This window comes from Pogona vitticeps, chromosome 5, assembly GCF_051106095.1.
Source record: "Pogona vitticeps strain Pit_001003342236 chromosome 5, PviZW2.1, whole genome shotgun sequence".
NCBI classification, from domain to species: Eukaryota; Metazoa; Chordata; class Lepidosauria; order Squamata; family Agamidae; genus Pogona; species Pogona vitticeps.
The window spans coordinates 103,845,775-104,127,555 of NC_135787.1; the positions used below are offsets into that span (position 1 = coordinate 103,845,775).

The 281,781-nt window shown below is 40.4% G+C and overlaps 1 protein-coding gene, 2 long non-coding RNA genes and 1 other non-coding gene across 16 annotated transcripts; 1 reads left to right on the forward strand and 3 right to left on the reverse strand.

Annotated features, from left to right (window-relative positions):
• Window positions 1–105,265: 105,265 nt before the first annotated feature.
• LOC144583376 (U1 spliceosomal RNA) lies at window positions 105,266–105,429 on the reverse strand. The gene has a single exon (XR_013537117.1). It is a non-coding gene; the product is annotated as a U1 spliceosomal RNA (small nuclear RNA).
• A 2,855-nt stretch (window positions 105,430–108,284) lies between these two features.
• On the reverse strand, window positions 108,285–132,633 carry LOC144589484 (uncharacterized). Its single transcript, XR_013545625.1, has 2 exons — window positions 132,461–132,633; window positions 108,285–110,263 (listed from the first exon to the last, which is right to left on the reverse strand). It is a non-coding gene; the product is annotated as an uncharacterized LOC144589484 (long non-coding RNA).
• On the forward strand, window positions 131,284–239,507 carry SHISAL1 (shisa like 1). Of its 13 annotated transcripts, XM_078394191.1 has the most exons (9): window positions 131,284–131,491; window positions 138,741–138,809; window positions 145,818–145,967; window positions 149,578–149,705; window positions 179,212–179,311; window positions 184,196–184,409; window positions 199,030–199,335; window positions 214,395–214,424; window positions 218,366–230,491. In XM_078394191.1, exons 3-9 carry the CDS (start codon window positions 145,853–145,855, stop codon window positions 218,379–218,381), a joined length of 909 nt encoding a protein of 302 aa, XP_078250317.1. In that variant the 5' UTR covers window positions 131,284–131,491; window positions 138,741–138,809; window positions 145,818–145,852; the 3' UTR covers window positions 218,382–230,491. The 13 variants fall into 13 exon arrangements, with proteins under 13 accessions (XP_078250317.1, XP_072856947.2, XP_078250319.1 ...); XM_073000846.2 differs by lacking the exon at window positions 138,741–138,809; XM_078394193.1 differs by lacking the exon at window positions 138,741–138,809 and having other exon boundaries at window positions 149,584–149,705.
• Window positions 190,576–212,251, reverse strand: LOC144589483 (uncharacterized). The gene is made up of 2 exons (XR_013545624.1): window positions 206,903–212,251; window positions 190,576–195,008 (listed from the first exon to the last, which is right to left on the reverse strand). It is a non-coding gene; the product is annotated as an uncharacterized LOC144589483 (long non-coding RNA).
• Window positions 239,508–281,781: the final 42,274 nt, after the last annotated feature.

The following is a 281,781-nucleotide window of genomic DNA, read 5'->3' on the forward strand; positions in this document are numbered from 1 at the left end:
CATCAGTCTGACTTGACAGAGAAACTGTTACTTTAAAAAGGGAGCTTCTGAAGTTCTCAGTCTCATAACATTGTTCCCAGAGGCACTTTATTCTCAAGATCAGGCAGGATTAAACCCTTGGTTGAGTAGCAGACAGACCTGGCACTCCAGCAGCAGCAGACTAAGAAAGTGTTGGGATGAGACACAACACCAATGCTCCACACACTCACAGCTGCCTATGGAGCCTGGCTAGGAGGCAGACGCCAAAGCTGCCAGATAATTTCCCACATCCACAGGTGCCAGGATGCCAGATTGCCACTTCGGAGACAAGAGATTGATATCATGCTCTGTGTTGAAAAATGAAATCTGCTCAATTTAGGGGCTTAATTAACATTGTAACAAGTTAAGCTCCATTAAGACGACCTACCAAATATGAGTAAAACAATTAATTGTTACCAGTCAGCAACTGGTGCAGCTAATTCAATAAGCTGAAATTTATTGTGCTATGTCAAGGTTAAATGTGATTATAGTCCATATCATAGCAATTGTGATAAATGCAAATAAACTAGGCCACTCTTCATATGTGGTTGATAGGAGCACCAGATTAGTTGAAATCCCTAGCTACTGAAGACAAGAGTCATGTCATACCTATAGTCCTATTCAGTATTCAGAATAGATTTTAACTGAATGCATAAAGAGAAGGAACAGATTAGCTCATTCATTATTCCTTTCATGTGAAGAAGAAGAAGAATCTGAACAGGAAATTCTGCTGTTTGTAGAGGCTCCCCACTCCATTGTGAACTCTCAAAAATCAGGGTTTGTGACTGCATGGAAAGGTAGCACACACAGGATGTTGTCCTTTCCAGACTATTGCTTGTCATGTGAAGAAACCAGACTTGACTGTGAGACTAGCTGCTCATGCCTTCATGTGAATCTTATCCTGAACACCTGAATAGGGCTTATTTAGAAATACAAAAGAAATTCACAAGCCGCTGGGCCCACAGTGGAAGACCAATTTTTGTACCCAGTCCTCATCCTTAGTAGTCAAAAACATGAGGTGGCCGAGGCCATGATGACTGGTTTTATCTGATCAGACCAAAGTCCTGCAGCCACGAAATTCACACAGTTAAGGCACTTGCATTCAAGGGGAAAGGTTGGAGTATCTGTATTTGCTATCCAATTTCTCTGACTATGGCAACAGCCTCTGTGTCACACAGGTCCAAAGAAGGGTGTTACATACAGCTATGACATCACCTGCCCGTCACTGCTGAAGCTGTGTGTCATCTGCCAATGGTGTGACGGAGGGTGGGACATAAGGGGTGGAGCTGTTGTATATAAGGGGAGTGAATGGTGTGAGAGATTCAGATAGGGCTTAGAGATAGGGCTTAGAGATAGGGCCAGATAGGGCTTTGAGATAGGGTTGAGATAGGGATGGTTAGGGCTTGGAGATACTGAGAGATAAGAACTGTGCTATATAGTGAAGGTCTGTGAGAGTGTGTGTGTGATTGTTATATTATTATAGTGATTGCTTTATTATTTATATTCAAGTGATTTACCATTCCTTTTGTTTGTATTCAATAAACCTAAGTTTTTCTTTTGAAATCATACTTTGGCCTGAAGCTTTATTTGAGGGAATGGTTGGTGGCAGTGGAAACGAAGAGTGATTGAGTGTGACATAACGGCCCCTTTGTGAGGTATAAGGTGGCTGTTACAATAAAATTGGTGTCCAGCGGCGGGATACAAGTATTCCAGTAAAGCCTTGGCAAAATCGTGCCCAGAGCAAGGGTCTTCAGTTAGGGTCATCTGAAGTGGAGAGTGTGGGTCACCTTCTAGGGCTTGGCTCAAGGGGAGCAAAGCCTAGTAGAGGGGCACTGAAGCTTCAGGGTGAAAAACTGAGACAGGGGAGCTCTGTGGAGTCCATTTTGTGTGGGGAGAGTGGCCCAAAGCAAAGGCTGTGGTGTTTTGGCCAGCGTGTCCTGAGTTTAGGGAAACTCTGAGGGGACATAGCGAAGGCCAAGGGCAGCAAAGCTGAGGGAACTCTGTGTGTACAGCTAAACCTAGGTCAAGGTAGCTGTGTGAATTCAAGATTGGTGCCAGAGGCAGAATAATAAAGTAAACTTTGTTTGGCAAGGGGTCCAGCTTAAGGGGCAGAAGCATAGTTACAGTTGCTAGCTTACAGTGCTGGAGAAGGCTGCAACTATATAACCCAGACCAATAGCACAGGAAAAAAGTGACTTTAAATCAAGGCTTGAAAGTTAATATAGGAGCCTTTGGTGAAATAAAATGCCCTTAACCTGAAGTAGAAAAACTGAAATAAGACCATCTGAAATGGCAGCTAGTTCAGATGAAGAGGTTAGTGAGGGAGAGGAAAGATTTTCCTCTGCTCAAGAGGAAAAGTCCTCTAGAGAAGATTTATCAGACCTCAGAAAATTCGAGTTAGCGCAAGCACATGAATACAGAATGAAAGCAGCTGATAAAGAAGAACATGATTTTCCATACTGGGAAGGAAGGGGTGAAATAAAGTTCAACCCAGAGGAGGTGAAGATCAGCCCTGCACTCACCCTAGAACAGCAGAGGGAACTAAAGATGTTGGTTACTAAGTATCAACAGGTCTTCTCAAGCAAGCCTGGTTTAGCCAAGGGAGTGATGCATAGAATAGATACTGGAAATGCACCCCCTCAGGCAGTAACCGGACCTTATGTGAACAAGGTGCGCAAGGAGCTAGATGAGATGCTAAAAGAAAATATTATTGTGCCATCGTCTAGCCCTTGGTCAGCTCCAATAGTTTTGGTGGACAAACCGGATGGAAGCATTAGGTTCTGTGTGGATTACAGAAAATTAAATCTAGTAACCAAACCAGATGCTTACCCCATGCCCAGGCTTGACAACCTGATTGAAACCATTGGGGATTGTCGATACATTTCCTGTTTAGACTTGACTAAAGGGTTCTGGCAAATGCGGATAGACCCTAGAGATCAAGAAAAAACTGCTTTTTGTAGCCCTTTCGGCTTATTTGAGTTTCGTGTCCTCAGTTTTGGCCTTAGGAATTCCCCAGCTACATTCCAAAGGCTGATGGACAAAACTCTGCAAGGGCTCAGTGCATTTACAGTTGCCTACATTGACGATATAGGGATCTTTAGCAACACCTGGCAAGATCACCTGTGTCACCTAGAGTTAGTACTGCAGCAGTTGAAAGCAGTGGGGTTAACAGTAAAAGCAAGTAAATGTCAGCTGGGTAGCCCTGAGATGAAATATTTGGGTCATATGGTAGGGGGAGGTGTAATCAAACCCCTAGAAGCAAAGGTAGAGGCAATACGTAATTGGCCTAGACCCAATACCAAGAAAAAAAATTAGATCCTTTCTTGATTTAATGGGATACTATAGAAAATTTATCCCCAGGTTCATGGAAATTGCAGCACCGTTGACCGAGCTGACGAGGAAAAGGAGTGATAATTGCATCCCATGGTCCAGTGACTGCGAGGAGGTGTTCGGGAAGCTGAAGGAGGCGTTAACCAACCACCCTGTGTTGCGTGCTCCAAACTTTGATAGAGAGTTCATCATATACACCGATGCAGCCAACGGCGGGGTAGGAGCCATGCTGTGCCAGTGTGATGACAACGGAGACCAGCATCCTGTGTCCTACCTGAGCAAGAAACTTCAGAAAGGCGAGAAACACCTGTCGACCATAGAGAAAGAATGTTGGGCCATCGTGTACGCAGTCCAGAAGTTGAAGCCTTACATCTGGGGGAGACACTTCATTCTGTGTACAGACCACTCACCTCTGATGTGGTTAAAGACTATGAAGGCCCAAAACAGCAAGCTAATGAGGTGGGCTTTAATTTTACAGGACTATGACTTTGAGGTTAAGGTGGTCAAAGGGACTATGAACTGTGTTGCTGACGCCTTATCCCGAAGACCCGACGACGACAGATGAAAAAAATGGGACTCTTTAAATTAATAACTGTGTTTAATAAGTTATGAAAATATGTGGTTATTGGACTATTGTTCTGTATATATATATATGCAATTGATTATTTAAGTGTAAGTATATAATATAGTTATGTAAGAGTGTGCCTAATATGTTAATGGTAAGTGTTAAAATGTGGGGAAAATGTAATGTTTGATTTTGTTTCCAGTTGTTTTGGGTGAAAAGCACCTTAGGTTGAGCTTTTGGTTGAGCTGTAGCACAATTTAAGCCCTGCACAAGGGTTTTTCTTAGCTGAAATAGCTCTATAATGGACATCAGTTCCTTTCCAAACAATCAGTATGTGGAGTGTAATCCGTTAAACTCATGCCAAAATAAATCTGTTGATCTTAAAGGTACTTCAAGATTTTCTACCAGCACTTTTAAAAAAAATGTGCATTGGAACATTGAAATAAATCCAACTGTCAGTCACACTTAGAATAAACTCATTGAGCTTCCCCTTAATGACTGGCTACCTGAGTGAAGTTTTAAATAGTTGGTTGTGCCTTACTGCTTTGAATGTGTTTTTGATGTTGCTTTTGTTTACTGTATTTTAGTGTGGCATTTGTCTGTCACTTTCTAATATTCGCGTACTTAATGTTTTTAGCTTTAAATGTTGTCTTTTAATGATGTAAGCTACTTTGGGTCCTTTTAAAGGAGAAAGGCAGTATAAAAATTATTTTAAATAGAACTGAGTAAAATGTCAATATATATTATTTAACAATTCTCATTCAGTCAGTGGCTACACTCTCTTTGAAACTACCATGTTTCTCCAAAAATAAGACAGGGTCTTATATTAATTTTTGCTCCAAAAATGCATTAGGGCTTATTTTCAGGGGATGTTTTAATTTTTTCATATACACCAATCTAAATTTATTCAAATACAGTCATGTCATCTTCTTCTGGTTGCTGCACAATGGTGGAGGGCGGGGTTTCACTTAATGAGGGCTTATTTTGGGGTAGGACTTATATTACGAGTGTCCTGAAAAATCATACAAGGGCTTACGTTCAGATTAGGTCTTATTTTTGGGAAAACAGGGTAGTATTGGGATTTCAGCCTCATTGTGTTAATACAGAGCGTTACTGACATGATCTACCAGAGAAGGAGAAAAGAGTTTGTCTGATAAATTTAATGGAGTGATTTTATGGTGGATTCTGTAATTTTTGGTGCTGACCTCATTGACTTCTCCAGCACACTTCCATCATGTGTAAAGGCATCTAACTCATTCTTTCTTTGTTTCACTTCTCTAATGAAGTAGGCGGCTTACTATTCATACCAAAATAAATTCCAGCGTTTGGATTTTTTCCAAGTTAAATTAGCCATATTTCTTTAATTGGAGGAAATCCACACCAACGATGCCTATTGTGATATGCACATTTCCACAAATGCATATAACCATGAGGGCTAATTATTAAAAAATTACTTAGGCATCTTCTTTTCAGTATGACTCTTTCTAAGAGACATTTCAATTTGTCTAGCTATGGAAGTAGTCATCCATCTTTAAGTCATCATAAGCAATGATAGTTTTTCCCACAGAGATCTGGGACTTTTTCTTTCTATTCCACCAGATGCTCAATTCAGTAAAATCTTAAAAACCGAATTTTATGACAGAGGCTCTTGGGTGACCTAAACTTCCCTAATACTTCCAATAGTGTCCAATGTTTCAGCAGGAGCACCGTGTAAGTTACATCTGTCCACCAGCAGAAATGCGGTTGAATAAAGGAATTGCCCTCCTCTCTTTTATTCCACAATCTGTTGGCACATTGTTCATGAGAGAACTATATCCAACAAGACCAGCAAACCACCAAATCCTCCAAGAATTTGCCACCTTTGTTGTCAGAATTCTAAGTCTTGAACGATGCTTCTCATCTTTTCACTTTGATTTGTTTCGGTAATGTCCTTTCTATTATCTAGTCCAAGATGTCCTCATAAATTCAGTACAACTGTTTTTGAATTATCACTTTATGTACCTATGAGGGATGGGAATTTTGTATTTCAAGGACTCCCACCACCAGGATTCAGGGAGTGGAAGAAGAGCTCAAATAACAAGCAAAAGTGGACTTCCATTTCATTCCACATGTTTTGGATTTAAAGGAAGAGGAGAAAGCCTTGCTGCTGACAGGAAGTATAGTAAAGCTGCTTGGCAGTTGTTGCAATGCTGCATGGGTAAGATAGTTCTTTCACAGGCTCCTTGTATAGATCCTAATGAGTAGCAAGACTACACTTCTCATTGCTGAAATGCAGCATTCTAGCAATACTCAGGCAACTTTACTATACTGTCAGTAAGCACTAGGGTTTCCTCCTCCTCCTCCTTCACACCAAAGCACATGGCATGGCTGTGGAGAAACCTCTCTTTTGCTTCTTATTCATGCTCTTCCATTTCAAGAATTTTGCCTGGAGCATTCCAGATGAATTCTGGAGGCCTCATATATACCAAGGACGGAATTTTTGTATTTCAAGGACTCTCACCTCCAGTATATATATGGCTGTGAGGTGCATCTCATGAAGTGGGCTGAAGTCCATGCAAGTTTAAACTGAAACCTGTTAGAGTTCAAGTTGCCACAAGATGTTATTCCTTACCAAACATGCTTAATATAATGCAAATGTAAAATGCCGTATGATGAGAGTTCAATAATAACCAAGTTTTCCTCATTACATAATTTATTAATCAGTTAAAATGCAAATGACAACACACCTAACATAGGCTTCAATCCATTGATGATCTAATTTATAAAATACAGACTGGCAAGTTGTGAGGGTTTGTTGTTAGCCTCTTTATTTTTTCCAAATAAACCAGGAGTCACTGTTAAACCAAACTCAGAGTTCTTATTTCTTTGTCCAGACAACGGTAACATTTCTTTAAAAGCATCATGATTTAACTTCTCCTGTGAAACCAATGGGTCTCACAGGGGTAACCACATTTCAGTTTCAAACAGATTCAACAATTTGTGTTCCCACAGTCCTGGTACCATCGGGTCTAACTCTGGTATTTCCCTTTCTGTCACTTCAGCAGTCAGTAACAGAAGTATCTCATCCTCCGTACTTCTTCGGCCTGCCATGCCCAACATTCTTCAGCCTCTCTCACCACTGTCTCTCGTTCCTCTCTCAGACGTCGCCTCCACTCTCTTGTCTCTGATTCTCCCCAGTAAGAAGGACATTGAGGAAGCCTATAGTCAGCTTCTTCTCTTGGCACCTTTCCCTTTTCCCATTGTCCTGTCCATGGGTCCTCTATCCAGATCAACTCCCATCCACCCGGTATATTGTCACAACCCACATTTACATCCCCTACTCCCGCCTCCACTACAGACCGCCCCCATTCTTCCTTTACCACCAAATCTTGTTCTGTTTGAGTAGACACATTCAATCCCCGCAGATTTGTTTCCAACTCCTGGGTATCTATGCCCTGATGAATCATTCTAGGCGGGGTTGGTGACGGAGTGGTCTGTATTTCTTTAGATGATTTACTGAGAGACAGCACTCCGACGAGAACCTCATGGCTCTCGTCTCACGTACCGCACAATTTGAGTAATGTTCAGCATTTTGAACAGAACGTTTGATTATCAGACAAGGCAGGGAATAATGCAAGAGTCTGCATTTGCTACTAGCTTTCTAAAAGGACATCACTTGATGATTACACTTGATCTTGCAAAAGGGGACAGTAAGGGAGCCATTAGTTATTTTCTCCATGAATAATGAACCCTCTTTTTGCCTGAGATTCAGGATAAGCTCTTCAGAAAGATACAATAAACTATTGAGCCAGAAACAACATGTGCAAACAAATGCCCACCTTAAAAGCATTACTGCTTTTAAATGTTCATTTCACTGTCCAGCTACTGAACACAATTAGTCTACTTCCCAGTTTAGCTCCTCTGTGCTTGACAACTGCACTTCCATAGCAATTGTAATCAACAAGCTGTTTACAGTAATTACAATCAGAATGGCACCATCTGCATAAAGAGGACCAAATTAAGGTTGATAGAAGCCTCAGGTTAGTAACAATCCCAGCAAGCCCCAGGGGAACAATAACTTCTCTCAGCTTTTACAGTAGATGGAATCTCCTGTGGAACATTCTGTATAGTTAGTGCTGGTTGCTTGGTCATGCCAGATCCTTTCACCTCCCTACACTATGTAATGCCTACTTATGCAACCATCATTAAGTTTCCATTGGCAGCCATTTACATCTCCTCTGTGTCTTTCTTCAGGGTTAATTAGGGTTAACTGGAAAGTGCACGAATGCATCTAAGTGCACTGTATAATTATTTCTTTTATAGCTCTCTTCTTATTAAAATTAATTCATAATCAAATATTTTTGCAGAGCAGCAACCAAAGCAATGTGATAGAAGGTCATAGAAATTAGAGTGTTTACAGTAGTTCAAATTCATTCAAATTATATAAAATCTCAAGTCTTCCAGGCATCAAATCTCCCTTCATTGTGTCTTGATGTGGCATGTATATTTTAAGTTAGAGTTTGCAAAATGTGTATCCAAGATCTGATAGAGACCCAGCTAATCCTGTTGGTTAGTTATTGTGGCATAAGTGCAGTGGTGCAAATTGCATTGATGAATTGACACTAGTTAATAAGACACCTTATATCCTTCATCATGTGGCAGTTGTATGAGTTGGTGCACAATGAGGGACACAAGTGACAACCATTGACTAATGGCACTGGATTAATAAGCAGTGAGTTGCTGCTGCAATTTATACTCTTTATTATCCTTACAATGGTATAACAAATGAATAGGATTCTGGCCAGTATGTGGGCTTTATTAATGTTTCTGTAATGGTTATTATGTGAGGTTTTGACATTACTTCATTCTTCTGTGAGAACTGATTTCCAAAGGGAACACTAACCCTGGTTACAGTGCCAAAAAGGCTGAATTAGGGACGTTGTGCAGCTGAGGACAATGAGCATTCATTTGGGGTGGCCTGAAATTCTGCATAGAGCTGTCCATACATATTGTGATATGTCATTAAGTCACATTCAACATACAGTATAGTGATGTTAATAGGGAGTTCAAGTTATGTGAGATATTTTAGGAGTAGTTTTATCATTACTACTGCTACCTTCACCCTCAGTGAGTTTCCATGCTTGAGTGGAGAAATGAACTCAGGTCTCCTTTGTGCTAGTTTGTCGCATTATCCACGGCACCACGCTGACTGTCATGTACATAAACATAGCACTTACATTCTAACAAAAATCTTAGATTGCTATTGCTTTACAGCCAGGTTGAAAAAGGTAGTTGTGTTAGCATGTTTCAGCATGTACAATAACAAATACAATAAAATAAAACTCTGTGGCATTTTTAGGATTAAAAGGCTGAGATTGTATTGCTTTTTTTACACATACTGAAAGCAAAAGGCATAACATCCAAAACAAATAAACAAACCAAGCTATGTGTGGGTCCTTACACAATCCAAAGGCAAGCGTGATACCTTTGGTAGACCACCAGAAAAATTAAACAAATAGTTAGCTTTTGATCCAAGCCAGTCTTCATCAGGCTGTGCATAGTGGATAGTGGATATTGTGGATAGTGCTGAAGAAAATTTATATGAGCATCTCAAAAAATCTTGGCAGATGTCTTGACAGGTATGTTTCTTAAAGGTGAGTTGAAAAGTGCAAGCTGCAAACACCTGTGGGTGTGGGTATAGATTTCAAGTTTCATTTCTCCTGCCTGTCAGGTGGATTTCTTTCTCCCAACTCCTCAAAACAAAGGACTTCCATTAATCTGCATTTACCTGGCTATTGCCTTCTTTTGAAACTTAATGTTCCTATTTGGTGTGGGGGAGGTAATATGTAAATATGGCAAACCACCATCTGAGAATTAGGAATAAAATTTAGTCTACCCACTAAGTGAAGCCAACTGAAACCAAATCAATAGTATTACCTAGTGGTTGGAAACAGATTTTTTTTTTCACTTTGCACTCCTGCTTGGTTGGTGTTACGTAAGAGTCCATGCTGGTGCTCTGGTTTTCCATCTGCTTCCAAATTTTGAAGGAGTGGGAAGACATTACTGTCTTCCTCTGAAATACCTTAATAAGAATATAATGTGGTTGCTTTTAGAGAATTCACTTTATCTTCAAATAGCAATAATGTTTAAAAGTGCCTATCACCCCTTTAAATCACTTTCTCAAAGCTTCTGCAAATTCTTTAATGAATATTTATTCCACTATGGCTGTCATGTAATTATTTGACAATATCTTACTTTATATTAAGGTAATGGGGGGGCAATTCTGTTCTGTCCTCAGTATGAAGTAATTGCTCTTTTTTTTCCAGCTGCTTTACCTTAATGACATCTGGATTCAATGTACAACTACTCATTCATGTTTTCACATTAAACTTCAGCAGACAAATATTTTTTTTCTTATTAGAGGATGTTTCTAGGCAGCTCAGAAGGAAATTCAATTCAGTAATGAATTCCTTGGTCGAAATAAGCAAATAACTCCTTAATCGTATAATAGACTATTTCCTTTTGTCTGGATCTAAATTATTTCAGCAAAAGATCTCAAGTAATTTATAATTCAGCCTGCCTAAACATGTCCAACAGCAACTAGTACAATATATGTGTGAGTTCTTGATTATTTGTATTGCTCCAAATATAGACATAGATATAGATACACAGTGACTATTTGATAAATTAATTAATATTTTATCTTCCAAGAAAGAAATTGGTCCAAGTGGCTTATCTATAAGAAATTGTGCAGGCATCTGTCTGTCTGTCTCCACCAAAGCTCCAAGTCACCTGAAATTTGGCATAGTCAGAAAGCGGATCTTGAGGTTGTGCATCTGAGGAAGAGCGGAGGACAAGTACAAGTAGCTCCAGAGCTAATGAAGCGGTTGGGCCAAAGCCCAAAGGACGCTCAGCTGCGGACACGCCTGGAAGTGAAAGTCTGATGCTGCAAAGAAAAATACAGCATAGGAACCTGGAATGTAAGATCTATGAACCTTGATAAACTGGACGTGGTCAAACAGGAGATGGCAAGAATCAACATTGACATCCCGGGTGTCAGTGAACTAAAATGGACAGGAATGGGTGAATTAAATTCAAACAATTATCTAATCTACTACTGTGGGCAAGAATCCCATAGAAGAAATTGAGTCAACAAAAGAGTGGGAAAAGCTGTACTGGGATACAACCTCAAAAATGATAGAATGATTTCAATACGAATCAGAGGTAGACCTTTCAACATCAGAATAATCCAAGTTTATGCACCAACCACCAATGCTGAGGAGACTGAAACTGACCAATTTTATGAAGACTTACAACACCTCTAGAACTGACATCAAAGAAAGATATTTCTCTCATTCTAGGGGATTGTAAAGTAGGGAGTCAAGAGATAAAAGGAACAAAAGGAAAGTTTGGCCTTGGAGTTCAAAATGAAGCAGGGCAAAGACTAATAGAGTTTTGTAAAGAGAACAAGCTGGTCATCACAAACACTCTTTTCCAGCAACACAAGAGGTGACTCTATACATGGAAAACACCAGATGGGCAATATTGAACTCAGAATGATATTTTCTGCAGCTAAAGATGGAGAAGCTCTATACAGTCAGCAAAAACAAGACCTGGAGCTGATTGTGGCTCTGATCATCAGCTTCTCATAGCAAAATTCAAGCTTAAACTGAAGAGAGTAGGAAAAACCACTGGGCTAGTCAGGAATAATCTAAACTAAATCCTTTATGAATATACAGTGGAAGTGAAGAACAGATTTAAGGAACTAGATTTGGTGGCCACACGCTAGCAAGGTTATGCTCAAAATCCTCCAGGGTAGGCTTCAGCAATATGTGGACCAAGAACTCCCAGAAGTACAAGCTGGATTTCGAAGGGGCAGAGGAACTAGAGACCAAATTGCTAACATGCGCTGGATTATGGACAAAAGCCAGAGAGTTCCAGAAAAACATCTACTTCTGCTTCATTGACTATGCAAAAGTCTTTGTGTGGACCACAGCAAACTATGGCAAGCCCTTAAAGAAATGGGAGTGCCTCACCACCTTATCTATCTCCTAGAAAACCTATACGTGGGGCAGGAAGCAACAGTTAGAACTGGATATGGAACAACTGATTGGTTCAAAATTGGGAAAGGAGCACGACAAGGCTGTATATTGTCCCCCAGCTTATTCAACTTATATGCAGAATACATCATGCGAAGGCTGGACTGGAGGAATCCCAAGCACGAATTAAGATTGCTGGAAGAAATATTAACAACCTCCGATATGCAGATGATACCACTCTGATGGCAGAAACTAAGGAGGAATTAAAGAACGTCATAATGAGGGTGAAAGAGAAGAGCGCAAAAAACAGTCTGAAGCTCAACATCAAAAAAACTAAGATCATGGCCACTTGTCCCATCACCTCCTGGCAAATAGATGGGGGCTCCATGATTACTGTAGATGATGACAGCAGCCATGAAATTGAAAGACGCCTGCTTCTTGGGAGGGAAGCAGTGACAAACCTCGACAGCATCTTAAAAAGCAGAGACATAACCTTGCCAACAAAAGTACACATAGTCAAAGCTATGGAAAAGACCTTGATGTTGGGCAAGTGTGAAGGCAAGAGGAGAAGGGGACGACAGAGGATGAGATGGTTGGACAGTGTCACTGAAGCTACCAACATGAATTTGATCCAACTCTGGGAGGCAGTGGAAGAAAGGAGGGCCTGGCATGCTCTGGTCCATGAGTCCAAGAGTCAGACATGACTTAATGACTAAACAACAACTGTGCCTCCTTGACAGGGACTGGACTCAGTGAACCATAGGATTCTTTCTAGCTCTGCAGTTCTAAGATGATGATGATGATGATTTTTCATTCTCTTTTTCTGGTGATGTTTTGGGACTGTGCAGCTTGCCCAAGGCTACACAGGCTGGCTCTTCTCCTGGGAGACACGGGAATTGAACTCTCGAATTTTGGCTTTGCCTAGCTCACTGAACTATCTAGTCAGGAACACAGGAAAAACAGCTATACAAATCATTAGCGATCTATTGCTGGGATTTGGAAATGTCATTTAATTTTATTTTAGCTCTTTAAAATCAAAATCGATTCAAATTCACATATTTCTTCATATTCAAGATGAAAAGAACATGAGTGTTTAAAAATTCACAAGTGTTGAATTAGGGTTGGCTTCTCCCTCTTCCCCTAAGAGTTTCCTTATCTTTGACATCTGTCTGGCAGACAGATATCACAAGGTCCTCCACATGGTGGGAATAAGTCATGCCCTTGAAACTGAGTAAATGGGGCAGATTTTCATCTCAGTTTGTTCTGGAACAATACACAAACTTTCATAAATTCCTTTATATTCAGGACAGAAAGAGTTTGAGGTTTAAAAAATATCAAATACGGGAGAATGTGAACGTGGCTGATTTCTTTATCCCTAGTGCATTGCATGTTGTATCTTCTATAAATACCTTTAGGAATAGTCACAACAATGACTACTGCTGCCAAAAGCCAGTTGCAGATATAATTCCCTCTGTCTTTTGGGAACATGATATAATGCTGTGCCTTGTCCTGCCCTCACCTCCCTTGACTTGCTGTCTCACAGAAGCAGGTGAGGGAAGTATAAGTAAGGGGGCACCAGGGCATAGATTTTGCTATAATTCAGATGGGAACAGGACTATACATAGAATTTTTTCTTCAGGTTTCATTAGAAGTAGGAAACACAAGGGCTCGATAAACCTGTTGTCAAATCTTAAATTTTATCAAATATCCGAATTCATTTCAGGATATAAAACACGAGAAACTGGATGTGTTCCCTGCAGAAGACTCATATACTGTTATAACAAACATTGTGCCCAAAATGATTTTGACAGGTTGGAAAATGTTTAGACAGCACTTGTAAAAGGCTATAGTTGCAACACTACAGGTTTCACCACATGCAGTGAATAATATTATTGTTCGTAGTTACAAGTAGTTTAGCATAGTGAATTACCTTTCCTTTGGTAATGAGGATGAATTTTTTTTCAAAAATTACATAAAGAACAGGAATGCAGTTAATTTACTGGATCCACAAGTAATGTTTTCCAGCTGGTTTTCAAGGGATATTTAGACACATCTTGACAGGAATTGTGATACCAAAAATGCTTCGGAAGCAGGTGGTGCATCACGGCCTCTTCCAATTTGAAGAGACCCTTGTCCAGCAGGCCGAGGCAAAGAGGCAGTCCTGAAAGCAGCAAAATCAGGGAGCTAGACGGGGTACAGATTGTATTTGTCCTCAGTGTGGAAGGGATTGTCACTCTTGAATTGGCCTTCTCAGCCACACTAGATGCTGTTCCAAGTCCTCCATGCAGAGCACGATACCATAGTCTCTCGAGACTGAAGGATGCCTACTCTGATATTCCGATAACAGGAATGGTTGAATTTCCATGACATAGTTTTATCAGTCCTAAGATTCTCTCTCTTTTAAGTTGCAGAAGTAAAGAAAACACAGCGTGATGCACTGAGTAATGTAATTAAACACTGTAGTGATACTGAGTGACAATATATTACTTTTGAAACACTAAGAGAGACAGAAAAAAATATTTTTACAACACTCCAATAAAATAAAAAAATAAGACCTGAAAATCATATTGTCATTTCAGTATTAGAATGAAGGTGGTGGGTGTGTCTTCCAGATATAATCAAAACAACTTCTCTCTTTCAGATTTAAAAAGTACTGTTAAGGTTGAACTCACAAATTTCAAAAGCCATGTACTGTATGTAATCACATGTTTGCTTTCTGCAGCTTCTGGAAATAGATGAACAGGAAGACTTACATATGTCCTCCATGGATTATATCCATGTGGTTGCAAATCGTATTCTTTTTTTTCAAACCACAGAAAGTCAGTTTCCCTGAAAAGAACACAGCAGGTTTCCATAGCACTACTCTTGTGTTTTGACCTGCATGTGACTTTGGATATAAAAAAAGTGTCCAGCTAAGAGACAAACACCCGGGGACAGAGGCTGCAGTAAATGTGAGAGCTTTCTTGACTCCCACACTTCTTTATCTGCACTTCAAAAGGCAGGCCAGTCCTCAAGAAGCTTACAATCCAACTTGCAAGGTGGAGATAGACTTGAACAACTCTTCTTTTTTAGCCTATGGAAAAGAGTTATCCTCTTTTCTCTGTGCACTATCTTTTCTTCCCTTAAAACTTCTCATTTTACTTTTAAATGCATGTACTTTATTGCTTCTGCTTATCTTTCTTCTTTAATAACTTCTTCCAGAGCTCTGTGTTCTTCTGATCTCAGTCTCTCAGTCAGACCAAGGATTACATCAGTTTTCACATCTTAGGCCATTTTCTTTGGCAGTACCATATCTTTGGAACTCATTGCTCTCAGGTGTTTGTATGATTTTTCTCCCTCCAACTCTTCAAGAAACACTTGTAGTAGCACCTACTTTTCCAGTCCTTTATCAATTTGCTAGTATTTTTTATGGTGTGTCTTTTTCGCTATTGTTTTCCTTGCCCCCCCCATTTGCTTATTTATGTAGATTATAAAGATTTAAGCAGAATTTTTCTAATTGTGGAACTTAACATTGTGTAGCATTGTGGGCACCTGAGAAGAAACAACAATGATAATTATAAATCTTGAAACATATTCCTGGTCTTATTGAATACCTTTCCTTTAGACTATTATCAACATTCATTATGCATTTTGCCCCAGACTGGCTTAGAATTTTTCACCTTGATGGGAATTTGAGTGTAAACTATACATGAGACACACATTTCTTATTACCGTATCATTACTTTTCCAGGACTGTTCAAGCTGTTATATACAGGATCAGAATAATTTAATTGAAGAAAATAAGTGGTATCAAAAACAGCAAAGCTGTGTATATAATGTTGTTTGAAGGGGTGACAATGCCATTAGTAGGGTTACTGTTACAAGTGAGCTGTGTTTCAATGTGTGCAGCCAATTGATAAGAGTGGTGTTGGGGTCATGTGACTGGGTTCAATTTCAAATTTTGATAACTCATTTTGCGCGGGAAATATCACAGAAGACGTCTTCTTAAGTTTCATAACTTCATCTTTATTGGTTAGAGGCAAATCAATATTGTTCATATTCGGATCAAAGAAGCTCAACTCAGGCAACATAGTATAACTGTCCAACACAAACTCCTGCCCCCCCCATCCATCAAACTCACAGGGGTGCTGGGCCAAACCTCTGGGCTTCTGGAGTGCTCCACACTGCATAGATGGTGCCGCAGCATGGGTGCCGGGCCCAGTCTCCTTCAGGGGGAGGTGTGTTGTAGCAGGAGTCGGGTCATATCACTTGGCGCCTTCTACCCTTATTCTTAGGGAAGACAATGACTGACCACTCCAGTGTTTCATATTTAACCTCGCTTTCTCCCTTTGGTATGGGATCGGGAAGCAGCCTACCTAATTTCAGATTCGTGAACTCCCTTAACAACTCCTGCGTCTTCACCCTCTCGTATTCTCTTAATCTCTCCAGCTCTCTCTTACGCTTCCATAATTCTAGTTCTACCTCAAACCCCCGTTCCCCTTGGTTACTTATACCCTCTTCCCAGACTGACAGTTCTTGCTGCTCCCCTTTCTTGTTCCCACGCTCCTCCACTGGGCTTACTTCAAATTTCTCGCCTCGTTCCGTTTCCCCCTCTTCCGAATCTAAGTTCTCCCTTTGGTCCTCCTGCTCTTTCGCACTCTCAGGTTTTTCCCCACCCTCCTTTCCTTCTTCCACTTGGGATGGCACACTCTCCTCTGGACCTCCTTCACAGGTCACCATAGCAAGAGCAACACTAGAGTAGCAGGAGCCCAGCAATGGCAGCAGAGCAGCCATCAATCTGCCATTGCCTGTGCTCTGCTATGTTAGACATTCACTTCATCTCATCCTTCTAAAGGCTCTTTGTCTCTTTTTTATGGCAATTTATTAGCGCATATCAGTGAGTTTAAATTTTTACACATGTCCTCCATTGCTGAGCAGTGCGACACATCAAAGACACAGGGCTCTTCTACGTTTCAGAATTCTTCCAAACGAAGTTGCAAGCAGTTTATGGCATTTTTGTGAGAAAAGGTTTGTTTACCCACAATGGGCTGAACACAAGATGGAAGTGAATATGTGGACATTCCAACAGGTGTAACTCTATCAGATTGTTGGGAACCCCCCAAAACAACAGCATCATTTATCTCACAGAGAAGAAAGTCTAGCCACTATTTTCTCTTTCCAGATTCAGTTCTGTAACTAACCATTTCTCCTTTTGTATCCTGCTGCTACAGGCATAGATCTGATTCTGCTCTTCAGGTAGAGGATAAAAGGCTAAGCATTTTCCATTCAATTCACTCAGAAGCATGCCCAGTCAAGTTCAGGTCAAATCAGCAGAATGGAAGGGCAGGAGAGGAATCCTACTTATAGTTCTAGAGGTGACCAGCCAATAGGACCAAGTGTGGTAATCTCTTTCTGCAGCTACAGGCTAAGTGAGATGGAAGGGGGTATTGAGACCTCTGCCTCAGCTCTGTTGCTGTTTAATCTGGCATGAACAAGCTTACAGTTTCCTATGCATAATGCACTGGAAAGATTCCTTGGTACTTATCAGACTCCTTCCATGACGAGAGGCAGAACTAAAGTGATGAGAGTTTTACTTGTGCGGTGACAACAATGCTGGCATTTCTGCAGTGCTGGTCCATTTCTTTGCTCTGTAGCATAAGAACAGGAGCAGCCCTGTGAGTGAGTAAGTGCATAAGGATGTCACATAGGACACCAGCTGTAAGAAGAGCTGAGGAGAAAGCCAAGCTGATCTCTGTGGCTCATGTGTGTTGTCTGAAATGTACTGCCTATAGTGAGCTACGTTAGGGGGAAAGTGTCTGAATCCTTATTTTTAAAGGTTGTATCTGTTGTTTGGATGCAAAATTGGTTAGCTTACAAGGTAATTGTAGGCTTGGTCACACAGTTACTACTACTAAACATTGAACTGCTGGATAGCTCAGTGGTTTAGATATCTGAGCTGGAAGTTCAGTTCCCCACTCTGTCCATAGTACATGATGGCAATGCTTCTTCAAGATGAATTACACAACTTCAAAAAAGGCCTATGTCTTTCAGCTTAGGAGAAGTTTTGGAATTTAGGAAGGAGATCCTGAAGGAGGGCTATTTTGTGACTGAACACTAAAGAATGAAGGCACACAAGATCATAAGACCTATTATTTATTTATTTATTTATTTATTTATTTATTTATTTATTTATTTATTTATTTATTTATTTATTTATTTATTTATTTATTTAGATTTCTACCCCGCCCATCTAGACCAAAGGTCTACTCTACAAATATAACTCCATGAGAGTCATCCCTTTAGAGCCCCACCTACCACATGAGAGATATTTCATTGGGATTGTAGAAGTAGAGCAGGAACATGCTGAAAATAGAGGAGCAATTGAGAAGTACTGCAGCCCCTTTCATTGCTCAGGAAAAGCTGCAGAGTGGTGCAGGTTCTTATACTGCTGCTTTGTAATCCTGCACATACAGCCTGGTAACAGAGCTGCAGGCTGGCAGGCCTCCACAAAACAAGGGAGGGGAGTAGCCAGTATATTAGCTAAGCCTGCAGCCCAGTTTTAAGGGATTCTAAATGTATAACACCAGGTAAAATCTTTCATTATATCCAGGCAGCAACAGAGGTAAGATTGATCAAGCAGACTTAGCTTTTTGGGCAAAACCAAAGACCTTCAATAACAAAGTTTGTTATAAGGAATGAAAGAACAGGAAAGTCTTTATATCAAACCAGCAGGTCTGCTATTGTCAAAGAAATAACTCCAGGTCCACTGGGAAAAAGAATTCAAGGGGTGAGTGAAGAAATGTCTGTTACATACAGCACTGATGTTACCTGTCTGTCATGGGTTTGGAGGGAAAGTTCCATCCTATGGGGAGTGGAAGGCGGGACATCAGGAGGAGGGGCTGTACTGTATATATATATGTGGAGCGTGTGTGGAGAAGAAGGAGACGCTGGGATGTGAAGAAGCAGCAGCTGGGAAGAAGAAGCTGGTGTGGGAGTCTGTGTGTCAGACAGGGTACTACTGTGTGTCAGAGTACCAACCTGATAGGTTCAGGTGTCTGTTGGTTAGCCAGAACTGATAGGTTCAGGGTCTGTGCTTCAAGTTAAGGGTTCTGTGTGAACCAACCTGTGTGTATGTATGAGTGAAACTAAGCCACGTTACTAAATCTTATTCACCTGATCATTTTATTTTCCCTGTGTGTTGTTTTAAATAAACCTTATTCTTTTATTGGTTAAAAATCCATCCCTGGTCTGTGTGACTTCTTATAGGGAATGGTTGGTGGCAGCTTAGTTAACGTGTGGCAGATCCCAGTAGGTCTGGGTTTGTCACATTGATTGGTGTCCAGCGTGTGGGATACGACTGGTCCAGTTGTCCAGTGGTCCAGCAAAGCCTTGGCAAGTGTGCCCAGAGCAAGGGGGGTCTAGTCAGGGACAATCTGAGAGCACGTAGGTAATCTTCTAGGTGTACCTCACGGGGGGGTGCGCTAGTAGAAGAACGTGTAACCTCAGATTGGGGACTAGATTAGGGAGCTCTGAGGCAGCCTGTTTTGGCGGGAAAAAAGCTGAGGCAAAACTGGAAAGTAGCAGTGATCTCGCCTGCCTGCTGAGAGGCCTAGCAGAGGGGGGTAGACTCTGGCTCGCAACTGTTGCAAGTTAGTGCTGAAGAACAGCAGTAATCTATAGAAAGCTGGTTCTGAGGCAAAAGAAAAAAAAAGTGGTCGCTTTATTTTGAGGCTTGACTTTTGAAAGCAGCCTGTTCTGGGGGGGGGGATTATGCCCTTGACTCGAAGCCAAATGGCAGAAATGGGTGAAGTGAAAGACCCCCAGGTAGACCAAGGTTCTGAGGATGAATTTGGCTCAGTGCAGGGTGACAGCACGGGAGAACAGAACCCAGAACTCAGGAAAATGCTCATAGCCCAACAGCATGAACTGAGGATGAGGGAAATAGAAAGGGAAGAGAAACAAAGGCAATTGGAAAAAGAAGAAAGATTAGAGAGAGAGAGAATGGAAATGGAGAGGGAATTGCAGAGAGAGAAAATGGCGTTTGAGTTAAGAAAATTGGAACTGATGAATCAGAACAATAATAACAATAGGGATTCTGAGGGAGGCCAATTGTCTAAAGCTGACCTGAAGAAATTCCCTGTGTACCACAAGGGAGATTGTCCTGAGGTGTTCTTTTCCCTAGTGGAAAGAGCGTTTGTGGACTTCTCAGTAAGGGAAACTGAGAAGATGACCATCATGCGATCTTTAATCAGTGGCAGCCTTGCAGAAGTCTATGCAGAGATGCCAGAGGAACTGATGAAAGATTTTGCAGAGTTTAAAAAACTGGTGTTTGCCAGACATGGGATAAATGCGGAACAGCTGAGGCAGAGATTCAGGTCACTCACCAAGAAACCAGAGCAGACTTTTACCCAAGTGGGGGCCCAATTGGTGAGGCTGCTAGAGAAATGGCTATCTCAGGAGGGGACAGAGACCTTTCAGCAGCTCAAAGACTTGATAGCGCTGGAACAGTTCTATTCAGTCCTGCATGGGGAACTGAAATTCCAGGTGAGGGAAAGGAAACCTAGATCTGTGGCAGAAGCGGCCGAGATCGCAGATTTTATTTACCAGATAAGAAAACCCTTAGGTGCTGAGTGGAAATCTGTAGATAAACCTAAAGAAACCTACAGCAAGTACTCTCAGGGACCAGGGAAAAGCCAGCAAGGGGGAGGGGCCCATGGTGAAAGGAAGCCCTCAGACATGAAACCAAGACCTCAGATTTTGGAGGGAAAACCAACACAAGATGAGAAAGACTCAAAATATAGCAGAAAATGTTATTTCTGTCAGGGAAAGGGCCATCTAATCTCAGAGTGTGAGAAATTAAAGCAGCTAAAAGGAATTGTGCCTCAGGATTCGAGTGGAACCAAGCCAAAAGCTGTGTTCTGTGTCCAGAAAGAGCAAAGCTCCTTGTCACTGAGGGAGCCTGTTGCCATGGCTACTCAATCTGGAACAGTTACATCTGCTGATCAGGCTGAGGAAAATGGTCCTCTTGTGGAGGTCAGGCGCTGCTTGCTCGTGAGAACAGATTCTCAGTTGTTTGAAACAGCAGGGGTGGACGTAGGAATACTTGACCATCAGTATCGGGGGTTGAGGGACACTTGTTCCCAGGTGACCCTGTGCCATCCAGATATTATTCCTAGGGAATATATAATCCCAAATGAGAGCATGAAGGTGGCAGGGATTGAGGGGCAGGTGATCTCACTGCCAGTAGCGGAGGTACCTGTCAACTTTCAAGGCTGGAGGGGAGTTTGGCGGCTAGCGATTTCATCGACTCTGCCAGCAGCCGTGCTCGTGGGAAATGACCTGGCTGAACATGTGAAACGGGTGCTAGTGATTACACGTTCACAAGCCACCACGGGGACAGTTCAGGGGGGTAATGATGAGCCAGAGACGGAAGCAGAGGGGAGTTCAGAAGCTGTGGTGGAAACCTTAACCACAGACAGCCGATTTGGCCAAGAGCAAAAGGCAGACGCCACTCTCCAAAAGTGTTTTGAACAGGTGACTGACGCCCAGCTAACACCTGAAACCCCAGTGAGATTTCTAGAGAAAAAGGGGATTTTGTATAGAGAGACCCTGAGGAATATCTCAAAAGGGGGAGATGGGATCCGAAGTCAGCTAGTGGTACCTGAAAAGTATCGCCCCATGATCTTACAAAGGGGGCACTCTGACATGTTTGCTGCGCACTTAGGGGTGAACAAAACACAGCAGAGAATCACACAGAATTTTTACTGGCCTGACATAGGGAAGCAGATCAGGGAGTTCTGTAAACAATGTGATGTGTGTCAAAGGCAGGGGAATAACCGTGACAGGACCAAAGCAAAGTTGTGCCCTTTGCCTGTGATTGACACTCCGTTCAAATGTATAGGGGTGGATATTGTGGGACCTTTGCCCAAGGCCACAAAGAGGGGGAACAGGTTCATTCTCACCATTGTGGACCATGCCACGAGGTACCCTGAAGCCATTCCCTTGACTAACATTGAAACTAACACAGTGGCAGATGCCTTGGTGGGGTATATGTCCAGGATGGGATTTGCCTCAGAAATAATCACAGATTTGAGCGCATCGTTCACATCGAAGCTCATGAAACGGTTATGGCAAATCTGTGGAATTAAGCACAAGGAAACCACTGCCTATCACCCTGAAAGTAATGGGTTAACTGAGAAGTTCAATGGGACTCTAATGCGCATGATTAGGGCTTACTTGGCTAAGAATCCAAACAATTGGGACCAGAAGCTGCAATCCCTTTTGTTTGCTTATCGATCAGTGCCACAAGCCAGTACCGGGTTCAGTCCGTTTGAACTTTTATTTGGAAGAAGGGTGAAAGGGCCCCTTGATTTAATCAAACAAAATTGGGAGCAGATCACCCAGGATGACCCACAAGACGTTGTGACATACATAGACACCTTGATGAATGACCTAAAGAGAAACCTAGAGCTAGCAGCAGAGACCCTGCAAGCTCAAAAGGTCAGAAAGAAAGCTTGGGATGACCAGAAAGCCAGAGAGAGGCACTTTGACCCAGGGGAGGGAGTGCTTTGGCCTAGGCTCTGCAAAGAGAACAAACTGCAGCTGGATAGCCCAGAAATAAAATACTTGGGTCACATAGAGGGGGAGGAGTGATAAAACCCCTAGAGGCCAAGATAGAAGCAGTTCGTGATTGGCCCAGGCCCAACACCAAGAAAAAAGTCAAATCATTTCTTGGGTTGGTGGGCTACTACAGAAAGTTCATCCCGAGGTTTAGCGAGATTGCGACTCCGCTGACCGATCTGACGAGGAAGAAGACTGATGACCGCATCCCGTGGACCAGCGACTGTGAGGCGGCGTTCCAGAGGTTGAAGGAGGCGCTCGTCCAGTATCCAGTGCTGCGTGCTCCAGACTTCGACCGGGAGTTCATCATCTACACCGATGCGTCTAACAGCGGGGTGGGAGCAGTTCTTTGCCAGGAGGATGAGAATGGTGACCAGCATCCAGTGTCCTACCTGAGTAGGAAACTCCAGAAAGGTGAGAGACATTTGGCAACCGTGGAGAAGGAGTGTCTGGCCATAGTCTACGCGATCCAGAAGGCCAAGCCTTACATCTGGGGAAGACATTTTATTCTGTGCACTGACCATTCACCACTGCAATGGTTAAAGACAATGAAAACCCATAATAGTAAACTTATGAGGTGGGCTTTAAATCTGCAAGACTATGACTTTGAAGTGAAGGTGGTCAGAGGGTCAGTGAACTGTGTTGCTGACGCCTTGTCAAGAAGACCTGAAGAATGAAGATGGCGAAAGAAACATGGACTATGTATATATTTTGGTGACCAAAAGTCAAATGTGTCTGTTTATTAAACATGTTGGTTTGTATGAATAAAGGTAACTTGATGTATTGTTAATGGTAAATGTTTAAATGCCTAATAGAGTGTAAGTATAAGTAAGTATGGTATTGTATGTTATTATATGACTGTTTTTGTTTGTTTTGGGTCCAGGTTGTTTTTTGGTGAAAAGCACCTTAGCTTTCCCCCTACAAAACAACTTATAAAGAGGGGAGGTGTTACATACAGCACTGATGTTACCTGTCTGTCATGGGTTTGGAGGGAAAGTTCCATCCTATGGGGAGTGGAAGGCGGGACATCAGGAGGAGGGGCTGTACTGTATATATATATGTGGAGCGTGTGTGGAGAAGAAGGAGACGCTGGGATGTGAAGAAGCAGCAGCTGGGAAGAAGAAGCTGGTGTGGGAGTCTGTGTGTCAGACAGGGTACTACTGTGTGTCAGAGTACCAACCTGATAGGTTCAGGTGTCTGTTGGTTAGCCAGAACTGATAGGTTCAGGGTCTGTGCTTCAAGTTAAGGGTTCTGTGTGAACCAACCTGTGTGTATGTATGAGTGAAACTAAGCCACGTTACTAAATCTTATTCACCTGATCATTTTATTTTCCCTGTGTGTTGTTTTAAATAAACCTTATTCTTTTATTGGTTAAAAATCCATCCCTGGTCTGTGTGACTTCTTATAGGGAATGGTTGGTGGCAGCTTAGTTAACGTGTGGCAGATCCCAGTAGGTCTGGGTTTGTCACAATGTCATCTAAGATTTCTTGGCAAATTCCATTTCAAAGCAATTTTCTGTACTGGCAGTTACCATAGGCAAAGGTATTGGAGTGGTCTTAAGAGAGGAATCTTTTCAAAGCAAACAGTAGAGAAGGTCAGCATGAAGCCACAATGGGAATATCTGTGAGATTTAGCCCCAGTAAGCAGCAAGAAGCTGTTCGAGAAGGGTCGGTGATACGGACGAAGAATTCAGAACATAGACAACCCTGCTCACTTATCCATATATCAAAACAAATTAAGCATATTGATCATTTTGCTTGATCCCAGGGATGTCGGCAAGTCTTTGGGTCCAAGTCCCAAGTTCAAATCTTTGGAACCAACTCCCGAGTCCCAAGCCCCGACTCTGACTCCCCCCCAAAAAGGGAGAGGTGACTGCGCTATGAGTCATGAGCTGAGTCCAAGTCACTGGGGGGGGGGGAGAACAGAGTCAAGTCCAAGTCGAGTCACCGGTGCGACTTAGGTCTGACTTGACAGTGAGTCTTGCAACTTGGGACCCCATCTCTGCTTACTCCCAGGACAAGAAGGAGATACAACTTAGTTATGGCCTAAACGTACAATAATTCTTCCACATGGAGCCCAGTTTTGTACACGCATTTATTTGTTTTATTTTATTATTTTATTATTTTAATGCATTTTATTTCTGTTATTGTCACATTTTGTTTTAAGTTGTTATTGATTATTTCTGTATTATTGCTTATAATGTTGTTATTTGTAAACTGCCCAGAGTGGCCTTGGTAGCCAGATGGGCAGTATTTTAAAAAAATCAAATAAATAAATAAATAAATAAATAAATAAATAAATAAATAAATAAATTTATTTATTCATTTATTTATTTATTTATTTATTTATTTATTTATTTATTTATTTATTTATATTTTTATTTATTTATTTATTTATTTATTACATTTCTCTACACTGACTGTGCTGATCACTACTCTAACTGGTTTACAAACAGATTAAAAAAAAATAAGCTAAACCCATCCACCCCACAACAACATTAAACATCAATAAATAAGACATAAACCATAAATTCAAAATCCCAAAAGATGGCAGAAACAAAAAAGCTGTAGGCCTAAGGGGGGATATCACTAAACACCTCTTGAAAGAGGGCCACCTTCAGCGTCCTCTTAAAAGATGGTAGAGATTGGGCCTGATGAACATTTATTGGGAGCCTATTCTAAAGGGAAGGGGGCAAGGGGCCATGACTGCGAAGGTGTGATTTCTGGTGACCATCTTTGCTTCTCTCATGTGGCAACCCAAAGAAATGAAGCCTATGAATAATGGGTGATACAGGTCGATGTTCTTAAGGAAACTCACTCCAACAAGTAACAGAGCCCCAGACTGTTAAAGGCTTTACACACTAGCACTGAAACCTTGAACCTGGCCAATCTAGCAGTTCAAAAGCATGTAAAAATGCAAGTAGATAAATAGGTACCACTTTGGTGGGAAGGTAACAGCATTTTGTGTCTAAGTCACACTGGCTACGTGACCACGGAAACTGTCTTCGGATAAATGCTGGCTCTATGGCTTGGAAACGGGGATGAGCACTGCACTCTAGAGTTGGACACGACTGGACTAAATGTCAAGGGGAACGTTTACCTTACTGAAACCTCGAACCTGGCCCAGAAAGCAACAGGGAGCCAATGTAGGCAAACCAGAACTGGAGAGATGTGATCGGACTTGTTCACACCAGACACCAGTGTGACTGCCATATTCTGCAGTCGCTGCAGTCTCCACATCAGCTTCAAGGGAAGCCCCAAGTAGTGAGCATTACAGGAGCTGATCTTGGAAATCACCAGCACGTGCCCCAGCATTGTCCGTGTCCCACCATTTAGGTAGGGAAACATGTATGAATCCTTGTATGGGGAAGTCACAGAGCTCCCAGAATCACACATGTCAAAGTCCCATAAACAGGATGATCTGGAGGAGGGGAGATGCCAACAGTACTCCTTGCCCAGAGCAATTTGCCTTAGAGCTGTCTTTGCATCCAAAAGCCTTCTGAGAACAGAAAAGCAAATGCCTGTACCTCTACCACAACAAGACAACGTCTCAGGCAGGAATGTCTCTAATTCCCTGACTTATGCCATTTTAAGTTTTGTAAAGGGCAAGAAACAATGAGTCATGAGAAATCTGGTGGGATTCTAGATCCAAAATGATGGAAGAGCATTAAATAATCCCACAGGCTTTAGAAAAATATTCTACTAACTGAAGCTCTTCCATTTTTGTTATAATCTGACCTTGATTTGCAATTTTGTAAATGTTAAAGCTAGGTGATGGACTGGGTGCCAGCTTGCTGCAGACTTTTAAGCAAGACAGTCTGTGTGTTTCTGAAGATCCACAGCTCAGCTCAATGTTTTCTTAAATGTTTGCATAACCTCATAGAGAGTAACTCCAGAGATTTTATGTTCCGTGTTTACACATCCAGTGAACAAATCCTTAGGCTCAGCAAGAGATGAGCTATTCTTGTTCCATATCTGGGAGGCATGTCTTCTTACTGATCACATTGGAAATGGGGAGGACAGAAGGAAAAATTATTATTCCAAACCTTGGTAGATTCAGAATTGGGAATATATTCAAGTCCACTGCCATCTGATACACAAAATGAAATGTCTGAGGGTGGAATGAAGGTCTCTGGCCGTCAGTTGTTTCGTGTGTGTTTTGTTTTTGCTTTTTAATATAATTGCTCCTGCTTTGTGACTGTGACAGCTATCGGGTAGTTCAGCAGTTTAACAGGGGAAGCTCTTTCTGGCAAAGTAATAGAGTAACAAAGACAGTTGGCAACCACAGAATCTTTATTCCACTCTTTTCCCAAATGACTACATGCATCCAGGGCGCTGCTTCACATTGGTACAATTAATGAAGCTGCGGCCACACTAGCAATTTGAATTGATTTCTGTTCAGGCTTTTGAAAAATCAGTCTGAAGTCACATGGTATTTAAACCACTGACCACATTCGCATTTTTGGTGATTTAAACTGGATTTGACATCTCCAATTGAACTGCTGAAACAGACTCATTTCCTTTCTGTTTTAGATTTAGATTTTTTTAAAAAAATAGAGGATTACAGTACATTGATAAATTGTGTGTCTGAAGGTGCCACTTGGTGTTACAATAGTGACTAGAAACCATGGAGAAACCCCCGAGAAGTGGTTCCAGCCAATTTATGGTGAAAAAATGACAAGGGGGGGTGCTTCCAGTTCCTTTGCAGGGTGATGTTCATAGCATGCAGTTTTCTGTGTTCAGACATGGTTGCTTTGTAACCACTTGGCACATGCTCTGCACCTACTCTGTTCATGAAGGTTTTCTGCTGCTCTACCAGCTCCAAATGAAGGTAATGAGGTAAACAGGTGCAATGCCAAGGTACTGATGAAGTGATGAAGTGGAAAACATTTTTTAAAAGAATTTGTTTAAATTTAAAAGACAAAATGGCAGTACTCCTACCATCCAAAATTCACATAGGCATAAATAAAACCAACTGCAGCATCCACATTCTCAACATCCAAGATGGTGACCTGATAGCAGGAGTGGGTTTTCCTCCTGCTGGGTTGGCTTTTCCCTTTTCTTTTTGGTTTCTTGTCTTTGGTCTTCTGTCTTTTGGTTTCTTTGTTTTTCTTTGCTACTCACCTCCCTCCTTCACTCAGCTGCTATCACCACCAAGAAAGAATAACAACATTGGAGAAAAGAATAACAACTTCGTTGCAGCTGTTGAATATAGTGAGCTTTTTAACTGGCTTTGCTTACCTGCCTGGCTGTTGCTTCCCACTGGAGCCTCCCGGTGTCTCTCTTGCTGGGGCTTCCCATTTTCTGGAGCCTTCTGCTTGCTGCTTGTTTCCACACACACACGCACATGTTCCATGCTGTGTTTGCTTGGCTCGTCGAACCTCATGACTGCAGGTGAAAGCTCCCACACCAACCACACCCTCGTCCCAATGTTGATGACGAGTTCGGAGCCAGCTAAAGGAGAGCAAAGTAACCACGATGGGTCCAGCAGTGGTGATGTACAAGATCTGCATCAATGAAGCCCCAAAGGCTCCAACCTGGTCCTGGTGGCAGCAAACACAGTATCACCTTGGCCGGAGGCCTGGAACTGTCTCTGGATATGACCAAGGCATATATGATCTGGGTGGGGGGTATTCTGTTTTGACTCTCCCCTCTTCTAAGTGTTAATTTTTAGTTACTTATGTTATTAACGTAATTTTATTGTGTTTATTATGTTACGGTTTGTTGTTTGATTGTTTATCTGATTTGATTTGTTAATTTGTTAACTTTGTTACTAATTATTTGTTATTCTTTAGTTGTTAACTCTTTTGCTTTTCTCTTTTTCCCTTGGTTGGCATGGAGTGGAAGGCCTGGCCCCCCAGAGGGGGACTTTCTAACATCAGAGTGCTCTCTGGTAGATGAAAATATGGTGTAGGTGCTGTTGCCATGCGTTACAGAAGAACGGTGAACAGATGCTTGAAATCTGTTCACTGTTCTGGCACTGTGACCTCCTGCCAGACTCGAGGTAGTCAGCTCATCCAGCCCTCCACTCTAAACCTGGTGTTGTTGAATGCCAGATATGTATCAAATAAGTCCCAGATCATACAAGACTGATTCTGGAAGAGGATGCAGATCTGGCATGCATAACCAAAACATGGATGGGCAGGGATGGGGGTGTTCCCCTGACTCTTGCCTGCCCTCCCAGTTATGCAGTCCAACATCACGGTAGACTGGAAGGGTGGGGTGGGGGAGTAGCCATTGTTTATAAAAACACCCTTCAGGTTGTTATGTGCTCTGCTCTGGCGACGCCGGGTCTAGAGGGCCTCCACGTGTCAGTTGGGGCCAGGGATGGTTTTGGGATCTTGCTGGGTTATCGCACTCTCTACAACCCAGCTATTTCCTTACCGAAGCTGGAGGAGTTCGTCTCCGCGGCACTGTTGGTGTCCACAAGGCTTTTGTTCTTGGGTGACTTCAACGTGCATGTAGAGGCAGAGGTTTCCAGTCCAGCTCTTGAGTTCTTGGAGACCATGGCCTCCTTGGACATGTCCCAACATGTCAATGGCCCCACCTATATGGGTGGCCACACACTGGACCAGGTGTTCTCCACTGAGCAGAGTGAGTGTGCTCCGATGGTGACACCCCAGCTCCTCTGTATGTTCTCCCTAACAAAACAGATTTGCCTTCGGGTATGCCAATTTCTCTTGTCTCCACATCCGCTGCCACCAGAGGAAATCTTTCCTCAATTACCAATTAGGACCAAAAAATCAATAGTGTCAAATATAATATTGTTTATTAATAGATTAACATATTTGAGAATCAAGGGAATCATAGATGGAATTGTATTTAGTATTCATAAAAATTCATTTAACTTAGAAATATGCTGGTTACTTTGTATTTTGTTTCAATCACTTTATAACAGTTGCATTCAGTTCTCTTATACGTTTCATTCTAAGTGTTTATTTCCAAAACAAATTCTTCCTACTACCTAACTCTTTCCCTAACTCCTGACTAAATGTCCTATCTCATTGGTAACCGAAGCCCCTAATTCCTGGCTAACTGAAATCCTAACTCTAACTGAAACTCTAACTGTCCTCCATTCTCTTCTTATATTCCCTAGTTCCGCCCTCCTGCACAACCATTGGTTACTAAATCAGTGTTCCATTGTGATGGACACGTGTCATTTCTGGCCTGTCCGTCACATACCTACCCCTTTGGAAAAGTTTGTATCATGGAGTAAACTCTATAGTGAGTTACCCTCATGTACAACATATGAGAGAACTTTTTTTCAATATAGAAATCTTCTTTAAACATTGAATAGATATACCTTTTGTACTTATACATTTTCTCTATTACCTCTTTTAAACTTAACTTTTCATTACATATATCACCATTTTTATTACTTATATCATTACATATTTAACATTACTTATCATTTATTCATATGTATCATATATTTTTATTCATTTTCCATTTTACTTTAGTTTTATAACCTTTATTTATAACAGTTGCCACATTCTTCAAGTTACATTTTAATACAGTTTTTTTCCTTGCTATTCTTTCTTCAATCTTCTGTTCTTCTGATAACGTGTCTCATTGCTTTCTGTTATCCATTGGGTCTTCAAGACTATGCTTCTGCAATCTTATTCTGAGTCTTTCTTTTGCTTTGGGTCTCACAATTAAAGCCTTTCAGATTTTGTGTCCCTCTTGCAAGTTTGTTGGTTTTATATTGCACAGTTCGCAACCTCACATGAAGTTTCATTCTTTGCAATGTCCAATCAATCGACAATCTTTCCTTCCAGTTGTCAAATAAATGTCTCTCACTAGCTTGGTCTTTCTTGTTGTCCAGCTGGCTCAGCACGGCTCCTGGTTCGAATCCTGACACATCAGCGATGATAGTGAAGTCACTCTGGAACTCTCACAACACAACCTCTCTGGACACGAAGATGTCTCTGGATATGATGACCTCTCTGGATACTACGACAACCTCTCTTTAATGTAGTCTGCAGCTTTTCTAGGGTCTCTTTTCATCTGCTTGACCACTGGATCTTCTTATCTTATCTTTTATCTTTTATTTTTCCTAAAGGAGAAGCTCTATCTCTGTCCTTTCTTTCCCAGTGACAAGTATATCCTACCATCCTTATCACATCTTTTACTCTAGCTTCTTTTAATTTTTCTATGGCTAGAGTAAATCTACTTAATACTCTTTGAAATCTAAAATAGGGTACACCTCTTCCTTCCCAATATTTCAATTCATATTTTCTCCTATTTTACTTCTTTTATTCAGTTTAGGACCATGTTTTCTTTTCTATACTTCAGCTTCATCATGTTAACATGAACTACCTTTCAACATTTCTTTCTCTTTTCTTGTACATCTCTGGATTTTTCTTTATTTACAAAGTTAAGGTTTACTCCTTTCTTCTCACCCATAAATTCACCCAGTTTCTTTCTAGATGGGAAACCACTATATTGGGTCACCTTCAGATTCAAAGGCATATTTCCTTGAAATGCAATATTAACTCCTTGATTAATTTTGGATGTACACATAGTCTCATCTAGTTCTATTTCTTTATTACTCAGTTTTTTATATATAAGGGTTTGCATTGCAGGGTTTCAAGGGCTTGTGCAGATATAGAGTGACCCATCTTCTCAGACCTCCATTTTAGTTGCACCAATTCCCTAGGTACTGTCTCTGCTAACTGCAATTTACTTCCCTCTAAAGTTTTCAGTATCACAAGCTCAGGATAATATGATGTTTCCTGAGCCTCATGTATTTCCCCCACACTGGCCACCTTACATTGGTTGCCCATTTGTTTCCGCGTTCTTACGATTACTTATCAAGCCCTAAATGGTTTAGGATCTTGATATCTGGCAGAGCGCCTCCTCTCACCCAGTTCTGCCAGACACTCTCATTCTAGCGAGGCTGGGCGATTGAGGGGCCTAACACCGAGCGATGCCAGGAAGGAAAGAATGAGGAACCAGGCCTTCTCTACACTGGCCCCTCGTTTCTGGAACAACTTGCCCATAGAGATCCACATGGCTCCCTCTCTGGGTGTCTTTAGAAGTAAACTTAAGACATGGCTATTTAGGCAGGCTTTCCCTCCTACTGTATTTTAATATTTACATTTTTACATCTTGGATTTTTGCATGTTCATTGGTTCTGTTGTTTTTAAATGTTATAATACCGCCCAGAGTAGACTATTTGTCTAGATGGGCAGGGCAGAAATCTAATAAAATAAATAAATAAATAAATCAAAACTGCTTTGAATTGACTTGACTTTAGAAGAGAGATATTTTTAAAGCCCTTGCCAGCCAATTGAAAGAAATTCACTTTGCAGCCTATATAAATCAGTTTCCCTTGCATCATGTGAACAATGAAACCTATTAAATTGACACTTAAATGTGGTTCTTATTGTCAGTGTGATCAGAGCCTGAGTCTATCCATAGATGGTTCCAAATGGATTTTCAATGAATTTTACATGACAGTCCTGGCAGATTTTCACAGAAATTATATACAGTGGTGCCTCGCACAGCGAGGTTAATCCGTCCCGGATTAACCCTCGCTGTGTGAAACATCGCTGAGCGGGGCAGAAAAGCCCATTGGAACGCATTAAACATCGTTTAATGCGTTCCAAATCGGCTGAAAACTCACCGTTCAGCGATGCTTCCAGGGTCCGGCAGCCATTTTCGCGCCCTCCCCTCGCTGAACGAGGGCACGAAAATGGCTGCGATCAGCTGTTCCGCGGCTTCAAAATGGCCGCTGGAACAGCCGAAAGGGCCAGGCACAGCGTTTTCGCGCCCTTGGTAAGTGAGGGGAGAGCGCGAAAACGCTGTGCGCAGCCATTCCGGCTGTTCCGGCAGCGTTTTCGCGCCCTCCCCTTGCTTACCAAGGGCGCGAAAACGCTGCACCCGGCCCTTTCGGCTGTTCCGGCGGCCATTTTGAAGCCGCGGAACAGCTGATCGGCGGGTCGCAAAGTGAAGGTCGGTAAGCGAACCGCTTACCGACCTTCGCTCTGCGATTTTCGCCCATTGGGGCCATCGCTGTGCGATCGCATTAGCGATCGCAAAAGCGTCCTCGTAGAGCGAATTCATCGCTCTACGAGGTGCTCGTGCGAGGCACCACTGTATATGTAAGTGTCAGCTTCAGATTTAGGCAATGAAGTGCCTCTGAACCCAAAACAATACTGCCCTAAATCTTATTAGAATAATACACATTTGGGGAACAGCTATGGGATCTTTTAAACCTGACATAGCTTTTAGGGATGTAGAATGCTTTAATCCAACCTTGATACCATTACCCTGCATGTGGATATAATTTGAAAATTGTGGAAAGAATGGTTCTCCTGTTAGACTTGGAGTTTTCTGGAACTTTTAGCCTTCAGGACTACTATTATGGTCAGCCAAGAGTCCAACCATGATATTGTGCAGCGAAGTTAAACAGAAATCCACCAGCCAATAGTGAAGAGTGGGGCAGTAAAAACAAAAAAGCATAACCTTCAAATAAGCTTTCAGACCAGAACCCAATTTGGCAGACAATTCCCAGGTAATATAGATTTGTTCTGTACTTTGGCTGTGCAGTTGTCATTCCAGCCTGCACAAATGCAAAAAAGTGTTGGAGAGATGGCAGTGGGTTTTGATACTGAAAAAAGAAGACATACATCTGTCTTTCGGGACTCTTCCAATCATCAGTTGAATGGTCAGTCTGCTTAGAATCAGGCATTATGCAGAGAGCCGTGGAAAAGCAGCTTCGTCTTCATCTTGCTGCTTCTGGCAGCAAGAGTTTCTGTCCAGAAGTAGAACTTCAGTGCTACCCTGCCTCTGTGTTGAGGTATAATTAATGCTGTAGCACGTCTTCATCCACCAAAGGGGGGGGGGGATACTGTATAGCTAAGTTTAACAGAATTTCAACAGTCATTACTGAACGATGGCAATCCAGACCAAAAAAAAAAAAAATGCAATTTTTGATCAAGGTTTTGAATCAGAATGAGATTTGTCAGCCTGTTACTAGATAGTCTTTGCTCACTTTGCACCACATTTAGGTAAATTTGGACAAAACTTTTTAAAGCTATAGTATTTGTGGGGAATCAAAAGGTTTTCCTTTGATTTTTTTTAAAAGATCTCTAGTACCCTGCCTGTCTGGATGTGTGTAATTACCATTGCAATTCTTCCCCATCCACCGAAGAAAATTATGCCATGCAGCTAAGTTAAACAGCATTCCACCAGTCATACCTGAAAAGGGAACAGTCCAAACAAATATTTAATAGCAGGTTACAAATTGGGAACAAATTTGACAGACTGTTATTATAGTGTCTAGGCTTGTTCTGTGCCAAATTTGGAGAGGTTTGGCATGTCTTTTCAAAGTTTTAGTTGCTTGAAAACAGATCTAGTGCCCCTCAGCACCAGCGGTGCATTCTGCACAGGATGTGAAACTTTCCTGTGCAGAAAAAGAAACAGGTATTACTGACAGGAGGGGACAGTTCAAACAAAATATTATAATTTTGTTCCTGTTTATGGAATTAGACCAAGGTTAACTGATTTTTACTAGCCAGCCTAGGCTACGCTCTGTTTGGGGACATTTTGACATATCCTTTTAAAGTTATTTTTGTTTGAAAATAGATCCCTGATGCTGTCAAGCACTGCTATCAGGCTGAAGACACAAGTGAACGCATAGGGATGGGACTTGCACTCTATATGCCTTGGCTCCCTTATTGATGCATAAGCACACTTTGGATTTCAAGCACTGACAGCCCTCTTATATGAATGGTAGTAGCACTCCTTAGCATAACCACTGCAAGGTAGGCTGGTATTATTACTGTCATACTGCAGATGTCCAGCATTACTGCCAAGTGTCTCACAATGCTTCCCTTCACCTGCTGTCAAGGGCTCCAGCACCTGCTGCCTTTGATAAGTGCCCCTCACACAAGTCTTGTTTTTAAAATGTCTTCAGTCAAGCCTCTGTCTCTGCTCTCCAGTCTTGTACTGAGTAATAAATACATAAATAGCTTACTGAAAAAACAGCCATGACAATTGCTTTGCATTTGGGTAAGGTGTAGTTTATGGATGAAAAACTGAGTTTCCATTGCTTGGTGTCAGTTTGTGGACCATAGCAAGTACAAGAGGGATCATATAGGCCATCTTGACGGCTGGCTTTGGTGTCCTGAATAATCAGGATAGCCTTTTCTGTGCAAAGCTTGGCATCCTTTCTCCTACAGACAAGCCAGGCATGATATTACATGGGAATGTCAGGCCATTTCCTTGTGTTCCCAACTGTGGGTACTGTGGTCCCACCTACATAAACTGGAGATCTTTGGAAGGAGTAGATTTAACATAGCATGATTTTAGTATTCTGTTGAGCCACTTTTCATGTCCTTATTCCGCTTTGCAAAGAGCAATGCAAAAAATGTTTCCACTATCATTCAGCAGCAAGCACAGCTGTTTGACACTGGTGACTGGAATGTTTCCATAAGAGCCTTCAATCTTCAGTGAGCTTTTTATAGTTGATACCCTATACTGTTTTGCTGTAGCAACTTGTGTTTGTTTCAAGTGACAACTCAGTTCTTTAGAAGGCAATAGGTGAAGCAGAAATTGTAGCCCAATATCTGTTAAATTCTGGGAGGGAGGAGAATTCCAGTAAAGTTTTTTTAAACAGTAATGGCAGTTTAGTAAAGGACAAAGCAACTGCCTCTAATGGTCTTATATTCCTCACACAACAAGAACACCAGCTGCTTGAAGATTAGACTTCTTACGCACTGGGAAGTTGCTTATGGATACAAGCAGTTAATGAATGGGGAGGCACTCTTGATTAATGAATTGTGTGCACATTGCTACCATGCTTCCAGGACTTCTATTCCTACAGACTGGCTCTTCCTATATACAGGAAATATTTTACTTACAGGTTTATGTTGTTGTAATATTGAGTAAAGACAAACAAAAAACACAGTCATATAGGTTCATTGGAGAAAAAGTCCCAACGCCCGCACAGAGCTTGGGATTAATGCCCTAAAACTACTGCAAACATGTCACTTTTTTGAATAATAAGGACTAATAACATTTCTTTCAAAAAATAACACAACAACTACTGATGTTCTTAAATTTGAGATGTAATGAGTAACCACTCACTGCTTCAGAACTGAGAGGGCATGATGGGATTTTGGCTGCATTTTTTGGTACTTTAAGTATTTTTGTAAAGAACAATTTACAAGTAACACATTAGCAATGTTGGCACTCATAAGTAGTATGCACTTAATTGTATATATTTTAAAACAACACTAATATGTACACAGTAGCCATTGCAATGGTCTTCCCAAGTGCTGCTTGCACAGTTCTTGGACTGACCAAAATGTCACAAAACAGTGACCAAGTTACTGAGTTCCCCACAACTCTTCAGGCTAGATGTTAAGCAAGGTGGAGGTGTGGGACAGAGGATGAAATGGCTTTTGTAATATCTGGTTATTTCCATATATAAAAAATTTAGAAGAGGGGTGCTGGTGCCTCCTCACAGACAATGCTTAAAAAACCCAAAACATACACAGCCCTCAAGAGTTTAGGACCTCATTACCCATCAGAACATCTCTCCACAGAAAGTCTGCCCATTTTACCTGATCCTCCCAGGCCTTGTTGTTGCAGGTGGCCACACCAAGAGAGGTGAGGAAGGCCTCAACCAAACCTCAGATCTTCTCATTGGTGACCTTTGCACTCTGAAATGACCTCCTCTTAGAGACCTAGCAGGCTTCCTCCCAATAAAGCTTGAAAAAAACAGTTGCAGACCAAACTTGCAAAGGAAGCCTTCAAAGATAGTATCCCCCTCAGTTAGTTCAGTCTTTGACTATGTGCCATCTGTGGTACCTCATTTTATTTGTTTATTTTGTGTTGTTTTGTGTTGGTTAACTTCAAGACAAGCATGGCTTGCCTCAGAAATCTGCACATTTACAAAGCTTAGGATATGTTTTGGAGAAATAAAATATGCACAAAATTATGCACATATTTTTTTAAAAAATCCAAACAGCTAAAAATGCATGCTCTTGAAAAAGGTCCACATCAAGAATGTTTGCATGAGGGAAAGTGTTTGTGTGAGTAACAGTGCAGAAATCGTACATTTTAAAAAATTATACTTTGCAGAACATCCACATAGAAAATGGTGCAAATTTTCATGCAGAAAAGAAAAAGAAAAGACTCAAACAAAGCATGAGATGGAAATGAAAATGGAAATCAGAGAGACTCAACTAAATCAAGACTGAGATACTTTTTATCTCCCTACCTTCTATCACAATTGCCCTTACTCTGCAAACAATTGTTTAAAACCTCAACCTGCTCTGGTCTCTTATTTCCATCTTTACAAGAGACATTGTGTTCAATTCATCTTACTAGAGTATAAACAAGTCCTTGTTCTGACTGAGGGGGTAGACCTATTCCTGAGTTATTTAAAGTAATACATAGAAGCATGTGACTGAATGTTATTCCATATTTTTATTTTCAATTTCCAATCAATGGAAAACTAGAAAACTTCTCCCTCCCCCTAAATTTATGCTAAAATGCTTCTTCATGACACTTTTTTCTTATGTTGTTGTTGTTTAGTTGTTAAGTCGTGTCCGACTCTTCGTGACCTCATGGACCAATGCACGCCAGACCCTCCTTTCTTCCACTGCTTCCCAGAGTTGGGTCAAAGTTTCTTATGTAGAAGAAATAAAGTTTGGGAAATGATTTTAAGTCATTTTACTCACCTAACTATTCATTACTCATTGTTTGAACACTTTTTGATTCATTGAGGCACTCATTTTGATATACTTGGCAGCTCATTACACTACTCATTACATTGTTTGCTCTTTTCTATTGCCCTTTTTTATAAAAGGTTGGCATAGAAAAAAGAACAGCATAAAGCTTCAGAAAGTCCACCCAAACACACACACACACACACACACACACACACACACACACACACACACACACACACACACACACACACACACACACACACACACACACACACACAACATTCCTGCTTGTTGTACTACTTTTGGAATGTAACTTTGTTATATTCTGCTTTGGGTTACATGAACCCTTATAGCAAACCAGTGTCTGTTACAGATAAAAGTACTGTAGCACAGTTTCCCACCATCCTGTCTTGGTGAAAACCAGGCCAAAGATGCAGGGATTAAATGACATGATAATACTGTACTATGTTTGATTTCACACTGTGGTTTCATAAGACATGATTAAAACTCCATGGCTTCAAACTGTTGCTGTGGCAATGACCTTTCAACAGGGGCTGGAGAGGAAAATGACTCTCCCAGTGTAGAAACAGCCCATTAACCACATATTAATTCTGTTTCTACATTTACATCTGATATTTGAGGGAAGACTAAATTTTAGCCCAGATGAAAACAGAGATAAAATAAATTCCTGTGCATTACGGAAGAGATTCATTATTGATATTTCCAGCATGCTACCAGCAAAAGCCACTGGACACTATCATGTCTTTATTAGACTAATCAATAATAAATCTTGTAAAAAGATAAGTAAAATACTATATTAATTATTTTACCATATTATGTATTTATAGCAGGGCAAGCAGTGTGAGGCCTACTAAAAAGCCAAGCCCAAAGCAAAACACTCCCCCCACCACTTTAGAAGCATGGGACTTTGTTCCATGAAAATATGAAAAGAGTTCCATGAGGTGTGAGATTATTGATCTCTCACTTTTGAAATCCTGTCCTCTTATGAAAAATTCTGTATCTTTAGGTAGCACACCATACTAAGAATTACGTGTTCTGGAGACCGGGAGCCAAACTGGGAGTGACAGGAGGAACATGTGAAATCTCTTCCAAGGTTCAATTTGCTTGATTGTTCATGAAGATTCCACTGACCTTCCCAGCCTGGAACTCCCAATTTGGAAGAGAGTAAAAAGAGGGAGTCTCACCTTGTTGTCTCTAATAGCAATGGGGAACTTCTAACTGAAAAAGAATAACAACGGGGAACTTCTTACTGGAAAGGCTAGCAGCACATGAAGGAAAGTACTGGATAGGCAAAGTTTCTCCAAAGTGCCAGCAACAGAAATGCTCCTGCAGCCAGCGCTAGAGTCTTCATGCAAATTCACTCCTTGCTCACCTTACTTTACATGGGAAAGGGAGGAGGGAACCAAGTCAGGTCACTGACTGCAGTACTAATAGGGACTTCCAGCTGGAGCTTGAACCAAGAAAGTCACTTAGGTGAGGTCATGCCTGCAGAATTGCCAGATCTACAGCATCCCATTCCTGGAGATTTCCAAGGTGAGTCCTAGAGACATCACAGAGGCCAGTCAAGCATGTATTTGGAGAGAAACTGAACTGGTTCTTGGACCAGTTGATTGGAACACAAGGATAAGGTGAATGTACACTATGTTTCACTCACCCCCTGAGATTGTGAGAGAAGCCATTCCTATATTCATGGAACCCCTCTCCCCTTCCAAAACCATATAGATTTCTGTGTTAGAGTTTGACCCTTCCCTTTCACCCGTACCGAGTCAGAAAGCATCCCCCATATGTCTAAATATACATGTCTAAAAAAAATATATGCACTTGGTTCTCTTGTGCCCATTTTGGGGGAAAATAGCTTGGGCACCTCAGCCTATTTCCAAACTGCACGAAAAGGAGTTCAGCCATCACTATAGATAACTGATAAAATAGTTAACCAAGTGATAGAAATTGTAGACTTAGCAGTGGCTTAGTAATGCTCTGTAGTTAATCTGCCCCTAGATATGAACCTGAAGATTCATCAAAGTATCTGAATCTGAAAGGGAAATGTATTAAACATGAACTGGAGGCTTCAGTTTGATTTATCTTAAAGGCAAAGAATGTGACAGCACTAAGGACTTAAAACATCTCATGCTCCTTTCATATCATAATGCCAAGGACAATGAAAGATTTCTAAGGTTTTTAGTCCCTAAAGATACAGTACTTTGGGATCTTTTGAGCTGAAAAACTCTTAAAACAGGCACAAAAGTGTTGTTAATAATGAAACCTTAATGTTTATATTATTTATGTTTGTATTATTGAATGGGACACCAATTGATATGTACAAGGAGATCCATTGATACAGTTAGCTGTGCTTGATGACAGAAAGGAGAAAGAAGAAATGGGCAAGAAGGTCTTCCAGCACCCGTGTTCCTCTCTACATTCTAGCACATGGGTTTGTGCAGAGCCTTAAACAGTCTCAGATACTGTAACCTTAACTGTTGGGTGGGTGCCTTCATAAGCTTGCCGCCTGCTTGCTGTGTCTTCTACTTGTAAGACAAGCAGCAGCATGGCAAGACCCATTTTTTATATGGATCATCTATGGGGAGAAAGGATACCCAGTGTGTTATAGTGGATAGAATGACAGACTCAGAAGACCTGGGTTTGAATCCCCGCCCAACCATGGAAACTCAGTCGGGATGTAGAACTGGCAAAGCAGCTCCTTATTTATTTATTTATTTATTTATTTATTTATTTATTTATTTATTTATTTATTTATTTATTCATTCATTCATTTGTTTATTTATTTATTTATTTATTTATTTATTTATTTAAACAAACTGACACCCCACTCCACCCAATAAACTCAAACAGAAAGCAAATAATAGCCATCCATAGGTCTATGGGTGGACTTCTAATGAAAAAAATGAACTGGGAGCTAGATTTCCCACTGTTCTACTTGGCAAGGATTGGACTCAATGATCTATAGGGTATCTTCAAGCTTTGCAGTTCTAAGATGGTGATGATAATGATGGTGGTGGTGGTGGTGATGATGATGATCATCATCATAAATTGCTAGCTGGTATAGAGATGGTTGTGAAGAGGAAAATAGGACACATAAATGCATTCTCAATACAGGTGTAGAGACTTGGGATTTTGGACTGGAATTCTGGGAGCTGTGGTCCAAAATCATGAATGTGCACATCCCTGATCCTCGTCCATCCTTTATGTAATGTAAATCCAAGAAATCTGAACCTCACTCATAAGAACTAATGTGAAATGTCTCATTCTTCCATATTCTTCCCAGAACGGATTTCCTTTCCATTACTTTGAAAGAAAATAGCCAAAATTCTCATGTGAGAAATATTTGACAAAGCATTAGTTTTAACACAGCTGGAGTCTCTGCACCAGATCTTAGTTTAACAGGGAAGCTGACACAGGAAGAAGTGCTTTTTTAATTGAATCCAGTAATAAATAATTAAAAAAAACAGTCACCTACAACAGTGCTATGTTCTTACTGAGTCAGTCTTAGAAGGTGTCCACACTGGGATATAAGTATGACATATGGATCACTGATGGCATGGCTTGGATGGGGGGTGGAGACTAGGTCTGCATGTGTTTCTACTTAGATCAAGTCATCCTTCTCCTTTAAGAGATGCCACACACCTTTCTGGTCCAGCAGTAAGGCATGCATTCTGTTTGGCATGCTTGTTGTTTAGCCGGGAGAGAGCAGTCTCCAACAGCTGTAGCTTCCAACTGTCATCATGGTTGCAGATTTCGAGGGAGAAATGAGAGAAAGTTTGGGGAGAATGGGCGGGGGAAGCAGGGGCAGGGGGAGGGAGAAAAAAGAGCACACCGAATGACACAATGCTTTTCCCCCAATGTCAACAGACCCATTTGTAGCCCAATCCACCCCACACCCAAAACAGCCAGACTGGGCAGGTCTAATGTTTTTCTTTCTTTCGAGATGGGCACTGGCTGTGGTATTTGGGGGGCTGCAGACCAAAATGTAAGTTTTCCAAGCTCTGATAGTGATAAGAATGTAGGTATTAAGATATAAGAATGTGTGGTATGGTCAGTGCCCCTCCCACCTTGACAATGTTGCCTTGGTCTTTGTATAAAATCTTCCTGAGATCCACAAGCCCCAGCATGGTAAAGTAGGTTCATATTAAACCACTTAAGGACAGTTAAGGATAAGTGAATTAAACAGGCATATGTCTCTTGAGGAAGAAGCAATCTAAACAGGAATAAAATGGTATTTCAGTGCAAATCAAAACAGCCTGTTTGTTAGAACTCCTTAGTTCTCATCATATCAACATCACATTTCAAGAACAGGTGAATCCCATCAGTTCAAGTATTTTAATTGGACAGGTTGGACTTAATTTTCATTCACTGTGACATGGATCACTGAACCTGCATTGTTGTCTCTCCTGTTAGCTGAAAACATAAATAAGCAGGCATGTCTCTCAAAAGTCAGTAGATTTTATGGGAAAGTTGTCATTTAGTCACCTTGAATTTGAGGAGAGGGGGATGGAATGATGTTTAACAACACATTGCCGTGTCTGATTAGCAGGGGTGAAAACAGTTCCCATTGAAATCATTTGATTACTTTTCAGCAGATTGTAAACCACCAAGGAACAGAGAAATATAAGTGAGGGCTGAGTATATTGGCTGAGTCTTACTCTGAATATATTTTAACAGAGTCAGAAATTTCCATGGTTATGCAGGCTTCTGCCTTCTTCCTGACTAGATTTTCATACTAGTGATTTGGGGGGGGGGACAGTTGGAAAGGTACAAAATCCTTCTCGAGAAACTATTTCAAGATTAGCTGCTGTCTCCTTTAGGCCCCTAGCACATTTCCATGGCTGCTCATTTAGCTGGAACCTTCCCATTTTGTCTTACATTTTACTTCAGCTAGGGGCTTCCTTTAATAAGAAAAGATGAGGGCCTCTTCTGTTATTACTGCCACAGTCGGGGCCAGTTCAATATACAGTATACGTTGCTGTCTGAAGCAGAGTAGCAAATTGGGTCCCCGTTCCCCAGGGCAAATTGAACACTATCTTAGAACAGGAAGCTTTCCTCAGACAGAAAATATGACACAAGCATCACCCCATTCTAGGCAGCGAAAATATAATCTTAGAAGGTGTGACATTTGATGGCTTCTCATGACTTCCAGAATCTGTTGCCTGCAGTGGGAGTCTCACTCTTCCTTACAGTAAAACCATATGTTTGAGGTGTGGGAGGACACATTGCAGCATCTCAGGAAAGCAAGCATCAGAACAGTACATTTCAATAATGCAAGGGAATTCCCTGCATTAAGACAGCCAGGTTGCCATCACTGTGATTGTTGCTCAATTTCTCAGGTAGTTTGTTAAGGCATTATTAAAATGCTATCTTGCCATTATTAGTAGATCAGGAAAATATAGGGGTATACTCATTCGTTCCGTGTGATGTTCTACTCTGAAAATATTTATAAAATCAAAGACAAAATGGGTGAATACAATGGGGTGCCGATAAGTATTGAGTCTTCCCCAGAAAAAAATTGAGCCAGGAAGCTATAAATTGCAGGGTGTATGGCCAATTCGTCTGTATTCAATGGAGCAAAAATCAATTACCTATGATTTTAACTCATCTTTCATGTTCAGGTCCAAAGTGAACATGGCAGCACTTCCAGAAAAGTTCAATGTGGAAGAGCATAGGACCATAATCAAGTTCCTGTTTCTCCAAGGGAAAGGTTGGATCCATGATGAAATGTCCAAACTATGAGTGACAGTGGCCCTTCATATGCAACAGTTAAACATTGGGTTGTCAGTTTTAAACTGGCCATTTTGGTGTTGAAAGTGAGAAACCAGTGGAAGGCCTGTTTCTGTCTCTGTGCCTGCAAATGTGAAAGCCATCCATGACATGATCATGGGGGATCGCCAAATATCAGCGAAAAGTATTGCTTTATATCAGAGAATATCATGTGAGAGAGTTGGTGCCATTATCCACAACAATTTGCTGGCAGCAAAGTGGATCCCCAAACTTTTGACAACCGAACAAAAGAGGAAATGTGTGGAGTCATCGGTGGCTGTTTTGGAACATTTTGCAAGAAATGAGTCAGATTTCCTGGGCAAACTGTTAACTGGTGATGAGACATGGATCTACTGTTATGGTCCTGAGACAAAGGAACAGTCTAAGGAATGGAGGCACAGTGTTTCCCCCAGGCCAAAGAAGTTCCAGGTGCAAAGGTCGGTGCAGAAGCAAATGACAACAGATTTTTTTGTGTGGTTTTTTTTTGGTGGGGGGGATAAGAAGGAGTTCTGTTGGTGGACTACCTCCAACAGGGTTCAACCATCAATGCAAAATATTACTGTGCTTTGTTGACGAAATTGAGGCAAAACATCAAGGAAAAATGTCGAGGAAAGCTCTCCAAAGGTGTCACCTTTTTGCATGACAACGCCTCATCACACACTGCAGGTGAAACAATGGCAAAACTGACGTCCTTAGGCTTTCAAGTGATGCCCCATCCACCTTATTCTCCCAACCTGGCACCTTCTGACTATTATCTGTTCCCCAAACTCAAAAAACACCTAAAGTGACAATGATTTGGGAGGCAACTAATGCTGCAAATGAGTGGTTACACCAGCAGTCGGAAGAATTTTATTTGCAGGGACTTAAGAAGCTGCAGGACAGATGTCGCAAGTGCACTGACTTCCTGGGGGAATATGTAGAATAATGTGGCAGTTACAGCTTCCTAGGTCAATTTTTTCTGGGAAAAGCTCAATACTTATCAGCATCCCCTCGTATTTCTTTTGTCACTTAGGATTGATAAGAGAATGCTATAAAACCTGAACAATTTATGTTAAAATGTTTCCAAAAATGCTGTTAAAATAACTGCTGAAAGTAACCACATATTACATATGACACCTAAGTAATTTGAGTGCACTTTTTTGTTACACTGAAAACTAATTTTCATGTTCTACAATAACTGCATTACCTGTAACCAGTTACTTCCAACTCTACAGGTGAGCCGCAAGTCATATGAGAGGTGACTAGAGAAGCAAACATAGGTAGTTTGATGATCTTTAGATGTTACAGAAGTATTGTACAAATGGCTTTCTTTGGGTTCATTTAATGGCACTACAGTTAAGCTGAAACACCGAACATCCCTTAGGGTCACTGTTTCAGACTGTTAAGAAACAACTGATGGTACTGGGATTAAGCCAACAACTGGTTAGTAAAGGCATGTGAGGTTGGTCTCATCCATGTGGGCTTTTAACATGAGAACACCACCATGGGACAAATTTGCTTTGAACATTCAAAGATGCTATTATATGTTATGCATATTAAGCTGCTCCTAATTGCTCCAGTTGAAGCACACTACAAATCATTTGACAAGCTACAATTTACTAGAGATGCATCAAGCCACATGAAATAATCTACAGAAAGCAGTTACTCTATAGAAGATTTATTTGAACTGTTCTGAAATGTAAATATTATTTGATAACTGAATGCCTCTCTTTTTTTCAGCTGCCCTAGAAACTAGGAATATATATTCTAAATGCATCATAGAGAAGCTAGAGCCGTCTGAGAGATTCCCACATCATCCACCCACTCATTTTCTCACTAAGGGGCAATGTAAGATAGAAATAGCTCACACCCACGTACAAAGTATGCATTTATCTGGTCAATTTACTTTTTATTGTTAACAATAACATTTAAAACATCTTTAGGAAAAAGGGACAAGGAAGCCCAGTTAATATTCCAGATAAATTGACACATATAATGATTGTAGGCATGATCAGGGAACTATAATTCTACTGAAGCTCAATGAGATCAAATTATAAATTTAAATAAATTCACAAATAATAAATGCAACAGCTTTACGGTGAATATATAAGTGAAGAATGTTAAGATATGGTCTGTGTTTAATAATACACTGTATTAAATATAAAACATTAAGCATGTCAAAATAAAACAACATAACAGATCTGTGTCCAGGCAAACTAAAATTCTGTTAAAAAAAAAAGATGGCAGAACTCTGTGACCGGTGTAAATTGTGAAAATCTGGGCAAATTTGTGGAGCCCCCTCCCTTTTAGTTTCTATTCTGCTGGAAAATTTGTTATGGGTTGTCTAGTCATAGGTAGGCAGAACAAATGAAACCTTGGGCTTGGCTACATGGCTCAGTAAGGCTGACTGGAGTGGGCTGAATAGAATCACTTAAGGTCATGTAGAGGTTAGTATGCCATTTGGTGCGATCCTTGCATCCACATGGCATATATACCTCAACCCCAATCTTAAGAAAACTATGAAAGCAAAAAAGCAGCACCTAAGTTGGTGCCCATCTATTCCTCTTCCAAGTAAGTTTGGCAGGGGCACACAGCCCATGCTTGGCATCTTGCCATCCATCCCCTCAAATCTAATACCAGTCCTGAAAAATTCATATGCTTGCAAAAAGAGTTTTGTACTATACGAACTAGAAACTTCTAAAAACATTCAAACTAAGTGGCTGTCCAAAAGGGGGATTTGTCCCTCTGTTTGGTGTGTTAATGATTGGCTTAGGTTGGTCCACTATTTTTCTAGTGTTCACATGTAGACATCACTGATATGGAGCAATTTGTTCCAACCTGCACCTTTTTTTAACCCTTGTCAGGTGGGTTCTACTATTTCGATATGGATTGGAAGGCTCCAGTTTAGTCCATTTCCTGTGAGTGTGGTTGCTTGGAATTGACTAAATTAGACCTTTGCAGATCCTTCTAGTATTAGTTTCTGGTATTCCGAAGAAGCTTACAAAATGCTTCAAGACATTGGAAAGTGAACTAATTTTTTATATTTTCTAGATGGTTGCTGATGTGATGAATGACTTCATTTAATTTTTAAAATTATTATTATTTGATTGTCTGTGCATTTCCAATTGAAACCGCAGCTGTGGGGAGTTTCTCATTCAACAATACACAGACAGGCAATACTTTCTTTAAAAAAATTAAGTGATACATCACATCAGCAATTATCTACCGGACATTAGGAAATAAAATCACTTCCTCTGACCCTCTGCAGACAATCAAGGAAAGCATTTGATTGACAACAGATGGTGCTAGGACTTTTTAATAAAATAAAAGTAATCCACCATATGTCCATAGTCGCCACCTGACCAGAAGCTGCATGTATAAAGGCAAAATAGTCTTATTGGCAGCACTCAACAAGCCCTGGTGTTCGATATCAAATTGTCTACGTTTAGGGTACAGGTTTGGGTTAGGGCTAGGGTTAGGGTTAGCCTTTTGGCTAAGATCGTGTAGCATCTTTTGTTGTGTTTTTCCTTAACAATACTCTTGTTATATTTTATAAAAAGAATATGCTCAGGGTTCCAGTGAAATTCTTGTGATTCCATATTTAACCATATTAAATTATTAGATTGATGCAATGTCTACTGTATGTCTTATTTGATTAGCTATAGAGTATAACTTTGAAAATAGGAAGATGCAAGCCTCCTACTTTTCAAGATTTATACCATCTCTTCATATTAATCTTTGCTTTTTTTATCTCCATTACAATCATTTTTTGCAAATCTTTTAAGTCGTCTTCAGTTATCTTTATTGGTAACTTCATACATTGAAAATCTTCATTTTACATACCACTATTCTACCAAAGCATGAAAGTTCAGTCTTTCTAAAACCATCTAACTTGTTTTTAATTCTTTGCTTCAATTTTTAAAATTTTCTTCTTTCAATCATTCTAAATTCTTTGGAATATTTATTGCTAAATATTTGATAGGCTTCTGAGTATTAACATCAATTTTTTTCTAATTTTTTTAAAATCTTGATTATAATTACACAACATCATTTTTGATTTGTGCCAATTTATCTGTAACCCTGTTATCTCTCCAAATTTTTCCAGTGTAACTTTACTCTGTTCATAACTATTAATGGGTTTTCTGTTATTTTGAAAGTATCTTTAGGGGAAAAAAACCCTAATTTTTACTCTATCTTAAAACCTATACCACAGATTAATTTATCATCTCTAATAACATTTAGCAACAATTCTATAACTAAAGAAAACAATATCAAGGAAAGGAGACAACCTTCTCTAGTACTTTTGCCTAGAGTTATCTATTGTATTATACCCTCATTACTACCACTATTCCAGTATTCTCCGAATATAGTTGATCTATCATACCTTTAAATTATTCCCAGAAACCTAGTGTTTTTATTATCATATTTAATGTTGGCCATTATTACCCTCATTACTACCACTATTCCAGTATTCTCTGAATATAGTTGATCTATCATACCTTTAAATCATTCCCAGAAACCTAGTGTTTTTATTATCATTTTTAATGTTGGCCATTCCACATGATCAAAGGACTTGAAAATATTCAATGAAATTCCTGCCATTACCTTTTGTTTTTTATTACACTTATTGCATTTAATATGCTCCTAGTCAAATCTGCCATTTGTTTACCACTTTGATGTTCTTTAATATTATATTTAACAATAAAGATACTCAGTCTCTTTGCCAATATTGCTCTAAATAGCTAGCATCTTGATTTATTAGGGAGACAGGTCTATATGCTCCAGCATCAGTTGGGTCCTTATTCACTTTTGAACTAATATAATTAATGAGTGCTTCTAAGATAATTGAATTTCTTCTTCTTCTATTATTTTAACAGTATTTTATTAATAAGGGACTTTAACTTAGGTACTAATATTTTTCTTTAAAATGTTATAATACTCCACTCCCGACCACTCAATTCCTAGAGTCTTTCTTACTTTGAATACAGTATATTAATAATTTCCTGTATCTCTTCTTCTCTAATAGGTTACTCCATCAAATCTTTATCCATATCTAGACATCTGTTCACCAAATTTTCCTCAATGTGTTCTCTAACTCACCCCAAAGAAATCTTTCCCCAGTATTTACTTTCTGGAAATAATTTCAAAAAACCTCCTACATGTCCATCTTTTACTCATTTCATCTTTAACTACTCCAGATTAAACTCTTAACTTTATTTAAATGGTGTGGCTCTAGCCAACATTCTTGAGTTCTTCTTATTAATTTTTTTAAAATTTTGATATTCTTGTAGACAACAGAGCTCAGAGACCACTGGTAATGGCACAGCTAACAAATCTTGTAAATAAATAAATAAAGTATCCACTATAAAATGAAAAGAAATTAAGATTTTGAAACATATTCCATGGCACATAAGACAGAAAAGGAGGCAATACACAGAGTTGACATATTTCCTGAGAACAAACTCAATTACATATTAGTGGTTGATACATGAAGGAGTCTCATTCCAAATCCAGTCACAGAGATATTGTATTAATTCAACAATGAAAGCAGAAGATTTTGTGGAGAAAAAAGTGCACCCACTAACAGCATTTCCATCTTGTCTGGATTGATTTTCAATTTATTAACCCTCATCCAGTCCATTATCAGATCTAGACACAAGTTCAGCACAGAAAACGCCTCACTTGGTGATTGGTGGAAAATGAGAGGTAGAGCTGAGTGTCATCAGCAGGTTCTATGTAGATGTTAAACAGCATGGGGGACGGTATCGGGCCCCGAGGAACCCCATGACATAAACACCATGGGGCAGAGTAACTGTAATCCAGCACCACCTTCTAGATATGGTCAGCCAGGAAGGAGCGGAACCACCATAAAGCGGTGCCCCTGACTCCCAACTCAGCCAGCCTATCCAGAAGGACACCATGGTTGATGGTGTCAAAAGCCGCTGAGAGGTCCAGGAGTATCAAATAGGGTCACACTCCCCCGTCTCTCTCTCGGTCATCATATAGGGCGACCAAGGCAGTCTCTGTACCAAAACCCGGCCTGAAACCCGATTGAAATGGATCCAGAAAATCCGTTTCGTCCAGCAGCACCTGGAGTTGCCCAGCCACAACCTGCTCCAACACCTTGCTCAAATAGGGGAGGTTCACCACTGGTCGCTGTGACAACCCCAGACCTACTGGGATATGCCACAGTTTCACTAAGCTGCCACCAACCATTCCCTGTAAGGAGTCACACAGACCAGGAATGGATTTTTAACAAATGAAGGAATAAGGTTTATTTAAATCACACACAGGGAAAATAAAATGATCAAGTGAATAAGATACAATAACGTGGCTTAATCTCAATCATACATACACCAGTTTGGTTCACACAGAACACCTTTAAATAAAGCACAGACCCTGAACCTATCAGTTCTGGCTAACCCTACAGACACCTGAACCTATCAGGTTGGTACTGACTGACACACAGTAGTACCCTGTCTGACACACAGACTCCCACACCAGCTTCTTCTCTCAGCTCTTCCTCAGCTTCTACTAAGCTTCTCCACACAAGCTCCACATATATATACAGTACAGCCCCTCCTCCTGATGTCCCGCCTTCCACTCCCCATAGGATGGAACTTTCCCTCCAAACCCATGACAGACAGGTAACATCAGTGCTGTATGTAACACCTCCCCTCTTTATAAGTTGTTTTGTAGGGGGAAAGCTAAGGTGCTTTTCTCCAAAAAAACAACCTGGTTAAAACACACAAAAACAGTTATACATACAATATCATACTTACTTATACTTACACTCTAAGTTAAACATTTACCATTTACAATACATCAAGTTACCTTTATTCATACAAACCAATCATGTTTAATAAACAGGTACATTTAACTTTTTGTCATCAAAATATATACATAGTCCATGTTTCTTTCGCCGTCTTCATTCTTCAGGTCTTCTTGACAAGGCGTCAGCAACACAGTTCACTGACCCTCTGACCACCTTTACTTCAAAGTCATAGTCTTGCAGGTTTAAAGCCCACCTCATAAGTTTACTATTGTGGGTTTTCATTGTCTTTAACCATTGCAGTGGTGAATGGTCAGTGCACAGAACAAAATGTCTTCCCCAGATGTAAGGCTTGGCCTTCTGGATCGCGTAGACTATGGCCAGGCACTCCTTTTCCACGGTTGCCAAATGTCTCTCACCTTTCTGGAGTTTCCTACTCAGGTAGGACACTGGATGCTGGTCACCATTTTCATCTTCCTGGCAAAGAACTGCTCCTACCCCGCTGTTAGACGCATCGGTGTAGATGATGAACTCCCGGTCGAAGTCTGGAGCACGCAGCACTGGATAGTTGATGAGGGCCTCCTTCAACCTCTGGAACGCCTCCTCACAGTCGCTGGTCCACGGGATGCGGTCATCAGTCTTCTTCCTCGTCAGATCGGTCAGCGGAGCAGCAATCTCGCTAAACCTCGGGATGAATTTTCTGTAGTAGCCCACCAACCCAAGAAATGATTTGACTTTTTTCTTGGTGTTGGGTCTAGGCCAATCACGAACTGCTTCTATCTTGGCCTCTAGGGGTTTGATCACTCCTCCCCCTACCATGTGACCCAAATATTTTGTTTCTGGGCTACCCAGCTGACACTTGCTCTCTTTGCAGAGCCTAGGCCAAAGCACTTCCTCCCCTGGGTTAAAGTGCCTCTCCCTGCCTTCCTGGTCATCCCAAGCTTTCTTTCTGACCTTTGGAGCTTGCAGGGTCTCTGCTGCTAGCTCTAGGTTTCTCTTTAGGTCATTCCTTAAAGAGTCTATATATGTCACAACATCTTGTGGGTCATCCTGGGTGATCTGCTCCCAATTTTGTTTGATCAAATCAAGGGGCCCTTTCACCCTTCTCCCAAACCAGAGTTCAAACGGACTGAACCCGGTACTGGCTTGTGGCACTGATCGATAAGCAAACAAAAGGGATTGCAGCTTTTGGTCCCAATTGTTTGGATTCTCTGCCAAGTAAGCCCTAATCATGCGCATCAGAGTCCCATTGAACTTCTCCGTTAACCCATTACTTTCAGGGTGATAGGCAGTAGTTTCCTTGTGTTTAATTCCACAGATTTGCCATAACCGTTTCATGAGCTTCGATGTGAACGATGCGCCCAAATCTGTAATTATTTCTGAGGCAAATCCCATCCTGGACATATACCCCACCAAGGCATCTGCCACTGTGTTAGTTTCAATGTTAGTCAAGGGTATGGCTTCAGGGTACCTCGTGGCATGATCCACAATGGTGAGAATGAACCTGTTCCCCCTCTTTGTGGCCTTGGGCAAAGGTCCCACAATATCCACCCCTATGCATTTGAACGGAGTGTCAATCACAGGCAAAGGGCACAACTTTGCTTTGGTCCTGTCACGATTATTCCCCTGCCGCTGACACACATCACATTTTTTACAGAACTCCCTGATCTGCTTCCCTATGTCAGGCCAGTAAAAATTCTGTGTGATTCTCTGCTGTGTCTTGTTCACCCCTAAGTGCGCAGCAAACATGTCAGAGTGCCCCCTTTGTAAGATCATGGGGCGATACTTTTCAGGTACCACTAGCTGACTTCTGATCCCATCTCCCCCTTTTGAGATATTCCTCAGGGTCTCTCTATATAAAATCCCCTTTTTCTCTAGAAATCTCACTGGGGTTTCAGGTGTTAGCTGGGCGTCTGTCACCTGTTCAAAACACTTTTGGAGAGTGGCGTCCGCCTTTTGCTCTTGGCCAAATCGGCTGTCTGTGGTTAAGGTTTCCACCACAGCCTCGGAACTCCCCTCTGCTTCCGTCTCGGGCTCATCAGTACCCCCCTGAACTGTCCCCGTGGTGGCTTGTGAGCGTGTAATCACTAGCACCCGTTTCACATGTTCAGCCAGGTCATTTCCCACGAGCACGGCTGCTGGCAGAGTCGATGAAATCGCTAGCCGCCAAACTCCCCTCCAGCCTTGAAAGCTCACAGGTACCTCCGCTACTGGCAGTGAGATCACCTGTCCCTCAATCCCTGCCACCTTTATGCTCTCATTCGGGATTATATACTCCCTAGGAATAATATCTGGATGGCCCAGGGTCACCTGGGAACAAGTATCCCTTAACCCCCGATACTGATGGTCAAGTATTCCTACGTCCACCCCTGCTGTTTCAAACAACTGTGAATCTGTTCTCACAAGTAAGCAGCGCCTGACCTCCACAAGAGGACCATTTTCCTCAGCCTGATCAGCAGATGTAACTGTTCCAGATTGAGTAGCCATGGCAACAGGCTCCCTCAGTGACAAGGAGCTTTGCTCTTTCTGGACACAGAACACAGCTTTTGGCTTGGTTCCACTCGAATCATGAGGCACATTTCCTTTTAACTGCTTTAATTTCTCACACTCTGAGATTAGATGGCCCTTTCCTTGACAGAAATAACATTTTCTGGTGTATTTTGAGTCTTTCTCATCTTGTTTTGGTTTTCCCTCCAAAAACTGAGGTCTTAGTTTCATGTCTGAGGGCTTCCCTTCACCATGGGCCCCTCCCACTTGCTGGGTTTTTCCTGGTCCCTGAGAGTACTTGCTGTAGGTTTCTTTGGGTTTATCTACAGATTTCCACTCAGCACCTAAGGGCTTTCTGATTTGATAAATAAAATCTGCGATCTCGGCTGCTTCTGCCACAGATTTCGGTTTCCTTTCCCTCACCTGGAACTTCAGTTCCCCATGCAGGACTGAATAGAACTGTTCCAACGCTATCAAGTCTTTGAGCTGCTGAAAGGTCTCTGTCCCCTCCTGAGACAGCCATTTCTCTAGCAGCCTCACCAGTTGGGCCCCCACTTGGGTAAAAGTCTGCTCTGGTTTCTTTGTGAGGGACCTGAATCTCTGCCTCAGCTGTTCCGCATTTATCCCATGTCTGGCAAACACCAGTTTTTTAAACTCTGCGAAATCTTTTAGCAGCTCCTCTGGCATCTCTGCATAGACTTCTGCCAGGCTGCCACTGATTAAAGATCGCATGATGGTCATCTTCTCAGTTTCCCTTACTGAGAAGTCCACAAACGCTCTTTCCACGAGGGAAAAGAACACCTCAGGGCAATCTCCCTTGTGGTACACAGGGAATTTCTTCAGGTCAGTTTTAGACAATTGGCCTCCCTCAGAATCCCTATTGTTATTATTGTTCTGGTTCATCATTTCCAATTTTCTCAACTCAAACGCCATCCTTTCTTTTTCCAGAGCAATTTTCTCTCTCTCTAATCTTTCCTCCTTTTCCATTCTCTCTCTCTCTAATTCGAAATGTCTCTGTTTCTCTCTTTCCCTTTCCTCCATTTTTTCTCTCTCTAATCTTTCCTCCATTTCAAATTGCCTCATCCTCAGTTCATGCTGTTGGGCTATGAGCATTTTTTTGAGTTCTGGGTTCTGTTCTCCCGTGCTGTCCTCCTGCACTGAGCCAAATTCATCCTCAGAACCTTGGTCTACCTGGGGGTCTTTCACTTCACCCATTTCTGCCATTTGGCTTCGAGTCAAGGGCATAATCCCCCCCCCAGAACAGGCTGCTTTCAAAAGTCAAGCCTCAAAATAAAGCGACCACTTTTTTTTTTCTTTTGCCTCAGAACCAGCTTTCTATAGATTGCTGCTGTTCTTCAGCACTAACTTGCAACTGTTGCCAGCCGGAGTCTACCCCCCTCTGCTAGGCCTCTCAGCAGACAAGCTAGATCACTGCTACTTTACACAGTTTTGCCTCAGCCTTTTTCCCGCCAAAACAGGTTGCCTCAGAGCTCCCTAATCTAGTCTCCCCAGTTGGCACGTTCTTCCACTAGCGCACCTCCCCGTGAGGTACGCCTAGAAGATTACCTACGCGCCCTCAGATTGTCCCTGACTAGACCCCCCTTGCTCTGGGCACACTTGCCAAGGCTTTGCTGGACCACTGGACAACTGGACCAGTCGTATCCCACACGCTGGACACCAATCAATGTGACAACCCCAGACCTACTGGGATATGCCACAGTTTCACTAAGCTGCCACCAACCATTCCCTGTAAGGAGTCACACAGACCAGGAATGGATTTTTAACAAATGAAGGAATAAGGTTTATTTAAATCACACACAGGGAAAATAAAATGATCAAGTGAATAAGATACAATAACGTGGCTTAATCTCAATCATACATACACCAGTTTGGTTCACACAGAACACCTTTAAATAAAGCACAGACCCTGAACCTATCAGTTCTGGCTAACCCTACAGACACCTGAACCTATCAGGTTGGTACTGACTGACACACAGTAGTACCCTGTCTGACACACAGACTCCCACACCAGCTTCTTCTCTCAGCTCTTCCTCAGCTTCTACTAAGCTTCTCCACACAAGCTCCACATATATATACAGTACAGCCCCTCCTCCTGATGTCCCGCCTTCCACTCCCCATAGGATGGAACTTTCCCTCCAAACCCATGACAGACAGGTAACATCAGTGCTGTATGTAACAGTCGCTAGTTAACCACCAGCCCTGGGTCCAGGTTAGGCTTTTTAAGGAGTGGCCAAATTACCACCTTTTCAAGGAGGTAGTGACCACTCCCTCTCTGAAAGAGGTGTTCACGGCCTCCTAGACACAGGTGTGACTCCCACGGAAGATCTTCCAATTAGCCAAGATGGGCAAGGGTCGAATGGAGTGGTGCTAGAATGGACCGATCCAAGCACCCTGTCCACATCCTCAGGTCTCAGCAATTGAAACTCATCCATTCATACTTGAGCTAAGCACGGCACACTGGACACATCTTCTGATTCTGCACTAATGGTGGAGTCCAACCTACTGCAAATCTGAGTGATTTTTCTGTCAAAATGAATGGCAAACTCATCACAGCAAGCTGATGAGCCGTCTGGGACCTCCACCGGATTTCTTGGTTGAAGAAGATCCTGGACCACTCAAAACAGCTCTGCTGGACAACATTTTGAGGAAGCAATATGGATGATGAAATATTGCTGTTTCGCCAGTCATATTGCCACAAAATAGGCCCAATAATTGGCTCTAAGTCATGTGCAATTGGACATGACCCAGTGGGATTTCACTCACCTGCACTCCAGCCATCTCCCCACTCGCTTCATCGCCTACAGTTCAGATGTATACCAAGGAGCTGTCTGGGCTCTGTATGCAGGGAGAAAGCACTTAGGTACAATCATGTCAACTGCCCGGGTCATTTCCCTGTTCCATAGGGTGACCTGAGCTTCAACACGAGCGCCAACCGTATCAGACGGATAATCCCCCAGAACATTCAAGAAACCATCCAGATCCATTAGTTTCCGAGGGTAGATCATCTTAATAGATCCCCCAAACTTGCAGAGGAGAGAAGCTAATAGACTAAACTTGACCAGGAAATGGTCTGATCATGACAAGTCACAATCAGCCCCCCCCCCACATCCAAACCACCATCTTCCAGTCCTGTTGAGAAAACCAGGTCCAAAGTATGGCCCTTCTCATGTGTCAGGCTGATGACACATTGAGACAGATATTTCTGTGAAGATTCTTAGTCATCCAGGTGAGGTTATCTGGAAGTTGAGTCATGGCAACTGGACTGGAGGCCTTAGATACAATCTATCTCCTATTTAGCATGCCGCCCTTTCATCCCTCCCCAGGAAGACCAGGACCACACACGAGAAAGACCATTGTTAACGACTGTTAACAATCCATGACAATGGGTGGAGAAGGACTGCAGAAGTGGGATTTTCACTCACCCTTGGCCTTTGTCCATCTAACAAGCCTATCCAGATCAAAAGGAAGTGAAACCAATGTGGAGGATATACTGTATCAGGGTCTCCTAACAACTATCTTCAGAGTGGAGAAGCTACTTGGATGAGTAGTGAAACATTTCAACATAATAAGAAAGAAGTTCAGTAGCCATGATTCAACTTTCAGATCTCATCCGGATACCTAAAGCACTGAGCTATCCAGAAAGCATATAGTTTGGCCCTTATGCAAATGCTTGGCCCTTCAGCTTTCATTGGAAATGGCTCAATCACCTGACCTTCTTCATTTGGAAATGCCACCGGGGGGGTGGTGGCTAATGACAATCTGGAGCTGCCCTATGGATATGGTTCAACATGTTGCCTTTGCACCATTTCTCTAGCCTTGATTTTTCCTTACATAATATATGTTGCAGCGTTTTTCATTTCTGTCAAAATTCCCTTTTTGATAAACAGCAGAAGTACACACTTCCACAGAGAAGAATAGTTACAAGTTCCCCAGAGTCCACCTCTTTCTCATTAACTGGCATTTAAAATCTCAGCAACTCACTCCAAGACAATTGTAGGAGGAAGAATTTTTAAAAATTCTTTATTTCCAGTTGCTTCAAATCACAGACTTCTGTATACTGCTTTCTTTACTGAACACATACTTACCAACCAAGTGAACAGATCAATAGCAAACTGTCACCAACAGATTAAAGAGGCGGAAAGAGCATCAGCAGGGCTGTCTCTGAATTCAATGGCTGGAAGGAACAGTTGTTTAGTGCTGGATAGATGCACAACAACTCCAGCACAAAAAAATATCTCTTCTTGTCAAACAAAACTGTATATCTGCAAGGAACAAAATTCTGCAAGATTCCTTTTTCTTATTAGTTTGTGAAAGCAAGCAAGTGAGCAATTTAAGGGTTATAACCATTTTGCTCTTCCAAGCCTTTGAAATCGTAAAGGTCATTAGCATCTCTGCATCCAACTTCTCCCTTCCTGCCATATTATGCGAAGATTTTTTTGTTGCTTTTTTCTTTCTTTTATGATTGCTGCATGGCAAAATGCTGCAAATGAAATGAGCGCGGAGGCATTTTCTCCTTTTTCCATTTAAAAACAAACAACCCTGCAGTCTTATCAAAAGGGGGAGAAGCTTCATGAATAATTCAACTGTTCATGTTTACGAAGAACTTTAAGAAAAATGAATCAGAACTTGGAATGTAGCCAAACACTTCCAAGATTGCTTCCACCTACACATTTCTGGAAAAACGAGTCTGTAGGTCAAAAACTGCGGGCAGTCTACAGGGAGATAAGCAATGCAATCCTACTTTTTTCAGTCTGAACTGCTGGCCTAGAAAATGGTTTGTTAGCTCAGAATGAGGCAAGGATTAATGGGGAAATATGGCACCAGGGGTACAGCAAAGTTCCCACTAGGGTTGGCATATGGCCTGTCAAATAACAGCAACAAGACAAAACCTACACTTGGTCTATTGACTGGACTATAATAATGATATCTTTAAAGGCAGCTTTAATTAAAATTATAACCAAGAGCAGAGACAATCTTACTTACAGAACAATAACTGTCTCCAGAGATTATCTAGTAGTTATCTATGTTAGTCTGTTGCAACAAAAGAGAAACCAGAAGTCATGTGGCACATGCAAAACTAAGGTTTATTTTCCATAAGCTTTTGTATCTCCAAATACACTTCTCCTCCTCCTCCTCCTCCTCTTCCTCCTCCTTCTTCTGAATTCCCTCTTCTAATGACAGGCTATGTAAAGCATATAGTTGGACCCTTACTCAAATGCTTGGCCCTTCTGCTTTCATAGGAAGTGGCTCAATCACCTGACCTTCTTTATTTGGAAATGCCAAGGATCCAGGAGGAGGAGGAGAAATGTTGTTGTTGTTGTGCTTGGGAATACAAAAGCTTATAAAAAAATAAAAGCCAGTTAGTCTTACAGGTGCTACATGACTTTTCTTGTCTACAGAAATGACAGTGTTTAATTGAACAGGGAAATGACATATGGTTCTTTTATTAAAGTGCCTAGAATCCCCAAACTAGCATACTATGGCCATGCTGATATGGGGGGCTTGTTGTAGTCCAAAATAGTAATTTTTGAAGGCTGTGAAAATGGTCTAATATATTTTCCCCCATTTAACAGACATCCGGTCGTCCAAATCCACCAACTGAAGTTTTCACATCATAGGTAATGCCTTGGTAATTACAACTCAACTGTTTGAAGAGTTGGCAACTTCCGTCAGGGCATCTCCAGGACCAGCTTCCTCCTAAAACTTTCACACGGGATCAGGCCAAACCATATGCAAGTCCCCTCTTTCCCTGCAGCGCAAGTGCAGTATCTGGTGGTACTTGGCTGGAGTGTGCCACTGTGGTGTTTCTGCTGACAGATACATTTAGAGAAAGCAGAACGAATCTGCAGAGCATGCCCTGGATGTATGTAATAACCTTGAAGCAATTTTCAAAGTGGTAGACATGTTAGTCTGTTTCCACAAAACAACATAGAACGTAGTGCACTTTTAACACTAGGAGATTTATTTTTGCATGAATATTCATGGATTTCAACTCACTTTCTCATATATTAGGCTTAGGTACATATGCACAGGTATGTCATGTGTATATGTTCTTGAAGCTCTGGTACTGTACTCTGTGGGTCTGGGAAAGTGAACTCTAACCCATTAATGCTTGTGCTAAAATAGATCTATTACTTAAAAATGCCACAAGATTATTGTGTGACACATAGCCACTTACACCAGACCTGGGCAAAGTGCTGCCCGAGGGTCACATACGCCCCACGAGCAACTCCTGTCCAGCCGACTGGACATCAAAACCATTTATAGCTTTTTGTTTAAAGTTGATCAGTTGCTTATCTTTAACATACCGCAAAAAAACTCTTTAGTATTTGTGAAGATTAACAGGTTTAAAATAAAAACATAACATCACTGTTCCATTTTTTTAAAAGTTGGTTCAGCCCCTGAACACAGTTCAGATTTTTCATGTGGCCCCCTATAGAAATTAATTGCCCACCTCTGACTTACACAGTGTAATTTGTTAATATATGGAATATTTGAAGACAATAACTTTATCCCAAGAAAAAATATTCAAAGGCTAATGTTTGAAAAGTCAATGATCGAGCATCTGGTTGCTACCTCTTGTCCCATATATCACCCAGACCCCATACACCAGCATTGTTGAAGGTTCATTTATTCAGAGAGTCACCTTGTAGTATCTACAGAGATGTGAAAAATAATTTATTTGGGGGTAAAGTGTGGTCCCAGATTTAGCCCTGTTAGAGACTGAGAATGCCACATTTTTAGTCCACACTAACAAGAATTAAACAATCTGTCCCAGGACCCTAGTTTGCAGAGTTAACAAAGTCACAGATGTTGTTTAACTAATAGTATAGCCTGGGAGAGAGCCCAATGGATTGGTAATGGAAGATATATTTTTAATTTCTTTCCTTATTCAACAAGCATAGTATGAATGCAGGTTCCACAAACAATCATTTTATGACTGGTTTCAGTTACTCAGCCTTGTGTAAGCCAGGTGTTCTTGAATTGCAATTCTCTGAAACCCTGGCCAGCAGAGCTGGTGGTGAGGGCTTCTGGGAATACCTGAGTTACCCAAGGTTGGGAAATACTGAGTTAGAGCTATGCAGATTTGTGTGTTTGGACTACAAATCCCTAAATTTGCCAGGCAGCTGTGGAATTCTGGGAGCACCAGTTCAAAGGCACAAATCCTCATGCCCCTAGTTTCAGTTACTTAAGGGAAAGTCCTGCAACTGGAAGTATTTGCCAAAACAAAAGTCTAACAACCAAGCAGAATAGTGCTTTGCACTAATGGGGTGGTCAATAAATAAATAAATAAATAAATAAATAAATAAATAAATAAATAAATAAATAAATAAATAAATAAATAAATAAAATATACATCTACTTTAGAGTAAAACATTTTGGGAAATTACAACCTTGCATGCTTTTCCTTTAATGGTTGGTGTCAATGTGGAGCATACTCTGTATCTGCTACTAATTTATTTTTTCCATAGCTCGGAATCCTTCCTCCTTCCTTCCTGTTATTCCTTTGATAGCTACCTTTCCTCTCTCCTCCATTTTCTGCCTTCCAAAGCTACATAGATGAGTCCACACACTATATATAGAACTCCATGCCCCAACTGATCTTTCATTTTTCAAGAGACGGCCCCAAAATATGTGAGCTCCCCCCAGAAGAGAAATAGCAACTATTTGATGCTCTCTCTCTCTCTCTCTCTCTCTCAATCTGCAGTCTTTTTAACTCCTTCAGCCTTTTCCTCTCTGAGACAATGTTAGTGGGAGGCCACCGCCCATGGCAAGAGCTCAAAACCTTCCACAACTTCTTTGAGTGCCAGCCTACCAGAGGCTGAGATGGGATGAGCCCATAACGGAGATTGGTTCAGCAACTGTGCCAACTTCAAGAGCCCTGAAAGTGGGAAAGCAGAAGAACATTCAGGAAAGGAAGGGAGGGGCAGTATAAAAGGGGAAGAGACTGCTAATGAGGGGGAGGAGAGTGAAATGAAGAAGGAGAAAGAGGAGTGGACTGATTCTCAGAAGTGGCCAGTGTGACAGGAGGGTCCCTGATGTCCAGAGGTCTCTTTTATTGTGGTTAAATCAGACTCACACAAGAGCATCACACTGAGAACCCACACAACCAACAAACCCACCATGGCTGGGCCAGGAGATTTTCAGACTGGCCTGATATCAAGTATCCCATCAATATGGACTGGGCCCATATTAAAAACATCTCACCCAACCCCAGCTGACCCAACCCTAACTCCAACACCCACTATGGGGTTGGGGAAGGCAGCGCCTGTTCAAAAGACAACAGCAACTGGAAAGAGACCTTTGCGAGAAGGAAGAGAGAGAGAGCAAGGACACTAAAAGATTGGGGGTGAGTAGAACCACCAAGACAATTTGGACTGAGTGAGCAGCAGCTGAATCTTAACCAACCTGCCATATAAGAGATAGATGTGAAGGAGGGATTGGGGGTTGGGGATTGAAAGCTGAAACACCAGTGAAGTCAACTAGTCTGCTGTACCTACATAGTTTGGGAACAGAGTTCTGTGTTCACTGCACCAATTTTTCTGCTTCATAGTGATAACTAACCCCAGTTTCCTTGGATGCCCCCTGCATTCATACTATAGGCTCCCACAGACTAGTAACCAGACACTGCAGTCAGAAAGCATGGATGTCTTTGGATCAGAGGTTTTACTGGAAACTTCCAAGGTTAAACAGTGCCAATTCCTCCTGGTGGAAATGCAATCTGAGGATTGTCTTGGACATCTCAAAGGAATAATCTAGAAGAAAAAATTGAAACTTTTTCTTTATTTTGGATGGGGGAAAGGAGATGAGCTTTGAACAGGCATTGAACTCATTAAGGCAGGAATATAATGAACAAAGAAGCTTGCCTGTAAAAGCTCCAGATCCAAGTGGCTCAAATTACTTAATGAATGGAAGGGATTACAAATCATGTTGCTGGTACAGCCATAGTGTTAAATGACCATCTAATTGGAGTTTATCCCCCCTGTAGAGACAGCTGTTCAAGTATTAAACCAGGAGAATAAAGGCAAACAGTAAGGCTCCAAAACATAAAGTTTGCATAGTTAATAGTTACAAACGGAAGTCAAATGACTGGATTGTTGATAGCGGGAGCCCAAGTCACAGTAACTACTGTAGAGAATTCCTTAATAACATGGACAAAAATGCTGGTGGACAAATCCAGATAGCTAATGGTTTTTCCGTGAATATATAAGGAAATGGAAATGGTATTTTAAAATGTAAATTGCTCCATGGAATTAGTATCATTGGAATAAATGATATTCTATATGTATCTGACCTGTACTGCAGTAGAAGTGTCTAAACATTAGAGAAGTAAGTTTTTCCAGTGCACTTCCATAATAAAAAGTTCGCAATAAGCAGAGGCAGTTAATTATATTTCCAAATCTATGAGTGTAAGGATGTTTATTAATGACACCTCCCAGCTCATCAAACAAATGCAGTGCAAGCACAGAAAGAGCAGAACAGAGTTTACCTCTGGCACAAGTATTTTGGGCTTGAGCTACAGAACCAGAACATTGCTACAGGTATCAAGGTAAACCAGTAGCTCTCGGCCTTGGATCCCCAGATGTTCTTGCTTCTGGGAGTTTTAGTCCAAGAACATCTGGGGTCCCCTGGCTGGGTACCACTGAGCTAAAACCAATAAGATGCAAACATCACAGATATAAAAACTGATTCAGAGAGGAAGGTGTATGGCTTTTATTCCTACAAAGAACTATGATGAGAATCACCAGGTTGCTAGATCTACCGTATTTTTTGCACCATAAGACGCACTTTTTCTCCCAAAAAAACTGGGGGGAAAGTGCATGCGTCTTATGGAGCGAATACTGTCCCCTCCATGCCACCATCGCTGGCTTCCCAGGCCTCCGGAGGCCTCAGCAGGCCTCGTGGGGGCCTCTCCCATCCACCATTGCTGGCTTCCCAGGCCTCCGGAGGCCTCAGCAGACCCCGTGGGGGCCTCCCCCAGCCACCATCACTGGTTTCCCAGGCCTCCAGAGGCCTCAGCAGGCCACGTGGGTGCCTCCCCCCGCCACGTTCGCTGGCTTCCCAGGCCTCCGGAGGCCTCAGCAGGCCCCGTAGGGGCCTCCCCCAGCCACCATCGCTGGTTTCCCAGGCCTACGGAGGCCTCAGCAGGCCCCGTGAGGGCCTCCCCCAGCCACCATCACTGGCTTCCCAGGCCTCCGGAGGCCTCAGCAGGCCCCGTGGGGGCCTCACCCAGCCACCATCGCTGGCTTCCCAGGCCTCCGGAGGCCTCAGCAGGCCCCGTGGGGAGTCCCCCACCACCACCATTGCTGGCTTCTGAGGACCTCCAGGAGGCTTTCGACCGGTAAGGTGCTGCTTTTTACTTTTTTAAAAAATGTTCTGGGTGGGTTTTGGAGGGTAGATTTGGGCTGGGGGTATGTTTCTATGTTGCTTTGTGTTTTGGTGATTTTTTTTGCAGTCCCAGCATGGGACTTGCTCTGTTTATTTATTTTTACTTTATTTTTTGGTATTTAAAAATTAGTTGCTACTTTTTACTTTTTAAAAAATGTTCTGGGTGGGTTTTGGAGGGTAGATTTGGGCTGGGGGTATGTTTCTATGTTGCTTTGTGTTTTGGTGATTTTTTTGCAGTCCCAGCATGGGACTTGCTCTGTTTATTTATTTTTACTTTATTTTTTGGTATTTAAAAATTAGTTGCTGCTTTTTACTTTTTCATTTTTCATTCTTAGAAACCTTTATTGGCATTATGCTTTTTACTTTTAAAAAAATGTTCTGGTGGGTTTTGGAGGGTAGATTTGAGCTGGGAGTATGTTTCTATGTTGCTTTGTGTTTTGGTGAAATTTTTGCAGTCCCAGCATGGGACTTGCTCTGTTTATTTATTTTACTTCATTTTTTGGTATTTAAAAATTAGTTGCTTCTTTTTACTTTTTTTAAAAAAATGTTCTTGTGGGTTTTGGAGGGTAGATTTGGGCTGGGATGCATGTTTCTATGTTGCTTTGTTTTTTTGGTGATTTTTTTTTGGCGGTCCCAGTGTGGGACTTGCTCTGTTTATATATTTTTATTTTATTTTAATTTTCAGTATTTAAAAATTAAGTGCGTCTTAACGTCCGGTGCGTCTTATGGAGCGAAAAATACAGTAATACGTAGTGGCCTATATAGATCAGTTAAGGTGCCACCACTAGGGGAATAGATATATTCTAATCTTTGTGGATGATTTCTTGAGGTATTGTGATACCTTTTCTCGTGCACTCCCAGTGTCCCCTGTTTGTTTTCCCACTCACACAGGTTCACCTTTGGACACGTTGTTTTTACCCTTTTACGCTGCCACCAGAGGATATTACCCTCACTGTACCAATTAGGAACCTCAGACTATTGCTGCCAATAGTCTGCTTTGGTAGGTAAATCACAGAAGTACAATCATGGATGCTCTTTTATTGTTCATTCAATAAACGTGGATTTGATTACATATACACTTGCTGATATTCATTCACATTAATCAAGGTCTCATGTATTATGTATTATTACTTTTAACTCTTTTATATTCTCTAACACACCAACTTTCCAATCTCTTGTCTAAACACTTCACAGTCTTCTCCCTAACTGATTCTCTTTCTCCCCCAGTTCTGTTGACTCCACCCCTCCTGTCCTGTCATAGGTTCCTGCTCTAGAGCTCTGAAATGACTGACAGGAGTGAAGTGTGGGCTTTCCGCCACACCTGTCTACTGAAGGAGAAGAGTGAGATCCATGAGATGCTCAAGAAGTACATGACCATCATGATGAAGTATGAAAGAAAGCCCAAAGCCCTTCAAAGTGAACTGAGTACATCTCACACTGTACACAAGCCTTCCTGAAAGTAGAACATGTTGCATAGAAGGAGTGTAGTACATATTTCTGAGCAGACTGGGATGGCTGAAAGAAAATAAAGATCTGTTCTGGAACTGACAAGATGCACACTTGCTGATGCAGAACTCTCCAGCACACTATGGAGCAATGCAAGCATTTCTGCAACATATCTCCAGAACAGATTGCCAGCCAAGGCCACTTCAAAGACCACATTGTATAGAATAAGTGGAACAAAATGTATATCCCATAGATACTTTAAACTACCTTTTGCCAATTAATAATCAGATTTGTAAAATGTGGACTCATTTTGTAATAAACGTGTCAAAGTGCTGCAAGATTCTGCCTCTTTGTTGTAGCAAATAAATGTGGCTACCACCTTGGAAATTAACACAATTTTCAACAACCTAGTAATTTAGGTGATAAGGGGTTAATGGTAGAGGTGATGTTTCAATCAGGGACCATTACTTTAGAATGAATTCCACATTTATATTGATAGTATCAAAATTGCAACATGGGTTCTTTTTTGAGATAGCAAGGAAGCTCTTAAGGCATCATATAATTTTGTCATAAACTAGTACTCATGCTTGAAGGAAATACTCTCTTTAATAATCTAATTTTAATTCCCTGTCAAAATACCAAGAAGAACAATTACAAAATAAAATATAAAAAGGAGTAAATGCATACATAAGTGTCAATGAGATTTTAGACATTTCTCCTCACTGATTAAAGATTTTCCATGCTGACAAATCAATTAAAGCTTTAGTGGATAAATCATGTAACTCCCACACCCATTAGGATTTCTTGTACTTCTTCAAACAAACATGTTACACCATGAAAGAGTTAATAGTAAAAATTCGGCTCCCAGGAGTTGCTAAGCAACAATGAACTGCCCTCTGGATCACTTATCAACCAATTGTGATTTTGTTCCACTGATGTAATTTTCCTACCTTAATATCCATGGGGGGAAACTGTGTGGGTGGAGTTCTGTTGAAATCTACCTGAGCTGGTTTTAATTGGCACCATCTAATAAGATTAATTTTCCCCCACCTTCAATTTAGTTCCAAACCCTAATATCTTAGATGACAGACATAACAATGAAAATTGTTGATAGTTGTTAGCTACAGTCAGTCAAAATGAATTCTCATTTTGTAATAATATTTGGGTCCTCTACTCTTAAACTGAATGTTTTTATATAATAAAAACCTTCGAGAATACATTGGTTTTTATATATTTTGTTAAACTGTCTATTAAAATACAGCCAGCTTCTATTCAGACTGTCTCTTCAAACAGACCTTTTTGGAAGAAATAATGAATTTGCTCTTGATACTTTATATAATAATTGCCAGTCTTATTCCTACAAAACCGTTACAGGGTCAGAATTGCAACATATAAAGCTTTTTCTTCTAAAATGGCCTTTGCTTGAATCATAGTGTCCGTTATCTGAAAGCCATTCAAAACAGCCTAATAAAGCAGGCAATGATTATTTAAGGCAGAATACCTCTCAATCCTGTAACAGTATGATAGTGGCAACCAAGACAAAGTGGAGCAATTTTGGAAGGAAATCTTCAAACCAGTCTTCTTCTTTAAAGGGAGGAAGACAATGAAAAATCTCAAAAGCTCCATACCTTTTGTCATTCTTCAGAGTCCCATGCCTTTCCCTGAGCCTTTTAAATACTGTATTACATTTTCCGGAGATCACCGGAGATAAATTTTCACTTAATTCCTGTTCTATAAATTATGCCACTTTCAATCCCATCCCCATCAAAGGTCACAAGCCTTTCAAGGAATCCTTTTTGTTATCAGAAAGCCAATGGAGGCTACAGGACAAGTCAGGACATCTTATTGAAAAATCACTGCTGCCAGTATGACTTTACCACCAGCAGAAATTTTTGGTAATTTGACTTCCCCCCATACCACAGTATGGGACGTGGTGGCGCTGTGGGCTAAACCGCAGAAGCCTGTGCTGCAGGGTCAGAAGACCAAGCAGTCGTAACATCGAATCCACACGATGGAGTGAGCTCCCGTCGCTTGTCCCAGCTCCCGCCAACCTAGCGGTTCGAAAACATGCAAATGCAAGTAGATAAATAGGGACCACCTCAGTGGGAAGGTAACAGCGTTCCGTGTCTAAGTCGCACTGGCCATGTGACCACGGAAGATTGTCTTCGGACAAACGCTGGCTCTATGGCTTGGAAACAGGGATGAGCACCGCCCCCTAGAGTCGAACACGACTGGACAAAAATTGTCAAGGGGAACCTTTACCTTTACCTTTACCATACCACAGTAGCCAACTGCTTCCTGACAATGAAAGGGATAAACTATAGTCTTAGATCCTTGGGCTGGGGGGTGGGAGGGGGGTCAGAAATGTTCCATTTCCAAAACGTCCTTGTGTAAATTTTGCACAATGAAATTTATGGAACAGGATTACAGACTTCATTTCTACTGCAGCGCCTTATAATCCAGCTCCTTCTCTGTAAAATGAACATTAAATTGGAGGGGAGGGAAGGTTCTGTCCAGTTCCAGAAAAAGATTGTGGGGAGAAGGGTTGCTCCCAGCTGCAGACATGATTGTACTATGGAAGATGAGACTGTTCAACCACCTCATGAATACAGAACCTCAACCGTGATTTCCCCACCCACCTCTGAAATTTCTCCTCCTTTGAAATGCTTTTCATGTGGAATTTACTTTCCGTTAACTTGAATGGGAATATTTGAAATTATTTGCAGAGAAATTTTCAGTACAGCACCTAATTATTCTACCTTACAGTGATTACCCACAGATTTACATCCGTTTTTGTTGTTTTTTTTTGGGGGGGGGAATGGAACTTACAGAAGAACTAACTCATCAAACCCTACTGATTCAACAGGCCTACTCCAGTGCAACTTACTGCACTAAGCAACAAGATTGCAACCTATGTTTTGGGGGGAAAGTATGCTTACTTTTGAAAAAGGGCAGTCAGCCCCTAGTTGTGGCAAAGTTAAGGCAGCAGTTTCCCTGGGCTGGTGACAGGGGTAATTCAAGGGAAGGAGACCCTGTCACAAGGTTAAATGGCAAACCCAAATGTAGGCCTGGGTTTTTTTGCTGAGAAAGCAGCACACACTGGTCGAGAAGGTATGCAAGCATCATAAGCATGAAGGCCATTTCAAATCAGTTTTTCTTCAGTTTCAGAGAATGATCTCCATGCAAATAGAAAACGGATATGGTTCTTGCTAGCCATACGTTTTTACAGTACTGTACTTCCACTTTAATGCTAGCCAAAGAGTAATTTTAGCCATTGTGGATGCTGTATCTGTGGATGCAGTTATTAAAGTGTTCTCACTAAATTGAACCCTCAACATGGGCTTCAAATCAGTGGCATGCATCCATTGAAATGAAAGTCATAGAGGACAGACTATAATTTCAACCTTAACCAGATTGCTAACACCCCTTAATAGAATATCACCCTTTGGTGTGGAACTGAATGCCTTTAGAGACTGATAATGAAGTCTCTGCAGACACTCCTCAAAAACCATCTTGTTAAAAATTCCATTAGGAATTCAAGAGAACACAAAGCAGGTAGGCAAGGATACACGACTACTAATAGACACAGGCTATTATTCATCCATCTATTCATTCATATTTCTATACAAACAACCTCATCAATGCATATAACACCTCATGGATCTTAACAAGAAGAATAGATGGTGTCATGGAAGCCTTACAAGACACAAAGGTCAGCAAGCTAGACAAAAACTTTATTAGCCCTACTTAGGCATTCTCCTCATGTATAAGTGTACCATTCTATAGAACCAAGATTATTTCAGGCACAGTTAGGGATGTTCCAAGGTCCTGTATTTTCAAAATTGTTTAAATATACTGTACCTCAAGGTGAATATGTATATTGAAAATAATTTAAAAATTATTTAAAATGATTTACTCTCCAACAAACAAAAAAGAACACATTGTCATTATGTACAACCACACATACCGTGGAACTGTTATCTGCATATTGTTGTCATGTTTAGTCAGGTAAATCTATTCTGCTTGCATTTAGGAGAACTGAAAAAAGGAACTAAGACTTTTTTGAAATAACCTCATATACAGATACACATGCACGCATGTGCATGCATACACACACACATACCCCTGCCCCTTAATTTCAGTGCATCAGCAAATCATTATTGTATCTTATACCCACATATATTATAGTAAATAACAATAACTCTGTAACTTTAAGTCAGTTCAGACTTATAGCTATCCTTTCTGGATTTCCTAGGTAGAGAATACTCAGAAATGGTCTACCATTCCCTTCTTCTGGAAGAATCCTGGGACTGTTCAGCTCGCCCAAGGCCACAGAAGCTAGCTCTTCTGGGATGCATGGTGGGGAATAGAACTCTCAGCTTCAGTCTCTGCAGCCAGATACTCAACTCACTGAGCTATCCAGCCAGCTATATATAGTGACAGAATATAGTTACTGCAAATAATTTGACTTTTCATTGACCCTTGCACTCATGAATATAAATTAAGGTGATTTAGGTCTTGGGTTTTGTTCCTTGGGGAAACATTCCCTGCCTCTTCAACTGTCTTTATTTTTCTACTAAAGAACTTGGGGGCGTCCCTTAGGATTCCCTACTCACAGGTCAAAATAGTAGTATCATGAGGTTATATAAGTATTACATCCAAGGACAGAGCAGAGAAGAGCACTTTAGCTCTGTTTTTACAGCTTCCGCATGCCTCTTTAATTACCTCTTCCCCATCACTGACATTATCACCAGGCACAAATTACACAACAGGATTTTGGCCAGTAAAACAAACTGAAAACAGACTGTTAAAAAAAATGCAAAGTCTGATTAGAATATGGATAAGAATTTGTTGCAATAAATAACACAGGTTAAAGAGTTACAATCTGGATAAGTAATTGTTGGGATTTCTATCATGGTAGTTTCTGATATTCAGTAGGCATGTGCATTTAGATTTGGAAATCTAGAAGCAAGCACAAACACCAGAAAACATTTTTTTTTCACATTGGTTCCTTCCAATTGAAAGGTGAACATCACTGCTTATAAATCCCCTAAGCATTTGCTATTAGGATGTGCTCTGATCAAGCCTGCACTACAACAGTTTTCTATTGTTCCTTTTTGGAACCTTCAATTTACATTTATCATCTCTACATCTTATTGCATATTGTTTACTTAATATAGTTAGGAATAAGATTTAGAATTAGTAGATTCATATATTAATACATTATAAATCACTAGGGAAATGACACTAAAATTGCCCCTCCCATTCCAGCTGCACTTGACCCATCAATTGCCAGAACGAGTGGTGATGACAAGTTAGCAATCTCTGCTAGGAACATGCAGTCAAAAACTGGAGCTCCCAAAAAAGTCAATAATCAGGGAACACTTACAACAGTGTGCAACAGATGCTCACATTGCTCTCCCTTTTAGGGATTAAGTTCACAATCTGGGCGCTGTGAGCAGAAGATCCAGAGTGTGCCGTCCTCATTAGAAAAGACATTGGAGGAAAGTGAAGGTTGTGTAGTAGGAGAATTGATCAAACTGGATGAAGAAGAAGGCGGAACGAACAAAGCGGTGGAAGTGTTTCTAGCGGAGAGATCAAAGGACTGGGGGGAGGAGTTAGGAGATTGGAGATGGGATGACGATATAAAGGAGGAGAAAAGGCGGGACAGGGAGGTCCAGCCACAGGTAGAGAGAGAGGTACAGACCGATGAGACAGGGGAAGTGAGGGAGAGAATTGTGAAATTGGTGAAGAATTTCCCCAACCTTACGAAAGAAGATGCTTTGTTGCCAATGCCTCCGGAATTAAAGAGGATCGGACGGGGTGAGCAAAAGAAAGGATGAATTCGGGAGGTGGGTTCGATTACTCCTTTATCGGAGCACCACGAGACCCTTTATGGTGTCAGCCCTTATCTACCCAGGCTGGAGGGTTCAGTCATGAAGCACCCCTGTTGCGGGACAACTTGTGTGGTGTTGAGCGCTCCCCTTTGGAACACAAACCCCACCTACCTCTTTGGAATGAAGAAAATGTAAGACCTGAAAGTGTAGCTGGAGTTGTTAAGCCTAAGAAATATAACTTGTTAACTGATGCAGAACTGTTTGACCCGTTTGGTCCCGAATTACTTGATGTTGGAAGCAATAAAACTAAAACGTTTGGAACTGTTACATCTACTCTGTCTGTCATTCTCGCCGAATCCTTGGGCCTGCCTACCTTAACCAAAGAACCCAATCACAGGCGCTGTTCTCGACCCAGCTCTTTATTGGGATTGCCAGATCACAGCTGTGTTCAGATTAGCTTTTAACCAGCTGAGGCTCATTGCCCAACTCTGCCCTTACCTAGATGAGGGCTCTCTCAGGATGCTGGTGCAAACACTGGCCATCTCCTGGATCACCTACTGCAATTCTGTCTATATGAGATTTCCTTTGAGACTGACCTGGAGACTACAGTGGGTCCAGAAAGCAGTAGCAAGACAGGTGACTGGTGTGAGCAAATTTGACCACATCACTCCAGTTCTGGCCTGTTTCCACTGGTTACCAGTTGCGCCCTGGATCTGGTTCAAGTTCTTCACATTCACGTATAAAGTATTTTATGGTTTGGGACCACATTACTTGTTGGAGTATCTTTCCTCAATGTCATCTGCCTAACCCACCAGATCTTCCCAGGCTAGGCTCGTCCACGTAGTCACTCTGAGGGAGGCTGAAAAGACTTCTACAAGAGGAAGGGCCTTCTCCACGGTGGCACAAACCTTATGGAATCAGTTCCCATATGAGTTATGACTGGCTCCCTCCCTGATGTCATATAGAAGGCAAATCAAAAACATTCCTTTTCAGAGAGGCCTTTCATATTGATTCTGGTAGTCAGCTTACCTCCTGTCCTGCTGTTATTGGGAAACTGCTTTTGGCACCATTAAGTGTTTATGTTGTTAGTGTTTTTAACCTATCTATTGATCAAATAATATATTTTAACTTCTTGTCAAACTACCCAGAATTGTGCTTTTGCACTACTGAGGTGGTATATAAATGGAAGGAAGGAAGGAAAAATCATATGGTGTTTGGCTGGGGTTTGGGGCAACACAAAAATGCAGCAAATCTCCCATCACAGAAGTCAGGATAGAATTCCAACAAAGTAAGCCAATTACAAACAAATTAGTACTACTACCTAGTGGTTGAAATAAGATGTTTTCCTCAGTTTACATTCATGCTTGACTGATGGGTTAAAATAATGCCCTGATAGGCTCACAAGAGTATCTTTCATAGTCCAAAAATGTGGCAGGGGGAGGGGCTGTGTGGTCCTTGCACACAATCCAAAGGTAATGGGGAGAAGGGGTGACATCTCTATTTGACCACTAAAAATAATGAACAAATGTTAGCTTTTGGCCCATATGGGACTTCATCAGGCACCACTTATGTATGGATAATTCAGTAAACATTCAAGAGTTTAAAAATTGTGATTTGATATTTATGCAGCAGTAAGAGCTTTGGAAAGGGGATCATACGGCCTTCTCTGTACAGGTGCTCAGTGCCTTTTTCCCAGGTCAGGCATCACCTAGGACCTTTGACCCATTGCCCCTTTGGACCAAGACTGACAAACACATGGCAGAAATCAAATCAAAGCAATGAAGCAGAATAGGCACAAAAAACCGAGCAGATCAAAATGCACCAAGTGCCTACTGAAAGATACTGGGCTTCCACAGGAAGTATCTTTACATCATGTAGTTGTCAGGAAATGCACTGAATTCAACGGTATCAATTCCAATGAAAAATGCAGAGCGTATTGCTGTGTAATGTCCTCAGTTGTGGAAACAGCAGTTCCAACTAAGAAGATTAGCTGGAAGAAGAAAAGTCAATGTGTAGTTTTCAGTTCTCACTCATTGCATGTAGTAGAACAGAGGTGAGCAGAAGGTAGATTTAGTTCTGATCGTAGACTTTCAAATAGATTTTTACTCTCCTCCTCTAAAAAAAGTGAAAGATGATGATGATTAAAAACAATATTTGTCTCAGAATTCTTGACTTCTAAGAATCTGTGTTTTGTAGTAGACAGTGATTGGTGGATCTCTTTGTCCTCGCAGTCTGCATTGCCTTGGTTTGAAGATTTAATTAGGGTTGCCAGATCTCAGGGTGCCTGCTACGGTCTCAGGAAAACAATGTGCCTCTTTAGGTCTCTAGGCAAGGTGACATCTCTCAGTGTAAGCAGCACTACTTTGGTAGAAAATTTTATGTTATTGTTTGTGGTAGTGTTAATGCCTAGGCACACGTATATCTCCCACTCCCAGATGGTGCCAAGGCTCAGAGGCTGAGCCAGAAGTTGTTCTGTGTATTTGGCACACACTGTATTTGTTCAGGAAGTAGTGCAGGATATCCACATTGTCTGTCTCACCCTCTCCTGCACACACATGTATTATTTTGCAACGATCGCCCAAAGACCAATCCTGTATCATTGCAAAGACCCATCCGGAGGTCTCAAGTTTTGGCCCTGAAATCTTAGAAGGTGGGGAGCAGCAGACCTGGCAACCTTTGTTTTAATACTTATTTAATACTTAGGCCCAATCTCAATCTTTGTAACATTGGAATAAATCAGAAAGTATGCAGCCTGTGAAAGCTATATAGTGGGGTCTTGACTTGAGAACTTAACCCATATTGGAAGGCGGTTCTCAAGTCAAAAAGTCTGTAAGTCAAGTCTCCATTGATCTACAGTGCATTGAAAACCGATTAATCTCGTAACAGGCCGTTTTTGTTCCATTTTGGTTTTTTTCTGGTCTGTAAGTCAAATCTCAGTCTGCAAGTCAAACCTAAATTTTGCGGCCATAGAAGTCTGAAACTCAAAAAGTCTGTAAGTCAAGCCGTCTGTAAGTCAAGGGTCCACTGTACCTCAGTGTTACTATTTTTATATTCCCCACCTAAACCCTTCTGCATCCGTTTGTCTTTCAGTAGCAGTTCTGCATCTGCATTGCAGGGTCTGCCTGGAGTTCAAATGCTGCCCTGGGAGGCTCTTAAGAGTTTCATAGTCCAAAAAAATGGCTGGGGCAGAGGGAGCTTCCTCAAAATATACTAAAGAGAGCTGAAGGAAAAAATAATGGGAAAAGGAGAGTCAATAAAATATGCTTTATGTAGAAATGAAACGGAAGGAGAAATTTTGACTCTGCCCTGAATATTTTAAGCCACAATTTGAAAAAGACATACACCCTCTCATTTTAGAATGCAGTAATTAATACATGAAAGGAGGGAAAGCTTTAAAATGTAACGTATTAAAGGTGTATGTTCTCACCTTCACATTTTAATATTCTCTTTCTCAGCTTTTCTAGCATAAAAGGCAATGAAAAATGGCAGCATGGCACCTGCCGTCCAAAAAAAAATAATAATAATCTGAATCCACAGTACCTGGTATTTCTTTATGTGGCCCAGGTTTTCAGGAGGTAAGTAAGTGCACAAGACAATCTTGAATGTAGCTCGATGCACAGAAGATAACAGATATCTGCCAGTATTAAATACTTTTTAAAAAAACTTTGATATACCTGCATTTTTACCCATGTGAAGGTACACTGCAGTCTATGTGAAGTATGATGCCTGGAAAATCTTTTGAAGCCCACAGAGCTGGTGACATTCTTTCCTGACTACCATGGATGGCAAGGAGGACCAGGACCTTCTTAATAATGGTATTCTTCTTTCATTTTGGCTCTTTATCTAACTATTCTTTTCTTTAAAATTGTTTAAATAGTTTTATACAGGCTGTTATAATACTATATTTCAGATACATATCTCTGCAGCTTAGGCCTGAGAGGCCACCATACTCTCTAACCTCTGTAAGGGAAACTCTGCCTAGGGATACTGCTTTTGTTACAGTGTGGAGGAGAGTCCTCGCTGTTGTGGACAGCCCAACATGGGGAACAATCTCCCCACCAAAATTAAGCAGCTTTTAGTGGTGCCAGTTTCTGCCTTCAACTAGAAATATATTTATTTCACAGGTTTTTTCTACATTATTTTTACTTGAAAAATATTTCAGGTATTTTACTGGCTGATGACACCCAGCTCTACCTCTCTCTCTTTTCAACTGCAGTGGATGCTGTTCTGACCCCTGAATGCTGCTTGGGTACCGTTCTGGAGTGGATGAGGGCAAATGGACTGAGGTTGAATCCGGACAAGATGGAAATGTTGCACATGGGCAGCCCTGGCATCAGTGGGTTGGGAAACTCCCTCTCCTTTGGGGGAATGACTCATCCCACGAAGAATGAGGTTCGCAGCTTGGGCATCTGCCTGGACCCGGATCTCACCATGGAAACCCAGGTGACATCTGTGCTCCAGGCAGTCCATTTCCATCTTCAGAGGATTGCCCAGCTGCATCCCTATCTAGATGCGGGGGCACTCACAACACTGATTTGTGCACTCGTAATCTCAAGAATAGACTACTGCAGTTCTCTCTACATGGGGCTACCCTTGAGGTTGTTGCAGAGACTTCAACTGGTTCAAAATTCGGCGGCCAGATTAATAATTGGGATGAAGAAATTCCAGTACATCTCCCCCACTCTGGCCAACCTTCATTGGCTACTGGTTCGTTTCCACATCAACTTCAAGGTTATAATGATAGCATTCAAAGCCCTAAACGGTTTAGGACCTTGGTACCTACCAAAATGGCTGCTCCCAGCCAGATCTGTCCATCATACCCATTCTTCACAGGCAGGGCGGTTGAGGGCCCTAACCCCGAAGGAGACCCAGAGGGAAAGAACAAGAAACTGGGCCTTCTCAGTGGTCGGCCCTGCCTATGGAACAACCTGCCAGATGAGTTCAAACAAGCTGGATGGGTTCAAACACGCACTGAAGACTTAGCTCTTTCGCCAGGTTTTCCCTGTGCATTAGGTTTTTGAGATCTCAGCCTCCCTTTTACCATCCATTTTTTCATCCTTTTCATCATCCTTCTTACCACCTCTTTGCCATCTGTTTTAATTTATCCTGCTGGTTATTATATTTGTTGAATGTATGTATTATTTTATTTTTTATCGTGTTTTGATATTGTGCTGTTTATCTTCTTGTTAGCCGCCCACGGTCGCCTGGTTGCCAGATGGTGTGGGGTATAAATGGTGTGGGGTCACGAAGAGTTGGACACGACTAAACAAACGAATGAACGAATGAACAAACAAACAAACAAACAAACAAACAAACAAATAAATAGAATAGAATAGAATAGAATAGAATAGAATAGAATAGAATATTAACATTGTCAGTTACCCCAAGCTTTTTTTAAAAAAATGTAATTAAAGGTTTATCTTACTGTTTCATTTATTTGTTGTACTACTATTTTATTATTTTTAGCAAGTGATTTCATTGTATCTGTTTTTATTGTGATCCACTCTGAGGTTTGTTTTTTTTAAATAAAAGAATCATAACTTTAAGTAATAAAAGGAATTTGCTGGTCCTTATTTTCAAGTAGACATGCATAAAACTGTACAGATATACCAGTAAAATGAGTAAATTAGATGAAACAGGAACAGGCAACCTGTCTGTTCAGAGGTATGCTTAACCATGGCTGTGTGCACACATCCTCTTGTCAGAAAAGAGATTCCCTGCATTTACCAAATATGCACGACCTGGAGAAAGGGTCTACCTTGATCTTCTCCCCAATTTGTTTGTTGTTGTTAGGCAACAGAATGTCTCATAAAGCTATAGCCACATATCTAACAACATATGTCATCAAGAATCAAGGCAGAGAGGACTTCAAATACTAATTTTATGCGTGGAAGAGATATTTCTTCATCCCCATGGAACATGGCTGGCGGTATGATACTGTGGGAGTTGCTGGGCAAAATGCACCTGGAGAGCCAAGATTTCCTTGTCCATGGGCTCCACAGAACAACAAGTGCCTTCATTTCTGTATAGAGATTGCTTGTTTGTATATTGCTCTTCTTTTTGTGCCTCATCTGCCATATTGAGCACAATGTGCACTATGGAATATCAAACCCAGAGCAAATGTTTAGAGTTCTCTTTTGAGTGGGAATTTCCTCTAGTAGCTAATTATGCTGCTAAAAATGATGGGTGTGGTGCAGTTAATTCCAAAGAACTGAAAAATGCTGCCAGGATATATACAACAAAATGGCAATACTGTACAATAATATGCATCCAATAACCCTTCCTTTATTCCTGTACCTCACCCCACGAAAAGAAGTTGTAAGGAATTCATTTGCTGTTATGTGGCTAGAAGATACATTTTTGTAGGGATTTCATTATAATTTATTAATTGTGTTCATTTTATATAGTTAGAGTTGCCATAATAATATTGAATTTGTCTATAGTGGGGGAAGCATATGTTAAAGAAATGGTTATGAGCCTTACAGAAACTCTTAATAGCCTTTAACAGTATTTCCTCATGTTTTCCACAAATGTACACTGTTCGGCCATTCCCCTCCTCTAAAAGTATTAAAAATGTAGAGGATTCACTGTTATGTCAGCAAAAACAAATGTGATTACGGGTTATTAAAGGTTTTCTCTCAAGGGTATTATGAGATTTCTAAGGGAAGGTTTTGATAACTCTATATCACTTTGTATTAATGCAAGCAGCTAATCACATGTCACATGCTCAACTACCCAGACCCACCTAGACAGTTCCATAAATTCATGCGCCAAACACTTGAAGTCTTAACATTGGAGACCTATAAAGCCTTCAACGCTGTGGAATGGAGTGTTTGAACTTAACCCTTTTGAACAACGCAAATTGTGGGAAGATGTGTAGGAATGATGTCTTCACAAAGTCAAATATCTAAAGTAGATCTCGGGAAAGACACTTTTTGAGCTACAACTCAGATAATTCTACAGCCAACATTGCCAGTAGCATTGATATCTGTGGAATTCTGGCACTTGTAGAGTGCAAAGGTAACTTTTCCAAGCTCAGGTCTAAAGCCACAATTAAGACAAACCCTTTTGACCCTTGAAGTATTAATCTGAGAGAAAGCAAACAGTCCTCCCACTTTTCTCCAATTTTAGTTTCTGTTTTCCTGGAATCATCAGTTAAGAGCACTGAAATCCAACCCTAAAACTGCTAGCCATGACAGTGTTTTCTTCATATTTAGGAGGTAGTTAGACATCGAAGTATCAAATCAGGGGGCAAGCAAGAGGAGGGGATGATCTCCATCTTGTGAACTTGCTAGGACCATCCAGTTGGCCATTGGCAGTGGCAGAATGCCAGACTACAAGGAGCTTTGCTGTGACTCAACATCAGATGTTCTTACGATCTTAATCTTCCAGAATCTCCCTCGATGGCACTACGTACGGAAGCATTCGGTAAACAATTTCTAACCAACTCCATATGGTGACTCTGTAGTGTTTGACAGTTTCTCACCTTATCCATTGGCTCAGTTTTCCACATCTTATCTCCCTCTGAATTTTAGCTGCTGACAGAAAGCATCAGATGGAGATGAATACAGCAGGACCAAAAACATGTTTCATGCATTGTGGCTGTTACGGTACTACATAGAAATGCTTTTGATGTCCTCCACGTGGAAGCTGTAGTTCAAACCTAAATTCAAAGAACTTAAATTGAACCTTAAGCCAATGTGAATTGTATGCTGTCCTTTTTTGTTTCGCCTCTCTAGTTCAGGGATGAGCAAATTGACCCCCAATCCTTGCAGAATTGCTATCATTAACACACATAGATTCTTGGAATTTCTCAAATCACCTCTCATGCTCCAAATAAATGGCAGAAAAGAAAGGTAATTTTCTGCTTCTAAAAGAATCCAAACTAAAAAGAGTAAAAGCAGAAGTAAAAATCCAAGTTACTTTTGTGGCCTGGCAGGTGAGGCTGGCAGAATGAAGCCCACAAAGAAGTGTGGGGAGTCAGCATCAGCTAAATGAAGTACCTGCCTTGTGCCTTTCTTGTCTTCCAGTGGTACCGGTCTGCAGGTATCATCCATGACTATCGTGGGGTGTGGCTCTGAACTTCCTATCTCAGGCTATGGGAGAACTTGAATGCTCCAATTGGGAACAACATCTTTCTCGAGTTCTTGACCCTGCCCGAGTCCTTGTCTCTTGTGTTTTTTCTTGTGATTGGTATGCTGGTGCCCAAGCTGGAATTATGTTCAAGAAGTCTCCATGCCTGTTCACTCTTTATGAGTGGGCTGGTTAGATCCTGTGCTGTTACTGGATTTTGGCTTTGGATTCTTCTCAATTTGCTTACTGTACTGTAGGACTGTACTTGTTTCTTCATGTTAATTGGCTCAATTCTCTGACTTAGGGGGTTACTACAAAGTGAGAGAAATACAATTTCACTCACATTCATTGACTGTGAAGTTTCGCAGGGGAGCTCAGGTTTCCTCAGATCAGTTTGAATATATTGGTTAGGTGCTCTAGCTTATCAGTGCTGACACTAAGCTGTTTAAAAAAATGATATAATTTGGAATGATCCCTCCCTCCTAGATGGGATCTTTGCCCTGTCCTTGTTCAGCTCAGTCACTCTCCCTGATGGCTAACATGTGTTCCTCATAAGTGGAGGTAACAGAAGGTTTCTTCATGTCTATTTTTCCTCAATCTTATGTTCCTTAAAAAACAAAGAGTGTTCCTCAGCAGTGGCTAGTCTACATCTGTTCAAGCAATCACATGCCTGAACTGATGTGAATGGATTTGCTTTTTAAAAAGTAGCAGCCCCTGTAGTGTAGGGGGGAAATTACAAAGCTGGGGGGATGGAGTGGACTGATTTGCATTTCCTTTTGTGCCATGTGGTCAGGGGGGAAATGTGAAAAACATTGCCCCAAATCTGCATTTTTTTTCCCAGTATACTCACACTCTTAGTTGGCAGGTTCTTCTCTCCTGATTCAGCTCTCTGTGTTATAAGATCTTGACCAGGCAGGAACATGGCACATGGTCACAGTGGCTGTGAGATTCTAGGAGCTATTAGAAGGATTAAAAAAATTTTAAGAGCCAATTAAAGAGCTGGCTCTTTAAGCAGGCCTTCCTTTCTATCAATACTTGATTTTTTCTTTTTATTTAGTTTTCTTTATTTCTTCCCATCTTGACCAATGTTAATCTTGTTAATTTAAATTGTTGTTTTAACTGTATATGTGTATTGTCTTATGAATGATTTTATGTAAGCCACCCTGAGTAGACTTTGTCTAGAAGGTGCGGGATAAAACTCTAATAATAAATAAATAAATAAATAAATAAATAAATAAATAAATAAATAAATAAATAAATAAATAAATAAATAAATAAATAAATAAATAAATAAATAAATTTCCTATTTTTGGTGCATGTACACCACAGTGTGCATGTTCTCTCTCTCTCTCCCTTATCCCTACTCTCTTTCTATGCCCAAATTTGAGGTGGCATGAACCAGAAAACTTTTACCCCTTGATTCTACTGAATGACATGCTGTGGTATGTTTTATAGTTGACTCTAAGATCTCTTTGTTTTTGACAGAACCTTTAACACAGCTTTGCTGTTTCAATGCTTACAGAACAGTGGCTCTTACAGGATCACCTCCAACTGACTGCTGAGTCATTGTTTTAATATTCAGTCTCGTATGAAAGATAGGTCAAATGTGGAGTCAAAATATTGTAGCTCTCTGTGTGCTATTGATTTCTCTTTCAGAAGTGACTTGGTCTGGTTGCATGCAAAGACTCCACAACTTGAAGTGTCATTGTGGCAAATCAATCTATTTGGTCTATCACACACACAAAAAATTATCTATCACAAAAAACCATTCATGGCCAACCATTTATGAACATATGTAGCTAGCATGACATACATCAATACAATGCATGAAATAATGCTCCTGTAAATCTTTTGTATGTCTGCTTTGGAATGATCTTGCACCTGTTCTGTTAAGCTAGAGAGCAAGGGAGCCCAGAAGCTGTAGTTTCAGTCTAGATCTGTGATGGTGAACCTTTTTGAGCCTGAGTGCCCAAACTGCAACACAAAATCAACTTATTTATTTCAAAGTGCCAATACTGCAGTTAAAACCCAAATGCTGAGGTTTTAGTTAAGAAACAAAAACAACTGATCTTGCACTGCAAGGATTAAATGCTTGTTCCCCCCCCCCCATGGGCGGTATTAACAAATAAATACTTACTGGTCCTCCAATAGCCCATTGGGCTAGACCGGTAATGGTCGCCATTGGACCCCTCAGCCAGACCACTGCACCAGCAGAGGGGAGTGCCAAAATCTGGGATCGGAGGACGGGTAAGTATTTTTCTATGGCGACCTATGGCTTGTGTGCCCACAGAGAGGGCTTTGTGTGCCAGCTGTGGCACTCATGCCATAGGTTCGCTATCACTGGTCTAGATCATAGCCAAGTTCACCAGCCCCTTGTCTCCTACCCAAACATGTCACCAACTTCTTCACCCTGTGCCACTTTGTGGCACCTAGCTGTACTATGATCACTTATGGGTTAGATGTTTAGAGAGTAGGAAATACCAGATCACTAAGCCCCATGATTTCTAAAAAGTGGTAAGATGGATAGCTGGGGATTAATTATTAGAAGATGGCATATAAGAAAGAACTTGGATTTATTAAAGAGGGAGCATGACAGAAGATAGGTAATAATAATACAAAATAGTGAGAAAGGGATATTACTTTAAAGTCTTTGTGAGCAAAACAGTGGTTCAGATCACAATGTTAAGCCAAGTGCTATTTTCTGCTTTTACTATATTATCCATCTAGGCTTTATTTTATTTTATTTTATTTTATTTATATACTGCCCATCTGGCTTTAAGCGTCACTCTGAGTGGTTTACAGCAGAGTAAAACAATACTGAACAATTATAATTAAACAGCATTAAATCATATCAATGTGATGCATGCCCATCTTTCAGTGTTACTTGGCAGAGATGTGAATCAAGCAAACAAAGCTATGCCATTTCCTTGCAGATAAACAAAAGGCAAGTTAGTTGGCTGGTTGTGGACTGAAGCAACCTTTTGTTAGAACAGTTAGGTTTTTTTTTTTCCTCTTCAGGATGCACTACTTCTAATTACAAAAACATAGTCTTGTCTAGTGAGGCCCAGAGAGGAGGGATGGCTTCTAGTAACCTAGTATTGCACAGATGAGAGGGTCTGAGACCTTTCCACTGGTAACTCACATATAAGCTTTTGGGAGCCTTGCTCTTCTATATTGGGTGAGGTATTCTTTCTACTTGGACTCAGACCCAAAGACTTGACTTGCCAACATCCCAGTTTAGAACTAAGCAGAACTGAAGTCATGTTCAGGCACTGGGAAATGTGCAGTCTTTATATGTGAGAAAAGAGAAAGCAGGCTGTAATATTATGAAATACCTTTTAGACACTTCCTGAATGAATTGTGATTTCTGGGAAGGCACCAGGAACTAGTTGAGAACACCGTGAGGGGCAGTTCATGGAGTGAAATGGAGGAGGCACCTCACCACAAAATTTTAGGGGAGGTGCTCTTCCATTCCAGTCATGAGCTAGCCTCAGCATCTCATATATTTTTTTAGGATGAAAGCTAAAGAGAATGTTATCAAAAAGGGTATTTTAAGAACTGGTCTAGAAAACTCTCCTGGTTGTGAAATGTTCTTTAAATGTGCCTCCATGTTCAATAGTTAACACAATTGTTGACAGTGATGGATTCATTAAAGGCTGAACACTTTTTGACCCATCAAGCTGAAATCTGCTTAACAGCCATGTATTGTGACTAGAGATGCCAGTGAACACCTTCCAAGCCACCCACATAAGATAAGGGAGGGCTCACTCAAGATTTCCTCAAATGAAATGTGAGCTTTAAACACCACCCTGGATTTATCTTGGAAACAAGTTAAAGTCCATGGCCACTTGATTTCCCCGTTTTGAACACATTGGACCATGGATGCTCTGTTACACGCTGGAGAAGAAAGTAAAAGGCCTCAGGAGCAAAAACCAAAAGTAGGGACCTATGGGTTTGCCAGAACGTCTCTCTAAAAGCCATTGATAATCACTCTCTGAGTGCAATTCTGTAACCAACTGTGTAGCCACCTGATAGCTGATCTTTCCAGCTGACACCTAGTTAGTTATCTTGCTAATCAGAATATAAAGCTTTGTTGAAGTCAAGATATATCACACCTACAGCATTCCCACTGTCTACAAGGGAGACTACTGAATCAAAAGTGAGATAAGATTTGTCTGGCAGGATTTGTTCTTGACAAACCTGTGTTGGCTTCAAGTTATCACTGCATTGTTTTCAAAGTGTTTGTGGATTAACTACTTTATAATCTGCTCCAGAATTTCCCACAGGATTGATATCAGGCTAACCAGTTTGTAGTTCCCAGGTTCCTCCCCCACCCCTTATTAAGTTAGGGACAACATTATCCTTCCTCCAGTCATCTGGCACTTCACCATGATTTCAAGAATATATTAGATACTGGTTCTGATAGTTCTTCAACAAGTTCATTGGCCCCTGGAGATCTGAACTCATTGAAAATAATGACATATTCCCAACAGTTTGTTTACCAATATCAAGCTGCAGCACTGCCCCCTTTGCTTGTACTTCATATTTGCCAGGAGGGTCATAGACTCTCTTCTGGGAGAAAGCCAAACTAAAATAAGAACTGAGCACATGTGCCTTTTCTTTGTTGCCAATTATCGTTTTGCCATCCCCTTTGAGTAGTTGACCCACTATTTCTTTTCTGTTTTTTACTACACATGTACCTGAAGAATGCTTTTTGTTTCTTCTCATATCTCTTGCTAGCCTCAGCTCATTCTCTGGTTTTGTTTTCCTAATGCCATCTCTTCAATTCTTTGCTACCTGCATGCATTCTTCCTTTGTGACCTGTTTTCCTTCCACTTCCTGTATGCATTTTCTTCTTAGCTCCATGTCCTTTCTCAGCTTTTTGTGAACCTACATAGGTCTTTTCTTGTTATTGTTGTTGTTGGCTATTATCTAGGGGTTTGTTGTTGTTGAAATTGATTGTAGATGTGCCTTTAGAATTTTCTTTGGTAGAAACCCACCTATCTTGGACTCATTTTCTTGTTATCTCCTGCCATGGAACCTTACTTATCATTGTTCTGAGCTTATTAAAATCAGCTTTCCTAAAATCCAGTGTACATGTGTGGCTACAATGTGCACGTGTGACTCAGCTTTTGCTTCCTTTGAAGTCAAGAACTCAAATACGGCATGATCACTTTCCTCCAAAGTTCCTCTTACTCCCACTTCATCCATTAAGTCATCCCTATTGGTTAGAATTAACTCAAGGATAACTAATCCTCTAGTTTCTTCCTTCACTTTTCATAACAGCAAAAGATCAGCAACACAAGCTATGAATTTCTTGGGAGGCCCATGTCTGACAGAATTTGCTTCCCAACAGATATCAGGGTAACTAAAGTCTCCCTTTAGTACTACATCATGTAGTAAATTTTTTAACGGTTTCATCAACATCTTCTCCTTGATTGGGCAAGTGGCAGAAGACTCCAGTTATCATGCTTCTTTTATCTCTTTGCCCAGTTTGAATCCAGATGCTCTTATTGGGACAACCAAGCTCATCCTCCTGTATTTCTGTGCAGGAATATGTATTTTGGATATATAGTGCAACCCCATCTCCCTTTCTATTCTTTCTGTTCTTTGCAATTGATTTTGTATCTTTCAGTTGTTTTGTTGTCGTTGTTCTTGTTGTTGCTGCTATTTTGACTTATATACTGGCCCATGGTGCTTGCATAATTATGCAAGGAACACTTTGACCTTCAGTCAGCTAGGTATTCATTTTACTGACCTTGGAAGGATGGAAGGCTGAGTCAACCATGAGCCAGCGACCTGAACTCATCAACATCAAACTCAGGTCAAAAGCAGGGGCTTGGCTGCAGTACTGCAGTTTAACCACTGCACCACAGGGCTCGTTACAATTGCTATACTCCAGTCATCCCACCAAGGGTCAGTTACCTCTATCAAGTCATATTTACCTTCCTGACCTGGAATTTGTATATGGCATGGAGATTGTAATATTTGTGGCCTGATTTTCTTCCTACATTTTAATGAAGACTGTTATTGAGCCCTATTAGAGGTGCTTGCTTTGTTCCTTTTATGCTACATTAGTCTTCATCTATCTTTACCTACGAGTTTGCATCTCCCTCTCCGTTCCAATTCAGTTTAAAGCCCACTGGATGAAGTTCTTTATACTGCCATCAAACACATTGTCATCAGCCCTTGTAAAGTGTAACCCCAGCAGCCCATCTTCGAGGAAGCATATCCCATGTTTCAAATCTCTCACATCAGCATCGACTTTGTAGTCAGTTGTTCAGCCAGTATTTCCCTTTCTTTTCCTCTTCTGAGTACTGGTAGGAGGGATGAGAAGATTATCACAGCCCCAAAGTTCTTAAGTTTCCTTCCCAGAGTTTCAAAGTCTGATCTGATTTCTTCATAGTTCTGTTTGGCTCTGTTACTTATTCCCACATGAATGAGAAGAAAGAGATATGTATCAGTGGGTTTTATGAGTGATGGCAATCCTTCCATCGCATCCCTAATCCAGCCTCTGGGGAGACACCATTTTGATTTCCTTTTTCAGTTTCCTTTTTAAATGAAGCATCAACTGTCCTGTGGGGGCAGACCTATGGAGACATCTGCATATTTTCCCTCCAGCTTAACATGCTTTCAGGTGACGCTTCATCTCTACTATTTGTGCTGCCACATGCATAGAGTATCTCAGTTGAGAAATGTTATTAAGATTGAGGATAAAGAATGCAAATGAAATCAGAGAGGGAGCAGAACAACAATACTCTAGAACAGTTCACTCTTTCTACATGCTATACAGTCTGACAGCTGCAGCTGGACCTTGGGCTGAAGACCTGAACAATTTCTGATAAGTATGTTTTTCCTCTTCCTACTCCACTAGACATGCAGTCATCTCTAGACCCATAAATGCAAGGCTTGCTTTTAGCTATTGGTATTGAATAGAAACTAGAGCTGTTAGGTCAGCACCTTCCCATTTCCTGCAATGTCAGGGCCAAGACCTGCAGCCAGGAGGTGATCCCTTGTAGTGTCATTGGGGTGGAATCTACCATTAACAACTGCCAAATATTTTGTATGGGCAGGTGGAAGATATTGAGAAAGAGACTGACAATGTGGATTTCCTTCATTACACCTAATGAATATTATTTGCACAACACGTACAAAAACCTAGAGGCTGAACCAGTGAGCCATGGTTCACTGTAGAAGAAATGGATATCCTGTGGTTGTGGGTTTTTCGGGCTCTCTGGCCGTGTTCTGAAGGTTGTTCTTCCTAACGTTTCGCCAGTCTCTGTGGCCGGCATCTTCAGAGGACAGCACTCTGAAGATGCCGGCACAGAGACTGGTGAAACATTAGGAAGAACAACCTTCAGAACACGGCCAAAGAGCTCGAAAAAACCACAACAACCATTAGATCCCGGCCGTGAAAGCCTTTGCGAATACAAATGGATATCTGTGTGTTGATAACACCACCCACCATAAAACCAAACTTCCTTCTCCACTGCTGCTTGCCCTGAGATGTGCCTCCTTGTTTAGAGACCTGAAGAAACACAATAATTCTCTGGACTTCAGCCAGCACTCTGAGAGCTTGCAACTTAAATGCTTTCTGGAAGTCTGATTATATATCAGTAAACATTCAGATTTGTGGCCTGTTTTTCGGTCTGTGTCCCATATCCAGTTAGCTTGTCCAAGTGTGCATATATCCAGCTGACAATAGGTAGTGTTGTCGTTTCCTTTGACCAAATGAAAAGCAGATAAAATGAACAGAAGGCGAGTTTCAGATTAATTCCTGCACCAGCAAAACTATAATATCTATGTCAAAAATCAAAGCTGCCAGTTTACTGCAATATCCCTAACAAACAGGCTTTTAGTATGGCTGTTAAAAACAGGGATTCATTTATTACTGCTGCCTAATGGGGATCAAAACATCAGGAACATGACATAAAAACACTGACACCATAAACCCAGAACAGTGATAAACAAAATTCAGCTGATGGTTGACATCCACGTGTGATGCTTGACAATCCCAGGCTAGTTTTATTAATCAGCACAAAGTCAAAAATGCTTCCATCAGTTGATACTGATGGACACTTAAATGAGATTTTCAGCATTCATCATGCTATGCCTGCCAAGAAAGGATGAGTGCTAATGAATGTTGACATTCACAACATTTATATGGGATGGTCAATATTAGCATGTGGATTCATTCTCATTGTTTATTCAGTTATTCCCCAGCCTTCTTCATAATAGCTTAGGATGATTCACCATCTAAATAATATCAGTATTTGGGATGTGCACTGCAACCTATATAGCAGATGCTGTGACATTTCCATTATTTGGGCACATCCATCTCAGTTGCTTGTTTAAAATGTTAGGGGCTGAGCTATTTAGCCAAGGGACCAGGCCATTCAATATTTCATCCGTCCTTCTAGCAGGTCATCTCCCCAAAGTTTTTTAAACTGTAGATTTTTTTTCTTGAGCTGCACAACTGCCAGAAACAGACAACTGCCTATCAGACACCCTTATTTAAAAATATCAACAAAAAAGCTGAACACAATATGTTGTGTTTCTTTTACACTCTGTTATTTCTCCACAGACACCAGTGGTTCCTATCTACTGCACAGAGACACTAACACATCTGCCTTAGTTTAGTTATGAATCTATGTATCTACTCTTACTTGTACTGCCATAACTGCACAAGTCAAACACTAGCACACAGAGACACACTTTCCCCAGCCTGAATACTTTCAAAGATTCTTCAAGGGTTTCTAAATGCTCATTCTAAGTGTCTATTCCAATAACCTTTCTTCAATGTACATCAAGTATCTGTACTATCCCCCCCAACTGTGCATCTTTTGGCCTTCCCAGTGCACATTTTCTCCAACTGCATATTTTATGTCCAATTGCAAATTTTAGAAAGCCATGCCCCTCTCCGCACTTGATTCAGAGTGAAAAAGAACTGGCATGGAGAGAGTCAGCGGTGGCAGCTTTTTATTTAACAGCCGTAGGCTGATTCTTTTAGAGAAGGCATACACGTATTGAGCTAAACCAAAAACTCAATTCAGCGGGAACATGTAGGTGTCTATGACATAGCTTATGTAAAGATTACATTAATATGGCGCAGACTGAATAACAAACCAAGGGAAGTACAATTGCATATTCAGAGACGGTACATTTTGTGTAACTACTCTGAGATGCTATAATGAAAGCAAGAGAAGATAACAATTAAATATTATAAAGGAAAACTGTTCATAACAGAGGAATTCCCAACACATACTGTATCAAGTCCACCGCCTTCCCTGGTATTGCATTCCAGCTAGTGAATAATTTTCTCAACCTCTAATTAGCAACACTCTCCTGGTGGCCTTATGTGAAGTGCACTTTCTCAGCCTATATTTTCTTCCTGGCCCTCAGTAGTACAAGAATAGCATCAGTGGATTATTTTTCAGTTAATTCTAGAGGGATATGGAATCAGAAAATCACAGACTTGTAAAACTGGAAGGGTATCAAGAGTCATGAAGTCCAACCCCTTTATAGGTGGCCACCTAACTGGTGTTTGAAAACTTCCAGTCCACCACTCCAAGATGGCCCATTCCATTGTCAAACAGCTCTTATTGTCAAATAAGTTCCTGCTGTGTTTAGGCGAGATCACCTTCTTATAATTTTATTTATTTAAAATATTTTACCCTGCTTTTCTCCTTAAAAAGGACCCAAGGTGACTTACATCACGAAAAGACAATATTTAAAGCTAAAAACAGTAAGCATGCAATGTGTTGTTGTTGTTTTACCATGTTGTCGTGTGGTATTTGACCCTTTCTGGTATTTGCATACTTACTGTGTTTAGCTTTAAATATTGTCTTTTCATGATGTAAGCCACCATGGGTCCTTTTTAAGGAGAAAAGATAAACCAGTTCATGTCCATCTCTGGCACTGATACTTCCCTTGAGCTAAACATTGTGCTTCTGTTGATGCTACTGAGTATTATGTTGGCTTGGTTTTGCCATTGTCTCATATTGTTGACTCATGCTTAATTTGTGGTCTGCTAGGACCCCTAGATCCTTTTCACACATACTACTACCAAACCAGCTGTCACCCGTTTTATATTTGTGCATCTGTTTTTCCCTGCCTTTATGTGGAACTTTGCATTTCTTCCTCTTGGAACTAATTTTGTTTGTGTTGGCCTGATTTTCTCATCTCTGTTAGCTATTTTGAATCCTGATGCTGTTTTCTGAAGCATTAGCTCCCCCTTCCAGTTTTGTATCACTTGAAAATTTGATGAGCATCACTTCCATGCATTTATTCAATTTGTTATAAAGTTGTTGAACAACACTGGCTCAGGACAGAACCCTGCAGCACTCCACTTGTCACTTCTTTCCTGGATGGCTAAGAATCATTGGTGAACACTCCTTGGTTACAATCCATCAGCCAGCTACAAGTGCACCCGAGGACCCACTTTTTACACACAGTTGCAAAATTCTTTAAATAGAATGCTACTCACTCCCTTTCTTGTTTTATCTATTCCTTTTGAGTGAGTTATACCCTTAAGTTACTGCATTCCAGGAATTAATCCCATCCCACTAGTTCTCAGTAATGCCTGCAAATCATATTTGCCTTTCTACTCTACACTTGCAAGCTCTTCTTGGTTGTTTCCTATGTTCTGTGCATTGGTATAGTGACATTTGAAACCATGACTCTTTTCCTCCTGCTGCTTGATTTTTGTCCTTTCTGTTCCACTGGTGAGTACCTGTACTACCATCCAAGTTTCTGATATATACACTTCAATCTTGCATCAGCTTCAAACCAGTTTAACTGGCTACTTCCAGGAATCCTAGAACTTGTACCTTGGTGGTGATCCTCCCAATTTTGTTAGTATTTTCTAGTCTCTGTCATGGAACAACAGGTTACTTATCTGAAATTGTAATTCTTCGAGTGGACCTCTGTGATTCACACTGTGGGTTAATCCGCACCTGCATGGATCCCCATTGGAAGATTCTAGAGTTTCTGCGGTAGCAAAAAACCACATTAGAATAGACCCCGACCCCTCCTTATAAGTACCTTGGTGCCAAGATTCTCTCTTCACTTATGTCAACTGCCGCATAACAGAGCTGCATGGTGTGACAGTGGGGAGATTGGGTGGGATATTTGAATCACAGAGGTCCACTCAAAGAACTACAATTACAGGTGAGTAACCTGTCGTTCTTCTTCGTGGCCTCTATGAATCACACTGTGGGTGACTAGCAAGCTGTCTTACATGGAGGAAGGGTGTCAGACCAAGGTAGAAGCTGGTACAGCACATCCAAATGCTGAATCAAGACTTTTGTCAAACATGTAGCCGATAGAGCCTGATGAATGTAGACGGCTGTGACCAAGTGGCAGAAGTGCAGATGTCCGGAAGAGGCACACCATGTAAAAATGCTGTGGAAGCTGCCACTGCCCTAGTGGAGTGAGGGTAAATGACCTGGGGAGCTGGCTTTCGAGCAAACTGATACACCAGGTGGATGGCAGAAGCAACCCATTTGGAGATCCTTTGCGAGGTCACCTGAAGACCTTTAGTGAGAGGTTGATGACTGACAAAAAGGCAAGGTGAGCACTTAAAAGGTTGTGTGTGGTCTAAGTAAAAAACAAGAGCCCTTCTAACATCCAGAGTATGGAGGATCTTCTCTTGAACTGTAAATGGTGATGGAAAGCAGGAAGGGAGGACCAACGACTGGGATAGGTGAAACTGGGATACAACTTTAGGAAGGAAGGGGATATTCACAGACAACTTAACCTTATCTTGTGGGTTTGTTTGTTTATATTCACTGTTCTCTGACTATATATATTTATTCTCTATACTTTTAAACTCTTTCCTGTTCTCTCTAGCATTCTCTCTTAACTTTTTAAAGACAATCTCCTAACTCTCTCTTCATTTCCTTATCTGCAACCTCTTTTTTTCCAACTCTCCTCTCTAACTGTCTCTCTAACTGTCTAACTAACTCTTCAACTGTCCTCTTGGTTCTGCCCCCCTGTCCTCTCATAGGCTCCTGCCCTTGAGTTTCCCATGATGGACAGGTGTGACGTGGGGGTTCCGCCACAGAGTTTAGTTTTAAGATGAAGCAAAAAATGGAGGACAGTGGAGAGAGATGAGTTGACTGAAGGTAGAGCAGCGGCTTCAGTGAAGGACTGAAATTTCTTCCGTTCACATAGGTAAGCTTTTCTATTTGATGGTTTCTTTGCCTGATGGAGGACATCCATCAAGGAGGCAGAATCCTCCATGCTGCCAAGTGCAGAGCAGGTAGGTCTGGGTGGAGAACCTGAGAGTTGTTCTGCATGAGGAGGTGTGGCAGGCAGGGAAGGTGATGAATGTCTGATGACAGATTGTGAAGAACTGGGAACCAGGGTTGTCGCAGCCACCATGGGGCTATCACAACAGCATTGGTTTTTCCTGTTGTAAGTGAACTACTACTTTGTGGAGGAGGGGGAATGGTGGAAAGAGGTAAGTAAGGGTCCTGGGCCAATGGCTGATGAATGCATCTCCGTGGGAGTGTTTGCTGACCCCTGCACGGGTGCAATAGCGTTTACACTTCTGATTCTTGCGGGAGGCAAAAAGGTTGATAGTTGGCTTGCCCCATCATCTGCAGAGGAGCAGGAAGAACAACTAGTCTAATTCCCATTCATGAGCTTGAGAGTCCATGTGGCTGAGGAGGTCTGTCAGGTTGTTGTCCTGTTCAGAGAATGCAGAGACGATATCAAAATGCCAAAGCCGAGTCACAAACCGTAATCCGAGGTCAGGATCCAAAGCCAAATCACACAACATCATCCGGGGTCAGAGTCCAAAGCCAAGGGTACAGAGAACAAGGTTCAAGGTAGTCAGGAGCATGGATGCAAGCCAGAGATTTGACGTGTTGCTTCCACAAGCTTGCCAGTGTCTGGGTGCAGATTTTATAGCAACAGCAGCCATCTAAACATCTCATCCTGCTAATACTCAGGGCTGGTCGACCTCATGTTCCTATGGGAAGCATTCATGCAGCCTTCAGATCTCTGTGTCATGAGTCCTTGCCAAAGCTTACTCTAGCTAGTGGGGGAGGAGAATCTGGTGGTGATTCAGCTGCCTGTGATTCTGATTGCCTAGAATTCTCCTCAGCTGTAATTAACCTCTCAGATTTCAGATCTTCTTTGGAAGAACTCATGAGAGGACCCAAGCATTGGTGGTGATGTATTCCCAGGCAGGTAAGTGTTTCCAAAGAGCGGGGGGTTGTGATCTCGGTCAACTGGACGTCAAACGTGATGTTCGGTCTTGCAATCATTGTGCCTAGAGGTGGATTGCTGACAGAGTTTGGCCCTGTAATGTCGTTGTTTGAAATAGGGAGTATAATGAGTTTGCCTCTGGAGTTCCTGATGGAACTTTTGGTAAGAAATGTAGGGACGTCTCCACTGATTATATTGAGGATGTTGTTGGTATGAAGGGTAGACTTCCCAACGTCTGGCTGCTCTTTTCTTTTGGACATTTCCCAAAATGTCATCCATTTCTGCATTAAAAAGGCCAGCCCCATTGAAGGGAAGGTCCTCAATGCATGCTCAGGCATCCTCAGCAAGGCCAGCTGTTCTTAGCCAGGAAAAGTGCTGAAGGGTGACAAAGGTAGCCATGTATTTAGCAGTTGCGTCTACAGTGTGTCTAGCTGATAGCATTTGCTGTTTGGCAACAGAGATACCTTCTTGCTGGAATGTTTGTGCCAGCACTATTTTGTCTTCTTGTAATGCCTCATTAAAGGTGGGACATATTGTCCCAGAGGAAACGTGATAGGCGCCCATAGCTCCTTGGTAATTAGCCACTCTCCTAGTGAAGACAGCAGAGGAGTACAGCCATCTGCCCATGGAGTCGATCCTCCTACTATCCTTGTTGAGTGGTATAAGGACTTGTCGGTATCAAGACAGAGACTGTGATGCCTCTACAACTATTGAATTTGGAACTGGTTGCTTTTGGAGAAACAACGCTCCAGGATCATGAAGGTTGTCAATACGTTTCGACATAGAATGAGATGATGCTGGCTTTGTCCACTATCATTGGGCAGTGCTGAGTAGGGATGGTAACATAGAAATGTGAACCAGAGTAGTTGTATCTTTGGAGATTGGATTGTAGAGATGACCCACTGGTTCAGTTGTAGCATGAGAAATTGAGCCTTGCCACGTGGGGAGTGCATTTATAGCATTTATATCTGTTGTTTCCTGAGAACAAGATGGTACCTCTTCTTCAATGTACAAAACCTAAATGGACCAGCATTTGATTTTTAATTCAGTGCCACCTCAGGTGAGAGATTATCCTCTATTACACAGAAAGGCAGCAAAATAGCAAGGAGGGAGAGACATAGGTACAGCCTGGAAAAGTTGCTTTTTAAAAAACCGAGGTCCTCTTTAATCCCTGGGAATGTTCATCCAAAAAAAAAAAAAAAAGTAATCTTTAGCCGCCCCAAGTAGACGCTGTCTAGAGGGGTGGGGTAGAAATTGAATAAATAAATAAATAAAATAAATATAAGCTCTGGCCATAAAACTGGCCCAGTCTAAGGCATTTAATTATCTCTTCCAGTACCTTGGCATTCCTGTCGAGCATCTGCTACCTGAAACTTTTACCTTACTGTGTCTCATGACAGGATTGGGCCTGTTTATAGCCAGTTGGCACCACTGTGCACTTCTTTCTGACTATAAATATCTTAAAGAATGGGGCATTAAACTGAGGAACATGTTATTTCTTGGAGCGCTTCTCATTAATGTCATCTGCCAAACCCACAAGGTCATCCCAGTCAAGGCTCCTCCAAGTGGCCACCCTGAGGGAGTCTGATAAATCATCTACAAGAGGTAGCGGCTTCTTTGAGATGGATCCAACCTTATGGAACCAGCTTCCAGAGGAGCTCCACCTAGCCCCCTCCCTGTGGACTTTTAAGAATCAATTAAAGAAGCAATTTAGGGAGGCTTTCCACACCAACCCCAGCTGACCACCTTTCCCCCTCTTTCTCTCTCTCTTCCCTCCTTCTCTTCCCTCCCCTCTTTTCCTCCATCTGCTCTGAGATTAGTCAGTGCCATCTGATTCTTCTTTCTTTTTTCTTTCTTTCCTTTTGCTTTTCTTTATGTATTTTTTCTTAGGGTTTTTGTTACCATTTTTAATATTTCTATTTTCATTTGTGTTTTCTGTTTTATGAGATTGTAACCCACCCAGAGTAGTGCTGCAACACTAATGGGAGCAAGATACAAATTAAACAAACAAACAAACAAACAAACAAACAAATGGAGGAACTGTAGAATAGTGTGTGAAATCTTGCTTGCTTCTAGGATAATCTTACAAATGAAGCTGAAAGCATTAAACACTCCTAATCTGACATTCTCCCCTTCATGGATTGCTGGCTTGTCGTGGCAAAGGGGCTTGAGTAATTCAGAGAAGCTATGGGCTGTGCCGTGCAGGGAAACCCAAGACGGACAGTCATAGTGGAGAGTTCTGACTAAACACGATCCACCTGGAGGAGGAACTGGCAAGCCACTCTAGTATCTTTCCCAAGAAATCTCCATGGACAGAAACAAAAGGCTAAAATATATGATGCTGGAAGATGAGCCCCTCAGGTCAGAAGGCATCCAACATGTTACTGTGGAAGAGCGGATGACAAGTACAAGTAGCTCCAGAGCTAATGAAGTGGTTGGGCCAAAGCGGAAAGGACACTCAGCTGCGGACACTGTTAAGGTGCTACACTCAATATGCCAGCAAGCTTGGAAAACTCAGCAGTGGCCAGAGGACTGGAAAAGATCAGTCTACATCCCAATCCCAAAGAAGGGCAGTGCCAAAGAATGCTCCAACTACCATACAATTGCACTCATTTCACATGCTAGCAAGGTTATGCTCAAAATCCTACAGCAGTATGTGGACCGAGAACTCCCAAAAGTACAAGCTGGATTTCGAAGGAGCAGAGGAACTAGAGACCAAATTGCTAGCATTCGCTGGATTGTGGAGAAAGCCAGAGAGTTCCAGAAAAATATCTACTTCTGCTTCATTGACTATGCAAAAGCCTTTGACTGTGTGGACCACAGCAAACTATGGCAAGTTCTTAAAGAAATGGGAGTACCTGACCACCTTATCTATCTCCTAAGAAATCTACATGTGGGACAGGAACCAATAGTCAGAACTGGATATGGAACAACTGATTGGCTCAAAATGGGGAAAGGAGTACGACAAGGCTGTATATTGTCTCCCTCCTTATTTAACTTATATGCAGAATGCATCATGAGAAAGGCTGGACTGGAGGAATCCAAAGTCAGAATTAAGATTGCCAGAAGAAATATCAACAACCTCAGATATGCAGATGATACCACACTGATGGCAGAAAGTGAGGAGGAATCAAAGAACCTTTTAATGAGGATGAAAGAGGAGAGTGCAAAAAATGGTCTGAAGCTCAACATAAAAAAAACTAAGATCATGGCCACTGGTCCCATCACCTCCTGGCAAATAGAAGGGGAAGATATGGAGGCAGTGACAGATTTTACTTTCTTGGGCTCCATGATCACTGCAGATGGTGACAGCAGCCATGAAATTAAAAGACACCTGCTTCTTGGGAGGAAAGTGATGACAAACCTTGACAGCATCTTAAAAAGCAGAGATATCACCTTGCCGAAAAAGTTCTGCATAGTCCAAGCTATGATTTTTCCTGTAGTGATGTATGGAAGTGAGAGCTGGATCATAAAGAAGGCTGACTGCAGAAGAATTGATGCTTTTGAATTGTGGTGCTGGAGAAGACTCTTGAGAGTCCCCTGGACTGCAAGGAAATCAACCCCAAGTGCTCACTGGAAGGACAGATCCTGAAGTTGAGGCTCCCATACTTTGGCCATCTCATGAGAAGAGAGGATTCCCTGGAAAAGACCCTGATGTTGGGAAAGTGTAAAGGCAAGAGGAGAAGGGGAAGACAGAGGATGAGATGGTTGGGCAGTGTCACTGAAGCTACCAACATGAATTTGACCGAACTCCAGGAGGCAATGGAAGACAGGAGGGCCTGGCGTGCTCTGGTCAATGGGGTCACGAAGAGTCGGACATGACTTAGCAACTAAACAACAACAACAATGTGACATTTTACCTGAATGAAGACAATATTAGTTTTTTTAGCTAGAGTAAATCTAAACACATTTCTGTTGATGAAAGATTGGATATGGTTTCTGTTCTACTAATTCAACCAAGGCAGGGAAGACATTTTCTGTCTGTTATCCACACAACAGATTCACAATTGCTTCAGAGCCCGCTGAAAATCACAATACCTGCTGCCAAGAAAATCGATATGTGTTTTAGCAAAGCAGCTTTGTGAAATTTGTTCATACTCTTGGCTATGTTTGAGCAACACAAGGAAGGCCACGCAGGACTTTGTGAGGACCCCCTACTGCTCTGCAGCAGAAGGTCATAAATAAACACCACTCTTCCCCAGAGTATCTCTTTCAGCTATCTCTTGTTATTTTTAAACTTGGCTTGGTGAAAAAGCAAAAATGTGCACAGAAATGGGGACTACTAGCTCCAGATGCAGCACTTATAAACCAGCCAAACACATTTCCAGATGCAGTTAACCAGTAGTGATGACGGGGAGAGTCTATTTATATTTTTCAAACTATTTTGTATGTGTCTAGAAATGTTGCAGAAGATGCTGCTGTGCTACATTCTTGTGAGTCTGGGATATTGCTGCCAAAACAGCCACTAATTAAGAAGCATTTTCTTGTTTGTTAAGTATACCCAGAGACCTGCTGTGATGGAGGGGAAGTGGAGTGTTGAATCTGGAGCAGCTTGGCTGGCACCAGCACTTGGCCAAGTCAGGCAGCTGCTGACTTTGACAGACCCACTAAAGGGGCAGGGGCAACAACTGGCAGCCTGGAATACCATCTTGATTTCCTTTTCGAATCTAGCCAGGAGTTATTTCTCACTTCATTATTTTCTGAATTTTGGGGAGTTATTTGAAACCTTGAAGATGTGCTTTCCTACCTCTAAACAAATATGGATCTCACAGTGATGGAGGTTGCTTTCAAGATTGAATGAAGCAAAGGAAAACATGCAAACAGCACTAAGTCCACACTCTGAGGGGTGGAATACAATGGTTATAGGCAAGGTAGCATAAAAAGGTGCTATAAATTATTGAGATGCCCAGCGTTTTGATGTTAAAAAGAAACATGGCAGAAAGCTGAACAAAAGACAATTTTATTAGATACACTTATTTGGTTGGCTAAAGAGTAATACAGTTTTACTGTTCAAATGAATGAGTGTCCGTAGGCTTGAATAATTTTGTTTTCCTTGATAAAAAAAGATGTCATTGGGGGGAAAAATCAGTCAACAGCTGTGAGATATTTCATTCCCTATATGGGAATGAAAAGACAATCCTTATTTTTGTGAACAACAGCATTCACACATAAAATTTGTTGGGTTTGTTGGGAAAAATATTTAGCATTAAATATATTGTATTTTTTGACAAAGCACAGTTTTCTGTGCAAATACAAGGTTTGCTATGCAAAAGCAAAAAGATTTCTACAAAACATAGGTTCTTGCACAAAAACACACACTCTGAGATTCAGAAAAACTACTGAAACGCCACCCCCCCAAAAAAAAACACAACCCCACCACTTCTCTAGCTCACTGGCAAGGAAACCCTTAGCATTTCTTATTCATGTCTTTAAAACAGTCCTAAGATGTCACTTAAAGCCACGTCCAGCTATCTGAAATGAATATTCAAATTTCTCCTGCACACTGAAGAGAACTGGGTGGTCATATTTCAAAAATAGCTGATCAAAATGTGGCGTTTTGTGGGGCTTTGTATATATTATCTATATTTATGGGTCCTAATGAACACCTGTTGCACAAGCAATATATATCCTTCCTACTGGCTGCAGCACAGCCAAAAATAGCAGCATGGGAGGGGTTTATAAAAAAAATGTTTTATAAGAATATGACAGAAAGGGCTGGCAGAAAAATTAGCACATGTTCTTAGACTTTCAAAAGGGAGAGCCAAGCCAGACACTTTATTTGCAACATGGAACCTTCTCGTTAAATACACTGTGGAATCCACAGGGGAAGTCAAGACGAAAGAACACTTCCTGAAATTTTGGCAGAATATGTTATAAACTCAAAATTGTGCTAAAACTTCATTAGCAACAAGCTTTACTCCAGATATGCACAGTACCTCCATAAATATTTGTGCTACTTGTTATAAGTTTGTTTGAATTTGTATATTGATTTTTAAATGTGAATAATCATTTCAAAAGGGGAAAAACACATCATGTTTGTGAGACCAAAATAAAAAACTTATAAAAGTTCACAAAAGCTTATGCTTTTCATCACCTTGTTGAATGAGTCACCTAGAAAGGATGAGCTGGAACCCTCCAATCCTGACAAAGGGGAGGTCCCACTGGGCCCTACATACATGGGATCCTCAGAGGTCCATCCAGCTGAACTCCCAGATGTTAGCTCTGTGCCTAAGCCCAAGGAGGAGACTGTGCTGCCTCCAAGGCCACAAGAGTGTTGCAAGGTGAAGGTACAAGTCTGGTTAGAAGTCCCTAGGTGAAGTGCTAAGGGGCTCTTTCTAGTTAGGAAGAGCAGTGGGCCAAATACTGCAATGGAGTTTCTTCCCTGCAGGTCAAGTGCCTGAAACTGACCTCTTGGGTGGGACTCCAGCACCTACTGTAAAGAATATAACATCTTAGGCTATCCCTAGGGCTCTTTTGCAGATAACGTTTCTTCGTGTTCCAGATACTACCTGTATTTAACACTGACTACTTCCTACTGCTTGACTACACTTCTTGGACTGTCCATAGTGGTTTTCTAATATTACTGGTCTGCCTAGACTTTGGAGTGCTCATAAACTGTGGCTTTGGATCTCACCACATTCGGCTTACCTGACTCATGGGTAGGACTCTGTTAAATTTCCGCATATGGTTGGTGATCTGGCCTGCACAGGCTTTTGCCCTGGTCTTTAAGGTACCATAAGCTTCTGAAAATAACAAGTAATTTTTCCATTTTTGGAATTTAGATGAGTGAATTGAGAATTTTCCCTATAACACTGATTTTCAATCTCATGGACTGCAGTAATGGTGTCATATTACTATTTTGCTTTGTGGAGAAGATAGTCTCCTCCTTTTTACTACTGGATTTTACCCTAAGCTTTTGTAGTGGGTCCTGAGTCACAATTTACAGGTCTGGATGAGTCCCACCCTTAACCAGTTGACAACCACAAGAATACAACTAGTGCTTCTCTTTGATTGCCATTGTGGGAAAGATCAGTAGACTATTAAGAGGAGTTCTTTCCCATTATTGTCAACCTCATTGAATTTCAACAACCTTCTAAAGACTGTTGGAGTTTCCTCAAAATACAGGTTGAAAGGTTTCATTCTATGCCAAGGGAAGCCAATCTGAAATTTTAGGGCTAATCCAGTCAATCTAATCTCCAAAATCCTTTGGAAGACAGCAGTTCAGGCCTGTCAACACTAGTCTCAAAACCTCACCAAGGCACTCAAGACTGCATATAAATTACTATATAGTGTTCAGTGTAAAATTACCATGTTATGGATTTGACTCATGGCATAGTTGCCAGAAAAGTTAACCTAGACACAGCTGCATATAAGACAAAGATGTCCTTGAGCATGCATATGCATTGGCATATGAGGAAGTCATGGCTCTCTGTGGAGTTTTAATCTCTCATTCATCCACAGAGCATTTATGCTATTTACACCCATAAACAGTAAAAGGATTTGGTTTATTGTACAGGAAGCCTTAACAAAAGGATAAAAATCTCTGCATATAAAATGCTATGGTAAAACTGTCCTGTTTATATCAGAGTGGTTTTTTCTCTCTCCTTTTTACAATTTATTTTCTGTCTGTTTTTTGTGGGTGGGATCCATGGTGACAGCATAAACATAAACAATGGGAGAATTTGCTTCAAACTCTGGATTCAAAAACTGCTTGACCTACCTTATAGAAGTTTATTACTCTAGAGCAGAGAAATCCCTTGATGGCACATCATTTTCTTTTACTCAGCATGTTTCTCCCCATTAAAAAATCCCACTTTTATCTTTGTCTTATTATTTAAGCATCAACTGCAAGAATTTCCCCCAAAAATGCAGAGGAAAAGAAACATTAATCTTTATTATCCTAAAAAAATCCTTGTGGCACTGGGCCAAAATGTCCTTAATCACCCAGCCATTTTAACATGCAATTCTTCATTTGCTTTAAGGATTTTGATCTGCTGTTTTGTTGTTGTTGTTGTTGCATTGTGATGCACTTGATTCTATGTTGCTATGAAATCCTAAACAGAACGAAGGGTGGTATAACAACACTACGAAGAGATCTGTATTTGATTTGCTTAACTATATTTCTGTTTCCCCTCTTTCTTGTCCCCCCTCTATATTTTCTCCCTTCATCCCCTCACATACTCCCAACTTTATTCAATAAAAGGGATTAAAGTGGCTTCCCCAACCAAGAGATTATTTGAATGAATTACACATCAGATTAACGAAGATCTCATTTTCAGCAGCATCAGAATAAAACCTTCACTGATTAAGTGGGGGAGGCCATTTCCTTCCCTGAGCATAATGAAACAGATTCTTGGTTCTTTAAGAGTACAGTTCCACTTTATGAACTTCAGCATCAGACTGTGAATCTCATACTCCTATCATGACTCTCTCTTATGTGGTTGTCAGTTTTCCTAGAAGAGAAAAGCACAGAAAGTGTTATTTTCCCCCCATCGTAGCAATCTGACTATAAATACTGATGATGCTATCAGGTAGCTTCTTAGATATCACAGCAGAAAATACAAATGCTCGTGGTTACTTGGAATACTCCATAGCTAAGAAGAGTATATGCTTGGTATACAAGAGGTCCAACTTCAAGTCCTGGTTCCTTTAGCTGTAGAATCTTAGACAACAGATGTAGGAAAGTTTCCTTGCTGAGACCAGACCTTGGCAATGTTACTTTTTTGGGCTACATTTCCCAGAAACCTTAAGCTAACATTGGCCACTGAGGACTGTAGGAAATTACTGGGATGAAGGCTAAAAGAGGAAACAACTTGCAGGCCAGCAACTGCTAGATTCTGCAGTAAAACCCAGATGTTTCCCTCCGAACAATGATCTCAATGTAGGTCTACAATAAAAGAACAAAATGCAGAGATACCTATCTCTGCTTCCATCTTTGTTGTTGTTTAGTCATTAAGTCATGTCCGACTCTTCGTGACCCCATGGACCAGAGCACGCCAGGCCCTCCTGTCTTCCGCTGCCTCCCGGAGTTGGGTCAAATTCATGTTGGTAGCTTCAGTGACATTGTCCAACCATCTCGTCCTCTGTCATCCCCTTCTCTTGCCTTCACACTTTCCCAACATCAGGGTCTTTTCCAGGGAGTCTTCTCTTCTCATGAGAGGGCCAAAGTCTTAGCTTCAGGATCTGTCCTTCCAGTGAGCACTCGGGGTTGATTTCTTTCAAAATGGATAGTTTTTTTCTCTTTGCAGTCCAGGAGACTCTCAAGAGTCTCCTCCAGCACCACAATTCAAAAGTATCAATTCTTCAGCAGTCAGCCTTCTTTATGGTCCAGCTCTCACTTCCATACATTGCTACTGGAAAAATCATAGCTTGGACTATGCAGAACTTTTTCGGCAAGGTGATGTCTCTGCTTTTTAAGATGCTCTCAAGGTTTGTCATCACTTTTCTCCCAAGAAGCAGGTGTCTTTTAATTTCATGGCTGCTGTCACCATCTGCAGTGATCATGGAGCCCAAGAAAGTAAAATCTGTCACTGCCTCCATATCTTCCCCTTCTATTTGCCAGGAGGTGATGGGACCAGTGGCCATGATCTTAGTTTTTTTTTTTTTATGTTGAGCTTCAGATCGTTTTTTGCCCTCTCCTCTTTCACCCTCATTAAGAGGTTCTTCAATTCCTCCCCACTTTCTGCCATCAGATTGGTATCATCTGCATATCTGAGGCTGTTGATATTTCTTCCTGCAATCTTAATTCTGGCTTGGGATTCCTCCAGTCTTGCCATTCGCATGATGTATTCTGCATATAAGTTAAATAAGGAGGGAGACAATATACAGCCTTGTCATACTCCTTTCCCAATTTTGAAACAATCAGTTGGTTGGTACAGTATACAAAGCAGTACTGATGGCTAAAATGGAAGCCATCTCATTTCTTTTCAGTGAGGAGCAAGTTCCCATCTGTGCTGTTGGCAACTGCTTTGTACTTTTTACAGTATCTTTGAACAAAAGAAATCCTTAACAATGGATTAAGATGGAAAAAACAAAATATACTTGTCCAAGCCAAAAGAAAAAAAATCATGTTCAGGGAAAGGTAATCCCGGATTCCCATGGTCCCCGTTCACTATGCAGTCTTTGCTTTGTTGTTGGTATTGTTCTAGTGTTTTTAGATATGCTACAGCAAGAATGGGGGAAATGTGGTTTTCCAGATATTGCAGGATGGTAACGCTCATCATTCCTCACCATTGGATATACTAGCCAGGGTTGGTGGGAACTGGAGTCTAACCACAAGTGGCCCAACCTGGTCCTCTACACCAGTGGTTCTTAACCTTTGTTACTCAGGTGTTTTTGGACTGCAACTCACAGAAGCCTTCACCATCAGCTCTGTTGGCTGGGGTTTCTGGGAGTTGCAGTTCAAAAACACCTGAGTAAAAAAGGTTAAGAACCACTGCTCTACACCACTTAGCACTACAAATAAAACAGAAAAAAGCACTGACTTGTGTTAAACTCTCACATGCTAATTTGTGTATCCAGATGCCTGTCTAGAAACAATCCCTTTAATAGGACTATAGCACATCTCACCACAGTGGGGAAAACAGTGCCCAAGTAACCTGTGTGCCTTTTCAGTCAGCTATTCAAGCTGGTGCAAACTATGGATGGGCAACTTCAAAACTACTTCTAATGTTTCTTTTACCTTTAACCTGTATGTAGGTTGATACTGCTTTAAATATAGCACTGATCTCTACAGGTTGTGAAACATGGCCACCCTAGCACTATATGCATCCTTTTTAGGCCCTTTCCATGCAATTTTCCAGTATTAAGACTGGATTCATACTGGAGTGAAGTGACCCATCAAAAATAAATCCTTATTGTGTCTATTTCCATCAAGAGAAAGTTAGGGAGATAAAGCTTCTTCTGTTTGTTTTCCTGTGGATACCAAGACCAATGCTTTCCCCCCTTTTTTATTTGCATGTCCACCAAATGTTACTGCTTTTCTCCACTTACGCAACACCATGCTGAAAATATAAATCAGTTTAATCAGCAGCACTCACCCACCCCAATACACACCAATTACCTTGGGTACTTAATCTTCTGCAGCAGTCAATGCTCCCCTCAAAGTCTGGAGCAATAAACTCTGCCAACATGCCTGGGCTTAAGCCACCTTTTAGACATTCGTCTGGAGAAAACGGCTGTTCCTTCTTGAAACTGATATGTGTAGTCTGGCTTTCAACTACAAGGCTTGGCCTCTGAGTCATTTCCTTGACATTTCGGGTTTCTAGGTTGTTGGGTTTTTTTTTTCCTTTCATGATGCCTCAGCTGGCATTCCTTCAAGGCCATGTGGTAGACACCCTATCCAAACCACCTGAGTTTTGGACTTCTCTTTCTACACAAATCAAGTCAGCAGTTTGGCTTTTAATTCACCACAGATGGCAGCACTGAGAAACTGGTTTGGTCTGTTGCCTTTTACATACCTTACCTACATTCAGATTATCAGATAGAACTGTTCTTATCCCCTAAAATAGGGTCTCTGACAGTGATTAGCTCAGCTTTTTGCATCCAAAGAGGAGCTGACCATTTTTTAAAAAATTAAGTATTGTCTAATACATAGCTTGCCTATCAAATATATGTTGGGATTCAGGATTCTTTTCCGGCTTCCGTACATTTATCTGCTCCAATCCATGACAAGGGAGAAGCAGAATAACCTGGGCAAGGAGTAACAACAATTAATTGTTTGGCATTTGGGAGTTCATTTGAGATGGCTTCACTGTTACCTTTTCAGGGTCATGCTGGTAGACTCTGTTTTATGTAAGGGCCTTTCTCTCACTCCCACCATCTTCACAGGTGTATCTGATGGGGACACAGGAGAGAGCCTTCTCTGTCATTGCTTCCAGACTTCGGAACCCCCTCCCACAGGAGGCCAGACTGGCCCCCATCTTTGCTATCCGTCTGCAAGCAGGCAAAGACCTTTCTTTTCAGGCGAGCCTTCCCCTGGTAACCAGCTACCTGTGTGTGATTTTAGATAGATTGCTATGCATTACTGCTTTGCATGGATTTTAGTACTACTTGTGTTTTCCATTTCTCAGAGTGGCATTTTCTTTTTTAAAAATATTGTATACTTATTGGGTTTTTCCTTAATATTGCCAGTTAATGATGTAAGATGACTCTTTATAAATATTGTCTTTTAATGATGTCAACCACCATTGTATACTCATTGTTTTCAACTGTAAATATTGTCTTTCATTGTTGTAAGCTCCCTCAGGTCCTTTTCAAGGAGAAAGGTGGGGTATGTATGTATGTATGTATGTATGTATGTATGTATGTATGTATGTATGTATGTATGTATGTATGTATGTATGTATGTATGTATGTATGTATGTATGTATGTATGTATGTATGTGTGTGTGTGTGTGTGTGTGTGTGTGTGTGTGTATGTGTGTGCGTGCAAGTAAGTAAGTAAGTAAGTAAGTAAGTAAGTAAGTAAGTAAGTAAGTAAGTAAGTAAGTAAGTAAGTAAGTAAGTAAGTAAGTAAGTAAAGGGAATACCTGATTTAAAAAGGGGAGAGGAAGAGAAGGCACAAATATATTGTGCTGAGTGTTATAGAATATCCATAGTCATCTACAATATCAGGTCTGGCCTATCACTAAGCAAAGTACAATAGGACTGGATAACTGGGAGGGATTATTTGATATCATGTAGAAGGATGATCGTTCAATGCAGAAGGAAGCAGTAATATATCTGGGACAAGCATCCAGGGTTGGCTTAAATGCCTCCAGCAAAGAAGATCTGGCCAGCCTCGCTTGCCTTCTATGAGCTGGGCCTGCTGTTTCTGTGCATGTGCCTGCCTATCAGCTCTGCAACATCATGCTGCCTGGCGTCTGTAAGCCATGCCTGCTATCTCTGTGCATGTACCAGGGTCCCCGTTGATCAGAGAGATCAGTTAGGGGCAACGTTCCCTGTAAACTGTGCAGCCACATGGCACTGGATTGGAGCCAAACATTTGTTTCTGGTTGCAGCTGGAAAGATGATGGAGGAGGTGGTGGCAGGACCAAGCAGGGAAGTGATGGGGCAGTGGAAAGGGAGCAGGCAGGTGGCAGAGGGAATGGAGAGTACTTTTTCCTCCCCCCAGGCACAAATGTTTTAAAAATATGAACTGGTTCATGGTTTGTTTGTTTTTTTAAGTTCAGAATGTTCATGGGTAGCCACAAACTACAATTTTTTTCTGGTTCATGCTCATTTCTACTTGTAAACCACTAACACACATAGGACTTCTCCATCACCTATCCAGGTTCCCACCACCACCACCACCACCACCACCACAGTTGGAAGTATACTTTCTAGATGTAAATTAAAGTTATTTGCTGAACCTCATCTTGTTAGTTTTAGTCCAGAATGCCAGCATGGATTTAGGAAGATAAGAGCTACATGTGCGAAATAGCCATCTGAACAGCTTTTAAGGTAGCCATCTGCCCTCAGTTGCAGTGAGGGATACTATCCTGTTACCAGTGTTTAAGTAAATTCCATGCCAGTTTGAATGGAGTGGAATAAAATAGAATTAATGTGCCATCTTGTCTTTTGCTTCCAGCAACAATATATATATATTTTGTTGCTGGAAGCAAAAGACAAGATGGCACATTAATTCTATTTTATTCCACTCCATTCAAACTGGCATGGAATTTACTTAAACACTGGTAACAGGATAGTATCCCCATATATATACCATATTTTTCGCTCCATAAGATGCAGTTCCCCCCCAAAAAAAAGTGGGGGAGAAAGTATGTGTGTCTTATGGAGTAAATACTATTTTAAAACGGTTCAGGCACCATCACCCAGAAGCCTCCCACCCCCATGCTGGGAGGCCTCTGAACTGGCACCAGAGGCTGCTTGCTGTGGCAGCCACATTAGATCTCACCACTCTGCCATCTACACTGCTGGCTTTCCAGGAACCCACCTGGACAACCAGCAGGGCCAACAGGCCTATGGCAGCAAATTTAAATGGCAAAGTACAGTGAAAACAGGCAAGGACCAAAGGGGAAAGAGTGATTCTAAAAAGACTAGGGGAAACCACAAATGCAGTTCCCTACTAGCATGAATTAGGCAGTTGATTTTCCCACATTTGGGGAAATCACAGGGATCAGCACACCTGAAGTGCAATGGATGAGCCTTACCCTGGGAAAACCACTTTTATGATCATGATATCTCCCCTGCCAGTTATGAGTTGGAGTGGCCCCTGCACCTCCTACCCCACCAAGGCATGGTGACCCCCTGGCTGCACCTCCTTCTCAGAACAGGGCTGCACAGCCCCAGTCCCACCAGAGGCCAAGAGAGCTCCTCAGTGTTTTGGGGTGCCCACCGGGACCCCAAACAGGGGCTGGGTGTTCCTCCGACAATCCTCCAGTGCACAGATATTAGCATACCCAATGTGTGGGGAAGGCAGGGAAAGCAGGAAATTCAAACTTTCAGTTAGTGAAGAGGCTGCTTGTCTGCTTCCTTGCTAGTCCAAGCAGTTAGAAAGCTGAGAGAGAGACCTGGGACTGCCTGGTATTGTCATTTTAAAATGTAAAATTTAGTTTAAAAGCTGCTTGTTAGTGCTTGGGTGAAAAGATGCTCCATTTGAGTTGAAACCTGCTTGTGTAGAAACGTGCATACTTGCTTTAAATTCTGCTAGTTTTGCTTTAAAAGCTGCCTGGGAAGCCATTCAGACCAGCACCGATCAGCTGTTAGGTGGGGAGAGGGGAGGGGGAAGGAGCGGAGAAGAGCACAAAATGACTGCCTTCTGTGTGCTGGCTTTTAGCTGTTTGGTGCTCTTTTTCGGCTGTTAGGCACTGTGAAGAGCCGGGTTCAGTCCACAGTACCTGGTAAGTGACTTTCTTTTATTTTTTTTAAAGTTTCTGACATTTTCCCCCCATAAGAATGCATTAATTAATTTTCAATGCATTTCTATGGGAAATTTGGATTTGACTTGCAAACTTTTCAACTACGGTGGTGCCCCGCATAGCGACATTAATCCGTTCCGGATTAATCATCGCTATGAGGAAACATCGCTAACCAGATCGAAAAAAACCATACGAACGGATTAAACTTGGTTTAATGCGTTCCTATGGGACCCAAACTCACCGTTGAGCGAAGTTCCTCCATAGCGCCGCCATTTTCGCGCCCTTGGTAAGCGAGGGCAGGGCGCGAAAACACTTGCGGTGGCCATTTTGGGTGTCCGGCGGCCATTTTGGAACCGCCGATCAGCTGTTCTAGGAACATCGCAATGCAAAGATTGGTAAGCGAAACGCTTACCAATCATCACAATGCAATTTTCACCCTATCTAACCATCGCAATGCGGTCGCATTAACTATCTAAAAAAAATAGATCGCTATGCGAATTCGTCGTTAAACAGTGCGCTCGTTATGCGAGGCACCACTGTAGTTCTGGGCATCTAATAGAGAATGTATTTCCAAAGGGTGTTGCAGCAAGGAAACTAACTGTGCTTTATGAGCCAGAACACAAACTTGGTTGCTGATCACAAATTAACCCTGCATACATAGGAAAGCAAAATTCAGTCTTACTTTTAGTTGTTTCCAAGTCCTTATGGTTGTGGTATCTCTTTGATGTATCTAAACCAGAACAGGGCCAGGAAGTCTCAGAGACAGAGCATAGTTATTTGGTTACTGTTTTTGGAACAGAGTTCTTGCCTATAGCACATATTACATTTTCTGATACAGAAGTTTGAAAATTAAGAAAGTCAAAATTCTTAGTGACTTTTAACTGGATTACAGTACCTGCTTCCTGATTTCAGCTACTATAGTTTGTATTCATTTTTTTTTTTGGCTCGCCAAGAACATTGTTCCTGGCTTTGTCTTGAATAACCTGTTGTGCCTTGCATGCTATAAAAGTTCAATTACGTCAGAAAACCGAGATTTGGTCTTATGCTGAGCATGTGCTACTGCTGGTGAATGGGATCAGGTTAAGCTTTGTGTTGCTGTTCTTTTGCATAATCTAAAGTAAATAAGGAAAACCATCTGTTAAATAGTTTGATTCCACTATTTATCCTCCACACAACTAAAAGGGAACTCTCAATGCAGTGCCAAATCAGACAAACCATTTTTAATATAGGCTTGAGCTGTAACTGGGCAGAGTTGCACAACAATCTCATCTGTCATTGAGACATTTCTATAAGCATGGGGAGGAGGTGGATTAAAGGAAATGTAAAATATAGGTAGTGTGGTATAGGTCTTATTACTGGCTGATAATGGTCTATATGTACTTGACTTAAATTTATGGTACACAAATTTATGGTACATAAACTAGAGTACACAAAGCTTTAAGTCTCTCCATTTGTTAATGACAGTGATAATGGTTCTTAATGCCACAGTTGATTGCTGTTCAATTTACATGGTTCAAATGTTATTCTGTTATAGTTTATTAAATATTTTATTACACTATTTGGTTCAGAATATTATTTCCTGTGTTCCTCCTCTAAAAATTAAGTGCATCTTAAGGTCAGGTGCGTCTTATGGAGCAAAAAATATGGTACATCTGGGCCTGTGGTATAGTTGGATCCTTTAGGAGAAAGGCAGCATATATTTTTTAAAAAAATAAAAATAAGAAATAAATAGTTATATTTAGTAATATTCCATGGGATTCCAAAGATTTGCTATGAGGAACTCTTACTCAAGCCCAACACATTTCAAACACGCTCAAAGAAATGCAAAGAGCTTGCTGCTATTTGACATTGCCACTCTCTGCTAACTGGGAACCAGTTAGGACTAAAAATGGGAAACCAGAAGCAGAACTTTGGGTGTCAGTCATTCAATATTTCCCACCCCCATTGCCCTATACTGAAACACAAGGCTCCGTTTTGGTTGTGGAAAGAGGCACAAAGAAATCTACCGTGTTTCCCCAAAAAGAAGACAGGGTCTTATATTAATTTTTGCTCCAAAAATGCATTAGGGCTTATTTTCAGGGGATGTTTTATTCCCCCCCCCCATGTACAACAATCTACATTTATTCAATACAGTCATGTCATCTTCTTCTGGTTGCTGCACAATGGTGGAAGGTGGGGTTTCACTTAACTTGGTATTATTTTTGGGGTAGGGCTTATATTATGAGCATCCTGAAAAATCATACTAGGGCTTATTTTCAGGGAAACGGGGTAATAAAACTCATATCCAAGAAGCTGGGATAAAATTTAGCTTATACAGTAGGTGAGCCAATTACAGCCAAATTATCAGTAGTACCTAATGTTTGGAGGAAGATGTTCTCACTTCACAGTCCCATTTGGATGATGTCACATGTCTGTTAACCTGACTAACAAGATTAGGAAAACTATTCCAAACCACACCAACAGAGGTGGAATCTGAAACCTACACCTCTGACCTGAGTCTGCAGCCCCCATTTTGAAACTTCTTTTAACAAGAATGTGGAGAAATGGGATCTCAGCTTTTAGCTGGATAAATTAAACATACTGTCATTCCTCTGACGCAAATGGACAGTGTGAGCAATGGGAAAACTAATGCTACAGGAGGTATGATTTTCACAGCATCCAGTATCCTGATTTTCAAAGGGCTTTTGAAACCACTGAGATCCCTGCCCAGATAACCTATGTACCCTGGGGGCACATCTTAAAAACATACATTTTGGTTACAGCAATACTCCATTCCCTGCTGGGTTCAAAGGGAGTTTACAATCCATTAACAAAACAGGCATTCCATTTAGGAGCTAAGTGTGCGTATTCTCTCTATCTGTTCCCTGGAGCCTTGAAGCCTGAGCTAAGGAGAAGGAAGGTCTGTGGCTCACATAGGAAGGCTGGGAGTTTATTCTTTTAAGTTAGCATAACATATAATCTTGGAGTGTTCCTTTCCTATTTGCTATCGGTATCCACATTTTGGTAACCTTGAAATGCTTATTTTGCATTGGGAATAACCTGTTTCATTCTATTATTTTTCTTTAGATGTTTTCTTCCAATAAATCTTTTAAAACCTGCAAGTCTGGTTGCCAGCTAACAGAAACAGGTAGCTGTATCTCCAGTCTTAAACTCTTGGCCACTCTGCTGAAGGGTACATAATTTAAGGGCCCCTAGTGCCTTGAAACCTCAAAATCTGGGGTGGTGGCAGTCAACTAGAACAAGGAAATATGCCCAGGTATTCACAATTATTTGGTCCTGGGTCAGAGAACCCTTAATCTGAGGTTAGATGGGGAACATTTGTTAAATGTTCTTGCAACAAATTATCTCAGCAGGACAACAAAACAATTCGATGATTTTGAGTGCAGCCCTGATACATGTTTTCTCAGAAGTATGGCGCCTTACTCCTTTGTGTATAGAATTACAGCTTATGTTACTGATATGAAGAGGAATTGCAGAGCAGATATGGATCAGACAGGTAGGCCCACAGCTGTCATTAAATTTCATAATAGTTGAAATTGGTAAGATAATTATTGTACTCATCATGTGTATAAATAGGCATCAAGAGGCAGAAAGAACAGTAGAAATCACTGCGATTAACTCAGCACATTTGCTCTTTGGATCTCTAGATCCACTTTGTAGTAACAGTAATTAATGTATGGTTGTTGTAGAACAATGTTCAAAATAGAAGACAATACATATGTATGATATCTGTGAGGTTAAGCAAATTCTGAAAAGGCAAATTGGACATACTGAACTAGCATGCATCTTTAGCATTATCCCTGAACAGCCACTATTTTTTGTGAGCATATAGAACTCAGAATTTTGCTGAGCCGGCACAGATTCATTTATATTTTTCTACATCACACATGCGCATAGACATTCATATTCCATATATAACTATAAAAAGAACAGAAAACTCACAATATAAATGTAGAAGAAAACAACACCTTCAAAAGTCACAGTTACATTGCCCAAAGAACAATGTCATCCATTTGGTATGTTACAACTGTTGTACTTTTTTAAAATAGCAAAAGAAATAATTACAAGTAACTAGTTAATTCACCTGAAATATATTAGATGTCGTCATCTCAGATTCACCTCTGCCCTGGCTCCTGCAGGGCACACAAACACACAGCAGGAATGAGTAGCTGGTGGTCTAGAAATGGGAGGAAAGCCAGCAGCAAATATTGTCAGAATATCAGAGGAAATGAAAGCGTGTTAAGAGAAATTCATTATAGTTCACGAAGTAATGAGAAATGGCACTTCTAGCCTGGTCAGAACAAAATTATAGAATATTCCCAATTGTATGCAACATCAGATCTGGCCTATCAATAAGCAGAATGTGGCAGCTGCTTCAGATGGCAGCTGCTGGCAAACAGGGAGGAAAAGTATAACAGAAACTTAGAATTGAAAAGGATCTTGCAGGTCATGTAACCCATCTCAGTGGGATGGGACTTAAACACTCCTTATCCTTAGCTTCCTATTGCATAATCCCAACTTTCTGCCATTAAAGTTTTAAATATAGTGATAGCACAAAGGCTAATTCAAAGTGTCCCAGTCCTTTTTGCTCGCCAAGCGGCTTTTGTTCTCTGCCACCGGGTGTGTCTGTGTGTGTGTGTGTGTGTGTCTATGTTTTCAAGCCAGAACAATTGAAACAGATTTTTACCCATGCAGTTAATTGTGCTACATTCTTGTAAAGACAGGGGGCATATCTGTAGGCAGCATTTCGGTGACATAGGCAGTTGGGGCATGACGTTCAGGATTGGGGGAACACGCCAAGCATTTGCAATCTGTAGCAAGCCCACAGATGTCTGGCAACATTGCAGAAAATGGGGGATCTGGGCAAAGATGTAAATTATATCTGGCTGCTGTAGGGACATAAAGAACACGTTATTAACCTTCTTTCTTGCAGAAGAGAAGGAAGCAATTGAATGAATGGGCCTTGTGAAATCAACACTTATGTACATCCCATTAATTCAATGGGCCCACTCAAGTTGGGACTAAGAAATGAATTTAGTTTTTATTACAGGACATGAGGTGTTGATTTCATTGGGCTTATTACTTTTGAGTAAATATGCTCAGGATCATTGTTGGATACACGCTTTTTGAAAAAGCATGGAGAGAACATGTGAACAGCTAGCTAATAGCTTGAAAACCAGGAGGAAGCTGGAAAAAGTTTCCTAGAGATGATTTTGGTTCATCGACGTTTACTGTTAATTAGTATTTCTGAACAGCACTCATTTAGAATTTATGCTCATTCATTGGTTTGCAAATGTTTGGGCAGCAAAAGCCCAAGGGATAACTCCTCCATCTGCAAGCAGTGGGCATTGGTATTTAAGCAACAAAGTTCAATTCTCTAAATTTTCTGGACCGAACTAAGTGGAGTTAATGCTGTGCTTTCAACAGCTGGCCACTGCAAAGCAAAGGAAAGATGGAGACTAATGATTTGTAGGGAACTTCCCCGAAATTATAATTAATCTGTCTTGCTTCAAATGGTTGAAATTTCCAAATGCCACCAACTGCATTATCAAACAGAGCCAGTCTAATTTAGATAGAGCTCCATTCACCACTACAGTATGAATCATCACACGTGCACCCAGAGTGCCTACAGTCCCTATGTCTGCGAAAGCAAAACAAAACGCCCTCCCCCAACACATCTTTCTGGAAGAAAACAACTGATAATTTATTTTTCAACAACAGTGCTTCCCAAGTCTTCAGGGCTAGAACAAGTAAAAATAAATAAATAAATCTAAACACATTAGCATTTCAAGAGGGAGCTGGCTGGATAGTGCAGTGGCTGAGGTGTCTGGCTGTGGAGTCAGAGGTTGGGAGTTCGATTCCCCACTGCGCCTCCTAGGAGAAGAGGCAGCCTGTGTGGCCTTGGGCAAGCTGCACATTCCCAGGACACCCCCCCCCCCAAGAAAAGAAGAATGGCAAACTACTTTTGAGTATTCTCTACCTGGAAAGCTCTGGAAAAGGGTTGCCATGAGAGAGAATTAACTTGATGGCACATTATTAATTTATTATTAAAAATGTGAAGTAAGATTGAGTACTATCCAAGATATTCTTGGCTGACATCGATTAGCAAAAGTATCCACCTTTGTAGCAGTTCCACCCCCTACTCCACGACACTCTTTTTAAAAAATCTTGCTTTTTAACTTCCTCCCTCTCTCTCACACTCCGGCTCAGTGCTTTTTCAGCCTCCTCTCTCAAAATTGTCCTCTTGAAGGAGAATTTCTTGTCCCCTCTCCTAGGGCTGCTATATTTTCATTCTCCAAATCCAGACAGCCACATTTACATATTACACAAATTATTTGGTCATTATGCAAATTGCACGGTAAGTCTTTAAAAAGATTAAATAATAAAAATCATTGGTTTGAAAGATATATATTTACATTCAAAGCAATATGAGCAATATACTATAAGCGATTATGGCCAGGTAGGAATCTCAAAGGTACGTAGGCAAGCATATGTAATTATGAATTTTAGAAATGTTGATGATGAATAATAACATTAGATGCTTTTGTTTCTAAGGCACATACATATAGATCAAATATGTGTGAATTAATATAGTGTTTTTATAGATAAGATCAGATATACAATATTCTTTTTTTCTGCAAAAATGGAGATTTTTGAGGAATGTATCATTCTGGCTTAGATTTTATTGGTGGATAAGCAACTTTAAAGATAGAATTAGGAATGTTTGTGATGAGCATTGAATAGATGGTAATGCAGGTGAAAGAATTTATAAAATTATTACAAATTTAGAATGTTAGATACTAATTGAGATATTTTGAAATAGAGATACGAAAAATAATATGAGTATGTAACATGAGGTAGTATGGAAATAGGGTATAAGATCTACTGTAGTCAGAAGTATATAATGGATAAGTATGTATGGAAAATACGTCCCCACCTATATGTTGTGTCTGTCTTAGATATTTCTTTGTTTTGTCTTAGGGGTTTTTGTTTGTATGTATGTAGGTATGTTTTAAAAAAATAATAAAAACCTTTGAAAAAAAGACTGACCCACACCTACACTTTGATTACTTTCCAGAAGTTAGAAAAGTTACTTTTAAAAATTACAGCTCCCAGAAACTCTCAGCCAGCATGGCCAGTAGGATTCTGGGATTTGTAGTCAAAATAATAAACTTATCTAAACTCTGCTACTTTGACATTCAGCAGCAATCCTGCTGAAGCTGCTTTATAGATAACAAACAAACCAACTTTCTTGAGTTCTTTGCATGTAATGTGCGTGTGTTCAACCCGTCCCCAAGAGATTTTGTGTACTCCTCTGACCTCTTTTCCTTACTGAAAGTGAACAAGTACCATTGCAATGCACGCATAATTTAATCCACCCCTCCTCGTCTCCAGTGCAGGGGAAATGCAATTACAAAATACAGAAAGCTGTTGCGATTGAATGGAAAGAGGATAAGAAACAGCCTTTACCCACTGCACTTAATACAAGCTTGGGTTGTTAAGGCACTCATGGTTGTGGACTATTAAATTAACCCTTTAATAGCAATGCCATTCAATCTGGCAGCACACAATATGAGTGTGTTCACTACAGAGCACAATGAGTCATCAAACTGACTGCAAGGCAGTAGCATGCTTGTTTCTTGCAAAACAATTGGGCATAATTGTGATTTAAAGTTTTTCCTCATCCAGGCCAGCTAATCGTAGAAACAGGCACCAAGACATTACAATTCAAATAAATTCCAGCCAACTGAGCAATATGGCAACTATACTTTCCACTCTTTTCCCTTTCTTTCCTTTTTTCCTACCTACAGTATATTCCCATTCCCAATGTTCATTCAGCCTTTTCTTCTCTTACATATACCAGGCACCAGGATTCTTATTTCTCATTTTGCTTGTGTACACACATACACACTTGGAGCCAGGAACAGGCAAGGTTCACCAGTCAACTGGGCTTCAGAGAAGCAATGGCTGTGCTATTCCAGTAGTAGAAAAGTCAGGTTTAAGTAACTGAACCTCCATAGTTCCATTGCCAAACTAGCTGCAAGCATTTGGACCAACCCTCAAGGCTTGTAACTTTTCAGGAGACCCTGAATTTTGAAGAGATCTTTTAATTTTGGAGAAGCCATGTTACTGCTAGGGGGCATACTGTCTGCCACCTAGTGACTCCATGTGGTACTGCAGGCTGCAGCAATACCACAGAATCTAATTAATTAAAAATAAAAATAATTTAAAAACAATAGTTCTGTTTTTAAAACAAAGTAACACTGAGGGTACAACTAGAGAGAAAAGGAAAACAAAATGAAATTGGTGTGCATTACAGTTTTTAAAAGCATGTCCCTTGTAGCTTCCAGTGCTGAAATCACTCTAGCTGATAAATAAGATAAACAACCCCACTGATGCAGGAACGTGGTGGCGCTGTGGGTTAAACTGCAGAAGCCTCTGTGCTGCGAGGTCAGAAGACCTGCAGTCGTAAGATTGAATCCGCGTGTCGGAGTGAGCCCCCATCACTTGTCCCAGCTCCTGACAACCTAGCGGTTCGAAAGCATACAAAATGCGAGTGGATAAATAGGTACCACCACGGTGGGAAGGCAATGGTGTTTCGTGTCTAGTCGCGCTGGCCACGTGACCATGGAAGATTGTCTTCGGACAAATGCTAGCTCTATGGGTTGGAAACAGAGATGAGCACCACCCCCTAGAGTTGGACACGACTGGACAAATTGTCAAGGGGAATATTTACCTTTACCTACCCCACTGAAAGAGTCCATGCTGCACTTCCCCACTGATTCAATTTCCCCTGTGATCATAAACCTATCCTATAAATATCACCCTCTTCCCTGTCCCTTCCCTTCATCACTCCATCTGTATCCATCCTTCTCAGGTGAGCTACTGTGGTTGCCAAGCTGTCATGGCTTTTAGCGCATATATTGGGAAGAACTACTATCCATTTTCCACACAATAATAGTAACATTCATGTTTCCACACAGTGTGGAATTATAACATTCATATCCCTACAGTGTACTACTGCTTGGACATAATTATTTTTTTCTAAAGCGACAGAGCAGTGCATTAATTCAACAGGTTACCATCCTAGTGAAATGAACTATATTTGTCGATTTCATTTGGTTCCCAGCCAAGTGCTCAAATTAGGCAAGAAGTGGGGAGTGGGAAGAAACAAGTTGCTAAAAACAGCAAGAAACATTGATTAGCTTGGTTAATTTCATATATGTCCCAGCAAGGCTCTCCCCTTGTGGCAAGAAGGCAGAGAAGTGAGAAGAGACTCGTAAGGCGAGGAACATTAACTAACTCATCTACACCTCAGCAGATTATTCTATCATAGCAACAAGGTGAGAATGTTGTCCTTCCCCCATTGAATTCTGAAGGGTGAGACAGAAAAGCTCCATTAGTAATCCAGCAGTGATCTACCACAGCTCTAAACCTGACAGGCATATTAGGAAAAAGAGTAGAAAATAGTAGAAAAATTGTTTGGAGGGAGACCTCGGACACTCACTTGAAGGGCTTTTTCCTAACATTATATCCTCCCCACTGGAGACATCAACATCACTGTACCTGTAGAACAGGCCCACAATTCCCTCTTTGGACCAAGATGAGTGATCAGAAATACCAGAAATGGCAATGCCAGCTGAACCAGTACAAAACAAACAACTCCTGACAACTGAACAAAAAGACACTAACTGCACTGAAAAAAGTGCAGCCTTTGGCATGATTAGCTCTATATCAGTAGTCACAGGAAAATGAATTTATTTTAACCATTTCAACTCTAATACAAATTGCATGGCATTCTGCAATGTAGACACACCCTGAGACATATGTTGTGAGAGGGGAAAGTTTCAGATGTCTAGGTTTCAAGGAAAGTTTCAAGTGTCTTAAGTTTCAAGGTCTTGGAGATATGGTGGAGAAAGACAGATAGGCAATTTCTCTCTGCATCTCTCTTCTGTTACAGATTACTTGATCCTCTGAGTCTTTACTGTCATTTCAGTTCAATGTGTCCAGGATTATAGACTGAGTTTTACAGTTTTACTGTATGAGCGTCATACTGTATACATTATCTTAATTCTTGCAATAACTCTAAAGGAATCTGATGATACTTTCAGGGTTTGTTTTCCATGCCAGGGCAAGTTCCAGAGCTGAATACAGTAGAGTTGCCCTTGATGATAGTTCAGAGATGTCTTACATTTGTCATTCTTTCAATTATTAGCCTTTGGTACACAAAATTTCCATCAATGCTCATGGAAAATAAACTAATTTGCGATATACATTTGGTTACTAGTTCAAACATGTTGTGCTGCAGAACACGTAAAGGATGTCCTTCAGATGTCTGATCCATCTGACAAATGCCCTAGTTACAGCCCACTTAGATTACTGTATCCCACTCTCTACATGGGCTTGCCTTTAATTGTTTCAGCTTCATCTGAAGAGACATCCTGTTCTCTTCATTCTAACATCGCAGTGCCCTGCATCAACAGTGTGCAATAAAGTGCTTTTCAGAGCACTTTGTAACACACAAGGGGTCAACAATGGATGTGCCACATCAAATAGCAATACTTTTTTTTTGGGGGGGGGAATTCTGAGAATGGTTGTCCAAATATCTTTACCAAGCTCTGCTAATCAGAAGTGGAGCAAGGGGACAACTTTATACTGAAGATTCATTAACTGAGGAGACATGGAATTTGTTATGCCAGCAAAGCAAAAGAGTTGCCACTGCCATGACAAAGAGCTGACCATCATAATGCATTTTTAAAACACAACTAGAGAGAGATCAGGATTGAGATAACGACACATAGGGCATCAGGTTTTGAACCTTTTCCTCAAACAATTTGGGTGTAATTCCTACACTACTGTTTGCCCTGTCAGGAAGGGAGCATCAGAAATAATAAAAGGTTACCTCCCAAATCAAACTGTGGGAGGGTGAATGAGCGCTAGAAGGTGGGGAGATGATAATCATCATCATCACCACCACCACCACCACCACCACCACCATCACCATCATCATCATAAAGCTGCAGAGTTGGAAGGAACCCTATGGATCATCAGGTCCAGCCCCTGTTAAGGAGGCACAGTGGTGAATCAGACTCTGGCTCCACAGCCAGATTTATTTATTTGTTTGTTAAACTTATATGCTGCCCATCTAGACAATGTCTACTCTGGGCAGCTCACACCAAATAGAATAAAAACAATTGAAAAATAACAACAATATTTCAACAATAAACAGTCATTCAAGATGGAGGAAAAAGAATAGATTAAGTGGTGCCCTGAGAGAAGGCCTGCCTGAATAGTCAGGTTTTAACTTGGCTTTTGAAGATTCCCAGCGAATAGGCCCAATGGATCTTGGAGGGGAGATTATACCAAAGACAGGGAGTCACCGCTGAGAAGGCCCGGTTTCTTGTTGTTTTTCTGGACCTCCCTCGACGTCAGGCTCCTCAGCTGCCTCTCTTGGCTGGAGCGAGTGATATGAGTAGACATAGGTGGGAGAAGGCGTTACACCAAATATCGAGGTCCTAAACCATTTAGGGCTTTATATGTAATCATTAAGACTTTGAAATCAACGTGGAAACAAATGGGCAGCCAATGCAAGGCGGCCAGAGTAGGGGAGGTATGTTGATGTTTTCTCACCTCACTGAGAAGTTTGGCTGCTGCATTCTGCACCATTTGAAGCTTCTGCGTCAATGTCAAAGGTAGCCCCACATAGAGCGCATTACAGTGGTCTAAACTCGAGATTGCAAGCGCATGCACCAGAGTGGTGAGTGCCCCAACATCAAGATAGGGACACAACTGGGGAGGGGAGGAGCTTTGTCGTGGTGCAGCCAGCAGCTTCTGGGAACAGCTCCCAGAAAAAGCTGGAACCACTAGGTCTGGGATCCCTCTAGAAAATGGGGGATCGAAGGGGAGACCAGGAGAGGTCTCTCTGAAGCAGTTGGTGAGCTCCAGAAGATAGAAGATAGGGCAGCAACTCGATTTCTCTTCCTTCTGAAAATTCACACAAGCACAGACCAAAGACGGGAAACCATTTTGGCAGATCAGCCAGGAGAACTCCACTGCCGAGAATAAGAGAACAAGAAGCATGGCCGAAAATATACAATAACAAAGTAAGTGGAAGCCTTTGATTTATGAAAAACCTCATTAAAATGAAAAAGAAATGAGAGTGAAAATATTTGACCGAAAGAAGATAACAGCGGCACATCTGGCTTGCCAGCCCGCGCCTTCAAAAATGAAAGAAAACTTGACTTTTAAACAGCAGGCTGGTTCAAGGTCAAACTGATAGAACAGTGAGACAGAAAAATCTGGTGTTTTTGGAAAAAATCCCAGAGAAAATAATATTGGACAGGCTTTAAGGAACTTAAACTTGGTGAATGCTGTATACCTGGATCTTTTTCCTCAGATTGTGTGGGACACTGATAGCAAAATCATGCAGCGTTTTCGGAGAAGGAGAAATAAGCTTTTGGAAGTTAAAAAAAAAACGACTGTGAATCACCAGCGATATGATCCTAACTGAATAGACTGAGGAGTTTGATGAATGGCACTTTGATAACACAACCTTGCTGGGCTTTTGAAGGAGGAATAAATTTTTGGAAGTAAAAAAATGGCCTGGAAATCATCAGCGAGACACATAACTGAACAGGCTGAGGAGCTTACAAAACCAGGACTGGAGTCTGATGGATTATAACATCTATTGGAGAGATCGACTTCCTGTCTCTGCTGTTTAGCCAGGACTTTTTCTTGGCTGGACTGTGTAAGATTCTGATAATACTGCCACGGCTGTAATTTAAATTATTGGACTAAAAGCTGGTTTATATACTATAATATCTGGGTAAGGGGGAGAAGAAGTATCAAGGGGAGGTTGAGGATGATGGGTTTGGTCTGTTGATAAAATAGTGGAAACTAAAGAGCATTATTTATACAGATCATACTCACTGGAAAGATGGAAATGGCCCCTGAAAAAATTAGATATCAACTGTCAGAGACTTTGTTAGATAAAGAATGGCAAGTTATCATACAAATGATAATAATAACAGGATTTAAGCAGGTAAATGAGCGTCTCAGCCAGATTGAAGATTTGATGGAAGGCAAATCATCAGATGTTAAACAACAGCTGAAAGAACCTGTATTAACCAGAACTGTGTTTATTGAGTGTGATGCCAGGTAATTTAGAGGGGATTAAGTGTTACCCAGTAAGCTATTTAGCTACAACAGTCAGAAAATGTGAGGTTAAAAATCGGGTTACTGTCCTGGATTTGTCCTTCCCTTTCAAAAAATGGAAGAAAAAAGAGTCACAGAAACAAAAGAAGCATATTGAGAAAATATGGGAAGTGATTGAAATGTATACTCTTTCAGGCCTGCTGAATGTATGTTCAAGAAAGAGGGGATGTATTTTACAATTGGTCTCGGTTTCCTGATAGTGTTGGAATAACTTAGATTCAAATCATAACATAATTCTAAGTGGAAAGCTAGTGGGTAATCAAACAGTTAAAAAAATAGAAAGTTGATCTTTTATTGAAAAATGAATAGATTGCATGCTTGTATACTTAATATGAATAGATTGGATGACTGTATATTCTGTGTTCTCCTATCCTCAAAACCCTTTTTTCATCCCTTCCACTTCCTTTCACCCTTTGTATTCCCTACCCTATCCCTAGTAGTTTAAAAATAAAATAAAATTTAAAAAAAGATAGAGATGCAACTGGGCAATCTGCCAAAGATAGAAATAGGTGGAGCGGACCACCAACACCACGTGAGTTTCCATGGTGAGCGCCAGGTTCAGATGGACCTCCAAGCTATGAACCTCAGTCTTTTCAGTGAGAGTCACTCCCACAAAAGAGAGGGAGTTTCCCAGACTGCCAATGATGGGGCTACCCCCCTCAGGACCTCCATCTTGTCTGGGTTCAGCCTCAGCCCATTTTCCTGCATCCGTTGCAGTAGTCTCCAAACAGTGCTGAAGGGGCAGAACGGCATCCACTGTGGTTGGAGAAAAGGAGATGTAGAGCTGAGTGTCATCATCATACTGATGGCACAATGCCCCCATGCCCCCTGATGACACCACCCAATGAACTCATATAGATATTAAACAGCATTGGGGAGATAATCGAGCCCTGCAGAATTCCACAATTGAGGCTCCATGGGGCTGAAATTCTCTCCTCAAGCTGAACTCTCTGAGGATGATACTCCAAGAAGGATCAGAGCAAGGCAAACACCAGGCCACCAATTCCCAACTCGGAGAGCCTCGTCAGGAGGATACCATGGTCGACGGTGTCAAAGGCAACTGAGATATCAAGGAGGACATTTTACCCCTGTCGGCCTCCCTCAACAGGTCATCCAACAGGGTGACCAATGCCGTTTCTGTACCATGGCATGGCCTGAAGCCCGACTGGAATGGATCCAGTGCATTTGTTTCATCCAAATGAACCTGAAGCTTATCTGCCACCACCTTCCCCACCACTTTGCTAATGAAAGAAACATTGTTGATGGGCCTATAATTGTCAATATCATCCAATACCAAGCTTTGATTAGCCAGGCTGGGCAAGGGTCAAGGGATGAGGTGGTGGACCGACAGCAATCAAGTGCTTTGACCACAATATCTGGTGTCACAGACTGAAAGAGATCAAGACTCACCAGGCGCTGGACTTCTCCGCTCGATCCACTGTATCCAAAAAAGGAGAGAGCTCCTGGTGGATGGCCTCCACTTTAGATTTTAAAAATGCTGCAAATTGGTCAGGTGAGATACTAGAAAGAGGCCTGTCACTTAGACCAATTCCAGATAGGTCACAAACTATACAGAAAAGTTCCGCCTGCTGATTTGAAGCTTCACTTATCCAGTTAGTGAGGTGAGCATGACTAGCAGCCCTTACCTTAGCAAGGTAAAGGTTAGTTGCAACCCTGACAGCTTTCCAATTGTAAACCGTTAGGCTCTTTATCCACTTGCACTCTAGCCTTCTCCTAATTTCCTTCATCACTCGTATGTCCTGACTGAACCAGGATGCAGGCCGAGCTCTGCATTGGAGAGGGCATTTAGGAGCAATTGTGTCTACAGCCCTGGTGGCGGCAGTGAACCAGCCTTCAACCAGAGCCTTGACAGGAGCACCAGTCAGATCAGCCGGAATCCCTCTCATGGCATCCTGGAATCCTATGGGATCCAGTAGCCTTTGAGGGCAGACCATTAAAATAGATCCATGCTCCCTGCGAGGATGGAGAGCCACTGCAAGGCTACATTTTATTAGGTGGTGATCAGACCATGACAAGGGAACCGACACAAGGTCAGTCACCATCAGACTCATTCCAACTGGTGGAAAAAACCAGGTCTAGCATGTGAACATCCACATGAGTGGGGTCGTTAACATGTTGGGACATGTTCAAGGAAGCCATGGTTTCCAAGAACTCAAGAGCTGGACCAGAAACCTCTGCCTCCGCATGGATGTTGAAGTCACCCAAGACCAAGAGCCTCGGGGATTCCAACAGTGCTGCAGAGACAAAGTCCACCAGCTCCGGTAAGGAAATGGCTGGGTCGCGGAGAGTGCGGTAACACAGCAAAATCCCAATACCATCCCTGGCCCCTATTGACATGTGGAGGGCCTCCAAACCCAGCTAGAGCCTAGTAACCTGCAGGGTATTTTTATATACAATGGCTACTCCCCCCCCACCTCTCCAGTCTGCCCTGCCTCAGATGCCTAAACCATTTAATATTTAAACCTTGATGGACACATCTTTGTTATTAAGGCTGCAAGATAAGGGTATGCTGAAAAAAATGTACCAAGTTCATGGACTAAAAAGAGTGTGATGTTGGGCTGAGACTTGGAAAATCCAAATTGTACTCCCCATGAAAGCCACTGGATGATGTAGTCTATCTTTTGGTGTAGTCCGTCTCTGTCAGCCAGATGCACCTCACAAAGTTGTTGTGAAAATAAAGAGGGGAGGAGAAGAGCCACATACATTACTTGGAACTCACTGGTGGAAAGTTGGAATATACTGTAAATAAAACTAATAAACCAATAGGGAAGATCTGTTCTAGGGGTCTAACTAGGGATTTCATGAACTGCACAGTTCAATCTGGCTGTTAGGGTACTGGACTTCAGATTTATCTATTAGAAATGCTAATCTGTTCTAGTTTCTTTGGTTCAAAACCTAAGGGCAGCCTACAGTTCCATGGTAGAGAGCATATGACTTCTCTGTGAAAATCCCAGTTTCAGTTCCCTGCTTGGAAAGGATCTATGTGTATATTTACCCTTTCAACAAAATGAAGCTGGAGAGAGAGTGAAGGTCATGGCATGTTGGCGTTCATAAGTAACTTTGTAAGTAAACAGTGTTCTTCCTAACTTTGCTATGCTATTAAGGACTGGGAAAAAATTATGTAAAACTAACATAATAAATTACACTTTCCTCTGGGTTTCAGAGTATCATCATACACAGCTGGAATGGGAGCAATAGTAAACACATGCATACATCCCATTAAGAAATAGAGATCTTCTCAATTTTTGACCTTGCCATACTCATTAATGATACCTTGTAATAGGAATAAGGCAGATAAACCAGTTTCCTCCCTTTATGTCCTAGCCCGTTTTTTCTCACTCAGGGAAACAAAAATGTTCTATTTCCATGTATTCTTAAAATAAGCCTTTGAACTGGGTGCATTAAATGTTCCCAGGTTTGCCAACTTTTTTTTTCATTCAGTCCTTGCTCCTACACATTTAACAGCGGGCTCTCTGCAGAATTTGGCAGGTGGTAGGCAATGAATCTCTTCTTGTTACTGAAACCTTCACCTCCTGATTTCTGCTCTTAAAGGCCAGAGGTGATAAAGTTACATCCCCCATCACATAAATTGTAGGACAGAGAGACAAATATGTGAACAGAGAGAGAGAGAGAGACTTTGTGGTATTTAACTCTCACAGGATGCTCTCTGAACTCTGAATTAACTGGGGATGCTATTTATTCCATCAGCCCTACAGCTTGATATTTGCAGTAGCAAGGTGGGGGAGGAGACATGTTTGAAATAACTCATTATGTTTAAGCCCAACCGATGGACTCACAGCAGCTTACTGCAATTTATTTCCATTTCATTTTATATTAACCTGTCCCTAAGCAAAACCAGCTGGTTGGCTGCATTGATACCAGAAACTATAGCCTGCGTCATCATGTTCCTAGGAGATGCTATTCAAAAGAAGCGTCTTGAATTCATCCTCAGAACAAATTTTATTTGCACTCGCTAGGTTTACCTACAGCATTAATTGAGGCCTGCTTGGTTGTATGGACCACAGGCAAAAATGCAGGCTGTCTTCCTTTACCATAGCAGCTTTGCCTTGATAAGCAAATTGTATTCTTTCATCCAGGAACATGGCTCGCACTGTAAGCAGTGGTATATTTAGTACTATTGGCAAAAAGAAAAAAACAGTACAGTGTACCCTTGACTTACAGATGGCTCGACTTACAGACTTTTCGAGTTACAGACTTCTCTGGCTGCAAAATTTAGGTTGGACTTGCAGCCAGAGAATCGACTTACAGACCAGAAAAAAACCAAAATAGAACAAAAATGGAACAAAAACGGCCGGTTATGGGATTAATTGGTTTTCAATGCATTATAGGTCAATGGAGACTCGACCTATAGACTTTTTGACCTACAGCCACCGTTCCAATATGGATTAATTCCGTAAGTAGAGGGTCCATTGTATTAAGAACAGTACTCCAGAAGCACCTTGTAAGGCAGCTGTTACCAAACTTGGGGCCCAGATGTTCTTGGATTACAACTTCTAGAAACCCTACTGGATGTGCCAGTAATAGCTTCTGGGCTCTGTAGTCCAGGAAAATATGGGAGCCCAAGGTTGAGAACCGCGGGACTAAGGTATGTGTGGAAAAAAATCAACAGTGGAAGATGAATTTCTCAGAACACAGACTGCCAGAAACAATTTATGTTCACCTTCGTGGAACACAGAAAAGTGAAGTTTAGTCCTGAGCGTGTTCTCATGTTGTTTTAGGATTATGCCAAGAGGGTCTGGTTGCTGCCCCTTATGAAGTAATAATGAACACCAGAATTTTCTCCAGTACTTGGGTATTCCCCAGCAGACAATCTGGAAAGTTAACTAAAGCTGTACTTTTCAAAATCTCTGCCTCTGAACAACTGTAGCCGTCTGGCTCACCCTTTTCTCTTTCTACTTCCTGGGCTTATCATCCAACCAGAAGAAACACTGCAGTGGCTAAAAAAGGCTTGCAGTAGAGTTTGGAAAGTTATTTTTTAAAAAGCAGTACAGAAATCTTTATTTTTCCAAACTAACCAGTTAGTTTATTAATATACTATTTTTTACTTTTTAAATTAATTTTAAAAAATCACTTAAATACAAAATGGTCAAAAATTTCAAGTGACCGCACCCACCCACCCACAAAAATCCCTCAGTGATTTAGAAAGTAGTGACTAAAGATGATTCATCATACCATCAAAAGTAACAATGTTACCAGCCATGACCTTTTATGAAAATAATACCAGTGTCCTTTTATTAAAGCCAAAGCCATGCATTACAGGTTAGCATTGTTACTTATTACTTCCAGTCTGTCTTAGAAACTACTTAGTGGTTCTAAGTTGATCCTGACAAAAGTACCCCTTTCCCACATCTGCCTTTTATGCATCCACCTATACAGTTACACCTATTTTCAACTGCACCATATTCATTTATTAAGCCTTCTCCCTGGATTTTGACTGGAATTGTCAACATACTAAAAATGAAAGACTTACAAAAATGCAAGCATTATGCATGAATTTCTCCCTGCCCTCTCCATTGCTGTCCTCATTGCTCTCCATGGATCAAAGAATGACTGTCTCCAGTGAGGCGCTCGCTGTGTTCATGTAGGCTCCTCACATGTTCTAAAACAATTTGGAAAAGTTCCTTTTTTGGACTATAGCTTTCCCAAATCCTCAGCCATTATAGCCGCCTGATAATCCAAAACAAATAAGTTTTCCAAGCTCTGTCATTGAAATTCCTGGATCTACACCTGCAAAGCAAGTTCCCCTTCAGCTTGTAGAGAGCAATGAGGATGATGACAAGAGGTGACAGGCAAAGCATGCTCATCCCATCTTCCCTTTTGTGCAATATGAATTGTGCAGAGAAAAAAATAAGAAAATCTAAGATGATCAATGGATACACCAGAAGTTAAATGCTCTAAATTAAGCTGCCACTGCAACTGAAAGAGGTATTGCCATCTAATGCAGTTTTCCATAGTGCAGTTAGAGGTAGGTTTCTCTGCTATGCAGAGGCAGTCTATCTGGAGGTTTGGATGGGTCCATGTCTCCTTTAACGACCCACTCCCTTCCTTCCCATTAGCCCCTTGTGCTTTTAAAAAGAGATAACTTTCCCCCACCTAACTACCAGCTCATAATGGCATAAAACTAAATCACCACATGCAATGTTTTTCTGTGTCTAGCATTATGTGTCACATAATTATGTGTCACATAATGCTAGCTACAGATAGCAGCTACAGTACTGGATTGTAACTAGGAAGATTCAGGTGGAAATAACTCAGTAGGAAATTCACCATGTCACTTTTCTCCAGTGACTTTTTTTCAACCTGTCCTAAACTACTTGTTAGATTTCTATCCCACTTTTCCTCCAGTGAAATCAAGGTGGGACATATGGCTTTTCTCCCCCTCACTTTATCTCTGAAAATACTTCGTGAGGCAGGTCAAGCTGAGAGACTGGCCCAAGGTCATCCAATATGTTTCATGGGCAAGTGGGATCTGGACCCAAATCTCCTGAGTCCTAATCCAAAAATCCTCAGTCTACGTAACTCAGTATGAGGTAGAATTTAAAAAATGACAACAGGGAGAAGTTACAACAATGCTAGATGCAGCTGTGCTTTAGATTGCTCCTTTAGATTGCTCCTCAACCAGAGAACTGCAATCAATTTGTACCTTCCATTTTGGAATGTTCTTGTGCCTCCATTCCAAAAGGGTGCCAGACCAACTACATCCCAGGTCTCACTCCAGAAACACACACCCAATAGCTAGATTGTATTTCACACTTTAAATAAAACCCTTCTAGACAGTAAAAGAAATTTGATCTTGGCTCTTTCAGAAAAAAAAATGAACTTGCTGGATAAACACTGTAACGAAGCTTGACATGGTAAGAAGCAGTAGGAAAGCTTGGAGAGTACTGAAAAGACTGGGCAATGATCCAGACAAAAGATCACTATGCAAATATAACCCGCAACCAAATAGAATACCAACTGCTCCTGGCAGGGAAGAACAATGAACTCATAATAAAAATAAAACATCAAAGGGACATCCAGAGTGAATCCAAAGAACTTCTTACTACCTTCAGACTGGCAGGACTAGAGGAAGCCATAAGATGTAGGAATGCCAAAGTGGTGGAACTCGATGATATCTGAATTGAGGCAGGTTAAATATTTTGGGCAAAACACAAAGGTATAACTCATTCAACTCTTTAATAACTGCTGGACAAGCAAAGACATTCCAAAACTATGGCATAAGTCAGAAGTAATCACTATACTGAAACCAGGCAAAGAACCATCAAATCCCAAAAGCTACAGGCCTATCTCTCTACTATGATACTTATATAAAATGCTTGAGCAAATGGTATTAAACCATCCAGCCACTAAAACTGAACTTCTTCTAATTCCAGAACAGGCAGGCTTTAGACCTGGCAAGAGCTATACAGCTCAAATCTTAGATCTAACCCAGCATATAGAAGATGGTTTTGAAACACATAAACTAACTGGAGAATCATTTGTCAGCCTTACAGAGGCGTATGATAATGTCCACCATCAACTGCTGCTCAGAAAGTTCTACCTCCTTACTAAAGATCACGGAGTAACAGAAATGTTCTCTGTTCTATTTCAAAATTGAAGGTTCTTTGTTGAATTTCAAGGGAGGTATAGTCACTGGCAAAATCAAGGGAACAGTGTCTTTCACAGGATAGCGTCCTTGCACCGTTCACAAAGTCCAGGAGTTTTGTCTATACTGATGATCTTGCTTTGACAGTTCAGATGGAAACCTCTGAGGCCGTCGAGCATCAGCTAACCTCTGCATTAGATCTTTCCTTATATTATAAAAACAACCAGTTGAAACCAAACACTTTAAAAACACAGGTCTGTGCCTTCCACTTAAAGATTACACAAGCCGAATAGAAGCTCCAAGTTAGCTGGAAAGGCAAGATTTTGGAACACTACTCTATCCCAAAGTATTTGGGAATTACTTTGGATCAAACTCTGACCTACAAAAACATTGTCTAAACACCAAAACGAAAGTTGCTGACAGAAATAACATACTTAAGAAACTGGCTGGGTCAGCCTGGGGTGCACACCCAGAAACAATAAGAACAGCTTTGTCCCTGTGGTGCTCCACAGCAGAATATGCTAGTGCTGTATGGAACAAATCAGCACATACCAAACAAGTGGATGTAGCTGTTAATGAATCATGCAGGACTGTTACTGGTTGCCTGAAACTGACCACCATTGAAAACATCTACAGTATTAATTAACTGGCATTGCCCCTCAAGTAGTACATGAAGAATGAAATAAGGTAATAGAGCACCAAACCCATCCAAATCCCTAGATGACATCTAAAATTGAGGGAGTGTTTTCTGCACACATCTCAGACTTGAAATATTAAACAAGAAGAGACTAAGCACAACCTACAGAGAACAAAACAGCACACCTTATTGAACAGATGAATGCTGAAGAGTGTCACCAACCAGGACAAGACCCTAGCTGGACCATATGGAAGTTACTTAATAGGCACTGAAGTGAAGTAAGAAGATTTAAAAAATATAATCAAGTAAAATGGGGCTTCTTGAATAAAGGACAAATCTTCTGTGACTGTGGAGAAATTTAATCAATGCAGCACTTATGTGCATGCAATTTATGCCCCATCACATGTACAAAAGAAGATCTAGCAAAGGGCTGAGATAATGCTCTTGGAGCAGCCTGCTTCTGTTCAAAAGTAGTCTAATTATCATAGCATTTTAATTTGTTTTAATTTTACCCATTTCAAATTATGACCAGTTCCGGCCGCAAAATTTTGTGTCGACTTGTGGCCAGAGCTCTGAGTTACAACCAGAAAAATGCAGGGGGATTCAAATTGCTAAACAGTTGGTGGCGAAGAGGCTGCTTCTTTGCAGCTCCTTCACCCCAGCAGTTAAGAGTGCGCAATCAGAGGAGGCTGGTAAGGTAAGGTGCTGCTTTCTGCTTTTTAAAAACTGTTCTGGGTGGGTTTTGGGCTGGGTGGTGGGATTATGTTTTTATGCTGTGATGGGTCTTGCAGGGTTTGTTTGTTTTTTGGGGGAGGGGCTTCCCAATTTCCAATAGGTCTTATGGGGTTTGTTCATTTTTTGGGTTTTTCCTCCCCCCATTTCCGATGGGTCTTGTGGGATTTGTTCACTTTTTGTTTTTTTCCCCCCATTTCCGATGGGTCTTGCATGGTTTGTTTGCTTTCTGCTTTCCTTTTTTTTTGCATTTCCCATGGGTCTTGCACAGTTTGTTTGCTTTCTGTTTTACTTTTTTTGCATTTCCGATGGGTCTTGCACAGTTTGTTTGCTTTCAGCTTTGCTTTCCCCCCATTTCCGATGGGTCTTGCATGGTTTGCTTTCTGCTTTGCTTTTTTGCATTTCCGAAGGGTCTTGCACGGTTTGTTTGCTTTCAGCTTTCCTTTCCCCCCATTTCCAATGGGTCTTGCATAGTTTGTTTACTTTTCTTCCCCCCCCCCTTTTTTTTTTGGCTGGAACAGATTAATCGCATTTCCAATGGGTCTTGCAGTGGATTTTTTTTGGGGGGGGAGGTTGGTGATTTTTTTTTATTTGGTTGGAATGAATTAATTGCATTTCAATGCATTCCTATGGGAAATGGTGCTTCGACTTACAGTCATTTCGAGTTATGTCCAGAGTGTTGGAACCCATTAAGTTCGTAAGTTGAAGCAGCACTGTATATATAAGTTATATACATATACATCCATAATTTTAAATTGTGCAATGCTCTGATATGAATAAAGATCCAAAAATCTCATCACTGTGCCATTGTTTCTAACCACTGAACCCTGCTTACCTCTTCCAAACTCAAGCCTGTGGGTTCCTTTAGGAAATAAATCCATCTCATATTTTATTTCCTCTTTTCCTTCCTCTACCTTTCCCAGCATTATTGTCTTTTCCAGAAACTCCTGTCTTCTCATGATATGCACAAAGTAGGACAGTCTCAGTTTCAACATTTTTACCTCCAGACATAGTTCAGGCTTGATTTGATCTAGGACCCACTTGTTCAACTTTCTGGCAGTCCAGGGTATCTACAAAGCTCTCCTTCAGCACCACATGGCAGACTTTTTTTCCTGTCCGCTTTCTTTACTGTCCGGCTTTCACACCCATACATGGTGACTAGGAATACAAGAGTGTGGATGATCTTGGTCTTGGTCTCCAGTGCCACAGTCAGGATTTACCCTGGTATTTTAACATGTTTTTCAAATATTCTTTTAAAATGAATAACTGGTTCTTAAAGGATTACTAAATTCTCCAAAGTATGTCCAGTAGCTGAAATTCTATTTAGAAAATAATGCTCTTAAACCAGGATATACACTTAATCCCAAGAATCAACATTAAAAAAACAAGGAGAGATAAATTAGAAGGCAGGGGAGGGAGGAGAACAGAGAGAATGACATCTAATGCAATGTATTGCAATGATAAGATTATTCCCCACTGTCAAGTGATCATTTATTAGGAATAACAGTTATTACACGAAGGGCATATCCCTCTTTGAAAAACACACACAGACTTTACATCATAGATGATTTCCCGCCTTCATATTTTGGCAAGTCTCACATTGTTCAATTGGCAAGTATAATTATAATTTGTAAATCAAGCTATTAAACAGAGGCTACAATGTGTGTGCCTGCAGTTGCGTGTACATACACACACATATATAAATGAAAGTTGATGGAAAGTCCTACTAAAACAAATGCAAGCAAAAGGGAATATGCCTCATTTATTCCAAATTTTGCCAAGTCTCCAATTTGGAATTCATGTCCCACAGTTCTAAGTTTTCCAGTGAGGATGCACCCAAACGATGGTTAAGACAGTCCAATCTGTTCCTGTTTTTTCATGATAAGGACCGCACTAAATGGAATGTCTAACTTGCATTTAGAATCAATGCTTCCTAATGTGGGTAAAGGTAACTGTTCTAGCATGTGCTTTCCCTCACTTACTGATCTAGGTTTGCAGGGTAGTGTATTTCCTGATTGGCTATCCAGAGATAAATATGGACTTAATTTGCATCTTTGATTCCTCTTTGCAAGAGGTCAAATGTCCTATTAGCAGGAGAACACCATCCCTTCAACATTTGTTTGTTAAATTCTGTCTCACCCATCTAATGACAGGCTACTGCCCTGGGTGGGTTACAACAAAATATAAACATAAAATGGAAACATTAAAAAAAAAACCCACCTCTATAGACCATTCACATAAGCAGACAAATGTACACAGATCCCTAGATGTCAAGAACAATAACATAAATTAAACAATTAAAGAGTTGATCAATACTTAAATAAGATTCTCAAAAGTCTGGTTGTTCCACCTCTTAAATCTACAGGAGTTCGCCTGTCAATCTACTTTTAGAAGCAAGATAACCCCGGAAGAAGCAGAAGAGCCTTCAAAGCATTTACTTTGCAAGTCTCACAATTTACTGGGAAACGGTTAGCGCCACTAAATGCAACGCGATTTGCTTCCCAGAGCCCCAGAACGGGGCTCTTCAGTGCGGATCGTACTGCACCCCGTTCCAAAACTAAAACGCCAGAGGAGTCCGTGGTCAACACAGACCCCAGAAGAGCCGGACGTCACTTGCGTTACACCCCGAGCCCGGCGCCAGGGATCTCGACTCTGAACCCGGGGAGTTTACTCCTGCCCTTGTTTCAGAGCTCTTGCTTGAGCTCTCCCTGGGCACCGTGAACCTTCAGGGTTGGGGGCTGAAGGAGTCTTCCCCACCCCACCCCACCCCAGGTGGAAAAGGCGCCAGGTTGGCCCTCGAGGGGCGCCTCGCTCCTTCCCGCCCCCTCCTCGCCCCTTCCCCACTCGGCCCCCCGCCCGCCTCAGCGGGGTGTGCCGGCTTCTGGCGAGGCTCCGGTTGGCGCCCGCTCGGTGACGCGGCCTCCCGCCTCTTTCTCCACCCCTTTCCAACAATCCGGAGCGAGCGGGCGAGCGGGCAAGCGGGAGGGGGGGGGGGTCGCTGGCTGGAGAAGGGAGGGGAGCGGGTCCCCTTTGCCTCAGCCATGGGATGCGGTCTCTGATCCGCCCTCGCCGGATAAAAAACAGCCCCCGGGAGGCAGGAGGAGGAGGAGAAGTCTCCCGCCTCGACGCCGAGCGGTGATGTTGCTCTCGGCCGCGGCCGTCGCTTCCCCGCGGGGGATCTGCTCGCCTCTCAGGTGGGTGAGCTGTCCCTCTCCCTCGCCTCGGTGCGCGCCTCTCCCTTCAACCATGAGCGCTGCCTCGCTTACATTGCCCCCCTTCCATCGCTGGCTCATCCTCTCTCTCCTCTCTGGCACACCCTGGAATCGCGCGCCGGGTGGTGCAATTCCCTCGGAGCGGACAGGTTCTCTTAGGAACCCGCTCCACGGAACTCTCTTCCAAGTGAGCAGGGAGGAGAGCTCTCGCGCGTTTCTCCCGGGCAACTGCTCCAAACGGGTTCGGCGCGCGCTCGGTGCGCTGAGAAAAGCAACCCACCCGCTTCTCATTCATGCTCTCGGCTGAGTTTTCCTCCCTTCGGGAGAATTCTAGTCCGCCTCCCGGGAATCGGGTCCCCAAGATCTCTGTCAGTCCTATCCGCCAGTTTAAAACCGGGCTCCCCAGATAGGCAACCCTGGCATCCCTCCCTCGGCCTTTCTTCCAGCGGTGTACCTGGAGTTCTTCAGGGTGGGAGTGAGCCTGGTGGACCTCGCTGCGTCCTACTTTTGAGTAAACCTGGGGCAAGTTTTCTGGAAAGTTTAGGATGGAGACGCTCCGATGCCTTGGACTTACTCCCAAGTAAGCAAGCGCAGGCGGGCAGCCAGACCTAATGAAACGGGTGGCACTTGTTTGACAACCAGGTCTCCGGTGGTTCCGGTGTAGTGGGGATCGCAAGACTCTCCCCATTACTGGCAACCTTAGTTTGGTGCCATCCCGTTGCGAGGCCTCTCCCGAGCCCCCCTCCCTCCCGTCCCCAGGTGTGAGGTTCTCCAAAGCGAACCTCTCTCGACCAGGGACGCCGCCTGGCCGGCGCTCCCTTCCCTTTCCCCCCTTGGCGGCTTTGCTCGCCTTTCGCCACGCCCCCCAATTCCTGATCCGGTTTCCCCCGCTGCTGCTTCGGTTTGGGAACCGAGGCGCGTCAGCTCCTGCCAAGCGGGCTGGATTCCTACCGAGTTGGGACGGAAGAGAGAGAATCCACGATGGAGGGCGATCCCCAAAGCAGCTCCCTTTATTCCGCACCCTAAAAGGGCCGGGGGGGGGGATCGATATCTGCCTTTGCCGCCCTCTGCCATGGAGCCTCGGAGCCGAGCCTCGGGGTGCCGGCGGGTAGGAAGCGACCCTCTTTGCCTCTCCCCGGGGCGCCCGGGGATCCGTACTCGCGTGGGATCCCCCTAGAGGCCACCCGCTGACCGGAAGGTAAGTGTAAAGATTGGGGGGGGGAGAGAATCAAACGCCAGAATGGGGATTTTTTTCGCGCGATGGCTTGGCTTCGGAGGAGGTTTGGCGGCTCCGTTTTCTCTGCTGCTACTGCTGTGTTTACACGGCGATTGGAAATCGGAGGCATCGGAGAAGTTCAAAGGAAGTTCGCGGACGAAGAGGCAGAATCGTGGGCTTGGGCGTTGTGGTGGGTAGGCGTGCGGAGGAGATGGAGAGAAAGGCCGGGGCGTGGAGGGGAGAGGGAGGGAGAGCTGGAGGGAGAGGCAGAAAGGGGATCGCTGTGGGGCTGTGTCTAGCTGAAGGCTGGGCAGGTCTCGAGCCGATCGTGGGGGTGGTTAGGGCTCTTTCTTTGCCCATCGGTGTAGCACAGCTAGCACTGAATATGCATAAAGTTGTGGCTGATTCATAGTGGACGACAATATAATTTTGATGCTTTTAAAGGCAAATACGAAAGACAAGGATGCATATATGTGCATAGCACAGCTGAGGGAAGGAGAAGATTCAGGAGGTGACACCTGCAAAAGGTACAGTTGTCTGTTCCCTTCCCCCTTATATCTGAGCAAGTGCCACTGAAAGGTGTGTGTGTGGGGGGGTGCTTTCTCTGAGAATTTAAGGCTGGAACGCCGTTCTTCTGAAAGAACTGGATAATTCCCAGCCTTCCTGTTTTTCCTTATACCACCACAAGTGAAAGGACCAGTGACAACTCAGGGGGGACTGGTTTTAAGGCCCTTTTCAAGGGCCATTCACAGATATCTTTTGTGTAAGCTGGAAGTGGGATATTCCAGCAGAAAGTCCTGTCAAGGGACATCCACACTGGCAGAATAGCTCACTATTTAGGTCACTTTTTGTTCTGTTTAGTTTATGGCATTCATGTTTTGACTTATGGCAATCCATCCCACCCCCTTTTTTTTTAGAGCTGTCCCTCTCCTGTCTGGCATAGCAGTAGGGCTATTGTGTTTTTGGTGTGATTCAGAGCACTCCTGATTAGCTCATTCTGTAGCCCATGTGGATGATGTGAGCAGTGCTATCTGAAGTGACAGCCCTGTGACGTATTTGGTGGGTTGTGGCATTGAAAGTTACAATGGAGAACTCCCCCTTCCTCTATTTTCATCTTCTGTATCATTTTATTTTTTAAATATATGTTTTCCTGTTGATACTGTGCTGTTCTAGAGAAATGAAATAGATTGGCAATATTATGCTACCATGCTAGGCAGATGGATTGCTGTTTTGCTATGTTGCTTATTTTGCTTAACAACAACAACAACAGGAAAGTAGCTGTCCCCCCCTCATATGATGGGCATAGGAAAGGGGGTGGGGAATGTCATTAATTGAGAGGTGAACAAATTGGGGCAATGACCTTTCTGGACCCTTCTTGTAGGAGAAAAAACATATTTTAAAAACTATAATTTCTTTCCATTTACCTATGAGCTGCACAACACAATTGCATTTTGGAGGGAAACATCTCGTCATTTGAACTATGGACTGTTTGTATCTACTGATAAACAAACCAGTCTTCACTTCTCCATGAAAATATGTGAGAAATATCATCAAATGGAGGGCACACATGGTTCCTTCAGGGGCAGGCAGGTGTTAGACTTGTGAAAAGTACTTTGTTTTTTATTCTAGAGCCCCAAGATCCACTGACAAGAGTCTGGTGAAAAAGACAAATACTAAGAAATGAAGAATCGTGAGCCTAGGAATCTGTTTTGAAAACCAGAAATGAACTGACCTCATAGTCCTTCTACCCAAGCAATCCCTGCCTGGTTGTACCTTTCCCTCAGTTTTCTCCATTTCACCAGTGTTATTCCAGGAGCACTTTGTTATTAGTGCTCTCAGTGTTAAATCATTAGTAAGAAATCTTGCTGATCTACTTTATCTAGAGATTTACCAGTAGATCCTGATCTACCTTCTATGTTAAGTGTAAAACTGGGTTTTATTTTCCAGCTACTGGGATTTTTCCTCTCACCCATTGAATGCACCATCCTCAGGGATGTAAAAAAGGAGGCAGCTGCTGTTGAGGAGAAGCAACTGTCAAAAATGAGGGGAAAGTAAGGGTTGTGAAAAAGTGTTCAAAGTAAACAAGATGTGAAAAGTCATGGTAGGCTTCCCTGGCACCATAAGCTTGTGAATCGTTCCCTTCTTTGATTTGCAGCCATTTCTGGGCTGACAGATTGGACTGAGCAAGTGCTTGAGGCAAAGCACTAAATGATGACTTCTCTCGAATTAGGATGCATAGTACCCCAAACCAGCTAGAGTTATTTGCCTGCATGGGGCAGAAGATTCCATCCCTAGCAGTAAAAGTACAGTAATACAAAGCAAATAATTAACAAGTGGCTCTTAATTTTCCACCTGAGGGGGCTACCTCTACTTGGTGATGGCCAGAGACTGAGATGCTGGTGTGAAGTGAAAAGATTCCATGCTTTCCTTCTGTGTGCAACCAGCCTCATCAGCTCCTTCCCACCCACACCCACCCCAAGTAAGAAAAAAGTTCCAAAATAGAGGTTGCACATTACTAGTTCGACCCTTTGCTGAATGGTGAAATGAGGCATATACTGTATAGGAGTACAAAGATAGGTGGCGTGCTCAGAGAACCACAGGGCCACATATGTAGAGTTATCCCATATTCATTCTTTCATAAATCAGGGCCATCAAGACTGCAATCCTGAATGCACTTAATTTTGGACACAGTGGGACTACTTATCGATATGCCTGGACAGGATTTGAAGTTCATTAAGTTTTGCAACTAAGCAGACATTTGAAATATGTCTTACCAGTCCTGCTCCGCCATGGTGTCTAAATCATGCCACAGTGTCATCCTCAAGCCAACATTCCTAACAGGGATGTTGTTTCTATGTCTCAGGATTCCTTTCTCTTCCTTTCTGGAGTGTTTCCTGGAACAGACCTCACACAACCTTGCAGATAGCAGTGCATTCATCCTGAGACAGCTAATTTGTTAGTTCAGTGATGGATAATAAGTGTGGTGTTGTGTTTTGGGTTTTTTATGGTTTTACCTAATACCGAATTCCAAAAGAGGCTTAATTTTGAAAATGCTTAAATTCCAATGCTCAAGCAACAAGATCATTCTTCTCTCTCTGCCACCCCACCCCCCGCCAGATCTGTGATCAAAGCTGCAGCCAATTTTCATGTTTACTTATAAGCAGGTGAGATGGATCTAGCCTATCAGCAACTCAGGTGGCTCCATGGTTTGAGCGATCTAGTAGCATATATAGAGAGCAAATATCTAGTTTTTTCTTCCATGCTGCTTTAACACCAGTACCCCTCCAGTTGCTGTTAATCTTGTAGCAGAAAGCATATTCTTTTTCGCATCTAGAAATGATTAGGTGAGAGGAGGAGGAGAAGCACCAGATCTCCTCTCCCTTGGTGCCACCACTCTGATGAAATTCAGTGCCTTCCACAGCTGCTCAGAGATTTAAAAAAAAAAAAGAGAGAGAGAAAGTGTCAGGAGATCTGATTACAGAGCTCCCGCATCAGGCCTGTTTTCTTCTTAAGAATAAGCTTGGCAACATCTGCCACAGTCTGAGATTCTTTTTTCTCACTTTGTCTGGGTAGAAAATACAGATTTAGATGCAGGCAGCAGAGTTTTGGAAGTCTTTGTACCCCACGGCAGCTCTTCCAGAGCTACACAGCATAGTAGAAGACCCTGCTAAATGGGGTGGACTCTAGTGTAAGAAGGGCAGGGGAACACATAACTGATGGGAGAGGTACTGCCTCTTAGTATGACAATGCCCCAGCCTTATTTGTGGGGGGCATACCTGTCTGTGCTTCACCCCATGCAGAATGGTTTCAGTATAGCATTTTAGGGGGTCTGGAGGGGCTGCACTGGAGAGAAGTTGACAGGGAATTTTGCTTCTACCAATGTGTTTGCAGGTCTCTAAATCTGGATGCAGCCTGCTGAAATGTGAGGGCATTTGTTTTCTAGCTCTCAGATGAATCTGGGAAACTTTTTAGTATCACATGAAATGAAATTCATATGAAGAAGGGTCATGGAGATCAAAACAGCTAAAACAGAAGGAAAAGAGACAGTGTCAGGGAGAATAGTTCTGGGAAAATCTGGTGCTGGGGGGAAGGATGGTTGGCATGTTTGTTTGGCATGTAAAAATGTCTGCTTTTTTTGTTACTTCATATACAGTTGTATTATGAGTCAGTGTTTGCTGTTCCTAATCACTGGTGTCTTGGAGAGCTCATTAGTGGAGACTTGTTTCCATGACAATGTGACCCTAAGATTGTTACGGTTATCATTCTACATAGGCTTGATATTTATAGTTATACAGATGGATGGGCTGCCATTATTAACCTCCTTTAAAAGCATCCCCTCCCAGCCTGACATTGACCTTCAAGGTATGTGGATCTTCTGTCATGTTTATTTTTCTTAATTTTCATGGGTAAAATAAAGATGTCTTGAGTTGTTAGTGGTTTTGCAGAGTTGACGGGGAAAATTTAAACTTCATGATTCTAATTTTGTCCTGTAAGTCAGTGGAATGTGATAAGTACCTTGGCGTTGCATGCGTTCTTGGTGGATATGCACCTATTATAAACCAACTCAGCTGTTGACATACCAAAAATCTCTTTTGTATGTTAGATGGAAAACTCAAAACGTTGTGTGAAGAGCTGGGAAAGAAGAAGATATTCTAGGCCATTCCTTACTATTTTATGACATTTTAGTTCATTATTTGTGAAGACATTCGTCTATACAATCATTCTGCATGTTGTAGCGCTGTGGGCCAGCTATTCAAACTCGATGGAAGAAGCTGCTTTCACATGTTACCGGTTAAGTTGGTTTGCATCTTTCCTGCTCTTGTTGTTGATGTGCATGGGGCAGAGCAGAATCTGTTTTAGATGTATCTTTTCCAGGTGACCTTGCAGAACAATCAAATTTCAGACTTCCCCCCCCCTTCCCCCAGGCCTGTTGAATAGTGTATTCAGTTCAAATTGGTGTCTTTCATTCTTTTCCGGACAGTTTTTCCATACAGTTTTTCCCCCCATATGGGAATGGTTCATTTGCCATTCTTGACACTCTGCTCCCCGTATGAAGCTCCCCAGGATGCAGATTTCCTTCACTATCCCTTTGTCTTGTCCTCCAGTGAACATGACTGTTGTTTCCAGACTGTGACACTTTCTCTGGAGAGCATGGATGCTGACATAGACGTTAGTGGCATAGACTAGGATACCTGTGGGATTTCTCCTGAGTCTTTGGGAGGATGTGGGGTGGGCAGGTGAGGGTGTTTCTTTATTTCCCATTTGCTCAGGAGTGTGACATTTGAAATGAGTGAAGTATAATTTGCAGATAACAATGAGGAGCATGGAGTGAAGAAGAAGAGTCAAGAGTGACATTTAGGCATTTTAAACTGTGATAAGGATAAGGAAACAGTGAGCCTTGTACATGAGCCAAGGAATGCATTGTTCATATTTCCCAAGAGAGAAATGCATTCAAACCAGCCCTTTTCATCAATGTGCATTTTGACAGTTGTCAGGGCTGCCAGAACAAATACTTAAGGATAGTCTTGCCTGTGACCGGCCAAGGTTTTCTGTCTTCTAACCAGCGCCAACCCAGATACCTTTGGAAGTGATAACCATTGGACGTTCATATATGATTATGAGGGTCATTTCAGAATAGATTTTGACTGTATTGTCCTCCACAATCCTACCCTAAAAGTATTAGCACATTCTCTAGCACCTAAAATATTAGTGATGAAGAAATGTTAAACAGGGAGGGTAGAAAGCAGAAGTGCCATTTTTGGTCTTCTTGCTCTGTCTTTAGAATAGGTGACTTTGGTTTTCCAGATGTTTTTGACTGCAGCTCCCATAATTCTTAACTGTTGGCTGTGCTGACCAAGGCAGATAGGAAATGTAGCCAAAAGAATTCTGAAGGGCAATTAATTACTACAAACTCATGCCTTAGGACAATGGCTACCTACACAAACTGTCTCTCAGCAGGTGACACTTACTGCAAATCTTCCTGCCAGGAAATGTTTTGTTCTTTTAATTTTTAAGGTCAACTTGATGCTAGAGATGCAGAGCAGAAGATACATGTAGCAACCTTGCAGCAGAAACCAAGCATAGGTATGTGTCAAATTGTCAATATTCATGGCAATAGCAACATTTGTAGCAATATGGGTAGCAGTAGTAACAAATTCTTGGATTATTACATTGTTCCTGTTGCACCTTTTTTGCTTGCTTGCTTGCTTTTTATTACTCATGCAGTAAAAATCAGAAATCAGTTACAGAGAGATGCCAGCTAGTTGGATGAGCAGTAAATCTTGAGTTCTGCAGTGTACCAGTTGTTCGATCAAAACGCATTACGCCACCAAAATAGGACAGAGCAGCCACACAATGGACCAAATCCTGTTGTGCAAAGTTAGGCCAATTAAACTGTCTCAGCCTCTGGTAATGTTTAATTACATTTAAATTAAATAATTCAGTTAATTAATCCAAATATTTGAAAGCTTCCTGGACTTCCCCCTTTTCAGGTTTTGAGGGCTCCTTTTTGCCCTGGGAAAAGCCTCTGGGAGCCTCAGAGTGGTGGGGAAGGATTTAGAAGTAAAAATAAATTGCTACTCTGTCACTGTTGCCAGGATTGAGACAACAGGTGGTAATCCAGTGGTAATTGTTGACAATTAAAGCCTCCCCTCCCCTCCCAAAAGGCTTGTTCAGGGCAAATAGAGCTTTAGGGAGCCCCTCAAAACCTGAAGGGTAGGAGAGGAAGCTTTCAGTTAATATAAATTCAACATTACCACAATGCCAGATCCAGTTTGTGCACCATAAATGTACATGAACAGGATTTTGCCCAGTTAGTTGGTATGGGTGTCTATGCCTAGCTCTGTCATATGCATATGAATTTTTCCACTTCCTGGGTCTGTAACTACAGTTGAAGTAACTGGAGGTGTGTATGCAATTGCAAACCAAACTTTCATATACTATATTTGTGAAACTTTCTAGACCCAATATATTTTGCAAAGCTAGTTTGCTTTACATCTATACTGTTCATGTTCCCATTTCTGTCAAGTCTTTTCCAGTCCATAAAAGTTTCTCTGTCTAGTTATTTCAAAGGGCTTAGGACCCACCATAGGTGAGTGTTCTTTGCAAGCATGATGTAAATTGGCTTAAATCAGCTAGAATGTACAGTTTTATGACTCTTCCTGTTTATGCCTTGTATTAAACATTCATACTTGGGTAAAAAAGGCACAAAAGGGGTTCAAAAGCTATTGGTTTTTCATCTGTGAAAATGCTCCTAGACAACCACTTTGCAATGAATGTATTGATTTGGATCGTCCTACAGTGGAGATCCTGCCATCCACTCAGAAACAGTCAAAGTTAATAGCCCACCTCCACCCCCGGTCACTTGAGAGTTGCAGCTTTAGTGTAACTTGCGGAAATGGCACTTTAGAAAAACATCTTCTGGCCTTCTAAATGGAACAAATTTGCTAATGAAATCGCTAGACAAGTTAGTATTAAGGCTCGTTATTTGCACAGACTTACTGATCAGAACATAATTACATTTCAGTATAAACCCAATTAAAATGTTAATTTGCATTACAAAAAGACTTGGCTTTCAGGTAAGATGGGGGGGGAGGGAGAAAGCTCCCTTCTTGCATAGCCAAGATGAAAAATCCTGTTACAGTTTCTTCTGCTTGTTTCTACATAGATGTGACATGCCCACTATTAAACCCCAGCTGTTCTTTGGTCGGTTGCCTGGAAAGTTTTATTAGCTAATTAAATAGATAACAAAACCCTAGGTTTGCCAAGGGGCTGAGGGATAGGTAATAGGCTTGCATCTGGAACCTCTGAGTACCTGACCTACCTTTTATGAAGTAGAGAAGAGAGAAAGATTTGAGGTGAAGTGTGAGGGCTCTTCTGTTGATTACATCACTGTTTTGCATACAAACTAGATCTCCGCTTTTAAATGGTGCAAGTTATTTTAAAAAATTGCACATGAGTTAAGACACAGGTTAGAGCTGGGGCTCCTTTTATTGATGCCTTCAGTTTTTTCAAGCTCCTGGCTGAGGTAACACAGCTAGATAGTGAAAGAATTAAATGTTTATAATAGGAATGTCCTTGTTAATTAAATTCTACTGTACTAAAATTGCAGCGTTACAGACTCTTACCTAGGAGTAAACACTTCTGCATTTCTGATTGAACAGTCTTAAAATTGTTCCATTAAACTATTTTTAAATCCGTTCCATGCGATTTGTTTCATATGACCGGAATTATTCAGGGGTATGTATAACATTCTTCATCATCTTCTTGCCACTTGAAATGGCTTGAATCAAATAAACAGCACCTATTTAGTCCACCTAAAAGGAGGCTGTTTTTAATGTTATTTCTCAATTTCAGTTTCATCTGTGGAAATTTCTAAAGGGAATCTTTTTCTCAGTTGCAAGCTGAGGAAAAGGTTTGCCTATTACATTCCCAGGTGTTGGGCTACATTCAGGAACAGGAAATGTAGACAGCCAAAGACCTGCCACAACCCAAGTACAGTCTGGAGTGTTGTTCTGTTTCTCTTTAGCACCACATTACAGCTATACTTGGATGAAAAATAAAAGTTGATAGAAAGGGACAGTGAAAGGTAGGGGGGTTTGGAAAGGATGGTGTTTAGTTTAAATTTAGTGGGGAGTGTTTGAATTGTCTGAAATGATTGTGTTGAATCCTAACTGTTTTCCCTGCAATATGTCTGCAGATGTTATTAGTCGACAATGGCCAAAATTCTGTTGATGCTCACCTAAGGTGAGGTGCTGGGACACATATTGGTTGTGCAGCTGGCCATGTAATCAGGTACATGACTGAACCATGCTCCACCACCTCATCAATTAGCTGAAATTAGCCATTGCAAGATATACATTCCCAAATAGAGTCTTGGCCAACAAAAGTTACTCTCCTATCTCACTGCATGCACACATGCACAATACTTCATTTCATTTCATTTCATTTCACTTTTTTTAACTTTATTTTTGTGTTTCATAAGGTAAAAAAACTCATGAATCTTCTTCATAATTTCTTCCTGTGCAGATATTATAGACCGAGAAGGCTATCTATAAACCTAGTTAATCTGAATTGCAAAGCACTGGCCCTGCTTAAATGAAATCCTGGTTTATGCACAGTCATGCTAGCCCTATGCTGTTTCCTTTTTGCAAATGTGAAAAGCAATCCAGAAGCCACAGTTAACCATGGCTTCACATTATGTGCAAAACTGGGGCTATGATTAATGGATTGCTTGAAAGAAATTAATTGCAGTTCATGATTTGTTTTTGTAAAAGGAAGTTTTGCTTCAGTGTGGCTTCCCACTTTATTTTGCTGTTACTGGATGGGAGCCATGAAATAGCAGAAAAGCATTTATCTGTGACTGTGTACAAATCAGTGTACACATTGGTTTATTAATTTAGGACAGATTATTGACATAAGTTAGTGATTGATTATTAAGTTGGAGTTAATCATATGAAAAAGAATATACTTTATCATCTGAAATGTAACTGCATAAAGCATTTTTCAGTAGTTATGCGGGATGAGAGGAGGGCTTCCATCTGTTGCAAGAAACAGCCCTCTTTAATTCTTCATAACATTCCAGATGGGGGCTAGTTCACAGTCATCCAAACTACCTGTGAATGAAAACCAACCTAAACCATTTTTTTAACTGTAAATGGAAGCAGACTGCCCATCCACCTTCCTGTGTGACATAAAATTATTCAGGTGTGCACAACGGCTATCTTCATGAAGAGGTTTTGGAACTCATCCCGTTAGCAGGGATCATTCCAGTTATATTGCCAATAACAATCTTAAAGAGAGTGTTCTATCAATAACTCAGCAACCCATTTTACTATAATTCCTTGAACTACCTATTCCAATTACATCTGTGGCCCAGTAAAACATTCCAAGTTGATCATCTTCTTATAGTTAATTATATTTCCACAATAGATAAATAAGGTAGAATATGCAGTTTTCTTATCCAGTTACTAATATAAGAAAAGCACTGTACTCTTTCATGCTATGAAAGTGTCAATTTGTTAGAAGGAAAAGTTATTAACCAGTCAAAAAAACACATCAGCCTTTGGGTCCTGTGCCCAAATGCCATAGTTTACATGCCCCTTCTGTCATGTTGTGGGTTGTGTGCCCTATTTTGAAGCCTAATTCTATGCTCACAGAATATTATTGCCTGGAGTAGTCCCCAGGCCTTTAAAGTGATGTTGAAACTCCTTGATGTTAAGTTGCATAATTTGGAGATTGTAAATCCTTTGTTCTGTCTTATTCCTCCCTCTCCCCTTGCTGGGTGGCAAGCCAATTTGCTAAAGAAGAGATATTATTTTCTGAAATTTCATATACACAATGCAAAAGCAGCAGTGCATTCACAAGCAGTGTGGCAATTCATGGATCTTCAACTTATTTTACTTTTTATCAAGTAATCACAGGAAGAAGCTACTTGTCCTATCTGTATGTACATCAGTGCTTGCATATGCAATTATAGCCCTTTTAGTTCCCCATGTAAGCTTTGTGCTAAGAAACAGAATAGCATCTCTGCTTACCTCTTTTATTTTGTCTTCAGCAAGCCAAAGGAGGGCCATTTGTCCAATTGAACCAGAACTGTCAATACAACAAATGTTATATATTGCTTTGAAAAATGCTGTGAGGCTAATTTATAGCTTCCTTTAAAGTTCATTCATGCTCTCAAATGAGATCTGAAAGAAAAACAAATTTGTAGAGGATTTCACATGTTTGTTGCGGTGAAGTGCTAATCTTTATTTATTTCACACACTAGCCTTGTTCAGGCCTGATGGAAAGCTGTGATTTATGATTATGTGAAGCAAACTGCATGCTCTTGTGTGCCCCCCACACCTACCACTACCACCCTCTTCTCTTATGTGCATCAGATGAGAACATCAGAAGGTTGTGTTTTTAAAATTAAATAGAGCTTTCCATAAACTCAAGACTCAAGGCTGTTTAAAGCAGCCTTTCCTAAAGAGATGCCATCTGGATGTTGTGAAGTTTATTAACTATATTTTCCATTAACCCCAGGCTTCAGCTATCAGTGCTGGTGCAAGTGGTTGAGAAAGGAATGGGGCAACCCGTTTTATTACATCCAGGTAGATGCTTTGAGTTCTCCTAACAGACACAATTATGTCTCTGTTTCAGACCTACTAAACTGGGTTGTACCCTGTTTCCTGGGTATTCCTGGCTTTTTCCAGGACTCTTTGGCTTATGTTTGTTCTAGAAGTGTATCCTGCCCATGCAGCAGGTTTATAGACCATCTCCAGATCTTTTAATATTATGCAGTGTTTGGGGATGAGAATATATTAAAATATCATCATACTTTTTATTGAAAATCATTATGCATTCATAGTGATCTTGTGGCTTCTATGTTTGAACAAACCTATTATGGCCTTAAGCCATTCCTACTATTTACCATTTTTGGTTAGTTTTATGTTCCTCTAGCAAGTGATAAATACAGCCCTTCTTATACTGGATGTATTACAGACTGACTCTATGTTACGCTGGTTACTTCCAGAGTAATTATGTTCAAGCCAAACGTCTAGTGCTCAGAATTCTGAAAGCTTCTCTGGAGACACACTGAGTTGTTTATCTCTGATTATCTTCAGCACCTGATTTTCCATGATCCTCCTCCTCCTCCCAAGCTCTTGGGAAAATTACCTGCTAAAGAGGAGAGGAGATGTGCAGAAATAAACAATTCTGATTACTTTTGTGGAATTCTCCAGAATTCATAATAGTCAGTTATTTCCAGAGTCTGGTGAAACCATCACCATCTTGTTGTTGTAGCCATTACCATCAATACTAATCCTTCACTTTTCAGTAGATGGCAAAATTGTGCGCTGATAGAAATGACAATGGGGGGGGGGTTAATATTGTTACTTCAGTCTCTTTAGTCAGTCTCTTTCTTGTGGTGAGTGACCATGTCTTTGTTAAAATTTCTGCATTTTCCTCCAAAGTCTTTGACTTTAAGACAGTCCCATTGGTGGATAAAGATGTGCAACCCATACTTTTAAATGTAATTTTCTATAAATTGAGTGGAAGTGCAGTTTGATTATATACATATTTGCTTGGAAGTATGTCCAGCTCTATTCAGGGGGCTTTATTCCTACTTAATTATAGGGAGGTTTGGGTTAGCTTATCTGCTGTTGAAAACTCCATGTTGATTAAGTAGTAATTGCCTTCTATCAAAGGGCTTAGCTAAGTAACATTCTTTAGGGTGTGAGGCCCTATGCTGCCCAAGAAATTTCCACTATTGCATTAAAACTTCCAGCTTTCATTGAAATTCTTCAGATAATTTGTGTGAATGTCCCTGGGCAAAAATCAGTGGCAAACACTAGGACTGGGTGCCACATTGCAGACCGTTGCTTGTAATTTTCAACAAACATGACACTAGAGGGAGGGTGAGGAGACAGAAAAGAAGCCCTATTGTCTTCTGTCCACTCATAACTGATCTCTCTCAATCTGCTCTTCCACGTGCCTGTGCCGATTCTGGTGAGTCATTGACTTCCACCACATTTTGTTGCATCTTGGGGTCAGGGCAAAATAACTGCTTGTTTGGCCTCCTCTGGTAAGGAGAAGAATCTGCTGGTGAATCTTTTATCTTGCTTGGATTGTACATGCACAAAATGTCATAAATTGTTGATGTGATGAGCTTGTTTCCCTTAAAATTGGCAGTCTTCTTTTCCTACTTCACTTTGAAATGCTGTATAACACATTTTCTATGATCCCTATGTAAAAAAAGGTTAAACAATTGTGATTAAAATGTTTTTTAAAAAAGCTGTCCCCAATGTATTTGCTGTGGCCCCATCAGGTAGGTTGTATTTTGTGTTACTATCATTGCATTGCATCCAGATATTAAAATCTGAATGAAAGCCAGAGACAGGTTAGATGTTGCCTAAATTAAATTGCCTTGTTATTAGAAAGAAAGCAAACTCAATCAAGAAAACCATCTGTTGTGAGTGATATGCTATAATCTCTTATTTACAGTGTAAATGTTATTGATGTTTTTAATTTAAGTGTCACATCACTATTGGCAACAATTGCATGGATCCAGTCTTAAAGGATTCTATTCCACCTCCTGGCCCTCCCCCATAGTGTCCTTAGCAGCTCTGCTGGAAATCAAAAGAACAATGGATGTTCCATATCCTGCCCTCCATGAAACTCAATGGTGTCTTGTGTTGAACCAAGCCGCTGATCTTCTCCATGCCTGTTTATATATCAGCAAGGAACTGGATACACAAACAGGTACACCATCTAGCTGTTTGACCTTTTCAAATGTGTTTCTAGTGGAATCATCTCTAGCAGTGTCTCTACAGCTGTGTGCGCCACATGCAGCTACCTTCTGGTTCTCTGAACCCTGAAAAAAAATCACTGAAAACAAATCACGCCCCGAGAAACCTTGGATGCACCATATGCCACGTAAAAAAGGTATTTTGCCCACTCTCTGTCTTTTTCCAATGCCTGAAATTGCCTTCACAAATCAGGAATGTCACTTCCAGCCTGAAAAAAAATTTATTTATTTATTTATTTATTTATTTATTTATTTATTTATTTATTTATTTATTTATTTATTTATTTATTTATTTATCCTGAAACAAGTGAGCTGGGGGGAGGGGAATAATATTTAAATAGCAAGTTATCCTCCAGAGCTTCTCAATTTGATAGTTTGAACTTCAGGCAGGTTCAAGCGCAGGGTGGAGACAGCCTTAAAAAATCCAGAGGAGGGCAGAAATGGCCTCTGGACATTTAGACATTGCTTGCCTCTAGTCTACAGACAAGCTATTATAAACTGTCAGGTTGCTTCCAAATTCTAGCCCCCTTGTGAACTGCTGGCTTCCTAAAGGTGTCATCATTAGTATTTCTACTTAGGTCTTTTAAATGCAAAGGCTGTTGCCTCTTTTATTAAGTCATTTCATCTCGCATTCAGTCCAGGGTTGTGGTTCTAGATTAGTGTTTCCCAACCTGGAGGTCATAACCTCCAAGGGATCACAAAGTGTTTTCTCAGGGGTTGTGGGTCTCCTCGTATATTTTGTAGTCCTTGTTAAATATTTTTCCTTGACCTTTCAGTGCAAGATATTAAGGTTAGCATGATTGAGAAACAGGCCCTTTGGTGAGAGAAAGGAGTGATTGCAAGTTACCTGGCTACTATAAAAGAGGGTTGTGACTCTAAAAGGATTGAGAACCACTATTCTAGATGTTTCTGAGTCTCAGAGCTTTCTACAGAATTTTCTATCTTAAGCCAGCAAAACACCTCCAATTTCTTCCTGCAGAATCATTCACTTAGTTCCTTAGACACTGTGCAGGAATTTATGTAATTATCTGTAGGATTCCTTAACAGCACTTAGATAAATTTTATATACTGATATGTTAACAAACAGTGAACATTAATCCCGTTGCCTAAGCACTGGTCATTATCAGCCATTGCTTGGCACTTAAGAACAGAACAGCATACAGCAGAGGTTGTGATAGTCTTCATTTGTTGAGGCAAATCCACCTAGCTAATCAACAATGAGTCTTTTTCCTGACTCTGTTTTATGTGATTCAGTCTGTTAAAGACTGAAACTCTCTTGGTATAGCTATACCTGCTGAAATGTGATGTGTCACCAGCAGGGGGAGATTTTCAGTAATTAAAGATGTCCTACTACTCTCCTGCAGCTTTTCTTACAAATAATCCCTTTCATTATGTGAAAACTGCCGAAGTAACAGGAGAGAAGGAGGAAATCATTTGTCATAGATAGGTCACTATTAGTTAAAGTTGGATGCAAGATCTTATGTGGTAGATTACCCATGTGGGCTAATGGATATTGGTGTGGGCCTCAGGAAATGCTTTGGGTTCACCAATTTTTCTTTCAAGCCCCCTGGGACATCAGCAAAAGCAAAATAATTTGGGCAGTAGACATGGTAACGCCTACCCTGCTTTCCCGAAAATAAGACCTAATCTGAAAATAAGCCCTAATGATTTTCCAGAATGCTCGTAATATAAACCCTACCCCCAAAATAAGCCCCAGTTAAGTTAAACCCTGCCCTCCACCCTTGCACAGCAACCAGAAGATGATATAACTGTAAAATAAAACACCTCCTGAAAATAAGCCCTAATGCCTTTTTGGAGCAAAAATTAATATAAGACCCTGTCTTATTTTCGGGGAAAGACGGTAGATGCCTTTTCTGGCTAAAATAAAGCTGCTTCCTGGTGGACTCTAGAGTGTCTGCCAGTAAGGCAGCAGGGAATGATGGCTAGAGGACAAGAGGAAGTGACACGTAGCAAATTTTACTGAACATAAAACGTAAAAGCATGTTTTATTTTCTGTTCCCATTTAGTTTTGACTAGGAATGTTGACATAGCTTCCACCTTGGAAGCTTAGAATGCTTTCACCAAACTCATTGTATTGGTTATGGGATACCACAAAAAAAAATCCATTATAATTTTGTGATGTACTTTTAAAATAAAATCCATTGCATCTTTTTGCACTCAGTTGCCATTTCCTCAATGGAGCTGCCAAAACTTGTGCTGTACACTGATGCTTCAGTTTACAACCATAATCCATTCCAGAAGATGGGCGTAACTCGAAATGGTCATAAGCTGAAGCACCAATTCCCATAGGAATGCATTGAAACGCCATTAATCGGTTCTAGCCAGAAAAATAAAATAAAATAAAAATAAAACACTGCAAGCCCCATAGGAATGCACTGGGGCCAAAAAACAAACACACCAACCCCCCCACACACAGCCAGCCCCAGTGCAACGCTATGGGACTGGGGGAAAAAACCACAAACCCCCCACACCCACAGCCAGCCCCAGTGCAACACTATGGGGCTGGGGGAAAAAGACAACCCCCCCACAGCCAGGCCCAGTGCAACTCTATGGGACTGGGGGGAAAACACAACACACACACACACAACCAGCCCCAGTGCAACACCATGGGGCTGGGGAAAAAGACAACCCCCCCTCACAGCCAGCCCCAGTGGAATGCCATGGGGCTGCAGAAAAAAAGATACCCCCCCCCACACACAAACACACACACACGCACAGAGCGAGCCCCAGTGGAATGCCATGGGGCTAGGGGGGAAGACAACCCCCCCACACAACCAGCCCTAGTGGAATGCCATGGGGCTGGGGGGGGGAAACCCACACTGCCAGCCCCAGTGGAACGGCATGAGGCTGAGGGGAAAAAGACAAAAAACCCCCACACAGCCAACCCCAGTGAAACGCAATGGGGTTGGAGAAAAAAAACCAAAACACAAAATATCACATCACAGAAAGATAACCCCCCCCAAAAAAAAAACTAAACCCACCCTGCAAAACAAAGTAAATGTACTTACTCAGGAACAGAAAGCAGCACCAAGCAGTCCAAAGCCTCATCCAATCGCACTCACTCTAACTGTTGGGGCGAAAGAGCTACAAAGAAGAAGCCACTTCGCCTACCAACGGTTAGCAAATTTGAATTCCCTGCCTTTTTCTGTTTCTACCTCGAAGCTCCGGCCACAAGTCGAAGCAAAATTTTGCAGCCGGAGCTGGTCACAACTCAATATAGTCGTAAGTTGGGACATTTGTAAGTCGAGGCACCACTGTATTGTGTTGGATGTGTTTCTGTATATGTATATGAAAATATTGTTGGGGAGAGTAGGGGACAATTGTAAGACCACTGCCTTTCTTTGATCTTGTGCTTACTGAAAAAGCCTGCTTCCATTTTTAGCAAACACTCTCAGAAATGCAGAGCTGGAAGAGACCCTATGGGTCATTGAATCCAGCCCCTGCCAGGGAATAAAACTCCCAACCTATGGCTCCATGGACATGCCAGTTCAACTCCACGAAAAGGATGATGTAGAATCAATTTTGTCTCATTTCTTCTTTGAGTTCCAGGTATAACCCACCTTGTAGCCCTGTCAGATAACCTGCATTGGAAAGGTACCAAGTCCATTGATCCTTCTTCTTGGTTCATGCACAAGGAAACAAGGAGCCCTGTGGATTGCACTATATCTTTGGTATGCTTTCAGAGCTGAAGACTTAGCCACTACTTTTGCCTCATGCCTGACCTGGACTCTGTTGTTGTCTCTCCTGGCTCCATTTCATCCTGGTGCTATTCACGTGGTAAAAGATACCACTCTCTAAAGTTGCTACGCATACTGCTTTGTTGTATACTTAAGACATAAGACCCCAGTCTCCTGTTAAATGCCCTAAGAACAAGGCTAGGCAGGGTAGATAAAAATCAGTGATTTTTTAAAAATCAATTTGATTAAATCAAATCCACCCAGAGGCTAGGGCTCAACACCAGGACTTTAAGAATTCTTTTGGATGTACCACCTCTTTGTAACTGCAGAAGCCATGCACTAGGATGTTCTTATACCACAGTCAAGAGATGGTAGGGTGGGGTTCATTGTGGGGGCTGTGACTATGTAAGACAGGTTGGTGGTGACTACAGTTCTTCTCTGTGGGAACTTCCCTGCTTAATTCTGTTTTGTTTCTAGCACTTTTTGACTTCTGTGTGATACTATTAACTCAGATTATTCCAGGATTAATAGCATCGTGTTATCCCTTGGTCGATTATACCTATTTGTGAAGTTTCCTTCTCCCTTTCTGAGGCTTAGAACGGGCGTAATGGACATGGATAAGTTCATTTCTTGTCAGCCCCAGTTGGCAGACACAAAATGGAGCTAAATAGACATCTGTATATCTGATAGCTCTGTGTTATTTTCATTGTATCACTTGAACTAATGGAGCAACAATCTGTTGTGGCAGCAATCTTGTTGGATTAAGCAACAAAATTCTGGTCACTTGTGAGGAGATGACCACATAATTGGAGATACTTTCCATCAGCCTGACTTACAAGTCATTATTAATGAGCAAGCTGTGACAGGTGATTGAGTGTAATTGGCTGTAACTATTTCCCTGCAGACTGAATTTAAAAATGCTTTCTTTATATGAACATAATCATCTGCACTAAACCTGTATATGTGTGTATGTGTTGCATTAAAGTTTTTATTGCGTTTGCTCTCGCTATTTTGTTCCCTTTTTCATTCTGAAAAATATTACTCAACAACCTAGCTGTTTGTGGTTCTTTTCTTATTAATGTTCTGTCCCAGTGTTCCCATCAGTAGACTTTATTTTCCCAACCACCTCCTTTTTCTGTTCTGGTAGAATATTTAACTTCCCTGCCCTTTAAAAAATTTATTTAGTTGATACTACGGTCAAACAGAAGGCATTGAGTCAGGGTGCCTGTGTTCAATAGGGTATATTAACAAGTCTAGTATAAAAATGGATATTTGTGTTAAGGATAATGATAAAGGGATATTGCTAATGTGGGAATATCTACAGTGATAGTTTCCCCCACCTTTAATTTTTGTATATTCTCCCAGATTTTATCCTTAACATTTTTTTTTTCTATATGGAGTTTTGATACAAACACTGGAGAGTGTTTATTCCATTTCTGAAACTTCTTTTATATTTTTAACTCTGGAAATGGAAAAACATATAGTCTGGCATGCCAGAGCCAAAAGTAACTGCCATCAAGATTTTATAAAGCTTTCCCCCCCCCCCTTTTCACACTCTGATCAAATCAACTCCCCAGTACACTTCCATCAGCGGTGTAGCGATAACACTGGAGAAAGAACACACAGCAGGAAGATGGATGATTAAAATTTGAAGAAGCAATTAATTAACGTGTTTCTGAAAGGACAAAAGAAATGTGAGACTCCTGGCTTGACATCTGCCTCAGATACAGTTAGAGTTAAGGGCACTCTTGATTTCTAGGTTCGCCTAGGTGGAATTAATAAGCTTCATGTGTAGCTACTCTACAGTTACTCTTTTATAGCTCCCCACTTGGGGTGGGCATAGGCAGGAAAATTTCTCAGAGTATCATGTCTCCATGGCCTTTCGTTTTATATCATTAGCCATTACACATAATCTGGATTTAAAAAATATATTTTTCTGGTGAATTTTGAGATGTGGTCACTTCCAGGCATCATGGACCTGTCCAATCTTTAGGGTGTGTTTTGCCTTTAACCACCTATTTAAAAGGGCTGCAAGTCTCGGGATAATAGCTGAAATCTCTGGAAATTGCTAAGCATTTCCAAGATACCAGTGATGAGATAAATCTCAGGGTGAACAGCACTGGAGGAGGAGAAACCTTGGTTGTTGTATGTAAAGTGATTTTAAAAACTGAATGCTTGTCTTTGCTGGCATCTACTTTCATTGGTTCAACATGAAGATGTTGCTGTGGGGTGTGTACTTGCCAAGAAGATGGAGGGGACTGGTAGGGAAGTTGGTATGTTCAAACACTTGTTCATGTTGTACTATTTGGAGCAAACTGAAGAATGGAGCACCAACTGACACATGGATCCGCTTTTCTAGACCATGAAATCAACTAGATATTTTTAATAGGGGTGGCACACCCTGCAAGGTTTTGTTTTGCATCTTTACAATACCAGCATTAAAGCAGTGCAGACACAAAAGCAAGGTCCCTAAGCCTTACTGGAATTGCTACATCTGGACTTCCAGAGCCACTGATGTTCCTTCTGTGGCCAACATTAGCAGAGGTTGAAGGACAGAGTCTTAGGCCACATCTTTCTCAGCCCTATTTTAAACCAAATCAAAATTACCAAATCTTTATTTTGACACTTAGTACTTTTCATACTATGATATTGCACATGGTTTTGTTTTGTTTTGTTTTGTTGTGTTGTGTTCTGGCTCCCTCTGGTTTTTCAAACCATGTTTTCAGTAACTCTCCTGTTCCCCTTTGTGAAGAAAGAGACACTGTCTGGAAGTAGGAACATATTGTACATTTTAGATGTGTACTGATATTTTTGCGATGGCTTTCCTGTAGATTCATTTTCTTATGATGTGTTTTATGAAAGATAGAAAGCTAATATTATATTTGATATTAAAGAATAACATGGTAGATACATAAATTACATAAAGAGCCTTTTACAAAAACAGCACTATCTGTAATGCTGTTCTCTGAATGCAATACTGTCCAAATATCTAACCTACACACTACAAAAATTAAGTATATATCTTAACAATACATGACTTGCCTTTCTTCAGTTTATGGATCATATGACTGTTGACGTACAGCTTGTCTTAAATGCTGTGATATAAATATTTGCTTTTCTGTGCTCTCATGGGAAACCCTTTCAAGTTGCCTCAGATGTGCCAGATTTGGTAGGAGAGAAGGCAGTGCCAGCACACTCATTCTCCTCTCATCTCCCCATCTTGCACATAAATGAATGTTCCCCTTTTTCCTTTTGTGGAGAGTCAACTGGGCTATTTGTTTTGGGCAGCTTGTGTCTCAGTCAGCAAGAACAAATAGGTTTCATCTGGATGAAGTGAAGAGCAGGAGCAGGAAGTGAGAGACTGACAACTCTTGGTGCCTTTTTCCATTTCACCAAAAGCTGCTTTTAAAGCAAAGGTAGTTGTAATGCCAAGTGTATCACTTGAAGTTCTAGAACTGTTGTGTCTACTGGAAATAGTTCTGTGTGGGTGGTGCAAAGTGGAGTGGAGATTCAGATTCATATGCACAAAGAGAGAATAATCCTTTGTCCCCACACTGTGCTTCAATCAAAATGGACACCATTTGCCCCATGGCTTGGGAAGGAATTTCCTAATCTATCTCATCAGAGCCAAATAACCTCTCTGAAAGAAGAATTTCATTATGCAGGAGGAAAAGAACACTCCCTGTGCCATGTTATCATCCTATCCTCAAGACCCATTCTTTTTAATTGAAGGAAACAACCATAGAACTACCTGTTTAGTCAGATAAATGTTGGCTTAAGCTACAAGGGTGGGTGGGAATGGAATGGAGATGTTTCCAACACACAGCTAAAGCGATAACTTGGACAGGCATGTTCAACTTATGGAGGAAAGAAATTTCCACACCACAGTGGGCACTTCAAAATGAATGATAAAGGACTGCAGAGAGGACCTGAGGAGTTTGTTATGAATATCTCTCAGGAGGATCTTTCTAGATGATTTTCAAGGAAGAAGTAGTTATTTTAAATACTTAGGTGTGTATTACGTAGCTCATTGTGAAGCAGGAAGTGGACTATGCAAATTATGATTTGATTCCTCGTACACTTTTATATATCCATGTGTTTTTTTTCTTCCCTTCTCCTTTTCAGGCCATCTCCTTGTCTGTTTTTTTCCCATTGGTCCCATGGTGTAATATGCCACTAACACACACACACACAGAGAGAGAGAGAGAGAGAGAGAGAGAGCTAGGAGGGCCAACTCATTACAGCCTCTCCCCACCATATTTTGTGCTTCTGAAAATCTCAAGTCTCTGTGTCTGCTGATATCTTTATTTTGCACATGGCTCATGCAGTTTTGGTTCCACCCTGAGCAACATGGAAAGACTCAAAATGGAAAGAGGGGAAAAGACTTAAGTGTGAATTTACTCCTTGTTAAAGTGAGATTAGCTCCAAAGTCTTCTTGAAGGAGTTCAGTTAACAAGATTTTAAAAGAATGGAGAAAAGAGAATGCTTGTTTTCCATACCTCTTCACCTTTTATATACTGTATCCCACTGTCTTTGGGAAATAGTTTTTGAATATGAATGTTTATGTTTCATGTTGCAGTGATTTAAGAAATCTGTTGTAGGCTTGATCAATTTGTTAAGATCTTTGGGATCATCTTCCTTCATGCTTACAAAAAAAGGAGCAGCTCTCCCCTCTGTGTCTAGATAAAATATTTATGAATTAGGAAGAGCTAAGTTATGATAGGTAAGACGTGTACCAAATGCTAATTATTGAATGATTCACTTGTATCGATTTTCATCAGAGATAATAATTTCCATAAGATTTGAAACTGCTCAAGTATGGTCCCTCACTCATTGTCAGGAGACAACAGTGATCTTGCTAATACAGTAGGATCTTTTTATCTGCAGGATCAGTATCGGCTGATTCACTTACCAGCTGCCTGAAAATACTAAATAACCCTCCACCAAAAAATAAGTATTTACACGTATTTTTAGGCTGTATTTACCAGAACTGGCCATTATAGGGAGCCAGAGAGCATGCAATGTATAGCATTCAATACTTCCATATATTTTTTTGACTCGGTACCAATCCCCCATGGAAACCACAGTGCTACTGTATAGAAGTTGTCCATTGTTGAAAACGGGTAGATCTTCAAAGAGTCTCACATTTTCTTGAAAGTTCATTCAAATTCTGTAGCGAAAAAAGGCAAAACAGTAAACAAATGGTGTCTTCTAACACTTCACCAAGCATTGGCCACATAAACTTTTAAGCATTTGTTTGTAATATTATATATTTCTCTTTATTTGATATAAAAGGTTCTCAGTAGGTAAGTACAATGCTGTGTGCAAGTGCTATTGTGTAGGTTTTTTTGTGACCTTGCAAAAGTACACCAGTACTCATGACAAGTGTTCATGCACTTCTTTTAGTAAAGAATATGTCATGTCAGAGAAGCTGATGCCTGAACCTCTCCCAAAGAGTCCTATTTAACTTTATAGAGATGTCCAGGGAAGAATCAGAAGCCTGTGTTTGTCATGGCTGGTATTTACTTCAAAAGAGTTAATCTCTCTGTGACTGAGAGTAATGTCTTGTACCTTGTGCAACTTTCCCTTATTCTAAATATCCTTTTAACTGATTTGCCTTATGCAAGACAGATGAACTGAATGTCCAAGGAAGTTTCTACTTTTCTTCTTTGTACTGAATAAACATATGCAAGCAGATAAACATGTATTACACTTTTGTCTATTGACTATTCAAACGACCTAACTATAAAAATCTATAGTGTTATAGTATTATAGAAATCTTCATATGAAACTGAAATGTAATAAATTAAATGGAAAATTTAAGTGTTGCAGGTGATAATTCTATTCACCAGAGGTTTTTTCTCTTAGTGAAAGGTGGAGGCACAATAATCAAGCAAGTGAGGTAAAACAAACTGGAACAGTTGATTTTTCCCAGTAGAAAGGTACAACCCAGTACAATGACCAAGGAAATACAATCTTGTGGTGCAGCTACAAACCTTTTATACTGTTTCTTAGCAAGGTGAGAAACATTACCCAAGTCTACCTGTTAACAAATAGGATGAAAAAATAACCTAATAAGGATAAATGACATTATGTATAACTGCTGGATAGTTACCAATGGTTTTGGAGAGATTGAGAGTTCAGTTCCCTACTATGCCTCATTGACTGACGCTGAACACGATGATTCATATAGGGCCCTTTTTAGATCTTCAGTTCTAAGATGATGATGATAACGATTATTACTATTACTACTACTACTACTTCAGTCATCTAATAAGGGCAAGCATTTGGTTAATGCTTAACTGCACATGCCATCTTAAGGATGAACAGACATGACAATGCTGAACAGGCATAAGTAATTGTGGTGACCGCCCACGTCACTCATGCCATTCATATTCATGAGCTGATTTGCATGACCTATGAGAGGGCTGGAGAAGCAGAGTCAGCAGCTACATGAGGCTTGGCGGGAGAAGAAGGAGTCAGATAGGGCTGGTTAGGAAAATAGGTAGAGAGGGTAATAATGATATTGCAAGTGAAAAGAACTATGTCTCATACTGAGAGAACTGTTGATGAATATCTGAATATACTGAATATCTGAAAAACTTCTGTTATTATTTAGTCTGCTCGTCTTCAATAAAGTGAGGTAAAACAAACTAAAGTAAGTTGTGTTTCTGTTCACAAGACAAGTGTTCTGATATACGTCATTTATATTGTGGATTGAAGTAATCCACTGGTGGCAGCGAGAGGAAAACGCGACATGCGCCTTCGTGAGGGAATAACAAACAGGGGCCATGTGGATAAATGTCAGTAATCAATTACAAAACAGGCATGTCTAGGCAAACCCACAGTGTCTGTTTTCTGAGCACACATAGCTAGAAAAGTATATTATTTAAGACTATCATTTTCAATTTTTTATTAGTTTCCAACAGTCCCCTATTCCATTAATAGCAAATCTGCAAGTGTTTTGTTGTTGTTTAGTTGTTAAGTCATGTCTGACTCTTTATGACCTCATGTGAGTGTTTAATCACCTTCAAACACATTGCTGTCTTCCTGTTCTAGAATTGTAGTCATGCATCTCTTCCGGAGTTAGCATTGCTATGATTTATGCATAAACCTGTGTGTGTTTGTGAGTTTTCAGTGCCCTTACAAGTCTCCAGACAGAATGGAAAACAGTGTATATCACAGCAAAGATAAAATTATAAGAATCATACCAAACTCATCAATTATACTGTATATACCATTAATTTTCTAAAGCATCCACTTCCAGTAAGCCAATTTCGTAAGTCCCAGTCACTGAGGCCTTCATGACTAGTTCTCCTGTCAGGATATGGAGGTGACCCTTGATGCTTACAGTTTGATCATTTACATAAGTGTAGCATACAATACCAGTCAAATTGCAGACTCCACCCTGATTCACCAGGAGGAAATCCAGGGCCAATTTGATTTTGCACTGCTGATCGATGTGACTAAGAGAGCTCTGTATCAATGACTTTCTTAATAATGGTTGTTTCATTGATAAGTCATAACATGGCATCAGTTAATCAAAGAATGTCAACATGGTTGGCATCTGCTTTGTAATAAGGGAACAGGCCTCATATTACCAGTTCATTGTTACATTACTCAAGTTCTCTAGCTCCACCCTTTTATTCCTAAGATGTCTGGTAGATAAAGCTGGGTAACTCAATACCACTAGACCAAATAACAGGCACTCCATTTTAACAATGGTATAAATTGGGCTGCAGTATGCCCACATACCAAAAATAAATTTAACATAGTAGGTCTGCTTTGAAACATTTGACCTAACCTACTGGTTGCACTAACATTACTCAGGATCTGTTCCTACAATTGGGCAAAGGTACTATAGTCATTGATATGATCATGTAAATACCAGTCATTGGAGCTAGAGTTACTGAATATGCATGAACAGTGACTGAAACCTAAGTGTCTGGAACTCTGAGTCTGAGTGCCAGTAAACGGGCAGCATGAATACCCTATGGATTAATCTCTGATGCAAAGGAAGTTGTTATTACAAGCTGTGAGATTCATGGGTCCAACAGAATCAGTAAACAGAACATCAGAGGTTAAAGATACATCTAGAAGGGGAACACTCTGCTTGTGGTGTGTAGGGGCATGTGTACTCCACTATCTCCACTATTCTATTTAGCTACCTTTCTCGTTGATTTGGCATGAAGTGGAGGAGTCTGAAAAAGTGTTATCTCAGTGGTCAGGACTTACATTGTGGTACATATGGCTACCTGATTTTTTTTGTTTTCTTTGTGTCTCTTTCCTGTTATTATTTCTCCCATAGGATCTACAGTTTTCCTCATTTTTCACTACTATAGCTATGGTTTCCACTATAAGACAGAGAACATGGGCTGGTCTAAACTTGTATTTTTCTTTTCTTTTCCTTGGAAGGACATACCCAGAAATTTACACTACAAGGGTATAGCAGCAGGATGTCCAATGCCCACATAGCAATTATGACATTTACAGCATGAATACTGATAAGAAGGGTTAAATATTATAGCAGAAACAAAGAATGACAACCACTTCATTTCAAATAATATCTGACTTAACTACACAGCTTGTAGGAGAGGTTGCTAGCATGTCAACTTCTAGTGGTCCAGATCTTCGTCTTGGATTGGACTTGTATGCAAGGGGGTATGAGTCATTGTCATCATCCAGTCTTCTCTGCCATTAACATCATTTGAGTTTCAGTTTCAGACCAGGTAAAGCCCTTTTAAACCACTTATCAGTTTTGGAAGGTTCTTTTCTGAGGTGGTAACTGCTTTACTTTCAGCTGCTTCTAGTCCTTCTGCTGCTACAACTTTGGCTGCCATATTGCCAGATTCTTCTGGACACCCCTTTTGTTGCTCCTGCAGTCTGTAATTAGAACTGCTAATTACAGACTGCAGGAGCAACAAAAGGGGTGTCCAGAAGACACAGTAGGAGTTTCTTGACCTTGGTGTGGTAAATCTAGGGACCAATTCTAGCAACTGCATTCATCAGAGTTTGAATCTCTGGTGGAATATATTCTTTGATCTTCGAAACATTACAGATTAACTGGGAAATTTGCATCTGGTAATTGACCATATATTCCTTCAGGTGAACATTTGATTGTTGCCTTTAATTTACAAACAAGTCTCTACCCAATAAATTTGCTTGTCCTTAGTCAGGAAAAAGGAATGTTGTTCGGACAATAGTCCAACAAAGACTTGCACTTTGTTGGATTTTGGACAATGGAATGAATTTCCTTCAGACCCCATCGCAACTTTGGATTCTTGGCTCATTGACAGAGAAACCTTTGTTAAGTTGGAAAATGTGGCTCCTGTATCTAATTGAGCCAAATCAGTTTGTCCTTGAATTTTTAAGGGCATAGAATCTTCTGCATTTAATTTAAAAACAGGAGCCTGTAACACCATCTGGTCTCCTACACCCTGTCACTCAAACCTATTGTAGTAATCATCTGCAGTGTGATCTTGGCATTACTCCAATCCCTGACATAATTTTGAGCCTGCATCTATGACTGACTTTGAGGGGATAGCAGACCTTGAGGTCTCAATGGACACTGAGGCTTCCAATGTCCTATTTGTTTGCAATAGTTACACACATCTTTACTTCCCTTTTATCTTACTTGCAGGTATTTCTCTTCCCTATTCCCTTCCTTGTTCAGCCCCTCAGAGCTGGCCTCTCATTTGGGTCGAGTACTGCAATGGATATTGCCAAATTGGGACTTGAGGTACTGAATAAGCCCTCTGTCCCTGACTTTGAATAGCCATCACCAACATCTTGACTGTCTGATTCTTTCACATGTGTCTTTTCTTTCCCAGCTTCTCTCCTATTGAAGATTTTAGTGGCAATTGCCACTAGTTATTCTACATTTTTTTTCCATCAAAGATATCATTATATATATATATTTACCACCCCCTCCGTACAATTTTCTTCCCTCTAGTGATGCCTTCTGGCATTCTTTGCTCCTTGTTCCTAACTATCTTTTCTTGTGATTATTTATACCCATATTTATCCTTCCTTTACGATTAACAATCCCCTCTGCAGGTTTTGGTGGTCTAGGGCTGTGGTGCTCAAAGAAAAAAATTCAATACGAAATTTTATTGTCTTTTGCATCGTTTGTGATTCCAGAGGTCTGTAACAATATCTGGCTAGCTGCCATTATTATATTTACATAATTATTTTGACTAAAATTCTACAGAATCTGGGGAACCTGTTGAAACACTTGTGACACTAAGAAATTCTAATATAAAGTATCTAAGGTGCCAGATTATTATAAAACCTGAATTTTGCAATCATCGGAAGGGGGAGCTACATGACTTGTGAATACCACTTTCATCTTTTCAACTGTCAGAATTATTTTAGTATAATGATCTTGTTTCCAGGCCTGGCTGGAAAGTTGCTAATGTTTTTGAAATGACTAAGCTATTGCCTAAATATCCAGTTTTAAAAGCACTTTCATTTTCAGAACTGTCCTCTTATACTCCTCCCTTCATTATTTTAACACTATACACACAAAAATTTTACATTTTGACAAATGTACTCTTCCATATGTTTGGTATAGGAGAGATTGATTAAGCAATATTGCTAAACCAATTTTTTTTTACTGATTCTTTCTCCATACATCTCATTTCAAGGAAATGACAGCATGCCAGAGAGAAGCTCCAATTAATCTTACTAAGATTGTTTTTGATCCCTATTATATCCTCTTTTACATATGAACAGGCATGCTGGAAGGATTACACACTGGTTTCCACTCCAAATCAGCTTTAGTTTTTTTCAATCATCTTTATTAGGGAGCCTCAGGAACCCCTTTGAACTTTGAGGCTTTTAAAGCATCTTACAGAAAGAATGCCAACGGTAATAAAACAAGGAAGATTTGTCTTATTCATATGAAATTTTGCATGGAGAATCTACCCCAAAGACCACAATTTAGAACTCTCATTGCAAAATTAGTGTTATGAATGAGTTTTAAAAGTTTGCTTTGAATGATTGATGTCACCATGTTTTGCTGCTTCTGCCCAATCAAAACACACATTCAACCGCTTTTGAAAGTTTAGTTTATATAAGATTCTGCAATTTTGCAGTGGTCTGGTGTAAATCCTTGGTGTATTTATGAGCATTCAAAATCCCTATGTTTTGGTGGGAAGGATATGGCTGGAAAACAGTGTAATGCATCTCAAGTAAGAGTTATTATGAGTGGAAGGTGAAGAGGGCCCCTTTGGCAAGAGCAGCTCATGCCTGACTGGCAGACAAAATTTTCCAGATTGCAGCCTGATTTTTTTTAAAAAACACACCTAAAACTCACTTTGCTAAATAAAGTATTCCTGTAGAAGCTGGGATGTAGAGGAATGTGGATGAAGCCAGGGGAGAAAAAGTTCACACTCATAAGGCATCTGTTCCTTACATATAAAATGCACACATTTTCTGCATGGTTGATTCTTTCACAGTGTAATAATTTATAGAGTGACTTCAGTTATACTGTATATTTTGACTCAATTCCTTCCTCTGTATATGTTTTGCCATCTCTGCTATGGATGATTTACATTCTGTCATAACAACATTGGGCTGACTTCCAGGGTTGTCATAAGCCCAAGGGGAAATATGAGTGTACTTCATGGGGCTCCTATTAACAAGGCAATTACTAAAACTGTAGCGTTTACATGGGGGTCTTAAGATCTGCATGTTTCTAGCAGATAGGTGCTTGTGTAAGTACTTTAGCCTCCATCTCTTAAGTTGAAGGGTTGTGAAGTGGGAAGTTTGATCCTAAGTAATATAAACCATGCAGAGCCTACTTTCAATCCTATGTTGTCTGTTTATTTTTTTAAAAAATTGGATTCTTTTCCACTTCAGTGGATTTACTAACCTATATTAAAGTTAACAAAACAAGAGCTCATACTATAAATCCATTAACAATTAATGTGTTAATTAATCTGTTTCCTTTTACTCTAAGTAGGCACTCTTGCTCATTCAAAATGATGAAACCAAAATCATTCTGGTTTTCCCCACCCCATCAAGGATCGTAACAACCAGCAGAAATTGGCCAGTTAGCCATTAGCTGACTGCAAACAGTCTTCTTAGCTTTGATATAATTTCCAGAAAAATAAGGGATTTCTTCTGGCATGGGAGCCCTTGACCCTCATAGTCAAATGACATGGTGTAGCTTTTCCATCTTTCTGTCTGTAATGTTTTTTTCTTCATAGAGAAACAAAGCAAAAGCAAAAGAGAGCTAACAGCACGTAGATATCCTGAGAATTTCAGTGAATGAGGAAGGCTGAGGTCTCAATAAAATGGTAGTCTAGAAATGCCTGTGAACTAAATGCTATTTGAACCCATTAGTTACTTGTTTGTTTGTTTAGGGTTGTTTGTTTAATTGATTGCTAGGATGGTTTGTTGTTTATTGATTTGACTTTTTAAACATTGATGATGCAAGAATAAATATCAATGGAAGAGTCCAGCTGTATTCAGAACCTGGTCTCAGGCCAGTTCTTAGAAGTGTCTAACTGCAAGTGGAGGCACCAGTCAGCCCATGTTAAATATTTCAATGGCACTGATATTCTCATCTCTTTATTACTGATATCAGCCTAACATAAAAGTGTCTAAATTGCCTGCAATATGCTCACAATATGTTCACAAACCTATTCCAGAGAAAGGTCTGAGATGGCATGACTATTACTTTAGAAGAAGAAGAAACTGAAAAGTTGCATGCTTGGATGGAAAGTAGTATGGTAGCTCCATGTACGCTATGCTAAAAGATCTAGCTCACATGGGGCTATGTGACATATGTGTAGCATAACACAGGCAAGGATCTTATTTATTTATTTATTTGTTTATTTGTTTATTTATTTATTTATTTATTTATTTATTTATTTAGTTAGTTAGTTAGTTAGTTAGTTAGTTAGTTAGTTAGTTAGTTAGTTGATTTTTACCCTGCCGCTCTAGATAATGTCTACTCAGGGCGGCTTACATAGATAAAACACAAACAGTATACCATATGTAAAATCATCAAAAGTGCAATTATAACAATTAGTTACATACAACACAATACCAAGATGGCATGACTCAAGAGAAAAAATAATAATAAAACAGAAATCACTTAATTGACTGGAGGGAAGGCCTGCTTGAAAAGCCAAGTTTTTAACTGGCTTTTGAATACACCCAGCAAGGGTGTCAGCCGAATTTCATTTGGGAGAGTGTTCCACAGCTGAGGGGCCACCGCTGAGAAGGCCCAGTTTCTTGTTTTTTCCTTCCGGGCCTCCCTCAGCGTCAGGCCCCTCAGCCGTCCCTGCTGGCTATGTTGGGTGATTCGGGTAGATCTGGATGGGAGAAGACAATCTGCCAAATATTGAGGTCCCAAACCGTTGAGGGCTTTGTAAGCAATCATTAGCACTTTGAAGTCAATGTGGAAACGGATGGGCAACCAGTGCAAGGCAGTCAGAGTGGGGGAGATATACTGATATTTTCTCACCCCACTAAGTATTTATTTATTTATTTATTTATTTATTTATTTATTTATTTATTTATTTATTTATTTATTTATTTATTTATTTATTTATTTATACATACCCCGCCTATCTGGTCATTTCGACCACTCTAAGAAGCCTGGCTGCTGCATTCTGGACCATCTGAAGTTTCCGCATCAACCTCAAAGGCAGCCTCACGTAGAGTGCATTACAGTGGTCTAATCTCGAGATTATGAGCGCTTGGACTAGAGTAGTGAGAGCCCCCCCATCAAGATATGGTCGCAGCTGGGCAATCCACCATAGATGAAAATAGGCAGAACGGACCACGGACACCACCTGGGTTTCCATGGTAAGCACCGGGTCCAGATGTATCCCCAAGCTGCGGACCTCATTCTTTGCGGTAAGGGTCATCCCCCCAAAAAGAGAGGGAGTCACCTATACCGCTAATGGAAGGGCCACCCACCCTCAAGACCTCCGTCTTGTCCGGGTTCAGCCTCAACCCATTCAGCTGCATCCATTGCAGTACAGTCTACAGGCAGCACTGAAGGGACAGAATTCTAGGTCTTTTAAAAGAGAGAACTGTCTCTTCACTATCCTCCTGTTTCTTATATGCAGCAACCCTGAGCCATATTTCCTTATTTTCAGGGACTACAGGCTAAATCCAATTGTTAGCCCCAACTACAGTAGACAATCAGAATCAATAGAACTTACATACACATTGATTCAAAGAGGAATTGGTAAAGAGTATATGTCAGTGTTGGGTTTTAGCTGTATATATGTATTAGCTGCCAAAATAGAAGTTGGCATTGTTATATTAAAATTTATTTTGTTTTTAAATTTGTGAAACAAAAACAAATACAATAATTAAAAAAAACTTACAATTACAATCTAAACCATAGTGCACCCTCATACCCACGGGACCCTTTGGAGCAATACTTTTAATACAATACTTTTTTTTTGTTGTTGGGGTAGATTTATTGAATTTGTATTAGTGAAAGGAAAGGGGAAAGCCTCTAAACAATTAATACAATTTTATAAAAGAGGTTTGTACTTTTAATACAAACCTCTTTTATAAAATTGTATTAATTGTTTAGAGGCTTTCCCCTTTCCTTTCACTAATACAAATTCAATAAATCTACCCCAACAACAAAAAATGTGAACTTATTTCCCCTCTTTTCATCTTAAGTTCAGTAATCAATTTATCCTTCAATGCAATGTCCCATACTTCATTATACTAATCTTCTAATTTAATATCATTTTTATCTTTCCAGAATCTAGCTATTAATATTCTAGCACTTGTCATAAAATTGGCAATCAATTCCTTTGAACAATAATTAAGTTCTATCTTATCAAAAATTGGCAACAAAGCAATTTTAGAATTGATTTGATATATTTTTGAAATATATCACATATTTCTTTAAAAATTAGTTTCCAAAATCCATTTACACTCCCACCACATATGATAATACATGCCAATTTCTTCATCACATCTCCAACAGGCCTTAGAATAGTCTGAATTTATTATATTCAATTTCGCTGGAGTCATGTACTACCTTAAACTAATTTTTACAAAATTTTCCTTTATTCTTACTGACATTAATCTTAAAACTCTCATCTTCCAAATTTTTGTCCAATACTCTGTTTTAATTTCTGTCTTTAAATCATGTTCCCAAATTGAATTGAAACCTATTTCTGTTTTTTTTTCCTCTTGTTCCAAAATTAGGTTATAAATTCTACTTTCTACTCCCTTCCTCAAAGCATCTTTCTGCATTTCTTCATGTGATGATAGGAATTGTTCGCATTTAGTACATTCTCTACATTTGCCATTAGTTTTCAACTATTCATTTGTCCAACTATCTAATTGGATATAATTATACCATGTTAGTTTATTTGTGTGAAGTTTAACTATAATCTGATCCTTTGATCTCATTTTAGTCATCCAATCCTTCATTCTGGCAACTTTTTTGTCCTTAAACAAATCAGCTAAAACCTTCAAGTTTCAAGTTTGCTGGGAAATTTTCTATTTTGGTCACTAATTTTAGTGGTGAAGTAAAGAGACATAACTTCTTTTTATTTAACATGTTTCTTTAAAAAAGGGTCGTTCACATGTTTCTTTAAAAAAGGGTCGTTCACCTGATTTATTATATTTCTTCTTACTACATTAAACAAATATTTTTCAATATTCCCATTTATTTCTGGGGATTCCATATCCCACCAAATGAATATCTCCAATAAATCTTAACTGATTCTCTATATAATAATTTTTTATATTAGGAATACCTAGACATCCATTTTTTGAGCTTCATACCAATATCTTTTATTTATTCTTGATTTTTCCCTTGATAACAAAATCAATTAATTAATCCCTGCCAATATTTAATTGTATTGGGAGCATCCTGAATAAGAAAGTAATTTTCGGTAATATTTTCATTTTGGTCATAGTGATTCTCCCAAATCACAATAGTTTCAATTTAGAATACTCCTGCAATTTATCTTTAATATCACCTTTTAATTTATTAAAATTTTGCTCCTTTAATTTTTGAGTCACTTTAACTATATTTATACCTAAATATTTAATATCATTACACATTTTAAAACCATATTTATTTAAAAACATTTCTGGTTCATATTTATTATAATTAAACATCATTATTTGTGTTTTTGCCAGTTAATTGTTAGTCCTGTTATTTCCCCAAATTTTTCTAAATGATTTTTAATTTTATCCATACTTTCTAAGGGTTTTTTAATTGTCAATAATGAATCATCAGCAAATTAATTAATCTTAATTGTATCATTTTTACCTAATTCTTTAATCAATTCATCATTTCTTATTGCATTAGCTAACAGTTCTATAACCATACAAAACAGTATTGGTGAAAGTGGACAGCCTTATCTTGTACCTCAGCCTAGAAAAATCCGCTCTGTTAAACCATAATTAACTATTACTTCTGAAGTATTATCTAAATATAATTGCTCTATAACCCCTATAAATCTTCTACCGAATCTACAACCTTTATAAGCAGCTTTAATGTTGGCCATTCCACACAATCAAAGGCCTTAAATATGTCAAAACAGTTGCCTTTGTTTTTTCCTTTTCTACGTCATATATAATATTCAAAACTTGCCTAGTTAAATTATCCATTTGTCTACCCTTTACAAAGCTACATTGATCCTCTTTAATATAATTTGTTATAAATCTATATAATCAATTTGATAATATAGCAGCAAAAATCTTAGCATCTTGATTTATTAGAAATATAGGCCTATAAGATCCCAGATCTGTTAAATCCCTGTTGGGTTTTGGGATAAGAATCGTTAATGAATGTTTCCAAGAAGATGGCATTGTCTCCCCTTCCAATATTTTATTATAACACATTTTTATCTTAGGTATCAATAAGAAACTAAGATGTTTATAATATTCTGGACCCAAACCATCAGGGCCTGGTGTTTTACAATTCCTCAATTTCTTAATAACTTCAGCAATTTCTTCTTCTTTAAGCTCTTCTTCTAGTATTGTTTTACCAGATTCCAATAATTTAGTTTTTAAATTCTCATTTATATAATTTTCTATATTTCCTTTCAGTACATTATTTCCTTTATATAATTTCTGATAAAATTCTTGAAAAACCTTCAATTTATCTTTTATATTACACCTATTACCTGATCTATCTTTAATTACCCCAATGTGTTTTTAATCTTCTATTTTTGCACATTCTACCTAATAATTATGAGTTTTTATTGCTAAGTTCAAAAAGATTCCTCTTCAATAGGCCTATAAGATCCCACATCTGTTAAATCCTTGTTGGGTTTTGTGATAAGAATTGTTAATGATTCTTTTTCTAAGTTCTCTATTTCTAAGTTTTCTAGTTCCTTTCTCTTTTCCTGAATTTCTGCCAATATCATTCTATCTCTTTCTTTAAAAAATTGATTTCCAAATTTCTCAAGTCTTCTTCTAATTTTTTCGTGTTTTTCTTCTTAATTTTTTTCAATTTACAGGATTCCCTTATTGCTTTCATTGTGTCCTGCAACAGGCCTAATTTTGTACCTCCTGCTTCATTTATTGTCCATAATTCTAACCATTCTTTCTTTATCTTTTCTCTTACCTCTGGGTACTGGAGTATATTAATATCCATTCTCCACCTTTTAGACTTTTCATAATCTTTTTAAATCTCAGTCTCCATTTACGTCAAAGCATGATCTGTTATTTTTATGGAATTAATCTCAGTATTAACTATCTTAGGAGTTAAATCTTGAGATGCGAATATAACATCTACTCTACAGTAACTATTATATACTGCTGAAAAATAAGTATATCTTCTTTCATCACCTTTCATTACCCTCCAAATATACTTCAATTGATTATTTTTTACCTTCTTGCTCAATGTACTGTTTCTTTGAAGAACATCATTGCAATCATAAAAACTTTTATCCTTTATCTTATCCATAACCATATTAAAATCCCCTGCAATAATAACATAACCCTTCTTTACCTTCTCCATTTCTCTAATAACCATATAGTTAAAATCTCTTTGTTAATTATTAGGTGCATGCACATTAACCAAACTATATTCTTCCAAACCCTTTTTAACCTGTATTATTATAAATCTACCATTACAGTCTTTTACTATCTGTTTCACTATACCTTCACAATTTTTAAAAATTATGATTGCCACACCTCTAGATTTAGATGTTCCAATTTTTCTCATAAATGTCTATATTGTTCATCTTAAATTCGTTGACTCCATCTTCTGCCTGATGAGTCTCTTGCAGAAAGGCAGTGTTCACCTTATTTTTCTTCAATAATGCTTCTATTCTTCTTCTTTTCACTATTGATCCCAGGCCTTTCACGTTTAAAGTGTCTAGTCTTATTCTTTTACCCATTTGAGTTTAAGATCTCTCCTCCTAACAGGCCCCGTGTGCAACCCCTCAACCCAACAAACTAACAAAAACAGACTAACATTTAAACTCAAAACATACAATACTTTACCCCAACAACCTAGTGAACATATATCTTTTTCCCCATCCCACCATATTCCCCCACCATAACTACTAGAGAAGGCACAAGGTGTGGGGGGGATGCCACCACTGTCCTATTGGGTTCTCCTTCAAATTCTATTTGGCATTAGTTACGACTTTTGTTATCTTCTATTTATAGGAATGCTGGAGGCTTTTTTCCTCACATGAAAAATGAGGACTGTTTGGATTCTGAATGACCCTGTCATTTCGGCAGCAGGCAGCAAATATCCAGAGCTCTTCCATGCATGGGTCTCAGCTGCTTTGTCCTTGGGGAGCATGCCGTGTGTTTGTTCTGTAATTGTCCAGGAGATGCAGCTAGAAAGAAGAAAATTGCAGATGTTCCAGCTTGGATTGCTTCTTGACTTCCTTGTGAAGGATTTTATTAGTTCTTCTGAAGTTATTCCATCTCATGTCTCCAACTGAGCACAGTTTATAATAGCTTTCATTGGAAGTAGCCCCTTGTGAACGGGGTTTAAGATAGGGAAGTTATTACAGACAATCTGACACTTTTTATAAAGACAAGAACAATAATGTTTTCTTTTAAAAAATAAAATACCCACTGGTAGTAGATAACAGCTTCCTTGTGATTCCTTCTGGGAGCTTTAGAACTGGAGTTGCTTTCATATCTGAAAATGTTTCCAAGCTTATGATAGCTTTGTCAGTTTATTATTCTTCAGGGCTGGAAATTTAATAGTTTGCCACAACCATTTCAAAAGGATACTGCTTTGCTTTTTCCAAGCCAGTGCATCTTGTTCAGTTGTCCTAGTTGTGTATGAGAGAAATTAGTTCTCTGTTTCAAAAGGGTAATGATTATAAAATTATATTTAGCAAACGTACATTTTCTCTAATCCAGCAAGGGAGATTATATGTTAAAACCACTTCTGCACACCAGTTACCCTGTAGATAGGGCACTTGTGCATGCATACTTACATGTCAATACATGCAATGTATAATAATAAATATGTGTCATCAAATTGATTCTGATTCATGGCAATGCTTTCTAGTGTTTTCTAGGTATACTTACAAATAATTTACCAGTCACTTTTTCAGGGAGCACTTTTTGGGGACTATGCAGCTTGCCCAAGACTACACAGGCTGCATCTTCTCATGGGAGACAAAGTAGGGAATCAAATGCCCAACATATCTAACTCACTGAGCTATCCAGCCGTTCTATGTCATTTATATCAATCCATAACTTAAAGTCTATTCAGATGCAGGGCAACAATGATTTCTGTGCCTGCGCTACAACATGCGACTGGCCGCTCATAGTCTCCCCAGCCTTTCTATGTTCAGTGCCATCACATTGTTTCACTCAGCTTTGGGGTGACAAGGTGCCTTTATGGGGACAGGGAGAAAAGCAAGGTCTGTTTTTTGGATAGGTTTCTTTTTCCCAATTATTGAAAGCAATACATTCCCCTAACCTCTGGGATAGGGTAGAACACAGTTCTGTACTAACAAATAAAGAGTAAATGTGAATACATATACATTCAAAGGAGCTGCTCCACATTGTGTCTTCTCATCCTAGTAATATAGTGAGGGAGAAACATGGCGTAGTAAATGAGAAACTGTGTCCTCTAGTGACTTAAGAGTGAACTCTTAGCTTGTGAGGGTTTTCAATCTGCCTTTTACCTTAGCCAGGAGCCCATGACATGCACCTCAGGCAAATTAACTAGACCCAGACATATAGGACCCTTGAGTTTCAAAGGAAGGTGGTAGGGAAGGGAGAAATGCTGCATACCTGGCAGCCCTTTGTTAAGGACTTGAGAAAGACAATGCAACTAAGGACTACTAAGGGTGGAATTTAAAAACTACCCTCCTGATTTGTATTTGCAACTTGCTTTTTGTAGGTAATTGTTAAGAAGCAAACCTGGCAAAAACATTGTCGTGACTTTTGTGGCTTTCATAAGTTTTTTCCCCTGCACTACCCACAATATATTGCTGCACAACCTGATGAAGACTAGTATGTGTCAAAAGTTAGTGATTTTTAAATTTTTGTTTATTTTTAGTGGTCTAATAAAGGTTTCACCTGCCCCTGTTTGTGTATTGACTCTTTGTCCTTGGAATATTGCAAGAAAAAGCTGGGTGATATTTCTTCTTAAGTTAGTAAGAAGGCCAAGAGAAATGCAAAAGTTACACCCCTGTCTTTTTTTTTGCATCATTTTCATTTTTAACTCTTTTACCACTTTCCTCATGTACCTGTCAGAATTGGAGAAAATCTATCATTCTTTTGTTCCCCACTATTTTTTTTTACCCTTTTATGTCATTTTATATCGAGTTGGGAAGTTTTAGTCTGTCATTACATGGCACCTCTGGTTTGTCTTGCTTGACAAAGGAGTACAGATTTTAATTTATAGTATCTGCTCCCCTAGTGGCATGCAGTAATTAGTTTTTTGTTCTGGAGTAGAGGCAGAAAGGGTGAGAACTGAAGGCAAACAGGAAGTTGCAACCGTGAAACTTCTTAATCTTACGCAGAACTTTAAATTGCTATATGTATGAGCCAAATCCAACCACATCCAACCACAACAAAAAAATTGCTAGGAAATCAACTTATAAGAGGGGCTGACTCAAAGTGCCGTTGTATCAAGCAGTTCCCTAAGCAAGCCTGCTGCTTTAAGAGGCAGCAGAGGATGATGTTCCATAGTTAATGTGGAAGAATGATTCCATTGCTGTCCATTAGCTTTAGTAGATGGAATGGGAAGGGAATCCTTCTTCTTCTTCACCTCTGGCAAAATAATGTCTTGAGGTGCCTTCCTGGTTCAACCAGTAACTGCTGCTGCATGTTAACAATCTCAGTGGCGATCCATTCAAATCAAGAAGTGAAAATTTTGGGGACTGTGGAGTGAAGTGCAGTTCACTGAAATGGAGACTGAACGATGCCAACTTTTCTCAGCAGAGGGGAAAATATGCAGCAGCTCTCTCTCCTTTTGGCCATCTGCTCAGCTCAGTGGTTTCTTTGATTATAGCATTGTTATTTTGTTGTAGACAAGTCCATAAAGGGTACCCACTTTTGTGGGAGATTTAAAATTATTATTTCATTTCTCTTGATGTTGTGTGCAGTTTCTCTCCCTCCACACATGCACATTAATTCTATTGGGCTATTTCTTCAAGGGACAGTAGTTGCTGGAAAAGGTACAAGCTGCTCCCAGTTTCATATGACAGTTCCCTTTCTGTATATGAGAGGATCTCCCAGAAGGAGTATCGTCCAAATTGTCACAGGAGTTGGCTATGGCTCTGAATAGCATGTTCCTTCAATATATATCTCCTCTCATAGTGTTTCTTTACTAGAGCATGTGGCCCCCAGTAGTTTTCGTATTCCTCATTCAGCACCAGTGATGGCCCTAAATCAGTCTGTTTCAATCTTGGCAGTGTATCTAGATCACACTCTTTGGGAAGCCAAGTCATTAAGGACCTAATCCTACTCTTCCTTTCATGTGAAAAGTGTGCATGTCTCTGCACAGGGACGCCCACAATACTGCCCATGGAGAAAGTAAGAATGGAAAGGATTTCAAATGGATTCATATTTCCAAATGAAAACATTCACTTCTTACTTTCCAGGGCTGACAGCGGAATGGAGCATACCATACTTCAGAAATCTGTACATTTGCTGAGCTTGCAATGTATTTTGGGATGAAGAAATGTGTGTGAAACCACATATAAATTTTAAAAATGCCCACAACCAAAAATGCCTGCATTTCTAAAATATGCATAGACATGCCTTCCTTTCGTCAAGTACCAGAACATGAGATGGAAATCAACTGAACAAGAATGCTGGTGGGATACAGAAAAGTACAAAGCAATAAAGGCAAGCAGTTTATCACTTTTGTGCTTGAGACCAGAAGCACCCTGCTTTGGCACTGGAGACAGTGAAACAGGCTGATGGAGAGCTGTACATGAGAGGAAATATTTGTTTGTTTGTGTAACTTCTTAACTGTCAAATTAGTGATAAACAGTAAACCGTGTGGTGTACAAAGACAAAGAAGTCCCAAACTCCTCGTCCCAAATACCAGTTTCAATCAATCATAACATGAAAAATAAGAATAGTGATAATAAAAATACGAACTTTATTTATTTATTTAATTTATTTATTCTATTTATATCCTGCCTATCTGGTCTTACGGCCACTCTAGGCGGCTTGCAGTGCTGGTCTGGGCATTTGCTTTCCATTGCTCACTGTGACCTGTTTAAAAAAAACTGGCTCTGGACCTGGGGGTTGTGTAGGGATGACTATAATTTTGTCATGTTAATTATATTCCATCAGTTACTTAACTGAAAAGGGGTAGTGTTTTTAAAAGGCCAAGGCCTACAGAAAACAGCTGGTTTTCTGTTTCCGCAAATGAAACATTTCAGTCCATACCGGGTCGTGACGCAGACACTCTGATATAATTCAGTCCAGACGGTGTCACATTTGACAAAGACCTCATTAGTTTGGTGGCTAGTAACAAACAACAGCCTCCCAAAGAGGAGGTTTATTTATCTGTGTAAGCGGAAGTCACATCCAAGAATCATACCTTTTGCTGCCCCAAACGTTGCAGGTTACTGAATATGTGTTTCGTGGAGCTGTGGCCCTCTGTCAGACTATAATCTGAATTGGAATTGCAAGGCATACCCCTCAATTCTTCAGTCTGAGAGTATTTATTTTTTGATAAAAATTCTGGTTATCCTGGACCAGTGGCTTTTAACCAGAACATCCTTCTTCCCGTAGGCATATAATTATTTCAAGGCAAAGTTTGAAAAAAAAGCATTGCAAATTTTATTATATACAGTGGTGTCTTGCTTAATGATTGCCTTGCTTAATGAGGAAATCGCTGTACGATTAAGTTTTTGCGATTGCAAAACAATGGTTTAAATGGGTTTTTTTTGTTTAACGATGATCGGTTCCCTGCTTCGGGAACCGATTTTTGCTTTACGGCAATCAGCAAAGAGCTGATTGTCGGGTTTCAAAATGGCCACCGGCTGAAGAAAATGGCCCCTCGCTGTTTTCTAGGATGGATTCCTCACTTTACAGGAACCGAAAATGTCCGCCGTATGGAGAATCTTCGCTGGACGAGCAGGTATTCAGCCCATTGGAACGCATTGAATGGTTTTCAATGCGTTTCAGTGGCTTTTTAAATTTCGTTTGGCGATGTTTTCACTCTACAGCAATTTTGCTGGAACAAATTAACATCATCAAGCGAGGCACCACTGTACCTATTTTTTATTTAGAAAATAAATGGGGCGGAGAATGTATCTACCACTTTTTTATATGACGCTTGCTACATAATTTTGTGGTACACAACAGTGTTCTTCAAGTGTAAAAAAATGATTTAAAGATGGAGTGTTTTGAAAATTACAAATGTTTTGATTTGTGTTTAGTCACATTATTTTAAATTTCAAACAAGGTTATTGTGGAAGGCAGGTTTGAAAAGGACGTGTAAGATTTTTCTTGTTTAACAAAAGAGGGCATGGGTTTAAGAAGCTGGAGAAACATAGTTCTGTACAGAGCATCTCTGCTTGCTTCAACAATGGAAAGCTGTCTTTTTGGGGTACAACTCCCAGCGTATTCCCAGAGCCATGCTGGCTATGGAATTGGAGTCAAAAAATAATATTTTTTCCAAACTCTGGTTTGCTTGTTTTGTCCTTGTATGCTGAGGCCAGGAAGGGGCCTGAGTACCGTATTTCATGTGTACATGAAAATGGAATGGTTATGTCCTCTGCTATGTTGTCATCCAGTTGGTACAACTGAACTGAAATGCAGAATTAAAGTCCATCTATTAAATACTGTACACAAATAAGTGGACATTTCCATGGAGAAGAAGCTTCCTAATTGAAAACTAATTGGGCTGAATAATATACATGGCTATGTTATGTTTATTTTATGGATGACTCATAGCATGCTTTCCATCTGCAAGTCAAAAGGTGCATATTGTTGGTGCATACTATTGTGAATTCAGGATCTGGGAGGGTTCCGTTTTAGGGAAGAAAAATAGATTGGTTTTGAAGAATGTTAGTCTTTTTTCCAAGATAAAATATAGTTTTCAGTTCAAGGGCAACTTTCCTAGCAGCATTTGCAATTCATTAATTCATTGTTTTGTTTCAGGTAGTGTCAGTTTTCCTTTTCACCTGTTGGTTACAAGACACAGTTTATGACAGGAAATTCCATTTTAATCCTGAAGTGCTCTGATCCAGAGTCAACATTGTACTAACCGTAGACCCATCACTAATGCTAACCTTACCTAACTTAAAAGGGTTGCTGTCATGAGGATAAAGTAGGAAGAAAAGGGGTTCTATATATATAAAAGGGGGGGGAAAGCAATTCAGGTCATTCCAGATAAGCTAAGAGTTCAAATAATCAAGCTTGAATCTAAGTACTGCATGCAGTCAACCAGGCAAAGATATTTTCAAGAAAAAATTAATCAGACTTCAAATTTAAGCTTTTGATCCTGGTTTGCTTCTATAACGGTAGTGAATACCAACTGCATTTGTTGCCTCAAACAAAATGAGTAATTAGGGTTTGTTAAATCTGGAAGTGAAATGTTCTTCACTTCCTTTTGTAGCCATACGGGAAAAGGGAAGAAGGGAGCAGACAAGTCTGAACTTCATCCTTTACTCAGAATGCCATCATTCTGATGTTCCAGGAGAAGTATGTGCCTGGTGTTCCCAGAACTCAATTCCATGCCACTTTGGATCATCATCATCATCTTAGAATTGCAGAGCTGGAAGGAATCCTATGGATCATCAGGTCCAGCCGCTGTCAACGGGGCAAAGTGGGGGATTGAACTCCCAACCTCTAGCTCTGCAGCCAGAGGCCTAAATCACTGAGCTAATGACTGGAGGATCTGATTTCGGTTAAAATGCTGGTTCCTTCCAAATAATGCCATTGCCCCAGCATGACATCTGTACCATTATGGTACTGAAATAACATGAAATGGAATGATATTAGAGAGAAGGCAACTCCCCACATTTGTCATTGATTAATTTGGTTTGAATAATCACAACTGAGCTTTTACACAAACCATCTCATTCCAGGATAGCAGACATGTGCTGTATTCTTTGGGAACATATATAAGAGTGGATTCTTCATCAGTTAGATGGCACAGTCTGAAGTATAGAGTGTTCTAGACCAATGGTCCTCAACCTAGGGCCTCCAGATGTTCTTGGACTACAACTCCCAGAAACCTTCATCACCACCTCTGCTAGCCAGGATTTCTGGGAGCTGAAGTCCAAGAACATCTGGAGGCTCAAGGTTGAGAATCTAAACAACACTTCAGGCCATCTACTTCTCTTCAGTGTTCTGTCAGCTAGTTAAGACCATGTTTACAGAAGACTTGTAAAGCCCATTTTCAGTACGCCTGCTGTCTTTTTTTAGAAATCAGTATTTATATATTTGTTATTGCTTGCTTTTATTAGGCCACTTGTGTGTGCTGTTGATGTTGGTGGTTGGTTGTCTTCCACTTTGAGTAATTTTGTGTTGGAAACGCTCCCTATGAGTGACACATATTGGCCCTCACACAACTGTCATTAGGAAGAGAAGCTTCCAAGTAAGAAGGGTTGGCTTCTAAGTAGTTCTGGTTCTGGCTTCTCTCCCTTTCAAACAATTATGAACCCAACCACTTGGCACACTTGAAGATGCAAATTATGTTTTGCTTGTGATTTTTTCTCTTTTTTTCAGAGCATCCCTTTATGTAATTCTTGTGTTGCTCACAAATAAAAAACAACATGTAGTTTCTCCTGGCAGACTTTCAGGTGGGATGGCAGTGCCCTAAGACTCAAATATATTGGCAACTAATAATTTGACCTAATGCATCATAGTACAAGCTAGACAGATGAACGCCATGGCCTCAATACAGAGTTGCATGATCTAAGAGTTAGTTTTGCAGTCATATTATGAGGAGTGCATGCTTAAAGATGTTAGAATAGGCGGGATAACAACATAAAGGTCAGAGGTTGAAAGCTGATTGGGTGTGAAATGTATGACAAAAAAGGGGGGCTTTGCTTGTTCATTCCAGACAAAAGCAATTTGATGAGAATCCTTTCCCTCTCTTGGATGTATACATGAGTGTGGTGAGGATGTTTGAAGGTGCCAGAAAAACTGAGAGCAATATTGTATGAAGACTAAACTCTGTTACGAGGCTAGACTCCCAGCATGGTCACCCAAGGCAAAATGGCCAAAGCTGAGACAGAAGAATTTAGGTGTGAGGTAGAATTCCCAGAATGGAGAATTCTGTCATTTGTAGTAGAATAATAACAATAAGAATCGTAGTGACATGTCCCTAATAAGTAACATTCCACTTCCTACTTTGGAAAATGGATTAATGATTTCTTTCTTTTCTTTTCTTTTCTTTTTTGGTTTTCTGATGTTCGTTGTCTATTACTTGAGATTACTTACAGGCTTGTAAAGGGGTCAGCTAGTATAATTAGAAAAGTACTGTATCAGTGCTTCATAGGGAGCTAACATAAATTGGCCAATCAACATTTTGATTCTGGACTTCTTTAGGCTCAGAAACTGAAAACAGATGCTTAATTGTTTTCAATTACTTGTGTTCTTAGATAATTACTTGTGGGCAAACCATCCATCTCACATTCTCTCCCCCCCCCCCCCCGTTTAGAAGTAACTGAACTATTTTCTGAACCAATCCCCCAACCCTCCTCCCTTCTTTTGTTGCAGAGTTTGAATTTCAGTTAAAATTCCTTTTTCTATGCAGTAGAAGTACAGAAACTCACAGAGAATAGCTACAAGTTCCCCAGATAAGCCATCCATTTCTCATTAACTGGCACTTACAGTCTCAATAGCCCACTCTCAGGGATTTGTAGGGGGGAAAATAAAACTGCTTCATTACTTACAGTTGTGAACAGGTCAGTGGCAAGCTAAACAACCAGGCTGCTTTCAACAGACTAAAGAGAGAGAAAGAAACATTCAGCAGAGAGGGGTGTGTGTGTCTCTCTTTGAATTTAGAAGCAAGAGGGATTGATTACTGCTGGATACACAATCACCCCGGCCCAGGAAAGTCCCTCCCAGTCATTCAAACAGTGACTGGGAGGCAGCATGCAAGGATGCAAAAAACTCCACCTTTTCCACCCAGCAGTGGTCTTGTCCCTTTCCTTTTCCCACTGGTCCTGGCATGCTCTGCTGTGGAGTCCCAGACCATAAAAGCTTGGATGTTTGTTATTAGTGTTTATTATATTCATGTTCCAGCTTTCTTTCAAGGAACCCATGGTGACACACATGGTTCCTTGTGAGGTTAGATTCATTGTGTTGTGGGGGGAAGGACAGAGAGAGGAAAAGGGAGAGCCTGAATCCACACCACACAATTATAAGAGTATGATGCCGTTTTCAGTTTCATGGTTGTACAGAAGAAACTCCTGGGATTTGTGGTTTGGTGAGGCACTGAGAATTATCTGCTGTTGTTCAGGAGAGTGTGCCAAGCAGGGCTTTCTAGCAGAGAAGTCTCTTTACCTGACTAGACTACAAATCCCAGTATTCTTTAGGAGGAAGCCATGGCAATTAAAGGTATATCAAAATAAACCTGTACTACAGATCCACTCAGAGGAAGAGAATGGTGCTATGCACTAGAAGTACAGAAACTCACAGAGAATAGCTACAAATTTCCCAGTGGACCCAAGGTTAGCTGTTGGGTTTTATGACCCAGTTAACCTTTGAACCTGAGCCTCCCTGCTCCTTGTCCAGCATGCCATCATGCTGCCCTGGTGCTCTACATGCTCTGTGGCATTTCTAGGCATAAGAGCATAGGGTATTAATAAGGGTGTCCTTGAATTTAAACCTTGCCTTGGCCAGAAAATAAGTAGATAAGTTGCTGTTTTAATCTGTGCTTTTCCCATTTGCTGTATCATGGTAATACTTGGAAGGGCTTTGTAGATATTGTTGAAATAATAGATGTGAAGCACCTAAAATGCATTATATAGACATTAAGTTATCCGTATCATAATACATAATTGTCAGCTCATGTGGTACATTACAGTAAAAGCAAATTTAATACAATTTCCTGCTTCGGTATCTTGAGCTACAATTTGAATAAGCACCTTGGGAGTGGAGAGAGATTTAAATGATCTTTTGGATTAATTTTCAGTTTTTTTGTGGGGAAGAGTAAGAGCAAAATATTACTTGCCATTTTTACTTCCAAAATACTATGTATCATTTTTGTGTGTGCGCGTGTTTTGGCTTCTTACTTTTTAAAAATGTTCACAATCTGTCAGGGTGAGGTCTGGAAGAAACAGTTTGAATGTCAAGGAACTGGCCCAACATTTTTGAGCCCCCTTAGAATGAAATGTTTAAACTTGCCATGGTTTTATGAAGAAAGAGGATAGACAGGAGGCTTTAATTGCTGTGAATAAGCTGTAGAAGAGAACTATAAGAGGTAAGAAAAAATAGCTAGGAGAAGGAGAATGTTAAAGGTGGCATAGGTAGAAATCCCATATTCTACTGCCCTATAATTGACCCCCTAAATAGATTATATATTGTTCCTGTATCTTGACATATTCACCAGCTGGTTTGGGTCTGAGCTCAGCGACTATAATGATGAAATGGGCAAGGATTAAAGGAAGGATCTTTTTGTCTGACCCTTTGTGACCTGAAACACTTAAGACTCTAGTTCCTGACATTAGGAGACACTCTAACTGACAAACTGTGCCAACCATTGGAAAATGAACACACAACTACAAATACCAAGATGACAAAATATAGATTTCAGTTATGCCAGTTCAGCTATTCTGATCAGATGCACAGCAAGCAGTTCTGTGCCCTGAGACTGTTGTTGCCCAGCCCAGTTTGCAGTACCTGTGAATGCTATTTCTTGGCAAAGAAGAAGGTACCCAATCAAATATTATGCATATCACAGTGGATCATGCTCAGTAGCATTAATTTTGCCAGCCTAACACAGGTGTATGTAAAAGGGCCTGCTGAATCAAAACCCCTTTCCACTTTCATTTTGAGTAGTGCTTAAATCTTTGTTTGGTTAAATACACTGGGTACAAATCACCTATAGCCTTTAACACCAGCATTTTGTTTTTTTAACCAGGTAATTTTCAGACAGATCAATGAAAACAAAACGATGACAAGTTGTGGTCTACAGTCCTTAAATACGCTGATCGTTGTCTTCTACTTGCTCTTGCCAGCAGGTAAGGGTTGTTTTCTCACTTATTTAGGGGAGGATTGACGTGTTAAATTCTAAAAGCGCAGTGGCATGTAGTCTTTTCTTACAGAAACAACAAAGAACCATATGGTACCTTAAATACATTTCTTTGGCATAAACAAATGTGCAAAACATGGGGAATTCAGTACAGTATTTTAATATAAAAATTTTAGCAACTAAAAAGCCAGTGTGAAATGACTATTGATACCCCTTCACAGGAAGATCCCCTGCTGTTTTCTTACACCACAAATTCTCAGGCTGTAGGGCTGAGGATTTCCAAAGTGTATTTATTAGTTCTCTCTTTCAAGATAATTTGCAACAAATGAAATGTGGTTTGGCTAAGGGGGAGAAACATTATTTCATAAAGTCTTGTAGCAAAATCTGATTGCCAGAATCCTGTTGAGAATTTATGCTGGCATAAGGGTAGTTGCATGAATTGCTTCTGATTATTAAATTGCCACTCACATTCTTTTTCTCACAACTGGCATATGACAAGGAATGTGAGCCATGATTTGTTAATTAATGGCAATTTGCCACCTTAGTTTACACAAATACAGAATCCCCAGCAGAATTCTGGCAGTTATTTTAAAGTCTTACAGAATTCCACTAGAACAGAAATATTTTCTTCTGTCCCTTTTCCAGTGGTTTGGAAATTGCTTTACAACAACCCAGTACAGCTTTATGACTGCAGAGCACACAAGGCAATCAGCCAGATAGGCGGGATATTAAATGAATGAATGAATGAATGAATGAATGAATGAATGAATGAATAAATAAATAAATAAATAAATAAATAAATAAATAAAGAATGAGTGAATGAATGAATGAATGAATGAATATCTTTTCACTGATACATCATTATTTCAAAGCACTGTCAGCAGTATTGTGACGGAACTATCTCCAGATCTACCTGGCACCATCAGAAAGGAGCTTATTGGATGAGAGAAGGCAGGGGGAGAACCAGTAGAGAAGAAGGAATGGCTTATCTTGTTTTCCTGAGGAGGGAGTTAACAGAGAGTTAGTTTGTTTTCCAAGGAGGGAGGTTGGGTTTTTAGAGTGGGTTGTAAAAGAGAAATACTTTGTATCAGAGAGAGCAAAGTCTGGTGTGGGAAAGTTGGCATGTATGATGAATGTAACAGTTGCTATATTTCAATAAATAAATTTAAAATAAATTTAAAACCCCTTGGGCTTTTATAATTTGGGCTTAAGGCAAGTCTAGTGAAAGTAAAGGGCACTTTAAGGGGATTAGCCTGGTTAGGGCTGGTCACAAGTATGTTGTCCACATTTCATACTTCTTCTTCTTCTTACTATATGAGATATTTCCTGCACTGTTCTTCTCCTGTCACAATGTCATCCAAAGAAATTTAGAGTTCATTGAAAACAAAATTTTCACCGTGACTATGAGATCCAGCCTTTCTCAATTTGATGCTCTACAAATCTATTAAATTACATGGCCATGGAGACTGGTGGTAATGGGAATCATAGTCCAGAACATTAAGACAGCATCCATTTGGGGAAAGGTGTGAGTTGAACTTGCAAAATACAAGTATAGTACACAGCTTGAGATGCTCTGAATTGTGAGTACCCAATTCAGTGGCTGAGCATCTGTGCAGCAAACCCAGGTAGTGGATCCAGTCCTTTCTACATTTCCAGTTTCCTGGTACATTGAAAAAGAAAACTTTCATTTATTTTTTTGTGTGTGCATCTCTCTCAAATGATCATGTTGTATGCCTGTTCTCTTGAGTACTCAAGGTTATAAAAATTGTTCCCATTTCTCCCTTTGTGAAACTATTAGGGAACAAACAAAGACAGAGTGTCTATAAAACTATTAGGTTTCATAGGGTGAACTTGTACATGAAAGGTAATGTGGGTACTATCTATCCTTGTAAGTAACACAAAGTTGTTCTTCAGAACAAAGGAATGAACATTCTTTGCATCTTACAATGTTGCAGGAGATTCGACACAAACAATGTGTTATTATTTACATTATTGAATTGTTATGGTACTGTTTAATTATTGTAATCACGTTTGAATGTTTGTAAAATGATCATTGAGTTTTTTAAAAATGTAAATTATTTACATTTTATTTCCAAACAGGTATCCTTTGTCTTGCAATATAACTGTGCTTTCAAAAATATTTCATTTTTCTAAGGATGAGATATATGAATTTTCCAGTTGCTTGAATTTATCTCTTGGGGTCCAAATAACTTAACCACTTTATCCCATTGACTTAAATGGGAAAATTAAATGTATGATTATATCTCTGACATTAAAAATCAGTGAGAGTTCAAAGGGCTTAATTTCATATTGATTGTAACCTAATTCATTATAATGCTTTAGAGTGTAATTTCATTGAGTATAATTTCATTACTCGTACTCATAGAGTATAATTTCATTATAATGGTTTAGAGTTTAATTTTGTTGTGTCATAAAATTTAACCAGTGTGCAGCTTTCTAAGGAGCATGCTACTCTTCCTCTAAGTTAATGCTGAAAGACTTCAACCTTATGTCTGCTTACTTTAATAATAATAATAATAATAATAATAATAATAATAATAATAATAATAATAATAATAATAATAATAATAATAATAATAATAATAATAATAATAATCCATAAAGTCAATTTGAAATTATGGTGACCCTTTCTGGGGTTTGCTTGGTACAAAATATAGAGAAGTGGTTTACCTTTCCCTTCTTCTGGGGCATACTGGAACTGTGCAACTTACCCAAAGCCACCCGGACTGGCTTTTTCCAGGAGTGGAATGAAACATCCAGCCTCTGGCTCCGCAGCCAGGTACCTAAACCAGTAAGCTATCCAGCCAGCTACCTCGAATAAACCTCACTAAATTCACTGGAATCTGTGGATGAGTGGCACACTGGTTCTCAATCACTGGTGCAAATACTGCTTGTGTGACACAAAGGTAGGATAGGTGGGACATAGTGCTCATAAATATTACTAAGAATTCTCTTTTCTCGCCTTCGTCACTCCTCCCTGAAATTTGATGTAGTACTTCCTACTGATCTACTTGCCATGACTTCTTCATGTTTTACATGATAGTACTAGCTTTGGATACTTAGTGTTTCTCCTCATCCCTTCATACCCATATGAACCAACTTTATGTAAATCAAAAATATAATAGAATACATACAAACATATGTGTCCTCTTGGGAAAAACAGACTTTTTAATATCTGTTTGGGTGGAACTGAAGGACTGATGACATGGGCATTTCATCTGCTGTACGGATGGGCTGATTCACTCTTGCAACATTTGCTTGAGCGAGCCAGTCCACCCCCAGTGTGGTCCTACTTGTATTTTTATGAGCCCCCATCAGAGGCCTCTACTTTTTTTTGGTGCAGATAGGTTTGCTCTCTTTTGGTTAATTCCCAGCATGTGTGATCGCTGGGAATAAACCAAAGCCCATTCTGTTTTCATTTGCCAGTAAGATAAGGTGGCTTAATAAGAGAGCCAGCTGAGGATATTGTCTAATTAAACACTTTCTTTGCTCCTTGGCAGAGGATCAGAGGAAGTGAAATATACAGTAGGACTGTGATAACTGTAGAGGATCAGTTCCAAGCCCCCTCCATGGATGCCAAATGCTGCAGATATGGAAACCTTATATCTTGCATTGTCTCTGGTTCTCTCGGGTAGCCAGTTCTGGTAATACACCATGGAAGTGCATATTTCTGAGTTTTTTAATTTCATATTTTCAGGCAGCGGATAACTGAAACCATGGGTGCTGATCCTGTGGATAAGGCCAGTCAAAAATCTGCCACCTTTAAGAGAAGGGAAAGAAGTGTATTAGGTATACACATACCTAATACACATAACTAATTTGTAATGTATAATACAGTAGGACCCCCCCTCCCCATCTGTTGGATCAGCATCCATGGATTAATTAATCTGCTGTCTGAAAATATTAAATTAAAAAACATAGAAATTTGCAATTTATGTATTTCCATGATGTATTTACCAGATCTGGTCACTAGAGGGCAAAATTATATGTTTAGTGTTTGTTACTTCCATATTTTTCAGCATATCTGGGACCGCTGATATAGCAGATGGGAAGGGCAGTCTCCAGGTTAAATCTCACTTTAGCCACAAAATGGCCTATATGATATGTCCTTAAGCAAATAATGTCTCTTCGTTTCTTTTGTACCCCCATTGCTATGGAAATAAGTTTGGAAAGGTTACTTTTGGACCACAGTTCCCCAAGTATCCATTCCACAAAAGCAAAGGGAATTGGAGAGCTCCAAGCTGTCAGCAGGAGGGAATAATATATATATATATAGTCTACTGTATATGGCTTTATTTTACTTTATTTGGACTTATACCCCGCCCCTCTAGACAATGTCTACTCGGGGCGGCTTACATGAGTGATAAAATACAATAAAATAAAATACAATGCAATAACATAGTAATGATAAAACCTACTAACAGATGCATCTATAGATTATCAAGATGAGATAATTGAGAAACAAAGATCAATTAATTGACTGGAGGGAAGGCCTGCCTAAAGAGCCAAGTTTTTAAATGGCTTTTAAAAACGCCCAGTGAGGGAGCCAGGCAGATTTCTGTTGGGAGAGTGTTCCACAACCGAGGGGCTACTGCCGAGAAGGCCCGGTTTCTTGTTCTTTCCTTCCGGGCCTCTCTCGGCATAAGGCCCCTCAGCCGTCCCTGCTGGCTTTGTCAAGTGATTTGGGTAAACCTGGGTGGGAGAAGACGATCTGCCAGGTATGGCTGATAATAAAGACTGCTGGGATTACACACACATGTGAATTGACTGACCACAGTTGAGCTATGAAAAAACTGACTTTCATGTTCCTATTTCAACTGAGTTACAAAGATACTTGCTCTTTGTCTTGCAGCATTGTCCGCACATTTCCGAGTCTGTGAACCATATACAGACTATAAAGGCCGCTCCCATTTTGGATTCCACTGCCCACGTCTTTCTGACAATAAATCGTACATCTTTTGCTGTCACCATAACAACACCGTGTTTAAATACTGCTGTAATGAGACAGAATTTCAGTCTGTTATGCAGATGAACCTAACAGGGGATACAGATGGATATATGCATAAGTAAGTAAATAAACTAGAATATAATTTTTGTCATTGTTCTAAATTCATACTGAATATAATATTGAATTGTAGAAGGAGGTAGCAGAACTGTGTTTAGATGCATATCCATAACAAAAAGAAAGCAAACAAATACCAATTTTTTAGATGACAAGCAAGGAGAAGAAAGAATTGACATTTTCTGCACAATACAAATGTTGTGTGGCTAATTGCTATTTTAAATCTATGCATGCTCTGCATATTAATTCCTTGTAATTACTCATACTTAAAACAGCAAGATGCGTTTGATTGTACCTCCCTGGAGTGTTGGCCACCCCGATTCCATTTTATATTTTAATTTTAAAGCCTGTAGTCTGTTTCATAGCCTCCTTTTGTCCACCTGCCCCTTTCGTTTTACTTGAAATAGCTTGTTAAAAAAACCCTTTTTGAAGAACTATCAAGGAAGAAAGCAGATTTCAAAGCAGATTAGTATTTGAGCTGAGGCTTGAAAAGACTTTAGTTCCATAATTTGTTTTCTGTGGTAGGATTCAGTGCCAGGAAAAGGCAAAACAGCAGTCCTGGGCCAGTAAACAGACATAGTGCTGTACCACAGTAAGCAACAAAATCAAACCCTGGGCCTGTTCTATAGTCTGCATGAATGCTGCAACCTTCTCTCTTATTATTATCCCATATTTCCATCGTTTTTTCTCTAATTCATCTATTATATTCGTATGCTGGAAAATATTTATATCTGTCCTTCATCTATTAATTTCTCTATAATGACATTTAATTTGAATATAATCAATAAATCATGATTAGTTACTTTCAGAATACGTACCTACATCAGTATTAATCACTCTCAAAAACAAACCTTTAGATGCAAATATATAATGGAGTAACTTTTATCCACTGAAGAATAAAAAGTAAACTTCTGGATATCTCCTTTAAACTGTGTCCAAACATCCTTCAGATCAGTTCTCCTTATTCTGTTCAAACCGTAATATTATTATTTTTCTCTGTTTAATTGGATTTGTCCATTACCATATTAAAATGTCCTGCCATTATTACAAATCCTTTCAATATTTTTTCCTAATTCATTAAACATTTCTTTTTTTAATCCACTTGGATTTCATGCAGAGAATAAATATTAATCAAAGTATATTCTTCTCCTCTCATTACACTATGTAACATTATATATCTATCATCTTGCTTCAATTTAGTCATTTTAAATTCACATTTCTTAGAAATAATAGTTTCAACACCTCTTGACCTTGAATTTCAATAAGTCTTCTCATAAATGCCTGACCAAGTTAATTTAAGTTCATTTAAACCTTCTTTTGTTTGATGAGTTTCTTGTAAAAATATATCTGCTTCATCTTTATTTAACATCACCTGTACTCTTTTTCTTTTCTTAACCCTCCCCAGTTGAAATTCTTAAGGTTTAACCACATTTATTCAGCACCACATCTCCATTCAAACAAACAGTACTGTTTGGGATAAAATGAAATTGGGTATGAGAAGATTAAGTATTACAGAATCATTTTGTGGCGGAATGCCCATGTCACTCCTGGCTATCATAGCTGAAGCTCAAGTGCACGAACCTATGAGAAGACGGGGTGGTTTCAATTAGATAGTTGGGCAGTTAGAGAAGAAAGAGAGGAGTTGATGAAGTTAGAGAGAGGAGAAGAGAAGAGTTGGAGAGTGGAGAGAGAATGAGAAGGAGAGTTGTGAAAGAGATAAATTGAATAGTCAAGATAAAGAGATAGTCAGAGATTATTAATGTGTTGGTTAATGTGAATAAATAAACACCTGAATTAACATGTGTAATCAAATACAAGAAGTTTTAATGAGTGATCCTACACAATGATAAAAGAACATCTGTGGTTTAAATACCAAAAGATAAATAAACAAGTTGTATTGGCAGCACGTGTCTGATGCATATATTGTGCAGTGTGGGTGAGAGATATTCACCGTGGTAGCAGCGGAAGCAAAACAAAACGTATCCAGAGAGTGATACTTAGTTTGGGGAAAACAAACCGGGAACGCTGGGTGGAATGTCACACATATAGTTTAAAAAGACAAAGAAAAATATGAAAAAGGTTGAAGAAGAAATAAGATTGTTGGAGGTGAAATATATAAAGGATAGATATATAAAAATCTTATCAAAATTACAAGAAAAAATGGAGAATATTGAATTGGGGAAAGTTCAGAGGAATCTAATATATTTGAAAATTGATTTTTTAAAAAAAGTAATAAGAACTCAAGAATGTTCAGCAGAGTCACACAACCTGAAAAAAACTAAGAATTTAATTGGAGTTGTTAAAGAAGAAATAGGTAAAAGTGTAATTTGATAAAGGATAAATAGAAGGTTTTCAGATTTTTTTTCAAAATTATATACTGCAGGAAGCTTCCTCTGGGGAGAATTAGAGAATATATTGAGAAAAATTTGGAGAATAGACTGCAAGATATAAACAGAGCACTATAGGAATGAGTACACTGGGACTGAAGTACTGTGGTGCCTCAACTTACAAATGTCTTGACTTGCAACCAATTCAAGTTACAATGAGCTTCAGTTGCAACTTTTTGCTTTGACTTGCAACCGGCGCTTTGAGATACAACCAGAAAAGGCCTCTTTTCCCCATTGTTCCCTCCCTCCTTTCCTGCCTGTTTTTTAACCTTAGAGGTCATTTTAGGTTCAAGATCAAAGTGATTTTATAATAGGAAGGCACTCTCCAGATTTGATCAAGAGAGTATTAAATGTAGTAAATGTTATTTTTTTAAAAGGCAGGAATAATTTCATTAGATATTTTAAGGCATTTGATTGTGTGGAATGGCCAATATGAAAAATGATATTAAAAACATTAGGTTTGTGGGAGTGATTTATGAGTATGATCGATCAATTATATCCAGAGAATATTGCTAGTAAATGATGGTATAACAGAATAGATCTCACAGGATAGCTGGAAACCCTGGAGCGGTTCCCCATTTCTCGTTGCCTATAGAATTGGAGGACATGGAATAATATATTTATGTCAACACTTAACTTCCTGTTATCCTCTATTGACAGAGGAAGAAAACCCCTCATGAGACAAGGCGGAGGGGGAAAAACATTATTTATAGCTGGAACCTCAGGAATGTGTGCAAGAGATATTCTACTTCCTTCTCTAGGGAAGGGGAGATCAAGGGGATAGATGTGGGGAGGAAGAAAGCACAGAGACATGGTGAAGTAGAGCCAGTAAAAGATCTGGGGACTTGCTGGTGGGAGATGAATAGCCATGAGAATGAGAGGGAGAGGGAAGAGCTGCAGGGGAGAGAAAGACAGCCAAGGAAATATTTCAAGGGAGAACTACTGGAGCTTCAAAGCAGATGAATACTGTGAAGAGACAGCGAAAAAAAAATCATCCTCTTTAATCCAAGTAATTTTCTCGGCTTTGTACAAGCAGGATAATAACATTTACTGTACTTATATTTGTGGTAATGACTTTCAAGCTCTGCTTTTGGTTTGCTGAACCTGAATTTTGAAAGCATCTCCAAAACTTGCCACTATCACCCTGTTTCACTTGTCCAGTTTTCTTGCAAGATGCTTTCTTTCAAGGTGATACTATCTCTTCTTCTGGGATAATGATGAGATACAATGGAAATGGGCCTAATTCCAGGATATTGTGCTCCTGTTCCAGGACATCAAAAAGCCCATGCTACCAGTGTATAAGGACTTCTGGTTTGAGGGGAGGCAGAGTTTGTGCTGAGCTCCACTCCCTTTTAAACCTTTTTAAAACTTTTTTCAACCTTTTTTGCTCCTTTAATCTTTTAAAGAAAACTGTTAAAGTATTTTCATAACCAAGCCTTTTATTGTTCATAATGATTTTCTAAGGAAGAGTCAAGACTTTTAATATTTGACTATACTAAGTAAAGGGTGAGCTTGGCCGAAGTGTTTGTGCCATGTTCCTCTCCTGGTTTTTAAATTTCTTTATCTAGGAGCTACAAAATCTTCATACAACTTTTATCAAGGAACAACTGGAATCTGCCTGATAACCATGGTTACTCCTTCTAATGAAAGATAAGTGCCCTGGGAAAGTTGGAATATATTGCTGAGGCTTGGGAGGAAGAAACACTTACTTTCATCCATAGTTTGCAGGCAGCCGCCCAAGTAAAGTTTGAACTATTTCAATTATCTTTTACAATCCTCATTAGAAAGGCCATTTGTATGCAAAAGAAGCTGGCTGCTCACCTTCATCAGCTTTATCAGCACCCAGACCGATAAATAGACTGGTTGACCTTCTCTATTTGCAGTTGGCTATACAGTGGGGTCTCTACTTAAGAACGTCCCTACTTAAGAACAATCCAACTTAAGAACAGCTCCATTTGCTAAATTTTGCTTCTACTTGAGAACAGAAATCCAAGATAAGAACAGGGAAAAAAAAACTTTCCTGCTCTTTTTTTAACCTTAGGTCATCTTAGGTTAAAAAAAAATTCTCCCCCTAGTGGTAGAGTACGTATTAACCAGCTTTGCATTAGTTCCTATGGGAACTAATGCTTCAATGTACGAACACACCTCTACATAACAAAAAAAAACAGCCAGAATGGATTAATTGGTTTTCAGTCCATTCCTATGGGAAATTTTGCTTCAATTTAAGAATGTTTCAACTTAAGAACACCATTCCAAAATGGATTAAGTTCTGAAGTAGAGGTTCCACTGTAGTTTCTATGGTCGGAAAAGAGCAGATACGGATCAAATGGTTTTCAATGCATTCCTATGGGAAATGCAGATTCAACATAAGAACTTTTCAACCTGAGAACCACCTTCCAATACGGATTAAGTTCTTAAGTAGAGACCCCACTGTAGTAAGTAAAAAAGCCTCCCAAGTGCTTAGTGGAGCTTTTGCCCTTTAACGTTATACTGGGGCTAAGTTTTTCTTCCCCTCTACATAGTTGCTATTGTTTTATGGCTTAAGGGAATTCCTTGAGCATTGGGGAGAGACAGTCACAAGAGAAGGTGAGCGAGGGTGAGAGAGAGAGGTCTGTGTGAGATCTGCACCCTCCCCTCCGCCCTATTTCTCCACTCCCTCACCTAGTTAATAGAGAACATTAAATAAGCAAAACTTGCAGATTACTCCCAGGTTGTTAAAGGTAAAAGTTCCCCTTGACATTTTTAGTCCAGTTGTGTTCGACTCTAGGGGGCGGTGCTCATCCCGTTTTCAAGCCATAGAGCCAGCGCTTGTCCGAATATAGTTTCCATTGCCACGTGGCCAGCGTGACTAGGGAATGCCGTTTTACCTTCCCACCAAGGTGGTACCTATTTATCTACTCGCATTTGCATACTTTCGAACAGCTAGGTTGGCGAGGAGCTGTTACCAGGAACCAAAAACATTGTGCCAGAGCTAATAGAGCTGCCAGGAATCCAACCCAGAAATCAGTCATGGATTTATGTGAGCCTTTAGATTTCATCAGCCAGCACAAGTACTCTACCTCAGTGGTTCTTAACCTTGGGTTACTCAGGTGTTTTTGACCTGCAACTCCCAGAAACCCCAGCCAGCACAGCTGGTGGTGAAGGCTTCTGGGAGTTGCAGTCCAAAAACACCTGAGTAACCCAAGGTTAAGAACCACTGCTCTACCTCTTCTGTTCAAAGGCAATGGAGAGAAATTCCATCAAGCTCTGCAGCTATTTTGGACACCCAAGGAATGAGCAATGGGGTGAATCACCAGGGTGCCTTAGCAGATGAGCCCCAATCTGAGGGTGTGTCAGCAACTGGTCATTGGATACAGGGTTCTTACAGGAGACTTTCTCTCTTTTTTGCATTGATGAATTCACCTTACAAATATCTAAATCCATCTGCAGCTGGTTCCAAGGATAATTTTGTGGAGGGAAGGACAGTAAGATCCCAAGAATCCCAAGGACTTCAAAATCAGCAAACCAGAATTATCTATACTCATTTACCTGGTATAGATAATTCAGCTCAAGTTAATCCAAAAATCTTTAACAAGCTACATTTCCCAAAGCAAGAAACTGCTGACCTAAAAGCTACACTGCAATGTATTGCTGACCTGGTAAAGCTGCTGATGACAAAAGATTGCCCTGAAATATATCTCTTTTGATGCTAACTTCCTCAATTTCTTCACCATAGTCCATTAAGACAGTTTCTTCTTCTTCTTCTTCTTCTTCTTCTTCTTCTTCTTCTTCTTCTTCTTCTTCTTCTTCTTCTTCTTCTTCTTCTTCTTCTTCTTCTTCTTAAGGCATAGTCAAATTTATAAACACATTGAGTGGTATTATAAGTATCTGTTAAATATTGACCCAGTATGCATGCTGTTCCTAATATTGCCATTTTTGTAAAAAAAGGACCAGAATGGCCACTGTGCGGTGGGAAGATAACATTAGTAAACTGATAAAAGAAAAAGCAAAAATGTTTAAGGAAGAATCTTCTGAAGAAAATTGCACCCACTCTTCCTTTTTTTTTAACTAAAAATGTTTTCCCCTGAGAATTGGCTCAGCTATAATAAATGTGCTTACCATTTATTCTTATTTCAGGCATGATGTGCATTATCAATTTGCTGGCTTATTTTCCATCTGTAATTACTTCTTTCTAAACTGAATTGAACAAGGAGGTGGGAATGAGTTTTTAGAACAAACTGATTGTGCTTCATTACGCATAATTTATACTTCAGGTGTTCCAGATAAGCATCCACAGTAATTACTATATACCAGGCAACACTGCTTGTTCTTCCTTTTATCTCAGAACAGAAGACTTAAAGCCAGAGCTTTGAAATGTTACTTTTCAGACTACAGCTCCCATAATCCCCCAGGTATTAGGGCTAATGGGATACTGGGAGTTGTAGTAAAAAGAAAATAGTATTTCCAGGCTCTGCTTGAAGGAAGTATAAGCTTCTCTGGAACCTAGCCAGTAGTCCAGCCGTGGACCATGTTGAACCCTGTTTGTGTCAAAATATCTCTGTGCTGCTTCTCATGCACATGGCACCCATAACTATTTGTTGGCCCACTGATTAAAATGCTTTCAGATAATATATGAGTAAAGATAGGTAGCTTTGCAAAATTTTGCTAGATATGTCTCTTCGCAGCACCCTTTGCTGCCTTGATTCCCTCTCCTTTCCTGTTTCAAGTTTTGAAGTTACACTCCAAATTCCTGAAAGTAGATCTCTATTCTGCTGGTTGGTTTGTTCCCCTCCCTCTTGAATTGTGTTTTAAATACTTTCCACATTGGTTTTAGTTGCCTATCCATAAATCCTTGTGTGTTACAAAATATTCTTATCCTTGACAATAACCAGGATTACAGGCATCTACATTGCCCTGTATCAACTTGTTCTGCTTTGAAACAGAGGTGGCCTGGGCAGCCCATGACTGTATATGGTTCCCCCCCCACCCAGCCTTTCAATCTCTGCAGTCACACACACACATACTACAAGTGGGGCTGGGAAAGGTGACAGATGCACTTGGAAGTGTTCAAGAAGCTTGATTTAATCTCTATTCCCCCCACCACGTGCTTTTAAAAATGAAAAATGAGGGTATTTTTAATCCAGAAATTCCAACTACTTTTCATTTCATCTGGAAGGGTTCATAGAGTCCATAATGGTTGCCTCTCTGACCTTCCAAAGTCCTCCAACTTGCTGTAGGATATGAGCAATACTTTCACTGTGAGGAGAATAGCGAGGAAAAATAATTTGAGAATAAATTTAGCCATTCTACTTCCTGTCATGGAGGACTCATGGTAAGTTTCCAAAAAGCACCAAACTCGCTTGAGTATACTTGAAAGCCATTATGGTAAGCACTGTGTAACAAATTTCACAGACATGCAAGGAAGTGATTTTATAGAATGCATTGACTAGGGAAGTAAGAGAGTAGATCTCAAGGCCCCAGTTTACCATATCACTGTCACATACCTAAGTCTTACTGGTTGATGATGGCTGTCATGATCTGCGGAAGTGGGATCTCAGTATCGTCATATATGACCATTGAATCACTTTATACTTGCTGTACTTAAGAGCTGCATGCATGAAATGACTCTGTTGATACACGTACATAGGCACATATATACACAACACACATTTAAATGAAATGTGGTGCAAAGCAAGCTGATTTCCCCCTCTCCAGAACTACCTTGTTATATACTAACTGCACCTGCTAATTACCTAGTATGGTAGCTTGCATTGGAAAGTGTATTGAATGTCAACTACTGTTAGTGTCAAAGTTCACCACTTCTCGTTCCTTTCCATGTGAGACAACATTGCCAAAGCTGCAGTTTTTACTACCCAGACATCCATATAGCATGCTTAAAACCTAAGCACTCAGGATCATGTTCATGCTGGGTGGGAGGGACAGAGGCATCTAAGACTTCCATTGCAGAGTGAAATAATAGTATTTCCCTGTCCTGACTCCTGGGAAGAGTTCTCAGTGAGTGACTGTTTTGATTGGAAGGCAACTAGCCCAGTTTGGTAGGGACCAGTGTAGTGTTGGGTCCAAATCCCCATTCAGCCATGAAGTTGTCTGGATGAGCTCGGTTCAATCCCACCTTCTGAGCCTGGCCCTTCTCATCCAGTTGTTTTAGCATACTTTCCTCCCAGGAGAAAAGATGGGCTATAAATGTCAATTTATCATAATAATAATGGGCCATGGAGATGATCAGTGGGCAGAGTGATTCCTGCTAGCTTCTGTCTAATTTGGAAGTGACTTAATGAACCATTTGCATCTGGCACAGCAATGTAGGGAGAATTGCCCACCTCCACTCGAGGTATCTGTGGGTTGGTGGCATAGACCCTCCAGGAGTAATTAATTGCTACAGTGCAGCAGCAGGGGGCTTAAAATAGAGAAGATGGGCTCTGCAGGATCTGTGCTTATTGCAGCATGATGGACATACATGCCCAGGTCTCCTGCTGATCTCAATGTGACTTCAAAGCACTTCTGGCACAGCTAGTAGTTTGGCCATCAAACAAGAAAAACTGAAAAGTCTAATTGCCTTAGCTGTTGGACAACATAATGATCAGTGTCCTGCTTGACTGGCTTTTGCCCCAGATTTTACTCACCTCTTAAATATGGAAGGAAGCATTTCCTTTCTGTGCAGCGTTTGTGCATTTATAAATTAATACATGATAATAACCATCACAGTACCTTAGCATCAAATTAAATTCACTCCCCTTTTTGCTTTTTTTTAATGTTTCAGTTTTATTTATGTTTTATCTTGCTTTAAATTTCTTCAGCGAATTAAGCCCATAAAAATTGATTAATTATTCAACTGAATTCCTCATGGGTTTTGCACGCGGGTATATTGTGAGGCAGTTTTTCTCTCTCTTTTTCCCTTGCGCATTTTAAAAGATTAACAGTGGAGTTTTAAGCACGTCCTTTTAAAAACTGAGTTCAGTGGGGCTTACTCACAGGTAAATGTCCATATGGTAGAGAACTAATTTGCTTGGGATCTCCTTGACTCCCTCACCACCAAGAAATAGGCAAGTACTTTACTTTCTTGTTTTAATAAAGAGCATCTTGGGGTATGAAATTAGCAAACAAGAGAAAGCTAGAGAGAAAAACTGCTGTTCCTTGTTATACATGATGGTATAAGAAATCTTTGTGGGTATAACAGGAAAAGCAACAATACTGATAAAGAATTTCCCATAATATCTTCGATTTTCCACAGCTGTGTGACTGTGAACCAAAGAAATTAAACCTACAATCCAAGAAACCAATTCTGCTAGTGAACTGTGGAGTGTATTCAAAATGTATTCTCGAAGGCTTTCACGGCCGGGATCTGATGGTTGTTGTGGGTTTTTTGGTTTCTTTGGCTGTGTTCTGAAGGTTGTTCTTCCTGACGTTTCGCCAGTCTCTCTGGCTGGCAACTTCAGAGGACTGAAGTAGGAACTCTGTCCATGCTCTGTTGCTGTTTGTTGGATAGTTGAATATTTATAGCTGTGGGAACAGCTTTTGTCTTTTTTCAGGAGATAGGGTGATCAGCGTGTTTTTTTTTGTGATAAGAGGGGAGAGATTATCTGTTATTGTGATTGATGGGTGTCATTAGCTGGTCGTTTTTGTGCAATGATCCCTGGTCCTTAAGGGCTGGGTAGAGTTCATTGACCTTTTACAGGCTGTATTTTTCAATATTGGGAGCCAGGCAATGTTTAGTTTTATGCCTTCTTCCTTTTTGTTGAAGTTCTGTTGATGTTTATGGATTGCAATGGCTTCCATGTGCAGTCTAACATAATGATTGCTGGTGTTGTCCAGTACTTCAGTATTTTGAAATAAATTTCATGTCCAGCTTGTTTTAGGACATGTTCAGCTACTGCAGATTTTTCTGGTTGTTTTAGTCTGCAGTGTCTCTCATGTTCTTTGATTCTGGTGTGAATGCTGTGTTTTGTGGTTCCAATATATACCTGTACACAACTGCAAGGTATCCGGTATATTTCTGCAGTAGTGAGGGAGTTCCTTTTGTCCTTTGCTGAACGTAACATTTGTTGTATTTTTGTGGTGTGTCTGAATACTGTTTGTAGGTTGTGTTTTTTCAAGTTTCCCCATGCAGTCCATGACCCCTTTGATGTATGGCAGAAATACTTTATTTGTGGGTGGCTGTTTTTCCTCTTCAGTTTGGTGTTGTTTTCTTGGTTTGATGGCTCTTTTGATTTGCATAGCTGCAAAAATTGAGGGAATTGTATTACACAACAAATGCACACAAAAGTGAGAACTTAACAGGTGCAGAGAATATTATATTGCAAAGCAGATTGCTGGAGTGTTTCAGACTGGCAAGCTTTTCCTTGGAGAAGCAGCATTTCAATTTGATCTTTATTCTTTCCAATTTCCGTTAGATTCTGATAAAATGGTTCAATAAAGAAGCAAGTGCAGGGAAAACATTATCTGGTGTGTGTGTGTGTGTGTGTTTGTGTTGTACAAAACTGCTTCCTTTAAACAAGTAGGGATTTTCTTGGCAATAAAATAATCATTTGCACTTGATTTCTACAGTGGTTAAAGATACAGACAACAATCTAACTATTTCTTTGAGCTCAGTGGGACTTTTAAAGGACTTCTTTTTATGTGAATCATTCTGAATTTCTTTTTTAACAAAAAAAATCCTAAAAGAACAGAATAAACACTGGAATTTCTAGTGATTTCATGGTTGCTCAGAAATACACATTCCATGCTTTGCAACATGATTGTTGTTATGCAAGCTGACAAGTACCCCATGCTTTAATATATTCCACAACATAATATTCTTCAGAGCTACTTACAATCAAGAGAGAGGTAAAAAATAACTGCAAATCTGTAATTTGTGTCAAATGGCTGTGGCCGTCTTTTATTCAGTCTCTTCAGCTTTATTCTTTTGCACCCCTTCTTTTTGATGAGTGCGTATAAAATATGATTCTGCTGTAATTTACAGTTCAGTCCGGAAGTCCGGTACTTCTGTGAATGCTTCTCCATGGTAGACATAGGGGTAGCTACTAGATGTAGATACTAGACATTTAGTCCACTCATGTCCAAGTCTAGGGCACGGTGCTCAGCCCTGTTTCCAGGCCATAGAGCCAGCATTTGTCTGAAGACTGTTTCGGTGGTCACATTCCCACCGAGGTGGTACCTATTCATCTACTCACATTTTCACATGCTTTCAAACTGCTAGGTTGGCAGGAGCTGGGACAAGCGACGGGAGCTCACTCCGTCACGTGGATCCGATCTTACGACTGCTGGTCTTCTGACCTTGCAGCACAGAGGCTTCTGCAGTTTAACCCACAGCGCCACGACATCCCTACTAGATGTTCACAGAAGTTCCCAATTAATGTAGTAGGCTTGCTGATACTTCATGAAAGAAGACAGAAATTCCTAAATATTTACTAAATAGTTGTCCCTCTTGACAAATTCACCACATGCAGGTTATATTTATAATCAGCTACTGAAGTATTTTACTTTCTTGGGCTCCATGATCACTGCAGATGGTGGCAGCAGCCACGAAATTAAAAGATACCTGCTTCTTGGGAGGAAACTGATGACAAACCTAGACAGCATCTTAAAAAGCAGAAACATCACCTTGCCAGCTAAAATCTGCATAGTCAAAGCTATGGTTTTTCCTGTAGTGATGTATGGAAGTGAGAGCTGGGCCATAAGGAAAGCTGACCATCAAAGAATTGATTCTTTTGAATTGTGGTGCTGGAGAAGGCTCTTGAGAGTCCCCTGGACTGCAAGGAGAACAAACCTATCCATTCTAAAGGAAATCAACCCTGAGTGCTCACTGGAAGGACAGATCCTGAAGCTGAGGCTCCAGTACTTTGGCCATCTCATGAGAAGAGAAGACTCCCTGGAAAAGTCCCTGATGTTGGGAAAGGCAAGAGGAGAAGGGGACAACAGAGGGGTCACGAAGAGTCGGGCACAACTTAACGACTAAACAACAACAACTGAAGTATCAGTTACTCATATGGACTTGTTTTCACATTTTCCATCAAAGTGAACTGCTTCCACTGGCTCTATGGAAAAAGATTTCAGAGCTGCAGATGCAGCTGAAGTAGTGGCCATCACCCCAGTTCCAATAATCCCAGTGCCAGGGCTGGAATGCTTCATTGGCTGCAGCCATGTACACATCTTTTGTAGAAATCCCCAGGAAATAACTGAGTTGGTAAGAGCTGCTAAAAATATCAGTGTAGTACTGTACTGTGGGGCTACAACACAGTAGTATCTATCAGTGCTTGGTCTAAAATATCTTCCTGAAAACCAGAAGTTTATGGAGTGAAAAAGGCTAACAAATATATTCTCATTGACTTCTGATTTTAAACAAAAAAATAAAAATAAATACTTTTTCCAAAACAGTAATGTCTGCTATATTTAAATTAAAACAAACCACTCTTTCATTTTTCTGAACTTCATGAAGCAGATGTTGTTTTGAGAACAGATGGAGATTCCAGTTATGGCCCAATATAATGTACTGCTGATACAAAATGCTGTTCATTTTTCAGTAAGTGATTTTTAATGGATTGAGTTGAACGCCTCAAGACCAATGCATTCAGGCAGAAGACAGAGGGTGCAATTGCAAGAGATGCTCAAAATTTGACACATTCTATTAATGTTGTGAGCCGCTTTGGGTCCCTTGTTGGGAGAAATGTGGCATATAATAAAACTAATTCTACTTCTACTTCTACTACTTCTACTTCTACTACTACTACTACTGCTACTACTACTACTGCTACTACTACTACTACTACTACTACTACTACTACTACTACTACTACTAATAATAATAATAATAATAATAATAATAATAATAATAATAATAATAATAATAATAATAATAATAATAATAATAATAATAATAATAATAATAATAAAAGTCCTACATTTAAAGATGCTACATGCAGAAATGGGCACAACCAGAGGAGATAATTTGGCAGTACCTGCATTTTCTCAGAGCTTATCAGTACAATCAGCTGAATCACATGACAACAATTCTCACTGGACTGAGCAAACGGATATTTGGATGCAATGTGTGCACGTTTACTTTTGAGAAAAATGAATATAATGATATGCTGGGGCAATCTGTAACTGAGCCATGGTAGAATGATGTTCTAGGACCCATGTCATTATACTGGCTCTTCTTACAAGTGACCTTCCAAGCTATGGTTGAATTTCATTGGGGAGGGAATCCTCCAGCCTCATCCCCCGTTTCATAAGAGTTTAGCAACAACAATATTAGAACTACAGAACTGGAAAGGACCCTATGGATCATTGAGTCCAGCCTCTGACATACTGCTTTTCTCCAGTTGTCTGTGGAAGTTATATGACTTCTGTGGAACTTGTTTTTACTTGAATATGTGTTCAAAAATATCCATCGTACCATCACCTGCCAGCTTGGATTGGTGCAGTAGATCAAAACCACACCACAGGGTACTACTGATCACCTACTTTTCATTTTAGAACTCACCATGCAGAGGAGGATCTTTGAGTAGCAAATTATATAGACAATAGTATTTCAGAGACTTGGAAGTAGCATCATAGAATCAAAGCAAGCCATGGTAGGCATGTCCACTCTTTCCAATACTACCACAATCTCTTGTCAAACTGTTCCTTTGGGATTTTGTAGCTTCTTGGCTATTTCTTGCAAGAGTGTCCAAAAGAAATGTGTCTATTTTTACTTTTTATCATTAGTTAGACACAGCCTGAAATGAGGTGTACCAAGTCACAGTTATAGTAAATGAGCTTTGCTGAAGGTAAGCAGGTATGTATAATATTACAATGTTTCCCCCCAAAAATAAGACAGAGCTTATATTAATTTTTGCTCCAAAAATGCATTAGGGCTTATTTTCAGGGGATGTTTTATTTTACAGTCATGTCATCTTCTTCTAGTTGCTGCACAATGGTGGAAGGAAGGGTTTCACTTAACTGGGGCTTATTTTTGGAGTAGGGCTTATATTACGAGCATCCTGAAAAATCATACTAGGGCTTGTTTTCAGGTTAGGTCTTATTTTCAGGAAAACAGGGTAGTACCCAGGCAGGAAATCAATATTAGCCCTAATGAAAGCTGCTTTGAGACAGCAAGTAAACTAACAGAATGTAGGTCGATATTTAGACAGATAGACAATGTGTATATGTATTTTTAAAATATTAAATGACTGAGGAGGGTGGCAAGAAGTCATAACTCATTGCTAATATTTGTTTTGTCTTCTTCTCTTTTTCCAGTAATTACAGTGCACTATTAGGAGTGTGGATCTATGGTTTTTTTGTTGTGGTCTTGCTGGTACTAGACCTTGTGTATTACTCCTCAATGAACTATGATATTTGCAAACTGTATCTTGCAAGATGGGGGTTCGAGGGGAAATGGATGAAACCGGAACCGAGCCGGTGGATTAAACCTGCTCAGGACCCAAGACAAGTACAGACTCAGACTCAGGCTCAGCCTACGCCTCAAACATCACAGGCAGGACATGTATTAAAAGGAGAAGCTTTAAACCCACCACTGATGTCTTTTCCAAGTTCAACTGCCTGGTAAGTATTTAAGGGCATGGTGCCTAATTTCTTCATTTCATAGCTTTGTGAGTTATCTATTGTCATGGAAAAGAGATTATTGATGGTGGTGGTTTTATTAACAGCTTTCTTTAGTAACAATTTCATGAAAGAAAAGGTAGACCTCTAGCATTCACTGGCTCCCCGTTGCCCCTGTGCACATGATAGGGCCCTGAGGTTTGTGGTGACTGTAGTGTTTCAGATGGAGAGTGCTGTTCTTGAAGAAGTCTTCATGCCAACAGTTCACATTGTGCCACTCTGAGAGTTTCTAGTGATATTGAGTATATGAAGAAGCATGACTCTTATTTGCCTGGAAAATTTCATTAGGGAAGAATGGATATAATGTCAGGCTGAAGCCATCCCTGACAGCAGCGGGTCCAATGTCTTTATCTTTTTTTTTTCCTTTTTAATTGACTTTCCAAGCAGGGTATGCTATCCAATTTCATAAACAGAACCACCTTAACTACAAGGCTCAGCCCAAGTAAATAACAGATTCATGTATCTGTTCAAGAGCGTCCAGTCTAGGTGTGGCAGGTATTTTGGTAAGCGAAGAAGGCCAACAGCTGACAGTGTAGCATTTGGAGTAAAGCTGTTAAGGGGTCAGAAAGGTAGAAGAGAATAAGAGCCATCTGTATATGTTTTGTGTGACATGGCTGTTCAAGGTACTAAGCTTTTAGGCTTATTAGTATGCATTTCCGTGCAGTAGATATATTGTGTAGAAATGAAGACTGAGGGCAGAATCATTTTTGTTCTCTCCATTTAGACATCAATCCGTCTAACTGGTTGGACGTCTGTCAAGTTTGCACAAGAAGGTATGGCTTGGTGTCTCCTTGCACAAACTTGGGAAGTGTCCAATGTTTGCATAGTGGACTGTTGTGTGAGAGGAAAGAGCAAACAGGATACTGCCCTCTGAACCCAAAAGAGTAATTTTGTGTCTTGTGGTTGACCTCCCAGCCTGGTGAGCAGTTTCTTGATCTGAATGTTTATCTTTTAGTCTCACTGATTCATGTGACAGGTGCACCCCCAGTGGAACTGTTTTGGGCTGGTATTGATAGCACCTCATCAACATTTCTACTGTACCCACTGCCCCTAAAAGCTGGGAACCCCCAGTATACAGTATTAAGCAGCTGGAGCTTCTTCTCAGAGTGTAATTGTGATTCCATGTATTCAAATGGCTGTTTTGCTTCACATAATGTAATATGTTGGTTTGGGGGAGAAATATATTTACTTCACATTTGTGCGCCAAACTAATTTGGACTCCTTAGTCTAATACAGGAAACAGAATACAATTGTTCTTCCAAATTTGAACAATTTGAATATTGTGATGCAGTTAAGATGAAATTAAAAAATTCATGCAAATGCATTTATTAGAGAAATTTTGTGTAGGAATCCATACTGTATATCTATTAAAATTGTGTACAAAAATGGAGATAGCAGGGCAAGCAGTATACCAAACAACGTATGTAAGAGAAATTCGGGGGGGGGGGGGGGAGAGGAAATAAAAGGAGAAATGTGTATGAACACTTTGTGTATGTGAAAAAACATACACATTTTTATGTGAAAGTCTTAAAAATATAAAAATAAAAAACTGATGTGAAAACATGATAGAATACACCAGTGCCTGGAAAAAAGTGAATGCTAGAAAAGATGATGACACATTTTATCTTTGTTTAACATGTGCACTGTTTAAGATGTGTGTATGCTGTTGAAAAAAATGGGATGTCTTTTACTGCTTTTATATATACATGCACATTCTCCTAAAAAAATCATGATAATTAAAACTTTGTTTTGTGTACATTTCAGTGCAACTTTGAACTGTGGAACAAAATGATCCCTGTAATTTATTCTGAAGGAGAAGTCTTGTTTTGTGTTATATATTGTTTTTAATTTCCATATATTTTACCTATGAGGCATCTAGAATTGTTGCTGAAGAAAGATAAAGAGAAATATTAACAACAACTTTGCTTCTTGAGCCTGTGGATGTATCAAGTTGGTTAGGTTTCACTCCTGGATAACAACTGACTGTCTGGTACACAATAAATGGGATGGTTTATACTTTGATTTCTTTGTTTTCTAGTTAAACTCCATCTTTCCCTGCTCATATTAATAGAATCTGAATATGAGCTCCTAAGTGTCTGACAATTTTCATGTGAACTGGCCTTAACCGTTTCCGAGTTTTGGAAGGCTCAGGATTCTCATTGTACCAGTTCCCATTATTGCCAAGAAGAAATCTGCTGTCAGTCTTTTTTTTAATTTTTTTGCCAGCCATTTCTTAAACAAAGTTATTTGAGAAATTGTTTAAGAAGTTTAAGAAACTGTTGCAAGCCACCCAGAGACCTTTGGGTAGTGTGGGCAGCATATAAATTAAATAAATAAATAAAATAAATAAACAAGACAAACCAATCAAGTTATCATGGTCCAGGAGAGCTCTTATTTCTCACCTTCCCACTGTTCGAGAGGAGGGAGGCTTGTACAGATCGTTGTTTAGATGAATTTGAAAAGGAATAAGAGGACACCTAGTGGTAAATGTAACTTTCTTCACTCCCATCAGTTTCTATAATTTCTTTTCTACTCCAAACTCCAAGAATTGAGACAGAAATATATTCTACATGTTGCTGCACTAGTGGAACTGTTAACACACATGAAAATCTGTACAAAGAACTCTCTTGAGTATTAGGTGTGTCAGAAGCAGTTTTAGTATAGTTTTGTAAAAATAGAGAGGTCTGTGGCATCTTCCAGGTATTGACATTAGAAACTGAGTTTTCATAAGCTTTATCAGTTGCATGAAATAGATCATGAAGGTGATAGTGATAGAGACAGGTTCATATTGTTAGAGGTCACACAGACAGTTTGGTCAAATACTGTACAAGCTAAGATTAAAGGAGAATACAAGTATTCATGACTGTTTGCCCCAGGTGAAAAATGGCATTGTTGATGTTGTGAAGAAGCATAGCAGCCAAGCAGAAGCTTTGCAGACATTTTCTTTAATCAGTGAGAGAAGCAGTCTAGTGGTTAGAAGTGCTGGATTGCAACTGGGGAGATCCAGGCCTGTCCCAATGTGCCATGACACTCGCTGAGTAACCTTGGGTTGGTCGTCCCCTCTGAGCCTGGCCGGACTCATGGGGGTTTTGTGAGGACAAACTGTCTTGAGGTCTCTGGAGGAAAGTTGGGCTAGAAATCTAACTGTTAAATGAGGCGGAAAGAAACTTGTCTGGGTAGTGGAGATACGTAACAATGACTCAGATCTCTGTCATAGTGCTGTGTTTTTCAAAGGGGCATATGCTGAGTTTATTCCACAGACAAATACATAAATAACATACAGCAGTTATCTGTATACTGCTGTCTGTTATTCTTGCTTAGAAACCACAATATACAGTTACATTAATTGCAAATCACAGTTTGGTTCTGAATGTTGTACTATCTGTGCTTTTAAACAAGAATCACTGTTATGCCTTTGATGGCTACAGAAATACCTAAATTGGCAACATTGCAATAATTTGATTCTATGACCTTGCCAAAATGGGTAATACCTGATTGCACCTTGCCAAAATTGGAAGTCTGTGTTCACAGTTAAGTGTAACATCATTATGGAGCAAGATGACAAAATATAATGTACATATTTTCACATATCTTTATTCAATAATATACACATATTCTGTACTCAAAGGAAGACATTTATTCTGATATCAAAGAAACAGTGCCTGTCAACCAAACTGGTTTTGTATACTTGCTTTGCTGCTCGTGGCTATCAACTATCCGCTGGAGCAGCAGTGTTTTCAGTGGTTTGATTAGGCACCCTTCAGTCTCTAGAGACTATGGTAATGTGCTCTGTATGGAGGTCTTGGAACAGCGTCTAGTGTGGCTGAGAAGGCCAATTTGAGAGTGACAATCCCTTCCACACTAAAGACAAATCCAATCTTTCCCCTGTCCAGCTCCCTGATTGAAGGGTCTCTTCAAATTGGGAGAGGCCATGCTGCACCACCTGCCTCCAGGCTGAACGCTTAGATGTCAAGGTTTCCCATCTGTTGAGGTCCATTCCTAAGGCCTCAGATACCACTTGCAGATATCCTTGAATCACAGCTGTGGTCTCCCTCTGGGGCGATTTCCCTGCACTAATTCTCCAAACAAGAGATCTTTTGAAATCTGACCATTAGCCATTCTCACAACATGCCCAAGCCAACATAGACTTCACTGTTTCAGTAATGTATACATGCTAAACATTTCAGCTTGTTCTATGACTACTCTCTTTGAAACCTTGTCCTGCCAGGTGATACCAAAAATGCGTTGGAGGCAATGCATATGGAAGGTGTTCTGCTTCCTCTCCTGCCGTGCACACAAGGTCCAGGACTCACTGCAGTACAGGAGTGTACTCAGGACACATGCTCTATAGACCTGGATCTTGGTATATGCCGTCAACTTTTCATTAAGCCATACTCTCTTTGTGAGTCTAGAGAACATGGTAGCTGCTTTCCCAAAGCATTTATCCAGCTCAACATTTAGGGAGAGACTGCCAGAGATCGTTGAGCCAAGGTACACAAAGTCATGAACAACGTCCAATTCTTGTTTGGAGATGGTAATAGAGGGAGGTGAGTCCACACCCTGGTCCATGACTTGTGTTTTCTTCACGCTGATTGTTAGTCCAAAGTCTGTGATTGATTAAATAAGAAACAGTGATTGACATCATGATTAGCTACTTGTGATTTTCATATTTTATTTTGCTATTTCAATAAACCTGATTTGTTTTGAAGGAAACCTTTGTCCAAGACAGGCAGGCATTCAATGTTATTTAATGCTTCTTCGGTTGCTACATTCTCTCTGGAATATGGCTCAGAGTAGTGCTGTGCCCAGCGGTCCATCTGCTGTGTTCTGTCCTGGATTATCATGACTGTAGCAGACTTTACAGATTTCTTCTGTATTGGACCTAAACCCTGCTTGATACTGTCATACATTCCTTTGATATTACCTGTGTCTGCTGCTATCTGTGTCTGAGAGCAGACCTGAAGCCAATAATTGTTAGAACATCTGGCAGCCTGTTGGACTTGGCTACGAGTAGCTCAAGGAGCTTGCAAGTTGTACTCATTAGGAGAGGCTTTGTATGCTGCTAGAGCTCTCTTCTTATCCTTGATGGCTGGCATCAACTCCTCCGAATGGGCTTCGAACCAGTCAGCCATCTTTTTGGTCTTCTTGCCAAAGGTGGACAAGGCGGTGTTATACACAGCGTTCTTAAATGTTCCCATTGTTCAGGTGCATTTGCATCAGCCAGGCCTGGAAGGGTTTCTTCAAGCTCTTGGGCAAATTCCTCCACTTTTCTTTGATCGCGAGTCTTGCTGGTGTCAATACGTGGTCTTCCTTCCTTTTTTGTGTGATACAATCTCTTTGTTCGCAGTTTTACTCTACTACACACCAGGGAGTGATCAGTATCACAATCAGCACTCTGGTAACTGTGTGTGATCGTAATACTAGGAAGGCTAGAACGTCTAGTGAGGATCAAATTGAGCTGATGCCAATGCTTGGATCTTGGATGTCTCCAGGAAACTCTGTGTTGAAGCTTCGTATTAAAGAACGTGTTGCTGACACAAAGACCATAATAACAGCAAAACTCCAGCAAGCGTTGGCCATTTTCTTTCATCTTCCCACTGCCAAAACGGCGTGGACAAGTGGGCCAAGAATTGTGATCAGCACCAACTCTAGCATTAAAGTTTCCGAGAATGAATAGTGGCTCTCTCTCAGGGACCTTTTTGATAGTAGCTACCACATCATCATAGAATTTGTCTTTGACTTCTGTTGTGGACAACAGTGTTGGTGCATATGCGCTAATGAGGGTGACCAGTCCTGCTGATGAGTGGAGCTGCAGAGACAGGATTCTTTCATTCCCCACAGTAGGTGGAACAATGGATCTCAGCAGAGTATTTCTGACTGCAAAGCCAACACCTTATTCCCTGGTCTCATTCAATGGTTTTCCCTGCCAGAAGAATGAGAAGTTTCTTTCTTTGACAGATCCTGAGTCTGACAACCTCGTATCTTGCAGGGCAACAATGTCCATCTGCAGTCTACTTAGTTCCATGTCGATGACAGCTGTCTTGCGCACGTCATCTATTTCCTGCAGGTCGTCAGAAAAGCCGTAGTCAGAAAAGCCAGGGGTCATTGTCCGTACATTCCAGGTGCCCAACTTTAGGGCAGAAGTTTTCTTATGACTGTTGCATGGTGCAGGGTTATCAATCTGCTTGTCTACTTTCACCCTAAACCCCATGTACCCCATGAGGTTAACAGACCATAGCAAGGTAGCACCTTACTTGCTGGGGACTGCCCAGCTTAAGGCAGGCGGTAGCTACGTAGTGAGGTGCAATGACCCCTCCCACCGTCAGAAGTAGCCCCTGGCACCATGCTCTATGCCAATCAAGCAAAGACTTATAACCGGTAACTGTTATGTGTTGTTTCAATGCTGTATGTGAAGCTGGAGTGTCCTCTCCAGAGCACAAAGCCTGGGTAAAATAATATGGAGGATAGGCTGTTACCCAAGCAGTAAATCCCCCCTGTCCACATTGCTGAAATAGTCCAATGAAAAGGCAAAAGCCAATACAACTGGTTCCAGTGACATCGCAGGAGTTGGCAGAATGACACAAACTGCCTCCAGGACTCTGGCTCCGGATTTTGCCTTGAGATTAACTCCTGAAGCCTTTTCCATCAGTGGATATAGCCACAGGGCAGTGGAGGTTTGAAATCGGAGTTTTCCTTCTCCTAGATGGGCTGCCTTCCAAGGCTGACAAGCCCCACTTACCCGGCCTGCTCTCTAATAGTGTCGAAGTATGATCCGACCCTTAAAACTTTCCTACCCCCAGGTGTATGCAATTGGCTTTCCTTTTTACTATGAGGGTCAAAAACAGAATCAGAGAATTTCAAGAAAAAGGCTTAAAGCTTCTGCTCACTCTCATTACAGCTGAAACCGCGCCCCCTCATACCATGTGATCAGGGAAAACAAAGATGATCCTTTAAAAAAATACCTCACCAAAATGTCTAGCCAAACACCTCACCTCCTGCCCCAGCTTCTTCTTCAAGAAAAAGGCTTAGAGCTTCTGCTCACTCTTATTTAAAGCTGAAACCCCACCCCCTCAGACCATGTGTTCAGGGAGAACAAAGGTCAGCCTAGAAAAAATACCTCACCAAAATGTCTACCCAAACATCTCACCTCATCCCTCAGCTTCTTTTTCAAGAAAAAAAAAACATTGCCATGGATTTTTATGTCTTCACATCCATTGCCATGGATGTGAAGACACAAAAAGGCAGAACCTGGCTGTTCAAGTGGCATAAAGAAACAGATCTGTAAACAGCTTCCCACTAGTCTTTAGTTGGAAATGGTAGGAATAAAAAGGTTTCTGAGGCAAATATAAACAAAGATAGTTCAAACCCTGTGCTTATTCTTTAACTTCCAATATTTTTATTTCTAAGTCAGTTCCAGGGATTCCAAACAGAGTTTGCTCTTCACTGATGTGTTTATAAACCACCAGTATCTCCCACAAAATGTGTAGGAAATTATTCTTTCTATTCTTACCTCACTATCCAGAAGATGTTGCTTCTGAGGAGCCTGGGATGCCTTTTGCTTGACAAAATCAGTGGTTATCCTCAAACAAAATGAAGAGAAGCATAAGTTACAAGGCGCTGCTGTTCTGTAACTTTGAAAAGCTATGGCATGAATTCTCCAGTATGCTGATCAAAAGAATGATGACAAACACACCATGATCAGTGTTCTAAATTTTAAAAAAAGCAGTGAAATGTTTTTCCCCACAGACAGATTATTGCTGTCTGCTCAGAGGAACTGAGAAAAATCTTCTGTGCTGTAGCTCAAAGTATGGCATATCCACTGCTGGGTTAATTATTAATGCCATCTGCCAGTACCTGTCTCTAATTGAAAAATGCCTTCTGGCATGCGTAGCAAACAGTTTTTCGGGGTAAAAGAACATGTAAACACTAAATGTTCATCACGCCAAGGATACAGAAGTAGAGAACTATCCCAATTAGAGATATTAGCAATCAGGATTGGCCATGTGAAAGTGATGTGAAAATTCATACCGTTCACCTACTGAAAGTGTTGGCATATGTTGAAGTGGTGGGCAGACATGTACAGAAGTGAAACTAAATGAAATGTATCACCATTCATAGTTCTTTCTTTCCCACTGCCACTACCTCAAAATAAAGCTCTGCTTTTCATCATTTTGAACTTAATGACCTGGATTCTTGCATCAAAGCCTTTGTAAATAATTGTATATAGCAGTAAAGTTTTGCACAGCATGTAATTCTTAATCTTCAAAGCAACCATTTAAACAGCCATGGATTGTTAGCATTTGGGAAAGACCATGGTTATGTACAAAATCCCTAAGTTCAGTAAGCTCAAAATGCCTTTATTATTTCATTATTGTAAAAGAAAGATGTAGATGATTTCCATTCTTTGGTGACAGCTCTTCAAACTTCATATACCAATAAAATACAGATGCATATATTTCTCCCTTTGATATAATTCAACTGCATGATTTATACATTCAGGCTCTCTCAATAGTTACTAAGTCCCTCCCCAGACTGGTTTACTGTGTGTCTCCTGCAAGGACATCCAAGGTTTGCTGTATAATCAGTGAATTTCAGTTTCCCCTTTTGCTTTTCATTGCTTTCTCTCTCTCTCTCTCTCTCTCTCTCTCTCTCTCTCTCTCTCTCTCTCTGTGTGTGTGTGTGTGTGTGTGTGTTGTAGTATTCTTGCCATTTTGTTTCCATTTTGCTTCAAGGTAAAAAAAAACATACTTAGGGGAAAACCAGTCATGATTCTGCCCATCTAAAGGTGCAGACCCTGCTTCCAGCATTGTTGCTTAATTGAAATGTTTCTCATGTACACAGGATTGCAACCGGTAATCTGTCTGGGAAAAAAACCATCTGTAACAGCAGTACTAATGCACCAATGCAATGTTTGCTGTACATTATACATCTCATTAAAAGTTCTCTTACAATAAGTAATTTTTAGAGGTGTGGGATGATGACGCTTTACTTAAAACCCCAGCTGAAAGACTTTACATCTTTCAGGATGTCACTCTGTTCAGGCATGAATAAAGTGCATGCTCTCCACACACAGGAGGAAAGTCTGCTAGCTCTATCAACTCTGTTGGAGAAAGTGGCTAATGGAACAGAATGCTTTGCTATAACTGTGCAGCCTCTACAAGCAAGCCAACACACCCAGTTTTTCTGTGTATTCTGATTCAGGTATAGAACCTCCCCTTGTTAGCTCAGCACCTCCTGTTTAGGAAGTGGCTTTCATGTGAGGGAGTTGGCTGGATAACTCAGTGAGTTAGGCATCTGGCTGTGGAGTCAGAGGTTGGGAGTTCAGTTTCTCCACTGTGTCTCCTGGGAGAAGAGCCAGGCTGTGTGGCCTTGGACAAGCTGTACACTCCCACAATGCCCCCAGAAGAAGGGAAGGATAAACCCCTTCTGAGTACACTCAACCAAGAAGACCCTGAAAAGGGTCACCATAGGTGAGAATTGACTTGACGGCACACAATGTTATGTTTCATATGAGAAAAGCAACTATGGACGGGCAGAGCTAGCATGCTCTGTCACCTGTGGACTACAGAAATTTTATATACCTGAATAGGACCCTTGAATATATAAAATACAGTATTTTGCTGGAGTATTGTTATGGCAATGGGGACGTGGTGGCACTGCGGGTTAAACCGCAGAAGCCTCTGTGCTGCAAGGTCAGAAGACCAGCAGTCATAAGATCAAATCCATGTGGTGGAGTGAGCTCCTGTCGCTTGTCCCAGCTCCTGCCAACCTAGCAGTTCAAAAGCAAAAAATACAAGTAGATAAATAGATACCACCACGGTGGGAAGATAACAGTGTTCTGTGTTTAGCTGCGCTGGCCATATGACCACGGAAACTATCTACAGACAAACGCTAGCTCTACAGCTTGGAAACGGGGATGAGCAGTGCTCCCTAGAGTTGGACACAACTGGACTAAATGTCAAGGGGAACCTTTACCTTACTGTTATAGCACCAAGAAATTATTAAGCTTTCTGAATAGGAAAACAAAAAGGAAATTTTTCCTTTCCTGTTCAGGTGATCTGGAGAACAAGGGACCCAGCAGGCTGTTTAATTGCTTTTTGGCTTCATCCTCCATTGCCTGGAAGCTTAGACTGTGGTGCTCTTTGCAAGATGTTGTACAAAGAACAGGGAGCTTCAAAATGAGCACAAGAGAAGGCCAAGACTAAATAATGCATTAAGTTCTCAGTAATGGCTTCCTCTGATAGTTTTGTAGCAATACCAAATGGAGGGAATACATATTTCTTATGGCTTGTGACTGTTGCTGTCTTTTATAGACCCCCCCTCCAACTGTTTGGCCTTTTTTAGTAACATTTGTAAACTGTCACTATGACAGTGAGAAATGAATGTATGTGGGGCATTAGTAATGTCCTGCAAGCATACAAGTACCTCTTTCTTCAGGAAGATTTTCCCACAGTGATTGGCTGTTGGGTTTTTTTAAATGGAGTGTTGTGCCTTGTTGTTTTGAACGTGGTTTTGGTATTGATTTTGTTTACCCTTTTTAGTGTGGTATTTGTTTGATTCTTTTTTTAAAGGAGACTCCAAACAGAAATCTTTTGTTCTGAAATGTGTTGTTGTGTCTGTTCTAAATTACAGTCAATCTGACTTTGATAAATTGATCTTGTCTTTAAAATTGGCTAAAATGTAGGCTCCAGATACAAACACCCAAGACATTTTAAAAGTTCTAAATCTATATTTGGGGCTAGAGCAGGTTCATTGGAAAACAAAGTTGATGTGATTCTTTCTCCTGAACAAAATAATATTGTTAATATAATCAGTACTTCATTAACCTGTGGGATTTTATTATTATTATTAAATGTATCTAAAGCCTGAAACATTTTTTTCATTGTTTCATGTCAGTCTCCATTAATTGTGATTATATTCTTGGCATACAGTCCTATTGTATGATGTGCCTGGTTTCAGTTTCATCAGCTTCTCTTTCTAAGTCAATTTCATATACAGTGGTGCCTCGCTTAACAGGCGCCCTGTTTAACGATGAATCCGCATAGCGACGATTTTTTGTGATTATTTTTGCGATCGCATTGTGATGCTTTTAATGGGAAAATATTGCTTTGTGATGATTGGTAAGCTGTTTCGCTTACCGATTTTTGCATAGCGATGTTTTTCCCAACAGCTGATCGGCGGTTCCAAAATGGTTGGCGGGTAAAAAAAATGGCCGCCCGCTGTGTTTTTGCGCTGATTCCTCGCTTACCGGGCAGCAAAAATGGTGGCCGTGTGGAGGATTTTCGCTTAAAGGTGAGTTTTTTGCCCATAGGAACGCATTAAATGGGTTTTAATGCATTCCTATGGGCTTTTATTTTTGCATAGCGACGAATCCGCATAGCGACATTTTTTGCTGCACAGATTATTGTCGCTATGCGGGGCACCACTGTATATAAAGCAGGGACCTCATATTTACAAATGGAGCCACTCCATTGGCTTTCCTAAACTAATAATCATTGGCTGAAATTCTCTTTTTAGTGTAGCAAACTGCACTTGAATAGGCCCATTGAACCGGGATTTGGTGGGTCTCCTGCTCTGTAAATTCCATTAATTCAAATGGGCCTGTTTTAGTTATGTGGGATTTTAGTACAGTCATTGTAGGCATTCTTCAGTCTTGAGAGACTATGGTAACGTGCTCTGTATGGAGGACTTGGAACAGCGTCTAGTGTGGGTGAGAAGGCCAATCCCCTTCTCAGTACAGTAAATTGCAACTAAAATAGGTCCATTTGAATCTGTGGAGAAGAGGACTCACCAAATCCCCACTGATACAGTGGTCCTACTCTCATTGTGACTTACTATGCTAAGCAGCAGGATTTCAGCCTCTGTTTTGTGCCATGAGTTCCATTTATTGGCTGATGTGTTGGGTCATTTGTCATACTCTTGCTTGGCTGAGCAAATAGTGACACTGTCAGGACCAGCTGACGGAAGCTGTTTTGCTGCCTAAGGAGAACACGCCTCTACCACAAAATTTCATGTAAAGAAGCTGATTGGTCAGCCTGTTGAATCTTGCTTCAGTGTTGCTGATATGATGGTACCTCCAGTACACAAGAGTGCAATAGGCAAGCTTAGGAAGCACAGTGCAAGTTATGGGGCATAGACAGTTCTCTCTTTTGGAACCTCACCTCCGCTCTCTACTCCCTAGTGTCTGCCACCTGAGGCCTCATTGCTTAATGGTCGTGTCAGTCCTAGATTTAGTCTTAATGAGGGCCATTAATATCTCACTTAGTGATTAACCTCCCGTGAAAGGCATCCCTGTGGGCAATGGAAGGGAACAGGGTTTGCAATCTATAGGCTTCTCTGTCTTTCTCATGCCCAGATCTACCATAATGGCAACACACGTGGGAAATAAGTTAGTAAGGAGTAGATAAGGGGATGAATTTTAAAAAGGATCACGATGTGAGAAATTGCTGATTCATTAAATATTCATCCCTTCATATTCATCAGTTCCAGAGACCCCGACGAATACGAAGGGACAAATATTTTCCCTTTTTAATTCATCCCCCAAAGGAAGATAGGGAAGGCTTTTTTTTAGACAGCCTCTATTTTTTTAGACAGCTTCTGGGTGTTTAACCCCTCCCCACCATTGATGAATAACTTCATGCTTCGTCCGTTCATGGGGGGAGCTTCGTGATTCCTCAGCTTTGACAGATCATGGAGCAGGACGAATCGCCAAAATGGCTATTCGTCCCCGTCTCTAGTGAGGAGTATTCTTTAGCAAGCATGGAAGTTGTGATGCAAGGCATATGGCATGAGATGGATGGTTTTCTCTAAGGGCTCTCTCAGTGACTTATTTTATTTTATTTATTTACAACAGAGAGAAGTTGATACAAAAGTCAGGAATACCATGATGCAGTGGTTCTCAATGTTCAACATTTATATTCCATTAATTGCACTACCAATGTGTCATGCAGTGCCATGACAGAAACAAAACGGCTGTTTTTCCTAAGATGGACGTATGTAGGTTTACAACCATGCTATTACTGTATTTATAATTTACAATAAATTGATGGATGGGGTATGTGGGATTAGGAGAAATAATGGCCAGAATCCTATTGGCACTTTACTCTGGGATAAATTAAACATGTAAGTCACAGTAGTGGATTGCAGCTAATTAATAAAGTGCCAGACTCGTACATGATTGCATGACTGGCATGCAACCAGTTCTCTACAATAAACGGAGAACCATTGCCATGAGGTACAAGAAATAAATGTTCATTTTGCAGTAATTATGCATGTTGGGAAAGAAGCTGCTTTTCTTACTGTACCATGAATTTCCCCCCATACCCCCAGATGTTAGAATAAACCCTGTATATTCAGTGTAGCACTGATGATGAGTGAACGCCCTTCAGCTCAGATCCAAAGCAACACAGCCTTGTCAGAGAACTTTCAAAGAAAAAAACATCTCTTGATTTCCCAGGACTTCCTTCACAGCTTGTAGTTTTGGCTGTGCCTTGTGATCTTGCCTTGCCATTTTCTGCTGTCCTGCATCTCTTTCATCTCCAAGTCATAGGTTTTTAATCATAGCTTGGATTTATCTGTGCAAAAGCCCTTAAAAACAGGACCTTTATTTAAGGCTTCATAGAACTGTGTAGCGTCTGAGCTATTGGTTAGGATTCCCCTCTGGAGAAAAGGGAGCAGTGCAATTCCTGAACCTTTTCAACAAACCCAGAGAAGCTCCACAAATATATGAGCTGCTGTGTAAACACATACTTTTATCTTTATCTTTGGTAAAATCTTTCCACCCAATTTTGCTTGACTGTTATTTAATTCATGGCGAGGCCAAAAACTGTTACTGCCAGTCACTTCACATTTTTCTGGTCATTATGAAGTGGCTGACTCTGATTTCCTCCTCCCCTGAGGAGGATTCAGGGTTGGAGGGGAAGAGATTGTCCAGGGAAACTGACGTACTGTTCCTATTTAACCTCTGCTGTTTCCAAGTCTCTGTCAAAGTGTTGATAATTACCTTTAAAGACACACCATTAAAGATTGCTTTGGATGTCAAAAGCTGGCATATAAATTTTAAAATAGATTAATACATTTGCACACCACTTACCTTTCCAGTCTCTCTATATTGCTGTTTGAAGGATACAAAGGTAGTGAGCTGTGCTCTATTATTATTCTTTAAAAAAACACATTGTGTGCTATGTATAACAGTACAGCTCAACTGTACTGTTCATGTTACTCATCAGTTGAGTGGGAATGAGTTGTAATCAGCATTGTTCAAGTGGCACTGCAACATGGTGATTGGCTTTTCAAGGCTCCCAACTGTCTATTGTATTATAGCTTGGCCAGGAAAAAATGGTTTCAGGAGGCAGACTGGATTAGGTTTGACCCTTGATACCTGGGATCATGTGGGAAGGCAAAGAGGAAGTTAAGTGTTCCCCTTTATTTTCACTTATAGCAAGTGCTACACTCCTCTGAGCAGGTGGAAAATTTCTTAGGGAGCACAAACCTCAGAAAAGATAGTACTTCCTTGGACTATAACTCTCATAATCCACTAGCTGGCATAGCCAAGGGAATCTCAAAGATTTTACAATTTGCATTAAAAAACATATTTGGATTTTTCCCCAAGCTCTGTCTGAGTACACTTTCACTCCAAATCTGGTTGAGGTAGTCCTCATTGACTGAGACCCTAGACAGATATAGACATGCTTGGTGGTGCATTGCACACACAGCCCAGACATCTTGTAGCATATTGTGCTTAATACATTAACACAGGTTTTGTTTATATTGTTAGGCTCTCATTGCACTGTGTTTCTTCTATTTGGGGGTAGTTATTTACACAGAATCAAGGCAGAACATGTTACCATTATCCTATGTACTGGAGAAAAGCAATTTCAAATATTTGTAACAACGTCAGCACAGTCCTTTTAGTGCTGGAAAGAAAATGTACACAGTAGAATGCATGCTGATACATTGTTAACATGTATTTCTGTATTTTTGTTCTTTTTTGCCTTCTGAAGCATTAAAAGAGGATCCTACGTAAGGATCAGGTGAGCGTGTCTCACACAGGTGATAAGTGCAGAATCACCTCTGTGATGGGACTATCCCCCAAACCCCTGTTTTCCTTTGTTTCCTTCCCTAGGTGTTCCTCTTCTCTAAGAATCCCTAGCAGTTCAAATGATCAGTCTACCTACATTTCACTTACATGCTCCTCCTTTTCCTCCTTCTTCCCAGAATATCTCATCAAGTAAGAAATGCAAGTTATAGTACCTGTTTACTTTTTTTTTTAAAAAAAGGGGGGGGGGTAAAAAGCTTCTATTCACTCCATTAATGCCACTGCCCTCATTCTTAATAATCTCAGTAGAGGCAAATTGCTTCACAGTGGTAGAGCAGCCCTCTTTTCCCTTAAAAGTATATGTATGTTGCTGCCATAATTAAGCATGTTAAAGTCATAGAAATTTAAACATGTGTTTAAAATGGTGAAATCAGTGGGCCTTAAATGTGCTGAAATTAAATGGATTGTGGGACGTGGTGGCGCTGCGGGCTAAACCGCAGAAGCTTGTGCTGCAGGGTCAGAAGACCAAGCAGTCATAAGATCGAATCCACATGACAGAGTGAGTGCCCGTCGCTTGTCCCAGCTCCCGCCAACCTAGCGGTTCGAAAGCATGCAAATGCAAGTAGATAAATAGGGACCACCTCGGTGGGAAGGTAACAGCGTTCCGTGTCTAAGTCGCACTGGCCATGTGACCACGGAAGATTGTCTTCGGACAAACGCTGGCTCTATGGCTTGGAAACGGGGATGAGCACCGCCCCCTAGAGTCGGACACGACTGGACAAAAATTGTCAAGAGGAACCTTTACCTTTACCTTAACTGGATTGTAGAAGCTATACTGTACAGGACAGTGTAGTTTCTTTATTTTCTACTCCCACTCATTTTATCCTTACTGTTATTGTCCTTGTCTAAACAAACCCCCTCTTATGCATTCATGAGTCTTACAATTATAGAAGTAGCAATGCCAACCTTGTTTTTCTGCCATTATGTAGATATTCATCATTCCAAACCTGCCAACATTCGTTAACGTTTGCAGGGATCACTGCTTCTACACACATACACACACTCATACACACATTTTCAGGAACATGTACAGATTGCCTGCAGCTACAATAGCATCATCACCACCATCATGACATGCACACAGCAGAATGGAGGTTAAATTCAGAGACTCCTGTGTTGAAAAGAGAAGCTAATACATTCATGGTTTAATTAGTCATCACTGTCTGCAAAGGGTAGCTTTAATGTCCATTTCTCCTTTGATTTAAGAGAACCAATGTCATCTGGTGGATAGAATGTCAGAGTAGCACTTGTGAGACCTGGGTTCAGATCCCCACCTGGCTATGGAAACTCATTGGAAGATGGTTCTGGTAAACTGCTCTTCAAATATCTCACATAGTTCAGAAACCTTGCTGAGGTTGTCGTAAGTTGGACTTGATGGCACAGAATGCACAGTATTTGATTCTAAAAACTTTTAAAAATTGAGCTTCCATTTTTCCTTTAAAAATCCCAAGTCTGCACCACCGTCACCCCCTTGCATGTCATCTTATAATCTATCTGATCTGAGGAAGAACCCAGATTACACTCAAGCAGCGACATACATTGAATAGAAAATATTGTGGAAATCTGAAGAATGATCTCAAGTCAATTGCTAAATCGCTAAGTGAACAAATCATTCTCTCCGCCCAACAGTTTCAAAGGTTAATGCTTTTAGTCTTTTGATTCACACCAGTGTTTCACGGCTTAACATAGTTTCTGTTTATGAACTTGCTCTGTTTCCTCTCAGCAATAATAAAACTTCCCAATGTAAATGTTAAAAAGAGCTCCTTTGTCACTGAAAAAGATTTTCAACACACAATATGCCAGCAGTTTTTTTTTTTCCATGCTGCAATGGGAGAGAGGAAGGATATAGGTTTTCCACAAGTTACTGGCAGAATTATAAAAGGATGGCAATTCACCATGGGTACTGTAATGGTGATCTCATAGCATTTCCAAATATAGCCCAGGTTTCAAAGTGTTGTGCCATCTCATATTAGGATGACATCCTTTGCCAATTGGAATATCTTCTTTGAAAAGCTGAATTCTGGGCCATATTATGAAACAGCTTTTGAAACTCCCCTAAGATATTCAGATGTATTTCTTATGCAGTGTGGGAAGCAGGTCAGTACAACACAGCTGAGGTGACCCAAGAAGCCCTCAACTATGCAGGAGGTTTGGTGCCTCCCCACAGCAAAGTCATCTCTTAAGAAAGTGGGTTACCTCTGACCTGGGGAGGAGCCAGAGTGTGAACTCTTCCCAGGGTCCTTGGGGCTTTTGCTGTTATCACAATAAATTGGCAGGGGACAGCATTTCCTTTGCAAACACAGTGTCCCACTCAAATTCCATTTCAGGAATACACAACAGCCCCACAAGGCCCAGCCCCAGGAAATGAGTTGAAGGGAGTCACTCTCCCCCCCTCTTTTCTCAAAAGATATCCCCTGTTGTTGCCTGTGAAACTTTAACAACCTAAGGCCTATAGCATGTTTTCACCCACCCACCCACATATAATATCATTATTAATTATAGTACTTGTTTCATGAATCGCATCCACAACAAATATTCCCCTCTCCAAGTCAGTGGCATCAGTTGGTAGGGAAAATGGGGAATCGGGTATATGATGAGTCTCATTGGCTGGTGCCCTTGACAAGAGATTATGTACCCAAAGTCCAATAATAATAATAATAATAATAATAATAATAATAATAATAATAATAATAATAATAATTAGAAGAAGAAGAAGAAGAAGAAGAAGAAGAAGAAGAAGAAGAAGAAGAAGAAGAAGAAGAAGAAGAAGAAGAAGAAGAAGAAGAAGAAGAAGCCACAGTAGCTGGCACTGGAAACTATAGTCCCCAAAATCAACTTGACTATTGACAATGAATTAAGAATCCTTATTTTGAACTAAGTGCAAGGCACAATTTTGACTGAGAAAACTCTAGAAGGTGACTTCAGGATCCAGGAGTGTGAGGCTCTTGTATAGAGAAACTTTTATTGCTACTGATTTGCAAATTAATGATGTTGTTAAAATAACCCAGGCTAATGCCACCAAGTCATTATCCCCAAGTCATAATTAAACATGAGCAGCAATAGCAGCAACCCTTTTTAAGAAGAAGAAGAAGAAGAAAACTGCAGAGTTGGAAGTGATCATCAAGTCCAACCTCAGTCAAGGTGGCACAGTGGGGAACTGAACTCCCAGCCTCTGGATCCACAGCCAGATATCTAAACTACTAAACTACGCAGCTTTCCAGCAGTTCATAGTGACACATATGCATGCTGCCTTTACTTAATTTGAATAGTCACATTTATTTCTTACCTCAGACAAAATCTTTGAAAGCCTAAGAGCATTTTGACACCTGAAAGCCCTTCTAAGCCTCTTTTTGACCTGCATGTATCACTAACTTCTGAGAAAGGGAGGCATTTTTGATGTGAATATTCTGTGAATATGTGTTTCACATACATAATCCTAATTCAGTGGGGGCAGGATTTACTCAGTCTCATTTATGGAAACAAAAATGTACATTTTATTTGATATTTGACTCTGTACTGTGTTAAATAGAAAATAGTGTCTTTAAAGAAAGGGACAAGTCTCCCTTTTCAGAAACCAACAGAAAAGAAAAATGGGAAAAAAAGATTTTAGGAATTGTTTGGACTTTTTGGTTGCAGCAGGCCATCTTTAGTTATTTGTTTGTTGCAAAAATGTCTATGTATAGTCAAAATATTACTATAGCTGGAGGAGTCTGGGATCTGTCACACATTCCTGGCTGCTCTGTAGCAGAGTTTTATATAGAGGAAGAGGAAAGAATCACAGAACTTCAGCAGCCATAATGTTGCCTTTAATGCTGTGTCGTGATTCTACTGGCAAGAAGCTAGGCTCGCTAATTACAGCATTCTTTTTCTCTTTAGTCTGGAAACCATCTGAGCGCTGTGTGATCCGAATCAAGATTCCGTTAGATATGCATCCACAACATGTACAAAATACCATCAGTCTTAGAATAAGAGGCCTACGACTCAATAAGTTGCAGTTCCTTTTGTCCTGCTCCAAGCATCAGCAAGTTCATGAGTCCACCCAATCACCAGCTGTTGAAGCCTAAGGGGGACTAATTTCTTGAAAAGATTTAAGCCAGAATGTTGAAGATACCAATTTTTGATAATAAGCCAGCAGTCCAAAGACAAGCTTTATTGAACTAGAATTTTCACTGAAGAGCCTGAGTACAGCGTTCTATTTAAAGGGCTTTGTTCGTTCTGACAGCATCTGTTTTCTCCAGGAGCTTTCAGGACACAGCAAGTGCTGCCAGAATGAGTTAGATACTGAAAATGTGAAATTGGCTGTTAGATCCTGGGACAATGTGGCTGGAGCAGATCTCTGAAGTCAAATCACAACTACTTGTCTTGGGTATGCATTCAATTGCGCAGTCCCCAGGAGTGTAATCTGTGAACTTCTTTGCCAGGTGTTCTCTTTAGGATCTGTAACAAATACTGTTTCTTTCTGATTATGTACTGCAAATCAGTAGATCTAGTTGCTTTTTAATTTTATTTATTATTTTTATTTTCAGAAGTACTTAGAATAGGGACAAGGTATCCCTGTCACAAGGTCTCCCAATCTGAAAGCCTTCCACACGTCTTTAGCTTTGGTTCAGGAGGAGCTGAGTAGGGCAAACAGTCCAGCCACACGATGTTGTAAATATAGGGGGATTGCTCTTAATACCTGAGCACTCATCTTAACCATCCACACTTCCCATAAATACATACATGCCCTTCTCCTATGTTCACTTGTTTGTTCTATACCAAGAGCAGCTACACTTGCTTTTGCTGAATAGGCTCATAAACTTTATAGAAGAATAGAGTTAAGTGGGCAGCCCAGAGAGCACTGGAGATTAATCCTTGTTGCCCCAGTGCTCAGCAATGGGAAATTGATCATCTCAGATATTCAGTGCAACCAGGCCTGGTGTTTCCACACTGTTAACTGAAGTGGAAAAACCGTTTCATCCAGGGGAGTTCCGCCCCCAAGGTCCCAGGCAAGATTGGTTTCCTCAAGATTGATTTCCTCACTGCTAATCACAATGGCAAAACAGCTTGGGGGGGACACGTTAGCCTCCCCCCTCCATCTGTGTTCCTATGCCTATGTGTACTGTGCAGGAGAGAGGAGTATAATCTCTCTGTGTTGTGGTAAAGAGAGGTCTTCCTTACCTCACCTCAGCAGGTTGATGTTTGAAAATCAAGATTGCCCTGACTTTCATGGGTGTGATCCCAGCTCATGAAGGACTTCCTTTCTTTTTTCTTGATCTCAGTGTGCAAAGATGAGAACTTTAAACCAACCCATCTCCTTGTGCTATAATTTGGAGGTGTATTAGTGTGGATTTTTGCACTCCTGTGTTCATCTCTTCTTTCGTGTTCTGCATTTCCTTGTACTTATAATGGTATACCATTAATGTGCACATTCTTTGAGTCTACTCCTTTATCACAACAGCCATTGTTCATGTGATCCTAGTATGGTTTATAGCATAAACCTTATGCATTTTCATTTATTTGTGGTTCTATTGATTGCAAACTTTATCGGGCATCTTCAAATGCACATGTTCATCACTTGGCAATCACACTTCCAGTGAATGAGCTATTCCAGATCTGACACTGTGTATGGAAATATAATCTTCAACATTACTTTGGCCTCCTTCAGTGTGACTTCCATTGGAGTCAGCATCCAAATGCATCTGGTAGTCCTCCTACATTGGGTAACCAAGTGCATACAGTGGACCCTCGACTTACAGACGGCTCGACTTACAGACGGCTCGACTTACAGACTTCTCTGGCTGCAAAATTTAGATTCGACTTGCAGCCAGAGAATCGACTTACAGACCAGAAAAAAAAATGGAATAAAAATAGAATAAAAACCACTGGTTATGGGATTAATCGGTTTTCAGTGCATTGTAGGTCAATGGAGATTCGACTTATAGACTTTTCGACTTGCAGCCACCATTCCAATACGGATTAATTCCTTAAGTAGAGGGTCCACTGTATTTGAATTAGCCAGCCTGTATTTGCTTTGTATTGAAGAAGACTTGAGAGAAACTTTTTGAGGACTTCAGTGAAGTTGTATTTGAAGACTTCAGGCCTCTGCTTGTTGGAGGTCCTAAAGATATAACGCATCTACCTTTGGGTAGAGTGGGCGGCATATAAATTAAATAAATAAATTAAATAAATAAATAAATCTTTCATGTCTTTTTCTTTTATTAATTAATGTTAATGTTTATTGGAAATGTAAGTTAAAAGAGCAATATTGAACATCAACAATCTAGTGTGTGGATGCTGGCTTTTAAAGGAATGGTCTTCTGTAGGAAGAGGATGAAAAGGGTAAGCACTGGGGAATCTAAGTGTTAAGGATGGATGTGTTAATGGCTTCTCCTGCCCTAAAATGAATTACCACTATCTCATAAGCAACCCAATTAAATACAGTACAGTCATGCTCCACTTAACGATTGCCTCGCTTAACGAGGAAATCGCTTTACGATGAGATTTTTGCTATCGCAATTGCAATCGCAAAACGATGGTCTAAATGGGGGAATTTCGCTTAGCGATGATCGGTTCCCTGCTTGAGGAACGAATTTTTGCTTTACGATGACCAAAAACAGCTGATCGTTGGGTTTCAAAATGGCCACCAGCTGAAGAAAATGGCCCCTGCTGTGCTTAGGGACGGATTCCTCGCTGCACAGGCATGGAAAATGGCCGCCCCTATGGAGGATCTTTGCTGGACGGTGAGTTTTCAGCCCATTGGAACGCATTAGCCAGGTTTTAATGCATTTCAGTGGGCTTTTTAATTTCTTTTGACGATGTTTTCGCTCTACAGCAATTTCGCTGAAATGAATTAACATCGTCAAGTGAGGCACCACTGTACTGAAAACTCTTAAGGTGGTAGGTAAGTGTTCAGCAAACTACCTGAATGGTGCCATTTCCTGCCCTGGTCTCCATGGGCCTCTTCTTTCTGCAGCAAAGAAGATGCTTACAGCCTGGGATCACAAAAGCTGAACTACCAGTGCTAAAGAGAACATATACTTACCAATGCCATTTTCTCCAGGGGACAAGGGTAGCTGTAGTTCTACCAATATGATCCCAAATGAGAGAAGATGTGTCTTGGACACATGGAGAGGTTGGCAAAGTTGTATTTTTAGACCGCAGCTTCCTAAATACTACAGCTAACGTGATCACTGTCCACACTGGCAAAGGGATTCAAGGATTTTAATCAAAAGTAATTTGTCTAAAGTTCAGATAGCTGGTTATTTTTTTAAAAAAGATGTCATTGTTCCTGATATCAGGTTCTGTCCATCATATGTATTTCTGACAATACCAATCAGGATATTTGCAACAGTGATCACAAAACACACCAGAGTTTATAGTTTTACAGAATTATCCTATTATTACCCTCAGGCTAATCACATCTGTGATTGTGATTACAGTTGGTTCCCATCTTCTGGGATGACAGCTTAATTTATTTTTACTCTCTCAATCTGTTGTTTCATTTGCATTGGTGACATTACCCTCAGAGCTCTCTGACTGGATTAATAAAAAATGATTTTTGTGAAAGAAAAACAAAGCAGATGGATCAGATGTCCCAGTTTTATGAAGGAAACAGAGGAGCCGTGAGCCTGGTTTACAAATAATTGTCCAAAACCAAGTGTTAGGAAAATGAGTGCAAAAAGATGCCACTCTTTGCTTGTTCAATTTAAATCCAAAACCAATAAAAGAGACAGACAACCATTATTTTGCATTAATCTCATGAGACTGTTAGCTGAAGTGTTCAACTTGGACCTTGGGCAGATTTTTATTCATATCTTGGTTCCTTCCAGAGTTCTTTGATTATAACTTTCGACATGCACTTTTAGGGTCTAACCCCCTTCATCTGTGAAACAGGAGTACTAACACTACTCTTCACATACCTAGTAAAAGATGTCTTAATGCACACTAAAATTGGCCATATAATCCAATGCCCAGTTGTGAATACTTAATCAAAATCAATGGTATTCAAGGATACACACATGTGTGTCAAACCACAATCATAAGCAGTTATCCTGATGTCCATTGGCTGTAATGCCTCAGCCCCATAGTGGAAGTCCCATGTTGTGTGGTAGGGTGCCCAACTTGCAGTCTTCCAGAGATAGGACTGCAGCTCTCAGGATCATCCGTGCCACTGCCTGTGCCAGCTAGGGCTGCTTGGAAACATAGTTAAGGCACAGGAAGTGTTTGCCAGCTCTCTGTCTCAAGGAGAGATACTGTTTGCCAGCTGTATTAAAATATGATTCATGTGTACACAAATAGCTACTGGTTTATGGCTATGGATTATCTGCTCATAAACAAAAAGTGGGGATGATCAAGGGACAGTGATATGAATTCCATTCCTGTCTTGAAGGGTTCTTTCTGAAGCCATGTTGTTCTCCCCACCAGCATGGAGACATGGAGCATCTCAGAAGAATGCCGGTGCCTCCATCCTAAAGCATCCCAACCTCTCTATGCTTTCCATTAGTTTGAAACACAGTTAGCAAGTGGATAGAAACTATAAAATGAGATCATGTCTCTTTTTTAAAAAGGCTGAACTATTCCATTACTGTTTGTCTTCAGATAGGCAGTTAAGACTGAGGGTTTTTTTAAATAGTCTATTGTCTCTGTTTCATTTGTTTGCAGTTTTGGTTCCAATAAATGCTTCACTTATTATTGTATTTTATTTTAGTGCTGGTTTAAGTAACTGATAGAAAGTTGTGCTTGAGCTTCTGGTAATAAATAATAAAACACACTCATGGTCAGTTGTGTGATATTTCTTGTGTGAAGATGTTCCTTATATTTCTTGCCATAACCAAGTGCATGGCATAGATGCAATGGGTCTTCTTCTTTTCTTCCTTTCAAAGAAAACCACTTCCATTCTTCCAAAATTAGTGGTAGCTGAAACCCTTCTGTCAGAATGGGGTCTGTGGGATTCTTTGGGAAAATTTCTGGGAGAATCCAGAGGCCAGGGAGGGAATGGCTGGGAGGTAGGTCCTGTCACCCTACAATATCTTTCTGTAGGAACAATTACCTCAGCCTGAAGTTTATGGTTCACCCTGTCAGCTCTCCCATCTTCCATTTCCATTCCTAGCACCTTATGAGAAGACAGGCCTAACAAACTGTAGAAGGATTTGAAAGCAAAACATATCAGCTGATGAGAAGGGCTCTAGCAAATGCCAAATATTCTCTCTACATTACTTACAGTAAAGGCCTCTAAGCACATGAATCCTTTCCACTGGTTCAGTTTAGTAGGTTTGTGAAGTGTGAAACTGCAGAAGAGGGAAATCTGCTGGCTAGAAAAGGGCTGCTGTGCCAGTAGACACTAAGGGAAAAGTCAGAGCACTGGCGTTTGGTACATAATTACTTGGAGATTTTGATATTTAGATGGTTCATTGCTGAACATACACATGCAGTTTCTCAGGTACTTCACCGTCCACACAAAAACATCTCATGGACAAAAAAAATCCACTCTGCTTTGTCTAATCATTTTGTCTCATTGAGTAAATGTTCATGCATTTATGCCTTGACTTACAATGGAGAGTTCAACACATGAGTCTAACAATCATGCGACACCAGATATATAAACTAGGTTCTGGGAGCTGTATGTGAAACTGGTCCATAGTTCAGTGTGGAAACTCTTTTTTTATAAACTGGGATGAAACCCATCAATTGTGGTATGTGGCTGAAGATCAGGTTCATGCAAAACTTCTTTTAGAAGAGTCTTGTCACATGAGTAGCATAAAGTGGAGCAGACAGTTTCACATGTGATCACCTATTTTCTTTGGTGAAATAGGATCTTATGAATGGCCATTTTCCAGTTCCCAAAAGGAGATCTATGATCTTGCACAACATTGCTATTGCCACTTTACCTTTTTCATGTAAGTAGATTGATTACATGAACAGGTTGTTCACAGGCAAACCTGGGCTTTGATCATGGAAAGCAGTTCTCTGAGACTAGAAGGGTTGTAGGTCAATGGTAGAGCTTTGCATGCAGAAATCCCCACTTCAGTCCATGGTATCACCAGGAAGAAATTAGAAAGATTTTTCTTCTGAAATATCAGACAAATCACTGCCAATCACTAAGCTGACAATATGGAGATCTTTGGAGTAATTTGGATGATCTTTTAATTAAACAATCTCTGTTGACCTTATCTGCTAGATATTTTATTACAAGACTTGATGTGCAACAGATAATGCCTGCAAAGATTTCTTAACTTACAGCAGTTTGCATCTAAAAGTGACATTAAACTGGACTAACTCACATATGCCAATAACCATACTTAAAAGTTGGTCAGAATAAAATGTGGTAATTACATAATACAGTACATGAATTTTAATGTATTCAAACGTATTACTAGCCAAGATTCTTGTACCAGCACTTTGAAAATTGCACTGTTGGTATTTCCTTTGCTCTGATTACACCCACTTAGGCTAGACCACTGAGGTTATTGCTTATAATCGTCTTACTTAGACTTCCCTACCACCATCAACAACATATATACATTTCAGCTTCTTGAAATAATTATGAGTTACATATGACACTAAAAACATCTTTCAGTCTCACAAATTGAATTCCCCCTCTCTTTTTTTGCCCCCAAGCTTAAAACTGCTATTAGAAACTTTAAATATGGTTAAAGCCTCCTCTCTACCATGGGCAAAACTATACAGAGGGAGCAAGAAGAGATATTGCAGGTGCTGTTTGTTTTTAAAAGAAAAAAGGAGAATCTTAGTCATTGAATAGAAAGGCATGCTCAGTATCACATATACTTTGACCTTTTGATTCACATCCATCACATTTTGTGATGCATCTGAATTTTGATGCTCTACCACAAGAAGAAGTCTGGGAGCTGTTTAAAAGCTGTTCCTTCACTTTGTTTTGTTCTTGTTGTTTAGATTTGATAATACATCTGGGAATAAGCCTAGCAATCTTCTGAAGAATGTTGCAACAACTGAATTTCAAAAGCAAAACACTGGACATTCTGGCCTTGGCTCTCAAAAGCAGTTCAAAGGTGTCTGGATTGGTTAATTTCACTTTCACTTTGCATTTGAAAGGTGAAGCAGGAGCTGTGGGCCAATCTTAATTTAAATATCTAAATGCAGATTAAAGTGACCGTCTTTAGAAGCAACTTTGGAGCCTGGTTGCTATTGCTTGCTGCCAGTGTTAAAATGATTATTCTCTGATTTCTTGCTATGTAAATTCATCTTAAGATTTCAAAAAGACCAAAATGTAATTGGCCAAAATCCTGTTGTGTAAGTTACACCTGCAGAAGGATGATGATGTCACCAGCAGGGGGAGCTTTTCTGTTTATTAAAGACTTCCTCCCTCGTTCTGCTGTTTTAAGGTATGTGAGATGTTCAAAGAATAGTTTACCATTGTCATTCCACCAAAAATCCCCATGGATTAATGGGAATTTAAATCCCGGGATCCTGAGTCCTAGCTGATCCAGCACACACCATGGAGTCTTCTATTTTCCTGTAGAGATTTTAAAGAAACTTGGGGAAAATGCTTGTTTGTTTAAAATTGTCCCTCACTGGCAGTGGTCTAATCAAATTTGATTTGTTGGGATTTTATTTTCTGATATTCAATGAGCATTTCCATGCCAGGCTTATCATTGTAACATCATTCTGTCATTGTAGACAGAAGATTGTCATGCAGTCACTTATATGGCTATGCTGAAAGTAGAAGAATCCAAAGTTGGGTGACACAACACTGAAGAACCAGCAGTTAAAGGAAAGAATTGGGTAAACAGAGCAATATCACATGAATGAATGAATGAATGAATGAATGAATGAATGAATGAATGAATTAATTAATTAATTAATTAATTAATTAATTAATTAATTAATTAATTAATTAATTAATTAATTAATTAATAGATAAGGGGTCAGGCACTCCCATTTCTTTAAGGACTTGCCATAGTTTGCTGTGGTCCACACAGTCAAAGGCTTCTGCATAGTCAATGAAGCAGAAGCAGATGTTTTTCTGGAACTCTCTAGCTTTCTCCATAATCCAGCGCATGTTAGCAATTTGGTCTCTAGTTCCTCTGCCCCTTCAAAATCCAGCTTGTTCTTTTGGGAGTTCTCGGTCCACATACTGCTGAAGCTACCTTGTAGGATTTTGAGCATAACCTTGCTAGCGTGGGAAATGAGTGCAATTGTACGGTAGATGGAGCATTCTTTGGCACTGCCCTTTCTTGGGATTGGGATGTAGGCTGATCTTTTCCAGTCCTCTGGCCACTGTTGAGTTTTCCAAACTTGCTGGCATATTGAATGTAGCATCTTAATAACATCATCTTTTAAGATTTTGAATTGTTCAACTTGAATCCCATCACCTCCACTGGCCTTGTTGTTAGCCCTGCTTTCTAAAGCCCACTTCACTCTCCAGGATGTCTGGTTCAAGGTCAGCAACCATAGTATCTGGGTTGTCCTGGATATCCAGATCTTTCTGTTATAATTCATCTGTGTATTCTTGCCACCTCTTCTTGATATCTTCTGCTTCTGTTAGGTCCCTACCATTTTTGTCCTTTATCATGTCCATCTTTGCACAAAATGTTCCTTTAATATCTCCAATTTTCCTGAACAGATCTCTGGTTTTTCCTTTTCTATTATTTTCCTCTATTTATTTGCATTGTTCATTTAAGAAGGCCCTCTTGTCTTTCCTTGGAAAGTCTGCATTCAATTTTCTGTAACTTTCCCTATCTCCTTTGCATTTTGTTTCCCTTCTCTTCTCTGCTATTTCTAAGGTCTCGTTGGACAACCACTTTGCTTTCTTGCATTTTCTTTTCTTTGGGATGGTTTTTGTTGCTGCCTCCTGTACAATGTTACAAGCCTCTATCCAAAGTTCTTCAGGCACTCTGTCCACCAAATCGAGTTCCTTAAATCTGTTCTTCACTTCCACTGTGTATTCTGGGATTTCTGGGAGTTGCAGTCCAAGAACATCTGGGGACCAAGTTTGAGAACCACTGCCCTAGATTATTCAGCTATACGTGGTTACCTTCATGTCTGAATTTGAATAATTCACTGGAACTAGAGAGCTGTGAAGCAGACATTTAGCCCTAGCGGGTATATTGCTTTTTGTTTCATTTTTGTGGGCCTTTATATCATATAATTGATAGAGAGGCTACAAGAGTATGGAGATGTTCCATTATTAGATTTAGATTTGAATGTTTTATCCCATCCTCAACTTTCAGATACAGCTAACTAATCTGAAAACTTTAAGGGATCAGAAAAGTGCTTAAATTCTCTCCATGACAGACATTCCTCTCCACAGGAATGTTGTTTTGAGCAAAACTTAGCTCTTCACACTTTAAAATGAAAATTCATCTGGACATCCTTGTATAAATGTTTCAGCTGTCTTGTGGAGCGGAATATCATTCAAGGTGAATTAAGATATTTTCATCTTTTTATTCTGCTATTTCTGAGCAGAATATGCCAAACTATTTTATATGCTTTAATATAATTTATATTTCATATACAAGAAACTATCACTCCAAAATGTTTTTAAAATGTAATCATAGAAAATACAGTCATAGAAGCTATTTCAGCCACATTTTCAAATGTAAAGAATATAATTCATAGCCTTAAGCAATTACAATACAAAATCAAAAATTCTAAAATGAATCCCAAAAGAATTAAACCAGCCAGCACAAATCTTTTTATTCGTTGTCCATGTTGCTTTCTCCTATCTCCCTCTAGCTAATTTAACTGCTTTTATACAATTTTGTATTCAATATAATCAGTACATTTAATTTCATTTCAAACAGTAAACTTTGTAACTTCTTTATGGTTCAATTGTGTTTCTCTTATTTCTTCCACCAATTTCTGAACTTCTGTCAAAAATTAAGCATTTCAATTTGTCTATGCATTTTCAGCCTATTGTAAAAGTGCAAGCATCTAACGAAAAGTTAACTATCAAGTTGGCTTTGTTACTAGAAACATGTGGACAGTATGAAGTTGACTTTTGTTCTACATTATCAAAAAGAACTTGCCAGCAACATTTCTAAAACATGCAGATGCATCAGCCTATGATAGTGCTAGCAATGAGAAGAAGAAACATCTTCCCGTTTCAAAAATCTTGCAGCTGCAAGATTTCAATATCTACTCAAAGTCTCAAAGAGATCTGAGTCTCAAGGTTAAAAAGATTTCTATTCTGGTTTATAATTGCTAGTGAAAGGCAAAGAAATGAGGCAATAAACAGGATTTTATTAGTTTTAACATCATCTCTTTGCAGCAAAAGACAACCCTTAGTTTGAACCAGTTCTCCCATGTATGTGCCAACAAACCTCTTAATTCAATGGAAAAGGAAGAGATGCAGGCTATCTTCCATGTTTAAAGCAGCTTGTGAGGTGAATAAGGAATAACGTGAGGTGTCATTTTTCACCCCATTTTTTTAGAGTGAGTAATTGTACACAATTCACAATCAAACATGCATGTCAGATGTCTTCAAATGAATATTCTTGAAACAGTTTTGATGTGAATTCAATGATACTTCAATATTAGAAAAGAAGACTTCCAAAAATCTCCCATAGGGGATGGAATAGCCATGTCAGTTTGAGACTTCATTGCAGCATGTTCCTTCAATGTGTTCCAGGTTTAACATGATGCAAATCAAACTCACACTTTTCTTTGAGGAATCATTTCTTTTTCAACATCCATCAGGAGGTTGTTGTGGGGGTTTTCGGGCTCTTTGGCCGTATTCTGAAGGTTGTTCTTCCTAACGCTTCGCCAGTCTCTGTGGCCGGCATCTTCAGAGGACAGCATACAGAGAAGCACACAGAATTTCCTTCAAACACTTTTCCTAGGTTAACATTTAAGCCTGAATTTGGGACTGTAAAAAAGAGTGGCATCCGTCAGGAGGTTGTTTATTTCAAATATCTTTACAGTGTGCTTTTTTGTTGTTTTTTTACTGATTTTTGGTGATTTTAGCTTCTCTGTACAAACACTGTGCCAGCTCCCTTCATTCCCCTTTTAAAATCTTCTTCTTACATCTGCCTTCTCTTTGGGCTGTTTTTCTCCTGCTATCTTTCTTTATTGTTGCAATTGCAAGCTTTACAACCTATGGTACAGGAAGGTCTGGGCAATGTAGTCGCAATTCCAAGTACTGCAGTTATGAGAGTGGAAGTTTTGCCTATGCATTGTCTCCATGGTGTACCGTTTCATAACAAGACCATGTAGATACATATAATTGTGCATTGTATAAAAGAAACTTTAGAGAAATGGCTCCAAAACTTGAGGCTCAGATATTCTTGGACTAGAACTCTCTGAATCCCTAACCCTTGACTATGCTATGATTTCAAGGAATTCTAGACCAAGGACATCTGAAGCCCCAAATCTAGGAACCACTGTTCTAGACAAATTACTTGTCTCCTAGGAGAATGCCCAAATCTCCAGATTGAATGAGTAGTCTATTTGTTTGATAAGTAGGAGGAAGAGAAGCATACAGAATTTCCTTCAAACACTTTTCCTAGGTTAACATTTAAGCCTGAATTTGGAACTATAAAAAAGAGTGGCATCATTTAATGAGTGTACTACCCAAGAGTTCAAAAAATGAGGGACCATTTTATATCCCAGAACTTGGATTTTATACAGTCTGCCATGCTCTGTTAAAGCCTCTGGAATTTTTTTCCACATGTTTTGTTCTGGTTTAATTGGTTTTTTAATAGGAACTGTAAATCTAGCAGAAAAGCTCCCCCAAATGCTAGAAGAACGATTACAAGAACAGTTTGAAAGTTTTTAACAGTTAACCTTATCATTCAGAAATGGGTTACTTTGCAAACACATACACATTAGTTTAATAACACTCTGAGATCTCCTATGGGTGTAAGCCCTATTTTATTGAACTGATACCAGCACACTGTTAGCATAAAGAGCTGACATCCTGTCAGCCAGGCCCTAGAGTTCTAAAGTGGAAAATCTTTCTGGATTTTATCAATCTCTACTGATGGATTACGTGCTTTCATGCCTCTCGGTTTAATAAAAAATGAAAATCCTTCCATGTAGTCTATTCAGCTCCCTAACATTTTCATTCTCAAGGTGTTGGGATTTGGTCTTCTGTTGAAAGAAAAAGCGTTCAGCTATACACGGTCACACTTTCAATCTGAAGAAATACCCAACTTGGACCAATTACTTTTTTAGACTATTTAGGCTCCTCTCAGTTACAATATTCTAAAAGACTTAAAAATCCATCCATTTTTCAACTGGCATTTAACTGACATTTCATTGGTTATACTGCTTCAGCTGTGAATATCTTCTTAGCCTGGCAGAATGGTGTTTTAATATTTTGGGGTTTTTTTTTCTCTTTTTGAATGTTATCATTTATTATAATATTATTGTACTTCTATTTTTATATTTGTGCTTTGTTTGCTGCTCTGAGTTTTTGTTATGTGCTGTCAAGTCGAAACCACAGGGCTTTTGAGGTGATATATTTAAGGAATTGTTTTATCAGTTCCACTCCCCCACTGACTTTCCATGGCTGAGCAAGGTTTTGAATCCTGGTCTCCAGAATCCTAGGCCATCATTCCATCTACTATACCACTTTGGATAGATTTGGTATAAAGAAAGGAGGGTTGTCAATAAACAAACAATCAGTAGCAGAGCTTGTTGTAGCTAATTCTTTCCATGACATTTTGCCACACTTTAGTCACTGGATTTCATCCATGTAGGGAATCTGCATCAAAACATATGCAGAATATTCTAGATTGATACTCCATTTTTCCAGAGCTTAGGCTGGATCAACGCCAGATTAAAGTGTACTGAGGACCACTTTGAAAAATAAACTGTTGACCTTTGGATTTGTGGCTGTCAGAAAATTGTATTTTGCAGCAGAGTTATAGCAGGAATACAGTCTAGTTCCATGATCATTGCATAATTCTTCGTACCATCATTCTTTCCTGGACCTACTAAATTTTAATATTTTATTTTGCCTATGGTCCCTACTGAATTTTAATGTGTGGTTTGTTTTATTCTGCCAGCGTTACCTACTGAATTTTAATGTTTTGTTTTGCCTGTGGTAAGCCACCTTTGTTGAGCAAACAAAGAGGGCTTTAAAAATGCATGATCATATTAATATGTGCCACACAGAGACTTATTTTCTCCTTTTCCCAAGGGTGGATTGGGATAGTCACATGGAGTGGGCTGTAGTCCATGAAAGTTTGTGTCATAATAAAAATCAGTTCGCCCTTTGAGGTGTCTGTGTTGTTGTTGCTTGTTTTGTTTTGTTTGTAGTCATCATTTTTTGGGATCAAGACATTTGTACTTGGAATAACACTTGCACTCTGAGGCATTTCTCAACCCATCCTGGTGTCCCTGTGCCCTCAGCATGTGACAGTTAGCAAACTCCTGCTGCATCTGGAGAACTGCTGTACTCTTGTACATTGAGTATTTGGGACTCTGAGCACAACAGATAGAAGGGATGGAATTCACTGTTTGCTTCATTCTCACACATGGAAATGAAAAACTCTCCCAAATTCTCATACTTTATATATATAGGACGTAAGGGATTTTTGTGTGTGGATAAGATGTGTTTTCCACAAAGAACAATCCTTGGATTTTGCTCAAAGAAAGTATCTTGTACCAAAAAACAATGTTTTGTGTGAAAATGTGAGGGATTTTTTGTGCAGGAAAAAACATGGTACTGCTAATGCTATTAATATTGGTCTTCTATTGGTCTTGTTGCTTTAATACTGAAGTGAAAAATCTCATAGCAAGGTGACCATTTTCAATGAGGCGTTTTGTACTGAGACATCCTTTTTTGTGAAGGATGAGAAAATTTGCAGGTACTGTATTCATGACCTCCTTAATAATATATTAAGGATGTAACAAATAATACTAAATCTATCCTTAGTAAATACTGTACAACTCATTTTATGTACTTTTGCCATACATTTTTTTCCTGTGAAACTGTGTCTGAATAGTCTTGACTGAAACACGTGTTTGATCTTTCTTCCCTCAAGCCAATCATTTTGGTGGAAGTTGAATGATTTATTTTACATTTGAAACACTTGATTGATTTGATTTAAAGTGTTCTCATAAATCATTACATTTGGACAGCAAAATACCTTCCCTGTCAACAGGATATTAAACTTGCTGGCAGCCCAAGCTGGCCAGAGAATTCAAAAAGCAGGTATTCTTTCCAAACTCAAATGAGTTTAGAAAAGTGATAAGCTTTGTGGATTTACCTGTTTTCCTACTGTTGGTTTCCTATTTCATTTTCCTTCAGTCTTGCTACAGTTCTATATTTTACATCTATAAAAGGACTTTCATCCTCAAGTTTTGTGTGTCAGGACAATGTTGGTTTCCCCCCCATTTACTATCTGATATTTTATTATATTGGAAAATAATTCCAGGGTGTTACTGAAGACTTGAAAGATTTTGGCACAAAGATGTCTGAAAATGAAGCAAATGGAAATTAAATGGTTGTGGAAATTCACTGTTGATACATTTGGCTCACATTCATTCAGAAAGTTGGAATTACATTTTCGTAATGGCCAGTGTTTCCACTGTAAAGTGGGTAACATTGGAGTTAGTATTGGTAGGTTCATTGGCAACGTCAATAATTCCAAGTTGATGCTTGGAAACAGAACCCCCCTCCCCAGACAAATATTAGAAATACTCTTTTCTCTCTCTCTCTCTCTCTCTCTCTCTCTCTCTCACTCACTCACACACACACACACACACACACACACACACACACACACTCACTCACTCACTCACTCACTCACTCACTCACTCACTCACTCAACTTCATTCTTCTTTCTCTTGGTACTTTCAGAATTCCTTGCCAGCAGATGTCCAGTCATTAGAATCCCTTCTTTTATGTTGAACTACTTAAAGAATGAGTTTTTAAGTGGTATCCTGCAATTTCGTTCTTATTCTCATTCTTTCATCTCCTCACCTTTCTAGAAACTTTTTTAAAGGTCTAAAAATCTGTTGCAGTGCCCTTTTACCCTGGGAAATGCCTGAAGCAGTTGCTACTGAATAATTCTTTCTTATGACCTCCCCAAAGCCTGTCACAGATGAAGCCTTCAACTGTATTTTGAGAGATACTGTGTTGAGGCATTAGGAATTACAGAAGTGTCTTCCAACTGTCATGTGTTTGCTTAATTGTCACCTCCCAACTCCTATTAATAAAGCTTCTTTTCCTCCATTTCCCTGTGAAAATCATTCAGCAGAGAAATGTGTGCCCTCATGCTCACACAGGCATTGGGGATGTAATCTGGTGCTGGCACCTTACTGCTAAAATCACAATTGTTTTATAGTCAATGGTTTTAATTATTTCACAGAAATAATGTGTTATTATATTGTGTGCTTCCCTAGGTTCCATTAGGTGATACATAAATAAAATAACATTTAAATTTCTTTTTCACACTACTTGTGAAAAACAGTGAATTTCCACAGCCTGACCTAAAACAGCAAAGGGCAGATTATTATCATCATCATTTTTCACTGTCAAGCCTGGGTCAGGGCTGTACCAGATGGCAGGTGAGGATTCACATTGTAGAATATTTCTCAGTGTAAAAAGTTTAAATCCTCTTCTGCATACAGTAGATAACTAGCATAAAGTGGAGAAACTTGACTGAAACCCATCGCACTGACATGCTGGTTTCTATATGAGGAAATTTTATTTTGAGGTGTAGTTGCTGTTATTTTTTCAAATGACAAAGGATTTTATCATTCAAGCTCCCTCTGAAATCTGTAATGCTACAAAACTTTCTTCATAGAGTAGTTCTCTCCTTGGTTATCCTCGCCCCCATGCCCCTCTGTATATCACACATTTCTTTTTTTAATTTACAAAACAAGAGATCGACTTCAAAATAATATGAACAAACTGCATGACTTTTCATGCTTCTGGTGATAACTGTGTCCTATCCAATCTGTAGAATCAATATAAAGTGGGCAGTCCCAATATTAACTCAGAAAATTAAATCAATGAATTGTTTGGTCACATTCTTGAAACCAGCCATCTGTATTGAGAGCATAATTTACTTTTACTCACAAAGTTGAACACAGAATATAGAGTAACGTGGCCCACCAGGGTGCTTGACAACTTTGTTTTGCATTGTGAAGCAAAGTACAAAACATAAAATGCTTAACAAGCCCTAGTGGCCTCCTTAAATGGATAGTGATCTGCATTTGACTTGCCGGGTTACAAAAGGTATAGGTCTAATATTTTGCCATAAACATCTGACTGTTGACAGTTGGATTTATCTTTAGACAGAACAGCCTGAAGAACCATGGAGCTGTCCGTGATCTGGTGCTGAAAATTGGCCCCTGGGTCTCAGAATTCAGCTGCTGCCGCCACCACTGGTTTTTATCTTACCTTAAAATTAGTTAGGATTTTAATTCCACCTGATACTGAATATGAACTTTGGAAGACTTGCTTGGGGTTTTTTTGTGCTTTATTTTCAGCTTAAGTGTTTTATGTCCTTTTCTTTATATGTTTGTTGAAATGAATTTGTACAGGTATTCATTGTCATTGTGGGTACATGGTACATTTTCCTGCTTTATACTGTATGTTATGATGTATTTGATACATACTGGAATATAGTTTGCGTTTGTTGTTCTGGCAGTTATTTATTTATTTATTTATTTATTTATTTATTTATTTATTTATTTATTTATTTAATTACATTTATATCCCATCCAATTAATAGGCAAGCTCCTACTCTGGGTGGCTAACAGAAGGACACAAAGTCATAAACAAGAGCAACAGTTAGTAGCATCTCTTAAATGGGGTATTGCATCCTTTCTTTACATTATATTAGAAATATCTACTGAGGTTTATGGGTCAAGTAATCTACAGTGTATACATTACTTCTGATGCTGCTGCATCTATAGTTCTTTATGTATGGGTGATATATTTGTTGTCATATGGAGTAGTTAGCTGACAGATTAGTGAAATGGAAGAAGGCAGGAAAATTTCCCAAGTTATGTGCAACCCAGTTTCCTGCATGTTTACTCAGAACTAGTACCTTCTTGTCTCAATGATCCTAGTCTCCAAGTGAATATGGATAACTCTGCACTGCTTTGTTTGGTTTTTTCTGGGGTTATCATCATTTTCAGGTGTTGAAAGTTGTTGCCTTGAGTGTTATCTCACTGAGAAGATAATGGAAACAACTTTTAATGTCACCAAATATCATAAAGTATCAATTTTGGGTTCTAGTAGTTCAAGCCTATAGACCTTGCTATCTATCACACTGAGCAGAATCCACAGGACATGTTATTTTTTGTATTCCCAAGAAGGCAATTTTTATATGTGTATCAAGATCCTAAGCAGGCAAATATATTTATGAAAAATATGTATTGGAAAAATATTTCTGATTTATTAATTCATTTTGGAATCAAATATATGATTTATAACTTACAGTAATGTATCCTCTTCTTTAATTTACAGAAAAAAAATATTTTGACGTGCCTCAAGATGGGAGAGGTAAGATTACAGTCCAAGAAGAGAAGCTTTATCCAAGGCAGGAGGAAATGATCAAACGATTAAGGAACCTGAATGAAAGAAGGTGACTGTTGGTCTAGTCATTAGGAGAGAACCACCACTGTGGCACTTAATGGTGTGAAGAGATCTTGGTGATGAAGCAGAATGCAAGCAATACCTTGAAAAGAGAAGACATCCATTTGAAAGAAGACAGATGCTTTGGAGGGAGTGGCTATTGCAACACAAGACAAGTTGCTCCAGAGGGAATCCAAACTCAGAATGGACAAATATTACAATATGAACCTTTGGTAGATAATAGTTTCTTTGCCTCCCCCATCCATTAAATTGCCATTTGAGCCTATCTTAAGTGTCAAAATAATAAATACAGCTTTTTTTCCAAAGTTCTCTAGTGCATATTGTCACAGTGAGCCTACATCAGCCTAGATTTTTTTCCTTTCTTTTTCTTCACACAAGTGAGGCCAGAAAGGAAGAGTTCCCATATTTACCCATGGCAAGATGGAAAGCTTCAGTTTCATGTTACTGAGAGCACCACAGTGGCCTCTTGTACCTGTGCAGATAGGGAATTCAGGGGAGACCACCTCTTCTATCTTGACCCCAACTGGAAATATCAGAGAAAAATAAATATTGTAATAATACAAAGCAATAAAATATAGTTGCCCTCCATTAAACAAGGTCATAAACCAATTTCCTTATTATAAAATACCTTTTGCCTGGGAATTAAAAATTACTACCCCCTCAGGAATTTGACTGCATTCATGTGAAGCAGGCCTACAATGATTCTCTTACTAAGGGTTATGGCTAATGCCATGTGTTGTGCATTCTGAGACAACTTCAAGTTTTACTGAGAAATAATTTGGAAGCATGGCAGGTTTTATGGGGATTCTTCTAAAATTCTTTTAGGCATTATTACGTAGAACAAAGCACACAGCATTTCAAAAGGACAAATCAATATTGAAAAAGCACTCTGCATTTGCTTAGTTATTATTAGGTCTTCTCTGGAGATGTATTCTTATCAAGGAAAGCATTTCACTTTAGAATTTTTGTGCTGGAGAAAGCCTGGGTAGTTTCTCTGCAGGAATATGGTAGATCACCTCTAATATTTCTACATGGACAGAATAACAACAGATGTAGCACCTCTGACAGGAATAATGCTCCTGTAGAGTCCACCACCTCTTGAAAGGGGCAGAATTTTCTAAATCCTTTGTTTTACCTACATAGCAGTGGATGTAGCCTTCTAATGAACAGAGCCAATTTATTTTCAAATCATTGTTCAGCCTGTGAGCTTTCTGTTTTCTGGAAGGGATATTCCCTGATACCGTAGCAGCCTCCTCTAAAGCACTTTTATCAAAGGTGGGAGAAGAAAGGATACATTAAATGCCAGAATTTTCAAGCAATTGGGTAAAAACAATTACTATATGTTGGATTTTTCAGCCAGATTTGCCTTGTCATGTTTTTTACCCCATGCTTTCTGTTGGGTATGAAAATGACATAACTTTGACTTGAATCATATCATTATTTCATCCATTTGCTTCCTGTACAATTTGTCTGCAGTTAGAGGAGGGGATTTCAGCAGGTGCAGCTTTTCACGAAAGGGTCAAGAAACTTAACAATTTGTGAAAGTCTCTTCAACATACACTTCTTAAGGACCAGGCACCACCCTGCCCTTGTTTACATTCATATATCCAACTTGCTCACATGCAGACATTCCTGCAGTCCCTTTCTCTTAAGTCTTTGGTTCTCCCTTTTCATGAAGAAGCTTTGTCTTTAAACTTAGATCAGTCACATCTGTATTATTTACATTAGCATAGCATCTCACGTACGAAAAAGTAAGGCAGGTCAAATATTGCCTTTCCAGTATGTCTTCTGCCACATAAGCCTTTTCTGATAACAAAGACACCAACACAGAAGGCTTTTTAAAAGGGACGCCACACATGGTTAGCTATTCTACTAATCTAATTTAAGCCTGCACTGCACGTTTGGATATCCTGTTACCATTTGCCAGTTAACATTTCTTTAGCTTAATTTTAAGTACCATATATTATAGTTTTCAATTAATCTGGCTGTTGTGTTATTAAGCCATCCCATTGCTTTCTGCTGGTATGCTTCTTCCTGGATTACATAGAAATAGATAAAGGAATATGGTGGAACAGAGACGGCAGTCCAGCGGTAGTTGCAGGCAACTGATCCCTGGTCAGTTTCAGATACTGGTACACATGCTCATTCACATGAACAAACAGTTCAAGAAGGATCTAGTGAGTGTTACAACCTGGGGGCACTGAAACCTGCTTACCTAAACTGGACTGCAGAATCATTCATATTAAGACTATGTATTTTCTTCTTCACTCAGTATGATAAATGTCCCATTTATCATTTGATATGGGTCAGAACTGAAATGGAAGAATTTGGAAATATAATTAAGCAAAATGCCACAACAGATTTCTGAATAAGCATCAGCACATAAAAGTTATAACCAGGCTACACCAAGGCTTTCCCCACCAAGACCATCAACGGTGTGCCAAATTTTACCACTGCCCATCCTAATACTTAGCAGTGGTTTCATGGATCAGTGAGCTTCTTAGTCATATCCCTGGAAGGAGCAGGGAAGCTTACAGCTGTGAAGATACGCTTGAGATCATGCAATGCCTGCTGACATCTCAGACGCAAGGGGGGAATAGCTGGAAATGGTTGTGTGGCTCACAGTCATGGAAAAGAGGCCTTAGTCACTGCCATACTGGTGGCTGGCATCAAACTAGAGGTCAAGAGGGATGCACATTTCCAGCTATTCACCCCGTTTTCCTTCCCACAACAGGATGTCCTTAGCAACTTGTGCCTCAGCAATCAAACACTTGCAAATTAAGCCCCTGTTCACTACCAAATGATCAACCAGAGAAACTGAATAAAGTATATTAAACAATAAAACAGTCTATTTGCTCAACTGGCATGATTAGTGCAGGTCACAGAACTCAATGGGTCGCAGAACTTGAATTGCTTGGATGCATATTTTAATATGGGTTTTTGATGCACTCACATATAGATTTGAAAATAAAATTTAATTAGATGAGAGAGAGAGATTCATTGGGCAATACTATGCTTTAACCTAAGCAACATTTTCAGCAAATATTGTTTTCCCTAATAAATTTACATTGAAGTGGGCTGTTTTCTTGTACATAATCACATTTTTCTTCCAAATTAATACTTTAGAATCACGTGGGCTTTTTTTAATGATCTATTTCATTGTGAATTCAAAATTGTCACAGAGATCTTTGTAAAAAGCTTGTGTTTATGAAGGAGTTTGTATTAGATAATGGTTTGTGTGACTCACTGTATTTTGTAAAGGGTTGATTTCCCTTTGGGAACTGTGTGCATTTAATGAGCAGTTTTATGCTTCTAGTTTGTGTATGCTGTAATTGATAACGTGGTTTTTTTGACATTCTGTAAGGAATAGGTTGATATTCAATAGACACTAACTGGTTCAGATTTTCATATTGCCGAAAATATTTGCATATGTTGATAATATCCATATTGTAATAGAACAGTGTGGCAGTGGTCAATAATAAAAAAAAAAACAAAGAAGCCGTTTATTTTAGCTAAATGTTGGGCCATGACTAACAATTAACCTGGCTTTAAATTTAATGACTCATTTAAAGATTGAATGATTTGACTCTTTCTCAGATTTCACAGTCTCAACAGTCAAGGAATGTTATAAATTACAATGCTCTGAGGCCCTATTCAGAGACACCAAACAAGGGAAAATCCTAGAAACTAACTCATTTTTTTTCATCAGTTAACCATTTCTCACCCAAGTGCAAATTGTCAGGTCTCTCTTTTTTTGACAAGGGTGAATGGTGGTGAGCAGAAGAGAGTATCTTTTAGACCATCCCGACTGCCACCATTGGCGTTGTCAACATTCAGACTGCTCTTTGCTATGTAAAGCTCGACGTCCTTTTTTCTGCTGGCAACATGGGCACGATACTGTGCAATATCAAAACATTTCATTGTGTTTTGAATCATGAATACAGAAGCACAATATTCCACATTAATAAACCAGAGGTGTTTTTTTTTTTTCAAAAAAGAGTTTCTGGGTTCCTAAAACAGAAGTATACATACACAACATAACAACTTCCAATAGAAATGTTCCTCGTGTAGAATTACCCAGCGTTATATGACCAGAAGAGGAGCACATGATCTGTACTATGGTTGCTAAAGGAGGACAGAAGCAAGAACAGCCAGGATATGGCTGTAGTCCCTCTGTGCCAAAATATTTGGAAGAGCTGTTTTTGGACTTAATGAATAAGCGCAACATATACAATGAAGAAATATACACACCCTTCAACTTCTCAGGTAAACGACCATTGTCATTCCACATAATGCAGACTAGAAAGTTATGTTCTAATTTCAAACCCTTTCCTTGGGAAAGGCAACCTGAGGAAGAAAAGCTATATGGGGCCAAAACCTCTACAGGCACATTCTGTGCATGTACAAAAAAGGTATCACAGATGGCCAGAAAGACAGAAAATTGGTCAAGTTGGAAATTTCAAGAGAGCAAAAAATGAGTAGACGGAGTCTATCCTACCATGCACATATAATGAGAATACAAAACTGACCAGAAAATATTATATTGTTGGGAGACTGCAACAATATATCTACTTAGCAATGTCTTGCTGACAAACCTGTTTGATTAATGTCCAGCAAGATAAGAAATCACTGGTTCTCCCTTTTGAAATATTGAGGATCATTATTTCAGCTCCTACGGTCTAGATTCTTTCCAAATTAAAAAAAGCAGGTGGGACCAACCATTCTGTTTCAAGATAAGCAAGATTGCTTGTTGTGGGTTTTTTGGGCTCTTTGGCCGTGTTCTGAAGGTTGTTCTTCCTAATGTTTTGCCAGTCTCTGTGGCTGGCATAAGCAAGATTGCTCTTTCCACCTTTTATGACCTATTTTAAATCTGGGAACTTCAGGGTTGCCTGTCTCTGAATAGGGGTGGGGGACAGTTTTACCCTTAAAAAAAATCATAACTGGAAAACCCTTTGCCTAAACTTTCCTAAATTTGAATCTGAGCAAGAGCAGACTGCTGAAAGTGTACCAAATGTGGCACTCTCATTAAGCCCTGTTTAAAAGTTACAATTTTGTTTTTGTTTGGGCTGCCCCCATTTTTCCAATTGCCTTATAGAATGTTAATTTACTCTGCCAGCACAAGGTGACTGCTGCATTCCTGTGCAGCAATAATGTTGGTTGCGACCCACACATGCACACACTTATGGCAGTAGTGTTTCCTAAGGAGGCAAGATTGAAAGGTGGAATTTTAAAATCTCATAAAATTCAGAAACTTTGCTTCTGCTTCTCACATGTCAACCTGTTCCTGGACGTTCTGCAAATAACAAACTCCATGGCTGAATGTACCTCCATGGAAAGGTATTCCTATCATTTAGAAAATAGGTACATTGGGGAGATGTCCAGTCTAATCTAGGGACCAAAGCTGATACAGAGTAGACCTTTGGTCTAGATGGTTGGGATAGAAATCCAATAAATAAATAAGTAAGTAAGTAAGTAAGTAAGTAAGTAAGTAAGTAAGTAAGTAAGTAAGTAAGTAAGTAAGTAAGTAAGTAAGTAAGTAAGTAAGTAAGTAAGTAAGTAAGTAAATAAATAAATAAATAAATAAATAAATAAATAAATAAATAAATAAATAAATAAATAAATAAATAAATAAATAAATAAATAATCTACAACCTGGGTTCTAAGATAAAAATAAATAACAGGCATGTGAAGGAGGTTGATGAGTGAGTATGTCATGGAAGACAGTGTCAAATAATGTATGCCACCTCCAAATGGAAGAGTGGAATCTTTGCTTTACTTTTGCTTCACTTCTGTATCTATTTATGCTTTTCTCCAGTGTATACTAGAATATAAGTGGCTGGGTAGCTCAGTGAGTTAGATACCTGGCTGTGGAATCAGATGTCAAGAATTTCATTCACTACTGTTCCTCCCACTAGAAGAGCCAGCCTGTGTAGCCTTGGGCAAACTACATAGTCCCAATATGCCCTTAGAAGAAGGCAGCAGTAAACTACTACTGGGTATTCAATACCTAGAAAACCCTGGAAAATGGTTTCTTTAAGTCAGAATTTATTTTGTGGCACATTATTATTTTATACCCAGACAATTTTCAGGGATTTAAATTTTGCAGTTTACAAAAAGAAATGAGAATTAAATGGAGCCTCCCATATGCTGCTCATCACATCCTCTCTGGTTCATTTGTCATCTCTTATCCCTCTGTGTCCTCCACTATGTTAGATGTTCCTTCTGTCCCCCTCTGCTAACCTCTCTTCTCCTGCCCATCCTCCATTGTCTTGCTTCCTTCTTTCAGACCCACTGTCCTCCATTGTGTTCTCTCTTCTCTCCTCTGACTGTCTCTTCTGCTGTTACACTTTGTGACATTAGATGGTCATTTTGCCTGGGAAGGTTTCAGACTGAGGATGCATTGCACTACAACTCAGAAGGAACTATGCAGTTATCCCTTCCTTTTTTTACTACACACATTTCCTGCTTGAAGGTTCTTAGAGACCTTACAACTGAGGTTCACATGTTAGTGTAGGGCTGTGGGCAACACTGAAGTGGCTGCATAAGCAGGAGTTAGTGAAGAGCGCTATCATAAGTTAAGGGATCACTGATCTATGCCATTGAACCAGTTGCCCGTGTACAGTACAGACATCCTGCAGGGATGACAATATTTAAGACTGCAGACATGCCGAGCCCCTTTAGTGTTTCCTCTTGGATTTTTACCCTGCTTTGTAAAAAATATATATATTCCTTTCCATCAATTACCAGTCTAGTGTCTGAAATGTTCAGAACATGACCTGAAACCCTTTTGCTTCAGGCATCTCCTCTAGACAAGACTTTTATCTTGGCATAGTGTTGCCTCATTCTGAGGAAGGGGTAGGAGATTTAGAGAAGCTGGTATCTTCTACTTCCATCTATTTCTACTGTTGCTGTTCCCTTTTTTTTCTTCTGACAGGAAATCTATTAAAGGGAGTGGGGAAATGATTGCCACGCAGTTCCTTCTGAGTCATACAGCAATAAGTCTTCAGTCTGAAACCATTGAATGACTTTGACAAAATCACGATCTGCACCTTGGCTGGGGAACAGCTATGTGCTGATGGACTGCAACTCCTTTCAACCCAGATCATTGGCTCCACTGGCTAAACCTAGTGGGGGTGACAGTCCAGCAGCAGCTGGGAAGTCACATTCCTTATCCCTGAATTACAGAGTTACTCCTTCCAGAGCTTCTAAATCATAATAAGCAAAATACATTACAGATAAGGAGTGTCTTGCTTTGAATTAATGGTAGAATAACCTGCAACAATCAAATCCTTGGTTCTAGCCAGACATCCTTTGATTACAGTGTCAGTGTCCCCTCTCATTATGTTAAAAGTAGGATCAGTCTCACAGTATAGTAGTAGTCGTCGTCGTTATCATCTTCATCGCCGTCGTCGTCATCCACGTGATGGCAGAGTTGAAAATAAAGAATTGGAAAAACGTACAAAGTACAGGGACCTGGCAATCGAAACATCTCATTTCTGAGGCTTTGGGAACAATATCAAGAAATTTATCGCAGTACTATAAGCAGTTGCAGATCTCAGAAATCACACCACCATCAGAGCTACAAAAAACCGGCAATATTAGGAACAGCATAATACTGCGCTGATATTGAACAGATATTTAGGGTTTTGGTTAAAACTTGTATCTATCATACAATACCAATTAATGTTTTTATAATTTTGACTGCCTGGGGTTTTTGAATAATAATAGTGGGCCTTTCCAGGATTTTCTAGATACAGAGTACTCAGAATTAGTTTACCATTCCCTTCTTCTGAGGGCACCATGGAACTCTACAACTTGCCCAAGGCCACACAGGCTGGCTGTTGTCCCAAGAGGCATATTAGGAAATCAAACACCCAGTCACTCCCTCCAGAGTCCTAACAGAGAAATGCAAGTACTCCCAAATCTCTTTTCCAAAGTGTTGATGCCTCTTAGTAGTCACTAGAGGAAGGGGAATATGCTGTTACCTTTCCATTATTTCTTTGTTTTCTGTAACACTGTTTTACCTTCTGTCTATGAAATTGGTATATTAATCAAACTATAAATAGGTTTAATGGAACAAAAAAAAACATCAGCATACAGACTAAAGGAGTTCAAGACTCAGAGCAATCAATATTGCTGGTACCAGGAAATGGAAAGACTGGAGATGCAGGCAATTTTTCTGGCTTTGTTCACATATCAGGCACATACAGCAGAAAAACTAAAGGCAGGGAATAAGAAAACCACAGAAAGATGTGCTATTGATGAGTGATTCATTTGGCTGGAGGTGTGTGTGTCATGTTCCACCTGTTTGCCCAGGATTGTATCCTAGATGCCTACTGAGAGCCTACAACAACAGACCTATCAAAACAGAGCAAGTTTGCAAAGTTCAGGCCAATGTAAAGAAAGATGCTTTGTTTTCAGAATGATGAGTGGACCCCTTCCTATAGGTTGGCTTTTTCTCCTTTCCTTCTACCATAGTGCCCTGTGCACCCCTAAATCTTATCCAGAGATCCTCCAATTTTGGAGGGTATATAGAGGGCTGCAGGAGAAGGGGAAATCAACTGGATGGAAGCAATTTTATTGGCAAGAAGAATTTTACAGGATACTATGGCAGCCACTCAGGAAAACAGTTCCAATATAAGCCCACACTAGATCAGTTACCAGTGGGTACTACATAGAGATTAGATATGCTAGAGCTAAAGCCAACAAGGTAGAAAGGTTGCCACTACCTCAGTAAAAATCCAAACACCCAAGCAAGAGGAAACTTAGATATTGCCACACATTCTTCTGGCTATTAGAACAAGGTTCCACATATAACGAGAGCAGAAGGACTGGAATTAATACTGGGAACAGACACACAAACCAGTGAAGAAGGCTTTTTATGTTCTAAGAAAGAACAAAAAAGCAAAATTAAATAGTAAGCAAATCCAGAGAACTCCTTTGGAGAAGACAGGCAGGGCAAAATAATAAAGCTTAATTTCTAAAGGACATTTATTTAATTGTCAGACCCCACACAGGATGACAGATATCAGAATACAGAACACACACTGTGTGCATACTAAGAGACCATCCAACACATTCACAAAAAGTAAAATTAGGACATTGCCCAGGGTTTTTTTTTATAGTTTAGTCCTGTTGTTAACAATGAGACATTCCAACAACCAATCTGAATTCACAAAACCTTGAACTTTAGGAAATGCAAACATATGTGGAAGCTCTCACAAGAATGTCAGCTAGCAGGCCTCACCCAACATAAGTGGCAAGCTGCAACAATTGATAAGCAGAAACAATGCATATTTGAGAACTTGTCTCCCAAGCTGTCGTGATGGAGATTCTCCTTAGACGTGCCAGATAGGCCTAGAAAGCAAAATTAGAGTGTTCAGAGACACCATAATTTAGAAAGAAGGAAGGACTTACAACTTTAGAATTCTAAAATGCTTTTTTAATTGTGCAGATTAAACGGACACTCTTTTCAATGCCTGCACAAATACTCCCGATTATATTTAAGGATTAAGTGTCTTTCTGAATAAGCTCCAGACCTCACATTTCTCAAGCAACCAAGATGTAGCAAGAAGTAACCTCTGAGGATTATCTAGTGGAGAAAAAAGGTCATGCTTAGCTTTCATCTCTGGAGCATAAATTAGCCACTCAGGCAAGCCGCCTTTGCCATCAGAAATCAAAGTTTCATGTCACCGAAAGGAAGACAAAAACAGAGGAGAGGGAATTCTTGCAGAAGTAAGAGGCTGCTTGATTTAAAAGAGAGAATAAGAGGGAAGGAGGGTGGGGAGGTCTTCTGTGAGAATATTTCACTGGATCCGATTAATCGTATCCAGTCCAGCATTCTGTTTCATTGGTATCCTGGCAGATGCCTCTAGCCATTCCCAAAGAACGGGTGGCTCTAGCAGTGGAGAGCAACCAGGGGCAGGGACTTAGGGGTCACTTTTTTGCATCCACTGTGAGCAACAGAAAGACTGGCAATGGCAGTTTTCAACTGTCTTTTTTTAAAAATTGTCAATGGAGACTACAACTGGTTACTTTTGTTGTTATTTAGGAGGGATGAGCCTTAAAGGACTTCCCCAAATATGCCAATGCAAAAAAAAAATGCCAATCTTAGAGGCCTCTGGCAACAGAAATAAGTTCTTTTAAAGCATACATAAAATAAAACATAAAACCTGCTTTTATGAGGGATTTGGGGATGATCTCAGGGGCTGGACAGACGAACTGAGTGGGCTGCATATGGCCAGCCTCTGTTATATAGCCTTTCTTGTGAGACTTATGTTTTTTTAAAGGTTGAAATATTGGTTGAATTGATTATACTCAGTGTGGTTTAGTATAGCGATGGATTAGGGAGAACTGATTTTGAATCTCAGCTTGGCCATGGAGACCCACAGGGTGGTGGTGGAACAGATAGAACTACTCCTTAAATATCTCACTTACCTTGAAGGGCCTATGAGGGTCACTATAAGCTGGTTCCAACTTGAGAACACATTATATAGCATTGCCCTGGGTATAGTATGTTTTTGCCTATTTCACTACTGTTTTCTTTGAACATCTTGGAAACTGAATGTGGCCTTTGAGTTCCTCACCCTTGCTCTACAGTATAACCCAAGATGAACAGAAGATGCTGAGCATAAGATGTGTGGATGCTCCATTTAGCTATCAATAATAATAGCCACCAACATGCTCCCATGAATGTATCTCATCTTTTTCATCACTATTCAGTTTTATTATAGAAGAAACCTTAGCCATACAGCTTAAACAAACTTGAAAGAAGCATGAGTACTATCTTGTTGACTAAATGCAGAATGGAAGGGAAATTGTGCTAAGCATCCTCACTGGATATCTGTCCTCGTGCTGGTTGTGAGATTGGCCATGCCACTATTCATGCAGTGGGAAATCTATGAGAACGTGCAGAGTGCTAGTATGATTTTTCGCCCACTCTATTTTTAGGCAATAGGATGTTAGCCTATAAATTTAATTTAGGGAACATAGGTATTTCATATACGATTTCAGGCACTAGAACTAAAAAATATACACTAAAACACATTTTAGTTAAGGATAGGAGTAGAATATCATCATTTTTAGGTTGTCAGGAAGTCGCTCTCAATATTGATTACTCCTTGGCAGAGGAATAGATCTGTTCAGCTCTTACAAAAAAGCATGATTCTATCTTGCTGGAAGGTGTTTAGCAAATGAAGGAGGCTCAATTGATGTTCCCGAAAGAGCTGTCACAGCTTACATCAAGGATGTGTTTTGTTTATATGGTAGAGGGAAACAGGCTGTGCAGCTGAAGCAGGGCTAAAATGTTCCTCTGAATGACTACAATTGTTAGCTGGAGTTTCAAAGGCTAAGCTCTATCCCCTTTGCAAGAGGTCCCCCAGTGAACATGGCCTGCCTTTGGTAGTCCAAAAACCTTCCACAGCTTTGACTGCAGGATGGCCACACTTCCCTGAGGACGATCTCAGGAAGCCATACAGCTATGTTTAGGCAGCAGATGTACAGGCCCATTCCAAGTCCCTTTAGACTCCAGAGCCAAAATGAAACTAACCTGTTTGGGTTCTCTGTCTCCCTCCCTACTATTCCCTTTCTTGAAGTCAGCAATGATTAGATATGTTGGCAGGTGAGGGTGTTCTCTTTAATGAGAAGCTTCTATTAAACCCTAATCAGGCCTTAGGCATCCTTCAGTCTCGAGAAACTATGGTAACGTGTTCTGTATTGAGGACTTGGAACAGTGTCTAGTGTGGCTGAAAAGGCCAATTCGAGAGTGACAATACATTCCACACTGAAGACAAATACAGTCTGTCCCCTACCCAGCTCCCTGATTTTGCTGCTTCTAGGACTGCCTCTTTGCCTCAGCCTGCTGGATAAGGGTCTCTTCAAATTGGGAGAGGCTGTGATGCACCGCCTGCCTCCAGGCTGAACGGTCAGATGTCAAGGTTTCCCTTCTGTTGAGGTCTATTCCTAAGACCTTTAGATCCCGCTTGCCGATGTCCTTGTATCAAAGCTGTGGTCTCCCTCTGGGGCGATTTCCCTGCACTAATTCTCCATATAAGAGATCTTTTGGAATCCGAACATCAGCCATTCTCACGACATACCCAAGCCAATGTAGACATCACTGTTTCAGTAATATATACATGCTGAAAATTCCAGCTCGATCTAGGACTACTCTATGTGTAACTTTGTCCTGCCAGGTGATACCAAAAATGCATCAAAGACAACACATATGGAACGTGTTCAGCTTCCTCTCTTGCCATGCACAAAGGGTCCAGGACTCACTGCAGTACAGGAGTGTGCTTAGGACACAGGCTCTATAGACCTGGATTTTGGTATATGCCGTCATCTTCTTATTCAGCCATACTCTCTTTGTTAGTCTAGAGAACATGGTAGCTGCTTTCCCAATGCAGCTCGACATCTAGGGAGAGAGTGTCAGAGATTGTTGAGCCAAGGTACACAAAGTCATGAACAACCTCCAATTCTTGTGTAGAGATGGTAATAGATGGAGGTGAGTCCACACCCTGGCCCATGACTTCTGTTTTCTTCAGGCTGATTGTTAATGGATGGAGGTGAGCCCACGCCCTGGCCCATGACTTGTGTTTTCTTCAGGCTGATTGTTAATGTCAGAACTTTTAACATTTATTGGAAAACCTAATGTTCTGGGACTATCATTAAACAACATCTTATTCCTTGTTACTCTTCTTTCTCAAATTAATTTAAAATACAAGAAATGGCCCTCCCCACAAAAGTATAGTCTAGACCAGTGGTTCTTAACCTTAGGTTACTCAAGTGTTTTTGGACTGCAACTCCCAGAAGCCTTCACCACCAGCTGTGCTGGCTGGGATTTCTGGGAGTTGCAGTTCAAAAACATCTGAGTAACACAAGGTTAAGAACCACTGGTCTAGACAATATTCTAATTTGTATTAATCTCCACCTCTATGTAACATGCTACAGGTAATGTCATGCTTGTAGTACGTTTTGCTAGATGTTGCCCCAAGCATGTACTGAAATGCTCTGGATACTTCAGCTGTATAGGCCCCATTATTTCTAGCATTGTCAAGATAATGGTGCAAGCAAGTACAGAAGCATCTAGGAGCACTGAGGACATCTCCTGGCCTTCCTGGAAACAGTCACATTTAATAATGGCAACATGAAATGGCATTTTCTGTACCTGATCAGTGAGACAGGTTGCACAGCTGGATCAGAGTAGCTAGGGAAAGCATGAAGAGTTCTGTGCCCATTTTTCTTCCATTAATAATAATCAGGTGCCACCAAAGCAATTCTGACATATCGCAACCTGTCACGGGATTTTCTTGTAGTGTTTACCATTCCCTTCTTCTGGGGGCACCCTGGGACTGTGCAGCTTATCCAAGGCCACACAGGTTGACTTCTCCCTGAAAGCCCAGTGAGGAATCAAACTCCTAACCTCTGACTCCACAGTCAAATATCTAAATCACTGAGCTATCCAGCCAGCAATTTTCTTTCTCTAGGTAAAGATTCCCCTTGACATTTCGTCCAGTCGTGTCTGACTCTAGGGTGTGGTGCTCATCCCTCTCTCCAAGCTATAAGAGCCAGCATTTGTCCGAAGACAGTTTCCGTGGTCACGTGGTCAGCGCAACTAGACACAGAACGCCGTTACCTTCCCACCGAGGTGGTATCTATTTAGCTACTCGCATTTTTACATGCTTTTGAGCTGCTAGGTCGGCAGGAGCTGAGACAAGCGACGGGAGCTCACTCTGTTGCGTGGATTTGATCTTACGACTGCTGGTCTTCTGACCTTGCAGCACAGAGGCTTCTGCGGCGTAACCCGCAGCGCCACCACATCCCTTTTCTTTCACTAGGAAAGGGGAAATTGGCTTTGGTGAAATTGAGGGACATTGGAGCTGATGCCTTTTTCTCCAACATCATCCAGCCAATGAAATTGGTCCTTCTGTGCAGGACCAAGCTCTCCCTGCTTCTGGACTGTGAAGCAGCTGCTTTGCACCCATCTTCCTTTCCTCCCCCATGTTACCACCTGGTGATGAGGGGTGTATAAAATCTAGAACTTGTGTGAAGGCTGCTATGGCCAGGGCTTCTGAGTGGAGGAGAAGAGAGGGTCTGTGTGATATTTGCCAGGGCAGGGATGTGTGTGGGCCAGGGGGACACCTGCTGCTGCTGTGTCTTTGTACTTCCCCTGTAAAACATCAGTCTCTTGCACCTTGGCTGCTCTGGAGGAGTGAGCCTTCCCTGCTGCTGGATCGCAAAGCAGCTGCTTTACTCTCTTCTCTCTTTCTTCCCCTGACTTTTCTTTCCCTTCCCTTTTAACACTTGTTTGAAGGTGGAGTATTTTTTTGTGGGGGTGTTTTTATTTTGAGAGGAAGGGAGAGATAAGGAAGAAGGGACTTATTTAATGTGTCCTGGGCCTGCCTGACTTTGGGCCTGCCCAGCCAGGAGATAGCAGCCTCCGGTAGCTGTGGATTCTGAGGGAGAGTTTGAGAGATAAAGTGGGTGCAGAATGAGAGAAGGGAAGCAGGGAGGGGAGAAGAGAGAAAATGGAACAACAATGGCAGAGTGGGAAAGGAGCAATATAAAAATAATAATAATAATTTCAGTAACCTTGACTCTTTGCAGATGACAAAGGAAAATGCTTAATTAACAAGTGATTGGGCTACAAGGGGTTGTTTGCTATTCAGACAGGAAGAACATGCCAAATGTTCAGTGAGGTGGTGGTAGTTGCAGGGTGGGGGCGGGGGGAGGCGGATGGGGCAGCTGCCTTTATCTGTGCCAGGGCTGCTGTGTCCTCGGCAGAGGTTCCACTGCTTTTAAGGTGGCAGTGACCATGGGATTGTCCCAAGTGATATCTGGCCCTGCTCATGTTGCAGAGCATACTGGTTTTCTATACTGGGCAGGATGGTGGTGATCTGGGTATAAAAGAACTCTTGGTATTTCTGTTGTCATGGAGAAGATCGCTAATCTAGTAGGGTATAGGCTTAATAGAACGCTGAGCCTCTGCAAGGGTAGGTGAGACAGTTAAAATGGTCCTCCCTAGGAGACTGATGGAGCTACATGGTTTCCCATTGGCTCTTGAGGAGTTTCTGGCTACCATGGCAGGCAATCTGGTCAAGGCCTTGGTGGATCTCTGGAATGCAGAAATGGCCTGGCTATTGATAGGATCACTCCTAAGCTTCCCCTCTCACAGAGTGCAGTCAACTTAGCTCCTTGGTTTACTATAGAGAGAGACTGTTGTAATAAGGGAGTTACATACTCAATGTACCCATAAACAATTGGGTTTTTGACTGTCATAAAGGGATCAGAATAAGATTGATGGCTTCAAGTACAATGGAACCATATGACTTCCTTATCACTGTGTGCCTTCCACACTTTAAAGTGGCAAACAACATACAATCTCTGTTGCAACTCTGTACAAAATTAAGCAACAAAACATGGATTTTTTAAAAAAAAAATCTTACCAAAGAAGAAGAAGAAGAAGAAGAAGAAGAAGAAGAAGAAGAAGAAGAAGAAGAAGAAGAAGAAGAAGAAGAAGAAGAAGAAGGAGGAGGAGGAGGAGGAGAAGGAGAAGGAGAAGGAGAAGGAGATATAGCCACAGTAGCTGCCACTGGAAACTATAGTCCCCAAAATCAACTTGACTATTGACAATGAATTAAGAATTCTTATTTTGAACTAAGTGCAAGGCACAATTTTGACTGAGATAACTCTAGAAGGTGACTTCAGGATCCAGGAGTGTGAGGCTCTTGTATAGAGAAACTTTTATTGCTACTGATTTGCAAATTAATGATGTTGTTAAAATAACCCAGGCTAATGCCACCAAGTCATTATCCCCAAGTCATAATTAAACATGAGCAGCAATGGAAGCCGCCCTTTTTAATTAGCCTCTCTCTTCTGTTCCATTCCATTTATCCTAGTACATATACTGAAGGACAAGGTAAAAAGAATCCAGCAGTACTGGAGGGAAAGTCTGTAAAGGGCAGACACTCCTCCTGTTGCTTCATTGGCTGCATGACTTCCCATGTCTTCAGTTTCTCATTACTCAGCTCAATGTCTGAAAATATTACATTTTTTGAACCAACAGTCCCAACCAATATGGGCATTGAATTATATCCAAAAAAACAAGTAATTTTTTCAAGCTCTGTTTCAGGCAGCAAATAAAAGTTTAGCAAGTTCTTGTGTTGCCATTGCTATTTTGTTATTTAGTCATTAAGTCGTGTCTGACTCTTTGTGACCCCATGGACCAGAGCACACCAGGACATCCTGTCTTCCACTGCCTCCCAGAGTTTGGTCAAATTCGTGTTGGTATATTAGCTTCATTTCCTGAGCTATTGGTCATAGTATGCTTGGCATCACAGGGTTTCTCTCCATCGCCTACAAGCTCTAGGCCCAATGGGTTCTTCTGCTGAGAAAGATGTGCCTTAGGAGAGTTGTCCCATGCTCTTTCTGGAAACCAGCCCCAGAAAAGAATGGCTGAGGGACTTGTGTATGTTTAGCTCAGAGAGGAGAAAACAGAGAGGTGGCATGATTGTTGTTGTAGTTGTTTAGTCCTTAAGTTGTGTCCGACTCTTTGTGACCCTATGGATCAGAGCGTGCCAGGCCCTCCTGTCTTCCACTGCCTCCCAGAGTTGGGTCAAATTCATGTTGGTCACTTCGATGACACTGTCCAACCATCTCATCCTCTGTCATCCCCTTCTCCTCTTGCCTTCACACTTTCCCAACATCAGGGTCTATTCCAGGGAGTCTTCTCTTCTCATGAGATGGCCAAAGTATTGAAGTCTCAGCTGGATAATATACAACAAGGCTGAATATTGTCTCCCTACTTATTTAACTTATATGCAGAATACATCATGCGAAAGGCTGGATTGGGTGAATCCTAAACCGGCATTAAGATTGCCGGAAGAAATATCAACAATCTCCGATATGTAGATGATACCACTCTGATGGCAGAAAGTGAGGAGGAGTTAAAGAACCTCTTAATGAGGGTGAGCGCAAAAATGGTCTGAAGCTCATCATCAAAAAAACTAAGATCATGGCCACTGGTCCCATCACCTCCTGGCAAATAGAAGGGGAAGATAGGGAGGCAGTGACAGATTTTACTTTCTTGGGTTTCATGATCACTGCATATGGTGATGATATGGGAGAATATTGAAACTGTATTTTGACATAACTGATAAAACCACATGTGCTGACAAGACTTGGGAATTTCTCTATGTACCTACAAAACATAAACACTGCACTGTATCTGTACCACAAACGCTCTTGATGTACTTTATCTCAAATGTACTTTATCGTCGTTTAGTCGTGTCTCACTCTTCATCATCCCATGGACCAGAGCACGCCAGGCCTTCCTCTCTTCCACTGCCTCCAGGAGTTGTGTCAAATTCATGTTGGTTGCTTTGCAGACACTGTTCAGCCATCTCATCCTCTGTCGCCCCCTTCTCCTCTTGCTGTCACACTTTCCTAACATCAAGGTCTTTTCCAAGGAGTCTTCTCTTCTCATGAGATGGCCAAAGTACTGGAGCCTCAGCTTCAGGATCTGTCCTTCCAGTGAGCACTCAGAGTTGATTTCCTTTAGAATTGATAGGTTTGTTCTCCTTGCGGTCCAGGGGACTCTCAAGAGCCTCCTCCAGCACCACAATTCAAAGGCATCAATTCTTCGGCGGTCTGCTTTCTTTATGGTCCAGCTCTCACTTCCATACATCACTACTGGAAAAACCATAGCTTTGACTATTCAGACTTTTGTTGGCAAGGTGATGTCTCTGTTTTTTAAGATGCTGTCAAGGTTTGTCATCGCTTTCTTCCCAAGAAGCAGGCGTCTTTTAATTTCGTGGCTGCTGTCTCCATCTGCAGTGACAGATTTTACTTTCCTGGGCTCCATGATCACTCCATATCTTCCCCTTCTATTTCCCAGGAGGTGATGGGACCAGTGGCCATGATCTTAGTTTTTTTGATGTTGAGTTTCAGGCCATTTTTTTCACTCTCCTCTTTCACCCTCATTACAAGGTTCTTTAATTCCTCCTCACTTTCTGCCATCAGAGTGGTATCATCAGCATATTGGAGGTTGTTGATATTTCTTCCGGCAATCTTAATTCCTCCTTGGGATTCCTCCAGTCCAGCCTTCTGCATATAATGTATTCTGAATATAAGTTAAATAAGCCGGCGGACAATATACAGCAGTGTCGTACTGCTTTCCCAATTTTGAACCAATCAGTTGTTCCATATCCAGTTCTAACTGTTGCTTCCTGTCCCACATATAGGTTTCTCAGTAGATAGATAAGGTGGTCAGGCACTCTTTTATTATACTTGGTATTTCTGCAATGATCTTAATGCATGCCCTTCCAAATGGTCACGTAGCCTGCATTTACAAAACCTTAACTCTGCCTCAACCCAGACCCGGGAACAACAAAAACCATTCATGCCTACAGAGATAGCTATACCTGATAACATTTATGGCTCATTCATGGCCCATCAAAACAAAGAGACCCCTTATTCGACTTCAGGAACTGCCTGATTGGTAAAGTATGGCCCAGATGGCCGGGCATTGAAATGTGAAGGGCAGGAAGGCCACTGATAAAGGTTGTAATAAGTACCTGTGAATGACCCTCCTTGAAGGGCACACTGAGACTCAGGAAGAAACATACATCAACATATCAATAAGATGACACGATAGCTGCCCTTATTACCAGACTTTAAGAGGCATCCTGGGTATGAGGTCAAGGCAGAAAATGTATATTTCTAATTAGCCAGTGGGTCAACTGGATGGTCATCTGGAATCCAATCAGAACCAGGATCCAAAAGTTGGGGTACAGATGACCAATAGAAATGTAGTATTTTATGGCTCTTTGTCTGTATCATTATAAAATGCATGTCTATACATCTCATTGGGACATTTTTCTCTGCTGTTAAGAGGAAGGCTTGGCTGTTTTCTTTTCTTAATAAATTGGCTCATAGATCAGCTGCATGTGACTTAGCCTCTTGTCCTCGCTGGAAACCTGAACCCAAATTTGACCGGTAACAGTGACAGCAGCCATGAAATTAAAAGATGCCTGCTTCTTTGGAAGAAAGCAATGACAAACCTAGACAGCATCTTGAAAAGCAGAGACATCACCTTGCTGATAAAGGTCCGCATAGTCAAAGCTATGGTTTTTCCAGTAGGAATGTATGAAAGTGAAAGCTGGACCATAAAGAAGGCTTACCGCTGAAGAATTTATGCTTTTGAATTGTGGTGCTGGAGGAGGCTCTTGAGAGTCCCCTGGACTGCAAGGAGAACAAACTTATCCATTTTGAAGGAAATCAACCCTGAGAGCTCACTGGAAGGACGGATCCTGAAGCTGAGGCTCCAATACTTTGGCCATCTCATGAGAAGACTCCCTGGAAAAGACCGTGATTTGGCGAAAGTGTGAAGGCAAGAGGAGAAGGGGAATGACAGAGGACGAGATGGTTGGACAGTGTCATCAAAGCTACCAACATGAATTTCACCAAACTCCGGGAGGCAGTGGAAGACAGGAGGGCCTGCCGTGCTCTGGTCCATGGGGTCACGAAGAGTCCGACACACAACAAAAACACAGCAACTTCCACAACTGCAAAATTGTATAATGGTGGGAGGAAAGTAGGATTTAGGCCTCTATGTTCCATCTATTCAATTCTTAAAAAACAAAACAGAACAGAACAAAAACACTCTAGTTTCTGAATGTGGGATATTGTGCTTCTATATCTACAATTATAAGCCAAGAAAATGGTCCTATACTGCTGCACAGTATCGTGCCTGCATTGTCAACAGAAAAAAGGATGCCAAGCTTTACATAGTTAAGGGCAGCCTGTATGTTAACAATGCCCATGGCGGCACTCAAGATGGTCTAAAAAGGATAATCTCTTCTGATCACTACCATTCATCCTTTTGAAAAACAATCCTCACAATTGCTTGGTGTTTGGGTAGAAGAGGTGTTCACTCCCATTCACAGATTGACACCATATAAGGGAAAATCCTAGAAGCAGACTCTTTTTTCATCAGTTAACCTCACTCAGCAATTGTCAGAACTTCGAACAAGTAAGAATGGTAGAGGCTATCCTGTAGCTGGTACTCTATACATTCCAGCAGGAAGGAATAATTCTATTTGCAAGCTTCACTTTGCACTGTGGAAATAAAGTGCTCACTATCTGTGAAATCCAGCAGCAACAAAACTCATTTGCAACTCACTTCTGGGCTTACCCTACACAAGCATGACCCAAACACCTGTTTATTTTTGAATGTAAGCTAAATGTACTACCAGCCAGTAGGGATGAAAATATTTGAAGTTTGCATGTTGCTCCAAACATTTGAACTTCCCTTGCCTTGCAAAAGCTACAGGCTGACTTTGCCAACTGTAGAGGGACAGAGCTCCACAAAGACTCTAGGTTGGTTGCTAGGGCAACAGAAGTGGAGCTGGGAATGATACGGAGTTGGGAAAGGCCAGAGGAATAAAAGGTCATCATTAAATTGTACTTGCATCCTGCTTCTTCTCTAGGCCAACTGATGTACGAAAAGAGCCTCCACATTCAGCAGTGTGTCGAAAAGCTACTGTGCGCATAAGTCTTGGTCACAGTTTCCCTGACTTTCCATCACTTCTAATTGCCATGACTTTCCCTGACGAGTTTTCATTGTCCTGACATTCCCTGATTATTCCTCTCCGACTACAACTCCCATCCTACATCTTAGATCTCTCCTGGTCACAACCAAACTTCCTTTGTCACTGTTTCCTTGGAATGTTGAAGAAGTTCTCAAAAACATGGAAGCCATAAGAGCAGTTGTCCCCAGACAAAACACTTGTAAATCATGACGAAGCCAAAAGCTATATCGGGTTGTCACAAATTTTGCTTGCCTCTTGTGTCTGGTTGAGTCTAGCAATGGGGAAGAATCTCCCTTGCAAGAGAGTTCTAAGACGTCAAATTGAAGGACTTCGAGAGACATAGGTTCGTGAATCTACATGTGTTCAAGGTTCTTTTTTAAATTAAAAAAATGTGTCATCTGTAATAAAAACCTATAATATAGAAGGCAACTTCTTCAGTACATGGAAATAATAATTGCAAAAGAAATAAATTAATGCAGTCTTGCAAGTAATGCCACAAAATGAAAAATATCCTTCCCTGCTAAACAAAGCAAAAAAACATTACTGCCCATACAACCTGTGCAAGGAGCTTCCAGGTCCAGTTTTTATGCTGCAATCTCCCTGCATTGTTCATGTTGTGGTGATGGGGAAGGGGACCAGCAATCGTTCCCCACCTATTCCTGCTCACTCCTGCAACCATTCACCTTACAGGGAAGATGCTGTCACTTGATCAGCCCTGCACCCTGTGCTGAGTAGTTTCTTTTCATCAGGTGTAGGTCAAAATTGTGGCAATTTTGCCATTCTGAATAGCAATGTCTATATGTACTTCTGCAAATACAGTGATGACAAGTCTGTATGAGACGTATGAATAGTAGATGCACTTAAATTGAGCACTGGAATGATTGGTGGACGAGTAACAGAATGTTGAATATAGGGCTGAACACTGATTGATTGATGTGCTTAGAAGGTGATTTTTCTTTCTTTGGCAGTTTAGAAAGGGGAGTTTCAAGTAGCCTGAGAATTCGCTAGGAGAATTGGCATAGATAGATAGATAGATAGATAGATAGATAGATAGATAGATAGAGAGAGAGAGAGAGAGAGAGAGAGAGAGAGAGAGAGAGAGAGAGAGAGAGACATATATGTACATATACATATATACATATATATATATACACATATACATATACATACACACATATGTATGTATGTATGTATGCATGCATGCATGCATGCATGCATGCATATATACACAGACAGAGATATATATATATGTTTTTTTCACTTCAGTTTGAATAACCTGATAAATTACCCTTCCTTTCATATATCTGTGTTTCTCTAACAAATTCCTTTTGTTTGGTACTTAGAAAAACTCACTTCGTTATTTCTTTGTAAGTAACAGTTTACAGGTAATAACAGACAGTGAAAACAGAGTGTGTGACATGTACTCTCTAGAGGTGGGCAAAAAGTACCTCATGGCCCTTCTTCATAAGTCTTCTGCATGGCAGCACAGTTGCCACGAATTCCCTTCCCCCTCCCCTCCGCTGGCTCACCCATTGAACACACACTGCTCCTTCCCTCCTCCTCAGACTATCTTCCTGACCAGGCAGGAGCTCAGACTTCCCTTCTCCACCTATTGCAGCAGCTAGCCACTCAAAGCAGCACTGCAGGAATCCCTGCCCCACCTCCTCATCTGAGTGGCCACCTGCTGCAGGAGGTGGAGAAGGGAAGACTGTGCCCCTGCCCGAACTGGAAGACTGTGCAATGAGGGAGCAAGGAGCTGCATGTGCTGGCAGATCAGTGGGTGAGCCAGCGGAGGGGAGGGAGAAGGGAACATGTGACTGCTGTGCTGGCAGATGACTTGTGACGTCAGCTCAGACAACACATTGCCTTTAATAAGAAGACAAACTTTACCAAACAAACAAACAGTTTAACTTAAAAATTAAATAATATTAATCCCAGATCTGGCTGGCTAGCACAGTAAAATTGCAATGCCAAATATTTTGGATGGTTTGGGAGCAGTTGTCCCTTGGGCAGAAGATTAATCGAGTGACGTTAGGAAGACATGCTAGATTCAAAGGCAAAGGTACCAGACATATGTATAACTCTCTAGAGAGTGATATTTCTGAGAAAGGATGTCTCTCCGGGGATGCTACAAGGTTACTATCACATCACCACTACTGCAGTAAAATCCAGCTACCAACAGTCTACATCAAGTCAAGTCCAGACAGAGTTGGAAGAGAGTGCCATCTTGCCCTTCAGGTCAGTTGGCAAAACCTCTTGGCCTAGCCATGACCCATGTTGTTAATTTGTTGTACCACATCATACTGCAAATTTGGGATTGTGTGTGGACTACTCCTCTTCTAACCAAAAAAAGAGAAAAACAAAAATATAAATCCCACATAGAAAACAAGACATTTGGAGAGAAGGTCACACCAGACGGTTCTCCCCAACCACAAGTCTACATACTGTAGAAGGAATTCTGGTGGATCTTTCAGTCAACTGATCTCTAAGTAGCAGACAGCACAGCCTAGGAAAGCATGGTTTCCCCACAGTCTACCACCACATTATCATGTGATATTTATATAAACTCAGCTACACTCAACCATGTTGCAGAGAAAGTAAACATTTATGTTCTCCCAGCAGTGATTAACTGGGTATGCTCCTATCAATGATTAACTAGGTATGCTCCTATCAATGAAGTTTGGAGTGCAATATTGCAACAATGGAAGAGTTAAATGGCAGGAAAGTTTGCTTCTGTGTACTTCACACACACACACACACACACACACACACACACACACACACACACACACACACACACACACACACACACACCCCAATGAGGTCAAAAGGTATAATGGTGAATTCATGTCATACATCATGCACAAAGTCAAGTCACAGCAAAGAGCTGAGTTCTTCTATCTCTGATCTCAGTTCTTTAATTACAAGACCATCTGCTGTGCGTGTAGCAGGGAAAGAAAGCTGTGGAAGGCAAGATGAGAGGTGAGACGAAGGTGCCCTGGTGTTCTTCTATAGATATCAAATGCTAGGGAACCATACTGAGCACTGTCAAAAACAAAGGCACATGTACAAGAAAGCAGAAAATATTTTGAACTTTGGATGGGCAAGGAGAAAATGAGGAGAGGGACCTGTTTAGAAACATGGCTGGAAGGGAGAGAAAAGATACAAGGTGGATCCAACGCTTACCGACCCCAGCAAGCTGACTGAAAAAGAGCTAAATAAAAACAACCCAGTTTCTATAGAATAAAAAAAAAAAACACACACACACACAAAAAACCAAAACAGTAGCCAGGAAGCTACACAACAGAGCATCAGAATGTTGTGGGGGCAGATGGGCAGGCAGGATTACAGTTCCCAGACTCATTCCATATAGGTATAGTGGTTGGGGATTCTGTACTGCAGTTTTTTAAAAAAATTAATGATTCCAACCTCTGATTTTACCGAGAATAGATTATACAGAGAGCACTGGCAGATTAATTTCACTTTTTACTTCTAGATCAAAAATTGTGTCTCTCTGAGTTTGTTAAGTAAAAATGTGGTGTTCGCCCTTGTGGCCCCTGCTTGTCTTTCCCTCACAAAGGCTCTTGTCGCATTTTCCTCTCGCTGCCACTAGCGGATTACCTCAATCCACAATATAAATGTTTGTCTGAACACTTGACTTGTGAACAGAAACAGAACTTACTTATTGAAGTGAAGCAGATTGAATCATAACAGAAGTTTCTCAGATAAAAATTATACTCTGCTCATAGAACAAATAAAAGAAGCAAGACAGTTATCTCAGTACTCCTCAACAGTTCTCTCAGTATATACTTCTTTTCTCTTGCTATATCATTACCACCTTCTCTGCTTATTTTCCTAACCAACTCTACCTCCCAGTATCTGTTCCCTCTCTCTAACTAGCCCTATCTGACTCCTCCTTCTCCCGCCAAACCTCATGTAGCTGCTGACTCCGCCTCTCCAGATCTCTCATAGGTTCATGAAAATCAGTTCATGAATATGAATGGCATGAGTGATGTGGGCAATTGTCACAAAAACAATGGCCCTTTCTACTATCTTGACACATTAAAAAAGTAACCATTGCTATGGCACTAATTGATCTAAGAACACTGAGGTGGAAAAATGTTACACCCTTTCTCTTCCCTGAGCAGTGAGAAGTTGAAAGAGTAATATTTCTTTGGGTTTAATTCCTTGAGAATTAGAGATTCCAGGACTCTTAGGGCCTTTTGGTGTATTTTGGGTTAATTTATGATTATGATTATTAACCAAAGGGTCAGGTCTAAAAATTAGGAGTCTAATTCTAAAAGATTTTGGGTGAATGAGCAGAATCAAACTAGATTTTAGTATAACCCTAACATTCACAGGTAGTATTGGATTTTCCTTTCTTTACTCTTCCCTGCACCCCTTCACCTTTGATCTAGCAGATGGCCAGCTAAGGAATGTGGCCAATAGCCGGAACATCACCAGCAGGGAGCGGGAGAAGGAAGGCCATATATCAGGGCCAGGAAAGAAACACATAGATATACCAAATATAATATTCTTTCTCCAGACATTTAGATGCTTCCTGGGCATAAGCAAAAAACACATGAGCACACAATCTGCATATCTATAGGTAGCCAATAGGTTAACTTAATTGGCATTGCTACCCAATGAGGAACTGAATCCAAAGTTGAGATACAAATGACCAATAGAATTGTAGTACTTTTATGACTCTTTGTTTCATTATAAAACATATGTACACTGTATTTTCAGGATCTTCTCTGCTTTTAAGAGAAGTCCCAGCTGACCTTTTCTTTGCTGCTATTCAAATAAAATTGGGCCTTTGGTTCAGCTGTTTGCGTCTATGCCTGATTCCTTGCCAGAAAATTTTAGAACTCAGATTTGGCCGGTAACAGGTGAGATGGTCTGTTTTCCAAAATCATTGATTTTTACAAAGTTCAGGAAGCAAATTAGCAGCTACCGTTGTTGCTGCTGTTGTTGTTGCTGCTGCTGTTAGCTTCTAGTTTGCTTCCTGAAATTAAAATATCAGTGATTTTGAAAACAGACCATCTCACCCACATATTTTCTCTCATATCTCCCTAATGAGAGACAGAAATCTTGAGCTATCTTGAACCAAGGTGGCAGTTCTAGCAGGTGCAAAAGTTCAGTCTGTGGTAGGACTGTGCCCATTAAAAATCTAATTAAGTCTCATGACAGCATTGTGCCATGATGAGGAAGCATCACCATTAACTAAGTGCTTTGCAGGTAGGGCAAGAATCGTCAAAAGCTAAGAAAAGGAATGACAGGGCCCCCTTTTTAAATTATAACCGTAATAGTACCAGATATACTCTGTACTCTCTATTTCTCCAATACCCAGAAGGGAGGTGAGAACCAAAACCTTTAATTATTACTGCCCTTCACATTTTGCAATACACCACACCAATCCGTCTGGAATCTGGATTTTGGTGGCTGTGTGGCTTAAAAGCTTTTAAAGTCCTTCCATCAGCATGGGAAGGTATATGCACCGTTTGCTGTTTGTGGCTGGGCAGCATGCACCCCCAGCCTCTCTCAGCCATGCAATATTCTTCCCGGACCACCCACTGTCCTTCCAGGGCCTTGTCTAAACCTGCAAACAGTCTGCAGGCACACTAATCGGCTGCACCATCCTTCCTACAGTAGGGATCACAGAAAATTATAGAAATATTTACCACTTGACTTTGTCTATAACACCTCCGTTGCAGTAGAATAATTGGAAAACATCACTAACGATATCCAGCAGCGCTTACAAGCTGAAATTGTATCAATCAAACACACGGTTTTACAACACCGGTTAGCTCCAGATATGCTTCAACACGGCTGGTTATGTGCTTACATTAATGAAACATGCTGTGTGATGTATCATGATGAGACTAAGGGATTGATCCTTGACCATGATGACCTGGCCGACCTGGTCCGCAAGAACCAAGCCGACCAAACCAGGATATATGATGTTTTTAATGATGAAAATTGGAATTGGTCTTGGCTCACTTCTTGGCTCCTGGACTTTTCAACCTTTAAATATATCTGTATTGGAATTATACTTTTAATTGTCATTTGTATTCTTGCTAAGTTTACCACTGTCTGTGCCACATTGTGTTCCCCTTGTGCTACACCTGATGTTGCCTCTGCTATACCACATGGGGCAAATTTAAATTCAGCCATTTTACTGTTGTCAGAATTTTAAAAGGGGGGGGGGAAGTGATACCGGGTAACATGAAACTACATTTTAGCTACATTTTAGAACTGACAAGGCAAAGGAGAAAACACAGACCCCAGAAAGACCTAACCCTGAAACATTCACACCTAGCTAAAAGGTATTTATGGCCGACATAGAATAACAATGTGACTCTTCTCCTTCACCCAAACACCTTTTTGATGTAACATATGGCCCATCATTGCAATGCCGGTAGGAGGAAGCCAGCAATGATTGTTGTAACATTCACAAGAGATTCACAGTATTGAAAGCCTTATATCAGGGCCCAGGAAGAAAAAATAAACATACCAATAGATAAGGGGAAATGGATACTCTTGTCCCCAGACTTTGAGGTGCATCTTGGGCACAGGTCAAGGAAAGATGGGGGCACAATATGCATATCTACATGTAGCTGGCATCATTTACCTAAGGAGGGACTGGATCCAAAGTTGGGGTAAGAATGACCAATCGAATTGTGGCATTTCATTGCTCTTTGTCTGTATCAATATAAAATGTATGTACTCTATATGTTCGGAGTCTTCTCTGCCTTAAGCGAAATCCCAGCTGATCTTTCTTGCTCTTCGCTATTCAAAATAATATTGGACCTTTGGTTCAGCTGTTGCTCTCTCTTCCTTGCCAGAAAACCAAAAGCCCAAATTGGTGGGTAACAGGAAAACCCTAATATAAAATCATTGGCAACATGTGACCAGAGCTGATATTTACCAACAGTGTCTGTCCCCAGGTTAGAGCTTCCAATCGCAGTACCTGGCTGTAGGTAAACAGCAACCTGCTTGCCCAGTGTATTTCAATATGAATGTAAAGTCAAATGAAATTTTAGAGCAGCTTGGCTGTCAGTAGGGCTAACAAAGGCTGTATTTGTAGCTTAGGAAGTGAGTGATGCTTGGAAAATCAGCTATATACTCCCTGTGAAACATCTGTAGCCATTGAGCAGGACCACAGTAATGAAAGCCAGTGCCATCAGGCAAGCTCAAATGCGAACCACCTTGTCCTCTAGGACTTCGTGCTGGACTAAGACCCAAGCCTGAGTTTGCCTTCAGAGCCAGGTATTTTAAAGAAGGCCATTTTGCCACAAGGACACAATCAAACAGCAGGGTGCAAGAAATAACAGGAAAGACTATAAGGGGGAAATGATGCACCATAATTATATGTACACCATGGACACATTGTCAGAACAGAACAGTGCAAGCTGTAAGTGTATCATATGGAAAAATGGTCATGGCACACAACTAGAAAGAAAACGCATAAAAAGGGAGGTTGGAACATGTTTATTTGACCAAGAGCATTTCACAGAAATGCTCTTAAGCCACAATAAAAACCATCCTGAAGTTGTTATTTTTAATCCATCCTGCCAACTATCAACAGAAGCAAGAAACAGTCAACAGTCAACCCACAATTCCTCTAGCACAGTTATCTGGGATGTTGGCTGGACCAAGGGCCAATTTTCAGTTTGGTCAGCAGCTTGGAGGTCATCCTTCACCCAAATATCATGGGTATAGCATCCGTGCTATTTTCTGTACTCCACTGTTTATCTTATTAAATCATTCCATTAATAAATATGGCCTATTGCTTTCCATTCACTCAAGCTCTTAATTAGATGACGTTTTAATTGGATGAAGTCTTCCAATTAACCAGAGAGCACAATTTGTTGTTTCTTGTCTCAATGGTTAGGAAATGTCTAGACATCAGAGACTGACAGAATTGTCTAAACAGTATCTCCCAAAGTCATGAGACTGAAAACCAAAATTTAGAACTGGAAAAGCTTGCTGCATCCAATTCCCTAATCCAGGCTCTCTGTCATCCCTCACTAGATTTGAACATAAAAGACCAAAGAAAAATGTAGACGGTAAGCTGTAAACAAAAGAATTGGCTACACTCTAGAGTATCATTCCTAATCAGACATCAGTTAAGATATTGACCTTCATTTCCAGCTACCTTGCCTGGAGGAACTTGAGCCAATGTGACTCTGGTATTAAACTGATTGATTGGATCACTTAACAGGAATGTGTGTTGAATGAAGTCATTTTAAATATGTATAAAGTTTCATATTTGATGTGGCCCAATGGTCAATTAATATTCCCGCATTCCAGAAGTATAGGCTGAATTTATCTTCAGAATGATTTATTGGATGCAGAGGTTGACAGAGAAGAGTGTTAGTAGTTACTACTAGTGTTGAGTGAGGATAGAGAACAGAAGCTGCTGTTAGCTTCAAAACTGAGATGCCTGAGTCGTGTGACTGGCAGGCACACAGTAAAAAAGAGAAGGAAGCCCTACACCATAATTTTTAAACAACTACAGTTTTCAGATAATAGCGCTGTGTGTCCCACCCACCCACGTTCAGTTTATATATCTGGAGACACAGCTGTTGAAAAATACCATAAACCCTTGATGCAAACAAGGAAATACATGCAGTGAAAAAAAAAATCCTGCCAGGAACTTCTTACTACAAAGGATCCTATTTTCATGGTATGTGAAATGTTTGCATACCTCCTACTGTGTATAAAGTATTTTATAACGTGGTGACAATGGAGTCATATAATAGAAGGTGTGCATAACCCACTTTTCTATAATCCTTTGTAATTCCCATTTGGCCATGGAAACTCGCTAGAGTCTGGCAGTGGCAAAACATTCCCTGAACATATCCTGCCCTTTGGGTAGCGTGGGTGGCATATTAATTAATCAATAATTAATAATTAATAAGTAATAATTAATTTTGTTATTATTATTATTACAGTATTATTAATAATAATAACAACAATAATAACAATAACAATAACAATAATAACAATAACAATAACAATAACAATAACAATTAAAAATGAAACTCTGTTGGGGCTGCCATCAGTTGGAAGTGACTTGATAACACATAACATGCCATTAACACACTAGCCTTTCTTATTTCTTATCCTGGCTGAATTGGGCCAGAAACAGAAGTCAGAGATAGCCAGTAATTAAAAATAAAAATTACTTTTGGAAAAGAGGTGATTAGGACAGTTATTCCATATTTGTGAAAGCAAACATCAAAGGAATCCCATACTTACACCTGAAGACCAATCACTAAACAAAGTAAACTAATCTGGATAATCCCAGAGGTGAAAGAAGCTCACATTGTGATGCGGAGATAATTTCATTAATTTAAAAAATTCCAATCACAGGCTATCTTTTTAGATGTTTCATATTTTAGCCTTCTAAAATCTCCTTCCTAATGTTCCTCTTTGCTTTTAGACCAAACTCATAAATTATTCTACGTATCATCCTCACCACATGACTTTACAGAGGCTGACCTTCCATTTTCTTTCAAGAGGAGGCAAAAATTCTCCAGAACTCTCAATTCCCAATCCACAATTTCATTAATGTTTTTTTTTAATTGGCCCATCATGGATTACCTGCAAGATGCACAGTGTTGGTTTAATACAGGAAGAAAAGTAACACTCTTCAGTTGTTCCACAAAATCTGTGAAAGCTAGCAGATTGTATGCTTTTTAATGGTCTAAGAAAGATATACCCTACTTCTGCATTGTATTGTGTGAGGACCACATGGCTCTCTATGATGATACCAGTAGTAGTCACCCCTTTGCCCAGCAAGAACAACATTTATTTATTTATTTATTTATTTATTTATTTATTTATTTATTTATTTATTTATTTATTTATTTATTTATTTATTTATTTATTTATTTACTTACTTACTTACTTACTTACTTACTTACTTACTTACTTACTTACTTACTTACTTACTTATTTAACTTATATGCTGCCCACACTACCCGAAGGTTTCTGGGCGACTTACAGCATTTAAAATACAATAAAAAGGCAAAATAAAAGGGCAAAATAATTAAAATGCAATTAAAATATATATTCTAAAAGTTGCCATCAGCCCCACAGCTGATATTATTTCAGTTAAAAGCCTTCTGGAACATGGACTCTAAACATCAGCCAAGAAGGATGGCAAACTGAAAGAAAGGTAATCATTTTACTTTATTACTTTGACTTTAATTTGACTCCAAATTACCTGGTGAGTTTACTAAAATTTCACACCATTTCGCAGAAGGAGGACCACTGTTTTGTTAAATTGTTGTTGCTGTTCTTTTGTTCTTGTTGCCCTGTTCCTCAAGATAAACAGAAGCTTGTAGTTTCAAAAAAAAAAAAAATGCCATGTTTGGAGGGTATATGCCTGAGCTTCTTTGTTTGAGGAGATGGGATATGATATCCAATCAATAGTTTCTTGACATGTAACTTGAACCACATCTCCAGTGCTGTCTCTGCCTTTTCTAACTGACCCCTAAATTAGATAAGTTAGAGAATTTATCACATCCATCTGCCATGAAATTTTGAGATTATAATTCTCTGCACTAACAACAATGGGACGTGGTGGCACTGTGGGCTAAACCGCAGAAGCCTTTGTGTGCTGCAGAAGACCAGCAGTCGTAAGATAGAATCCACGCGTTAAAAACAAGACACCAGTGGATGCCTGAAGAACTGGGCTTGGATCCATGAAAGCTAGAGGATTGTATTAATTTTTGTGGTCTAATAAAGGTATGGTCTACTTCTGCACTGCAATCCTCAGCTGACCTTACCATTAGCTTATACAAACAGCACAGCCAAGTTAAATCCCTTAAGTACCATCGATTTAAACAGCAGTTTAGATCCTTGCTTCAATTAAAGCTGAAAATATAAATTTGAAATATGTTCAGTTACTGCTGTTATTATTGTTATTATGAATGAGTTAATTATTATTTTATGACCATTTTATGATAAATTATTTTATGAATCATAAATTATTTTATGAGTTTTACTATTATTTATACAAGAATATGGCCATAAACCTGCTAGTGTCCACCGAGGCACTGTGTAATTTGCTGTGGCTCATTATGGTTAACTGATGAGGCATTAGGGTATCTCCTGAGTATGCAACAGGCATGTTACCAAGCACATGAAAGAAAGGGGCACCTCATCAGTTAGCTATGGCATGTTATGCTGCCCCTTTCCAAAACACCAGTAGGATTCCACTCTATAAATAATTTACACTTTTCAGGACAAACTCCTTACAAAGTGGATTGTGTCTAATTAAAAATACAACCACATGATCAAACCCTAAAAACAATGAACTGAATGCAATCTCCTGATTAAAGTACACTCACTGAAATGAACAAGAGCTGTTAGTCAACAGTTACGTATGTCCAATTAATTTCAAGAGGACCAACATTTTATTTAATCTAATTCCATTCTATAAATCATTTAAACAAAAATTAAACAGGATACAGCATGTAGAATAGCAGGGCTAGTAGCTAATATTCTAATTAGAAGCACAGCATATAAATATTCCTCTGATCCAGACAGGCAGCCTTTAATAGTATTTTAAAATATCATGAAGGATAGCAAAGAGGAGATTGTTTTCAGTTACCAGGGGAGATATTCCAAAGATATGATCCCAACCCAGAAAAGACCCTAAACTTAGTACCTAATAATGTCATAGCTTTTACTTGTGGACCAGAAAGCAAAAGCAAAAAGCAAAAAGCAAAGCGTGGTGCTTATATACCGCCCCATAGCGCTTCAAGCACTCTCTGGACGGTTTACAATTTAATTATGCAGGCTACACATTGGCCCCCCCCCAGCGAGCTGGGTACTCATTTTACCAACCTCGGAAGGATAGAAGGCTGAGTCAACCTTGAGCCGGCTACCTGGGATTTGAACCCCAGGTCATGAGCACAGTTTTAGCTGCAGTACAGCGGTTTAACCACTGTGCCACGAGGCTACTGATTTTTAAAAAAAACCTCACTTAGGCCCTTATTATTATTATTATTATTATTATTATTATTATTATTATTATTATTATTATTATTATTATTATTATTATTATTATTATTATTACACAGCATCCTGAGAGACTCTTCCCATCCTGCTTATAACTTTTTTGAACTGTTACCATCTGGCAGAAGATATAGAACAATTAAGACTCGGACCACACGTTTTCTCAATAGTTTTTATCCCAGAGCTATAATTGCAATTAATAATGAGCTTAAAGACCACCAGTAGTGAATACTTAGTTAGACTGTGTTACTTGGCCAGCGGTGTAGATGTTTGTATTTTTAGTGGGGGACTTTTAGTGGGTGGGGAGTGTTTGGGGAATTTTATGTTTGTGCGTGTGTCTGGTCTCTGGGTGTCTGTGAATTTCGTTGTATGGGTATACTGTGTATATACTTACAATAATAATAATAATAATAATAATAATGATGATGATGATGATGATGATGATGATGATGATGATGATGATGATGATGATGATGATGGGTGCATATGGTCTGCCCGGTAACCTTTTCCCAAACTATTCAGAGCCCTAAGGATTAATACCAGAAATTAAATTGGGCCTGGCAGCCAAATGTAGCTGGCAGAGAATAGGTACTGCATGTATTGAATACCTGTAGTAGCTTTTACAGGCAGTTCATTTGCCGAATTCTGCACCAGATGTAGTTTCCGGACCATCTTTCAAGGGAGTTCTATATAAAGCACCCTTGACAATATTCACAGTCTCTTCCAGTCTTTTAAGCATAGCTACCAAAACCCTATCAATATAATGGATTTACAGTGTAAAAGAGAGAGATTAACTAGTCCCTTGGTACCCTTGGCATGTCACAATCCTTCCAGGTGATGCCAATCTTACAGAATAAAACTTACAGAAGTTTTATTAGTTAGGATTTCCAATCCCTTTCTTTTAATCATGGGCTACTAAACATATTGGTGGGACACTGCAGTTCTAAGACTATGCCAGTTTACCTTTACCCTCTTCCCACCTGCCTCTTGCCTTCCACTCAGCAACAATGGCTGGGACAGTGAAGACCATCCTGCTCATGGACTACTGACTGCCAAGTGCTAGATGAGAAAATATTATATCGAGGTAGGCTAGCTTATTCCCTTCTCCCTGTCTCCATCAAACTCCTTCACCGGAAGCCCAGAACTCCATGTTTCATTTCAGTGACAGGTATGGCAGTTGAATGCATGGAGCCCGGATTTTCGAACATAATTGATGCGACTTTTCCAGAGGAAGCATTTATCCTGCCACTTTTACCAGCTGGTGCCAGGGAGTACAGAGTTTATCAGGATTTGCATCCAAACAAACTCATGTTTCTTTACGAAAGAGGCAAGAAAGATGTTTCTCTTTAAGAATTTCTCTTCCTCCTTTCTGTAAGTTAAAAAATCACCTTCTTTCTTGGGGCCTTCCTACTGGATCTGAGTTTGTTGCTGTTGTTTTTTTACCGTGCTTCTGAATGCTGTTAGAAAGCTTCTGACCAAGATGTTCACACCTGGACGTAAACATCAATGAAAAGTGCCATAGCGCTAAACTCTGCCCCCTGCACAAAGCAAGTTTAAAACAAAACAAAACCAAGCCTTCAGAAGTACAAAGAAGTACTGAAGGTCATGATTTTGGCTACTATTCTGAGACAAGGCATAAATGGCATGAACATGTCTACAATATTAGTGCTAAATCAGGCACATCATGGAGCAAAAGTTCTCCATGTCACAGAGAAGGAACAAGGGGCAGCATTGCTGTATAGAACTTTTTTCCAGAGGGAACCAACGCTGTCATCTGCCTGAGCTCTTTAACAGTTGAGTAATCTGCACAAAGTTGGAGAAGGAAGAAAATAACTAAGCTGTGGAGGAAAATAATATGTGAACACTCCATCACTTTTCTTTGATGGAGCTCTGACTTGTTTTCAAGAGAGCTGGAGCCTTTAAAGTCAGAGTTTGCATTTCAATTGGATGATGATCTTTTGTGAAAACTCAGTGAGCTTTATCAGACTAACCAAGGCAGTCAGAAGGAAGGAAACACTTCTGACTCCAGCAGTGTTTGTTCCCATATATGTGCACAAGATTTCAGTGGTATTGAGCCCAAAACCTGATGTATTGTGATATGTGCTGCTCTTTTAGGTGGATGGGAGTTGTGCACACGAGGAAGAATCAATTAGGCTTGGCCTGCTGATGGAAACTGCTTGCCTCAGCAAAACTGGAAGGGGATGATTCTGGCCTGTTCCCCTCAGATGTCCTGCCTTGAAGGACATACTGTATTATTATTATTATTTTGGGGGTTATTGTTATTTTGGGGAATGGGAAAATTTCTTGAGCAGATGTCATGGAGGTCTCTGCAAGGAAGAAAGGAAGCACACCTGTGATTCGGCACTAAAAAAAAGTTGGCTGCAGGCCACTATCATATACTGTAGTTCAAAGTTTGCCCCTGTACTGCTTCTTCTCAGACATGGAATGATTAACAACCCCTAAGCTGAGGTGCTCCAGTGTGATATGTTACTATGCACCCAGTGAAGAAGGAGCTTCTCCATTCTGGCAATCTCTGTGTTTTTTTTTTTTATTGAGCTTTGTTAAACATTCCCCATGATATGACACTGAAAATGAACTATAAATACATCAGCTGAAACTATGTTTTTTTCTGACCATAATATTGCCAAACTACCCTGTAAACAAGACTAAAAGAAAAAGAAGAAAAGGTCACAATGGGTTACGTGTATCAGTCTTTTTTCTAAACATAAATGAAGAGTTCAGTCTGCACTATGCATTGAAAAAAATCTTTTCTCTGCAGCCTCAGACTGAAGTTTACTGAAATCAGTTGAAATGTTGGCAAACCTAATTCCTGGTTGTTGTTTTTTATTCCAGGAATATACTGTACATTCAGATTAGGGGGAAAAAAGCTTTTCAGAGCTGCATTCTTTTCCAAAAATCCAATTTATCTTCACAGATAGTGGGTGTTCACCCTGCTATCTTGCTGGGCCTGAGTGCTTGCTCTTGGAGATGAACTATCTGTTCAAAACATCCTTCTTACACTGTAGAGAGACATGGTGTCCTCCTGTGCACCAGCAATCATTACAAGAAAGAGAAATAACTTTCAAAATGGATATTTCAGGAGAATGCAGTCATAAAGTGGCAACTGAAAATGAAGGAGAATGATGTGAATGAAGCAGAAAAGCCAAAAGACAAAATACTTCTGTGCATTAATTAACACAATTTTCAGCATTCTAAATATTACCCATGACCTAATGGAGATATTAGAGGAACATTTTATGCAAAGATGGACATGATAAAGGACAAAAATGGGAGGGGCCTAACAGAAGCAGAAGACATCAAGAAGAGGTGGCAAGAATACACAGAGGAAATATGCCAGAAACAGTTGGATATCCAAGACAACCCAGATAATGTAGTTGCTGACCTTGAGCCAGACATCCTGGAGAGTGAAGTCAAGTTGGCCTTAGAAAGCCTGGCTAACAACAAGGCCAGTGAAGGTGATAGCATTCCTGTTGAACTATTTAAAATCTTAAAAGATGATGCTGTTAAGGTGCTACATTCAATATGCCAACAAGCTTAGAAAACTCAACAGTGGCCAGAGGACTGGAAAAGATCAGTCTACATCCCAATCCCAAAGAAAGGCAGTGCCAAAGAATGCTCCAACTACCATACAACTGCACTCATTTCCCACACTAGCAAGGTTATGCTCAAAATCCTCCAAGGTAGGCTTCAGCAGTATGTGGACCGAGAAGTCCCAGAAGTACAAGCTGGATTTTGAAGGAGCAGAGGAACTAGAGACCAAATTGCTAACATGGGCTGGATTATGGAGAAAGCCAGAGAGTTCCAGAGAAATATCTACTTCATTGACTACGCAAAAGCCTTTGACTGTGTGGACCACAGCAAACTATGGCAAGTCCTCAAAGAAATGGGAGTGCCTGATCACCTTATCTATCTCCTGAGAAACCTATATGTGGGACAGGAAGCAACAGTTAGAACTGGATATGGAACAACTGATTGGTTCAAAATTAGGAAAGGAGCACGACAAGGCTGTCTATTGTCACCTGGCTTAACGTATATGCAGAATAAATTATGAGAAAGGCTGGACTGGAGGAATCCCAAGCCGGAATTAAGATTGCCGGAAGAAATATCAACAACCTCCGATATGCAGATGATACCACTCTGATGGCAGAAAGTGAGGAGGAATTAAAGAACCTCGTAATGAGGGTGAAAGAACAGAGAGCAAAAAACAGTCTGAAACTCAACATCAAAAAAACTAAGATCATGGCCACTGGTCCCATCACCTCCTGGGAAATAGAAGGGGAAGATATGGAGTGATCATGGAGCCCAGGAAAGTAAAATCTGTCACTGCAGATGGAGATAGCAGCCACGAAATTAAAAGACACCTGCTTCTTGGGAGGAAAGAGATGACAAACCTCGACAGCATCTTAAAAAGCAGAGACATCACCTTGCCAACAAAAATCTGAATAGTCAAAGCTATGGTTTTTCCTGTAGTTATGTATGGAAGTGAGAGCTGAACCATAAAGAAAGCTGACCGCTGAAGAATTGATGCCTTTGAATTGTGGTGCTGGAGGAGGCTCTTGAGAGTCCCCTGGACTGCAAGGAGAACAAACCTATCAATTCTAAAGGAAATCAACCCTGAGTGCTCACTGGAAGGACAGATCCTGAAGCTGAGGCTCCAGTACTTTGGCCATCTCATGAGAAGAGAAGACTCCTTGGAAAAGACCTTGATGTCAGGAAAGTGTGAAGGCAAGAGGAGAAGGGGACGACAGAAGATGAGATGGTTGGACAGTGTCATCGAAGCAACCAACATGAATTTGACACAACTTCGGGAGGCAGTGGAAGACAGGAGGGTCTGGCGTGCTCTGGTCCATGGGGTAACGAAGAGTCAGACACGACTAAATGACAAAACAACAACAACAATGCACAGTTCAAAGGGGGATGTGATTATTAATCTTCTTACTCACATTATGAGATTTTTGTAAGCATCTCTAGATGCCTTTTTTGGTTGAAGAATGGCATAAAATATGTTGAAGCAAATACTGTAAATAAATATGATAAAAAATCTCCAGTATTTTATGAATGTTACATCTGCTCCATATATTATGATTTATTTAATTTTCTTGCAAAAGCTGCACATTTTAATCAATAGTCAACCAAAGAGTCAGTTGATTAATTGGCGAGACAAATTTTAATCAATAAAACTGACCATTAACTGGCTTTCTTTCTTGAGGCTATTTTGGTATTTGATTTTTGTTTCTTCCCAGTGTCCGGAATGAACAAGAACACTACAAAGACTTCACCAGAATTTATGTAAAGTGCAGTTCACTATCAAACATGTACTATTCATCCAAATCAGGTGTGCAACTTTTAGCACTCCTGATATTGCCAGATTGCAATTCTGCTGTCAGTCCTGCTATCTTCAGATAATGGGAGTGGCATTCCAATAGCATTTGCAGGGCTACAAATCTTAATCAAGATTAGAGATTCCGGTTCCACTGCAGATATGAAATTAACACGGCAAAGCTGGGAATGTTGTGGTTGAACTGCTGCCACCTTGTTACATTCATAGTAGTGGGGAGACAAGGCACAAGAAAATTAGAAAATGGGTGCATGTTAGTAAATCAATTGCCCAGCTTGAAAACCAGACACAGAGGGAAGCCAGCAGAAGTTGGGAACTATTCTGCTCATGAAATAAAGTGTATTTTTCTTTTTGTGAGTGCTTGCCTGCTTGCCTGCATACATGCCTGGGTTCATGTGTGTAAATTCTCAGTTCTGCCCTTGATGTTGCCTCTTACTTCGCTCTGCTCACTATTGCCATCTGTGCCTTTGGCCCCACAAAACACAATGAATTTAAGATGCCACTGGATGAGATACAAACACCTAGATGTGTCAGTAAATTGGTAGAAATAAAATTGAGACTGCGGCCAAGAAATTAAAAGGCTGAGACTCAGAAAAGGAGCAATGAAAGAATTTGAATAGATCATCAAATGTAAAAATATGTCATAGAATCATAGAAAAGTGAAGTTGGAAGGGGCCTACAAGGCCATCAATCCAACCCCCTGCTTAGTGCAGAAATACATTCAAAGCATATCTGCCAGCTGATTATCTAAGTTTTTCTTGAAGGCCTCCAGTGCTGGAGCACTCACCAACTCCCAAGGTAACTGGTTCCACTGTCGTACTCTCTAACAGTTAGGAAGCTTTTCCTGATATTCAACCGAAATCTGGCTTCCTTTAACTTGAGCCCATTGTTGTGTGTCCTGCACTCTGGGATGATTGAGAACAGATCTTGCCTCTCCTCTGTATGACAGCCTTTCAAATATTTAAAAAGTGCTATCAGATCACCCCTCAGTCTTCTTTTCTCAAGGCTAAACATGCCCAATTCTTTCAGCCTTTCCTCATAAAGCTTGGTTTCCAGCCCCCTGATCATCCTTGTCGCTTTCTTCTGAACTTGTTCCTGTTTGTTACCATCCTTCTTGAAGTGTGGTGTCCAGAACTGGACACAATATTCAAGGTGAGGCCTAACCAGTGCTGACTAGCGGGGGACCAGCAACTTGTGGGATTTGGAAACTATACTTCTATTAATGCAGCCTAAAATAGCATTTGCCTTTTTTTGTAGCCACATCACACTGTTGGCTCATATTCAGCTTGTTATCTACGACAATTCCAATATCCTTCTTGCTCATGGTTTTGCTGTGCCAGGTATCCCCCATCTTGTAACTGTGTACAGTAATTGGTTTCTTTTTTTGAGGTGCAGGACTTTGTACTTATCCCTGTTGAATTTTATTCTGTTGCTTTCGGCCCAGTGCTCCATCCAATCAAGGTCATTTTGAATTTTGTTTCTGTCTTCTAGGGTATTAGCTATTTCACCCAATTTTGTATCATCTTCAAATATGACAAGCATTCCCTGCACTTCCTCATCCAAGTCATTAATTAAAATATTGAAGAGCACCAGGCCCAGGACTGAGCCTTGGGGTACCTCACTAGTTACCTCCTCCGAGTTAAAGAAGGACCCATTAATCATCACCCTCCAAGTATGATTCTGTAGCCAATTATGTATCCAGCTGACACTTGATCTATCCAGCCCACACCTAGTTAGCTTGCTAATCAGTCACTGAAGACCAAGACCATCCACACTCTTGTCTTTCAGATCACCATATATGAGTATGACAGCTGGACAGTTAAGAAAGCTGACAGGAAAAAAAAACTGTTTAAAATGTGGTGCTGGAGGAGAACTTCACAGATAATCTGAGCTGCCAGAAAGACAGATAAGTGGGTCTTAGATCAAATTAAGTCTGAACTATCTCTCGAGATAAAGATGTTGAAACTGAAGCTGTCCTACTTTGGACACACCATGGCAAGGCAGGATTCTCTAGAAAAGGTAATAATGCTGGGAAAGGTGGGAGGTAGCAGGAAAAGTGGAAGGCCAAATATGAGATGGACTACCTCTCTAAAGAAATCCACAGGATTGAGTTTACAGGAGCTAAGCAGGGCTGTTCAAAGGATATGCTCATTCATAGGGTTGCTGTAAGTTAGACGTGACTTGATAGTACATAAAAACAATAAAGTTTGGAAATGAAGAACAGAAGAGAGAATGGGACAGAAGTCCACAGTACCCCAAAAATAAAGTGTGTCCTACAAGGTAACATTTGCCTTTAAGTGTGGCGAACTTTTGCCAGCATTTGGATTTAACATTTAAAACATGCTTTGATTCCATCATAATGTTGAGGACTGACATTAAAAAAACATAATGTCCCAAAAGATTTCATCCTAAGAGTCCAGAAGATGAGCACTAGGGAGATTCATTGGCATTTCCACAGAAAACTGTGAGCCAAACTAGAAATAATTTTTTCTCAGATGACATGCAGTTTATGGCAGGCAAATGTCAGATTTACCATCCGAGAAAATCATTAAATTCTACTTCCCCAGACAAATTTCCAGGACACTCAATTAATTTCACTAACTTGTGTGATCTTTCTTCTTCTTTTTTGTGCCAATAAGGGCTTCAGATTTGCTTATTCCTCCCACATAGCACAATGTGGGAAGGATAACAGAAAAAGATCAAAATGTTAAATTCGCAAGAATAGAAGAAAGTGTAGGAAACATTAGCATCAAAACAGACACTGCAGTTGATGATCAAAGGAAAGGAGCATTAAGGTGGTTTCTGAGAGTCAGACTAAGCAAACAAAAATATATTTTAAGATACCATCACTCACTGCCTTTGAAAGTGGTTGTTTTTAATCAGAAAAAGCAATGCAATCATAACACTGAGACTACCATGAAGTTTGAAAGTACTTTATTTGATTTTGTTTCATTTAAACATCCCAGGCAAAGGCTTATTCCATGCTCACGGCAGCCTGTCATCCTGTCAGAATGCAATATAAGAAAAACTAAGGCACTTGCCCCAAAGTGCTAGCAACTCATAATGCCCAATAAAAATCAGCAAGGAAAAAAATGCAGATGTAAAAATTTCCACATTTTAGAGTTCCATTCAGTGAGGGCTGATGTTGATCAGGACTGCCTTGGACAAAACCACTACATATTGCCAAAGACTTAATCCCCCTACCACATGTATGACTTCCATAAGAGAGGGAGGGGAGACTTACATATAAAAACAGCAACCCTGTATGAAGTTCACTTTCCCTCTGCCATAAGAGGTTATCAAAGAAGCAGGTGAGATCACTGGTGGCACTGTCACAAAGTGCATCTTCTCCTCCCTCAGTCCTCTCTGCAGTAAATGATGTCAAGATAGATAGAAACCAGAAGATATGTCCAGTTTCATAGATTATGCAGGGAAGGCCACACTAATGGTTAAACCCAGCCACCACTTGTCTCCCAAACAGTAAAGTATGATTTGTCAAAGGAAGCTACTTCACCTGTTCCTTACATATGTTTGTCTCTCTGCAACACCTCCTCTGTCTGGTATGAGTAAACCACCATCGGAGAAGCTTCCTGTTCCCTCAGGGCACAGTTTAATCAGGGTTTATACGTATGTATATATATACACAAACAAAAACTCATATTCAATATGCTCAGTGCAAGTGGTGGCCCTGAGCTGAGTAAGCCATTTTAAAAAGTATCTTTGCCCATCCCTATCAGGTACTGTGGTAAGGTTAATTCCTCCTCAGTGCCTCCAATGTGTTGTCACTATGTCAAGAATATCAGGTGGGATTAAAATGGCAGCTCCTTCATTGCAGCTGCACATTACTTTTGTTGGTGCTACTGCTACCACACACATCACCATTCCCTCTCCTACCACTCTCAGCTGCTAATACTAGTGTTTGGAAACGTAACTTGATTGGACTACAATCCCCACCCACCTTTCCCCAGCCAGCACTGATCACACTGGCTGGAGGGTCCTTGGCAGTTGTCATTAAAAAATATTTTTCCCCAACTTCTCCATGCAACTACCAGAAATAGGAGCCGCTGGGGGAGAGAGAATTCTCCGAAAACTTTTCGCTGGGGTATTCCCAAACTTGGAGCCACTCCTGCAGTCCTTTGACATAAAGTAGTTATGTCTTTTACTGTTAGGAGATCCCAAGTACGCATTCTTGCTTTGTAAATTTAAAACACATTGACGAGAAGCAGGCAATATAGTAATAAAAAATTTAAGAGAGACGCAGACCACCCAAGAGGAAAGTCAGCCCACCCCACCAGAATAGTGTGGATCTGTGCCCTTAGAAAGTAGTAACCTGACCACGTAAGGCAGAGAAACGTGCTTTAAATGTTTGCTCCCTTAGCTAATTCTTTTCACATTGTAACATATTACAGGCCCTCCCCCAAAAAAAGTTAGTAGGTCTCATGTGTCAGAGGAATGAATGCAATATGAGAATGGGAGAATTGTCATTTCAAGAATCTTCTGTTCTTCTCCATACCCATAACTACTCCACTAAAACTCAATGTCAATATGGAGGCTGTCAACAGAAAATGTCAAGGTTACCTTTTTTAAACAAAGAACTCCCCACAGACAAGCCAAGACAAAGAAGCTTACCCGTTCAGCCTTTGAGTGAATGCAGATTGCCAATCCCACCCACAAGGAAGTGTCCTGCTAGATGTGTGCTGAGGGAACCCAGCTAAATATCATTAAATACCACCCCCACTTTTTTTATCACAAGCCCCAGGTTTGTAGGTCAGAGTCATTCATAATTCAGAAGCCAACTGGAACAAACTAAAGGCGGAAATATAGAGTTGAAAGGCCTGTGGAAATATGGACTGAACTGGCCTACAGATACATGGCCTATGGACTGGATTACTGGCCAGTGGAATGGCGTTGACGGAATCTTTGGTTTGTTTTATTAACAGAAACCGACCGTTTCCTATTGGCAAAAAGGGCTGAGAATTCTTTCTAGCCTGGACTTTTGCCCGATGGAATGGGGTTGGGGGAACAGACACATAATTGCTATGGCAATTAGACTTTGGCTGAGCTGACAGAAAATTGAACAGGCTGTAAGGTTGGATACTTTCAATGGCCCCAGGCCTGGAGTGTCCCTTGATAAGATGCTATGGTCACATCAAGTGCCACATGACAAAGGAATGATTTAATTTCTGGAAATAAAGAAGTAGTGCTATGTACTATTTCTTCCAACGTGCCATCTGCCAACACAGAACTGAATATGAGGGATGAAGGTAAGGAAGCCAACCAGAATGCAGGAAAATTATGTGCATCAGAGGAGCAAAAAGCAGTTGTTGTTTGGGACAAGGAGGCTCAGACTCAGAGTCACATTCATTCACACTCACATTCATGCTCATATGCAGACACTTTTCAGTTCCCTTTTTCTCGTGTAATTTTTACTTTGGCAGATTCTCACTGCTTTGGGGCCTTTCGGCCTTAGTTTATCTTTGAGAGAACTTCCAGTTTTTACAGGGAGTTAGACTTCTCCCCCCAGACGATTCTAGACCTTCTTAATATTTTCTTTTGTTTATTCCTTATGTGCACACACAGTGTGTTTGTGTGCACTACTTTATTTTACTTTTTTTCCCTTCTGATTTTACCATTTGAATTTTCCTGGATCAATTTTCCTGCACATTCCCTTGATTTCTCTGGAACCTGTTCTGTGGAATAGATAGCTGTATGTCTTTGTTTCTTAATCTTTAGGCCAAAGACTGTTGAACTCAATGAGCTTCAACTAGAGAACAGGTAGAAGGTTCGGGGCAAATCTAGTGTTTTATAAAGGGCTAACTGTGACAGATTTTGCATAAGTATAATTACATGTGATACTTTAATCCAGATTGTTCTGCATTGCACTCTTCATTTCATTATTGCATTGTACTGTGTTAGAAATTCATTGATTTGCCTTTTATATTGTGTTTTAATTCCATGGATCTTATTCCCTGTTTATCTGCTGTGATTTAAATAAATCTTCAAAATAATTGCTCTGTGAATAGCCTCAGATCATCTCTGGTTATACCTTCCACCTACTGGGGCAAATAAAGGACCTCATTTTCAAGGACTAGCAAGAGTTTCAGTGCAGAAGATGGAGTACAGGAAAGAGAAGCTATTGATGGCCTACCTGCCCAAGCACAACAGAAACAAGAGCACCATGAGAAGAGCTTGGCTAGATCAAATCAAAGGACATTTCAACCTAGTAATGTGGCCAGACAATGGCTTCAATGTGCACATTACCCACTTGCACTGTTTCTTGGCTATATAGAGGCCTATATAGAATCTTGATTTTGCCGGACATATTTTGGTTTGTATATATTTATATTTGTTGTGTGGTTCTTACATTTTGTATGTCTTTCCTCTGAATTACATGTTTGAGTACTTGGATTTTTAATTTGTTTCTGGTTTCCAGTCCTTGCTTATTGCTTTTGTGCCATCCAGAAACTCTACCGACTGTTTTTGATGTTCCAAAGCACAGTAGGACTATTCCTAATGGTAATCAAATAAGCCCCCTCTTCCTATATCCCCCCCCCCCGGTGTTCTAGCTCCATTTTTTGAGTACAGGTAATTCTTCTGGTCTCTGAATACTGATTGACTAGACATTGTTACCTATCATCCCTAGTTGTTACTTAAAATATGACACAAAAGTTTGAGGGGATCCTTCTACTTCAAACTACAGGTCCATCTCCATCCTGACAATGCCAGCCATTGCTACCCAAACTCTCTAGCTCTCTAAAGAATTTGGCAAGCCTATGATAAAGGCAACAGCTGTTCCCTGTCCTCAGGTCAAGGTATCTGTGGACTGTCCTCCATCCAAGTCATCTAACTCAAGGTACAGTACCTCAGCCCAAGACACTTAGAGAGATACAGGCCCTCTGAATTGAAGGCTCCATTTCCTTGTCCATTTCCAATAGAGTGTTTATAATGAGCATAGCCAGCACTACCCATCTTGGAAGATATAAAGATCATCTTGTGGGACTATAAACTATTTAATGATCTGGCAGTTGCCAACAATCCAGGCATCTCTCTGCCTCTGAAATTAAGAAGACCCTGACCAGGGGAGTATGCGGGCAAACTAGAAACTCCTCTTCAAGCTGAGGATAGGGCACCTTGAAGAACTGGAGAAAGGATCCTGTAGCATAATCCAAAAAGATGACATCATTCCTGCCTGTCCATCACAGCAGCTAAGGGGGAGGAGCATAGGATAGAGCAGGAGGGGCAGAGCTAGAGTGACAGGGAGTTGAAGGGACAGTTAGGGAGTTGGAAGGAGAGCTAGGGACAGTTGGAGTTAGGGAGAGGTAGAAAGAGTCAGGGACCAGAAGATGCATAGAGAGTGTTAGGGTTTAGGAATAGATCAAAGGGGTTTAGGAAAGGAAATTAAAAGTAAAACACATGGAACCAGCAGGAATGAACGTATAAGCATAACAAGAGAGATATAAAATTGATAGTAAAGTGATTGACTGCATGATCCTAAAAGTATTAACACCTGGACCAACTCATATATGATTATCCTGTTGAATAAAAGAATACTTAATCATAAACCCTGCTTCCTAAAGTATATGACCTTTTGGGGCGGCAGCTCCTGTGTGGGACTTCAAGTGGTATTAGAGAATACCTGGTGGCAGCAAAAAGGGTGTGTGTTCCTTTGTGAGGCCCAAAGAAATCGGGGCAACAAAGGGTTGATCGCCACAGATCCCATTTCTCTTTCCTCAGACGGCGTCCTCCAAAGAGAAGGCCCTCCGTGGGCATCAAATCCTGAGAAGGATGC

What these genes read in the sequence shown, in the direction of transcription:
- SHISAL1 (XM_078394191.1), top strand. Translation starts at nt 145,853, where the DNA reads ATGGATGTTCCATATCCTGCCCTCCATGAAACTCAATGGTGTCTTGTG. An exon ending in GGAACTGGATACACAAACAG is followed by an intron (nt 145,968 to 149,577) that starts GTACACCATCTA and finishes TTCTTCTTTGAG; the next exon opens with TTCCAGGTATAACCCACCTT. An exon ending in ACAGATGGATATATGCATAA is followed by an intron (nt 184,410 to 199,029) that starts GTAAGTAAATAA and finishes CTCTTTTTCCAG; the next exon opens with TAATTACAGTGCACTATTAG.